This window comes from Dermacentor variabilis, chromosome 11, assembly GCF_050947875.1.
Source record: "Dermacentor variabilis isolate Ectoservices chromosome 11, ASM5094787v1, whole genome shotgun sequence".
Taxonomy (NCBI): Eukaryota; Metazoa; Arthropoda; class Arachnida; order Ixodida; family Ixodidae; genus Dermacentor; species Dermacentor variabilis.
The window spans coordinates 66253353-66541710 of NC_134578.1; the positions used below are offsets into that span (position 1 = coordinate 66253353).

At 45.4% G+C, this 288358-nt stretch overlaps 5 protein-coding genes and 1 long non-coding RNA gene across 8 annotated transcripts; 1 reads left to right on the top strand and 5 right to left on the bottom strand.

Moving 5' to 3' along the window:
* The first annotated feature begins 23899 nt into the window (after positions 1-23899).
* On the top strand, positions 23900-82594 carry LOC142564968 (sodium/iodide cotransporter-like). 2 transcript variants are annotated; one of them, XM_075676193.1, is made up of 16 exons: positions 23904-24348; positions 27756-28016; positions 33183-33248; positions 33906-33957; positions 35172-35239; positions 37197-37354; positions 38393-38533; positions 41735-41864; positions 45287-45375; positions 49116-49225; positions 53387-53454; positions 63082-63168; positions 65049-65233; positions 68841-68941; positions 78474-78568; positions 82384-82594. In XM_075676193.1, the coding sequence occupies exons 1-16, from the start codon at positions 24214-24216 to the stop codon at positions 82537-82539; spliced, it is 1902 nt and encodes a 633-aa protein (XP_075532308.1). In that variant the 5' UTR covers positions 23904-24213; the 3' UTR covers positions 82540-82594. The 2 variants fall into 2 exon arrangements, with proteins under 2 accessions (XP_075532309.1, XP_075532308.1); XM_075676194.1 differs by lacking the exon at positions 63082-63168 and having other exon boundaries at positions 23900-24348.
* A 21339-nt stretch (positions 82595-103933) lies between these two features.
* On the bottom strand, positions 103934-121082 carry LOC142564969 (acetylcholinesterase-like). The gene is made up of 4 exons (XM_075676195.1): positions 120949-121082; positions 114746-115029; positions 106118-107313; positions 103934-104428 (listed from the first exon to the last, which is right to left on the bottom strand). The coding sequence occupies exons 2-4, from the start codon at positions 115001-115003 to the stop codon at positions 104281-104283; spliced, it is 1602 nt and encodes a 533-aa protein (XP_075532310.1). The 5' UTR covers positions 115004-115029; positions 120949-121082; the 3' UTR covers positions 103934-104280.
* Positions 121083-133420: 12338 nt separating this feature from the next.
* On the bottom strand, positions 133421-134890 carry LOC142564976 (acetylcholinesterase-like). The gene is made up of 2 exons (XM_075676202.1): positions 134757-134890; positions 133421-133598 (listed from the first exon to the last, which is right to left on the bottom strand). The coding sequence occupies exons 1-2, from the start codon at positions 134888-134890 to the stop codon at positions 133451-133453; spliced, it is 282 nt and encodes a 93-aa protein (XP_075532317.1). The 3' UTR covers positions 133421-133450.
* On the bottom strand, positions 134877-144466 carry LOC142564975 (acetylcholinesterase-like). The gene is made up of 3 exons (XM_075676201.1): positions 144408-144466; positions 136864-137150; positions 134877-135968 (listed from the first exon to the last, which is right to left on the bottom strand). Exons 2-3 carry the CDS (start codon positions 137122-137124, stop codon positions 134970-134972), a joined length of 1260 nt encoding a protein of 419 aa, XP_075532316.1. The 5' UTR covers positions 137125-137150; positions 144408-144466; the 3' UTR covers positions 134877-134969.
* Positions 144467-153351: 8885 nt separating this feature from the next.
* Positions 153352-181614, bottom strand: LOC142564974 (acetylcholinesterase-like). 2 transcript variants are annotated; one of them, XM_075676199.1, is made up of 5 exons: positions 181403-181614; positions 179152-179329; positions 169794-170073; positions 166632-167845; positions 153352-153583 (listed from the first exon to the last, which is right to left on the bottom strand). In XM_075676199.1, exons 3-5 carry the CDS (start codon positions 170046-170048, stop codon positions 153436-153438), a joined length of 1617 nt encoding a protein of 538 aa, XP_075532314.1. In that variant the 5' UTR covers positions 170049-170073; positions 179152-179329; positions 181403-181614; the 3' UTR covers positions 153352-153435. The 2 variants fall into 2 exon arrangements, with proteins under 2 accessions (XP_075532314.1, XP_075532315.1); XM_075676200.1 differs by lacking the exon at positions 179152-179329.
* A 21508-nt stretch (positions 181615-203122) lies between these two features.
* On the bottom strand, positions 203123-209898 carry LOC142564980 (uncharacterized). Its single transcript, XR_012824723.1, has 3 exons — positions 209754-209898; positions 206833-206884; positions 203123-203342 (listed from the first exon to the last, which is right to left on the bottom strand). It is a non-coding gene; the product is annotated as an uncharacterized LOC142564980 (long non-coding RNA).
* Positions 209899-288358: the final 78460 nt, after the last annotated feature.

The following is a 288358-nucleotide window of genomic DNA, read 5'->3' on the forward strand; positions in this document are numbered from 1 at the left end:
GTCTGGACCAATTTAATTTCACATATTTCGTTTTCCCTATTCTCTTTGCAAAAACATTGAATGACCTGTGCCCACTCTTGTAGCAACGAGTAGGGCTGTTGAGGAATAGTAAGAAAAGCTGTGAAAACTTGACCAAAATCTTGAATTACCCTTGCTCTTTCTTTTCCCACAGCTTCAAGAAGATGAGAGGAAAAATGCAGTTGCTGTATTGCAACCCAAAAAGCGAGGCTACGAAGATGAAGAACTTGTACGCCTCGACACAGAGCTGGCTCCTATGAACAAAGAAAGTGATCGATTTGGAGGAAGTCCTAATGATTTGCAACGTGCTACAACTAATATTAACGAATCAACGTAGAAAATACGAATATTTATTGCTTTAGTTTTGAATACAATGAGGCGGCAAACCTTTCGCACGGCGTTGTCAATACATCAGTGGGTTACGCCTACAAATCGCCTTTTCTTGCGGGCTTAACACTTCCGGTAACAAGTTTCAAAACATGAAAGGTTTGGCGACTGCGCTTGCCGCTTGCAAAATTTCCCAACATTAGGATTGGCGCTTATTTTATCCCGATTGCAGTCGGCTGCAGCACCGCTGCATGCGCGAACCCTTTTCACTCGGCAGTTTTTCCACGAAAGCGTCCAACACTTCAAGAGCCACGCAAAGGTGTGTATATTGTCCTGTGTTTCTGGGGTCCCAGCTAGCGGCCGAAGAAGTTCGATATGTCACGACAGCGACGGCAGCTACACCGACTACTTGCCTCTCGTATCGCAATGCGTGGAGAGCATGACCTCCATCAACGCGGCACTCGAGCACAAGAGGGCGCTGGATTCGCTGGTGTCTAATATGTTACCGGTTTTAAACTTTTTCGTAGACGTGCACTCAGAGGACACACCAATTAGATTCTCTCTTCTCAAAGCAATGGCTTCATGTGCTTCTCTGTCTAAGTAACAAAATAAGCGTAAAAGAAACTCTACCTCATTGTGACTTTTGTAGTGTATAAGGGTCAGCTAACGTATGCCCTGTCATTTACCATAATTATGTCCTACCATAGCCCTAGTGTAAAGAGCGATGCTAGGGCTATGGTAGACACCGCAGTAAAGTGGTGCAGTGTAATCTTGTCCACCTGGGATTCTTTCAAATACGTCTAAATAGAAATATGCGAGCGCTTTTGTATGTAGTCAACCATCATCCGCACTTATTTTAGGCAAACAAGGAGAAGTAAAAATAACACTTCAACCTCGGTAGACGTTTGAAGTACTTCAATTTTTCGTTTCATTTGGCGCTGCCATTATTATAGAACGTTCCAAACAAAGCTGAGAGCAAGATTTGTTGGAAGGAAAGCTGTGAGAGGCAGGCCGGAAATGGCGTGTTATTGCTAAAGGCACAGGTAAGAAAGAGAGGGGTGGCTTTGAAATAAATTTACTGGGCTTAACAGATCTTCATTTACAAATATAAACAGTTACCAATGTCGAACGCGTTGTTACGCACTAGACGGCCGTTATGTGATGGGAAGACGTTCAAATCTCTGTTGGCTAAGTAAAAGAATGAAGCTGCAAAAGTTGACGTTTCGCCACGTTGATGGGCCATTTGGCGGGAATGACCAGTGCGTCGTGATATGCAAGTAGGAGCTCTGCAATCAAACTTGAGAGTAAGTGAAGAATGAACAGAACTTCTAGAAAAGGAAGAGGCTTGCAAAATGACGACGAAACCAAAGGAGGTCATAGGTCAGGCTTGACCTACAGGGTTTAATGTCTTATAAATACCAAGAATGTATGAATGTAGCAGCACAATTTTGGACGGATTCTAAGTAATTAACAAGGCGAGAGTGGTGGTGGACCTATACGCGTAGTGCGGACCGATGGACGCGCCACTGGTGGCGGCCTTGCGCAGGACACACGGGGGAGGAGCCAGCCGTGCACCGTAGTTTGTTGTGTCGTTGATAGTGCTTCTCTGTCTCATTCACGTTTTCATAGCAGAATAAGCAACACCCTTCGCATGTGTGAGGTGGCCAAAGCTTCCGAGGAATGACGAAGAATTGTTGCAGGGTGGGAAACAGATAGCGGCGAAAACGTGCCGGCGATACGGTTCTAAAGTTCCCCGCAAAGCCTCATCAGCGGAAGCAACGATAGCAATGGATCATCGCTCCGCGGGAAATTTCTTGTTCTCATCCTTTCCTTTGTCACGTCGGTGTTTGTTCCATTCGATCATAGACGCGTGAGCGACGAAGTTCCTCTGCAGTGCGGCATGCGGTTTAAAGACATTTCGCTAAATGCTTTTAAATGCCGTTTGACGCTTCTTTACCGCGTTGCACTAGCTAGGCAGCACGACTGCATGAGCGCATTGCGTGGTATGTTAAAGCTGCTGAAGTTTGCAAGAACTGAAATTGTTGGTTTTATGTGGCCAAGTAAATCTTCGCACCAGCTGTAGGGCACTTCATGTTTTTACATCTATTTTATGCGTGACTTCGCACATGCTTAACTGTTTCCAGTTGTTTAATTTATGCATAACTGTTGTTCAACCTCTCGATCTGCGAGGATTTCACCATGCCTCGTTTGTAGATGGTGTAAATCACGCTGTGCCTTATCGAAATAATGCCAATGAAGTACTTCTTTAACAGCTTTACTCTTTTCGCCTGAGAGAATCTCCCATATTGTGTTTCTTTGGGGAAATATGTTTAGAAAATAGGTAGTTCAGGGCGAGAACTGCTAATAGTTGCTGCATATGGTATTTTTCTACCATGTTTCGCTGAAAAGTTGGCGCCACGTTTGGCAAGTCATCACACTTCGATGCTGTCTGAGCTGACTTAACATGCCGAGGGATTTGGTTGTTTCACACCGTAATCCCTTCTTGCATGTGAATTTTTTACTCAACTGAATTCCTTCTTATTATGCTTACGCCACAGATGACTAAATCCAGCCTTGCCGCCAGCGCTCATCTGCTTTGACGGGCGCTGCTTCGCCTTTAAATATATTACGTGGCACCTCTCTCTAGTTACGCGGAAGAAAAAAGTACTGAAAAGTTAGTCAGATTTGAGCTTTGTACGTTTCCAAGCAGCTATTTCGGGTTATTTAAGATTGCAAGAACTGCAGCAGGAATAGCAGTTCGTCGGCGTATGCAGCAGAATTGCATCGGTGGTACAGCGCTAACACGCGCTTTTATTAGCCCGTGAGTTTGGCAACTTCGTTGACTAGTGTGCGCGTTTCCATCAATAAATTCGCAATGACTCTTCTTGAGGCGACTTTGACTGCACTTATTCGGCGATGTCACATGCATTCATCGGCAGAAAGACCACTACGGCATGTGCAGACATCTCACAATGCGGATTTGTTTGATGTAAGTCTGCACTAACGAGGGGTGCTTATTACTGAGGTACTAAAGCAGCATTACGGCAAGGGTACAATTGAAAAAGAAACTATCGAAACATCGCATTACTCAATAAAATATATCGGCTAGTTAACATGAGTTCCACTTCATGCAAATGGGGTTCATGGCGTTTGTCTGCGGTACGCACCTGGCACGTATGTGGGCCGTGTTGTCCCAAAGACCGGTAACCTCGTGTTCATACCCTCTCCTACAGAGGTCAGCGTCTCCCCTACAGCTGTCATCGCAGAAGAAGCAGTCTGAACCCGAACAAAGGAGAAATTGGAGCCGCGAACTTCAGCTATCCTTGCAGCAAAGGGTTGTCATCTGTTGCTGCTCCCGCGTGTGCTGTGTGAAGCGCCCGCTAGGTGGCTATCAGTGGCGCCTCTATAGGCGGTGCACTAGGCGCATAGATCAGATGCTTTTTTTAAATTCAGTTTTGATATTGATTTTTTGTGACGGATGATTGTGCGTGGAGCAAATGCGGATTTGAAAGTCGAAAAATTTGGTTTGCTTACGAGATGACGTTAGAAACATGTACTTACCCAGATGAGGCGTTTGAAATTGTGTTGCCAAGGTTCCTAAAATGTTACACTAACTGACAAACTGCAAAGTTATGTAATCGAAAATATAAATATATATGAATGGGTGTCCAGGACATAAAACAGTGGCCTTCGCTGTCTGGTGTGCACATAAAACATACACATCTTTCATAAAAGTGAACGTCTCATGAAACCTCCAAATAGTCACTCACTGTCTCTCTCCACTGCGCACTACAAACATATTTCAAGTGGTCAGTCGTCTCTACAGTGCACACTGCTCATAAGCGGGCTTGTACATGATATTACGGCTAACATCTTGATGACACTGCCTTTACAAGAGCGCTCTAAGTCTTACTTCATGTTCAAACGTTACGATGGTCTGTGAAACTTTGCAGGCGGTCTGTGATGACGGCGACTGAGCAAAGCCTAGTAATTTCGTACTGGCGTGCCTGACATTGAATACCTTAATTTAAAGCCTGCTCTACACGGCAGAACGACGTTGGAAGCAGGATTACACAAGTGGATCTCCGTAATAACGTCCGCGAAGTCAATAGGTTCAAAATGTGACCATGCCCAGGAACCGAATGGCTCGCTTTGAGAAGGCGGACACGTGATGTTCATCCACGTCCTGCGCGAGGAGGCGATATAGAAGTCGTCGTCGTAGGGAACAGCTAATCTACAGTGCTGGTTCAGTATCACAAAACGCAGTCTGAGCTTCAGGTGATAATTTGGAATTAAGAGAAAGAATCGTGCTTATGCGTGCAACCATTTCAGACGTCAACCTTGTCTTGATCATAAAAGAATGAAAGAGAGAAATACCAGTCTTGCTGGTGTTATTAGCGTGTAAATTGTGTATGAGTAACGTTTTTATTAAACATGATTGTTTAGCATTGTAAAGACAGCACTGATTTTCTTGTTTATATCTAGTTATGCGTTGATATCTTCTTTTGCTCAGAAACCTTAAGTTTTGAAATAACTTATGCGCCATTTAGAAATTTTCTTTACCGAGCAGGAAGCTTATAAATAAAACAAAACACCTCAAGCATGGGTGGGAAAGTGTAAAACACTCACTAAGCCTTTCAACCCGCCAGGTCACAATTCCGCTGAACATACCCTTTATTCCACAGTCACGCTTTCGTTCACCGAGATACGGAAAATGTAGAAAATCATATAGTTTACAAGTTCAATACAGTTCAACCAAAGGGCATACATCTTTGCAGGAGAACTCGAATTTCATTGTCGAAGTTATTCGTTCTTGGGCTTAAATGTAATCTCGGAACCCACCAGGCCCACGATGCAAGCGGCTACTATAGGCAGTACGTTGATCGTCTCGACAGACTGGTCATATGTATTTGAAAAACAAGATCCAAATGCGGCATACGAGTTGCATTTTGGTAAAATGATTATGTGCTATGACCAAGCGTTTCCGTTGAAACTGTGCAATCAGAGGAGCATCTACATACGTTAACATTGGATAAATGCTGCTTTGTTAAAACTGATAACAATAAAAAATGTATAGGCGGTTCCTAAAATGCAGGAGTGCGCAAGTGTTCACTGATTAAAAAAAATGCAGGAATAACGTCAAAGCTAATTTAAAGTAAGCAAAATTTAGGTACCGTCAACGGGCATTTGCTAAAATAAGAAAAAATGACCATAGGAAAGTTTGGAATGAAGTTCAGACAGCCGTCGACGTGTTGACAGGCAGAGAAGCAGCAGCTGTTTTGAATAAATACACTCTAAAAACTAGGCAGGGTATCGCAGGAGTGAAGCGGCCGATTTACGCTTCAAAGCTTTGTTTTACTCTCTCAAAATGTCGGTTGGAGTGAAATGCACTGTGCACTCCGTCACCAGGGAGAGTGAATGTCGGGGAGAGTGAAATGTGCTTTTCACTCGCCCCTTCAGAGAGAGAGTAGAATGCCCGTTCTACTCTTGCGGAAATAGAGAGCAATACGTAGCATAACCTGCTTCACCCGTAGGAGGCTGGTCCCGGACATGGCGATGTATCACTCACGCACGCTAAGTAAAGAACACACCGTTTTGCTTGTAAGAGAACAGGCAACCACAGTTAAAAAAAACGCGTAGCCAGCGCTCTACTTTTTCGCTCGGAGTTGCTCCCCCACGCGTGCGCTAAACATCGCGGACAACACAGCACCGGAGAAAGGTGATCCGTCCAGCGAGCAGCAACGAAGGCCTTCCAAGGGAGGTCGTGTGTCAGTCATCTCGCGTCGTCGCGAAAACAGGACAGTCGTTCGTGGTTCGTTGGATATAACAACAAATCCTCCACGGTAAGTGAATTCTAACTTAGGTGCACATTCTGCGTATATGACATGCTATCGCCAGGAAGTCGTCGCGGCGCTTAGCCGACGCGATTCACAACGGACTAGGTAAGCTCGCTGTGTCGCTCGCTGTGATCGAAAAAGCCATACGTCGCCATAACTGCATGTGATTTTATCACTTGCCGCTCTCTATAAGAGCTTTGAAAATCGCAAACGCTGCCAGAACCATATTATGTTCAATAAGACGCCAGGCGAGAGGACGCTTAAACCAGCCCGTGATTCCGAGCCTATGCGGAGTGTTCTTAGCGGCGTTTTGTGTCTTTGAAATTATTGTTTGGGAATCTACTGCGTACGGAATGTTGTTGAAATAGGGAGTCACATAACAGAAGGCGTCATTTTGCTGGCGGCATGCTTTAGTTATAAGTAGGCCGCGCGCTTGACGGTGTCTAGCCCATGGGTAATCTGCGACCACTGAAGTTACGTGCAGCACCAGTGCTAGTTAGAAACATTGCCGCAGGCATTCAGCTGTATGCTGCAAGAGGTAAATTTTGCGCGTTTTCTTGAACTTACTGAAAACGCATGAGGAATCCATGTTTTATGCTGAATAAAACGCATAAACCCCATATAAGAGATCTTGCGCGCCACAGGTGCAAGCGAAGCGATGGAGATGGCTGTTGCGTTCGCTCGTCGCCTACAAGTCGTACTCCGTCCGAGGGACGATTGTGAGCGACGCCTCCCCGGTGTTGCCTGTATGAGGGCTGCAAACACGCGTCAAAACTAGCTTGACGCGCGCTTTAGTAATCTAAGTCGATGTACTTTATTGCAAAATGTTGCATAAAATATTTCCGAACGTCTTGCCGTAGGTTCTTATCCTTGCACGTATAAATATTCAATCGTTTGCTCGTTGCGCGGGACAATCGGCAGTATTTGAGCGATGTACATCCAGTTCCGGCTTCGTGCTATTGGCTAGTCATTCATGGCACTTCCGGTAGACGAGCGTCGATTTCTAGATTTCAAGAACGGAGCGACCTGTTCAAGCGAAGGCCCGTTTTGTCGCTCCAAGCCGTCGCTGTTGCCATCGCACACTAAATCGCTGCCATGGTGTTTAGCCTCAAGACTGAACTGTTTTTTGCTCATGTATTGAAATAATGTTATTATACGTCTGATTTTTTGTCTCGTGTTGCGGTTTTCGAGCACGGTGTGAATCTGAAAGGGTGCTTATGTCTACGAACTCGGTGAATTGTGAAGCAGCGACTTATGCATCGGCATCGAATATAACGGCTGCTGTGTGTAGTTACAATTGCAGGGGCGCTTTGCATAGGCTTATTGTTTTGGCCATGCCTGTGCGTTTGCTAATATGAGTTGGCGTTTCAGAGTTATGTCATATGGACAGATAAATGGGTGCACTTCCTCTGGGGGTTACAAGCGTAATGTGTGCATGTTGGTACTGAATGGCAGATCAAACTGTGTTTTTCGGTTTCATATTTTTAGTAGAGAGATAAAGTATTTAAATAAAACGTTGCTTTCATTGCGTGTTACCAGTCGTCTGTCGTCACAAAACAAAGAGTTGGTCTAATAAACTAGTAACGGCCATCTAGCAACTTTTACATGCCTTCAAGAATGTAAAATACTAGATTGCAAACTGCAGCAGTAGTCGAGTCTGTCAAAATGAACTCCGTTGCGCACCTCATAAATGAAAATAAGTTCATGCCTTTTGGTAAGCTTGGATGCAGGCCGCAGTGACCTTTCTTGCTATTATTGCAATGTGGGTAAGCTTTCAATATCAAGCCTTGTTGCCCTTTATTATAGGCTCAGCCAGTTGTTTTCACTGAACGGGAGGACCATATTTTTATCCCTACTGAGCATCATGGTCGCATATATGATCCTTAAATTATGGCTTGAGCAGTGGCACAACCAGAGATGATGTGGGGGGGGGCACACTGGGCACGTGCTTAGGATGTGTCACATGTGCTGTTTGTGGCACACCAGACTAATGACAGACCTATAACATCTCAGAATGACCAATATTCTGTTTATTAGCAGGAGTATTTTTAACATTGCTGCCGAACGAGGATGAACTTTTCGTTATTTATTTTTTGTTTAAAACTAAAAATTGAAGTTAGTTTACAGTTAACTGTTGCAGTCATTTAGATGTTTTGCATGCATTTTAGTAGGAAGACTAAGAGCTAAGACTTTCTTTTAATGCCATGACCTTGATTGTCTTAATGTTGTTTACACCATGTGCTCATGTTGACTTTTGTACACGATATTTTTCAGGCACTCGCTCTATATATCGCAAGAAGGCAGCTGCAAGGATACAAGGATGTCAAAGAGCCAGCCCAGCGCGACTTCACGTAGTGCAGAGGAGCGCACGCCAAAGAATAAAAATACATTGCCATGCAATTTGGACAAGAAAACTAGAATGTGGGTATATTGGGTGTACCATATGACTAAATGTGAATAAAATCAAAATACAATATGTCTCACCAAGATGAAAATTCTCACGTGTTCTAGGCAGTCATCTTAACATGGTATATCTATGTAATGTCTCTGATGGGAAAGTCAAAATCAAGTATGCTCTCTCGAGTCAAACATACAGGAGCAAGTGCCAATTGAAAAGTTAGAAATGTGTTTAAAAGATCTGATCAGTTTTTTGTGAAGTGACTGTTTTATTCTTGCCTCTCAACAGATACATCCACGTGATAAAAAATAGTGGTACAATGAAATTGCATATTTGCTTAGTGACATGATACATACTTGCAATGAGCACGGTGCCTGTGTTCATTATAAAAAGTAACAGCTCATGCTTGGTTAGGTGCTTACATACATTTAACAGCTTTAATAGCTTACATTTAACCACATGTGAATGCAAGGGCGCAAATAGAAACCACTGTGATTCTGTATTGTAAATGCTTACATGAAGCAGGCAGATTTTCATGTCTTCCTCTTTATTTATTTTTACACTTAATTTTAAATTTATGGCTTGCTTTTCGGTTCCAGAAAGGGGAAGCATTGTGGGAAGAGAATCCCATGTTGCAGAAGTCATTATCGTTAACAGAGAAAATGTTTCATGTGAGTAATTCGGCGACTACAGATTAAATGCCATTCACCAAGCATAAGTGCAGAAGCTGCTTACGAAGGAATCAAATATTCCCCACACGTAACTATTGCGAATCTCTTCAAACGTGACCATGGATCTACATCGTGCTTTCCCACTATTGGGAAAAGTACTAGCACTCTGTTGACAGGGAGTACAAGCACTATGTCTTGGGGAGTAGAAACATGAAAGAGCGTAGGTTAGGGCGTGTTGGTATTCCATAACTGAGGTTTTTAGCGCACGAAAAGGGACGAAAGACAGTGGCGAAACGAGGACACAGCGCTAACTTCCAACAATGGTTTTATTCCACAAAGCGGTAGACACATATATATATAGGTAACACCCACAACCGTACGCATGCGCATATGTACTGATTTTTAGTCAAATGAGACAGCACCGAGACATGTGTAATGGAAAGTTAAGATATCAAAGATGAAGACCGACCATGCATAGCCAAAAAAAATTTTTTTTTTGTAATAGCAAGTCTAAAAGATTAAAATGTAATCTCCATCAGGCCACCCTCTGTGTCACGTTTAAAAAATCGAATTCTTTACTTGAAAGATCTATTGAAGGCGCGCTAACACACGCGCTCCCTAAACTAGCAATCTTTGCCGCTTCAATAATCTCACGTGTTGTTTGCGCTGGGCTTCTTCCTATCACCGTGCACTGTTTATAAATGGGACTGCACCCATGCTTTCTGCAGTGAAAAGCCAGATGCCCCACTCCTCCAGTTCGCACATTATTTGCGTGTTCATGCAACCTGTCATTTAAGCACCTTCCCGTTTGGCCGATGTATTTTTTGCCGCAGGACAGGGGCAGTTCATACACGATATTGTTCACACAGTGAACGTAGCGTTCCTTGTGATTTGTCCGGCAACTGGGCTTCTCAGAACCACAGTAGCTTGCCTTGCACAAGTTGGACAGCTTGATTGGCGCTGAAAAGATGACGCTAACATTGGCAATAACGCAAATGTTAGCGTCATCTTTTGGACCACATCCTTTTAATAGCCTAAATATCATACGTTCGGTTCCATGTCGTAAATATTGTGCTCAATGGCGGAATGTGCAGCCGTTCACACTCCTTTTATTTATTCGGCCATATAGAACTCTACGGACGCACAACCTTTAGGAATAAAATAGAGCGGAGGTCGTATCGCTGTAATAAACTAATAGAAACGAACTGCTTGAAATGCGAGATGTGCGTAAAAACCGAACTTTTACCCCGTATATATCGGCCCCGTTTCGTGGAAGAAGGGTATTATCAGAGTGCTGACAACTCGTCATTGTGTTTCCTGCCGTTAAAGTGTGACTTCAACGCCTTCTAACGGTGCGGTCCGCATTGGTTTTCTGTCGTAACCCGCGTGCCTGGCTAAATAGCGGGTCAGGTTGCAGGGAATACGAACGCGAGCTGGTAAAATCCCACGAACTTAAATGTCGAAGTGTAAGCTACAAGCAAGTCAGTAAAGTTGCCGCGCTAATACGCTTTTTCACAATGGTATTGGTACGCACTCATCTTGCTGGTGGGCTGAGCACGCTGTTTCGTCTGCCCTTTCGTTGTGGGTAATTCTAGCCGGCTTCACCCGTCATGAAACAACTTTAGTGCATCGCCTGTGGCCGGGCGCCGCAAGCATTCACGAATTGAATCCTCATCGATATGGGATACAGTGCCGTATATGCAGCTGTTGTGAACAGTGCCCGTCGATGCCGCAACGCGTGGACGCTAAGTTTCGCAACGGGCGCCTTGGTGTTGGCTGCGAAAGACGGAGAGAATAAAGATGGCCGGTGCGTGCTCGCTTTCCAAGCTCGGCATGCGCAATCCTGTTCTACGCATTTACACAAATGTACACTCTTTGGGTCGTGTCTTGCCACAGAACAATATTCGTCATCTGGCTTAATTGCGTTTCGTTTCTTGGAAACGCTGCGCTCACTACTTTCCTGTCGAGAGCGCTCGGTCATGCTGATAACGCGCATGCCGTTCGTGACTTGCAAGTACCGGGCTCGCAGCGTTAAAGGGTAGCTGAAACACTTTTGGAAAAAAGTGAGTTCTCTGCGGGAATCTACAGTTTCGATTCCCCTGAACAAGAATATCTGGTTCGAAAAGGGCGGAAACAAACGCAAGCGGCTGTTTTTTCAAGAAAACGCGCACCAGTGCCTCAGGGCATCGCGCGAACGCCGCTGTTGGCCGTGATTGGTCGGGGCCGCTGTGACATCATTCGCGGCAGTCGCCGGTCGGCGCCGCCGTTTCCGAGCGTAGCACGCTGCTCTGTTCTGGCTTCATAGCTGATTTGTAAGCATTATGGATTGTTCTCGCTGTCTCGGACAGCTTGTATTTTCGCCGTACATGTTCGAACCGACAGCCGATAAGGAAAACGATGGCGGCAACGGCGGCATCGACGATGTTCAGTGTGCCAACAGCGAGAGTGATGTGTGCACCTTCTCGCGCGTTGGAAATCTTAGCTGGTACGTATGTTTATTTTTCCATGTAGCGGCACATTCCTATGACGGGAGAAAAAAATGCGCTAAAGTGTCACTGGGAACTTGCTGCTGGAAGAATGCCGAAGCACTAACTTCTCATTAGAATGTAAACACGGGTGCAGTTCCGCGATGCCAAGCACGTTGCCGCTGCTTGTCTAAAGTCCCGTGGTTTTTTTAGTGTTGATACACGATCGCGAACATAAGTGCCGCGTTTGAAAGCGCGCCCATGCAGTGCTGCGAGGTACATTCATGGAAGTTGCTTATCATACACATCCAGAGATGGTCAGAGGTATTATATGTGCATTATTCATACTATGGTTCGACGACTTTGCGATTGTGGCTCGATCAAGAATCGATATGCGTGCTCTATGCTAGTGTTGACATAAAGATATTAGGCAGTTTTAGCATCGCCTTATGGTAAACAAGATAACTGCAACCATACGTCGAACGTCACTGGGCAAGCCTATACGCCCTTTCATACCTCAGGTGCAACGCTGTGGAAGCTACGCGCGAAGTTCGGTCACCAAAATTTATTACTGCGCGTTTCCGTCTATGCTTCGCAGTGTGCCAGCGGCGTTTGCTCGCGCGAGCATGCACGTGAAGCTGCCGCAACCAGCTGCAATTAAAAAATGCCGAAAAGAAAATTGATTTAAAAGAACGAGTTAGCAGCCGTATAAGTACACGGATTGTTTCTATGGGTAAATTTTTTTTTCATTCAAAACTGAGCTTATATATGGAAAATATTCTAAAAAATCGGGTCAAGAAACACCAAACTTTTTCTAAGTGCGAACGCAGCCACTGCAAGAAGTATCTCAAGCCTCCACAGCGTTGCACCTGATGTATAAAACGGAGTATAGCAACGCTAGCAACAACACGTTTCCGCATTTGTCGTAAGGCTATCCGGCTATCAAGGAATTCGTCCGAGCACAGCACAGTTGATTTCGTCGGCGCGAACTTATCTCTCCTCACCGCACGGGCCCACTGCGCTGCAAGCTTCTTGTCCTTCTGGAACCTGTGAAACACCACATCGTCTCGCCCGCCTGTGTTCGCGCAGCCGAATGCTGCACAGAACGAGGGCATGTTGGGCGCCCTTGGCTGTAGGCACTCACGCAGCACAGAAGGAAAGAACAGTTTACGAAAATCGCAAAAGAAAACAAACGAGAGTGGCGGCGGCGGCGGCGGCGGCGGCGGCAGATCTCTCGTAGCGTCGTTCAGTAAAGCGCAGGACGGAAAGAGGCATGCCAGCACGCCGGTCCGGCAGCTCGGTCCCCGCGAATGACGTCATTCTCGCCGGTTCTCCCCTCTGGCAACCACCTCACCCGGCGCTCCGGGAAGCGATGGGGGCGTGTCCGCGGGGGTGATTTAGAAAGCGATTTCCGGCCCTTATATTACCAAAACGAAGAAAAAAATTTTGAAGCCGTAAGATATTAGGTCTGTTCTTCCCAATCCCAGCAATTCATGGAAATTGAAAACCGTTTTAGCTTCCCTTTAAAGAAAGGAAATGCGGACAAGACAGATGGCGATTATTGTGGTGCGGCAACATACGACCCAAAGGGCGTAATTTTGTTTAAGCGTGTAGAAGCCTGCTACGTTGGTCCTTTTTGTCGGGCGCTCCGCCTCGACTACTCGGTTGACGACAGTGATGACCTGGACGCGATAATGAGATCACCCGCAAGGGCCGGTTCAGCATCGCCATCTACCAAGCCCCGCTTGTAGCAATTGTCGCCCTACCATTCACACAACCCTATCCTGTGGTTGGCGCAGGTATAGATGTGTTGTCGCTGCTCAGGCGGTGCTTGCTTCTAATTCAAGAAATTCCCACAGACTTCTCTCGCCTTGAGCGTCCGTCACCAGACCAGAACATGTACGAGGGCCTCAAGACCGCCTTCTTTCAACATTTGGGCGTATAATTTCCCCATCACCTACACAGCACGCCACAGTCTCATTCTATGGCTGGCGCTTCTGCAGGAGCGGCTGAACGTATACGCTGTGCTGTTCTCCATCGGGGTCTGGTAAGAACTGCCTGACTGCTCGCAAATCACAGGAGCCACTGTGGGGAGATAATATGACAGCTGCACTTCCCGCGTCTCGTTAATCCGACGACGGCAACCAACCTCCCGTCCCACAACTCGCCCCATGAACTACACATTTGGTGAGCCTTCTACTTCTCAGCAAGGACCACCTTGAATCCATGCCCGAGCGTGCCGCAGCGTCGGCGTGCGCTCCACCCGAGTTACAAAGCGTCCCGAGTAGACGCCGTGGAGACACTACCGCCGCGATCTGTGCCTTCGCGTCAGGCCCAGTTGCTGACTACCATACCTAGAGGGAAATCTGACGCCACCGTCTATGGGAGTTTCCTAAGGGGCGCTGTGCCGTTATGGGAATGACAATATATTTGTCTGCAAGGCTTGTGTTGGCTGCTGTTGTAAGAAGCTTCGTCTAGAACGTGGATATGGCTATACAAATAACGTGTTCTTAAACTGAAATCTTCATAAAATGTTTCCATTCACGAATATTAGATCTCCCAACGAAGTTTACTCACCTACAATGCATAAACAAGCGAGGAAAACCAGGAACAGAGGACAAGGTGTTCCAAAGGGAGCACGAATCTTGTCGTCTGTCCTCCAACTTTAGCGGCCCACTGATACTTTTTGCGTTTCATATGTATGTACATGCAACAACAAGTTCTCATAGTTAAGCAAAACATGTTTCTGTGTAATAATAAAACAAAAACACATTTTTACTTGTTGTTTAATAGAAAATAATCATTGTGGGATACGGAACGGTGCTTGCCTGGCTCTTCGATAACGATGCCAATCCGAAGTCCCAACTTACCGGCATTCCCATGCATACCACAGCGCAGCAGCGCCACATTTCCCTCTAGGTAATATAGTGAGAAACTATGGCGGCATTGCAAGACCCACGTCAGTGCACTTGTTCCTAGTGAGATCTTGCGGCAACACTTCGGTGAGACAGGTGAGCCCGTTATCACGTGCACTGCACTTCCTAGCTGCACCAGTGTCCTTCCCGTAGAACCCTTGTCTTCTCCCAAACTCACTGCGCACACTCAGTGTCTCATCTTGTCTCAACCCGACTGTTCGTCAAGGTGTGGAGGGCACCTCCCAGTCGGGATAGGGAGCCCTAGGTTCTCCGCCGCTTCGCAGGCCTTCCGGACAAGTGAGAGTTGGCCTTGTGGCTCGCTGATCGTAAGAGCGGCGTGCGCTTGCTCTTGTCCTTCAGATAGGAAGCCTGCGTCGCGCATCCGTACAACATGTGTCCCAAGCTCACATGTCCACCACACTGTGCACAATTGAATGGTCCGTTGCCATCCGGGACGATTTGGCTCATACGCCAAGGGATGGGGTACGATTTCGTTTGTCGCAAGAGGAGAGTGACTGACTGCGCCCTGCTAAGTCCCATGTTTGGAAGAGACAATTCTCTACATCCTAAATAGAAGTGCCTGATGAGCTCATTATATGACTGAAGTTGATCTTTAAAGGCCTTAGGAGGAGAAGAGGGGGTCTGCAGGGAACCGCGGTTGGCCAGTCCTCGCACGGCCCTATGAGTGGATTCGTTAAGGTTCCGCTGTCCTCCCACGAAATTGCCCATATGGGCAGGGAACCTAACTATAGAGTGGAGACTAATGAATGTACCTTTGAGTAACTTGAAAACATTCGAATCTAGCACTCTACTAGCAAATGCGCTAGTGCTACCCTAGAATCACTGTAGATTACCGAGCGGTGTGGATCTAGCAGAGCGAGTGCAATGGCCATTTGTTTGGCCACCTCCAGATTCTTGTTGTAAACAGAGTGCGTTGCAGCCTCGTTCGTGGGTGTCTATCATCATCATCATCTTCATAATCATCATCATCAGCCTGGTTACGCTCACTGCAGGGCAAAGATCTCTACCATACTTCTCCAACTACCTCGGTCATGTACTAATTGTGGCCATGTCGTCCCTGTAAACTTCTTAACCTCATCCGCCCACCTAACCTTCTGCCGCCCCCTGCTACGCTTCCCTTCCCTTGGAAACCAGTCCGTGACCATTAATGACAATCAGTTATCTTCCCTCCTCATTACATGTCCTGCTCATGCCCATTTTTTTCTTGATTTCAACTAAGATGTCATTAACTCGCGTTTGTTCCCTCACCCAATCTGCTCTTTTGTTATCCTTTAACGTTACACCAGTCATCCTTCTTTCCATAGCTCGTTGCGTCGTCCTCAATTTAAGTAGAACCCTTTTCTTAAGTCTCCAGGTTTCTGCCCCGTAGGTGAGTACTGGTAAGACACAGCTATTATACACTTTTCTCTTGAAGGATAATGGCAACCTGCTGTTGATGATCTGAGAATGCCTGCAATGCCCATGCCTACAAAGACGGCATGGACGTTCCTGGAAAAGGGGCGAACCACATTCGCGTCCTTGATTTCTTTGCTAAGTTGTCTGACGTTATCCTTATCGCGTTCATTAAAAATTCCAAGAATGACCAGGATGTCCCTGCGCACTCTGGTGCTCGACAACCGGATGACCTGCGCTGTGCGCTGAGCTTCAGGGATTTCGGCAAGAGTATTGTGCACTCTCAGTTTCCAAAAGAGATATGTGGATGCGTCGAACGGTTACTTTGAAGGGCTACCTTGAGGACTCGATGGATGGCGGTACGGCGGCATTTCTCCTCTGTTTTCTTCTAATCGAGCATAGCCGCAGCACAAATGATATGACAAAGGACGAAAGCGTGAATAAGCCAATGGCACATTTATCGCTTATGCCTCTATTTCTATTGACAATGCGTCGAAACATTCCTAAAACATTTTACACTTTGCCAGTTACCATTTGTATATTCAAGCCATTCGATCCGTTATTTAGTCCTAGGACTTGTTTTGGCCAGCTTGGCCATGACTATATTGAACAGGAACGGAGACAATACCGAGCCCTGTGGAGTGCCCCAGTCACCTAGCTCATAATGTTCTGATTTCAAGACACCAATGTTCAAGGAAGCGGTTCTGCCACTCAGAAAAGATCGAATATAGCAGGAAAAGCGTTCAAGATTAAGATGCCAAATGGCCTAAAGGATTGCCGTGTGGCGCACAGTGTCGAAATCCTTCTCAACATCAAGGCCGAATATGGCCCTTGTATCGCTAGAGACCCTTTCTATGAGCCTCTTCTTAATTCTAAGGATAGAATCTTGAGTTGAAAGTCCGGGCCTGACCCGATCATGGTGTACTGAAAAAGTTCGTTCACGTCCGCATAGTTCTAGAGCCGGTTGAGCACTACATGTTCCGCGACCTCACCGAGGCACGACGTCAGAGAGATTGATCCTAGGTTTGCAAGCCCAAGAGGTTTGCCTGCTTGGGAATGAGTACCGAACGTGGGTGTTTCCATTCTTTCAGAACGCAGCCCTCTTTCCAGATTCTATTTATTTGCCTGGCTATGTAACTGCCAGAGCTATTTGCGAGGTTGCGCAGAACTCTGTTGGAGATCGCATCGTGGTCAGCTGTAGATCTACTGTTAAGTTCCTGAATCTCAAGGCGACTTTCACCCGCCGAGAAATCTTCGTCAAGGGCGGGAATGGTACACCTCGAGCATCCGTCTGAAAGGGGGTGAACGATTGCATCCCCTTGAGCGGGAAGTTCTGAGTATCTAGGTCATGCGACAGCTTGTCATCCGCCATTTCTTTTCTCGCCTTGTGATTAATTGTGCATAGTAGCGACCTTTAAGCGGGTTCTGACTTGGAGCCGCTCTCATCCAAGAGATGTTTCAGGAGGTCCCAGCCACCGTCTTTGCGGAGTCTGCCATCCAGAGAGAGACACATCTCGTCCCACAGCTGTATACATAGAACTCTGCTATGTTTGTTGATTTTCTTATCCAATATTGCTGTTCTCTTCATAAGTCTCCTCTTCAGCCGTTTAACTTTCCACCGTGCTAATATACCCGCCGTGGTTGCTCAGTGGCTATGGTGTTGGGCTGCTGAGCACGAGGTCGGGGATTGAATCCCGGCCACGGCGGCCGCATTTCGATGGGGGCGAAATGCGAAAACACCCGTGTGCTTTGATTTAGGTGCTCGTTAAAGAACCCCAGGTGGTCAAAATTTCCGGAGTCCTCCACTACGGCGTGCCTCATAAACAGAAAGTGGTTTTGGCACGTAAAACCCCAAATATTATTATTATTGCCGTGCTAATATAGATTACTTGGGCTCGGCGAGGTGAGCGAGCCTGAATTCGGTCTTATCCGTTTGGACGTCGTGACAATAACCCTATCCGACGCCCTAATGTGAGATCCGAGTTGCCTTACCCAGCTTTCGAGCGGCGCATCAGCCGTAGCTGGGGGTGAGCTTTGGGTGGTTCTCTATTTACGGAACTTGTCGCAATCAATCACTATATACTCACTTAGCTTTATAGCGTCTATGTAGAATTTGATTCTTGATATGTAATGGTCACTGTGCAGATCAATGTTAGAACTGTCCCAAATGCACTCCGCGATCCACCTGACAAAAGTTAAGTTGGAAGTAGACTCCTTGCACGAGGACGTGCCACATCTAGTTGGATGTTCAGGTCTCTAATAACTTAGACTACGTCCCGAAGACTATGTTCTAGACTATGTTCGGGGTCTGTAATAAGTTAGACTACGGCCCGTAGCATGCGTCCACAGCTTCACCCCTTTCCTGGTGGAGTAGGATTATCCCTACGCCTGATAAAGCAGAGCAGCCTCCATAGCAAGCTTAGTGACCATGGTTATGATGGATTTGAAGCAGTGTCTGGAATCCTTAAGACTGCTGTACAAATTGAGGAAAAATATGATTCTGCCATTGCCTACGTAACTGTTGAGAAGAATCTCAACCGCAATAAATTCAACATTACTGCGTAGCGTGTGGAGTTCATGTAGGACATAAGGAATTTTCCTCTTTTTCTGAATGGAGACATCCCTTCCTCTATCTCCTCGAAAAGACTTCACCTTGTAGCTGGCGAAGGAAAAATCGATAGTGTTTCTTGCAGCATTATTGCGTGTGTTTTCTCAGCCTCTGATTTAATTAGCTGCAGGAGGACACCCTTTTTAGGACTTATCGCCCTCTTCAATGCCTATTATCTGGCGCCATGATGATTATATGGAGATATCATATTCTGTTGACAGTTACTGAGAGACCTGCCCTGCATTGGTAGTGTTTTCGGACATATTTTCACCATGACGGAAACTACCATGTCATTAAGATGCGCTCATTCTTCTGCGGCCTGATTCCCGAATTCTCCTTGCAACACTCAATACGGGTGAGTCGGTCGTTGATTTGTCTGGTGCTACCGTTATTGGCGGAGAGGGCCTTCTTAATCTCAGACTTCGCCTTGGTTTGCAACTGGTTAGACTGACTGAGGGTCCTCTTTATGGGAGCGTGAAACTCGGGGGCCCCACCTTCTAGCGTTACCACCTCCATAGACTTCGGACCCTCATTAACCGACGCACGCTCAGATGAAGCGGGCATGTCACGAGTGATTTCCCTGCGGAGCTCAGCTAGCTGTAGTGTATACAAGCCTGTCGACCGCCGCCCTGACTCTGCTACTCTCATTTTCTAATCACAATGTTCTATCCCTCTCTGGACTGCGAACCTCTCTTTGCTGCAGCTGGGCTGCGCCCTTCTTGTCAGCCCAGGAGTCAGTGCCTCCACCAGACGAGAAGCGCACCTGCGGCCCCCTGGAGCGGTAGCGACTCCTGCTTCTGCTTGATCCTCGTTGTCTTGATGACGCACATTGCCGGGAGTGGAAGCGGCTGCTCCAGCGAGAGCGTTCCCTAGACGGGGTGAGGGGGGGGGGACGCTTGCCTCCTACGGCTCCTCTTCAGCCACCTTTGTCTCCGTGCGCTCTTCTCTCTCGCGCTACTGACGTCTCACACGTACAACGTATGGAATTAAGTACCTCTTTTTGCACACCTTGTCAGCGGTTCTATGCAAGCCGCCGCACAATTTCGTTTAAGTTCACCAGATCGATTTTCGGCTCTTCATCATCATCATCACCCTGGTTACGCCCACTGCAGGGCAAAGGCCCCTCCCATATTTCTCCAACAACCCCGGTCATGTACTAATTGTGGCCATTCCGTCCCTGTAAACTTCTTAATCTCATCCGCCCACCTAACTTTCTTCCGCCCCCTGCTACGCTTCCCTTCCCTTGGAAACCAGTCCGTAACCCTTAATGACCATCGGTTATCTTCCCTCCTCATTACATGTCCTGCCCAGGACCATTTCTTTTTCTTGATTTCCACTAAGATGTCAATAATTCGCGTTTGTTCCCTCACCCAATCTGCTCTTTTCTTTTCCCTCAACGTTACACCTATCATTCTTCTTTCCATAGCTCGTTGCGTCGTCCTCAATGTGAGTAGAACCCTTTTCGTAAGCCTCCAGGTTTCTGCCCCGTAGGTGAGTACTGGTAAGACACAGCTGTTATACACTTTTCTCTTGAGGGATAACGGCAACCTGCTGTTCATGATCTGAGAATGCCTGCCAAACGCACCCCAGCCCATTCTTATTCTTCTGATTATTTCCGTCTCATGATCCGGATCCGCAGCCACTACCTGTCCTAAGTAGATGTATTCCCTTACGACTTCCAGTGCCTCGCTCCTATTGTAAATTGCTGTTCTCTTCCGAGACTGTTAAACAATACTTTAGTTTTCTGCAGATTAATTTTTAGACCCATTCTACTGCTTTGCCTCTCCAGGTCAGGGAGCATGCATTGCAGTTGGTCCCCTGAGTTACTAAGCAAGGCAATATCATCAGCGAATCGCAAGTTACTAAGGTATTCTCCATTAACTTTTATCCCCATTTCCTCCCAATACAGGTCTCTGAATGCATCCTGTAAACAGGCTGTGAATAACATTGGAGAGATCGTATCTCCCTGCCTGACGCCTTTCTTTATTGGGATTTTGTTGCTTTCTTTATGGCGGACTACGGTGGATGTGGAGCCGCTATGGATATCTTTCAGTATTTTTACATACGGCTCGTCTACACCCTGATTCCGTAATGCCTCCATGACTGCTGAGGTTTCGACAGAATCAAATACTTTCTCGTAATGAATGAAAGCTATATATAAGGGTTGGTTATATTCCGCACATTTCTCTATCACCTGATTGATAGTGTGAATATGATTTATTGTTGAGTAGCCTTTACGGAATCCTGCCTGGTCCTTTGCTTGACAGAACTCTAAGGTGTTCCTGATTCTATTTGCGATTTCCTTAGTAAATAGTTTGTAGGCAACGGACAGTTAGCTGATCGGTCTATAATTTTTCAAGTCTTTGGCGTCCCCCTTCTTTTGGATTAGGATTATGTTAGCGTTTTTCCAAGATTCCGGTACTCTCGTCGTTATGAGGCATTGCGTATACAGGGTGGCCAGTTTCTCTAGAACAATCTGCCCACCATCCTTACACAAATCTGCTGTTACCTGATCCTCCCCAGCTGCCTTCCCCCTTTGCATATCTCCCAAGGCTTTCTTTACTTCTTCCGGCGTCATCTGTGGTATTTCGAATTCCTCTAGACTATTTTCTCTTCCATTATCGTCATGGGTGCCACTGGTACTGTGTAAATCTCTATAGAACTCCTCAGCCACTTGAACTATCTCATCCATATTAGTAATGATATTGCCGGCTTTGTCTCTTAACGCATGCATCTGGTTCTTGCCAATTCCTAGTTTCTTCTTCACTGTTTTTAGGCTTCCTCCGTTGCTGAGAGCATGTTCAATTCTATCCATATTATACTTCCTTATGTCAGCTGTCTTATGCTTGTTGATTAACTTCGAAAGTTCTGCCAGTTCTACTCTAGCTGTAGGGTTAGAGGCTTTCATACATTGGCGTTTCTTGATCAGATCTTTCGTCTCCTGCGATAGTTTACTGGCATCCTGCCTAACGGAGTTACCATCGACTTCCATTGCACACTGCTAAATGATGCCCACAAGATTGTTGTTCATTGCTTCAACACTAAGGTCCTCTTCCTGAGTTAAAGCCGAATACCTGTACTGTAGCTTGATCTGGAATTCCTCTATTTTCCCTCTTACGCGAACTCATTGATCCTCTTCTTATGTACTAGTTTCTTCCGTTCCCTTCTCAGGTCTAGGCTAATTCGTGTTCTTACCATCCTGTGGTCACTGCAGCGCACCTTGCCGAGCACGTCCACATCATGTATGATGCCAGGGTTAGCAGAGAGTATGAAGTCTATTTCATTTCTAGTCTCGCCGTTCGGGCTCCTCCACGTCCACTTTCGCCTATCCCGCTTGCGGAAGAAGGTATTCATTATCCTCATATTATTCTGGTCCGCAAACTCTACAAATAACTCTCCCCTGATATTCCTAGTGCCTATGCCATATTCCCCCACTGCCTCGTCTCCAGCCTGCTTCTTGCCTACCTTGGCATTAAAGTCGCCCATTACTATACTGTATTTAGTTTTCACTCTACCCATCGCCGATTCCACGTCTTCATAGAAGCTTTCGACTTCCTGGTCATCATGACTGGATGTAGCGGCGTAGACCTGTACAATCTTCATTTTGTGCCTCTTATTAAGTTTCACAACAAGACCAGCCACCCTCTCGTTAATGCTATAGAATTCATGTATGTTATCAGCTATATTCTTATTAATCAGGAATCCGACGCCTAGTTCTCTTCTCTCCGCTAAGCACCGGTAGCACAGGACGTGCCCGCTTTTTAGCACTGTATATGCTTCTTTTGGCCTCCTAACTTCACTGAGCCCTGTGATATCCCATTTACTGCCCTCTAATTCCTCCAATAGCACTGCTAGACTCGCCTCACTAGATAACGTTCTAGCGTTAAACGCTGCCAGGTTCATATTCTAATGGCGGCCTGTCCGGCTCTTATCAACGTACAAGTTGTCCACATAATTTGAACCAAAATTTTAAAAATGAAAGGCACTCCGAACGTGAGTTTAACCGAATGCATTACATTGGCACTGGCCTAGAATTACTCAGGCTATTTTTTATTTCCCCGTTAACTTAAGGACTAGTTATGTTTAATTAATCAACCTTTTAAGTATTGGCTTCAGACCCCAAGCGTGAAACGCATAGTTGTAGAGCACCTTGAGACACCTCTCAATAAATTGTTTCTAACACGATATATCTCACGTGGTCCTCTTTTCCACGTTCAAAAGAAAGCCTCTGAAATATGATAAAGATACCACGTGACGGGCGCTTGCGCCCTCTTATTGGGCTGCTCTCAAGCCTGCAATAGATGAACCAGGTCGGCTGCAGAGAGAGTGGCCCTGGACAGTGCGTTATGCCTGGTGTAGGTACCTGGGCATGCGGCTCTTATCACATGATGGTGTAAATTCATCTTTTTTGACTATGCTACTTGTTTTTGCACGTTTTGAACTACTTTAGTTTGTTGATTCCTTACTACGTACGTTACAAAGTACCAGGCGTTATCGCGCTGCCATGTACAATGCCTCCTTGTCCAGTCAAGCTGCTTATGAAGCCTTTTAAGCCAAAGAGGACGCAAGTGTATACTATAATAATAATAGTTGCATAAAAAAAGGACCAATTAAATATGTTGAAAGTGGGCAACATTGACGGGGACTGATATCATCGGCTCATCTTTTTGAAAAATGTACTAAAGGAAGTGATGAAAGAGCTCAGCCATTTGTTGCGCAATTTGTGGTTACAGCTTTGAAATTTTATTATGTTCTCAAAACCAGTATCTAGTATTACAGTTGCCAATAACATTGCGAAAATTAATGATCCCCGGTGTACTGAGTCACTTTCAGGCGCTTATTTGCACGAAGTGCACGTCATACTACCTCTTCGTACAAACATTTTCTTTATTACTTCTTTCAGTAAATCCCATGCTTTGCACCCTTCATTCCCACAATGTGTTTTGCTGTGGCACTTGGAGACTGAAAGCAGCCAGAGCACATGGAAGGAATTTAGCGCAGCCTAATCATACGACAGCTGCTCCGTTAATTTCTTTTTATCCACGAGATAACGCTCGCAACCCACCCTGTCACGTATACACGACCATATCCCTCGTTGCCATGATAATAATTCACATGCCGCATGCACCAGCAGACGACAGGACAAGCATTGTTAGATGCGAGTCGGGGCTGTGGTTTTACTTTTCAAAGTCCTGAAACGACTGCGACGCTTCACCACCTCTCCCTCCCGAAAGCCATCGTTCATATCGAAGGTTTCAGAACTGCATTCCAACACGTTAGTCACCGTGCTGTTTCGAACCACATGTGCCGACTGTTTCGCACCTGAAGCGCTCGATACAGGCGCACGCCGAGAGAAAGGGACCCGAGTTCGTCGAGAGGCTGTGCCATTCGGTCTAATCACTTTTGCCTGCAGAGCAGTGTGCATGCGCCACAACGTGAAATTACCAGCTTAGCTTCATTATTCGCCTCGCGCGAAATTGAAGCCTGCTGCTTTTGACCGTTCGAATTGTGTCGGGGTATCGGGGCAGCTGATTTCCAGCTAGCGGTCCCTGTCTGCATACATGACGGAATCAGCGGCGAGTGACGTGTTCGTCGCGGATAGTCTCGGCATTGCTGACATTGCAGTGTTCTGTGTCCTGACGGCGGTAGGATACTTCGTAGGACTCTACTTCTCCTTCAGGGGGAGCGGGCGTCAGGTAGGTGCGCATTTACCGTAAAAAAATTAGCCGCATTTTGTGAGCTCTCATAGGCTCTGGTTGGGCAATTAGTATGGGAATGTCGAAAGCGAGGTAAAACAATTGTGCGCTAACAGTGTTTTATGCGTACTTTTCTCACCCAAACATCACGAAACTTTCAATTTACTCATTGGAACGGCCTACGTGAAATTTAATATGCGTCGACTCCATGTCGCCTGATACTGTGTCCGATGTAAACATTCGTGCGAAATGCGTGCGAAATTCGTTTGCCAATATGTCGCAAACTGGTGGTTGTTTCAGATCATGTTTAGTCTATGCCAGCACACAGAGCATTTCGACCTTCAAGAGCGCTTCAAACTCCCTGCGGACGAGCAGCCGATTGCCTTATAACAGAGGCCCCTGTAGTAAAAAGAACTCGCAATCTTGCTCATATTTATGGTATCCTTAAACATACTGCGTCGAATTATTTTGAGATTTTACTGAATAAGAGGGTCTGGTTCTACAATGAAGAATTTCAGTTTTTATCTGTGCAAAGAAACGACCACAGAGAGAACACACAAGGACGGGCGCTGTCCTTGTGTGCTCTCTGTGTGGTCGTGTGTTTGCGCAGTTATAAAACTGTTTGCCAGTATGCATCAAATCGCCTAGCCACACGTTCGTGTAAGAATAATTGCAACCGTATTGTTGTAAAAAATGTGCTGCGGCAATATGCTGACAGCACATTGTAGTTCACCGAGCTGTAAATCATTTTGACGCGATCCGGCGTCGGTGTCGGCGTCAGCGGAGTTGCATGTGAGCGTAAATTTTCGTATATATTGAGGTATGTGTATATATAACACCTTGCTATATGACACTCGGTATATGTGAGTTACATTGAAACACCCCTCATCATAAAGTTGCTCATACCTTGGCTTACATTCTTGGCAAAGTAATTCCTCGGAATTTGTAAGAATGACAGCCTACAAAGAAATGTCATCAAAGAAAGCACGCACAGTGCATGCCTTTTATGTTAAAGCTATTTAGTCTTAATTATTAAAAGTGGGAAATTATAGTGGGCACCTGAAAATGATGCAATTTAATGGCGCGGGTTTGCACTATCTCAACGATCGTCCCAAGCAAGATGTCCGGTTTCTACCAGAAAACTCGCCTTACGCATAGCGTTCACTGCTAGCATTTCCTGCCAAATATTAGCGTTACATAAGTTGCAGTCGCTGGGATCGTGAGAAGAAGTGAGAGATCTTTGGATGCTATAGCGTTCAACTCTTAAAAGTGAAGCTCAGATGACACGCGCTCTTTCGAACGCGTGTCATCTTCAGGGATGTGGATAAAAAAGCACGTGAATTCATTGGAACTCTCCGCGGAGGAAAACATCATGAACATCGGTATTCCATCCGATGTATGAAGCTGCACAATTGTGAAGTCAGCATCATCTAAAGATGTGGCAAATGCCGGTAGCATGACCAATCATAAACCAGTCAGTTAGTTCTGCGCCTCTCCTGTGTACTTCTCTGCTTTGTGTTGCCGTTATTTTGCGCTGCTGTTTTTATGAAGAACAACCAAACTCGGCCGCTTTGACAATCTTTGTAAACGGCGTCGTTCATGAACATTATGTGCCGAGATACCGCATAGCTCCAAAATCAGATCAAATTGTCGGTTCCGAGCAAACACACGGCGTACATAACTATCAGGGAAGCCGTGGTTGCTGGCACGGGACGGATTTTCACTTGGTGGTGTTTGTTACCGTGCGAACAAATATCTGCATCGCCCCAAATGGACCATGGGATGCCTCTCTAGAAGTGTCAACGAATGTAGACTACTGCTTTCGAAGATCTCTGTGCGTGCGTGCCATTTTATGGTCACGCTTACTGGGGCAATCAGAATTGTTAGAAAAAGGCACGAACGAAGAAGGAAACCAGAAGAGCTTAATTTATAATTACGGAGTCTGTGACAGCTCGAGCGTCTCTTGATGAGATGTTCAAGATGTCAAAATCATTGACATATATTTTTGTACTACCGAATAAAGTTAAATACGTATGAAACCGCCTGTTTCTACGAGCAGCTGTTATGGGGAATAGAACATGTTCTTTCTCGAACCGATCACCAGTCTCAGCAGGTTCAGACAGTTTTCAACAGTTCTCTAATTGTAAAATGTTAGGAATTGTGCCATAGTCGTTAATAAAGGAAAAAGGTTGCAAAGAATCGAAGACCCAAAAACTCGAAAGCACATCTTGTCTGTCCTGTGTTTTCCCTTGCCGATAATGAGTAAATTATTTGATAAGAAAGCGTAGAATGCGAACTTCTCAAAGTACTGTTGAAACAAAGCTGAAAATCGCTATCATCAAAAAATATTTGTTTTTATGGACAGTGAAGTTTCAGTACATTATTCTAAAGCGCACGTTCTAGAAGTTGGTATTTTTCACTGTAGGTGCGCATTTAAGGCCTAGGAATAAAGATAATCACGGCTGCTACATTCAGAGCTTGGACGAAACACTTCTCCTCCATGGTGATTTCTGCGGAATTATTATATATACTTCTACGAGAGAGTTGCTCATGAAGTAGACTAGTTTTTTGTAATTCCCGGTTGAGAAAGACATGTATTTATGCCTGAACCATAGAATTTTGGGTCGCATCACAGAACTTCCTGAGGTACGGCATCGGTAACTGTAGCTGCGACCGACACCTCTGACATTATGGCTGAAGTCATGCCGTTTCAACAGAAATATTCTGTGGCGACAAGCAAGACGTTTGAAGTTGGAGCGAGAGCATTCTGTCGAGAGAAGAAGAGACCTGAAGTTGCAAGAAGTTATTTACGACCTTGATCTTTTCCTTGTCCAGGTGTGGGTACAAGCGCTGTTTTGTACAGTGGGAGTTTAATAATTTTCTTTTCTTACCAGTAATTCACCTGTATCATTCGTGAGGTATTAATTCTCTTTAACGTCACCTCAAGTGAGAAGTGCGCTAGAGTTTCAGTTGTTTAGTCATTTATGACATCGTACAACGTAGTAGTAAGTTCTTGATGAGGGCTAGTTGGCTCATACTTAGAACTGATGTTAAAGTGCGCGAAGAAGACGCTGACACAAGGAAAGGTATGTCTGTGGTATTTGTTTCCTTGTGTCCTCGTCTTTTTAGCGCTGTTTAACCTCAGTTCTAAATCTCATCCAGATTTCTGTTGAGAACACTTCAGTGCGTGGCCGCCAAGCGAAGACAGAAAAATAACGACCTAATGCGAGGTTCATGGTACCAGGCTCAACGTTGTGTTGATTTGTTACGAGCATTGACTCTCAAACCAGCCAGCAACTCTCCGATATGAGTGTCATTTCATCCTACTTATACAATACAATAACGTGGATATCTTATACAATACAATAGCGTGCTTAACTGTGTCCTGTACTTCTTTTCAACCTCAGGATGATGCTCGTGACAGAGGCACCCAATCTGCGGTTCTCGAGGCCTTCCTGGGGGGTCGCAGTCTACCGGCTGCCGCTTTGGCAGTATCTGTGCTCGCGTCAGTGGCCACCGCCGTTGGCGTTGTTAGCTTCGTAGGCCACTACTACGCGTACGGCTTCCATCTTGACTGGGCATTGGCTGGCATACCATTGTCAGCGGCCATGGTGTCGCTGGTCGTCGTCCCGCTGCTTTACGATCTGCGAGTAGCGTCTATATTTCAGGTAAATTAACCCACTTCGTGATGGCGTTCCCTGGTACAATGTTGATGTCAGTAACAACAACGAATAAATGTTCAAACTTTTTTGTTTCCACGTGCTTCTTCGTTATCCAGTCAGCCGAAGCGAGGGACGTGACATCTCTGAACTCTTTAAGGAGGAAATTCAACAATACTCGAGTGAAATGTTTTTTTTTCTGTCGAAATGCGCAAAGCGCACAGAGAAATACGATGTTCAGCGAAATGGAAAAATATTTTGCGAGAACTCTTTTAACATCTCAAGGGCAATACGAGGCATAACAGTGAGCGCAAGTTCCATCGTACGCCATATGTGGCTTTGTGTGAACTTGTAAAGACAGCTGTCGTCGAATGGGAAGCAGATAATTGCTTTTCTTATCCTCTATCGGGAACCTTCGCGATATCATTGCAGCTGAGCTGAGCTGCCGTGACGAGCCGCCCGTTAGGTGCGATGCATGTGTTATTGCGTAAAGGAAACACTCAGCGCTAAGCCTTTGGAAGAGCATGGCGTGAATTCCCTTGATGCCACATGTCATCGAAACCACAGTACAATCAATTCAGGCTTAGCATATGTAGAGCATTGTTGTTTAATCAAAATTTGGGGTTAACAGCCGAAAAGGAATAACTTTAAAATCAGCTTCATAATCCAGATAAAGCTTTAGGAAAATAACGGGGAAGCAGGAAACAATTTCTACTGGTCGTAGACGAAACGCACACGTACAACCTTGCCTGCGTAATGCTCTGCTTATCGAGCTACACATGTGGCTTTGTAACCACTTCCTTTTTCTTTGTCTTATTTTTGTTCATCAACTACACCTATGGAACGTGAGCCGGCGATAAACGTGTGATCTAACTTCATGTCCTACTTTTATATAATATACGCGAAATAAGGTTTGGTAGTGGAGTCTCTCAATTTCCCACTTTAATTTTGAGCTCCAGACTTCGTTTGGCTTCCCTCGCATACATTAGTGAATCCGAGCCGTGGTTCATGACATTAAATGTGACGTATTTAAAGTTGGGGCTCTAACTCACGTACGAATGCCATCAGTAGGAATGGAGTAAAAAAATACCGATGCTTGAGGCTAGTATTCTTGTAGCTGAATGACAACGTGGAATATGGAGAGAAAAATGCGGTGAAGTTCGCGTGAACTTGACGTGTCAATCTAATAAGCGTATGTGTGGACGTTGTATCTTCATTTTCTGTGCAAAATAAGCAAATTCAACGTATGAACTTTCTTCCCTATTTTCTTTTTCCTGACGTGTGCTAATTTTTGTTTCAAGAGAGTGTGGCACGATACAACAACAAGAACCAGTGAACTTGTAATCTTGCTGAACGTTCGTTCCAGTGATATCCCTTCTTCATTGGTTAATGTTAATTTTTTTACATAATCTTGTAGGATAACAAGGCATTAAAAATCGCCATATCCCACCTACGTGCTTGAATCAGCGAAAAGCGAAGCCCTGCGAGACATGTGCTCACATGTGTTAAATTCATTCAATTTTTTCTTCATTTTAATGTTTTTTATTGCTGTTCTATGAATGCATGGTCCCAATTGTTCGCTTACCTTCTGCTTCCTAACTTGATTTCTTCTATTGCCGAGTTGTGCAATTTTTTGTTACCATCTGCACTTCTTACATGTTGTTCTGCTTGGCTGCTCGGGCACCTACACCGTGACAGCAACCCTTCTTGTCCATTTCCCGAGAAAGTTCCCAACCCACTGACACATGCTCACTTGCACATAGGCAGCCAGTCTACCAAGTTGTCGGTGCGGGCTCCTTCCTAGTGGCACATACTCAGCGGCTCATGTCGTCCCATACTGCTAAAATTCCCAGCCAATGCCAAACACGAGGTAATTAGGGAAACAGAGAGAGAGAAAGAGAGAGAGAGTGAACATTTATTGAAGGAATGCGAGCGTCGGCGACAGGCTTCATCTTCACTACAGGAGCGATGCAAGTAGGAGAAATCCTCCATCCAGCATCCAAATCGCCTTTGACGCCTCTTCAGCCTGTCACACTCTAACGAGGAACCAGGCCTCCCTCCTCCCCGACTTTTCACTATTCAGGTGTGGGCTTGAGGATGAGAACAATGGGTGAAGGGGCAGGGCCAATATGTGGGAGCATACCAAAGTGATGCGATAGGGTGATGCGTATGCGTCGCATTGGGGGCAGTTATTAGGCTAAATAGAGTTGCATAGGTAGTGTCGTAGTGACTGAGATAGGGAAAGGTTTTGGGTTTAAAGTTGTTCTCCAAGCAGAGCAGTGTAGCGAAAACTGAGCTTCGTTATATGATCAGAAGGCAAAGGAGAAGGTGTAGTGTACAAGTGCAAGAAAAAAATGTGATATCATAATTGCATATATCTTCCTTTTCCCTCTCACAATGACACTTGAAAATGGTTGAAGTTGAGACAAATTTTTTTATATTTTCTAATAAAACTGACAGTCAGCCCGTGCCCATCCGGCGTGCCTCTGTCTCGTGTTAGGCCGTCTCTTGCATGCAGCATGCATAATGAATGTCAACTTTCTCAGCTATCTAGCTTGCTCCGGTGTGGCTTTGCCATGTGTTTGCAACAGGTTATTATAATTGTAAACGGTGCTACCTGTGACACGGGAAACATATAAATGTGGTGTAATATATAAACTGGGAAGAGCTGTCGCAGACATGTTTCTACGTTGAATATATGCTGAATAGCGGTGTAATTCGCAGTTATGATCATACCCAGTAGGTTTCTGACGCTGAACTGCGCAACTGGTAAAACATTTCCAATCATAATACTGTCGGTGTTCAAGTAAAGCCCCGCCGGTGAGAGAGGTGTCTCACTTTAACACAAGTAACTATTGCTATTTAGCCAATGCTTTGCCCCAAAATGAAGAAATGGAAATAAATAACGCTTGGCAGTTGCCAATGATGTGCATAGTTAAGTGTAGCATGAAATTTCCTGCGGGAGCATAGCACAAGTGCTTGGTTCCCGCTATGCTAGCGACATATATAATATGCCTTGTCTTTTCTTGTTTTTTTTTGACGGAACTAATTTGTTTTATAGCGCGGAGTCTGTCTGTCTAGCCGTTCTTTCTGTTAAAGTGAAAGCCTGATGACGGTCGTTACTTCCCTTGACAAATTTCAATGTCTCAGTGGCTAAGTAAAATAGATTCAACAAAACAATTTTTGTTTACCTGTACAAGGGCACATGTTTCAAAGTAGTTAGTTAACAACTTGTGTGGGGAGTTCTTGTTAAATACTCGATTATGCATATTAATTAGTTGTGCAAGTAATGTCGGCCTCTTCGAGTAGCGCAGCTCATAGACTAAAATTCGGCTATCTACCACAAGCAATATGTTAATCTGTTCGGTGAAGCAGCCTGCACATTCGGATAACCGGCACATGAGGTCCAGATAGTAGTTACGGGAACCATGCATATATAATCGCTACATGTCGTCCTACAAAATATTACTAGTGAGGGCAGCTCTGTTGCGCATGTTCAAAAAAATAATTCACAACATAAAACATGGTATAGTGGCCGCATATAGGTATCTCTGATTTACTTAGACCACTAAATGACACCGCTCATGATTTTGAAGAATTTGTTGGATTTTTTTTTTAGTTTAGCCTGCCCCCATTCACGGACATATATGTTTGTAATACTGCATATTTGCACATTTCTCTCATCATCCCCAGAACGAGCGTGTGCATCTGTGACACACAGCATATAGAGAACTTCAATAAACCTACATATCTCTACTGTGAGGCAGTGGGTACATATTTGTTACCTGGGGGGGGGCATAACTGTGGCGCCATCTATTGTAAAATAGGCGAGTGATGCTCATGCTTCCAAGATTTAGCTGCGTGCCTGTGATTCTCTTTCTGCCTTTACACTTTCTGCATGCTCAGGCACGTGACACAGAAGGAGTAAGACAGAAATGACGCGGCCGAGTGGAAGCATTACAACGCACTTTTATACCACAGTAAAATAATTCCTAGTCACGTATGAAAGTGGGGAGGCTTCAGAAGAAGCTTTAGTTCGGACCCATGATTGAGCCCATTGAAACACATGCAAAACGCAGAAAAGTGTTTAAGAGATAACCACTTGGCCAACTTTCCTTAGTTTGTCTCTGAGAGACAAAGTTAAATTGTTGTGAATACAGGAAGCAATGTTTTGATATAAAGTCTAAATTTTTAAAGACGCTTTCATGGATTAATCAACTCGAAAAATATGAAAGCACCAAATCTTGAAATTTGTAGCTCTGTACCAAGAAAAGATATCCCAGACCTGAAAATGCATCCATTAGAGCATCCAAAGGGGACTATTTTCATACATCAATTAATGTTTTACACGAATTGGTTACATTGTTTGCGAGGCTCCTGCAAACGTCCTACTCACAAATTAGTCGTCCGTTTGATAGCCTTGTATGATACATAAATTTATAAATTTATTCTGCCAGAGAAACTGTCACATGCAGTTCACCGAATATTCACATCGTTTTTCAGTGCTGAGTTACACAGCTGTAAACTTGGTAGTCCTCTTTTCTTAAAGTTTGCAATTTGCAACAACTTTAATAAAAAGTGATCGCCTAAATAAAATATTCGCTATCAACAGTCACTATATTTTACTTTTCTTTTAAATGCAACAAACCTTCTCAAATCTGACAAGCTCGTTACCTAGAAAAATGATTTCTTCTTTCCAGTGTCTTGAGATAGGAGCCCCCGAGCTCAAGCTTCCTCTTCAGTGCTGAATCATCTCGTCTCAGTCTATGTAGCTATGGATATGTTGCAGGTTGCCTAAGGCGCAGAGTAGTCTTACGAGATGGCAGCGTGACAACAAGTTTATTCCGCACATAATATTAGGCATTAGTCAGGAGTTTGTGTAAGTACCAGTGGCACTCAACCATTAAATATAGTTCAAGGAAATGCACGGAAAGACGTTATTTGCGCTGTATTGAACGGGATATAACATTAGGCCGGACATTCTTGCAAGAAGCAGATTTAGGAAGTTCTATTCAGATTGACACACAGTTTAGGCGTGCGTTTTTCTGCAAAGAAAGAAATATAACAAGAAAAATGAATGAGTTATTCATCAACAACCCCTTAGTTGTTCGGACGCAAATAATGAAAACATGTGTCACACTGAGTCGTTTATTTTTATTTTTTTGTCAAAAACAGTATCTTCGCATGCGCTTCGACAACAAAGTTGGAATTACTGCCTGCATCGTCTATTTCATCCTCAGTGTAAGTAGACAGATCGAGTATTCTGCTTCCTTATTTACGCAAAGTACGCCCATCAACACTGTTTCTAGCTGTGTGTATAGCTTAATAAAAGAACACCATATTTTGTATCGTAGCACATTATTCCTACTTTTGAAATGCCGTAGCAATGTGTTCATCACTGATCGGCTTCACTTTCGCAATTGCAGCATGTGCCATTCAGATAATCGGTTAAAATCTATATGAGACTCATTGCTTCTGTACTTTCTTGTCGCACAAGCAGAACGACAGACAGACACAAATGTACATTAGACAACACACAGTGTTATGGGATGTTTAATATGTGTTTCTATGTGTCTGTCATTCTCCCCTGCGCTAAAACAAAGTGGATCATGTGCAACCAGCAAACCTATGTAGCAACTCTCATCTTTTTATACGGACGCATGCTTATGGAGATTTCTCATGTATTTCCACCTCTGTAGGTGATCTGCCTGCATAGGTCGAGTTCAGTTAGATGTTCCCTGTTAATATTGAGAAAGCTATTCGGTTTAGGAAAACTATCGACGACAAGGACAACAAAGAACATGTACACAAAGAGAGTTTTTTTTTTTTGATGCAGCGCTTCCATTGTGATGCAGCGCTTCTATGAATAGAGAATCTATGAAATTTTGTTCATTACAGCAAAGCGTAGGTGCAGTGGGAATCTTCAGCTCTGCGATTGCGGTGTCTACAAGTGAGTATATTCATTCCCTAATAAGGACAATATATTAAAGGAAGGAAGTGCATAAAACGTCATGAACTCTTTGTAGGTCTTCTGACTTCTACTGTGAATAAAAAAGTCTATAGGAATACAGTTAGTCGCCGAGCATAACATATGCACTTACATCTCGCTCTTCCTACATTACCGAAGGCCGACATTTTAACTTAAATAAGAACGATGAAGATGAATTAGAACGAGATATTTCCTATTCATGGGCCACGTCGGGTACATGGAAGCAGTCAAGCTATTGCGTTCAGTGTGGCTGGCCTTGGTGAGGCGATGTTTTTTTTATCTAGCCGATTTGTTTTTCTAAAAGCCGCAGCAAGAATTTGAGAAAGGTGCACCTAGATTTTGAGCGACGTACTTTCTCTAAAACTTCTCTCTGTATTCGTGTGCATCACTACGGCAAACCCGATTTTCACAGAAACATGCGGCTCTCAAGAGAACACATTTACATACGATGCTCTTACACGTGACAAACCAAGAACTCACGGCAAACAATTATTCTTATTGACTTTTGGCTGCTTCTTTCCAAATCTGACAGGAACAAAAAGAAGTATTCTTGAAATAAAAATATCCCGTTCAATTATGAATCAAACTTTCTGTCCGAGGCGATTGAAATTAAAATTTGTAGCCGTATGTCCCACTGGCGAGTTATTTCAAAGATCCTTATAATTTAAAAAAAGTAGATCTGCTAGATTTCATCAGTGAAACGTGAACTAAGGGCATAGTCAACAACGCTTTTTTCCGGATTTAGAAAAGTTTCGAAAGGAGTGTTTACCAGTCTTAAAATAAACTTGTACGAATCTCGCGCTTTCTTTGTCACATTACGTAGACGCCAATCCGAATGAATGAATTAGGTTGTGATGGTTGAACGCGCAGATTACGAAATATAGGTGCCACTTGGTATATTACGCAGAAGTTAAATTGCAGATGTGTGTACTTCATATCAAGATTTTGTCGCGTTATACCTACGGGTTTTTCAGACTGCCAAAATTGCTGCTCCTTAGATGTTCACAAAACGCCTAGAAGTCCTTAGGTATTTCTTTAATGCGAGACTGCTGTGTGTAGACATCTTTCTCCACGATCTGAAAGCAACAAAACCGTAACTATACCGTATCTGTCACTCAGAGCATTATGCACCAAAATGTCTACTGAACACTACAACTAATTTCTTCCTGCTTCAGTGTTTCCCATACGAGTTGTCTACGCCAACATCGTGATCGGCCTGGCAGGTACAATTTATACAGCACTGGTAAGCTCTCTTCCTACTATATCCCGTACTGGTTTGACTTCCAATTCAATTTGTGCTTCTGTTTCTGGCGTGACAAAGTTGAGAAGAAAGAAAAAAAGAACGGCACGCAATACCCAACACTACTTTACCAAAATTGGAAATAAATAACAGCAGACATGCTAGACCTTGCCAAGTCACAGGTCACTTTCCAGCAAAGTTGCGGCGTCTCGCTCCATCGAAGTAGTATTGTCACAGAGAGTGACGCCGTGGCTTGGACGCCAGTAAACAAACTTACCCGTCCGCAATCAATCTCCCTATATCTATCTGTCCCCCTATGACCTCCATACATCCTTTATCTACCCCAATGTGCATACCTGCTCTGCCAGTATGCGTTGCTGTTCAGAGGTATGGCCACACTAGCGAAAGACAGGGCGCGAATGAGCGGCTCGAAGCATAAGGCACCGGCAGTGGCATGCCATATTTTCGGGACGCTTTCGCCGGCACAGCAAGTACGCTAGAGACATGCTCTTAGTTCAAATCGCTACGGCTGTGATCAGGCGATGCTGAGAGAGGGTGGCAGTTCCTCGGAAGTTTTGCCCACGTGCGTGAACTGGCCGCTCCTTACGGCTCTCCCTAATTGCCGGCAAGTGGCGTGTGCGAAAACAGCTGCAAGAATCATTCGCTCAGTGGTAGCGAAATGTTGCCGCTCGACTATCCTCATGGAGTGCTGTCTGCCGCCTGCGACGTGTGTTGCCACCTGTTGTTGACCGCGAGCGTAACCATAGATTAGGGCACCGGAGCCGGCGGCAGACCTCGATTGTTTCAACGTCATAACATGATCCTGTATACCTGCGCCAAGTTTCAACCACGAATGCCGGTCGCTGTGAATAAACGACGGTGTTAAAGTAAATTTTTGACTAAGAGCTAAGATATTGCGGACGCTTTGGTTATTACCATTACAATACACCGGATTTATGCGATGTGGCTGTACAATGAAATCCGAAACGATACCGAAAAATGATGCAGCAGCCATCGCTGATGGCTGTAAATGTAAGCGACTGGGATCTGTGTGATCTCGAAATGTGATCAATGTGTATAGCCACATCGATCACCTACTTGAGCTCCGGGTCCCTAAAAGCGCTGTGGTCCTTAAGACGAAACCTTCGTGGTGCAAATCCAAGAATGAATGTCTTGCAAAACGGTAATAAGTCTGTTGGTTGAGTACGCGAAAATCGCATGGGATCCATATACCCTTACCAAATCGTCGGTAATTGTCGGTGATGTTACCTTACAGTGTTACAATTGTTAACTTCCCGCAACGAAAAAAAAAACCGGGTGAGCAAACTAGTGACCCTATGCCCCCCCCTCGCGCGAGCTCAAGCTCACAGCCACCAAGCCCCGCCCCCCTCCCACTTTCCTGCTCGCGTATTCTCAACTCTGTTGTCCGCAAGTGCGTGCCGTTTTCCTTGGCCCGGTTCCTAGCCTTCGCTGGCGCAAGTCCGACCTTCCGTGGTGCCATGGACCTGCCACAAAAACGGCTGAAAGAGGCAAAGAAAGCTATTCGTTTTTACGTCCTCGCTGCAACAAACATACACCTTCCATAACATAATTCCTTTATCAAAGGGCACCGTTTCGTGTCTTCCTTTCCTTGGGCTTGGCGCGTTTGCGTAGTAGGTTTCGAGAGTATAGAGGGTCCCTTCTGAAAATAGTGCAATTGTAAATTAGGCCGATCTAACAGGTGTTGGTACGAAATCCCGGAGAGAGTGTAACCCTTGATAATACGGGCCGATTAGCATTGTGAGCTCGTAATCGCTTTGCTGCAAAGCGCCTTTCGCCAAATGAGCTGATAACGCATTTAATTACGCGCTTCTCGAAAGCTTTGCTTCACATAGATTCCAACATGTGCGTTGTAATTATTTAGGTGTTCCGCTGATTGACCATTGTGCTTTTTTATTTATTCTGCCACCTTCCACGAAAGGGAGGTCTTCGTGGTGTTGTGTGGGCGGACTGCGCGCAAGCTTTCGTCATGTTCTTGTCACCCATCGTCATCATTGCAAAAGTTCTCTACGATTCCTCCAATGTGACACCACCGCTACGTCCTATGAGCGATGCGAACATCACGGACTTTGCATTCCGGTGAGTATCACTACTGTGGAATAGATCACTATTGCTTTCAATGTCTTGTCGAAAAGTAAGCACAAGTGTGGAGGGAGGAGAGGGCATACTTTCAGCGCATAGACGTAGGCCAAAACAAACGCTATCTTTTAAATTCAGATAGCCCGAAGCTGTGTGGCGCAGCGACATCATCATGATTGTCACATCTTCGGCGGTTCGAGCCTCGATGAGGCAACACTTTACATTTATCTATGTTCACCATCCAACTCTGTCAACAACTAATGAAATCAAAGTGAGGGCTAAAACGCACATTTAGAATGCAGTAGCACACAAGGTGCAATTCAATTGCAATTCACATTTCTAGAAAAGTCTAAATAGACTTGAGAAGGTTGGGCATTTTGTCCCGTATTCCCCAAAAAATGTTCTTAAGTGGTAACTCTTCTCAAGAACATAAACCAAACAGCTTAAGGAATTCACCGTTTTCTTCTTGTGCGTCCGAGCCTTTCCCACCTAGCCCTTCGACCTCTTACCCTGTCGGCGAACTGAATGCTCGAATGAACTGAGTCACTGCCCGGACCTATGGCGAGTCAGCAACTTGACTTGGCTTCGGCAGCAAGAAAACCAATTTTCCAACCGTAAACGCTGTTTTCAGCAACCACGTCATTTTCTGTGTGCTGGACTTCTTATGGTGGCGATGTTTATTCATTAAATGTGGCCCTGACCATTGTCGCAAGAAAATAATTAAATTCGTTGACATAATTGCGTAAATGAAATTTTCTTTAAATATGCTTTACTCAAAACTCTTGCCTGGCTAGATATTTTCCCGTTTCCTATTGAACATAGAACACGTTTCAGCACAGCTAAACCAGCTAAACGAAATCACTTGTGTCTTTCTTTTATCCAGGTGTTGTCGTTTCTTTTTGTGTTCTAATATGCTGATGCCCACTTCACCATTAGGCCACCTAGACTGATGCCGTAACCTGCAAAAATATTTGAATGCAATTAAAAAAACTCTTCGGCATTTTTTGTTTCTCGATATTTTCTCACGTTCGTGCCAAGCATGAACTTGGACATTACAACAGACGAGAACTTCTGGAGCGGAATGGCGGGAGCATTGCCGTTCTGCCTTGTACGAACAGGACTCGACCAGATGGCAGTGCAGAGGTTCATGGCGGCCAGGACACTACGTGATGCAAAAAGGTTGGTGTGTCTTTTTCTTGAAGGTTGCGTTTACCTGAATTGATAAACAGCGAGAACACAATTAGTGACTGACCTGAAGAAGATCCTCAGCACTCAGCAACTTGTGAAATGGATATGAACAGACGTCAGCCATTCGCACATGTAAAAATTTGCCGTTTTGGTGTATATCAACAATGCAATCATAACCATTTAAAAAACGATTCCTTAAAACGCATTTTCGATCGTTCCTATCGTGCTTGTATATAACGTGCGTAGTGATTTTGTCCTTCAGACGATTTATTGAGATGTCCTGCTGTTTTGTTAGTATTCAATGCAAAAACGTCATAGGTAGTAAAATACTTTGCTAAATCCAAATGCTTGCCTCGAAGAAGCCTATGACTAAACTTATTAATAGGCTTTAATGTTAGTTCTATAGCACTATATGCCGTGCAAAATATAGTGGAACGCCAAGCGCGTCTGCTTGAACTGGTTGAGTGCCTTTGTCACGTGTTAAAATTGTTCGGTGGCTTAACGCTAGGCACAATGGGGGAATTTATGCCGAAGCTTGTGACTCACTATTTCGGAGTTACGGCGTTACTTCCTGTCGATATTTGTACACAAATCCGGTTAAATGTGCTGTCGGAAGCGGGCAGCTTCAAGCCTTAGGTACGTTTCAGGGGCGCTGTTGATACACAACAAACCGCAATAAAGCGTTTATCATGACACTTGCTGCCACCAGAAACGATTTGTTGCGAGTGAATGATCTGTATGCCCTCCCAAGACTCACTTTCGTTATCGTTGAACGGTACATGACCATGGCATGGCTACCATGTACGTAGAGAGACCTCGAGTTTTATTTTCAAGCCCAATCCCCTCTTTTGAAGACTGTTTATCAGTGATTGATAACCAGCAGCAAAACGTTTGTCTCTAAAGCAGTACCATTTCCAGCTTAACATATAGCCCGCTATTCGCAAATTAACAAAAAAGATTGATTGTTCTTCACTGACTCCGAATTGACTGCAGCTCACCTTATTATAGCTGATGCACGCAGGCGGCCGACATAGTCCTGCCGATTGTTCGACCTTGCCTACCAGCTCAATACCGGATGTATCATCCCAAGTGAAGTAGGTCACATTTAAACTCAATTTCCCGCTCATTGTGGCCTCCATCGCGACAGAACTCGTGGCTGTAAATGCCGCAGGAAATTAGGTCAGCAGTGAACCAGTGCAGAAATGGGTTAGGGATTTTTCTTGTTTGTAAGCTTGAATTATGGAGCTTTCCGTATCCTTCACCTCGCACAGGATGCCTACAGCTGCCGTTCTAAAAATATGAATGCTTCATCATGCTCTGGTAAAAAAGAAATGTCAGTGTCACCTCCACAGGAAGTAGCGTTCACAGCGATAGCAAGCTTATGTGGTGCCCTTGAATCCCTCGAATCTGTTATCCCAATACGCGGGAGCGACATGTTTCTTTTGCGCAGCACGCGAGTCAGCTGGTGCTGCTGCTCGGCGCAAACAGCGCCTGGGCTGGTGGTGGGATGAGCAGCGCCGTCAGCTGCGAAGCATACGTAGGGAGTTGATGTAGCGCGAGATTAGAGTGACGGAAAACCATCGCAGTTTCTCTGTGACGAAAGAAAGTATTAGGCAGCTTCAGTTTGCCTGTTACGCTTCGTTCTGTTCAGAAAACTGTGTCACAGAGCTGCTCAGCAAAAGTTTTATTGCTCGTTGGCACAATGCTCCTGACAGCCGCGCAGTTGGGAAAACGGGCTTCATTCCCCCGTTACGGCACTTGAAAGACCGTGGTTCCACTTAGCTTCGTTCAATATTTAGCTGGAGGCACAGCGACTCGTTTTCGCCTCTGGAAAAAATTTACACGAGCATATCGAGCAAGTCATCAGTCTTCTCGCTGAAACCGGCCACCATTGGGCAAACTTTCAAACTAAATAATAATAATAATAATAATAATAATAACAAAACCCGTCGCCATCACATAGCACGTTCAAGCGCTCTCCTTAAAAACAGATTGGGTGATTTCCAAAGCCGTCAGTAACGGGGTGGTCCGGTCGTAGCGGTGCCCACAACGTGACCACGTCAACAGTGACACCGTAATGGCTATCGCATTAGAACGGCAGAGCACCCGTCTTTCAGTGCCTTCCTGCTGATTATCGTGTGCGGAGTAAGAACTTCGTAGACGACGCCGAAATGACTCCAAATTACTTGGAGGAGGCGAACATGGCAGTGCAACTTCTGTTGCTTACCTACGCACCGATTCCTATTTTTCAGAGTTACACTTGTTTCTATTGTGCTCCCCTGCCTATCCTGACTTTGTTAGCACTACCAGTGCGAACTGCCCTCTCCTCTGCCGATGCAATATGTTGTGCCTGCTGTGAATGCGAATGGAGTGTTACAGTTCTAATTTTCTGTATGCTGATATAGCCGATAGGTGATCATCTAACTATGCGTGCGCCAGGGAACTAGCACCCTATTGTGCTCATGTTCTGAATATTACATCCGGTGACCCTCTCTCCTGGTAACACTAAATCGTTAGTGCTCCGTAATGATAAAAGCACAAAGATTCTGGAGCCCTGACGACTTTTGTTGCCGGCAGAAGAAAGAAACAAATCACGAGTAAATGCGTTTTTTTTTTCTGTGTGCCGGCTTGGTAGTCGCCCGTCCATTCTTGCTGGGACTGTGTTGTGTGCGCGTTGTTCATCCTTTCGCGCTTTTTTTTTCTTTCTTGTATCTCGTTCACTTATATACCTAACCCTTTTCCATTTCTTTATGCTGAGGAGTTTTTATTTGATGTAGTATACATAGAAAAAGGTAGGCTAGTTGTCGGAGAAAATTTGCGGCTATTGTGACAATTTCGAGTCATGCATGATGACCCTGGCGATATCTGCAGACGTAAATGAGAAATAACCGAAATGACCGCAATGCATATTTTAAATCAAATTTTTTCTCAGTAAGATTTTATGCATAAAGTTTACACAACCACGATTTGATAAATATACTCGTTTTTGACGGTAGCTTTTAAACAGACGGTTTTCTCGCGAGATTGCAAAATCTAATAGTCAGCAAAACGTAAAGCGTCCTATATATTATGCAGTAGCCTAGAGAATGATTGCACCTATTCTTTTTCAATGGTGCAATATATTTATGCACTGAGGTCTACCGTGAAATTAATTAGCTGCGCGAACTCATATGCCTTAATTTTCTTTTTCAGGATAGCCCTTGCAGGTCCCCTTCTAGTGCTGCTTTTCTTCGTTCTAGGAGAGTGTACAGCCATAGCCATTATGTACTGGTTCAGGGACTGCGACCCACTCATTCGTGGCATTATCAAGAGCTATGACGAGGTAATGTTTCTGAATGCGTGCTTTTATCGTAAAAGAAGCAACACATTATTGATGTAGAAACGGCCGAGCGTGGTGTGTAAAATTCTCAAGTAAGCTTTTTCCCAGTTTCTAGTGAGCCAAAATTAATTGCCCAAGCTCCATAGCAGGTTCACTGAAGTAGACATGCTCGTTTTGAAGTAGTTTATGGCTGCACGAAGTGAAGGTACTGAAAACTGCTGCTTCAATTCCCCAATTAAAGTTCATTTTCATGACTGTACCTGGAGATCTAGCTTCGCACCTCAAATGGTATTCGCGGAGAAGCCGACTTTTGGATTTTCAATTACTACTCTCGCCTCTGGGCCACAGGAATGAACATTCTCGGCTTTATCTCATATGTTCATAAAGGTTTGCACAATAATTTTCATGACAGTCTTGCTTAGGGACGTACGGCATATCAGTTCGATCATTGTTGTCCTGTAAGAAGCAGCAATGTATTTTTCGTTGCCTTTACCAAAAAGTGGGCCAAAGAACATAAATTGAAGCAAAATGATGAGGCGGGACACTCGGCTAGGACTCATTTTGAATGCGTAACCCAGCTCAAACGAACAAGTAAAAAATAACTGGCACTGTACTCTCGTTTTCCTTTCTTCTGTTTTTAACTGTCTGTTAGTCCCGTGTTACGTGTTCTAGATAAATTGAACGTGAGTTAGCTGCACTTCTACAGCGATGTTTTTCCATGCTCTGGAAACGCAATTTTACCATAGCGAATTCCGGTCGGGTACGTTAACACATTAATATGTGTTCCGTAAGCGTACGACACGTAACGCGGAAGTAGGAAATAAAGCTGGAGCCCACTCTCGGCGCGCGGGATCTGACATTATGACAAGCCAAGGGGCCAAAACACGCATTATATTAAGCGAAATCACCTGCACTTCGTCTGAGAGTAGGGAATGAGTCGTTTCGCAATCAGAGTGAAGCCGCAGATAAGGTGGGAGTAAAGAAATTTTGCCCTAAGGAAGTGAAACCACCAATGCCGCCTAAGGCTCCTAAGTGTGTTAAAAGAAGCGCTTTCAGCTTTTATTTCTTCAATATGAGAGACATTTCCGGTATCTACCTTGACGTAATGTTTCACTTAACTGAATTTCGGTTCTAAGTCGTAGCAGGTTACAGTGTTTCTGTTCGCGAGTGATGAGATAGCCATGCAATAACGTCGTGGCAGAGCGTAATAAAGGTTTCCGGAGAAAAATTTCAGTTCATTCCAATAAAGGTTTTGGAAACAGGTTTGAATCTACCCTAACGTTAACTGCATACCAAAAGGGCACAAAATGCGAGCGACTAGCTGAAAAAAATATGCTAGGGAAGAAAGAATAGGGGAATTAACTCGTGCATGAAAAAGCAGTGAAAGGCTCGAACCCATCCCAATGAGAAGGCGACGACCCGCGCCAAAATTTAGGGAGACTTTGAAGCCCGTCAACGCTGGGAAGGCTCCACCTGCAGCTTATGTGTTCTTGCGCAAGCCTGACGATCTTTCAACGATTTTCATCAGCCCGACATGGAGTGACCCTTCTGTGGCAGCCTCGTCGGATCACAGAGCATTCAGACTGGGGCATGTCCATTCAAAATGTGTTCCTCTAGGAAAATACAAGTTACCAACATGATTTATACTTATTGGTATGGCCTGTTATATTAATCTATCAAGTTTCTGAACGGCTATTATGAATACACTTATGCTACATATGATTATCAATTGTAGTGTCCGCTAACGTAATGTCGGATGAGTCTTGTACAGTTGTCTGGCAGCTAACAAGCATGATTCAAAATACTAAACTGGCTGATATATTTCCATGCGTTCCCGTAGAATTTAAGGAAATACAGTTGCATCCCTTTCTGTCATATAATGGTTAGCCGAAGGCCTCCGGTTTTGTGCTAACCGTGCTTAGGGTTAGAAAATGTGCTTGACTAGTCTTAAGAACAGCCAGATTATTTGAAAATGGAAGGGGAGGGGGGAGACGCCGAGACAGTGTGAAGGCCCTCTTGTCGGAGTTACTACACAGCAGTTCGCGGCAGGAACCAGGACACCGAAGGGAAACATAAGGATTGGGTTGTGCAATAGAAATGAATAACAGAAAATATTAAAAATAATAAACGAAGCCCTGCATGCTGCCCCTCAGTATTGCAGGTTGCAAACTAAAAAAAATGAGTAAGAAGGATCGCACTAAAAATGTTATATGTTGTAAAAATTGGGGGAGGGGAAGGTCTACCATAGTCATCGAAATCACGGCCAGAACAGGTGGCTGCGAGTTTTACTGAAATATTATATAATCTAAAATAGAAATAACAGACAACAGCAGTTCACCAAGGCGGGTGTTCTATTATGCCTTGTCTGCCTCCGATTTTTTGGTTGTTGATTTTTTTTCATTTTCCAGTTTCCACAGCCAACAGATGCTCTTACAATGTTATGTAACATACCGTAGCATATAACCGAACTATAACATGAGTCCTTCGCAGTACCGCAGTGTTATTTTTCTGTCCTCACTGGATCCTCCCTCCCTCTCTCTATCTTGTGTTTCTATTCCCTCGTTCCCGTCTCCCAGTGTAGGTTAGCCAACCAGACGCATTTCTGGTTAACATCCCTGCTTCCTCTCTTTATTTCTTTCACCTCCTTTCCCCTCAGTGTTGCTGCTATTGCTTGTAGCGTAACGTGTAGTGGATAATTAGAGAGCAGTCCACACAAGCGAGATTTGTGGATATTCTGTACACATAATGACCTGCTCCTAGAATATTCTTGATGAGGGATGCTGAAGTGTTTGAAAATGCTTTTAAAATTAACAGGTTTTACGTACCCGAATCGCCGTCCGATTGCAAGGGATGCCACCGTTATAATTTGGACCACCTGGGGCTCTTTAATGGGCACCTATGTATGCATAAGTACGCGGAAGTTTTCGCATTTCGCCCTCATTTAAATGCGGCCACCGTGACGGGGATTCGATCCCGTAACCTCGCGCTCGGCAAAAATGTGTTTTTGACAAGATTTACAGATGATATTCTGTATACAGTAGCGTTTTGAGAATATAACAGCCTCGTTATATATTTTTTGGTGCTTCCTACTCTATGTAGGCTATCCAGCGCGCTATTTTGCTGGTGTTTTGGTACACTGCGCAACGATACCTTTTCGAAAGACTGTTGTTAAATATCAACAGTGTCTCGCCATGAAATGTTTTAAGGGTATGGGTATGGAGAATGTGCGTATATATTTATGCTATAGACATTGGCGTAGTTTATTTATTCATTGAATGCACATTCGATGACAATATTTCGAACCTGATTTTGTTATATTAATTTCAATGAATAAATTCATCTCGGTAGTGTGAGTGGTTCTCTAGAGCAATAAACTGTTTTAGTTACTAGGTGAATAAGGCAAATACAAGCATACCTTCCACCAGATTGTTCCGCATTATATGATGAAGAGGCTTGCTGACTTGCCTATGCTCAGAGGCTTGTTTTTGGCTGGACTCGTTGGGGCCTCTACAAGGTAAGACTCCTGATTTGTACCGAAATAATGACGTAAGGACACGTTCTATTTACACTTTACTGCAGATTCACTGAGCTTGGCGTGCAATCCTAGTTATTTTGTAGGGCACTGGTGTCAAGATAAAAATGAATCGTGGGATACTCGGGGCGACATTCTGCATGCGTCTATGCGGAACTTAGTGGTTTGCAAGGAGGCAAGGACCGTTTAGGGAAAATAACCATGCCATAAAATTTCCTTTCTGCCTGATACATCCTTCTATCAGGAAAAGAAGCTTTGTCACCTTAGGATGAAAATTTATCTCGATTCCCAGTTCGATTTCCCTATTATAATACATACAAAAAAGAAAAAAAATAAATGCGATAACTGCTGGGTCAATTTTAATTAAATTTGCAGCATTGATCGAGAAAGGTAAATTCTAGTAACATTTTAAAGGATAGCTTAGATTTAATAATTCAAAAATATTTCAGATCTAGTAATTCCAAATGCAGTGTTGTAATTGCATCTTCCTGAGTATCTGCAATGGACAGTTGCAATATAAGTCTACAGCTTGAGGGAAACGAATACATAATGTAGGAGAGTTTTCCAATAGTGCCACTCACATAGCAGTTATATAGTTCGTAAGGTTGTATAATGCACCAGCCCTGTCCACTCTAAATGGATTGTGAGGTGCGGCTCACAAAATTCTGATAGAATTCTTTTTGCTGCCATATTACAGAACTGCAAACATGTTACGTGTTTTTTGTAGTTTTGCAAAAAACTCAAGAATATTTTTCCATAGGCTTGTGCCAAAATTTGAAAATAAATTCTTACAATTAAAGAGACTTTCGACTGGCCATAATGTCTTATGACACCTTAATGGAAATGAAATGACCATGATTTATATAGATAGAATGCAGCACGCAGTTCACGATGTAAGTAGTAATGAGCATTCCAAATTAGCGAAGAAAATCTCAGAAAGCATGAAGTGGTATGAAGTCGCGGTGGAGCATTGTTACTTGGGATGTGATATATTCAATTACTTTACATACGTCGCCCGTTACTGAGTACCGCATACTTATCGATTGAAATTGCAGTTCATGTATTACTAGGTGTTTTGCGCTTCATTCTATGACACGAACTGCTGCCGACAGTGGTGCAAGGTGAACTGATCACGCAAGCAAACTCCTGCAGTTCGAGGCACGGGGTGCGCTGATGACGTTCTGCTCATTATGAGCCGTTATCGCTTTTTAGCGCGTTATCCATGGGCTTCGAACTATTATGAACCGTGATCAAACGCATTCCGACGGCAGCCCTGGCGTGCCCGCGAGGGTCGCATCTGCGGCCTTATCTTGAAAGAGATCTGCGATGGGGACTGAGAGCGCCGACTGCTGACAGCCGCGTCTGCTCTGTGTTCTCACCGCTGAGTTTGCGTTGAAGAAAGACGTGTGGGCCTCAGTCTTGAAAGCGAGCAGTAACAGCTTCGTGTGTTAAAATTAAATGAAATTACGAGGTTTTACCGGCCAAAATCATGATCTGATTATGTGACGCTGCGTAGTGGGTGACTCCGGATTGATTTTGACCACCTTGGATTCTGTAACGTGCACCCGAATCTAACCATACAGGTGTTTTTTGCATTTAGCCCCTATCAAAATGAAAATGAAAAAGCCCTGGCCGAGATTTGATGCAGCGAGCTGATGCTTAGAAGCGCAACACCAAAGCCACTGAGCAACCACTGCGGGTAGTTCCGTGTATTCTGCGTTGTCACCGCTTAGCTCGGGTTGAAGCGAGAGGCAGCACGAAGGTGAATTCTCACGCTACTCTGGGTTTCAACTTCTAAGGATCGTCTTACGGACGGACAGAGAGGTTTCTCGTTTGGTAAGCATAGAAATGCTTACGCATTTAAACAATCCACGCTAATCTTTCCATTGCATTAAAAAAATGGGTGCCATGAAAATTGGTTGTCATTCCCTTTAATATTAACTTTTACTTTTTAATATTAACTTTTACTCAAAATTTGTGCAGCGGTTATGGAGAAGAACAATTTCTACATTCCAATGAGCACATATGTGACGATAGGAGTACCCGAGCATTTTCTTGTTATTTGTGTTCATACGTTGGCCCCCCTGCACCAATAACTAACGCACCTCACGAAGCTCCCCTTTGCGAACGCTCCCTGGCATCACAAGGGCTATTGTGACTGCGGCCAACCCAAATCACAAGAGGTTGCTCCCTGCATAGCCATTGTACTGCACCAACACGCCACGAGTGCGGGCGTCACGTGGTAGGGGTGCAGATGACCTCCGCATATTATACATTCCCGTTTGGTTACTCCTTGCACACCCCTAGCTAGACACCTTCCCCTGCGTTGATGGCCAAATGGTCACCTGTTGCGCAATCTCTCACTGCACTTGAGTGCTTGATCTACACAGTAGGAAGGTTCGTGTTCCTTGAAGGTGGAGGGCAACACCCACCATTGGTGATCAGACTATGACACCACAATAATGGTAGTCTTTTACCAGTGGTCTCTTGGCTAACGCGAAATGGCCAATTAGGGCCGAGTACGCCACTCTTGTTAAGAATTACAGTTCGGGATTGAGCAGATCTTAACTCATGCCCTCTTTTTTCTATGTTCTCATTAATGGCCAATGTAAATATACCTTTCCTTAATATATTCCGATTGACAGAACGCCTGCAGTATCTCTTGATTTCAAGATGGCGCGAAGGTAAACGTTTTCGGGCCGCCGGTTGCAACAAGCATAACGGATATTACAGCAAATAAGCCGTCAAGATGTGATAAAACTGCAGTCATCCATGTCTTCACTAATGTCCAGAAGGGCCAACGAGAAACTAAGTCGTAAGGTTGTAATGAGATACCTACAATGTGTATATTGATGATGTAGAATCTTAACAGAGCAGTTAAAAACAGTAAGTTTGAAGCCCTCTAAAAGCTGAAGTGTACGCTAAGTACTGACAATCCATATGCGCAACGGCAGCTAGATATCTGTGTTAAGTGCACAACTTGAATGTTGCAGACGAATATCTCTCTGAGGTGTTCCCGCGGCTGCAGTGTAAGATGGTTCTTTTAAGGTGGCAAAAAACACACACCCTGCTTCGTAAATTAAGGTTTGTATAGAAAACTGCAGTGTCTCACTGGTTAAAAGTCTAGAGTAGCCAGACGAACAACCCAAAATCAAACCCTTAGCTAGCAACGGGTGTGTAATTTTTTTCTAGAAGACCATGTTGTGCTCCAAATCATGAACGACATTTCTGTTGTCCTATAAGAATATAGGTGTATTTAGCATGAGGATTGTCAAACCGGATATCTGTCGCGAGAAGTTCCTGTTCGTTGAAGTTGCATTGCTAGTGCCTTATAATCAGATGTGGCAGCATTCATTTGAATTGAATTTTTGAGGGATATCCGGGACTCAAATTTCTTGTTACGGTTAAATTTTGTGGAGTGAAATAATTTTTTAGTAATAATCCTAGCTGTTACGTGAGCCGTACTTTTTAGTTTCCCGAGGCTCTACAGCAAGTTCCTTGATGAAGGGAAGAAGTTAGCTACTGAAATCTATAGAAGAAGCAGGGGGATAATTGTTCGCCTATAAATATGGCAAATTAACTTATAGTTGTCTTGATGCCAATAATTTTGTCAAGATGGGGGCACAAAACTTTACAGGACACTTTACACAAGACACTTTACAAAAGCTGCATCCCCTCGCAAAAATATTATAACGCGTTTTCTTTACATTTCTCTTTTGCAGCACGATTTCCTCTATCGTGAACTCCCACGCCGCAATATTCTACGTCGATGTGGTCTCCCCGTACACCGAGATAAGTGAGAAGAAAGCCGTCATCGTAATGCGCCTTCTAGGTGCGTGCACAACGTGCATAATGTTCTTGTGTAATGCAACTGTGCAGTTTTTTTTTTTCAAGTGATACGATTTATTTTTATGTCTGAAGAAATGCGCTTTGTTCTTTTGTGATATTTGTAAAACTTGGAAGCTATGCGACGCGTATTTCGTTGCGTTAGCATTGAGTATTCTATTATTATTATTATTATTATTATTTACGATAATGACAGTGTCATTTCTTGGCCTCATCAGGGGGCATTATGGTTGATTGCTGTCCGATTTATACAACCAAAAAGGAGCCTGTACACATTATTACGTTAATGGTGCACGGTAATGACTGTACAGGGTGTGCCTCGTAACTTCGAGCCAAACATTAAAAACATGCAATTGTCACGTAGCTTGAGAGAAGCAAGGTAACGCTATTTGCCGTCGCTTGGATATACTCAGATTAATGAGTCCTAATTAATTAACCAACTTCTCGATCAATATATGTAGATGAAAAGTGTCAACGAGAAAATTGTAGAGCAACATGCAAAACTCCCGATACGTGCTACATAAAAGTGTTTTTGCGAGCGTGAACGTAGCCGCCAGTACGCGCAAAGTACCTCGAGTGGCCAGTCACGCGGCAATTTCGCGTGTGTTTGCGGGATTCTTTCACGCGACCGAGCCGTCCGGAACTATCATTGAATAAGGACAGTCAGCAGAACTTGTGGTGGTCGGTAACTACAGAGGAAGGTTGTCCGTAAAAGTAGCGTCTGAATTTCCCAACTGCCCAAACGAGGTCCAAACACTCGCCTTCTGTAACGGAATAATTGCGATCAGTTGTTGATAGGAGGCCGCTGGCGTAGGTGATGACATGGTCATGGCCACACTGGCACTGGTCTGCTACTGCGCCAACACTATGGACACTTATGGACACTTGCATCGGTACGGACCTCAGAGGGCGCAGCTGGGTCAGAGTGGGCAATTAACGGAGGAATAGGGAGCAGGCTGATTAGGTGCGAGAACGCAGAAGCTTCTTCCGTGCCTCATGAGGAAGGCGCACCTCGCCTAAAGAGTCCAGTAAGTGGCCTCGCTATGTCCACAAAATTCTTCACGAAGCAGCGGAAATGTGAGCATAGCTCTAGACATATGTGAACATCCTTCGTAGATCGGGGATCCGAGAAGTTCTTGACAGCGCAGATTTTTCCTGGGTCTGGTTGTACACCATTGCCGTCTACGAGATGGCGATGCACTGTGATTTGGCAGTGGCTAAAGTGACATCTGGACTAGTCCAGCTGCCGTCCTGCCCGACGAAGAACGTCGAGGACGGCTGGTCGAGAACGTCGAGGACGGATGGAGGAAGAAAATCTGATGTGGGTAAAGGTGGTGTTGGAAAATGTGGCTGGGCATTAGAGCGAGGGGCGGAGGAAACAGAGTAAATGTCCATATTGGTGACCTCCTGTAGGACGAACGCTTAGATGAGGGGCATAGGAAGCGAAGGCAGGCCGAAGAAATTAGGTTACACGGTAGTTGACACGGAATGGCTAGAGCATATCCGAATATGTGCGGCATAAAGCATCTAGAAATGTGCGTGTTTAACAAGGCGCCTGAATATACACATTGAAAACGATAATTGTTTCCAAATACTATAAATGAACAAATAGAAATTAGGATGATCGGTAAGCTTGTCACACTTTAGTTACATGCTGCTACACAGAAAAAAAAGAAAGTACTCAACAATAACCCAATCACTTTAGCTATAGATACGTTAAGTGGCAGTGAAAATGAATGTGAACGGAAACTAATCTCCCTAATGATGTATTACAACATCTAATAAGTTAATGAAATCAGATTGAGATATTGCATTAGTTATCGCCGCAGCTGAATTGTTCCAGGCACGACCAACACCAGGGAAGAAAGGAAATTTGAAAGGTATCGTTATTACAATATGACTCACTTACTCTATATTCGTGCTTATGACATGCTTTGCGGGATGTAGAACTAGAAACGTATGCTAAATTTAGTCTAGTGCGTAATTATCTGGTGTAGGAATTTTATGCTAGCTCGTTTTGTTCGAAGGGCAATGTTGCAAGTCTAGAAAGCATTAGAAGATGGCTAAATGAATCAGTACGCCTATATTTTATGTGAATGAACCAAATTGCCTTTCTCTGGATGTTCTCGAAATTAATTATGTTAATTTTAAAATTTTCTTAAGGAGCCATACGACACCAGCATGACCAATAACAGGTCTCAAAGATGTCGTGGAAGCTAAAAGTTTGCTGTTAGCGGTTGCCAGCCGGAGACACCTTTTAAGAATGAGCTGTTTTAGTAATGCGCGGAAGTGGCGTTGTTAACTTGTGGTGTCCCGTTAAGGTCAGACACTGTTCTTCAAGTAATATATTTGTGCGGTTGAACTGTAGTTATGGGGTTTCCATTGAGGAACTGAGGGTGCAAAAAATGAAGGGTGCTTTTTGTGGTTACTGTGAAGCAAACTGTCTTGTTTGTCTTAATGGTCATTCGCAACTTTTAGCACCGTTCATCTATTTTTGGTAGTGATGTTTATCGAGGCAGACGCGGTTCGCGTAATTAGTTATTTCGCGGAATATGATGCAGACATATGTAAAACGCTGAATTTTGCAATTAATTCTATTTGTAAAGCTATTTATAAAAATCATAAATAACAGCGGTTCAATTACTGAGCCCGGCGTAACCCCTGATGTAACGGGCACAGGGTCAGATTTTATAGTTTCGATGGCGAAAAATAGTGACCGGTGTTATAAAACTTTCTTTCCCATGGAGTGATAAGTCCACTTACAATAACAGTGGCAACTTTTGCGATTAGTTTAGTATGACATGCAGAAGCAAAAGCATTGTGGAAATCTAATAAAATTAGGTCAATTTGATTGTGGTCAACAATATGAGTGGCAATGTCGTGCGTTGTCTCTGTTAACTGAATGATTGTCGATAGACTTCTTCAATAGCCATGTCGCATACGTGTTCAGAAATTTTCTGCAAGAAATGCAGGTAAATATTTTGAACTACAGTGTTCCAATATTGTGCATGATGCGCTGGTAAGCGAAATTGTCCTGTAGTTAGAAGATGTGTTACTATCCCCTGACATATGAACCGGTACAATTTGAGGAATTTTCGAATCTTGTGGTAATTAGGAAGTCAAGAGGGACTTACGGTAAATAAGGCCAATATATTTACTATTTCATTCAGCATATTTCGAGAAATCATTCAGGATGTTGTCGGGTCGTTCGCTTTCTTCGAGTGGAGCGCTACTAACTAAATAAATATATCTGAGTCGTTTATAGTTAACAGATTGACACTATAGGAAAGGAACTCGATGATGGGAAGGGAAGTATGGTGTTATCTCTAGTAAAAATAAAGTGAAAATGTTTGTTAAAAAGTTGTTAGCGCATGCCTCTTTTTTCTACACGTGGACGATCTGGTGTACCTGCTGAGCATGACAGAAAGTTCCGAAACTGGTTACAGTTGTCTTTGAGAAGGTCAGGCAATGTTTCATTGAAATACTTAAACGTTGCAAGCGCAGCATTTGTCTTGAGTTCTGCAGCACCGCTAAGTACTTGTGATTCTTGGTGTGTAGCCTCCCCATTCATCTTTTTTATGTTATGCCTGAACTGTTTTATTATACGCTTGACGTGCATTATTTTGCGCGTTATCCATGCCCTATTTTCCCGCAAATTTTTGCTATTTTTCGGAATGTTATGGCGCATAGGTTATATCGCTCGACAGGTCTATGATCCGAGCATTTGATGCATTATGACAGGAGCCTATCCTGCTGGCAGCGCAAAGGGGTGGCTGCTGATACCAGTGCCGCATATGTGTTTTCGCAATGTTTTTATGAGCAGCGGAGTGGTGTGACTTACCGAGGCTCGTCATACGAATGGCGATGACTGTGCGGACGCGCTACGCGGTGCTATATATAATAATGTTCTGTGAGGAGGATTTTCCAGTGCAAAGATATCGATGGAGAATCATTGAATGTTATAGGAAGGTACCAATTAAACGGAATACAGTTGCTATAGTATCGAAATAATAATTACAGATACGGAGATCATGTTCATTGGGTAGCGTTTGGAATGTCTTGCTTGTTTGTAATAACATTTCTACTTTTGGCAGTTATTTAGCTCTAGCGCTAACTTTTCTCAAACAAGCGAAATCTCTTGTTTCAGCTTTGACAAGCGGCATCATTATGACCTTGTGCGCAATATCTGTGCCTTACCTCGGTACCGCAGCACGGGTACGTCCGCCTTTTCTCTAAGCTCGAGCCCCTCAACCCTCCCTCACTTTAGATTGCCTCCCTGACTCAACAGCCCTCACTTTAGATTGCCAGATGATTTCTGTTGATCACAGTCATTAATGGACAGATACCGTGTGCAAACGAGCGTGTGATTTTCAACGAGGGCTGTAGCCAGTGACGCTTATACCTGCGCAACGAATGTTTTAGATGCCGTGTATTACTATAAAAAGGTGATATTGTTCCAAGCGGAGTGACATCAGTAGTTCATTTATGAAAGACAACAATGACCATGAAATATGTGACAGAAAGCAAAGACGCGCCTTACACCGGCAAGTGTAAGGTGCGTCTCCTTCAACAGAAAGCCATTCGAAATATTGTAAATGCACCGCGACTGCAACAGAGTGAGCTGATCGTTAAGGCACTTGATATAACCCCGCTTCCCCAGTTGTGCGAACCATTACTCCTTCGTATGGTATAACGCAAACATTATGAAAAATAACAGTTTGATGACATAGCTGTCTGCATTAAAACGCAAGGACACTAAGCACTCAACATGAACTAGATTGAAATGGTTTGTACCTAAGACACGTTCTAATTATGGCTGTCAAATGACGTGCCACTCTCTCACGCATTTATTAAACAGAGAATATCAATATATGCAAGTACAGCTAAACAATGGCAGCTTTGTTATCTTGTGTTTGTTACCTGAAATGCTTTCACGTTGTTTCTTTGTATGTACTCGTGCACCACTGCAAAGCCTCTGTAGGGGGCATCAGCCTCGTCAGGCTTTTTCATTAGCTTTTCGCCGGCGCACCGAACATCTGAATGATGTTAAAGAAATACGTTTTACTGTAATACGTACTGTATATAATACGTACTGTAAGTATTCAAAATCACAACTTTAAAAAGCCATTTCAAGTCTATGAAAGGTAATAAAGTCACTCCTCTGCACGGAATCATGTGCATTGTTTACATTTGCCCGGTTACCGCTTCGATCCATTAATCACTTCTGGGGCAAGTTAGTCTTGGGTTTGCAGCGTGCCACGCAGAGGCCGGCAAAGTCGAATAAGTCATGTCGGAGACGGCACAATTGCTTAAAATAACCCCTCCCCCCCCCTTCCTCTACAGTTTGGCGCTTTGAACGTGACCGGCAGTAGAATAGTGATCAGCATTTTGCTGCAGCGCTTGCGCAGAACGGCGCGGCGAACTAGCACTTCTTCGTTTGTCGAAAGCGCAAGCTCCGCACGCTGTCTTCACGGCACCCGAACTGTAGGCCCGCACACTGCCAGCCGTCCAAGCTCGCGTACTGTGGATTCTGTTCTAGCGGTTTCGGCGTGAACAGGACATGCTCTATAGGTTGTGTCCAAATTCGTGGCTCCATGCTGTGGCGCCTTCTCGATTTGAAATGCCGGTCTTAAAGTCTATGCTTTTGCTGGTGGAAGGTATAGCCGCGGTTATTGGAGCACGAAACACGTCGTAGACTTTGGTTTTCGGACACCACCTATTGCGACGCTGGTCGCGTAAGGGCACGCCTAACAGCGCTGCTCAGCTAGAGTGTGCCAGACACAAAACTACGGAAGCGCCCACTTTTCGTCGGTGTAGAGGAGCTGAGCGGCTCGTGGCGCGCGTCCGCGATATGTCAAGGTATAACGTACCCCTCCCAATGTTACCGCTCAGCAAACGAACATATATCCAAATTTTCTGGAATGGTGTCGCCAAGTATATACAGTCTTTTCTCTAATCAGATTGCCTGCGGCAGGCGAATGGCGCCGTATGCTCTTGAATAAGCGTAATCGCAAGCGATTACATTCCCATGTGAAGCACTCGGGGATTGAAACGCAATGCTCAGAAAGTACGGCAGGCGGTAAGGTACGCACGGCCGGCATTTTCTTGCGCCCCTGTGGGCGTTGGCGACATTCAACTGATGCATGTGTATGCCGCATGAAAGCGAGTCTTGTTGATGCACCGTGACTGCATTCGGCCTCCCTCAACGATCACCTAGCGCTCGCCACACTTTCCGAGAAGCGCGTTTCAATCGCTGAAGAATGTTCACCGAGTCACCTATAAGTAGCCGGTGCATTTGACAGCCAAATCAGCGCGGTGTTTTCGTAGCGGCAGCGTGCCGTTAGAGTATATGCCACCGTCATCATCCACTGCTCGCGGCCGGCTCATTCCAACGATAACGGGGAAGGAGCGTCACTCTGATCATTGACATTTGCGTAGGAAAAGGACTCGCTACATATTCAAGGCCAAGATTACAGCTTACGATTGCGCTCGCGGATATTGACACATCCTATATCATCGTCGCGGGTATGGGCCTGGCTATGAAAATGACGCTGTAGTAGCAGGCGGGTGGGAAAACAGAAAACTGCCTTGCGCTGACTGTTCATATAAGGTGATGTTATCCGCGCTGTAAACCTAGTATCTCGTCTTCTACTAGGAAGTGACACTGGTGGAGGTGCTGCGTAGGACTCCCTCATGCTTGGTGGTCGTTGGAGACATACAATGGACGCGGAATCAGCTTCGTTCGCCGAAACCCCTTTTCACTGGTACAGTCACCGCCTGCTAGGCCTGACGCGCGAGTTCAACCGCCTGCAGGACCCCGCAGGAACGCATCTACCGATTTACCCCATGGCCACTGCAACTCCATCGCAGTTGATCCTGCAGAATCCTAGGATTCCAGAAAGTTTCAATGGTAACGCTTTTGAAGATATCCAAGATTAGCTACACAAGTTCAAGCGTGTCACCTGTTATGATGACTGGGGCTTCCAGCAAAAACTCGCTAATGTCATTTTGCCCTGCCCTTCAAAATTGCACGCGGACGTGGTGTGTCAACCGGGAGAGGAGTTTAATGATATGGCATCTCTTCCGCACCCAGCCTCTAGAAGCATTCACTAGTAGTGACCGAATAGACAATGCGCAGCGCCTTCTCGAATCCCATATGCAGAAATCAGATGAGAGCGTTGCGATGTTTACTGAAGATCTGGCCTGCCCTTTCCGTAGAGCCGACCCGGAGATGGCCGAAGAAGTAGCGCTATTTCTTTCGGGGGGTGAAGGAGCAACTGCCAGCCGGATTCGTGAGGAATCCACTGAAGACAGTGGCCGAATTCACCTAGGAGGCTTACCGCTATCTAACGGGCACTAAGCAGAGGTACCTCCAATGTGACCACACAAGCGCGCGAATGAATGTAGCGATTCTACCTTAGAGCTGCGGCACATATCTACGTGAAGTCATCCGAGAGATTGTCCGAGAGGAAATCTGGCAGCTCGGAATTTCTACCATGACACCAGCGGTGGCTTCTGCCGCTGATGTCGTCCCGAAGGAGGTCCGACAGGCCTATTCTTCGCCCGACTGGCAGGTGGTGCCACAAAAACTCACCTACGCGGAAGCTGGTTCTTGTCCACTTTCCACAATTTCGACGCTGCTGACACCGTCAAACACTCCGACGCCGACGCCGCCACCCCGAACGCCCTGCCGTCGACTGTCACCGCCGCTGCCAGCAACGCCGTATCGTAGACGGCTGATCACTGCGGAACGGTCTTACGGATAATTTTCTGCTCACTACACGATTCCGAAAAGCGATTTGTGGCGCACCACTGACGGCCGGCCCCTATGTTTTCATTGCGGCGAAGCAGGGCATGTTTACACAGCTTGTCCCTGTCGCACAGTTGGGTTTCCAAGATTACCGCCAGACTTCAATTACTCCCCATTTGACGCTCCACGTACCTGTGACGAAGCTTCTACATACTTTCGAACTAAAGGTTCAACGACGCCTCGTTTGCGCTCCCCATCTCCGGCTCCTTACATTTCACCAACCCGTCTGTAGAGGTAACTCCCCACGCCCGCACCGGGGAAGCTAGAGGTAGCGACCTCCGGGGGTGAGCTTGCAAACCGTCCAGCTTCCCAAGAGCCCCCATCACCAACAATCGACGACCCTACGAATTCGACTACTCCAACCTCACCCCATGTAACCGACGCCGTTACCACCGATCTTGTCGCTCGCATTGACGGCCACCGAGTGGCCGCTCTCGTTGACACTGGTTCGCATTTTTCGGTAATCAGTCTAAAGCTAGCCGAAAGACAAAGAGCAGTGAAGACGCCATTGACCGGGTACAACATCAGGACTGCCGGGAGCCAGTTGATGACACCGACTAGAATATGCACAGCCAGAATAGTAATCGCCAGTACAGCCTTAATCGCCACCCTTGTCATTTTCGTTGACTGCTGTAAAGAAATTATAGTTGGGATGCGTTTCTTGAGAGAGTACAGTGCAGTGGTTAATGTCCGGGACTGCATCGCTACATTTTGTGCGAGCTCAGACGACGCCAAGCCCACGGAACACCAGTGACCAGGCTTACGTATCGCGGAGAATGAAGGGACGCTTCCACCGCGAAGCTGTTGCCTCGTGTCTGTAACCTACGGCAAATTACACAGCGGCACTGGAGTCGCCGAACACTTCAACACGTTGGTACTGAGTCATGGCGTTTCCATCGCCAAGACCGTAATTAATGTGCTCAACGGACATACTCGCAAATTTTATCAGGGAACGTCTACACATTGTTAAGACAGTGCTTTTGCTTACTTGGGCGAATTTGCCCCAATAAAGAACTGCCTATCAATGCAGCGCGCGGCGCCTGCCGTGCCTATGCCCGCACCTGGGTTTGACGCAAATGTAACTCGAGCGCAAGAGCCTTCTTGATCTCATCACTCAGTTTCACAGCTGCTTCTCATCCGTGTCAAAAGAGAGACAGACGCCGCTCACCAAGCACCGTATTTTCATCGAAGCCGACGCAAGACCTATACGGCAGAATTCTTACTGCGTAGCACCGAACGAGCGCAAGGCAATACAAAAATAAGTGAAGACGATGCTTGAGGATGGCGTTATTCGGCCATCTTAGATTGCTTGTACATCTAGCGCCTGTTGTAATGGTGAAAAAGAATGGCGGTAGCATGCGCTTTCGCGTCGACCACCGAAAACTATCACATGACCTTTATGCACTACAGCGTATCGATAATATTATTGGACAGGCTAAGAAACAGTCGTTGTTTTTCGTCGATGAATCTGAAAAGTGGCTACTGGCAAACAGAAGTTGAGTGACACCGTGAGAAGGCGACTTTTGTGACGGCTGACGGACTTTATGAATTTCAGGTGCTTTCCTTCAGTTTGTGTTCTGACTCAGCAACATCTCAATGGACACGGTACTCTCAGGCCTCAAATGGCAAACTTGCCTTGTGTACCTCTACAACGTTATTCTCTGCTCCGCTGTGTTTGAGGAACACTTACCGAGATTGAAGACTGTCTTTGAAGCAATACACTAAGCTGATCTAACTTTGAAACCTTAAAGTGAGATTTTGGTTTTGAGCAACTTAAATTTCTCGGTCATATCATTAGCCATCGAGGTGTCCGACTTCCCCCTGATAAAATCGAGGCTATACCTAATTTTCCAAAGCCATCTGAAAACAGAAGACTATGCGATGTTCCTAGGACTTTGAGTTTTATATCGGCGGTTTATTATGCAACTTACGCCTATCGCGTGGCCATTATCACATCTCACGAGAGAAGATCTGCCCTTCGTGTGGAACGACAACCAGCAACCGACATTTCACGAGCTTCCTGCTACGGCTGCAGGCGCGTCCTGTGCTCACACACTTTGATGAAGACGCCCCAACAATTCTTCATACCGACGCTAATAGTGTCGGCTTCGCTACAGTGCTTGTTCAGCGGCAGGACGCTACCGAAAGAGTGATTGCTTGCGGCAGCAGGGCGCTATCAATAACTACTGCACTACAGAAAAAGAATTCCTCGCAACGGCATGGGCCATCCTGAAATTTCGCCCATATTTGTACGGCCGCTGTTTCACAGTTGTCAGTGATCACTATGCACTTTGCTGGCTGACTAATTTAAAATATTTGGAAATATAAAAATCGGGAAAGCCACTCACCGACGGCCGACGGTCTTTCTCGGTCTGCTGTCGAGACTGTAGTGCATGATGATGACGACAAGGCTTTTTTGGGCATGGTAGACGCTGTCGCTGTTGCACGTGATGAACGGGAGGACACAAAATTTGTTCCTGTTATTGATTCCTTAGAGGTAACAACAAGCGGTGTTCGCAGGTTATTCGCCAAAGGGCTGCGTTCATTTTGCTACGCTCTCCATAAAAAGAACTTTTCGTCTAGTGGCAGCAGCTAGCTACCTACTCGCCATTCTCGCGACTCTTAGGGAGGAAGTCCTACGTACCTGTCACGAGGAGCCCACCTCTGGCCACTTAGGCTAAACCCGCACATTGACAAGAATTAGGCTGAAATACTGGCCGAGGCTTGCGCCGTACGTTACACGTTATGTTCATACATGTGTAGATTGCCAGCCCCACAAAGCTCCACCCGTGAAGCCAGCTGGACTGCTGCATCCTGTTCGGATACCGAAAGCCCTGTTCGCACAAATTGTCGTGAGCCTTTTAGGTTCATTTCCAATGTGTACTGCCGCAAATAGATGGATAATCGTTGTCACAGATTATCTCACTCGATACGACGAAACGGGTGCTTTCCAACGGGGAAGAGCCGACGAAGTAGCAAAATTTTTTATCGAAGCTGTCGACCTAAGGCATGGCGCTCCCGTAGCGGTCATAACAGACAGAGGTACTGCGTTCACGGCTGCGCTTCTGGATACTGTTTTGCGACCGAGTGGTACCAGTCATCGAAGGGCAACAGCTTACCACCCCCAAGCCAGTGCGCGGACCCAACGCTTGAATAAGACTGTGGCAGAGATGATGAGTATATTCATCGATGTCAGCTACAAGAACTGGGACGAGATTTCACCTTATGCTACATTTGCCTACAACACGGCTCGCAAAGAGACAACACGTGAGACACGTTTCAGCCTCGTTTACGGCCGGGAAGTTACGATAATGTTGAACCCAAGGCTGCCTCACGAGTGCGGTGATGTTGAGACTATTGCCGAGGAGCTTACAAAACGCGCAGAGGAAGCCAGGGAGCTTGCACGTTTCCGAATCCAAGAACAAGAGGAATATGAGGACAGGTACTGCAATCTTCGGTACAGACCCGTCAAGTACAACGTCGGCGACCAGGCGTTGGTCTGGACCCCTATTCTTCGGCGGGACCTACCTGAGAAGCTGCTGCAGAGAGAGTTTGGACCGTACACAGTTTTGCGCTATATGAGTGATATGAATTTTAAAGTTGTTTGCCACAGTCCTTACTGTTCCATCCGCCGGAGGCATTTGGCCAAGGTTGTGGACATGCTTTGTATGAAGCCATACTTTTCCTAGTGACATCAACTTTGCACTACCTCTGCACTTCCTTCGGAACTCGGCGCATCTGGACGATTTTTTTTTTCAGAGAAGGCAAATGCTAAATCCTATATCGTCGCCACGGGTATGTGCCTGACCATGAAAACGACGCTGAGGTATCGCGCGGGTGAGAAAACAGACGACAACAATGTCGCGTTGACTCTTCATATAAAGTGCTGTTATCCGTCCTGTACGCCTGGTTTCTCGTCTCCTGCTGGGACGTGACGAAGTTGTCGTGCTGTTGATGCTACTTGTTTTTTGGAACAAGTTCGATTAGGGACTCACAGTTTTTTCATTGTTTGCGTCTTGCAATACTTTCAGTGGCCATCGGCCGTGTGACCATTGTCGGCATAGTGCTTTGGTACAGTTCAGTGTGCGTAATTTATTTGGCCCAAGCGCTCTCAGCCCCATGAAAGTGCTCTATTTTCCGCTTCAATTCCCCGAAGGTTTTAGCAGATTTCAATGACTTTAGTATTTCTATGTGTCAGTGTCACTGCTCTAACATATGTCCATCAATAATTTTCCCTGCTCGCGTCATGGTCCACACGCCTGCCGTTCAAATCTTAGTTGGAGCCAAATATAACAGCCAAAGGATAATACGCTGCTATTGCCTCATTTAGGGCATAAACGTCAGCAAGTGGATTACCGCTAGTATTGCTGTTTTAATGTTGCTTTTATTTTTCGCTTTCGTCTAGAGACAGATGTGTACCAGGTTAATGTAGGGCACAAAATATTCCCCTCACCCTTTATCAATCCATCGTTTAAAATGACTTAATATATAAGGCCTGAGTCGGTTGAATCGTTATGTCGTGGTCGCGCAAGGTAGTGTAAAGCTTTCAAGGAGAATGAAGGAACATTTTCGTTGCTTACAGAAAAACAAGAAGCTCCCTGAAATTACTTACTAAGATGTATCCGTAGCAGCGAGGCCTTTTGTTGCACTATAGATGCTCAACAGTGATAAACGCAGGCTTTGCCCACGTTTCCCGAGAACGGGTTGTAACACAGCATTTAGGTTTGTACGTAATATATTACTAGTATCGTGCGGAAGAAGTTTTAAACATCTGGGTCACTGGTAGTTTTGGGAGAAAATGAAGAAATACTCAATTTCTCCTGCTTTAGATGCATTATACGATGCGATTACAAAGTGTTCCCGCCTTTCTATGAGAAAAGGAAATTATCACCGAGGTACATGCATTCGCCGGGAATAGAGCTATAGAAGTCGTGATTTAGGGCAACAGTTTAACGTAACAAAGTGAGCACATTCCACATTTCACTCATCGCATAGCACCAATAATGAAACCATTATCTGCTTAACGCACTTGTCCATTTCTTCCTGTTTATGTACACTAGAATGATTTCTACCACGGCTTTGTCCCTAATCTGCACTGAGAAAATCTTGCCTTCAATGGAAGCGCCCAGAACTTTAACTTCTATCACTTTCTTGTTCTTTATCAATCCATATTAAAAATTATTTTACGGAATTCTGCACGACAGGTCAGTACAGATGGAATGCCGTGACTGTATTTGAGCTACGTTTCTTGTTGGGCTTGTGAGTTGTTCGTCGTACACGGGGAACAGCACATAAATCCCAACAGCACAGGACAGAATAGCAGGTAGACATTGTGTAAGCTGTGCACCTGCAGCCATATGCGAAAAAGCGCTGACATTATCGGAAACTAACGCCAATGCGCGATGGTCACATGCATGGCCCTGCGAGTGCACCTGTGTTCAAGCCATTCATTTCCTCTTGCGGCCTGTTTGCGCTCCCTTCGAGTACCTGTACTTTTCCTGTTTAGTTGCGATGATCAGTATGAAAAGCTGTCCACCTGCAAAATAAACGTTTTGGCGAACGTACGGCGCTGTGATTGTACTTCGGGTACCTGTCTTCGACATCGAAATTCTGCGCTTTTACTCCATACGACAGTCAATATCTGTTACATTGTTCGACAATATTTATTAAGCTGCCCCTACTGATTTAGCAATTCTCGCCATATGTGACAAGAGGCGGATACAATATGACTTGCATCGCATTGCAAGATTGGTACTTTATTGTATACTGGGAGCATCTGTTTCGACACTTCACCGTCCAGAGCACTCCGTAGGCCCCTTGTACAAAATTTCTATCTATCTCAGTTGGCCTGATGCCCACTAAGCTGTGCTCGGGATATTGTGGTCTTTCCTTTGCGTCTTAATAAGGTGTCAGGATCGTTTGCGGAACATGCGTGAAGCACGCGTCCTCTGCTTGAGTATTTAGACGAGTGCAATTGATTGAGATGTCTTATTTCTTGTAATAATTACATCGTTTCCTGTTTCTACGGGCAGCTGTACATGTCGTTTTATTGCTCTGCGGCGGGACCATTCGCTGGACTGTTCCTGCTTGCTTTGTCTTCACCATGGGTAAACTCAAAGGTTAGCAGAACTTTTAATGGTTTTATAATGTTGATAGATCTTTGTAGGTTAGTGTGTTTTGATCGACTAAAAAAGTCCATTATTTTACAGGAAGGCACTGTGCAAGCTTGAATGAATAAAATAATACAATGGTTTTAAAATGTTTACAGCTATGATACGAATAATCAAGTTGACAAACGAGAACTGCAGACGCCGGTTATGAAGAAGTGTCTATTTACATTGACATGTTCGGAGCGAGAGAAGTGGCCTTCTCAATGTATAATGACAAAAAGAACACATGCACAATATTTTTCAATGAATGGAGCTTGAATTCTTTTAGTTCTCGCTTCTTTTAACGGCTTCTAAGGCAAACTTTACTGAAGGTTTACAAATGTGACTGACATTGAACGGCACTGCAGCATGGCGGTGGCTTTCTTTATGGAGAAATAACTCAGCCGTGGTCTTTTTGCAAGCCAAGGGAGCAAGGGATGTTGTGCTAATATAAGTGCAGTTTTCAAAAGCCAGTCGTTACACGGAGCTTAGAAATTCAACCTTATGCCCAATAAAAAAAGTAGATATACGTAACTGAAAAGTGCCTAATCATTTTATCACCGTACACGCATCCGCCATAAGTAGCATACAGTTGTCTCTGAAGGCCACTGTAGCGGTGTCAATGAAGGTTTCCGAGTAGGGAGACTCTGTGAGCACTGCAGCTGTGGGTGCCTTTCAGATGGTAATTGAAATCGGGTTACATTTCACAACGATATAATCGTAATATTTAAGTGCAGCGCTAAAGAATTGACTGCGACACTTTGCTTGCCTTGTTCACGGTTCATTTTGCATGTTGCAACATGGCCAAGCTTTTATTCAGTTTCAGCTTCCAATTGTCGTATTTCTTGTACTTTTGGACACTAATTTATCTTTATTGCGTTCTGCAAACATTATTCTTCGCTAGTAAAGGAAGTTGTTCTTGCTACGTATGAACTCTCTCCTACTCCTAGGCGGCTTTTAGTTCGCGCACGAAAACACACAGCCTTCTTGAATATCTATAATGTGGAAAGATGGGGGAGTTGGCGGTCAGTAGTCATACCGTGTGGGTGAAGGAGTGCACTGAATGGGACTAAGTGGAGAGAGCACAAGGAATCACGATATGAGGCGAGTGCTGCGTTTCCTTGTCATCTCTCCGCTTTGTCCGCTTCAGTGCACTGGTTCCCTCCCCACCCCCCCCCCCAATATACTAAATTGAATAGGTGCTTTTATAGATTGCCCCCCCCCCCTTGTCATTGCGCCCTTATAACATCTGTGGCAGGCCAAAGGGCACCGCCACGGTGTCATTAGCTGGTTCAATTAGCCCTAACGCAAACAAGGAACTAGTTAGATGACATTTAAACCATGAAAGCTAGTAATGTTCTACGTGGCTAGGGTTCCACCCATGTCGTGACAGAGGTGAAGTATTTTACTGTCTTTGTGTATCAAAACGAGGCAACGTGATAGAGTTGTCTTTGATTTTCTTTCAATTGATTTAGTTTTGTTTGATTTGACGTAACCAAACATTCTGATGCTGGATACGGTACCTCAAAATAATACCAACGGGCGGGAAAATACCCTGCTAGTAAAGAAGGACATACTTTTACAAACTGTCGGGGCATGTGGATGTGCAGTACCTCATCTCATTTGCGCTTACGTCTGTTATAAAGAAAGCTGGTGCACCTGTCGGAATCATCTAAGTATAGAATGTTTATGGCACGTTCAGGGGCAGCTTTGTGGTATATTCCAGCGCAGACTAAATTTATTCCTGAACGCACACCGAGAGCATCTATGAGAGGTTTTCTGGACGTAATTTTTTTCTCTCTAACTTGATTGACAGGACTTTCATTGATCATGAGCACTGTACTTTCTAGGGCGTGGGCAGCGCGACAATGCTGGTCTGTTCGTTCTTACTTTGGCATGCTATCGGAAGAAGCCTCTCGGATATAGCACCACCACCGTTGCTTCCAAAGACGCTCGACCGCTGCCCGTTGTCATTAAACATGAGTGGCTACATTGGAATACCTTCAACTGGAACTGACATCCACCCGGTTACAAGGTTTGTTTAGTTCACACGTCAATATTTACACTGCCAGTAGAAAATTTGTTACCAGTGGCCGTTTGTGGTGCCTAAATGGTTGAGCACAACTGGGTGTAGTAAAACCCAAACTTTCTGCCCTTACCTCAGTATAACAGTTTACCCAAGGAAGCTTAGTTATCGAAAATGAGTGAGTATGTAGGAAAACAAAGCAGGTACTAGGGAAGGACCGGAAAAAAAGACATTCTGAACAAATGAGTTAGAAAAAAGTTTACGAACTGCAATTCCGGCGTCACTCACAAGAACAGTGTCTGTAGCGTTACGCATCCCTACGGGAATTCACGCCTAATAACTTTGTAACACCTAGGAACACCTTGCACTGGTTATTCGACTACACCAAACAAAATTTCAGCTACGCTCTTGTAGAAAATGTTCCGCTGACTTTGGTAGAACGTGGGATTATAGCCACAATAAGAAATTTAATGGCACCGACAGCGTTTCCGGAAATAAAGCTGTGATTGTGCGAGTTCACGGAAGCCTGCTAGCGTTTTTTATATGTCATGAGGTGCTATAACCTTCATGTTGTCTTAACTCCTTTCAATAGCAACGTTTACTCAACATTTACTATGCACATACAATATGAGTGTAGAAATTTACTTTTAGAGCGCAGCTCTTTGGCGTCCGTTCCTGGGTTTCGCGTCGTCGTCGGCGTTGTCGTCGGCCTCGTAACCAGCTCCGCCCCCCTTTCATCCCCCCAGCGCTAGCAGTGACCGACTGATACCGCTGGATGCCGCTGACGCCGCTAGAGAGTCAAGATAACGTGACTGCATAGAACACCGTCGCCGCCATGCAGAAAGAGGAGGAAAGGGTCCCCCCCCCCTGTTCTTGTGTGGCGGATAGGGTGCTCTTCAGTTGCCGACGCGCCGGTTATTTCACGTAGGCCCCGGCACGTCGACGAATACGTGACCACCTTCCCACGGCTAGACCTGGTTCTTAGCGCTGCGGAAGCGAGGGTATCATATTGTTTGTGTCGGCATCGGCGGCGTTGTCCCTGAAACCAACTCCGCAGCTGGGGTTGACTCACTATCGGCGTCAGCGGCATCAGTCAGTCGCTGCTATCTCTTCCCTCCTCCCTTTATCGTGTTGTCCGCTTGCTGCGCGCGCTTCTGCCCCCATCGTTTGCCGCTGGGTGTACACGCCGCCCCCCTCCCCCCTCTTCCTGCGAGTCTCCGGTTGTCAAAGCGCCGGCTCGAACTTAATTCCTTTCTTCGCTCCTCCTCCAATGCAACCCCTGTGCGGTGGCAATCAGAGAGCCAGATCGGTGGCGGCGGATCTGTATATGTGCACCGCCCGAGCCGAAATTGCCGCTGCCGTTCGCCCTGTGCGGTGGTAATCAGAGAGCCAGATTGGTGGCGGCTTGACATAAAGACAAACAGCAATTTCCTAACACTTATGCGGGAGAACATGCCGTTCCTCTCGCTCGTAACGCGTCCCACGGCTGTGACAACCTCGCGAGGCACTTGTATAGATCTCGTCTTTGAGAATCAAGCATTGGTGTACCAAGTCGAACATATATCAGTCTATTTCTCCGACCACAAAGCTTCCTTCATGACTGTCAAGAACTGTTAGTGGAGTCTTTGTTAAAGGAATACGTGTGAAAAATAAAAAAAAAATTCCGTGATAGCGCATACATGTGTTGCTCGATTTCTTTGCCTCAATCTATCGAAAAGGTGAAACAGCTTATTTGCTGCGCTCAAATTTCGCATTAGGAAGTAACTTAATCGTCGGTAATTTTTTCTTTAGCCGCTTAAAAACACAGACTGTGTTTGTGTGTGAAAGAGAGAGCAAGGCGCAAACACAAAAATGTGGGAGGACGCTTAAGTTTCGCATTTTAGAGTGGAATGGGGTATTCAAAGATCACGGACTGCTTCTCACGCTTCCCGGAACTGCAGTTTATGTAACCGTCATGTTTTCCTGGACACGCTGCCGGCGTACGCTATGTACGAGGGCGAGCTTCCCGTGTTTTTTAAGCTGTTGCATGCAACCGATACTCCTTTCCATACATAGCAGTCAACGCTGTGGATGCTACGCAAGATGTTCGGTCAAGAAAAATTTTATCCCCACGCGTTCCGTCTATGGATCTTTGGCGCGGCAACAGCGCTCGCTTGCGCGAGCATGCACGAGCGGCTCCTCGCGACGGGTCGTAAATAAAGAAACCCGTAAAGAATGACAAAAATAAAAATGATCTCAAACAACCCATTAGCAGCCGTACTCCATATTGTGTTTCTAAGGATTCAAACTTATTTCATTTTATTCTGAGCCTGTATAGAAACAGTTGCGCACAATTGCGGTCAAAACACATCGAACTCTATCCAAGTGTGAACGAAGCAACAACAAGAACTATCTCTAGCCTCCGCAGCGTTGACTGCTATGTATGGAACGAACTAGAGTGGGCCGTGCCGCTCCTGCGAAGACAGACCCCCAACGGCAGCTAGAAAAGGGGCTTGTGTTTGAGTTTCCGCGTCACAAAATTACATTTTCAAGTATAAAATTACAAAAGAACGCTATCATGCCTGTAAGTTCTTGGTAAGTTGTACTTTACAAATATTCTGGCGCATTTTAATTTGAGAAATTCAATTAGTTCATTAACCCCTATGCGCCACGCAGAACGCTTCCGTAGTTCGCGATGCATGGTTCAGGATGATTTTCTGGGCCGCGAATACCAGCACCGACGTGCAGGCCGACACCGCCGTTGGATATTCTGCCACACGGGGCTCTTAAGAGTGTCCGCATGAGAACTCCACGCCGTGGCTGGCATGTGGCATTTGCCTAAAGAAGGGCCTGCATTTTCACTTGCTTTCTTAAGCACTCCTTGGCACAAGTTGAACATGGGAATCACTACTGCATCTAGTCCATCACCATGACACGACCTCATTTCTGTTATATGTGACGCATGCTTATCACGAAAAAAAAAACGCAAATGCCATGCGTTACTTTGGAGGACAATGTTTTCCTGTAAAGAAACGAGAGAATGATGCTTTATGTAGGTGACGTTTTCTGTAGCAAATGGTTGCCCAATTGATCTGAATATTACTGAAATGCCTCAGTGGAGAGGGAAGGTTATATATAAGAACAGCTTTACCTACACATTCATAGAATGTGCAAATGGAGAATTTCTTAAGACCATGAAAAATTTGCGGATAAAATATTTGGCCCAGTCTTGCAGTGAAAGAAAGTAACGTTTTCTGTACCGCCGCAAAGCCATTGATCCACGTCAGGTGTATGCCATGGCACCCCACTGTGTACATGCACTTTGTATTTCTTTTTGGCATGCTGCTATTACTGCGTTATTGCATATTAAATATTTTCTCTTTGTTTTGCTGCAATGTCGCACCGTATTGTTTTGTATAAGTACAAAGCCTTTATAGAAATGCCACGCTAGAGCTATTCACTTTTACGAATCAAATGAATTCAACCAAATCGCGAAAATTGTGGGCAAAAGTTCATGAGAGCGAAAGCCTGGTGCTTTTGTCCAACTCTTCCACTTGCGCCTGATGCTGTATATTATGCACCATTTGAGTGTTCCGACGGCACCTAACATTACTGTACCACCTGTCGTAAAACGCAGTTCGTATGTGTTCCCACTGTACCTGGTGTCTTTCTACTGGATATCCTTCATTGGTGCCCTATCAACAATCGTCTTGGGAACTGCTGTAAGCCTCCTGACTGGTGAGTTCCAATCATGAATACTCTATCCGCGCATAGATTATGATCGCAAGGTTAGAGCAAGAACAAAAATTTACCTAATGCGCCTCGATTCATATTTATGGAGATCAAATATGTAGCGTTACTACCAGGCATCAAGTGCATACAATTGCAAATTTAGTTATCTAACTGTTCGCCAAAAAAAAGTTTTTCAATCGCCGTTTGCGCCGTATTATTACGCGAAACAAATGAATGAGGAAGAGACCATTTACAATATATGCACAAGTGTAGGACCTCAAGACACCAATGTGAAAAACTTTCTCACGTTGAGAGCCCAGAGGCACCTCGTGGACTTTCTAGCGTTGTCTGGTTCATCGAGAATCTGTGGTTTGGGGATATTAGACAGTTTTAGTATACCGTATATAAGCATAAGCAAGGAGTTGCGTTACCGTTTCGTGATGCACACTGCACATTCGTTGTACCTAAACGGTGGAGAATCCATTACGCACGCGCATTTCTTCAACCTAGTGCGACAATGCAGTACAAGCTGCAGTCAATGAAGAGCGCTGTTCTCCCGCGCAACGGGGTAGCTCGCCCGCTGAACATCGAACGCTGTTATTATGCGCTGTCTGCATTCGCAGAAACACCACATTGTGATAGCCCGAAATTTTACTACACTGTCGAAATATTAGGAAACTGCGAGGGTTAACCATATCTGAGTGGCCAACCTAGGTGATATCACATTCGGTTAAAGTGACAACGTACAGCTGGCGTTTGTAGGGCCGGTTTTACAGGTCATGCAGCGTCTCCCTGTACGGATCCATGGCGGGTAGCTTTACTGCCGAAAAAGACACACTCAGTTATGACTAGTTCGTACCCCTACTACCTGATCGCTCCCTGACGATGCGGTCTCGGAACTTTTTGATCGCCAAAAATAAACCTTCCCCCGATTCCATGTTATCCACTCTGAAAAACAGGAAAAACAAGCACGAACTATCTCACCTTTTGCTGTTTCGAAATCCCTAACTCAGGCACTTGGAAAAGACTATAAAGCGTCAAAGATGGCTAGCGGCGATCTCATTTGGAACTCCGCGACGAGAAACTGCATAAATTAGCATCGTTTGGAGATATCCCAGTGACAGTGGCCCAGCACGATGAATACCACCCGTGGTTGTTTTTCCGATAGTGACGTCATAGAGCTTACAGATGTTGAGCTATTAGAAGGCTAAGGCAAAGAAACGTAACGTTACGAGAATTCTGCTAAGCGGCGACAGAACAGAGGTCAAAAGAAGGCTTCTGATACCTTTGGCTCAACTGCGTGCCCTGAAAGTGTTCGCGCAGGTTATATGAAGATTCGGGTCAGGCAATATGTCCCAAACTCTCAGATGTTTCAAATACCAGCGATTTGGTCACAGTTCGCGGAACTGCTAGGGCCGTCATACTTGTTCGAAAAGCACTGCTCATCAGCACTACTGTGAATCGAGTGAAAACTCTCTCCAATGCGTGACCTGTGATGGGGAGCAGGCTGCGTACTGGCTTCGTACCCGTCATAGAAAAAAGAAAAAAAGAAATTGTGATAAAAACAATTAAATTAGGGGTGTTTTACGTGACAAGACCGGAAATAGTGACAATCAAAGTAAATGAAAATATCTCATTCAAGGAAACACACAGGTGGGTGCCCTACCTGCCTAAAGTCAGTTTTGCCGAAGTGAGCCGTCATGCGTCAGCGCCACAACGGCCTCCGGCGGCTGTCCGGCCCACCCACAGTGAGCCGGCAGTGATGCCATTCTTCTTCTTGACGACTGCAGCTAGCACTGCTCCGCCGTCACAGAAAATCGGACCACAGAACTTCCGGGTTGGTGACTTCCAGGGTTTCGTCTCTCGAGGCGAGGCCTTCAAGCCAAACAAACAGTTCGAAAGAGAGGTTGTCGAGCTCCTCGGAAGAGGTGGAAAGAACACCCAGTCAGGCCGCGCGAATCTCTTGATTGCTCCAAAACAGACAAACCACGCTTCAAAACACCCGGAAAGGGCTATGTTAGCTAATTCCTAACAAAATAAATGGCCGCGAAACACATCATCTACCTTTAGTAAATACGCAAGGAGACACTCTTTAGAACCAGGCATCCTCTCTAGGAGTACATTTCGAGCACATTTCCTGTAGATCCCATTTCCGAGATACATTTAAAAAAAATACCAGCAAGAAGCAGAGTGACTGCCTCTGGGCCGGAATGGCACATCCAGTGAACTATACGATCATCCACTTAGAATGGTAGAGTTCCAGACCTCACTGAATTGTTGTAACAAGTCCGCTCCAGGAAGGCACATAATAATGTATGAAATGAGCAAACATTTACACCCTGAAAGCCAGACAGCACTACTGTCACTCTTTAACTCCACGTTTTCTGCAGGCTACATTACGTCCGTCTGGAAAAAAAAGCAATCGTAATTCATATTTTCACAGAAGGCATGTGACCCGTCCTCACCCCTTAGTTATAGGCCTATAGTTCTGACACGTTGTCTACAAAAACTATTTGAGAAATTGATTAATCGGCGTCTTATTGAGTTTCTTGAAAGCTAGAAAATAGTCGACCTCATTCAGTGCAGTTTTAGGGAAGGTAGATCCACAACACATGGCATTGTCCATATTGAGACCAATGTCCGTGATGCCTTTGTCTACAAAAAGGAATTTTCTTGTGAGTGTGTTTAAATATCGAGAAGGCATACGACACAACTTAATCCTTTGGGATCCTTCATGATCAGTCTGAAATGGGAGTCCGAGGCAACTATCTGAATATGTTTCAGAGCTACCTCTCCCATCGCAAGTTCTGTCTGAGTGTTGGTATCATTCCGTCTTGTACTTTTACGCAAGAAGCTGCTGTTCCGTAAGGTGGTGTTCTGAGCTGCATTCTTTTGATTGTCAAATTCAACTCGCTCCACGCCGTCATACCACGTAAAATGTTTCATTCTGTATATGTGGATGACATTCAGATGTGTTACAAATGACATACGCGATCCTCTCTGCAGAGGATCGCGTATAACAAACAAATCCCACTAGGGCTATTGTGTTTGCGGCCTCATTGAGTGTAGTTAGAGCCCTAATGATTCCATGAAAACGAAAGAACAATGTTTTTATTGAACTGTACGCATTGTTATGCTCTGCTCATAATGTTAAAGAAATCATCATCCTTTGCTGGGTGCCTGGCTACAGTGGCATAAAAGGTAAGGAAGGTGCTGACGAGAACATTACCTCTGTAGCTTTTAGCGACAGTAACACAAACAAAGACATTCTAGCCACTGACCTTAAACCATACTTACTTCACAAGCTTAATAACGACTGGCAGAAACAGTGGGGCATTCGCGTATCCAATAATCTGCAAACCCAAATTAGGGCACTGGATACCGGAGAAAACAACACGATACAAGGAAGTGTTCCTTTCTCGATTAACGATAGGTCACACCTTCAGCGTACACTATTGCCTACTGACTGGAAGTGACCCTGCCTCAAGTCCAATGTGTGGCTACAGCCTTACATGTCCTCGTCCAGGGCAAGGAGATAGAAACTGAGCGTAAAAGTTCATTCATTCCGCGTATCATCAGCTTATTTCCCTATTCCTGGCATTTTTTCTTAGTAACATGCCGCTATTTAACCTGCAAACAGTTTTTAGCTGTTGAGATGAAGTTAGTGTCTTAGAAATCATTTGGCGGGCTCGTGTGGAGCACAGCCTCGCCTTTTAGGTTCTAGTTGCACTGACAAATTTTTACAGTACATGCCTCTCAGCTCTTGCTTTACTTCAAGAGTTCTGTGGAGGCCGAAGTGTTTGCATGCATCCTTTTATATCACTTCTTCATACCGAAGCTTATATACATTTTTTATCAAGAGTCAATGTCATTATTTTGATGCTTACATATTTTATGCAGTTGACAGTGACCTGCTTTTAGTCCTCCTTACATCGACATCAGATCTACCTTTGCAACTCAATTTGACTATATCATACCTAATTCACAATTCTTTACCATGTGCCATGGCGCTCTTTGGCCACAGCTGGGCCTTTCGCTATTAAACGCCATACATTATCGTCGTTGAGGAGGTCGACCTACAGCGCCATACGTTTACTGCACACTGCGGCTTTTTATGTCTTGCAGCAGGTTTGACCCTTCCGATAGTATTATTTGATGCATTACCACGTGCGCAGCAGCTTTTCACCTTCGCGTGTTACAGGAATCGGCGCCCGTCCGGTCGCATGTATTTTTATCGTCTTAGTTCTTAGGGAGTTTTTATGAAAACTGTCAAGATGAACCGAGTCGGTCAAGCCATTGTATTGCCGCATTTTTCAATTTCATAAAAAAGTAGCGCTATTGAGGGCGCATACCTGTAACACTAAGGATAATTAGGTAATGTTTGTTACTTCATCGCGTAATAATGCAGCAAACAAACCCGGCAAACGGCGCATCGGCCAGGGTAGTAGAGATGGGGCTACATATAAAATTGCAGAGTCAGTTATGAGGGCTGTCCTCTGTGCGAGGTATACGCAAGATAACTAAGCCGCCATGGCAAATGAAATCTTCGGAGCTTGGCAAAAAAACAGGTAACCCCGCTTTAAAAGCTATAGATTCTCCGCGTCAATAATTATAGTGGTGAAGGCTTTGAATGGGCATCAGCTCTTTGTAAAATTGACTCTCATTTCATTTCCTTCAATTTATTCCAGAGGGTTTGTAAATAGTGGCGATCAATTAATACTAAGATTGCACCTAACATTTCTGATCGTGACGGTCCCATTGTGATTGCAGTAGAATGCAAAAAAACATTTTTTGATTGCTAGGGTTAATGCCTCAGGGCATACGGGCGTATTGGATGCGGGCGAATAAGGATGATTACGTGAAAGAAACGAAAACTTACGAATCTAATAAAGTCCACGAGGGATCGATAATGTGGTACCTGGGTCCAAGCAGTGTAATGGCTATGATTATGCGGCGAAAGTCCCGCTGCTGTGAGGTGCCCGAGCCTGGTCGGTTTCAACGCAGAGCACACCCACATCAGATGGAGAATGTTGGCTTCAGCATTGCCTGATTTGCAGACTACACACCCAGGGCGGGGATATAGCTGGCGAAAGGGAAACCCCTACCTCGATCCTCCGAACCACGACCTCCTCTGCACGGGGAAGACTGCGGGGGAGGGTTACCGCACACAAAGGTATGAGAGTACGTGTGCGGCGCCCGAGGTACTGCTCCTCCGAGGAACTGATTCAGTGTCGATGTAGAGGTCGCTGGACGTGTCGCAGAAACTGCACGGCTTTGGAAGCTCAGAAGTTCGGGTGGGATCCACTCGATAGATATTTGCTGCGGTATGCGTACCGCGAGAACATGGATCTGTTGATGTATTTCCGGGCTGGGATTGACGCGTCGCAGGAGCCGCATCACCTGAAGGGCATCAGTGCTGATGACGATGCTGGCCGTGGGGACCATGGGGAAGGCTGCCACTGAGCGCAGCGATTCTCGAACAGAAAAAAGTTCGGCACAAAAGGAGGGAGGAGGCTCTGGGATTTCAAGCCGGGACGTCTTACTGAGCAAGATACTCAAGGGCAATAAAGTGCAGTGGTGGTTTCACAGTCCTGGATGCTTGCATCTACGTAAATCACGATGGATCCAAGCGGCAGGTGGGCGTCTTGAGCTATAATTCGGTCACGAAGCGACACCGTCGCATGAGCTGATGTTGGTCGACATATATCTGATGGCTTGGTATCACTCACCTGTACAAAAGTCCATGGAGGAAGAACTAGCGATAGCGGTGGTAGAAGGAAGTGTGAGAAAGCGTAAGCCCTGAGAGCCCACGTTGCGTGCGAAAGGCTGGCCTGCGAGAATCAGGTCGCTGCTGCACCAGCTCATCTATTGTGTTCAGCTGTGCGTTGTCTTGGAGAGCCACAATCGGGGTGATGCGGAGTAGGCAAGTGATGACCCTCATTGCCTCCCGATTAACCGTTTCGAGACGATACCATCGTGCCCTCCAGAAATGCAGATATTGGGCTCGATAAACAAGCCGTGGTCACACTACATCCTTCACCAACTGTCACGCAACATATGAGCGGGCGCCACTCGTTTTAGGAGGAATGCGTGTAAAAAGACATCTGGATCGCCTGCTTTTTAGTGCTGGAGAGCCAAGCGGTCCCAGTTGCCAACTCGTGGACCGTCAAACCCAGAATTTATATAGTTTAACATTGCTGATGGGGGGTCCCGGATAGATGAAGACGAGTGAGTGTTGCAGAGACCTTACACCAGCCCCAGCGGTTGGCGACTAACATGTAAGCAGATTTGCTGACGGAAAGCTTCAGGCCGACCGAAGAAGCGTAAGTCGACGTAATATCTAAAGCTGATTGAAGGGCAGCGGATTGAGTCTGCAGGTCACGATGAGTGCTCCAAACTGTGATGTGATCAGCGTACAACAAGAAATTTATGCCGGGTACATCGTGTAAGCACCATGAAAGTGGGATGAAAGCAATAGTGAATAATGTGGGTGAAAATTTCGATCCCTGGAATACGCGGGAAGAGGGATAAATGAGCCGACGACATCATCACTGAGGTGGCCTGCAGTGTGGTCTTTAAAGAAGGATTTGAAAAAATTTCGTACTCTAGGGGCAAATTCAGCATGTCAATTGAATCCAAGATGGCAGTATGACTGGTGTTTTTGTATGCCTTTTGGACGAGTTATCGTTCGTCTTTCAAGTCCCCGAGGGTGATCTTGGGCTCCCACGTTTCAACTCGGTGGTCTTCGTTTGCTTGTGGTGCTCTATTCGCGTCCGTTTCCGATTGTACATCGCTGTCTTCATGCCGTGGACATTCTAGAAACAAGTGTGCCAGGGTGTCGTGTGCGTTGCAGAGTGGGCAGAGGTAGCCGTCGAGTGTCCGGCAGAGGCAGTGCGTTATTGTTCCGTGTGTGTACGTGTCACTTTGTAGGTGTCTGATGATCATGCTTTTTTCATCGGCCAAGTTTTGGGTGTGGTGGAGGGTACACCCGGCGCTGGAGCCTTTAATAATAACAATATAATAATAATAATAATAATTGTATTTCTGCCTCAAGAAATACAGACAGGAGGGAGCTGCAGAAAAAGCTGTCATAAACAGCTTGACTCGGCCGGTGCCCCGAAATACAAAGCAGCAGCTACAGGCAATCTCATCGGAAACATGATGGCTTCATGGTAAAGAAAAAAAAACGAATATAGCAATATAGCAAGAACATAAGGAGACTAAACAAAATCTTATCTGCACTTACATGTGCAGAAACCAAGTTACTTCGTCACAAGCGTGATTACGCTTAACATAATCGTCAAATAACATTAATCAAATAACAGCAAAAATGACAAAGAATAATGGGCACAATAAATATAGAACAAGGAAGACATCCTATATTAACCATTAACTATACCTAAAGATTACTCAGTGGTACACATTCCTTTGTATATATATTGCATATGGCACGTATATCTCATTGGGTACCGGTAAACAAGTTGATGTTAGCAGATTCGTACGCGTTGAGTAGGGAAGGAAGTGTGTGTTGAAGGCGCTCTTTCCTTGTATTGAAGCGTGCTGTTGGCACCAACCAGTTTTCGGGGTGTCTGAAAGGGTAACTCATTTTATTTTCTATAGGCTTGCTAGATGCGGAATGTTAGTTGTATTATTTCTTGTTTCTATTGTAAAACGAACGCTGAGCCGATACTGATACAAATTAAAGATGTTGATTATACCAGTTTCAAGAAAAAAGCGTTTGGTGGTTGTTCCGTTTTTGCATTAAAGACATTGCGATATTTAGTGTTGAAATATCGCCGAATAGTTGGTGGGTACTGCCTCCACCTCTTCTGCCGCGGGTCGGAGAGCGTGTGAAGCAAGGGGAGCCCGGCTTGGGCTCCCCTTGTTTGGGCCGCTTTGTTCCCCTCTGGCCCCTCACGTCCGGACGCCCACGTTACGTACGTGTATGGCAGTGGAGTGCTTCGTCGTTTTAGGATGTTGCGTGCATTGGCCGAGATGCAGCCCCTCGAGAACTTTCTACAGGCGGCCTGAGAGTTGCGCACCCTGACCATTGTCCATGCTAACTCGCAGGCCCGGGAGTCTACGATGCTGAGAGCGTACGCGTTGGGGTAGCGGGCGTCTGGGTCCTGCCTTAATGTTCGTTTGATGGCGTTTGCGCGAGCCTGTCGTCTACTCTTGTGGTATATGACATGCATGCTGCGCGGGAAGCGTGCTATGCAGGACTCTACAAAGTCCGGTGGAATTCGCTCTTTCTTGACCGTGTCTGCGACGTACGCCTCGCTGTAGTCCTAATGTCGGAGTGCGGATCTCCCGATGGGCGTGAGCTCGAGTTGTACCAATTGGCTATTCCTGTGCCTTCGGCGAGCTTTAGTACCATGTTGTGGACGCCCATTTTAAGAATACGTGTAGTGAAGGTCATGGGGGAGGGGTTGGAAGTCCTACGATAATTTTGATTGCCTTCCGCATCATGATGTTGAGCTTTTCTATTTCTGCGTTCTTTAAAGCCAGGTACGGCGTGCCGTATGTGATGTAGCTGGTGAGCAGCGCTTGTATTATTTATAGCGTGTCTTGCTACTTGAGGCGCTTATTCGGCTTGACATCCTCTTGACGAGATGGGCGAGTTGTGAAAGGGTGCCGAAAAAGAATCTGTATTAACCACTGAAGAATATTGTAAGCGTAGACGATTATTCGAGCTCTTAAAAATAAGCCACTCGCGTTATTAAAAAAATGGCTTGAACCTGTACATGTGTAGGATAATTAGATACGGCTTGTCGTTTGGTTGTGCACTTTCGTAGAGAACAAAGCCGTTAACCATGACATATGCAGCGGTTTTATAGGTGGCCATTGATACTGACCGCTTCGTGAGATGGATGTTATCGCCATCACATATTCGGTGCCGTGGAAGGCAACTACAATCCTCCACTATCGACGTCACCATCAATGATAGAAAGGGCAACGGGTGAAGAGGAAGGCTGTTTGTTCCGACTGCTTCTCGAGTACAACTAAACCTTCAGACTCTGCCGATGCTCACATGTGTCATTAGTTCGCGTCTCTAAGAGCTCTAATATTTGTGCACTCTGCAGTGAACGCGCACCGAAACTCTGTTGCGCGAGTTCGCATGATGAAAATCCAACCACCACCGACCAAGCATAAACCACTACAAAAGTAAACGGGCTAAAGAGCCAGAAAAAGCGGGCTGATGGCTTTGAAAGAAAAAACGATAAAATGATACCGTTTTGTCCAGCCCGGCTATAGCTTTATGGGTGCTACTCCTTGGATGGCACATGATTGCGTGCCAGCAATAAGGCAATGGAAAAACATGCCGGCTGCCTATGCGCGGTGCTCTTATCTTTGATTATCAGAACGTATTTCAATCGCTCCTGACTCTTTTGAGCGCTGTAGAGGTGCTTGAGTGGCCACCTTGCCGTCGCCGTAATGGAACTGCGGATAATTGCTGCTGCCTTCTCATGGCTTTTCCAGGAATAGGTACTCCGTATTCGAGAGCAAATTGTACTTACAGCAATTTTCTATGTTTCAGGTGGTCGCCAAAATGCTAACAGAAATATGCGTTTGACTAGTCCAGTCTTTCTGAACTTCTGGAAACGGTTTGAATTTATGCGTCGAACGTTCTTGGTAAGTGGTAGCTGAAGTGCTTGCTATGTGAGGTGATGGTTTTTCGGTTTCCTGATTATTTTTTTAAATTCTCTGTGACAGATAGCATAATTCTTTTGCTTGAGCGGGACAATTTGAAGAGGTGGACATTACTTGCACAAGAAATTGAATCGCGCATCGAACTGATTAACAAAACTACTTTACTTCCTGTTCAATCAATTTATAGGTAATATAGAAATTTACAAATTGTTGCCGATAAGTTTGCAAGGTTGTGGGGTCTCTCACACCCGTGCTCTTGGGACAAAGGAACGACAACACAGTAGTGCAAACAGTCACAAGGGCATTTATTGCACCTTTCATAGATTAATGCCTGCTAGCCGAGTTGCCATCCACAAAACATGCCGATGGGCGCGCGACAAATCTAGGAAGTCCGACTCACCGCGACCGGATAACGAGCGAATATGTTCGCCCCATGCTGTATCCCAACGCCTGGTCATTCACGTGTACGGTCACGCGAATGGTGGCGCGTTCCAAGGCGGCCACGCGAGACGGTCTCGCGGAAGCATGGATCGGCGCACGCGCGGCACGGCACGTCCGTGCCGCTTGTTGTCCCGAATCCAAGAGAGAGCGCCTTCCGCTCCCGCACCCAAGTAACCCCGCCGGTAGCAGCTAAAGCCCCTCAATCTCCCAAAGTAGCGCCATTCGCTTCCCTCCTCCTTCGCTCGGCGCGGCCTCGACGGTGGCGCCGCCGGTGGTGGGCCTGCCGTAGCAGACGACGGCTAACACGCTACGGGAGGAAATCCGCAAAAAAGTTCGTTCGAGCCCTGCGGAACAGTTTTTTCAATCGAGATCTTTCTTCGTCAGTCGCTAACTGGCCTTTAGAATTTCCTGTTGGAATGGCGGAATAAATTGTGAAAAGGACCATTATTCAAGGCGTATTTAAGGCGTAAAGCGCGCGACGTTGAGAGTTCGTGTTTCTGAAACACGACGCAAGCACGCGGTGTACTCAAACACGCACGTAATTACCAAAGTTTCAGGTGCTGACAGCGTGAAAGTGTGTGTGCGTGGTTTCGTAGGTTCATTTACGTACCTGCAGGATACTTTTGTTCGGCCGGCGCGTGAGAGATTCCGGCTGTGTGCGGTCAGCAATGCCGGGCATCAGGGCCGTTTTTCTCATTGCGGGGTGCTTTGGTAACCGTTACGATATGTTTTTTTTTTCAAGTACTGCTCCACAAGGGCACATGTAATGGCTAACGGTGGCCTCTAAAGAGCACGTGAAGTTAAATAATGCAGGCGTCGCAGGGAGGGTTCGCATACAAAATTGGCTGTCCGCGATCTTATACCCCCTTGGCATGCACAGGCTTCGACGAGCCCCATCCAGCCCAGGTTCTAGCTCTGGTGTTCCCGTTGCCGCTTTGGTGCCCTGGAGGCGCCGTCAATAATACGGAATAATGACAAGTTGTTACAACTAGTAAATAAAATTTATTGAAGAAATACAATCGCGCCGAGGCGCCAACTTCTAAAGCAGCGCTAGCACGCGAGTATTATGAAACGCCAACGAGGAATTTACCGGCCCACGTACGACTCTACGATCAAAGTGCACGTTAAACATCCCCAGGCGAGCTAGATAAAGTTATCCGGAGCCATCCACTACGACCTCCATTCTAGCCTTAGTCGCTTTGGAACGTTAAAAACGTTAATCACCACAAACCAAATCAATACATGCGGGCGTACATTCGAGGCTAAAAGACTGCATCGTAAGTCATAGTGAGCATTGCAAAAGCGTCGAGAATGTGCTAACTTCTGGTGGAGCTCAAAACACACCCTGAATAAAGTCGGTTTTATGTCACAGGCCAGCTGCAGATGCGTACATTTTACCGCAAACGAAACTACATGAAACAAAGAGAGCACATTCGAAAAAAAAAGTCAAACAACGCGCTAAAATCCACGCAGACCATGAACACACACTTTTTCGAAGCGGAAGGCGTGAACTAGGCTCAAAGTAAGAGGTTGTGAGTAGCCGTGGCCCTTACTTCACTCAGCCGTGCGTTCTGACTTCCTTGAAGTCAGCCCGCCCGATCCTGCGAATCCACACTTCTTTTTGCGTTGCCCCCGCCGGACGGCAAAGCAAAAAGCTTTCTGCCCTCGCTGTGTCTGTTGCGGCAACCGAAGGCGCAGCAGCATGGCATCGCAATTAAGTTCTCTGCCCTACACATTCTATTACGCTAACGCACTCCGTCAGTCCGCCTGCCGTACTTTCGACGCGCAGGCCCAACAATGGAGGTCGACGCGCGCTGGAAAGAAAAAATATACAAAAGCGCGGCGACTGCTCCGCGCTGGAAAGAAAAAATATATAAAAGCGCGGCGCTTGCTTCCACGTGACACAGATTGGCCAATGGGGGAGCGGAGGAGGCTGGGGCGGCAGGAGGCGTGGAGGAGGACGCGCCAGGGTGAGCGGGGTGGCGGAAAGATCTAAGAATGGCGCTACTTTTGAAAAATTGAGGGGCTTTAGTAGCAGCGCAACACTCGCGCCATCTCTCGCGCTGCGCTTCCACCACATCGACCGCCGCGGGCGTCACGCAGGCCACGCGGCGAAGCGGGATTGCAGGAGATGGGGGAAAACAAGATATCTGGGGACGCGCGTGAGTCCCCACAAGGTGTAACCACTTGAAATGGATTTCCATAATGACGACAGCATTGGGATATAATTTACCAAAGTGCGGCACAAAATACATGGTCGTTCCAGTTACTTTTGTGCTTCATTAGATAAAAGAGCGCTTTGTTAAAGAAGTAAACGGAACAATAGTGCATGTTATGGCGTGTTTGACGACCCATGTCTCCAAACGGGCGTCATTGAGGAAATTATTTAAAGTGCGTTCGGCTTACAATTTCACCGCCTATTAATTTGTAAATTGCAAGCTGTACCACGGAATAATCAAGAACTTAATCGAACAAAGTCAGTGGCAAATGAATGATAAGCACGTGACACATCCGTAAAGTTGGTCACAGATGTTGGGAAAGGAGGAACAAATTTAAGGAAAATAAAGAAAGCGTTGACCATTATGCGCTGTTCCAATAAGCGACAAGTGGGGTTAAAAGCTTTGATGCGACATTATATGTACAGTTTTTCTCGCAGAATTGCCGATTGTGTGGCTCACTACCACGCCATATAAGGTAGACTGTTGACGACGCCGATATAAACCGCGCCTGTCCTGCTTTCGTAGTCACGTGATACCGCTCTCTGCTTATAACGCGTGCCTGCTCTTTGCCCCTGTCTGATCTGCGATAACTTCTTCACACTCAACCACCCTCTATACGCGTCTCTCATGAATGAGTGGCTTGCGCTTGCGGTTAGAATGCAGCAGGCGAACGATAAGGAAATTGTGCTGTGGCCGAAAAAGCTATTGCTTGAAAATAAAGCCCCTAACTTTAGGGCACTCATACAAGCATGCAACGTGAGCTATTGAAATATCAGGATCACGTCAAACACAAGACGTATGAACGGGAAATTCCCCGTGACGAATTAGATTACGGTGCCTAAAAACGCATGCGTTACCGCCCAGAATGCATGTCCAGGCCGTAATGAGAAGGCTGCCCGATTTGAACTATTTGGTTTCCTACGAATACTTTCGGCTGCGATTCTTAATGCATTTCTCTCAGCAAGGCCCATTTTCGGCGGGCATATCTTCTCTTCTTGCGCTCACACCCTCAAAACCTTAGGCTGGGGAAACAAATTGCGGTTGGGTCGCGACGGTCGCCTTGTACAATACTGTCAGCGCAATTTGTGCTATCGCTAAAGAAGTGTTTATTGCCTTTCGATGTTTCTATTTTGACAGCTGCACGAAGAAGAAATCACATATGACGCTGTAAAATTGCAGCAGAGGGATGACCTTGAAGACGACGAGTTCTCAAGCCTCGACAAAAAGCTCTCGCCGGCAATCAAAGGACAGGACATTTATGGATTATACTCAAGTGTGGTGTGCGTCAGCTAGCCATACAATACCTTTGTTGAATATTCGCATTTATTAAACACGGTATTTCTTATAACCCAAAGGCATGCCGAAAAAAATATTCACATTGGCTAAATTTGTTATAAATGATTGGTGCATACCACTAAACAAAACGCGGCAAACTACAAAACTGGTGATTGTATATTTTTTGTTAGCAGCCTTTACAACGCACCTAAGCAGATGAGACGTGCACTTGGAGGTGTAGCTATGACGTAAGCGACAGTACGCCGCGTCGGGAATTTTTCAGTGCACCGAGAACAGACGCGGGCGCATGGAGGCCTTATTTCTCGCTTTTGCCCGAGCGCCCTGTGCATGCGTGAGATGTTGAGAGACACATCTGGTGACTTTGGCTTCATGAACTCCTCTGGGGCCTTTTGTAGATGCCGCTTTAGTATCCGCACACCAGTGAATAATGACACCTTGTTCCTGCGAATTCGCTTGATTTCAAATATTCGTTTACAGGTTATACAGACGTTATTGTTCATAGCTGAATGGTGCCTACTCCTCACGTTGCGGATGGCTATTGCTACGGCAAAACGCGGAATGCACCCTGCGAAGTGGCCAAAGTTATGCTACGTGCAGCACAGTAGAGGGTGCCAACCACTGACGACGAGAAACGGCCGCTTCGACTTTGTATCAGTTCTTATGATTACGTTCGGACAGAATCTGATGCGGCGCGCGAGTAAAAACGCACCCTCCTCCATAGTTCCTGGGTAAACGCACATAAGACGCCAGATTTGACGGCGGCCAGTCCCGAGATCTCGCAAAAGTGTCCGGCAAAAGTTCCGAGACGCCTCTGTCGCAACTTACACGTGCGCACGACGGTAAAAGACGTGAAAGAAGCTCTCTGGAGGGCACCGGGCGATCGGCCTTGACCACATAGCCACGCCCAGAGAACCACACACACCAATCAGAGCACGCTGTAGTCTGAACGCCTAACACAGAGAGAAAGAGTGCCCTAATGCTGTCCTGCTCGCCTTCGCTACATGCGCAAAGCTTGCGAGAGAGACAGCATGCAGATACTCTAGGGATAGAAGCCTTGTCGCGGCACTATGTTTGAGTGCGGTACCCATACTACGCAATAGTGTGGCCGCCGGGTTTCGGGAGTTGACTCCGCGGGGCCACATGTCACAGCACGCTTATCTTCCGGCGAGTGGTAATGGTGGCGTTTCTTTCGCTTTCAACATCGAAAGCCTCTATATTTGCGTTGTTTCTGTGACGTTCCCGATGCTACATCAAAAGTCAAATTTTGCACGGAGCTTCCTTCTGTAGCTTATCGTAATCTAAGCTCGGACGTGGTTCAATTGTTTTTCTTTTTTGCACTTGCCATTTAAGCGTTATGCTTGTGTGCATAGTGCAGGCACGAAAACGTCTGGACGAATACTTTGAATACACTGATGCCTTCTCTGTTTGCAACTTTGAACAGATGACTTTTATCCAAAGGTTTATTTTGTCATTTTGGGAACATTCATGTCGGTACGTGTTGCTTGGAATTACTTTCGCCGACATGGAAACAAACTGCACTGGCACTCCATCATTCCGTCGCAGTGCCTTATGTCTTTTCTGTTAGCCTAAAACCTTCGGGCGTACGTGTACAGAAGCTTCTTTCACGGTGTAACAAAATATATTTGTTTGATGTTCTCGTGCTTTTCTGACTACTTACGACCAAGCCAACAAATTCCTTTCACGATTAAAAAAATGACGTCATTGAAAGCAAAAGCGAAAACACGCAGCTTCTTCCAAAGCTAAAGAAGAAAGTGCGCGTAAAAAAGCAAACGGCCAAATATGTTACGCACTCTTTCCTTTTTGCATGTGCCCTAGCACGCGAACATTTGCATGAATGGTATGGTGATAGCAATAGGACAGGGTTTCAATTTGTCGTTAGCATATTACGTTTAATGGGAGGCATCAGCTTTCCGGAGAGGTGTGCGGCAGCCACAACGCTAGTAGTGACATCTTGTGGAGGAAATTATAACCAGAGAGCCCACAAAGTTAAGACTGCAGTGTTCTATCATATTCTACTGAACATCATATGTAAATACTGGTAATGCTATAATCGCTATCATACCATCCAGTTACGACTTTCGAATAGAACACTGACTGACGCAACAGAAAAATATTTCAGGCTCATGGCAGTTAGCAAAAGCCACAAGATGTGGCTACCAGCTGTACCACTGCCATCCGCAACTGCGGTAATCCAGTACTCCGTAAGCGAAAACAATCCTTACAGAAAAGCTGGAGTTCCGCATTGTGTTGTTCAATACGTGTGCATTATCTAGAAAACAAACACAGTTGGAGGTGAACGAGAACTGCTGCTTTCGCCAGTGGCAGTTTAGGCCTGCCTTAGGTTTGGTAGCTGAATGCTTGCCATTAAGCCCCCCCAATATATATATATATATATATATATATATATATATATATATATATATATATATATATATATATATATATATATATATATAAATATATATACGAAGGGATAGCAGCCGGCGTTGTAGGGATCTGCATAACATCATCTTCGCCGCCAGAGGACTGGCTACTCCGGCCTACGTAATAGAGACATAGACGCCATCACCATGAGTTTGCATTGCATAACACGCAAAAGTCGCACAAATTAACGAGCCGGAAAGTTGCTAGAGGGTCGTTTATTGAACGGGGATATTTTTGAAGCCCGCAGTGGGCACTTAGCCTCTATGACGTTGCGCTTATAAGCCCGCGGCCGCTGGATGAAATCACAGCCGCCGCAGCCTCATTTTGATGGCGGCGAAGTGTTAAAGCCCCTGTGTATTGCGCGTTGGGTGTAAGTTAAAGAAGCCCGCGCAATCAAATGTCATTCGTAGTCCTTCACTATGGCACGCCTCATTATTAGATCATGGTTTTGGCACGTAAAAACCTTGAATATCAAATTGGATGTATATTGTTTGCAATGTCCAAGCAACTCTGGTCTTCGTCCGCCTGCTGAAATCGTAGACATCTGTTTAATAGGTTACTGCTACGCGGTGTGGTTTGGAACATCCTCAAAATGGAGCGCTACAAAAGACACGGTAAGTGTGCACGTTTGACATATTTTCTAGGTTTAAAAACGCTAGCTAATATGTTGGTGGTCCCGTTGGTGCTCACTTCGTCAAAACTGCCTAATTTGTCTCACAATCGCATGCACGACCGGCATGTATATGTTATAGATGCACAAGGTCACTTTTCCATTAAAAAAATGTATCGCACATGCGTGTATAGCGTGTGGAGCACAATAGCCACCGTAACAGATGTTTCTGTTCGGTGCAGATGCTTGTCATTCTGAACACGTTTCACCTGATACAGCGTCCGGCTTACCGCTGCTTCTGCTTTTCACGTATAAGGTCCACATTTACGTAGTACCTCAATTCTTAGTAGCGGCAAGTGTCGAAACTTTAGGTTTTCAGTTAGTCTTGTCGTAATTTCAATCCCCGGGAACGTTGGCGGGCAAAATTTAGCATTTTTTTTCTGGCGCATCATCGTCTTTGTCATATGGTCTGGTTTTACATTCGAGATGATTACTGGAGTTTCACGTGCCGAAACTACGATTTTTTTGCCAGTTGTTCTGTAGCAGGGGTCTCCGGAAACATTTTGACTCCATTGTGTTGTTTACCGTGCAACCAATGCACCGTACGCTGGCGTTTGTGCATGCTTACCTCATGGAAGTGTGGCAAGCATGACTGGGATCGAACCGACAACCTCATGATGTGCAGCACAACGTCATCAATACTGAGATACCGCGGTGAGGTTGGTGAGTGTGCTGTTGACGATGCGGAAGTAGCTGATAAGGGCGTAATGAAAAATAGCGATGTACACGCAAAGCATTTTCCAGCTCCTAAATGCTGTCGCACAAAAACAGCGTGATTTGAACTGTAAGAAAGATGTTATAATTTGTTTTTTTTTCCGAGTACAATGAAGTATAACAACCAACGGAGGAAGCATTATACCATAAAAAGCTGTTCACCAACGTATTCCTTGCTTACGTATAGGTGCAGAGCAAAGGAATCACAAACGAACCATTCTTTGGAAGAGTTCATACAAAGGTGATCACGGCTGAAAAAAAAAAAGAGAACGACACTCGCGGTAGCGTTGTCGTGGTTTAAGACGCTTTAACCCTTCAATGGACGATAATAAAGGCCTCAGTGTCCTGAAGTATAAATAGCATTTCTTTCTTTCTTTTTGAAAATTCAAGGAAAAGAATAATTTCGAAAAAAATGAAGTTGTTAATTGAAATCTATCCCTATAAAAATACAAGAGCCACTGTGACCAACGTGTCTCAGTATATAACATATTATAAACGTGTAACTCTCCGTCTGTGATAGATAGGGTAGGGCACCTCTACGCTGAAAGAGAAATGAGACTGTGCAAACAAACGGCGATAAATCGGCGCAACAGCACGTCGGTAGAACGCGAGGGATAAATAGTTACCTATGTAGGCTTTTACGGCACAAAAACAGTGTAAGTATTAGTCTGCATAAGCATACTTCGTTATTTCGAAACTGAGATGCGTGGCGTTCTATAGATTGAAGATAACACACTTTAGTGTTTCACGTGAGGCGAAGCTAAAGTTGTAAAAAGTTAGCGTAGGCTCTCTTTAAACTACAATATTTTGTATCCCCCAAATCTTCCTTGTACTGTTGCAGAAACGTAATAAAATGGAGTGATTTGTTCATCGGATCTAAGGTTCCAGGCTATCACGTGGGCTCGGAGAAAGACCTTAGTGAATCGTATTGGAGGTTGTTAGTGCTCCTTAAGTACACGGCTGCAAAATGATTAGGTTTATCACACAGCTACAATGTGAGCAGAGTTGTAGAAAAAGTTTTTATATTGGAGAAGCCATAATGTCAGGTGTTATAAAACCGTCCCCGTTCTGGCATTACATTCTATAATGTTAACAGTTCCAAAGATTACGCCAAGACACACCAGAAATAAACATTTACAAGTAGCCATTGCAGCTTGCTAACTCCTCGCGATGATCATCCACAGGGATCCTCTTGTAATATCCACGGTGTACGAAAAGGCCTACGAGTATAAGCAGGACTATTCAAAATTTTATTTATGGAACGACGTCTAGAACAATGTGTCCCGAACCCATTTTATTCCGGAGAGCCCGATAGCCGCTTCGTCTGTAAAAATGTTGTGGGTCCTCGTACAGTTCTGAAACATGAATTGTTTTCAGTGCAAGTGGAAATAAAATTTACTATTGAGAAGACAATTAGTAACAGATCGCGTCGAATGACTCTACATAATTGCTGTAGCGGCTCTATTCTGCAAAGGAGATATAGCGAACTATACAGGAACCGAGTCAACCATATGTGAAAGTCACCACGGTAGAATCTGTGGTCACATTTACTGGGGGAGCAATGGAAGAGGTGGGGGCCCCGAATACCGCTTATCTTTGACCGTTGAGTAGCTTGAGCTTTTGTTGGAGCATCTAATCTCCCCTTACCTGCTGGCACGCTCTTCACAGATGTGGTAGTACCGCCGCTGCATGAGGCGATATACGGGAACAAAACTCACTAAATGTTGAGCTTATTCTTGTGCTTTCGTTTTGCGATGCGCGCACCATGGCGCGTTCTAGAGGAAGTCCTTAAAAACAATGGTCGAAACCCTTACGTGCCTTAGTTTCATCCTTGATGCTCAAGGTACGAAATTTTTTTGTGTGTGTGGCACTACAACAATAATAACTTTCAAACAGTGTTATTGAACCTTGAATTCTGAATCGAGTATGTCCGATTCAAAAAGTGAAATCTGCAGGCTTCTAGAGAGTCCATGAATAATGCAGCCTTTTCATTTATGAGGAAGTGAATGCGTGTGTTGCCTAAGCTAAACGTGATGAACATTTATTTCACTTTGAATGAAGCCCCTTGGAACGACCAGTATGTTTTTGATATTACGGAGGCACAGGATGATCACTTGTTGCAAGAAAGTGAAATTTCAGAATGACCGGTGAACTATCTGGTACGAAACATATGTCTTCACAAGGTTAGAAATTATGCGTCTGACTCAATTGGGCTGATATATTGAAGCGGGCGAGAAGAAAAAGAAATGCCAGAATTGTAAACCACTTCACTGAAATCAGACGAAGCGCACAAATCGAGCAAATACAAAGACAAAGGAAGGCGTATAAAATAGCACAAGTATCCGAAACGTTGAAAAGCTGACTATTCCGAGAAAATGTTATTATGCCATAAAAAGTGCGTGGCAAGATTTCTGCATTACTAATTACTCATCTCCAAAGTATGCTAGTTAGTGTTTCTGGGAATAAACATTCCTCATCAAGTTTTGCTTTTCGCTTACCACACCATCGTAATAGAGGCCCCTCGGATCTTCCAGATTCTTCGCATCTATCCATTCCTAAAGAAGTACATAAAACGGGACATATTATTCGAGGCTTTAACGCAATTATAGAGTCTTCATTGTGTCTTAAAAGAATACGCGCTAACAGTTGCATGCATATGGATTTTATGACGCTCCGTACGGCAAGCAGCAGCAGAAAAAAAAGACTATTATTTGCGAACAGACTGAATTTCATAGCAACACGGGTAAGAGTATTGCGAATACTCACAGGGTTTAGGACAGCCGTGAATAATGATGACATTTTGACAACACAATCTAACACCGCCTCACGGTAGACATCGAAACCCTGCGGACGATAGAATGACAGACAAGCTTAGCTATGATCTTCGGGGTGCAGCTGTGCTCGCGTAACACTCATGCGTGAGCGAAGTACATTAAAATGTAAGGACATTAGTGGAGCTCCCTTGAAAAATGAGCATGTACTGTAAGCTTGCTTACCGGTTAGAAAGAAAGAAAAACACACAAAACACTGCAACAACGATAGCTTCTCTCACTCGACCCTTAAGTTTCACATAAAAAATAAACTGAGAGCCACCAAGTTTAATGCAACAGCATATTATCTTGACCCACTTTTATTTCTAAGCTGGCTGAAAGCAATATAAACCAGTGGTAGCCCATTTAAAACAAGGAGGGTTAATAAAATTAAGCATTTTGTTTAAATATTGTCTGATCATTCATTCTCAATAATTTTGCCTCGTGCGGAACTCTGTAGACCAAATTTTGCAGAAGCCACTTCATGATGATCGTCGAAGAATGTGCGAGAGCATTCACACACACCTACGGATATATATATATATATATATATATATATATATATATATATATATATATATATATATATATAATGTCATATCATAACAAGTCAACCAACACTGACAACAAGGACAACATAGGGGAAGTTACTTGCGCTTAATAAATGCAATGAAGAAACGACAAATAATGGAAATGAAAGTGGATGAAAGTGGACCGCTCAGTAATGCTTTTAGGCCGAGACAGTGACATTGTTCGTGTCAGGAAATGACATGAAGAATGGAAAAGACTATATCAATCACAGGAAAAAGAAAAGACCTATATCCATCACATCTCGTGTAGGCGAGCTAATGGTACGTGCAATCTTAACAAGAATTACTAAAGATCTACGCCCCACCACAATGCTGGGATTTAGCAAAAAGCTCTCTAATCATTGCGTAACATAATTCATCCAGATATACACATGACAGACGAATGTAAGTTAGGTGGCTCAAGAGCAACTCTTGAGCATATGCTCTGAGAATGCAATGGGCTGGCGAATAGCAACGGGGAGGCAGCCTCTATATAGAGAAAGCTTCCGCGCGCGTTGGCTTGCTTTGCTGCTCCGCTGAGCCCCAGAAGATCAACTTTGGGCAGTCCTACGGGCCGACGAAGCCGTCAGAGACCAAGGGCTCATGGCAGACGCCTAGGCAGGGTGATGCCCACGATATTCACTTACCGGACAAAAATAAAGTTTTTCCCACCACCACCAACAATAACAAAAGCTGTTCGTATGTGCGATTCCCACGCATTTATGCTATCCACTGATTCTGTTCCTTTCAGCATCTTGAACGCAAGTTCACGCTCAGCGCTAGGCTGAGCTTGCCCTTCTGGAACATGCTGTATAGAACGGATCTCGATGTTCAGGTAGTCGTAGAACAACTTGAAACAAAATTAAAGGTAGGTAAGAGTCAACTCAGTAAAGGTACAGCCCGCATGGAATGTTTCTTTGGCAAGCAGGGTAACCTATATTATTAGTTGCCGATAGTTTTATAGGTCTGCAGGTGGCACTTGAATCCTCGCAATGTTTTGCACGAAAGAGTGCCGAAGCCTTTCTCTCGAGGATCCCATCACATTCCTCTAGCGTATCATTGAGTCTGGTGGTCATATTTGCTGTTATCAATAATTAATTTTGGGAAATGAAATTCACTTACCTTAGACTTCTTCAAGGGCGCGGACTTGTGCCAGCAGAAGCGAAATACGACGCACATTTTAGATGCTGCCTGTATAAAATAAATGCGTTAAAGTACCATGGTAATTATGCCACATCACATTGAAATGAATGCGATGTTTCCTTGCATAACGTTTTTTTTGTAGACGTGACCCTTGTTTTGTTGCTCTCTTGAGCAAAGTACATCAGAGAGAAGTTGATTATTTCACTTTCTTTCAAGGCTATTCCATAGAGGCGCTTTATTTGCTGCACTGTTGGTACGTGAACCATGAGTGGTTCATTGTTGCACTCTTGGTGACCCTTACTAGAACGAAATCTAGGGTTGTTTTACCGTACTTTCTTAACTTTCCTGCATTGTATAATTGTTTTTACCCATATCCCGCCAAAGCATTCGCATAGAGGCTAGCAGTATGCATGTTATCATAACAAATTTGACTTTGGTGCAACTCAGTAAAAAAATTGAGTAATATACAGCTATGTTATGTGTGCATAGCAATGCATCGTTGTGTGTGGCATATGTGGAATCCTGGCAAATACACAAACAATTTTGATAGCACATCTTTTAACTTCTACGTAAACAGTTAAGCACTTGAGATGATGTAGCAAACTCAAGAAAATGTCCGCGTGTTGCTGATGGCTCCATGTCGCCGCCTAATATTTGCCGAACTATATCTCTGAGTAAATATTCATGTCCACCTTCGAAAAAAGGAACTTTGCCATATATGTGAAGCACGCCATTGACTAACATTTCAGCCCAGCGCCCGCAGGTGAGTAAACGCTCTGAAAAGATTTTATTGCAGTAGCCAAGGTGCGTAAGAGTAATTCTTATCTCAGGATGAATAGTAGCCTCGATCTGGGCTTTTCCAGAGTTGCGTATGCACCGAACTCCTGCTGGATGAAAACATTTTGGGAGCTGTGCAGTCGGGCTCTTTCGGCTGCTTTATTCCAGACTATCTTTAAAAGTGGATACTTTTTTCGGTCTTCTGAATTGTTAATAGTCCTAGCTAATATATCGCTTGTGGGCTCAGCTATAGTGCACTCCCTATCTGTTGCCTGTAAGCTACGTCCAAGTTGGTGGTATTCAAAGAAAACTTTGTAGTCTATCTGTCCTTGGGTCACGGCGAAACCAACTGCTGGAGTTTACATCTTCGCTGCGCAAATAAAAGTTAAGTTCTACTATGTTAGGTGTGAAAATCCCGATATGAGCAAGAGGCGCGCCGTTGGGTGGACACCGGAATAATGTTGACAGCCTGGGGTCCTTTAACGTGCACATAAATCTAGGTACACAATCGTTTTCATAACTCGCCCCCATTAAAATGCAGCCACCGCAACTATCATGTAACCGGCGACCTCGACCTCAGCAGTGCGTCGCCATAGTGTCTAAGCTACCGCGATAGGTCACCATGGTAACATTACAACAAGGTAAAGGTAAATCAACTTCAGCCAATGTTTAGGACTGCGCAAGCGACACGTTGTAAAAAAAAAAACGTTCCAGGTATCGCAATCTGTATGCGCTGTGTTTCACAGATAAATTGGTCTTGTGGAAAAAGTTGCCTATCCTGCGAAGTAAAAACTTTCGTGTTTAGGTAACATGCAACGTCATAGAGGTGTGTGTACCTAGCAAAACAGGTTTGAAGTGTACAATACCCGCTGGATCATCTTCGTAGAAAACTTGTATTTCGAAAGTATGGGAAGAGCGCACTTCTCGACCAACTTCGCCGCGAGTTGTGTTGCCTTTGCTTTCTGGACTATTCCTGTAGAATGAAGAGAAAGAAAACAGGACTTCATTTTTCAGGGCAGTCAGCATCCATGGCAATTTCGCATGACTCTAACCAGTAAATATACTAGGCTTCCTAAGAAGGAAGAAATTCCTTAAAAAGAAAAAAACATTTTTTCTCTTCAATTTTCTGTTCTGCCTTACTCTATTTTGTCTTTCTCGCTTACTTTATTCTATTCATAAAATGGGAAATGTTAGAAAAAAAGTCACAAGAGCAGCTTGAAGAGCCCCTGATCTTCGACAACACGGAGTTGATAACAATGCACGTGTCACATTCTGTTCTACACAAACATAAATATAACTACGCTGTCACCATATCACATAGAAGTATAAGAAACACACAGCAATGCAAGTACATTTATGTTATGCCTACAAAAGCCGCTATACATATAAAATTTTTGTTGACCATATGCTCTCCACAGGCACCAAACTTTCTTTCTTATGAACCTGAATCCATTTCCTTCATGGGGCTTTCGAATGGATTCCAGGTTAGACCTTGGATGGCACTGCCACCGTGCATATTCGCACGGAGCTCCTTTGCCTATACAGTATTTATTATCTTATAACGAACAAAGAACTTTCACTCTACCTCCTGATTTTCCAATGTTAGGGTGACAGGTTGACCGGTTTGCAGGGTGGCGGTTCCATATCGGCTCTGCCTGGTGCCTCGTTCAATGTTCTTTGTTTACTCTGTCACTATTGATAACGTGTGCTTCGATCCTACTTACCGGTAGTCCTTGTAGTTATGCTTGTAGGCGCATTGATACAGAAACTTCCCTGGCAGGAAAGACAATGTACCGAGGGGAAGCTCTGTACATAGCGAATTGACCCTTTGCAGATACGAGTAAGCGCCTTAAATATTCCTTGCTAAATACTATAGAACTTTATCATTTATGTGCGTCTGCTGTGGATCCTAGTGTAGAACGGCAGGTACCGCAGTATTTCGCAAAGATTTAATAGAGTTGATTCAAACTTTTGGACACTTGATGAATGCTTACGAAGACATGCCGTATTCTTAAGGAATCGTTTTGAATATTTTACGGTCCTTCAGACGTTTCTTTTTAGCCAGGTTAGTCAGCTTTTTATGCGCAACTGGTACAGTTTGTATACAACCTCTAAAGCGAGTTTTGAAGCAGCGAATCTTCCTGACTAACTATTACGGGTTTGTTTTGCAACTCTGGGCTAATTTCACATGATTTTCACATTTACCTTCCTCGGTGTTTTCTGCACGTTGCCGAACTGAAATGGACTCATTTTCTAAAATATAAATATTCTTCGCTTATGCTGCCTTTCATGTCATGTCATTGCGACTCATCCTTACTACAAAAGGCAGGACTCAAAATTAATGGTGACCGCATGCAGTTCTTACCGTGAAGGCATGTTTAGGCACGCGCATGCTTGTGTTTAACTTTATAAGAATGTAAATAGTGCTGCCGCGAGCAGTAAGCGAAACCCAGCAATGGTCATTGAATATAGAAAGCTGAATCACGTTTCTCTATTCGAGCATGGAAGAGAACGCTTTCCTTTCAGAGCTTCAATGTCGTTCGAAAACAGCGCCTGCTCGCTCATGAATAATAAGGCGAAGTAAGAACGCATAAGGTGACATTTAATAAATTGAAAGACGGGATAGACACACCATTTCAGCACTCACACCATTACTCCTTCCCAGGTTCCATGAAGCACTTCATCAATACTGTAGTGATAACGTGATTTACATTGCCCTATTGCCGCATTCCGCTTCCTCTTTATTTTCATATCACCCTAAGGGGTGCTTGAGTATGTCGTTCCACCGTTCTTGTGCACGCGCCGGTATTTATATTTTTCACTAAGGGCATTGCTACCACGAAATAACCCCGCCTCATTATTAAAGATCCTATTCGCCAATTCCTCTGCGCTAGAAAAAGGCCTAGGTCAGTCGCTGCGTTGCCACACATATTGACAAGTCTCTGCAACTCTCTGCATTGTCCTCTAGTAGCACAATATCGTCCACGTATATCGGTCCAGGGACTTTCTCTGGCACCTTTTGTGCATCAGGAATGTAAGATCAATCAAAACGTAATGGACTGTTGCCAAATAACAGAAAATTCTTGTTTCACTCCTAGGTGAATTTACAGTGCCCTACGGGCCTCCCAATACGATTTCTACTCGGCTATTTCTGTATATATCCCTCAGCAGTTCCACAAAGTTGTCATCTATGCCTCGTGCTTAAGGATATCCCATAACGATTTCTGGTCTACGATGTCGTAGGCTCCTTTATTGTTTAGAAATCTAACCATAAAGGTATTTTCTGACCTATTGAAAGGTATATTCAGTTAGGTAGCACAAGCATGTTATCCTGCATGCGTATGCCGGGTCTGAACCATACTGGAGTTCCCCCAGTACATCATTTCCCGCGCCTTTAGAAAAAAATAAGCTTATAGCTTGTATGGCGATTGTATTATTCACCCACAATATTCTAACTGGCATGTACGATTTCATCTTATCCTTATCACCTTCGGCTTTGTGTATGATGTTCACCGTGCGTTTACGCCACCCAACAGGAACGCTCTTCGTTCGTTGCTCTATGACATTATTCACCGTACCTTTCTCTTCGAACCCAGGTGTTTATTTAGCTGTATGGAATTTCATCGGCTCCTACAGCCGTGTTATCAGGGACTTTTCCGTCATCTGTTTGCAAGTAACGCTTTTCCACGTTAAATATTTATCTCTCAGGCTTGTCTGTTGTTGCTGGATCAGTTTGAGTAGGCACTACGCTTCCTTTTTTTTGCCGAAGGTATCCCTAACAACATCTCTGATGAACTGCTGCACACCGGTTCCTTCAGAGATGTTGCAGTCTTAATCCCTGAAAACCATTTGCACCCTTTTCTTACACGTTTACGCCCTTCTTTACACCCTTCTTTTACATACGAAATGCAAATAAAAGGTGCCTGCTCCGAATCTCGTAGACGAGTTTATGTCAAGGTGTAGCCGCTAATTGTTTCATCATCCAGTTGCGTTTGCGTAATTTTCTTAGTCTAACCGGCTCAGCATAGGAGTAGGGGACAACAACTGTCTTATGTACGCTGATTCAGGTTCGCGCCAAAGTGGTCTGTTGGAGAGCTGCCCATATCCAGTTACCCTAGGCTAGTGGCCCCGTCGGCGTAAAAGACATTCATTGAAGAGAAGCACATAGCTCGTGGCACATACCATCTGGCCCATGCCCAGTGATTCATATCCAAATAGGGAGTAGGTGTTGAGACGCACGACAAGCATTGGCGCTTTTGCTTTGCGCAGATTGCGCTAATGGGCCAACATTTGATTATGTGGGCCGTGCAAGGAGCCACATCAATTAGGGCAATGCTACCGCTGAATATCTGAGTGCAACCCAAAACATATAAGGAACTCTAGCGTGGACTTCAATCGGGACCGGAAGTTCCATTTCCTTTTCGATCCCAAAGCAGTAGGATATGTCGATAAAGATGGCTCGGGGTCCTTCCTCACCTGTTTTTTCCTCACACACGTCAAATTTTGCGCTATTGCACAGTACTACGAACGACAGCAAAGTGTAGATGGCTAAGCGAAGAGAGGAATGCTCCATGTTGCCTCCTCGAAGTTCCCAATGGCAATGTCGCGATCACCGCGAGAGAGACCTATAATATAGGAAACAGAGTATTACAAAAAAACGTAAAAAAGTGAAACAGACGACAATACGGTCCTGGCACAGGCACTGCGCATTTTGACATTAGTTCCATTTATTTTCAGAAAAAGCCGTCGATGCACCTGCTGCACACATATGGCGTCTCGCTGGAAAAAACAAATAAGGAATAGAGCTGTTGATTCCGTGATGGCATTTTGGGATATAGATTACTCTAAGCTAAACAGTCATCAATACGACGAGCTTGTCTGCCGACTATCATCAAGAATCAGGGTCAGAATGAGTATTTTTCACTGTGTGGATATTTCTTCTTGTCAATAACAAGACCTTGACATTTTCAGTGGCCTTCTTGTAAGGAAGCTTATAATGTATAAAACATAATATATGTAATATATGAGATATAAATAGCTGCTCCGCAAGGAGCTGCTGAAAAAGCTGAAAGACGATGCCTTCAGTGCGCACTCAATTCGTAGTGTCCTAAACCAAACTGCGTAAACTAAAGCCGAGATTTGTCGCTGCGTTGCAAGACATATTTGCAAGACTATGTAATTTTTTTATTTTTTCTTAATAGCATTAAGTCTTTCACATAAATCAGTCCAGGGACTTCCTGCTGCTCCCGGTGCCCAATAATGCTCGTAAGGTATGTCAAAACCGAATTCTCTGTTTTCGATTCGTCTTTCTAGGCGCACAGCATAAAGAGTGAACACTATTGAAAATAAAGCAAGTGCTGATTTCTCTTCGTGGTGAGCTTCCATTACTTGATTCCGTTTTCAGCCTTTTCGATGCAATTTTCACTCGTTGACAACACACACACACACACATATATATATATATATATATATATATATATATATATATATATATATATATATATATATATATATATATATATATTTATATATATATTCTTCAGCAGTTTCACAATATTGTCATGTATGCCCTCATGCTTGATGATACCCCACAGCAATTTTCTGTCCATATCGTCGTAAGCCCGTTTAATACCTAGAAATGTTATCCTTAAAGGTACCGTCTGATATATCAAAATATCTGCGCGGACAGTTAATACAAAATGTTATCCCTAAGCGTCTAGCTGGCTGATGTTGTTTTCGAAATATATTATTTTTTCCACACTCTGTGACAACAGCTGTTATTTGATGTCTTGTGTTGCTATTCTATCAAGGACGTTACATCTAACCGGGCTGTAGAGCTCGCCTTATTGTTACCCCCCCCTTATTTTTTAATGTTGAGGTTTGTCTTGCCTTCACGCGCTTCAATGACGATATCCTTTCTTTTAGTCACAGGCTCCGTGGAACATGTTTACCCCTTAGAGGCTCAATTATCCTGCTTTAAGACAAAATTCTGGCCGAACCATTCATATCGTGGCGGATTAGCCAGCGAAGCTTCTTCTGCTGCTGGGACGCCGACTCGAAGGACCTGGCGTGACGCTTACGAGCGGCCTCCAATGCGTGATCTTCGGTGCCGACGACTAGACTCCCGCTGACGTTCTTCGGAAGCAAAGTAACTAGCCACATTCTGTGCTTTCGCACGGGCACGTTATTATTGGCTATAGTCGCTTCTCTTCTGTCGACGCTTCTCGTCGTACTCGGCTTGTTCTTCGGCCATGTGGACCAATGCGTGGTCTTCCCGCTTTTCCATTTTTTATTGGAGTTGCAACTGTTGCAATGGTCTACCTCTGCAATACACAATCCATTTCTCACACACCGCGGCGGCTACCACGGCGCATGTCCCCGTGTATTCCCGCCACAACTGCCGCGCCATTGTATTGAGCCCAGACGACAGCAGACGGAGCTGGCAGCAACGGCAGCCAGCGCGGGTGCACTGCCTCACTGCGAAGGTGCGGCGCGCGATGAAATCACGTAAACACTTGTCCTTGCTTTCTTCTCCGCCGTACTTTCGTTTTTACCTTTTTGGTTCACTTTACGGACGTTGGCCAAACCGTGGGCCAAACTGTGGGCCAAGCTGTGGGCCAAACTGTGGGCTCTCAAAGCCAACCGCCTTGGTGAGCTTTACTTGACTTGACAAGAGATCTAACTTTAAGCACAGAATGAAATTTTCGAACGTAAGCACTGGCACCGTTACTGCTTTCCAAATTGCATTTGCTTGATCTTCCAGTTTAGTGCGTTACTTTTTTCACATTATATTGGTGGATGCTATAGCAAGTCTTTCCCTCAAGTATGTATGTGCCGAGGTATTTATATTGCTTAGCTGTGGGTATTAGTTGCTGTTGAATTGACACCAAGTAATTAATTGTCTGTTCGATGAAGATTATAATTCCTGATTTCGCTGGGCTAAACATAAGGGCGATATTTGTCGCTGCATTGCCACAGATATTCCCAACTGCCTATAAGGCTCTTGAATGGTTCAATAGTAGCATTATTTCGTCCTTCTGCAACAGTCCAGCAACCTTCTGTTGCACCATTTTTCCTTTACGCATGCAGAGTAAATCAAACCCTAATTAACTATTTCTAGTCACCTTTCTATGGTCTCAACATAAAGCTTGAAGATCAATGGAGACAGAACACTTCCTTGCTTTAGTTTTTGATGAATTTCCACCGCATCATTACATTTCCGGCCTTGCCATACCATTTGTACTACGTTGTCTCTAATGTGTCCCACAGCAGCTCCATGAAATCTTCGTTTATGTCTTCGCGCTTGAAAATATCCCGTAAGAATCGCCTGCCTACGTTGTCGCAGCCGCTTTTATTATCTTGAAATGCTATCCATAAAGTACTGCTCAGAGCTACTGAAGCCTCTATGCCTTTAGTTAGTACAAACACATTGTCCTTTAAGCACCCGCCCGGTCTAAACCAATTCTGTAGTTGTCCAAGTACGTCATTTTTCTCCACCCACTTCAACAGTTATAATTTTATGTCTGGCATTGCCATTCCATATATACTCAATATTACTGTAACAAGCCTGTACGAGCTCATCTTATTTGTATCGCCTTTTCCATTGTAGGTAAGGTTCATCTTGCTTTCGCTCCATCCGACGGGAATTCGTTCAAACTGCATGCTTCATGACATTATTCAACAGGGCCTTGCTCTTTGGACCGAGGTTTTTTTATTAGCTGGGTTGATCAGGTCCGGCGGCCGTGTTATTGAAGACATCTTCTGCTGCTTTTTTGCAGCAAAATTTTTATGCGAGATTTGGCGGTGATGGTGGTGATGATGTACAATGGCGGGGTCAGCCTGGCAGACTTGGACGGCAATTGCTCCACCTGAACGTCTTCTTTTGCCCCAAATATGTCATCATCTGCGCAGCAGCCGTGTCTCTCTCAGAATTGGAGAATATGACTGACGCTTGCCCTGCCATTCTTTTCACGGCGGTGCGGTGAACGGGCGAGCGCGGTAGCGTTCGTCGGCGCTGTAACTGACGCCCGGTAAGAGGAGCTGTCAAGCTGCAAGGGTGTCATTGGGAGAGAGCGAGAAAATGAAGGATGGAAAGGCAGGGAGATTAACAAGAATGGGTCCAGTTTGCTGCTCTATACGTGGGGAGGGGTATGGGGGAGTGAAAGAGAGAGAGAAAAAAACATGTATCTATGTATCATTTTCGCATGTGCTAAGTTAGGAGAAGGGTGCCTACAGTCGGGCGCTCAAGTTTGTTGCCTTGAGGCAGTGAAGAAGCGCTCGAATGACTTTCTGGGCTAATGAATTTTGACGCTAGGCTCCCAAGGTCTTTGCTTCGGTGAATAGCCTGTCGTCCAGTCCACTGAAAGTACACTGGAGAGTCTGACGTTGGCTATCATAGCGGAAACAGTGCCGCAGAAGATGACTGATGGTCTCTTCATACTGGCGCTTAGCGCACATCAGTGAGTCCGCCATTCCAAGAGGATAGTTACAGGAGTTAGCGAATGCTATTCCTCCCACAGCCGACACAGCTGTGTTGCATAACGTCGTGAAAGGTGTGCAGTGATTTGCCGAAACAATATAGCCTTAGCTACAGATACTTGATCTGCGATGGGAATATCAATTGATCGCGCTTCTTTCATTTCTTGTCGTTTAATGCAAGCTTTGTTTCCGGCTCGCTCTCGTACGACACCTTAAGTGAAATGCGCTACCACTTCCACGGCACCCTTATCTTAAGGTAAGAGCTTTCTCGCTAATAAATTATGTACCAATTGAGCAGCCTAATGAATTCCGCCCTGGATGTTCTCTATCGGGAATTTCTGTCGTTCTACATAATGTCCTAAGTCGCTACTAGATTTCTGCAGTTGAGAGAGAAATTTTGGTTTTTTTTTTTTCACCCGTGTGCCGCCAGTACCAGCTAGGCTTCCCAATGGCTGCATATCACTGTAAGTTACACGCGAGTTATACTTCAGAGAAATGTGGGTCATAGTGCAACGTATAACAGACGTTTCAGGTTATTGACCTGCTGAGAGTTGCCAATACTAACTGAACTCTCCTTTTTATTTATTTTACTACGTTGGTACTTAATTTTTCTGGTGTCAACGTTGCACCAAACAAGGTACTTGGTTTATATTATGGGAAAGTAAGCGGCACGGTAAGCGTAATGTGTAGATAACTTTCAAAGTGCGGAGAGGAAATGCGGCCTTTGGATTATATTACTTAAGCTAATGATAAGCAGCTTTGTAGGTGTGTTTCAAGGACAAATGTATTCCGCCGCTTTGGGAGATGTCTGAATGCAACTGACGTGAAGTTTAGAAACACAAAAAAACTAGCGAATAGGACACTATTGCCAAAGTTCTGGCGAAATAAAATGCGTGTCTCGAAGGCTCGAAGGCATTTTCGCGGGGAAGAATTCAAACAGAGCAACAATATACGAAAAACGTTTTCAAGTTTGCGGTCTTATTGCAGGCTGACAAAACTGTCATCACAATGCTCAAAAGAAGCATCCTCTCATGGAAATTTGGATGTGATTGCCCAAGTTCGCACAAAGCTGCTGTCATTTATATCAGTGGTGCGTGGGAAACTGCAAATATCTTATTGACTGCAAGCAATTAAAGAGCACTTAGTGCGAGATTCCATTCAGTGCGATTGCGTTATTCACATGGCCTAAAAGCAGTGATGCTTGAATGGCTGCTATACTTATTGCAGGCTGGCACAATAGACAAACTGATGTGTTTATATGCTTATAGATGTGCGTGTAGGGTGTGTGACTGTTTTTGTTCTATCACGAAGAATGAGCTTCCTATCTGGCACTAAAGCCTTTGTACTTCTGATGGCTGAATTCTCCATTGTGTAAGTATATGATTTTTGAAATTTTGAAATATATAAATAAAAGTAACCACTGGTGTGGGCTTACGGGGAGTAACGAAAGCCACACTCGAGTGCCATGCTTTTGTGCACTGCAAGCGCCGAAAGAAAGTGCTGCAGCCACAACTACGTCATAGCCGCCATGTTTTGCGCAACGCTTATTCGCACTCTCTCCACCAAATTTCTCTGTCACAAGATGGCGTCAGAACTACGCTTTTGTTAGAAAGCTGTCCCTCAGCCTAAGAAGAAGGTTGCTGTGTCAGAACTTTCTCGAACGTTGTCGCCTATTCTCCGTATTGTCTGCATAAGCTGTTATCGAAGCTGTGTAATCAGAAGATAGCATGAGCGACGAAAATAGTGTTGCACATTCTAAAACACATGCGAGCATAAGAGATAGCGCTTGTAGCTTCAGTGAATTATGTATAAATAGCCGACGCCTTTGACCCGCACATCAGATTTCAGCAATCGCCGACTGTGGTCGCCGCTATCGTTGTAGCTTGAGTGCCACTTCTTTTTCTTTACAGAATTTCGGCCTACGAAGAGTTAGTTTTTGCGACTGCCAGATATTTCTACTCTGTTATTCGCCCTCAATACCCAGTGACAATATGTACATCCTCATGGCGACTGCACCTGGGCGACAGCACCTCCCGAGCACTGGTCGGGAGCTGCTTGCTTGGGAGATGGGAGTCGGGAGGTGCGGTGGGAGGCGCGTGCGGTTGCGTAAATCTAGATTTGCACAGCTCGTTGAATCGCCTAGTCAGCCTGCAGCCGCATAAGTGAGCTACATTATTCCATGCGGCATCAGCATCTTCATTTTGCGCGATGCAATTCGGGGCCGCTGAGCCACGTGACACGTGCCTGCGGGCTGAATAAGCAATCCGTCCCATCGTGTGAATCCAGTTTAGGAGACACAACTCAAGAACGTGAATCAAATGGCTCATTCGTAATAAAAAAGATGGCTTTTAAGGGACTCTAAAGAGGAACGGTCAATTAGTTTGAACTTTAATGTATACTACAAATTTTTTTCGTTAATTACGCAATTATAGGTTGAATATCACAACGGAAAATGAACATCAAAGCTCAATGTGTTCAATTTCACCACGTAACTCGAGCACGTGTACGTTTATGAATGAGTGAATTCCGGGGTTTTACTTGCCAAACCACGATTTCATTATGAGGCGCGGCGTAGTGGGAGACTGCGGATTTATTTTGAACACCAAGGGATCCTAAATACACTGGAGAAGGACGTTTTTGCATTTCGCCCCCATAGAAATGCAGCCAGCGCGGCCGGAATTTGATCCCATGAGCTCGTGGTTGTCAGTATAAGAATGTTTACACCCCTACTGTGTTTTCTTGTGGCATCGGTAACACCCTTACCGGTAGGGTCATAAAAGATAGTAGAGGCCAGAAACGGAGCTCTAACTTGACGTGCGATGACAAATAACGTAGTTGAGAACTATGTAGTCATTCTGACAGCCTTTGGCGCACAGAAATATTCGACAAAATAATTTCAGAGGTAGAGAGACATGAAACTCTTCTGTCAGATATTTCTGCGCGCCCAAGGCTGTCAGAATGATCACATAGTTTTCAACTACGTCTTTTGTCATCGCTCGTTTAGTCAGAGCTCCGTGGTCGTCTTCTATGATTTTTTTAAGGGCCCCACAGTGGAGGTCTTAAGAGTGCGACATCAAAACACCATTAAAGATGTAATCATCTTACAGTGTTTCAGCGTAACACCAGCCAACGCGATGGGTTGTACGTCGATCAGACATCACTGATTTCAAAGAGTACTTTTCAATAAAGACCGGGTTGACCCAGCGAACGTTCCAAAAACTTGTAACGTTCAGTCCTTGGCTCCTGTAAAACGCAATGCATGCGTTGCTTATGCGTCGAATTGTATAGTCAGAAGCGCTTTGCGTGGCAATAAACCAGTTGCAGTCAGCGCTTTGTGATGTTTACTCTGTTGGCCCCTGTCAGTTGTTTATTCGCTGTGATTCAATGGACATGCATAACAAACTACCCCACCACTTCTTCCGGAGATAATAGCTGACGAAGAATAACTTCAAGTGATGCGCTTGTGTCAATGCTCTATCTCGGTTCCCATGTGTGTCGTGCCATTCTTCGTCTCCTGTGACATATTTCTTTGCAGGCTTGAAGCTCTTCTAAACAAATCTTATCGCCATCACCGGTGCTTTAGGTTTATCATAACAAACTACAGCCAATGCGCATATGTAGAGGCATGCTGTGGTCTCTTAAATTACCATTCTGCCCTCACATTGGACATTATACGTAAGTTGATGGGGTCACAATTTTTCAAGCGAATAATTAAATTTTCTATAACTTTTCCTTTGAATAGCCCAGTCACAGTAACCTTTTACCGAGAGTGAGTGACAAAGATGTTGCTTTAAATGCTGAAAATATGCAACTTTATTGAACTCTTCATAGTAGAGAAACTTGGGTGAGTTAGAGAAAGTTCATATTTGACAAGCAGTCGCTTTACGGACGGCTGCGGGCTCACAAAGAGAGTCCCAAGAAAGGCGCTGATTCTTTTGCTTTGTCCTCACAGACAAGGACAAAGCAAAAAGGATCAGCGCCTTAGTTAAGATCCTCTGATAATTATCAGCCTCCCGTCCTCAGTTAGCGCTACTGGTTGTAAAATATGTACTTTTTAGTATGAAAAAGAAATCCTATATTTCGGAACAACAGGCATAATATTTGGAAGGCATTGTAAATTACGAAATCTCTTTTACATTTTCCAGAATGCCTTCCATATCTCGCACTTCTTCATGTGAATGTCGTAAACATCTGTTATGTTGTCACCAGCGATGTAAATTGAGACCCGGTTGTCAGAAGTGTACTTCGGCCACTGGTGCCCTGCTGGAAGCTGAGGGACCCTGAGGACAAGAGAAAAGGCACCGTTGACAGCGTTGCATGATGTTTACACGTCACTTGTCAAACAAGGACAATGCGAAAAAAAGAGGAAAATTGATGGTTTTGCATCACGCGATGAGCATTTTTGGTTGCCTCGACAGAACCGACTGTCTAAGGCTGGTTGCAGTAAGCTAGCTGTACGCAAGGCAGTGCTGCTGCAGCGCAAGAAAAGTTAAACTTTTTAGCTGCAGGTCGTCAGACCCTGCGACATAATAACCAGTGTACGGAAAACCTTTCTGATACATTACAGCGCAACATATCCCAGAAGAGGACAAAACAGCAACTAGACAAGCAATACGATAAAAGAAAAATAATTCTAAGAAGTATTGTGCCCTATTTTTGATGCGGATGAATGTTTAATGATGAACCAAGTTCACCCACTATAAGAACATAGTTTCTCGATCAAATAGTCAACCATTCCTTAGGTTTAGTCGTAGGTATGACGTGTATACTCCGATTTTTTATTTGGATTGCTTTGCTACTGAGGCGTTAACTTTTGTTCAGACACGACTCTCCTACCTACGACACAGGCTTAGTTAAGAAAGCTAGTAGAAAAACAAATGGAAACTACAAGCTTTGACAGCACACTTTGAAGTCCGCCATTCGTTCAGTTGAGTTCATTTCTTACATAATATTTAGAAACGTGTAGCTCCAAAGAAATCATGTAATTGTTTGCATTGAATGTGAGATTAAAATAACAGAAAAGTAACACTCGTCAGCGATAACTAAACAGAACTTTGATAATCTCGTTATATAAAACAGAGTAACAAAGTGCCATCCAAAATTATACTCTCAAAATAAATAGATCGGTGTTCACAGAGTGCTACCAATATGGGACGAAGGGAAGTATAAATCAAAAAATTTGTATTTTACACTCGCCGGAATGAAATAGGGGACCAGTGCGTAAGCGCGCTTTTTGAATTTATAACGAAACATCTCAGCAATGCCAAGTGGCATCAATAGGTAGCATTGCTCGAACAACCGTGAGCAGGTGTGCCAGTTGATTGCAGGCGGCATGACCAGGCTAAGAAAAAATATAATTGGCAGCATTAGTCTCCGAACTTTTGCTAGAGAGTGTATATTGTGCAATTTCATGCTTTCCAAATGCACCGCGCTTCGTTCCGTGGACAGCATCATATTGCCTGCCGGTTCTTTCATTGCTGACATGAGTGTGCTCCTTGAATAAGTGAACTTTTCATAAGGAAATGTGACTGCGCTCATGAGAAGATGCTCTCTACGTGTCTCATCCTTTTTTTCATATTTTAGACACTAATGTTCGCGAAGTAGTTTTTTAGTTCTGTGTGCAGTAACTACTAATGAGACAAACTGCAGATATACCTGCCGCAATAAAAGAACACCACGGCTTTCCTTTGCTGCTTCCACGAACGTATGCAAATTTCCTTTCGATACCAATATAACATTCTATATTTGAGACGACTTACCCCTATATACTGCACTTCCTCAACACAAAAGAAGTGCTGAAAGCCCATTTAGTATTCGACGCACTTCTAATATCTAGAATATGGTTATGGCTATTGCATATATTCCCCATTCATTATACACATAACAACGAATGTGAATAGCCCAGAAAGGTTTCTTTAGTGAGGCGGTGTTCACAGCACAGAACTTTTAGCCATTGCCCGTTCACTTACCCGGTGGCAGCGAAGGTTGACAAAGCTGTCATATCCACTCGAGATACGTCCGCATCTTGGGTCGTAAAACTCCGTTGGTCAACAAGGGGCGCACCAAACATGTAGCTAACATCATAACTATGGGGTGTCCCCATCCACGAAGGAAGGGCCTTCTTGCGAGACAGGTGACCAAACACATAAGTGTATACGGACTGGCTTCTGTTCGCGTAATCCTCCGCCGTGAAGTGCATGGGACACAAGAATACGGAGTCGGATAAGTAGTCCGCGTAAGCTCGCCTCAGCGCCACATTGTCAATTGCCTCAGCTTTGTACACATCCAACGGCTTGGAGAAGTTCGTCTTGAGCCAGGGGAAGACAGAAGCTCGAAGCAAGCGCTCCAATCGTTTTCTGCTGAGGCGGCTAATGTCGTTCGGAAGCGATCGCAGGGCTGTTGCCCCCTCATCAGCAGTGACTCCGATCAATAGGTCGACTGCATTGAACAATCCCTGTTTCGCTGCGGCGCTCGGATCCACTGGAAGGAAGTCATTGGGGAACGTAGGTAGGAAAGGAAAAAACTTGCGGCTGAATACAAAATTTGTGGCTCGTATGAGTTCAAAGGCATTTTTCGAGCGGAGACACTCAACAACAGATTCGGGGTCAGTGGTCAAGTTCTTGTGGTGGTCAGCGCAGCCCACTGCTGCAGCGACAGCGCTTCCCTTGCTTATGCTGTCATTCGCCGTCTGAGTAAAGTCGCGGCCATGAAGAGTTCCGCTCATTAAACATGCCCTAATGAAGAGACCTTTGCTAATCGGCGAGATTACGTGCCCGTGGACACTCATACCACCAGCACTGTCGCCGAAGATGGTGACTTTCGAAGCATCACCACCGTATTCGTCAATATTCTCCCTGATCCACCTGAGGGCAATGTTTTGATCTAAAAGACCGACGTTGCCCGGTGCGTCAGTCGTCTGCGTGTCTAAGAAGCCCAAGAAGCCGAGTCTATAGTTGAAGCTGACGACGACAAGACCTGTGCTTGCCGCTAGAACAGCACCATTGCTTGCATCCTGGCCGGATGAACCATGCGTGAAGCCGCCACCGTGGATCCAAGCGAGTACTGGAACGACGCTTTCGGAACGCTCTGGGGGGCTCCATATATTTAGGTGTAGACAGTCTTCCGTGAGCGTGATGTTAGCAAAGGCTTTGGGATCAGAGATGACCTGCGTATGTTTCAACGACAAAATTAGAACAAATTATCAAATAGAGGCTAACGAAGTATACTATTGATACGACAAGTGGCACTTCTGACGCCTGAAGGTGAAGGTTTAGCTGCGGGTCTCCTATCGACATACAAAGAAACGGAAAAAATGTTTTTGTACAACCACTGAAGTGGACTTGTTGAGGTTTGTTTCATTTAAAAAAGGTAAATTCTAGTGACTATAGAAAGCGGGCCTGTTTTCATAAAACGCCCTTGCAATAGTAGGTTTCGCAAGAGAAAATTGTAGCCAATCCTCATATTGAATATGTCAGTAACAGTGGCAGCCGGCAAGCGGCAAAACGTACCTACTAAATACCAGCTATGTGAATTAGCCGTCACATCTTTATCTATAAGGTCAATAATTTTACACATAACAACTTATTCAAAAATTTTAGCAAGACTATGAAGGTTACAACCTGGTATGTCAGCCGTGAAAAACTAAAAATAAGAGTAATCTGTAAACTACACGTATTATTACATGTAACACGGACATATTGACTTAATTTACATTGCGGAGAAATCTGCATGTGTCAGTGTGGCTTTGCAAAGCTGTGGCGAACATTCTACCCAATTAAAACTGTGTTATCATATATAAACGTTCTCCATTTTATATGCTATAGCGGTTGCCGTTTACACAACACCGTTATCTGTTCTTGGTGAAGTGTTACCGATTTCTAAAGTTGGTGCTTCTAGTCTTTTTTTTCTAACATACCGGTATTCGACAATTTCAGTAAGAAAACAACAGGTAGGCTGCATAGAAGACGCAGCCGCAGTGAGGTAGGTGAAACCTCTCGTGCTTTCTGCAGACGGTGTACGGACACTATCGGTGTGTAGCCGAGCAAACGGGAGATTTTCTAAGCATTTCGCACATGTGTAGGTCTTACAACTGCTGATCAGCGTCACTTTGAGTTATAGCAATTGTACCTACAATGGCAAGGTGAGCTCTCTCAAACACAACCGCTCTTGCATGGAGGGATAAAAGTACTGCCAAGCTACGCCTTTCTGATAATCACACGTGGCGCTAAATTTAGTACTGAGTGCTCCATGCGGCGCAAAACACGGCCGCCAACTGCACACGCGGCTGTTTCGTGACTCAGTAATGGCTTTTATTGGGATAGCAATTATATGGATAATCCAGGCGCACTTCTGCTGTCACCGTAGGCGCCGCAATGAGGTTTTTTATAAAGTCCAACGGCGATAAAATCATGGCCGCGCGCGGTATGCTCTATGTGCGAGGGAAAGCGTGAGAGGGTGTGCCGGCGATTGCGGCTCCATTGCGCGCCTTCACCGCGGCCGACTTCTGCAAGAGTTTCACCGCCTGGGGCTCCCATGTTCACGACAGGAAGATATACTCTTCCCCTGTCGTAATCAGCTACCGGCCTGCCTAGGTGTCGTCGAGTACCTCGACTCGTCGGGGCTCTAGGCGAGGCTATAGGAAATTTCTACAAAGACGGATGGCCTAACTAAAGCCCCTCCATACGTGTTTCCGCCGACCAGGTTAAGTACCGCCAACCTGCCCTCCTCCTCCAGGCTCCTCTTTCACTCACCGCCTTAGCTTCCGGCGTCAAGCGAAACTTACGTAGCTGCAGCTTCCTGTTCCGAGTGGAAGTGGCGCTATGTTTTTTACCGTTGTTTACTTTCGCGTCGATGGAGAGCCTTTAAATGCACCAGCTGCGGTTTAAACTGTGAATGCGATTCCATCCAAGAACCACCGCCTATTGTAATCAGCGATCTGCTCGTATTCGCTGCTTCGCGTCAACCTACGACGGGTTGTGCCACGAGCGACAACGTACAGTGGAATGTAGTGCCTAGGCGCTTGGAGACCACTGCCGTTTTTCGTGCATTTGGAAAACAACGTCCGCGAACCACGGAATACAACAGCGGAATACAACATGTTTTCCCCTTTACATTCTTCTTATGGTGATTGCCATAGCTCCGCTAAGCACGCGCGGGTGTCTCACCATCGTCTAACAGCAGTGAAAGTGGACATTCACGCAGCGTAACTCCAGGAAGCGGAAACGCCGGAACCGGAAATTTTTAAACCGCGAAGGCCGGAACCGGATTTGGTGTGAGGGGCAAAGGCGGCGCACAACAAAGGTTGTCGCTACTTAAGAAAGCGGGGGTGCTGCGTGGATGCAGGGGCTTTAAGCCTAACGGCTTCTCTTCTCTCTCTCTGCGCGCGCAAGGGAAGGAAGCGGGGAGGAAGCGCGTCGTCTTCGGTCGCCTGCGAGGCTCCGCGGGGGGGGGGGGGGCGTAGGGAGGGGGGTTAACAGGGCGCATTCTACTCCCGTTGGCGTGGTGGCCACGCGCACTCGCCCGGCCCACCGTATCTTGATAGCCAACTGCGACGGGGACACAGTCCCACGCGCGTTGTGTTTCCGTGGCTTAGTTCGCGTTGGGGTGATGCCGACACACACCACGAAAGTCCCTTCGCTCGCTACTGCTGCTGCGCTTCCTCACTGCAATGTTTTCACATCGAGTTACCGCAGTCATCGAATGAGATGTGTTCGCGTTTGGTTGTGCGCACCTGGCGCCATGATTGTTAATTTAGTTAGTATACCTATGTTTAAGCATTTAAGCGACCGATAAAACTAGTATGCTTACTTCGTATAGCTGGCCGCTAATCTGCTATCTCAATCAATGCTTCATCTTTAGGGCGAAAATGCGTCTTCTTTTTCCACTGCAGAACGATATCGAAGTATGGTTGATTGCAACGATACAAGCGATAATTCTACAGCGTGTTTTACGTTCCGTGGACTTGAGCAAGCCAGCCCATATAACTGCATTTAAAGACGTTTCGTACGAAACATTTCAGTTTACAAGTCAAAATATGCTTGTTATATTCAGTAAAATTTATTTATCTCAAATGCGACACACTTGATTCAAATCATTCTATGGGCTAACGGATAAAAAGCGCCTCCGTTTTCCTTGTATTTGAATACGCATCATCAAAGTTAGCCATGAGCTTAAGCTTCCCCTTAAAAGGCTTAAACTGAAATATGTAAATAACATTACAACGATGGGGACACATCGTGGCGATAAAATATGTTCCATAAAATATGTTCCATGGTGTTCCACAAACGCCTAGGATCGAAGATACCGGAGCATTAAAAAAGTGTGAGGTTTAAAGATTACGCTCAAACACAGACGGTTCTTTACATACATATGGGCAGTGGAATTCCCAATCGCTAGTCCTAAATGTGCTTCCGGCTAAAGCGTCATCGACACAAATACATTTCCAATTCTAATTGGCCCCGTCGGTTTCTTCGTAAGGAATGTTGCAGGCGAGCTGCAGTGTGAGATCTTGTATATACTGTTTTAAGATAAAGATAATGTGATCCTTCTCAATTTTACCGCGATATCAGATATTCAATATGCCACTTACACAGACAGCCGAATTTATAGCAGCAAGAAAAGGACGTTAAAAGAAATATGAAAGTACGTGCGCGACAAATTAGACGCGGTGAATCGTGCTGCTCTGATGTCACAAAATTTCGCTAGAGCTCGATATAGTTCATGAAAGCTCTAATTTATTAAAGCAGCGCTTTGTTTGGAAATTTATTGACGCCATACGCGCTACCGTCTCAGACATTCCTATAGACCAGAACACGATAGCCTCGCACCCAGACTAACCGAACGCATACTCTCGCACCTGGGTTGCCCGGTCGACCGGCACCATTTTGTACTGGGCTGCCAAAGTGTGTTCGCCGGCGACCGGCACACATGGCAAGCGTCAGCTCTAGGACTCCAAAGTGCGGAAATGTGCCTATTCACGCGGATCCAAAGTACAAGAAGTCATCTGGGCATCACTGCGTCGTGTTTGGATGCCAAATCAACCAGCTTAAAAGGAGCAGGTTGCTTAGCGCTGTTTGCGAAGAGCACAACACACGTAGGGAATCGTTCCGGTGCGGTGTTTTCAGCCTGCACCGATTTCCATCCGCAACGAAGAATGCCAAGCTGCGCCACCGGTGGATAGCTGCAGTGAATAGAAAGAACTACCAAACCAGTGAAAATGCACGTGTGAGTATTCGATCTCTGTATATTTTGGTGCCACGTTCTGATTTGCGCCCTACGAACGTAATATGTGTAACACGCAGGATTGCTCCGAGCACTTTCTGGACAACAAGCATACAGAGCAGAATTCCGTGCCGGTGCTTCGCCTTGGCTATAACAAAAAGACAAGCCTTTTCGTGTTTACAGTCATGCAGAGCTCCCGACGGTTAAGTGGAACAGTTGAGTTTGCGGTTAGCGATACTTGCAGCTGGTGCACGGCATGACCATTAAGCGTGAACGACAAGTTGTAGGCAATAGAATGTTGCCCTGCTGGTGAGCGCTTTTGCTATGAAAGTAAACCGAAGTCTGCTCGTCACGTAGCATGCGTCCACAAAAACGTAAACGACGACTGCTCGTCGCCGAAGGTGTTCGTGCAGCGCCCCTGTCTTTGCGAGCCGGTGTTGCAGGTGTCATTCGTAATGAATTCATTTGAGCTTCCTGAGCTCCAAACTGCGTGCGGGCTGTTATGCGGGGTAAAGCGCAAGATTTTTCCGTTCATATAGCGAGGAAAATAAGGTGGTTAGTTATTGTTGTATTTTGTAACAAAATTTTGCTCGTTCTTGCCAGTTTTTTTTTTGCTGTTTTCTTTTCTAAGGGAGCGCCAACAATCCGATATGGCCTCGCACAGGCGAAACAGGTCTGATACCAGGTAGCTGCAGTTGGTGGGGCTAACTTAATGCAGGTGTGGTTGTTGTATTGTACAATGGGGTTCCTGATGATGCAGCTTTAAGTAGGGATGGTTTTTTATGTGCCCTGTCATGGTTTTTGCAGCAGCTGTACAACACCTGCATCTGTCATGCTCACCCTGTTATACGGGCTTTGACTGCACATGTAGTTCAACATTATAACTACTGTAGTTCCTCATTTTCCATTGAGTGCAGGTTTAGCTTCATATACTGCTTGTTCGAGTGCTGTAGGCTTGTGTTCTGAATGTTGTACTCATATGTGGTTGCACGATACAATTGGCCTGGTGTATTTTTCATTTTGAGAGGACTTTATATCTTCGCAACAGTGATGGCATGGGAAAGAACTACAGCCGTTCTTACTATAACATATATTTTGTTTTCAATGTGCAGGTGGTGAAGGGCAGGCGTCTGCTAATGAGCCAGTTTGTAAGCCCTGTCATACGACCTCGCCAGTTGGTTCCCAAACGCGGCCAACCCAGTAGTGACCATGACAAAGAAGACCAAATTGAAAGTGCAGAGGACAATGTTGTGCGTGCTTTATTAATATATCGCACCAACACAGTGCTGTATATCTCTTCACAGGTTACGTGCCAAAAATGCGGAGATATTACAGCTCACACGTGTTCTAGCATATAGCGCGCGGTTTGTACAAACGTAATAGCGTACTTGCCCGATGTATTCGCTTCTGCAGCCTGCACAGCACTCAGTGTGGCCATTACAGACTTGCATGAGGTCTTGAAGTTTGATTGGATCGAGACAGCGAAAATGACAGGTTAGAAAAAGCGCGACACGCGCCTTCCGCCCAGATGAAAAGCCCAAGTTTCGCTTTTGCGCCGGGTCGCATCTCCCGGCGTGGCAGCCCAGACCTGCTACTTCGCGGCGCTTGGGATAGATGGCGCGATCAGCGCTCGTGAATATGGCGGCGCGCTAACAAAGCCTGATTTTTTTCCGCTTCTAACACGGAGAGACGTTTCCTGTACTTATAGAGAAGCATTTTAGATGAATGCGCCAAATAGGGCAGAATAGGAAGAGCTCCCTCGTTGGAGGCTTGCTGTCTCAGAAAACAAAACAGATTTCAGTGCTTTGCTTGGAATTTTCTTGTTCACGTAGTACACTAAGAACTTTCAGTAGGCGAATATTACGTATGGCTGCTGAAGGACGGCAGTATAAGCGTAAGGTACAAATAGTCCGGTTAGCATGATGTGCAATGGACAGTCACGTTTCAAAAGGTATAGGCCAAGGCGTACGTTGCTGCGTTGACTTTGTACCCTGTAGCTGCAGGAGTGTGCAGCTTCTTAGATCTGAAGAGGTGACCGGACATTCTATTTCACCATCGGCAGCATCTGAGTGACAAAGTTACTTGAGGAACTCCAAGGCCCGTCCGGATGCCAATGTGATCGCGTGCGCTGTGACGTCATAACTTTTTATCAGTACTTGAACTGCGTACCTGACCCATTACAGCTTGGTGCTTCAGGCGCAAGTGCTGGAGAAGTATATTAAACTTACTTTAAAGGCATCATATGACCTTGAGCGCGAACGCGCTCATGACTGAAAGAAAATGTGTAACAGCAGAAGAGTCAATTGGGACGTAATACATCAAGTAGAGTTGCCGCATCGAAAAATAATACTGGCTGGAAAATTATGTACAACCGACTTTACAATACGCGAAATTTTTGTTTAAATTGCTAAAGGAATCTGATTGAATCTGCAAGCTCCCAGTCATTGGTATCAATTGCGAAAATGAAAATTCATAAACATCGCTACGGAGGAGCTTACAAAAGCGATAATTATCTATGTATGAATACACTCTTTATGTTGACTGTGGTTGGCAAACTTGGACTCAAGATAACTTACAGCAGCTGTACTGGTCATTTCGTTCACCTGCTGGCTGTGCTTTATTAAGGTAATTGGCATACATAGAGTTGTTAATTGTTACTTGAAAAATTTGAGTGCTCTAGATTCAATTTGACATCTTTGTGATCAAAAGAATTGACGCTTTGCTAGGGAATGGCTTTTATGAACGGATGTTTTGAACTGTATGGACGAGGATGTTGCGACCTGCTGCAAACTGATGCCTTGTGATACCTGTGATACTGTGATACCTGGTGATCTAAGTTTGCGTCACCGAGGTTCATTGAAGAGCTGGCAGATAGCGAGTTACACATACCCAGTGGCCCCATGGGCAAATACGCAGCGCCAAGTGGCTCCCAGTTTACATGTAAAGCGTCACATGGCCCACATGCCTACTGGCTCCTGGGGCAAAAAGCCAAGTTGGCGTAAGAGAAGTTGATTAAAAAGCAGCACATACCGAGTTTCACATACCAGTGGTAGCGGCTCGAATTTCAGACGCTACAAATTTCATGATCGACCCGCATTTTTAGGCTGCATTACTGTCCGTGTCTGCCTAAGAAAACGACGGTATAGTCGCAAGAGGGACGTTACTGAAAACTGAGTTTTACTTGCCGCGAATTCTTCGCACATCAATTCAATTTGAATTCAATTTTATTTTACAAAACGTTCAAATGTAGCATTCATGAATAATATATTATTATGTCAGGTCTCCCTCATGCTTGTCAAATTCGGCACAGCCGTCTTTGCTGCATTTACAGCTTCAGGAAGGAAGCCGTGCAAAATATTTTATTTGAAGATTCGTACCTGAGGACACGCGGTCCTTTTGCTCCTGGCATCGAGTGTACCCTTCCAAGGTCCACCTGGTTGTGGCGGCTTGAAACGCAACACACCTAAGGGTGGCTGTGCGTACGGTATCCCACGGAACTCGTCCACTACATGACCTAACACTTCAAGCCTGTTGCCTTTGATTCGGCCTAGTCGTGTGTCTTTTACGATATCAGTGGCGAAGCAATGCGACACAGTGATCAACAGCAGTAGCATAGGCGCCGCTGTCCCGACCATCCTTCCGGCAGCCTTGGTGAAGAAATCTGCAATAAACAATGCAAGTGGAGAGGTGTTGTCAAGTGCACTAGGATATAGGGTTTTGTGTAGTACAGCACAACCAATTGGAATTATACTTTTGCACAGGTAGCAAGTGGTGAATACTGGCACAAGACGCCAAACAAGATAAGCAGAAGACTATTCTAGAGTAACTCTTTTATTCGAGACGTAAACTTGATATATATTCATAAGAGCCAATAAAAAAGGCATCTAAGCATTTTAGTGGCGCTGAAGAAATATGAAAACTATCCCACAGATTTATCCTTCCTGGCAGCAGTGATTAATACAAATTGAACGGATACATGACACATTCCTTGCTAAGCATATTATCAATACTTGTCGGAACTGCGTAAGCAGCGTCCGTCAAACTAATTTATTTCTTTCACGGACGTCTATGGGAATACCGGGAAGTGCTTTGTAGTTAAAAGGCCTCATATCCCCAGGATATTACACAAACTGACTGAAGTGTACTGCATCTCATAAATATTTTCAACGATACTGTTTCTTTTCCCAGTATACTTCCACCAGTAGACATTAGGCGTGACGCGACAATTCGCGCACGTGAGATCACCTGTGGCAGGCACATAGAGAATTGCTGCTTGACTAAATCCATGTCCGCAAAGAGAGCGTACTAATCTTTATTGGTGTCAGCAGGGCTTCAGCACCGAACGATGATCTCGGCTACAGCACGCGATCTTTATGATCTTTTCGCGGGATGTAGACCTTCCTGGCCCGCATGCAAATAACAAAATTTGAACGCTTAGCACTTGCACCGTAACTCGCCAAATTGCAACGCCTCAGGTAGGTTTCGCCAGGGTGGAAGCCTTCTTTAGCATCGTGACCCTAGTGTAATGCCCTAGAAGGGGAAAGCGCTTGAATCGATGGAAGCCGCTTCAGGGAAGGGAAAGACACGTGCTAGGCTGATCATTTGAGGACAGGGCTTTAGGAAGGAGAGCCTTGTACCTTAAGACGCGCTGCTTCTTGCAGGCGCTGACGGTTAAAGGTCAAGCGAACTGCTTAGTAGTGAAGGCATGTCACAACGTAATGTTAAAGATAGCTGCAGTGCGCAACATTCACTTGCCAAACATTGTTGTGGAGCTTCATGCTTTCTTCGTGTTTCCTTCTTCTCACACGTCTTTGACTGGTAAGTAAACGTTTACTGTTACAGTAGCGATAGAACTATCAACCTAACGGCTCGTAATATCTAGTACTTTGCTAGATACTTGAATGCTTCTTCCAGTGGGCGAAAATGTGAATTCATTTTGCAATACCGCGAGCGTTCCTCTCTCAATTGCTCCGAGTTAGGCATATATTTTCATGTCAAAATCTCTGTGGGCTAACATTTTCCCTTCTGCGTCTTTTCTACAGTTACGGCGCGATGAATCATGTCACTGTGCTCAAAAAGTTTTACTATGTTGGCTCGCAGTTGTCTAGTATGCGAATTCGTATGGCAAGTACGAGTTTAAGGGGCACAGTTTCTGTTCTGATCGTGGACATATGTAGCTTAAGATGACATCAATGTAAAAAAGCATGTGCAGAAACAATTTTTGCCCCTAGAAACCTTTGTTAGATACTGGTTAAAATAGCTCATATAGCGTATTAAGAATGTTATAGTGATAGCAAAGGGTAAAATTAAAGAATAAATTTCGACCATACATTTTATTACGTTCTCTTATTCCACGCCAAAAATGTGGTACCGATGTGCATTAATGTACTTCAAAGCACTAAAGCATTAAAACTTCAGAACAACGAAATAAATAATTTTCTTTAATGTCTGTTTTAAGGTCGACAGGAAAAGCTTCAAACGTTCATAAGACCGGCCAGCACGCCACACCGACATCAGAGGCACTTCAAAGCTCGTGAAATGCCACTACAAATTCAATGTTCAATAAGTTTGGCTTTTTTTCTACCACGATTGCAAGATTTAGCTCCCATGTGTTATTTAGATAATTTGAACTAGAAAAAGCAGCCGTTGTATTTGGTGTAGTTGCCAGTCATCACCTTTATTTGGTTCATTTCCTTGTGACCAAACCTGTGGAGGTTATGTTTTCAGTTCTAACCAACTGTAATTTAACAAGCGTGCAAATATATCTGACCGAGAGGTATCTGTGCCCTTCCTTCCACGCCAAATGCACCAGAGCCATTTGTACTCTGCTCTGCCCTTGACCATTTGTGTTAGTTTTAACAATATGGGATTATGGGCATGTTGTTAAACTTTTGATGTTAGCAGGCGACATTCAGTAAAACCCTCGCCCGGACCAACCCAGGCTGATTGAAACGCTGATGTGCTTGCCGCTATTGCTGCACTGTCTCCAACATTTGATGCCCCTCTCAGTGAGTTGGTGGATACTTTAAACCAGCTTAAGGCAAATAAACATGAAGAAAGTCAGCGACTTTCTTATCACCTACTACCATATATCTACGACCTTACTATCAGGCTTGCTGCTGTCCAATCCCAAGTACAGTCGTTGGATAGGGAACATGTTCTGGGACTCAATCGTGCCACATCCGAAGCTGTTCATGCTGAGTCAGTTGCACTAATTTCCTGGCTAGAAGATCTTGAGGACTGCTCCCGTCGAGATAACCTAATTTTTTACAGTATCATGAATGCTAGCTCCGAAAATTGGACAGAGTCTGAACAACGTGTTCACAAAGTACTTTCAGACAAACTGGATCTATTTTTTCCTGACGAAGGTATTCATGGGACTCACAGAGTGGGCTCATACGCGTCAGATATATGGCCACCCCATTATGGGTAATTTCGCCTCCTTCAAATTAAGAGACCAGAAAACATCGCAGTACTCAAAGCTCAAAGATTGTAAAGTATCAGTTAGTGAAGACGTTTCTCGTGCCACGCGCTAGTCCCGTAAAAAGTTCGCTGAATTTGGTATGGCTTCTTGAGAGAAGTACCTATTGCGGTCGAACCAAATGTACATCGACAGAAAGTGATAAATCAATTCTTCTACCACCGATCCTATTTGTGAAGTAGATTTTGCCGACAGTCGTCCCAGAGAGAGTAGAGACAGATCTGCTGATTCGGCTTCTACGAATAATGTCACGAACACTTTATTCCCCACTAGCAGTTCTTCGGTATGGCTACCTACTCGTCCGGTCGCTAATGCCTTTTTTTCAGTGCGCGCAGTGTACGTAACAAACGTAATTATCTGTCTTTAGCTATTGGGCCGTGTTCAGCTTTCATTGTTAGCTCGATTGAATCTTGGCTCTCGAGTGATATTGCAGATTATGAAATTTTTCAATGAGAAAGTGTTTTCAACTTTCTTTCGCTGTGACCGTATCTCGCGTACTCGTGGTGGGGTGCTGGTCACCGTACGTGATGGCTTTAGTTGTGTTTTAGATATTGCTACATGTTCGGAATTTATGTGTACACGTGTCACTTTCGGATATCTTGATCTTATTTTTTGAGTCTGCTAGCGACCGCCTAACTAGTTCGCCCGTGTCATTTAGTTCATATTTACACGATGTATTAAATGAGCTAATTATCTGGTTCCCTTCAAGTCCACTTTTGCTTATTGGCGTTCTTAATTTCCCAGAAATACTAGCATGACTGTTTTCCCATTAGTGGTGGCTCATTTGAGGGCTCCTTTTTTATTAAGCTTTGCCTGGATTTTAATTTTAGGCAACTTGTCCTTCAGCGTACACGATCTGCCCAGCATTCTGCTAACATTCTTGACTTCATTCTCAATACAACACCCCAGCTTGTCTCCTGTTTAAGATATTTGCCTGATTTAAGTGATCATCGTCTCCAATATTTTTAACTGCACACTTCTGTTCCCACTACCAAAATGCCAAAAGTCATCTGAGACTATAAAAACGCAGACTTTGAATCTACGAACCCCAGACTAATGATTCTTACCGCTCACTTCATTCCCAGTTTCCACACTTGCAATGTTGATCAAAATTCGGCCTTAATCAAAGAAAAAGTCAATTTTTTAAATTATTCATCCCTCCGAAACGCATAATGTACAACTCTCGTGCTCCTGGGTTAACGCGCGCCTACGGCGCCTGCTGAACAAACAGAAAAGACTATTAAGGTGAGTCAAGGCAACACAAACGGCCGAAGGCCGCCGCTAGCATGGTGTATAAACAAACTTCGTCGGAAGCGAAAAGAGATTCCTATCAACACCCACTCCGATCCCTTCTTAGAGATGTCCCGAGGAAAGTTTCGAATGTGGTCAGCGGGAATAAGCCGAATACAGCAGGTTTCTCTGAAGATAACAGCGTTCCTATACATTGGCGTCACTGCTTCAAAGTGTTTAATGAATTTTTCGTCCCATGTTTTTCTTCTACTTTGCTTATTGCATTTCGTCATCCATCTACTTTAGACTTCCTACCCATGGATCCAATAATCATTGATTCCTTTGGTGTGACATGTTTAATCCAAAGGGAAGATTTCATCTAGTTAAGGTATGGATGGCATAACAATGAAATTTTTGAAAAGTACATCTACCTGCTCATGACTGACTTTTCGGGAAATCTTTAAGCAGCCATTACAGAGTTGTTCCATCCCTTATGAATGGAAGGCGGGGAAAGTGGTTCCATTTTATAAATCGGGTAGTACCGGTTTAATACTTAACTATCGGGACATTTCACTAACCAGTGTTCGCTGTAAATTTCTTCAGCACATATTTTATTCTCACCTTTTAGCTACCTCGAATTCCGCAACTTTTTCCATTCATGCCAGCATGCCTTCAGAAGATTTTTTTTTTCGTGTGAAGCAGAACTCCTCTTTTTCACTAATGATTTATTTCGAGCTATGGATGCTAAGGTTATTGAGAACTGTATGATCTTGGGCTTTGCTAAGGTGTTTGACACTGTTTCTTATGATCCACTACTAATTAAACTCCGTGCTATTCATAATGACGATCAGGTATTAGGCTGGAGTAAATGTTTTCATTCCAACCGTAGCCAATATGTCTCAGTTAATGATTATGACTTACCTTTTGTTTCCGTAGCCTCTGGAGCACCTCAAGGTTCTATATTAGGTCTTTTCTTGTTTCCAATTTACATAAATGACCTTCCTATCAACGTTATTTCTCATATAAAACATTTCGCAGGTAACTGTGCAATATTGTATAATTTCTAATCCCTATGATAAAGCATGTTTGCAATTGAACTTGTACGCAATTTCTTCATGGTGCAATGACTGGCTTATGACACTTAGCACCACTATGTGCAAACACCTTCGTATTTATGAACACACTCCGTTATCACCTGTCTCATCCTACACATATCCGGCTATTCAAATAACAGACAATCTGCTCTGGACAATGCATGTGAACTACTGCATTTACCAAGGTGAACCCCACGATCGGATTCTTGTGGTGCCGTTTCATAGCTGCTAACCTTAAGCTTAACGATGCGTTAAGCTTCATCTGTGTGAGACGTTAATAAGACCTAAACTAGAATATGAATGATCTATTTGGGATCCTAATCAGCTAACTTTAATCGATACTTTAGAGACTGTCGAAAAACCGCACCGCCTTTTTTATTCTTTCATGTTACTCCCAAATAGCAAGCGTATCTGCAATGAAATCAGCTCTTGGTCTTCCGGTTCTTTCTCTGCGCCGTAAAGTCTTTAGTTCGTCTTTTTCAAAGTATTTATTAGTCACTCATAGAAATATTAGTTACTCCTTTCCCCATCTTCTATGTCTTCACGGCATACCTCACTTACGAGCTATAAATGGAATGAATTAATTTGTTCCTCGACTTGGAAATGGCTGGAAGCGCCTCCGTGCCCTTGTCACTGCCATCAACAAGGTAAAAAAATGATTGAAACCGCCGCTAATATTGTATGCCCTTCCTCTCTGTAATGCCTATACAAGTGGGAGTGTTCAAAATAAATAAATAAATAAATAAATAAATAAATCCGCATGAACTTTACTTACATTCACCGCGATTGAAGACTGAAGAAGGTGCAACTTGCGAAGTGACTCAAAAGAACTGAATCTAAAGAGTGACGGAATTATAGAGGCGTAGCTTGTAAGTGCCACTCATGAAGCACTCGTGGAGTTCGATTAGGGCTTGTCTTTTCGATTGTTGTAGGGCTTATCCGATTAGAAGAAAACGCTCTGTTCCAGTGCAATCATTGCTGCTTCACCCTATTGTTTTGGATGACGGCGATAACAGTAGAGCTTAGCTGTCACATGCGTTGAGGAGCCGGTAATCACGTTGGAATGTCCGCACTGAGTTATCTAGCGCACTTTTCTCGGCAGATTTTTCTGGCATGAACATGGCACGGCGTATACTACTTCCTCTATAAGCAATACTTCTGTCGTTCATCGCTAAGCTTACGAAGACCCACCCGCACGATTTACCGAAGGTCACTGTCGGGAAATGTGCATTTGGCGCATACTCATGCTTGTAGCCGGCGGCCAGCGTCAACAACTACACTCTAAAAACACAGACACTTCGGGGCACTCTTCTTGAGGGAGTAACTGCTTGTCCCACATTTCACTCTTTCAAGAGTATGACGATCCTCTTTGAGAGGGAGTAGGTCAACTCCTCCTGACAGAGCTTTTTACTCCACCGCAAGGGAGTGCTAGTACTCTTCCGCAGAGTGCTAATACTCTCCCCACAGGAAGTGGTAGTACTCTTCTGCACAGTGCTAATACTTTGCCCACAGGGGTAATACTCCCAGACCGAGTGCTTCTACTCCTCCAAACCGAGTACTTCTCCACCAAGCCAGGTATTTCTACACCCCGAAACAGAGTGCTTGTGCTCCTTCAAAACAGACTGCGAGTACTCTTCCCAATAGTGGGAAAGCACGATCTAGATCCAGGTCACGTTTGAAGGGATCCGCCCTACTTACATGTGGGAAGTATTTGATTCTTTCATAAGCAGCTCATTCGCTTATGCTTCGTGAATCGGATCTAATCTGTAGTCGCCGAGTTACTCAAAAGAAACATTTTCTCTCTTAAAAGGTCAAAATCTTTATTGATCAGTCACAAGACAAACTGAATAGTAACTTGAAAAACATACTGACAAACACATAAAATCATATTACACTGATGCCCATGAACTTCAGAACACACCTTGTAATAAAACATAAGTATATTCTCTAGAGTTTCATCAGTATTACTGTGTAGAAATATCATTTATATTCAATTGGCTCCTTCCTTTCAGAAATTAAGTATACAACGGAAATTAAACATAGAACAAACGTGTGCAAATTGACAAAGTATTGACACTGTGATAGAAGAGAAATATATACCACATTACTGTCAAGCAACCGCATTTCTGGCACAAAACACCTGCACTTATATGGCAGAGGTTACCAGATGAGCTGTTAAGCACGGGGCTGGTAATACAGATAAATTGTGGAAGGAACTTTTTTGTGTGCCATATTCCAATATAGCTGCTCATTTGATAACGTCATGTACAGCCTATGGATGTTCCTGACTGAGAGTACAGTGCATTTAGAAGTTTGTTGTATATTCTCATGTGAGGCCGCAGGTATAGCTAGCTTTGCTTATATTTCACATATTTATTCATAGGTGGGCTGGACCCCTTTGTTTCTAAGTGTGTCTTGTCATGGTTCTGTAGCAATATCCTGCCCGGTCTCAAACCGGTACAGAGGCGTATTATATTTCCTATTCGGTCGGCCTCCTCACGAAAGCAGTTTCCTGGTGCTGTTGGGATTCATCCGTTATACTCTCACAAATAAATAGAATTAAATTAACAATATATTGTAGTGTGGAGCAAATGTGTATAAAACCGCAAGGAGCATAGGCATTAAAATCTTGTGCATCAAATTTCTGGTCTAGCTTTTGATTTTCATTAAGGTAAGAATGTTATACTCCTGAGGAGCCGCTTGCATAATTACGTGATCAATTATTCTGACTTGTTGAATATGCAATCTAACTAAAGTACAGTATGGCTTCAGATGTGAACCAAAAATCAAATGTGATGAATATGATGCATGAAAAGCGACATAAGCATACGTACAGGGAGGGTAGAACGCAAAAAAGACAAACAAAGAAACAAAACAAACTAAGAATGGCACCATCCTGTTTCACGTGTCACTTCCATGCATGTGGACTTTGCATGCAACTATGCATTTACTTGCACAATGAAAAAACTACCCCAAGCCATAGCTTTTTCCCTACTGAATTGGTTAAGAGGCGCTACAGAAAACTTATCGCGCTTCACACAATCTGCATCCTAAAACAAGTACACATGTGTCTAAGAAGATTAACACATCGCCTCACTGTGGACTCTATCTTAAGTATAGAAGAATTATGTCTACAGAAGCCATTAAACTAAGGGGCTTTTGCTTAACACCGTATGTTCACATCTGCTATTGGTTGACAAGTAGATTGGAGAAACCACAATTTCAACATTTTTAATATTATTTTCAATTCCAAGTGACTCTCCGACATCTAAGACGTAAGATGTGCATCACGGTATACGCAGTGAATGGCCTTAATTGCTGTTTGCTTTCGTTTCGGGAGGTATGACCGGTTCTAGTCAACTGGTTTCGTGAGCATGCACGTAAGCGATAATGACTTCTTATACATCGGATTCTCTTCCCCCAATGCTTCCCCTTTCTAGGACGTAAAAGGAAGCCATTATTCTAAAATTATGTGTATAAAATAGATAAAAAAGAAGACATGAAAATCCGCCTACTTTATGTGTGCATTTATTACACGGAATCAGAGTGGTTTGTATTTGCTCCGTTGCATTCACACGCTGTTAAATGTAAGCTACTAAAGCTGTGAAATGTTAAAAATGTATGTAGGCTTCCCGTCCCTTGAAATCCAGTCCGTTACCCTTAATGACAATTGGTTATCTTCCCTCCTCATTACATGTCCTGCCAATGCCCATTTCTCTTTCTTGATTTGAACTAAGATGTTACTAACTCGCGTTTGTTCCATAACCCGATCTGCACTTTTCCTATCCCTTAACGTTACACTTATCATTCTTCTTTTCATAGCTCGTTGCGTCGTCCTCAATTTAAGTAGAACCCTTTTCCTAAGCCTCCAGGTTTCTGCCCCGTACGTGAGTACAGGTAAGACACAGCTGTTATACACTTTTCTCTTGAGGGATAATGGCAAACTGCTGTCCATGATCTGAGAATGCCTGCCAAACGTACCCCAGCCTATTCTTATTCTTCTGATTATTTCAGTCTCATAATGTGAATCCGCAGTCACTGCCTGTCCTAAGTAGATGTATTGCGTTACCAGTTCCAGTGCCTCGCTACCTATCGTAAACTGCTGTTCTCTTCCGAGACTGTTAAACATTACTTCAGTTTTCTGCAGATTAATTTTTAGACCCACCCTTCTGCTTTTCCTTTCCAGGTCAGTGAGCATGTATTGCAGTTGGTCCCATGAGTTACTAAGCAAGGCAATATCATCTGCGAATCGCAGGTTACTAGGGTATTCTCCATTAACTCTTATCCCCAATTCGTCCCAATCCAGATCTCTGAATATCCCCTGTAAACACGCTGTGAATAGCACTGAAGAGGTCGTATCTCCCTGCCTGACGCCTTTCTTTATTGGGGGTTTGTTACTTTCTTTATGGAGGACTACGGTGGCTGGTGGAGCCGCTATAGATATTTTAAGTATTTTTACATACGGTTCGTCCACACCCTGATTCCGTAATGCCTCCACGACTTCTGAGGTTTCGACTGAATCAAACGCTTTCTCGTCATCAATGAAAGCTATATATAAGAGTTGGTTCTATTCCGCACATTTCTCTATCACCTGATTCATAGTGCGAATATGGTCTATTCTTGAGTAGGCTTTACGGAATCATGCCTGGTCCTTTGATTGACGGAAGTCGAAGGTGTTCCTGATTATATTTGCAATTGCCGTAGTAAATACTTTGCAGGCAACGGATAGTAAGCTAATCGGTCTATAATTTTTAAAGTCTTTGGTATCCCCTTTCTTATGGATTACTATTAACGCTAGCGTTCTTCTAAGATTCCGGTACGCTCGAAGTCCTGAGGGATTGCGTATACAGGGTGGCCAGTTTTCTAGAGCAATCTGGGCACCATCCTTCAACAAATCTACTGTTACCTGATCGTCCCCAGCTGCCTTCCCCCTTTGCATAACTCCCAAGGCTTTCTTTACTTCTTCCGGCGTTACTTGAGGGATTTAAAACTCTTCTAGACTATTCTCTCTTCCATTATCGTCTTGGGTGCCACTGGTACTCTTAAGTATCTATAAGGCTTTTCAGCCACTTGAACGATCTCATCCATATTAGTAATGATATTGCCGGCTTTGTCTCTTAGCGAATGCATCTGATTTTTTCCAATTCCTTGTTTCTTCTGCACTGCTTCTAGGCCTCCTCCGTTCCTGAGAGCACGTTCACTTCTATCCATATTATACTTCCTTATGTCAGCTGTCTTACGCTTGTTGATTAACTTGGAAAATTCTACCTGTTCTATTCTAGCTGTAGGGTTAGATGCTTTCATACATTGGCGTTTCTTGTTCAGATCTTTCGTCCCCTGCGATAGCTTACTGACATCCTGTCTAACGGTGTTACCACCGACTTCAACTGCACATTCCTTAATGATGCCCATAAGATTGTCATTCATATCTTCAACACAAAGTTCCTGTTCCTGAGTTAAGGCCGAATACCTGTTCTGTAGCTTGATCCGGAATTCCTCTATTTTCCCTCTCACCGCTAACTCATTCATCCTCTTCTTATGTACCAATTTCTTCTGTTCCCCCTCAAGACACGGCTAATTCGACTTCTTACCCCCCTATGGTCACTGCAGCGCACCTTGTCGAGCACGTCCACGTCTTGCATGATGCAAGGATTAGCGCAGAGTATAAGGTCTATTTCATTTGTAGTCTCGCCATTCGGGCTCCTCCACGTCCTTTTTCGGCTATCTCTCTTGCGGAAGAAGGTATTCATTATCCGCATTTGTTCTGTTCTGCAAACTCTACTAATAACTCTCCCCTGCTATTCCTAGAGCCTATGCCATATTCCCCCACTGATTTGTCTCCAGGCTGTTTCTTGCCTACCCTTGCATTGAAGTGGTCCATCAGTATAGTGTATTTTCTTTTGACTTTATCCATCGCCGATTCCACGTCTACATAGAAGCTTTCGACTTCCTGGTCATCATGACTAGATGTAGGGGCGTAGTCCTGTACGACCTTCTAAATGTACCTCTTATTAAGTTTCACAACAATACCTGCCACCGACTCGGTAATGCTATAGAATTCCGGTATCTTACCAGCCATATCCTCATTAATCAGGAATCCGACTCCTAGTTCTCGCCTCTCCGCTAAGCCCCGGTACCACAGGATGTGCCCGCTTTTCAGCACTGCATATACTTCCTTCGTCCTCCTAGCTTCACTGAGCCCTGTGATATGCCATTTACTGCCCTCTAATTTCTCCAATAGCACTGCTAGACTCGCCTCACTAGATATTGTTCTAGCGTTAAACGTTGCCAGGTTCAGATTCCAATGGCGGCCTGTCCGGAACCAGGGATTCTTAGCACCCTCTGCTGCGCCGCAAATCTGATCGCCGCCGTGGTCAGTTCCTTCGCAGCTGCTGGGTTCTGAGGGCCGGGATTTGATTGTTGTGTTCATATAGGAAGTTGTGGCCAAGTACTGCACCTGGGTGGCCTATCCTGCTATGGTGAGAGGGAGTGCATTGCCGGTTCTGGTCACCTGGATCAAGCCGCACTCCAGGCCTGTTTATGCAATTTTATCACCACGTGGATTTTTTGTAATCTGGCGGAAAGTTGTGCGGCACCGGGATTCGAGCCACGGTCCTCTTGCACGCAAGACGGATGTTCTTCCTCTACGTAACTGCTGCACATTTCATTCATTAGGTAATGTTAATTGAGTTAGTTAGTAGACGTTTACAAGTTGATACAGCCGATAAAACTACAATCATTACTTCTATAGCTGTCTACTAATTGGCGATCACAATGAATAACTCGCCTTTTGGGCCAAACGGTGGCTTTCTTATGTACAGCTTTGACAGAGAGAGCTCTAAAATTCTTGAATAGTCAGCTATGAGCGTTTCTTATTACGGAAGTGCATAGAACTTCCTTGAAAATGACAAATTTTGAAAGATACTTTGCGCAATTATTCTTAACGTTGTCGGCTATTCAATAAACTAGCATTCCCGAAAAGAATATACCATCTCTTGAAGAGGGGTGAACACGAAGGTGAAGGGTGCGCAGGCACCAAACGTCGGCTGCTTGTTCTTTACATGATTTCGCAGCGCAAGTCTAGACTTCCTACTATTTAGCAGCATTCGACTCAGCTCCTCACCCCGAATCTTTGGATACCAGATTTAGAAGCGTAGGGCCAATTTTGGAGATTTTACGGCTGAAACCCACGCCAAGCGGTGGGTAGCCTACCGGTAGCCCTATACCCACTGTTATTTCGACCTGCCTCGGTGGCCGAGAATGATTCAGGCCTCGGCTTTCGTGAACTTAGGTGGCAATATTAGGTGAAGAATGGAGAATGCTGAGAGAAGCGATGACGAGATTCGACAAGCGTTTCCAGACAGTAACACCTGGAAAGTCGTTAGATATAAAAGATGGGCCAAAGAAGAAGCGATAGGTGCTAGCGCTAGCCCTAACCGACTTTCCCAGGTGAGCGGAGACAAGATCATCTCGCAAGTTAACAAAGTCACCAAGGCCCCTAACCTACCTATGGGAGATCTCAAAATTGTTGTCAGAGCAGGAGGAGGGCTGCAGCTATTCCAGATAAGCCTACTACAACCAGAACAAGCCATCTACGAAGCGACCGGGTTCCGTTATGATGAACGCGAGGCGGATACCATATGCCGCCACAACTTCCGGAACATTGCAATTGTCAGTACTCCGAATAAGGACCGTGCGGATAAGTACGTGGCATCAAAGCTATTAAGTTCAACGGCAAGGAATATGAAGTTAGAGCCTACGAAACGGCACCGGACGTTACTGCTTAAGGTATCATCCGAGGTATGACTGTCGAAGTTTCCGCGAGAGACTTGACGGCGGCCATTACTACAACCGCAAATCGGACGGCAATCGCAGCCAAACGACTGGGAAACACTGCAACTCTGATAGTTTTATTCGACGGTTACAATGTTCCCATGTATGTGAGTAATGAGGGAGTGCCATCGAGGTGCTCGTTATACAGGAAAGAAGTGCACTTTTGCAAACATGCAACGGACTCAGACACAGGAGAAAGACGTGTGCTCCAAATCTCAGGATAAGCTATGTGCGGGATGCGGCAAGTTCAACCCGGATCAAGATCACACGTGTCAGCCCAGGTGCCAGCTGTGCGGGAAGGATCACCCCATGGACGACAAAACCTGTAAAGCCAAGTTCAAGAAACCCAAAATAGTCAAGCAACGATAATGGCTTCGCCAATAGCAAGCAACTAAACCACAGGAAGAACAGCAGTAGTGGCGTCGCTGCGCAGACGGGCTTACCCAGTGAGTCAGATCCAGGTACAGAGGAGCAGCAACGCCTAAGGCCAGATCCTGATCGAGGTTCCAGGCGAGACCCAGGTCACGGTCAGGGAAAGATAAGCACACTTGGCTACGACTCCTAAGGTGAGCTGGTCCAATGCGGTCAAAGGGCCACTGCCGTAAGACATCGGAGGTGACTGTACAGAATCCTACTAATGCTAACAAAATAGCTGAAAGAAGAAAAAGAATGCGCACTTGAGAGAATAATTGCACAGTTCACCAAGGAGATTGAGGAGCTTAAGAACGACAAAAATCAGACAAACGAACAAACGTGATTCCCAAGCCCTGGGAGAGTAGAGGTAATTCAAGGAAATAGGAGAGGATAGTGCTCCACCTCCAACGAAAAGAAAGGCGATGGAGGACGCAGCTACGGCTCCAGCTATGAACTGAAACTAGACAATACCCGCCCTGCGAAAGGCGGCTAAGAAACATGCAGAAGCTACCAGCGATATTTCGCTGGCAGTCTGTACGATCTCTACCTGGCTACGCAAAATGGAGGCCAGTATGGCCGACATTAATAGCAGGATAACAGAACTTTACGAGATAATCCAATCGCATCAGTTCAACAGCACTCCTGTGATCAGTTCGGCAGGGAATCTACAAAATTTACAAGCCGTTGCGAATTCCAGGCCTTCTAACATTGCTTGAAGAACACCTTCCTTCCTTCCGCCAGCTTCCACGGTAACCACACTGTGATATGGGAAAGCGTTTGAAAAAAGACATATGGTAGTGGAATTGCAGGAGCTACGAAGCCAAAAAGGCGGTCTTGCAACTGGGAAACACACAAATTATCGAAACAGCGGGGATATCATGCTATCGGGTCACCGAACGGGAATAATATAACCTTAACTACGCTAGGGAAGAAAGGACTCGGGGTTATTGATCACGACACCGAAATCTCGAATATTGAGCACGTGCTTATCGAGTTCCTCCCCAGATGCAGGAAATCCTCAACTATATGTATTTTAAACATATATATTATTCTAAACCTCAAAAGGCAGCGCTTCATATCTCTCTTTAGCAAGATTGTGGTGATGGCAGGTACTATTCCCCTAATCTTAGGGGGAAATTTCAATGTCCCACTCGCTGCCTGGGCGTATGGTTATTCGAGAGTGAAGTGAATATGCTATGGCGAGACATTTAAGATGCAGAGTCAACGCTCGTAAATGAGCCCGACTCCCCTACACGTACAGGGACCGGACTGAACACAGATGCCTCACCGGATCTTACAATCGTAAACAAAGTCGCGAAGGTCAAATGGAGAAATACTTGCGAAGACCTTGGCAGCGATAGCATTATAGAAATCAAGATCGAAGAAGCCGCAGATGCTGAAAATAATAGATCCGTCAAATGGATCAACGGGGATAAGTTATGCAAAATAGATGTAGATAGGAAGTAAGAGCCGATTCAAAACACAGAACAATGGAGTAGAGACCTCATTACAGACGTAAGCATAGCCACTCACACTATCACGCCGTAGCAACCGGTAGAAAGATAGATAGTCGTCTCGCACATATGTGAGAGGTGAAACAACCGTTAGTATGTAGATTTTGCCAGCAAAAGTACAATAAGTAAGCGAATAGCTTAGTTAAACAAAAAGATTGAAGAGCATAGGAAGCAGTTATGCAAGGAACAATGGGATGAGTTCTGCAATGCAATGGATGTACAAATTTTTGCTTGCCAGACGTGCCTATGCTCAAATACCCGCTAAATCTAGAAAATCCAAGCATAGATCAAAAGCATAATTTGTGAAAGCTTCTGCACGCGCACAAAGGGAAAGAAGACGAAGTCATCGCTGAGGCAAGTGCCACATGCCTTCCCCCCAACCCAGTCGTCGTGCCTGGGCGGTATGAGGGAAAGTCTAACGAGCCCTTGGCTAAGGACTTCATTACCTAAGACATTAGAGCAGCGCTGCAAAAACTCAATACAAAATCTGCCCCGGAGCCAGATGGGATTTATAACGCGATGCTAAGAAACATGGATGACCAGGCTACAGAGAATATCGCAAAAGTCCTAAATGAATGCTGGGCCAAGGGCTTTATACCACAGAAGTGGAAGGAAGCCCAGTTAATATTTATTCCCAAACCTGGCAAACCAATCATTCTCGCAAATCTACGGCCGATATCTCTCACCTCTTGCACAGGAAAGCGTGTGAAGCATGCATTCTTAATCAGAATGAACAGTTACCTGAATGAAAACTAAATACATCTAAATACTATTTCTTTCGGGCTGGACTCTCCATTCAGGACGTTAAGCTGAAAATCAAGCAGCAAGCACTAGACAGTAAAGCGAGGTCCACCAGAGAGCGCTATATAATGTTTGGATCTCAAGAGAGCATTTCACAAAGCTGCACATTCGGCCCTACTCACTAGGGTCAGTAACACAAACCTAGGAGAAAGGGCGTACAATTACATCAGAGATTTCCTAACGAATCTGAAGGCTACCATCACCATGGGGGAACTCAAGTCTGAGGTGAGGGACATGGGCAGTTGGGGTGCGCCTCAGGGCTCCGCGATGTGGCCTATGCTCTTTCACCTCATTATGACAGGATTGTCGGAAAAGATCGAGGACATCACAGATATCAATCACTCCTTATACGCGATTGATATTACCATACGAATCTCGCAAGGCAGTGATGGAGAGAGAACGGAAATTACAGAAAGCGGTAGAAAGTGGAGGAGTAGCTTACATTGAAATCATAAGCTCCCCAGAGAAATCAGAGCTTCTCCTTTATAGACCCACTCTCAAGGGCAGGCCGCCCAATGGATACATCAAGGAGATAGAGTATGAGGAGATACAGTTTTGCACGAATAATGGCGGTGCAATCCCTATAGTTAAACAAATTAGGGTGCTTGGTCTCAACATTGAGTCGAAGAGAACTAACGGTGAATCTCTTAGAAAGCACGCTACCAAGGTCACTAACGCCATTAGGCTGATCGGGAGAATGAAGAACAAGTATCATGGAATAAAGGGGACTTACATTTTAGGCTCACTTACTCTTTGGCTGTTATAGGCCACATCATTTACGGAGTTGCGTACCTTAACTGGTACAAGGCAGAAAAGGACAATAACAACACACTCATGAGTGAAGTTTTTAAGCAGGCCTTAGGCTTGACCGAATACACCAGTACTGAGAGATTAATGCAGCTGGGCATGCATAATACCTTAGAAGAATTGATTGAGCTCAGAAGAAAGCTCAGATGGAAATAGTAGCTAGTACCAGCACTGGCAGAAGTATACTAGAAAAATTACCAATAAACTACCACAGCCAGCGAGCACCCAAGATTACATTAACCAGAGAGATCAGGAGCAGGATTATATTCTAAAATTTATCCCAAAATATGCACCCAGAATTCAATCAGGGCAGGAGAACGAGCAGAGCTGAAGCTCTACTGAAACGCTATAGCAATGACAAGGAAGCAATATTTGTAGACTCCACCGAATATTCAAATCGCCAAACGTTTAGAGCAGTAGCAATTATTACAAATAAAAAAAGGGTACACAGGTGCTCGATCAAAACCAGGTTATTTAAGGTTGCCGAGGAGGTTTCATCCATCTGGCTATGGCTTCTCCCAAATATAAATACATTATTAGCGACTCCCGATCGGCTATACTACATTGCGCCAGAGGACGGATGTCAGTTGAGGCCGCAAGAATTCTAAACAGTAAAGCCAAACTCACATCATCTGAGCAATTTCACGACAAGGAAATCTGGTTCCCACCACATAAATGCCACATTCTGCGAAGGCCACATTCAGAGTGCGCCTCTTGCAATAAATCATTTGCGTTTGTTCTCACTATAAGTCTCTTTTCGTCAGCAAGCTTCTAGGGTCGGCTTTTTCAGCAGTCATGTACGTTAAATAACAAGAATAAAATTATTTTATTTCGTTACTGCATGACAACAGAAAGTAGATTTATTTTCATGCCCAGAAAGTCAGCATGTTAATGGATCAAGCTATAAGAAATTTTCACATTTTATACACATTCCCTCCATGTGATAAGTGCTCAAAATGTGGTCTCAAGTGAATCAGAATTCTCTTGCATTTTTCAACGCATAAAGCTTTCCTCAACTTTTTTGTAGAGAATCAAATAAACAAAAAAATCTCACAGGCAGCACTCTGCGAGTTGTGTAAGTATGCGTAAAGGCTGTGCCCCTTCTCATCTCCATGTAGTCCGGTGTCATTATCAACTATATGAAGCTTGGTCCGTGCAGTATGAAGCTTATTAAGCCTTATCATAGCTTTCAAACTTGTCGGACTAGATCCGACCCTGATCAACCCTTATCGGTTGTTATGAACCTTATCAGACTCGATCCAACCCTTATCTGTTAGTGTCAACCTAATCGGATATGATCCGACCCTTATCAACCATATAGCACGTGATCCGACCTTATAAGTGCTTATTGCTATTATCATAAATTATGCGAGGACGGCACGCCCTTATCGCTCTTTAACACCCTATCCAATCGCATCTAACCAGTACGAGCCGTGATGAGACCCATATAACTCCTTATCACTCCTTATCATCCTAATAGAGTCATTGACTGCTTATCTGTCTGTGTTGCGCGACTTGGAGCACATGACCCCTTATAGATCCGTGATATTTCGGTCACTGAAGAAATGCTCCAACGGAAGGCGCATTGCGCGACCACGGAAACGCGACAGGGATGTGGATTGTTTGACGTTACATTCTCGCTAAGTAGCAATTTTCCCGATGCCTACAATAGACCACGTCGGCTCTGCCTGTAGTTCTAACGACAGCTTTTATTCCCCGATCACCAAACTTTTCAGCAAAGCCTTCATAGAAATCATGTTTTATACACCATTAGCTTTATAGGGATTCGTCTTACGTGACGCACTCGCTTCCTCGTTGGGTAGGCATAGACTTAAAAAGGTACACAGGGGGCATTGACACAATGAATTGCATATTTGAAGAAATCGTCCTTTAATAAGAAACGTCGCTCTACAATTTCCAGTAGGACTTCCAAACGTTGCACTTCTCCATGTGAAATCCAGAGATATATGTTACGTTGTCAGCAGAAATATAAACTGAGACCGGGTTGTCAGCAGTGTACTTGGGCCATGGGTGCTCTCCTGAAAGCTGAGGCACCCTGAAAACAAGCGAGAGCAATACGTGGCAGTGACATCTCGACATGTTATTGACTTTGTAAAAGCCGAAAAAGTGGTTTTCTGATAGTTATATAACGCGAGCCTAACGAAAGTCTATGCTTAGCCTACATTTGTAGGACTCAAGAGCAAATCTTTTGTCCGCGGAAAAAAACTTATAGTGGACCATTCGAAATGAAAAAGAATAGCTTAAGGTAGCTGTGAAGCGCTTTTCTTCCATTTTGCGATGCACATGAAACATATAGTACAACAAAACCAGACCAACAGAAGGACATCTTGCCATAAATGCAGAAGAGATCTAATTTCATGTGTTCTCGTTTTTCGTTTTTGTTATGTAAGTCTAAGGGTATTGACTTATTTTGATAGGCCCATGCTACTATCTGTATAGCACAAGACCTGGTTTTCCTAATAAAGTGTGCAGTGTCAAAAAATACGTTTAGGCACAATTTAAAGCGCGCGTTTTCAACGTTACCAACTGTTGTACACTTGAAGCCATAAAATAATGATAGAACGGCTACACTGTTTCTGGTAGTTAAACTAATTCATGACAGCCCCTTGCCTGATATGTTTCAGTAAGGTACGGTTCGGCATTCTATCGTCAAAAATAAAACATCCTGGCAGTTTACCTTTGCTTACCATCAACGCTGTAAGAGTCCAATGAGCAAGAAGAAGGAGAGCAGTTGCAAATGGTTCTACGTTCAGCAAAATACTAGTTTGAGCAATAGAATGGTTTCCACCAATCATTGCCGGTCCTCTATTCTGAACTGATGTTTATTCATGAATACCCCGTGACATGACACTGCTAGGTATTAAGTGTTCTTGTGTCACGCCAAATTTATTGCATTAGTTGTCGAGAATTGCACGCTCTATAAGTTCACGAGTTATCTACACAGTCCAGAAAAGTAGAAATCATGTTTCTTTTCTTTTGTTTGTACATTCTGGTAAAACTTACCCGCGAGTCTACACTTTTGTCGTCTACGCTCTTCTGAAATTGTGAATATTTCCACATATTTCTACCGTCCCCTTGATAAATAGACTACATATACGTGTAAATATTTTAACACAGAAATAAGGGTAACGCCCCACAAATTTTGTTATTGAAAAATCTGTGGTTTGTTTTTCGCTCAATTGCTTTAACTTACCCAGTGGAAGCGAAAGTCGACAAAGCCGTCATCATCACTTGAGACAGTTCGGCATCTTCTGCACTGAAACCTTCTTTGTCAGCAAGGGGAATCCCGAATACATAGCTGACATCAGAGCCATGTGGTGTCCCCATCCACGTGGGAAGCGCCTTTTTCTTAGACAAATGACCAAAGACGTAGGTGTACACTGACTGTTCCTTTTTAGAATGTCCCTCAGCGGTCGTGCATTGGGCAAACGAATGTTGAGTCCGATAGGTAGTCCACGTAGGCGCGCCTCAAGGATCTCTCGTCATGAGTGTCGGCTGTGTATACATCCAGCGGCCTGGAAAAGTTTGTCTTCAACCACGCGTAGACGCACTCACGCAGGGAATCTTCAAATCGCTTTCCAACGACGCCATGCAGATTGTCTGCAAGAATATCGTTCATCATAGGCAACATTAGCGCTAGTGCACCCTCGTCCGCGGTGACTCCGACCATGAGGTCGGCTGCATTGAAGAATCCTTGATCGACCGCGGTGCTGGGCTCCACAGGAAGGAACTCGTTAGGATAAGTTGGCAGGAATGGGAATAACTTGGGCTTGAATATTTCACTTGAAACATTGGCGAGTTCAAACGCACTTTTAGAGCACAGACATTCAACAACAGCTTCCGGGTTTGTGGTCAGGTTTCTGTCGTGGTACGCACAGCCGACTGCTGCGGCAACAGCGTTTCCTATACTTACACTCTCATTCACTGTCTGATATAAGCCGTGGCGCAGGGTCCCGCTCATTAGGCACGCCCTGATGAAAAGACCACTGCTCATGGGCGACATCACATGTGCGTGAGCACTCATGCCACCTGCGCTCTCGCCGAAAATGGTCACTCTCGACGGGTCGCCACCGAATTGCGCGATGTTTTCCCGGATCCATTTCAGGGCCATGTTTTGGTCCAGGAGACCGACGTTGCCTGGTGCATCTGGTGACTGCGTGTCCAGGAAGCCTAGGAAACCGAGTCGATAGTTCAAGGTCACGATGACCAGACCTGTCCTTGTAGCTAAAATGGCACCATCGTAAGTTTTCTGCGTCGCTGATCCCTGCAAAAAGCCGCCACCGTGGATCCAAGCAAGCACGGGAACGGCTTCATTAGCGCCCCGCTCTTGAGGGCTCCATACATTCAGGTGCAGGCAGTCTTCCGTGTGTTCGATGTTAGCAAAGTCTTGGGGAAAGAAGAATACCTGCAGGTGTAGCAAAATCAGTTTCCATAGGTGCAGCATAAATCTAGTGGACTCAATTACTACACCAAGATTTGGTAGCACGCAGTTGAAGCTGCAGAAAAAGATACAACGCGATGCATAGAATGGAGGCGTATAATCCTCACTTAATCAGTTCCAGTTCTTTGTTTCACATCCTCCTTGTCTAGTCATCGTCGCCCACCAAGCGCCTCTTTCTTTCCTCTTTCTTTCACTCTTCCCCTTCCTCCAACGCCGAGTAGCTTGCTAGAGGAATATGCCTCAGGCCGACCTTTCTGCATTTCGTATCAATAAACTTCTTTCTCTTGCCTATTCCTAGTTTCTTCTTCACTGCTTTTAGGCTTCCCCCATTGCTGACAGCATGCTGAATTCTATCCATATTATACTTCCTTAAGTCAGCTATTGTACGCTTGTTGATTAACTTGGAAAGTTCTGCGAGTTCTATTCTAGCTGTAGGGTTAGAGGCTTTCATACATTGGCGTTTCTTAATCACATCTTCCCGCTCCTGCGATAGCTTACCTCCATCCTGTCTAACGAAGTTCCCACCGACTTCTATTGCACGCTCCCTAATGATGCTCATACGATGGTCGTTCATTGCTTCCACATTAAGGTCCTCTTTCTGAGTTAAAGCCGAATACCTGTTATGTAGCTAGATTCGGAATTTCTCCATTTTCCCTCTTACCGTTAACTCATTCATCGGCTTATTTGGCGTACTGTGTAGATGACTGGGCTGCTGTGGTCGGGCAACCCAGTTTGATGCAGCTACCTAAATTTCGATTTCTTTATGCAAGATACCTCACACGAAGCGAGAGAAGAAGCTGTGAAGCGCACAGTGCCAGGTAAGGGTCAGTTATAGGTTCGTAGTAAGAAGGAATCATACCTGCGGACATGCTGTTCGCCTGGAGCTGGCATCTAGTGTGCCCTCCCATGGTTCAGCAGGTACGGGTGGCTTGAAGCGCAGCCTGCCCAAGGGTGGTTGCGCGTACGGGATCCCGCGATACTCTTCCACAGCACGACCGAGAACATTGAGACGGTTACCCTTAATTTGGCCGAGACGAGTGTCTTTCAGGACAACAGAGGCGAAGCAACAAGATGCCGTGATCGAGAAGAGGACCACAGCAGCCGCCGCGGTGACGCCCATCTTATCCGCAGCCTACGTAAAACAATCTGCAAGAAGATAAAATTTGTAGATCGCCGTTTTAACAGTTGTGTAAGGCTTTGCGCAATCTAGTATGGTGGATTCAAATTTATTTTGTTGCCTAAAGAGGAAGTCAGTGGACGACACAAATAGGCACAAACTTCGAAATTTTTATGCAAGACTTGTGCAGATTATATACTCATAAGCGCCAAATGAAAACGTCAGTAAAGTGTACGAGTGGCAATAGAACAAAATTCAAACTGGCCCTCAGTTACGACTTATAGTCGGACCCGCATGCCATGCCGCAACATTTTTTTCCGACTACATAGTTGTATACATTGTGGAAGTTCCGCTTTCGCAACTATGCCTTAAATCTCTTTTATTCTATTACTGATGCGTTTTACAGAAGGATAGCGCGGATCTTCGATGTACGCGTATATCCGCGAAATCTGGCGTGCATTATTGTTTCTTCTTGTTTTGACAATTCATACTTCTTGTTGAGAGAGAGAGAGAGAGAAACGTTTAATGATACGAAATGCAAAGTGTTCAGCCTGAGGTACATTCATTTAGCCAGATACACTGCACTAGGAGAAGGGGAATAGGGAAGGAAAGAGGGAAGAAAGAGGCAAATGAAGGGTGACGATGACAAGAAATGGTGGATTTTGTTGAATGAAACACAGGGAAGATGAACTAAACACACTGACAATATAATCGCTCTTTCCCATAACTCTGCAGGCAGATATGTCATAGAATGATCTATTTCTTCTCCGTGCGCTCGTCAAAGAAACTCAGCACTACACAGGAGCTTGCTGTTAATGCAATATAGAAAAAGCTGACAAGAGTACAAGTAAAATTCTAAACATATTTAGACGGCACCTTCAGCGTTTGATATTTGCTTCTATTGCATGCACCGACACAGCCTAAGCGAAAAAAAAGCAATGCACTCCTGATAAGTCATATGAAAATTATAGCCTTCACTGAGTGTACTGTGCTTGTAGATCCAATATTTATTTAAGGTATATTTTACTTTTGCACGAAATATTTTGGAGGAGCTTTCTTGTGGATGAGCAGGGGCGAGCGCCCTATGGATGGTGTTGCTGCAAGGAACTTAGCGGGCCGCACAGCTCTATGGATCATAGAAACGCTGGAAAAAGGGGTTTGTGTGTGAATTTCCGCGTAACAGAATTGTTTTCTGGAATGTTGCAATTACAATCTGACGCTAGTGTGTCTGTAGGTTGTGTTTAGGTCGTACTTTATGATTTTCCTCACCCGCTTTACTTTCGGGAATTCAATTAATTCTCCAACGCCACTACGCCACGCGGATGGCCTGCAAGGTTGGTTTTGGTTCGGAGTTGCTTTCGCAAAACTACGTGGAACGCGACACAGAATTTTTTGCGACACGGGTTCCTTAAGCCTACTGCGTTAAAATATTTGTCTCGAACCATTTACCCAGGCCTCTCGCCACAGTTGAACAATTTCGCCATCTGGTCTCTACTCCATCGATGCAAACACGGCCGTGGCTGCCCTTTTTAATTTAGCGTGAAAAGGAAAAGACCCTGGGGGTTATCGTGCTTCAAGTGCGCATTAAAGTAGGCCATGTGATCAAAATATTCCGCAGCACTCCACTAGGGCGTAGCTCATGAATCATTAGACAATCTTTCGTTTCTGAATGTTAAAACACATTTCTTTTTAATTTTGTACTGTCGAGCTCGAGCTGCATAGGACCGTCACCGCTGTTGATATTCACTAGTGAGTGCCATTTCGCCAATCTAAGCTGCAGTGTTTACTGTCACACAAAGGGATGTTGTGGTTCACGAAAGTGGTGCTTCGCGTTTCTAAAAGCGGCGCGAAAGCGTTTCTCGAAACCGGTGCTCTTTCCGGTGATGCGGAGACTGTGGTGATCTGTTTCTGAGCCCGGTGGTCTTCGGTTCATTGCCATTGCCGCATCTGCCAAATTCCGATGGGAGCTGAATGCGAAAACTTTCGTGTAGCGAAATTTGTGTGTTCCATGACCGCGAGTACTGATGACCACAGCCCATTAGGACTGGATGACGCCGCTGCAAGTCGCGTGGCCCGTCCTGAATGCAGTGCGATATCGGTAAGAAGCATGCCGGTTTTGTTAGATTCAGCAACTTCCCAGTTAGATTCTTTAGCCCTGTAGGGAGGAGACATGGTATGGTACAGCTTTATTGAAAGAGGGATGGCCCATCAACCTATGGAGCTGGCTTTGATAGAGTTCCCAAACCAAATTTTGTTTTCAGGGCATAAGTGATCATTCACCTACACTGCTTCCTGTGATTCAAAGCCAAGCATAAAACCATTAAGCCTATGCTCTTTTGAAGTATTTAAGATTATGAAGCGAGGGGTCCCTAATTTGAATTTAACTGTAATGTTGGGATCGCCCTTAGATGGCACGGGGTGCACCACATCAGTATCATGAGTGGACAGTTCCACCCTTAGACAGCTGCAAACTTTGTTCATTAATTCATTAAGGTTCTCATTTTCACTCGCAAGGATACATTTCAGTTAAATATTATCCCTTCTGGTGTACTGTTCCAGCTCACTACCTGCTGTTCTGTTCCTTTAAGCTCTGAGCATAGTTTCTGGTTTTCATTTTCATCTTCAATGCTACGATTCTCGACCTCGGTGAGCTCTTCACGAAGAGACATGATTTCAGTCTTCAATTACACAAAAAAGTCACTGATAAGTTGCGTTGTTGCCGTGATAGACTTGAGTTCGGCTTTTGTGGATGAATTGGAAGAATCAGTGTTCCTGACATGTCTTCCCAAATCAATTCAAGCAGTCATGAACATTGAGGTCAACTCAACCAATGTTTTAGTTACTTCTTTTATGCTCCTCGGCACTCTTTGGCCGAGGCTTTCCGCGAAGTCCGCTAAAGTATCATCGTTTTTACATAATCCATTGTACGTACAAGCACTCTACATAATCATAGCAATGCCTTCAATGCAAAAGCAGTCACGAAAGAAAAAAAATCAGGGCGGATCCACAGCCTAGACTGAATACTGTGTAGGAAATACAATGAATGTGAGAAGCCCACTTGCACCAAGGAGTAGAGAAGCGTTAGGCCAACTTGATGGGATAGCTGCTCGGTTCGCCCTTAAATGTTTTTCGCAGATGTAATGATTCCTTATATCGGCTGTTACCGGCAGTATCGCAGCGAGATCTGTCCAGACATGAGGTGATTAAAGTCCCGTGAACCACGTGTAGAGCTGATGAATTCAGCAGATAGTCCGCGGAGTGGAAACGGCTTGATGCTATGAATTTCCAGGCTCACCTCCTAGGACCCCAAGGACAATTTCCATGGACCACAAGCAGATGCATACTTATTAGCAGAATGTCGCAGACAACTTGGCCAACTGGGTCGGCCCATGATGCTAGATATATGGATGGATGGATGGATGGATGGATGGATGGAGACAGAGAGATGGATGTATGGATAGAGATAGAGATGGATGGATAGGGATAGAGATAGAGATGGATTGGATGGATAGAGAGATGGGTGGATGGATGGAAGGAGAGAGATGGATGCATAAAGTGAAAGACGGATAGATAGATGGATAGAGAGAGAGATGGATAAATAGATGGATAGAGAGAGACAGAGATAGATGGATAGGGAGATAGATAGATAGATATATAGATAGATAGATAGATGGATAGATAGATAGATGGATAGATAGATAGATAGATAGATAGATAGATAGATAGATAGATAGATAGATAGATAGATAGATAGATAGATAGATAGATAGATAGATAGATAGATAGATAGATAGATAGATACGAGGGTGAAACAGAAAGACTTTGCCGCTATTTTTTAGCCAGGTTGCGCCTATAAATGCCAAGTCAACGTATCCCTCCCCATAAGTGGGCTTTCCTTGGACCGGCCCGGCCTTATCGGTAGCTTTGCGGTGCGGCATTGCTGTCAGTTGTTGAAGATAGCGGTTGGCTTTACATGGGGGTCCCTGGCGTACGAGCAACGAAGCGTTATTAATTTTCTATAAAACTAGGGACGAACTCCCATCGAAGTCTACAGAGAAACGCAGCCGACGTGTGGGTAAATGTATCTCGGTGTGAGAAGTATGAGGTGGTGGTGTGCTGAGTTCGCAAAAGGCCTTGAAGTCTGACTGTGGTTCCACAGTCAGCCAGTCGACTTCTACTACAGGGACATCTGAAATTTATTGCTGCAGTGGGGCTAATGTCTCAACTGGTAGTGGGAACTATGTCGGAAAATAGTGTAAGGAACGTAGAATAGTAATTATTTGTAATTACCGGTATGTACCTTATTCTGCGTAATAAAAACTAGGAGCAAAGTCTCTGATTCACCACCGCAGATAGTCTAAGAACGGCTGAAGACAAATAACTCTACGCCATAATGAAATGGGAAAACCCTAAATGTTCCATGGATGGGTGAAACATTGCGCACACGATCTACCTACCTTTGTCAATACTTGCAAGAAGTAATACTCGAGCAGAAAAAATAAAGAAGAGTCCCTAGCGAACAAGCGCACGAAATGTATTTGCAAAGCTGCATGTGCGAAAACAATTTCACGACCCTCAAGCGAAATAAGCAAGGTTTTCTGTTCATGAGATTTTAGAGTTATGGCTTGGGATAACAATTTTGGACCCTTCTTTCTATTTCACCTATAGTAGACTCACCTTTATCTATTGGAGCAGTTAGTGTACCCAGCAAGGGACCGCTGCTTTACAGTACTAAGCTCATATTGTCTAAACTATTCAACAGAACACTTCTGTTGTTAACAGCATCCGGGACGAATCTACATCGCTATCTGTTTATCGGGACTCATGGGAAATAACGGCTGATTTCCAGGTTTCTCGTGCGCTCATGAATGCTTCCAGCCGTAGATCGCATTCACCGACAAAGTTTAAAAATAAGGTGACCTTTTAAACTTAACAATCGTCTATATCTCTGGCAGGGAAACTGCTTCTAGGCACACATTCAGTTCCATGAATCTCGCGATGGCGCGTCTTTCCTGTGTTGTTCATACGAGGCCATGGGCTCACTGACTGTATTAGCTGGCTGTGCAGCTTCTTCTCACGTCGGCTTTGTGTTCACAGCTTCTATTGTATTTTCCCCAGGCTTAGTGAAATACCAAGGGCCGGCGTCCCTAGGTGTAACCGCGCGAACGCGCTTATGTGACTGCTTGCGCTTTCGTCATCGTCTTCTTCCACAGCTGGCTCTGATGCCGCTCATCATGGCGCCGTTCCTATATTGATCCTCCTTGTGCTTAGGCGGTGACGTCACTGGCCCACCGCCAGTCAGTACGGTGATTTTCGTCTCAAATTATCTGCCTCAATATATCGCGAAATGAAAACACAAATCGAGCAGCGGTGAAATTTCGCATTACGGCGTTTCGTAATCTTGGGGCGCATTTTTTAATTGCAAATGGTATTATAGTCTAGCACTAGAAGCGTTGGTGGATAAGTGTTGTCCTTTTTGTTGTGTGCTTTTCCGTCAGTCATGACATTGAAGACATGAAAGCTGTGTGTTTGTGCCCATGTAGCTGCTCATTAAGAAAGTTTTAATTATGAACTTGCGATTTATGTCGAAGTAATGTAGCTTTCCTGAGCCGTTTCAGTTGTTTTTGGCACTCAAGAAATCCGTGTAAATGTGTACTAGGGTTCTTTGCGATAATAATAGGGCTGCCTCAGTCACATAGTGTATAGCCTGAAAGTCAAATAGAGCAGACCCATCGACATTCATTGTATGTTGCTTATTTTTTGGTGAGACAGACGCGTAAGTGTTATCCATGCCACACGTTCAGCATCCCGTACACAAGTATAATCTGTGCACAAAACGCATTCGCCCTAGGGGAACGAAGACTTGCAGTTTTACCATTGGCTTATATTTGTACTCACGGCTTTGCGATCGGTTGTATGTAATGCAAATCTACTTCTTCCAAGTGAGTGCGGTAGGGGGTGGATGAATTCATCTACTTCAGGCTTATTGATGACTTCATGAAATAGTCATACATTTCAGCAGCAACTGTGCAGTGTTGCATGTCTTATCACGCAGTCGTTGGCTTGCAAATATCGCTATGCTGTTCAACTGGACGTGTCCTGAGGAATGAGCTGGTGGGTAATGTGGGAGAGAGCAGGGATGCCACTCATCGTTTTCCGAATAATGATGTAGATCTGGTGTCATTGGTTGCCCGTCAGGTAAACTAACTTACGGGATAGACAATCCTTGGTAGCTGTTTAGATCAAACAATGCTATGGGCTGTCAACCTACATGCTCCTTAAATTTTAATGCCAATGGTTGAGGCGAGATAGAGGGTTATAGCGTTATGTCATTTTTATTTCGGTCAGCCACTTCTATCCTTTTGAGTACTGGTGAATGTCGAGAATAAGGATATATAGTCCTTCTAACTCACGTAACGAGTACTTCCTGGGACCTAGCTTTTTATGATAGTGAGGTGCTCGCCAAACTGCCTTTTTCTCCTCTGTTCCGCTTCCATTTAACAAATTACGTCTGCTACATACAATTCGGTATCTTCCAAGGCCATAGCAATATATCCGTACAGAAAATAAAATTCTGCAAGAAAATTAACACGTTCTTGGTTTCCTTCATTTTACCAACACTCATCCAAACAAGATTAACTGCACTTCAGTGATCGAGGCAGATGTTCGCGCCGGTTTAAAGTACCACCAGGTAAGGTTATCAAAGGAAAATTTCTGTATATTTCTCTCGTATCACTCCGGGTTAGCGAACAAGCAACATTCCTTTGTCGACATGTCGCTTCAACATTCAGTTTTGAGCCAGTGAGTTGGATTCTTTCGCACAAAAATCAAGTTCACCTAAAGCGTCGCACCAACTACAGGCAGAAACACTTCGCCTCATGTTCTCTTTAAATATAGCATTGTCGCGAAACAGCAAAAACTTATTCTGTTTCTTCTCTTGATTGTGATTCAGACTGATGGAGTTGGTTCAAGTGCTTGTTCTAGAACGTGGCATTGTATAAGAAATATTACAAAGCTAGTCAGGAGACACCACGGGCTGACTCTCAAAGACATTCAATTTACACCGTATTTATCTTTCTTGGCACCCCTGGGCCAGCCAGAGAATTGTAGTTCACAGCATAATCAGGTTGTTGAACAGCTGTTAGGCCGTAAGTACTCGATAATTTTACGCAAAAAAGCAATGCACCAATCTTTTGAGTTATATAAAGTGCACTGTATACTAAATAGTCCACAAAGATGCATCCTTAGTAGACGCACCGAACTCCATACATTTTCACTGCACTTACCTTCACCTCGTGTGAGGGCTGCTGCTTCGATACTTGCGAAGCGACTGAAGGGAAACTCGAGGTGAATGTCGGGACTCTCAGAAAGATAGCGGCCTTGTGCCACTGAACGAGCGGTCTGTCGGCGCTTCTGCGAACGATAGCACAGGGATATATCGGATAAGCAGAAGCAACATCGCATGCTGCTCCATGCTTTCGTTTGGCGAAGAAAAAAAATGAAGGTCAATATTTCATGACAGGTGTATTTGGGATCTATTATTGTCGAGTTGGACAGCATGTTTGCTGTTATAGACATATCCGTCAACAAACATCACTTATAGCCCAAGTGACCATTTTCTGCGTCGAACTGTCAAATCCTTGCGGAATCTGAGAACGCATTTCCGGCGTTAAGACGTTGGCGTAGTAGCAGCAGCACATTCTGTTGTACTGACAGAGCCGGTAGCCCTGTTATACACACGGTATAGCAGTTTTGTTTTGCGTTAACTAAAAAAATTAATGAAATGAATTCATATTGGAGATAACGTAGTGCTTGAAGGAAGGCTGCTAACCTACATGCTCTTTGATGAGGCGAACTCGTTAAGGTCAGTGTCATCGGTAAGCAAATGCCATCATAAGCGTTTTTTATTGCGGTTAGCATTCTTTGCCCAATTTGGCATTTTGAGCCTGCCTATCTACCTCTCTATCGTACGTAAGTACTGTCTTACCAGTACTCACGTACGGGGTAGAAACCTGGAGGCTTACGAAAAGGGTTCTACATAAATTGAGGACGACGCAACGAGCTATGGAAAGAAGAATGATAGGTGTAACGTTAACGATAAGAAAAGTGTAGATGGCTTGAAGGAACAAAGGCGAGTTAATGACATATTGAAATCAAGAGAAAGAAATGGGCATGGGCAGGACATGTAATGAGGAGGGAAGACAACCGATGGTAATTAAGGGTTACGGACTGGATTCCATGCAATGGAAGTCTAGCAGGGGACGGCAGAAAGTTAGGTGGGCGGATGAGATTAAGAAGTTTGCATGGACAACATGGCCACATTTAGTAAATGACGGGGGTAGTTGGAGAAGTATGGGAGAAGCCTTTGCCCAGCAGTGGGCGTAACCAGGCTGATGATCATGATAATCTGTCTGTCTGTCTGCCTGTCTGAGTGTCTGTTCTAATCTTGCATCAAATAATTAATTAAAAAACAAACCTTCGCAACAGTGTCGCCCCACCCCTCGCTTCGCACTGCTGGGAATGCATCTCACTATCGTTTTTTCATTGCCTGAGATAAATAATAGTTACGGTCGCTCTGCACTGCAGTTTACAGGCACCTAAGTTTGGAACAAGTTTTATAGTAACGTAACTCCTCTAAGAACACTGCATAGATTTCTTAAAATATAAGAGGACTCACTTATTGACAATGCGTAGCTCTGCGCGTGCTTGCACACATCCTCATTTTTTTCTATTTTCCCTGTGTAGATGTTTTCGATGATGCAAAAAGAAAATAGAAAAGTTTATAACTTACGTGTGAAATTTGCCGTGCTGCTGTATTCTATTGTTTTACTCAATTAACTATTTCTCTTTCATATCATTTCGCAGTATTATAAATTGCCGCCCAAGCACTCTGTACAGATGGTTAACCAGCAAAGCTCAAATGATGGTTCATTAAATGACGGCAGGGTAGGCTGCCGAATCCTCGGTACGAAGTTGCTGCTTGCGCTGGGCTGCAAGAGCCGGCACGGCGTAGAGGAGCTCGTTCCCGGTAGTTATTGCTGCGTTGCTGATAGAAAGCTGCCTGCTCCACAGGACTGTGTATGACACGTGGCCTACCCATTTCGGAGCCGGAGGGAACCTGCTGCGCGCGCGTTCGGTAGGCAGCGGCGAAGAGCGACGACGTCACTACTAGTACAGCCAATCACGCCTCTGTTTTTCTTCTTTTTCTCGCGCATGCGCATGGGGTTCCGCATAAGGTGTTTTCGGCATACAGGAAACACACGGACGGACGAATCGGTTAGCCACGTACAGCTTGGCTATAAGAAACAGCTGCCCTAGAAGCTTTAGATTGTGTGTACGAGGACAAGCTCTTTGGTCAGCGCGCTCTTGCGTTTCTTGTCCCGGCCTCGCGCTACACCACACAACCTAAAATGGAAAACCAAATAGCCAAAACCGGCACCCTTCTAAGCCCTCGAAGTGCTTTTTCCTAAATAACAATCGGCAGGAACTCATTAACAAATTTCTTGGTTCCCAGAAGTATTCACATTGTAATTGTGTACCTTCGTCATGTTAAATAAACTTTAAAACCGACCTAGCCTGTTATATTGGCCCAGTGGCTCTGTACTACCTCGGGCCACTACGTATGCGTATGTGCTGGTCGTTGGAATGCTGTCGCGGTCGTTCCGCCAGTCATTTCCGCTTCGCCATGCAGCTCTGTCATGCTGCCGTCCTCACGCCATCATCGCCATACATTCATTATGTATTCTTTGTCATGCCGTCGGTATAATGGCGGCGTGGTGATTCCATTGTCGTCATCTGAGCCTCGTCATCTGACTCTCGTGATACCGTTTTCGTCGTCATGTCTTCCAAGCCAACCAAGTGCCCTAAGTTGCCTAATCTCTTGCGCCGCTAGGTATATCCTGGCAGTCATAATGCCGCCTTGGTCACTGCATCGTCGTCATTCCAGTTTCGCCTACGGAGTCTCGTCGTCTCGTCATCTTCATACCATCGTCGACATAAAGTCGTGATGCATTGTTGTCATTTGTTGGCATTGTTGTCGCGGTCAATGCAACGACGTTACTCTAGCTTCGTCATCCAATTCTCGTCATGGCGTCGTCACCACGGTCTCGCCGTCATTCCGTAGTCACCAGAGAGTCATAGTCTCACAGTCGTCGATACGCCATTGTCGCTATGTCCTCGTCGTCCACTTATGGGCCTCATTATTTTATCATGCCATTGTTGTCTCTGCATCATCGTCATACACTGCTCGTTACGCATTCGTTGTCATGCTGTTGTGCAATAGGATAGGGTCGTTCTATCATCGTCATGCTAACTGTGTCACGTAACTTTCGTCGAGCTCGTCGTCGCCACACAGTGACCGTCCGCGTCCCACCGTCATCGTCGTACGAATGTTGCCATGCGTTCGTCGTCACTCAGTCATCTTACCAACGTAATCGCTTCACAAACGTTGTGCCATTGCCATCGTGCCTCATCGTCATGCCATCTTAGTCGTACCGTCGACCTCATTAGTTTTTCGTCATTCTATTGTAATCATGCTCTCCTTCAATGATGATTATCCCAGCATTACCATGCGTTCGTCGTCATGGCGTCGTCACAGGTGGTAAAGGTGACCACCAAGGACTGTCGAGGAAGCGGCAGTCTAGCTGTCTAAAGTTTCACCAGCAGGGGGAAGGGGCGGGAAGCCAAAGTAACAAAGAATGTCTGATTGCATCGCCATGGAGCGGTCAGCTCTAGAAGCTTCACACACGAGCCACACAGTCTAGCTTGTGCAGATGATGATAGTAATCTAAGAAATGAAAGACGCTTGCTTGCAGAAGGAATAACTCCCCGTTGCAGGGCCGCGTTTACATAGTGTCATTGGAACACCCTCGCTCGCGGGAGAATGTGAATGCAGTGCACGCTGGCGGGCGCCGCTCGGTACATGTCAGTTCAACGGATTTTTGGACGGCCATTAGCGCAGCTGAGGGAACCAAACTGACGCGCACACACAGACGCCGTCGGCGTCTCTTTCACCGAGTAAGAGAAGGAGGGAATGCACACACGACGCTTAACCGTCTCGCTCGCTGAAAGAATACAGCAATGGCAAGCCCACGCAGACATCAGGGCGTCGTGCGCGCAATGGGAAAGGAGACCAGAATTCGCGCACAAAGGCTAACGTATTTTTCTCGTTGCGGCCTCCTAGTCGTTTTTCAACGGTGCCGAATAGCTTGGCGTATTTTACACGTCCTGGCTTTCGCTGTGACTTTCGCGCCGCGACACAATTTGTTTATCACACAGGGCAGTAGTAGTAACGCCGGACGGTCATCGTCATGCATTCGCTGCCATACTATCGTCGTCATGCTGCGGTGGTGGTTAATCATCGTCATTCGAGCTTCGTCGTGCTGTTGTCGTCATGCGTACCGTATTCTTCACGCCTTCGTCGTCCCAAAGTGTTTGTGATACAGTCCGCGCCATGCCATCGTTGTCACGCACTCATCGTCATTACAGTGTCATCACGCGGTCGTCCTTATACCAGCGTCATCATTTCAAAATCGTCATGTCATTCTCATAATGACATTATCGGAAGAGGGTCTTAGTCCTCACATCGATGTCGTTTTTCTTTGTCATCAAGCTGTCGTACTGTTGTCGCTATGTAATGGCAGACCTTGTTAAGCGAGTACCATAGCAAAGCTACTCAAAAAGATCGCGTACTCTTGACGCCTGCGGCAGAAAAGATGTTCCACATCCGTCACCAAGGTTCATGTGGGGTGGCGCTGGCTGATACTCCCAGGGTTAGTTTTAGAATTAACGAATGAATACCCAAGGAAGCTGATGGAAAACGGCGCTGTGGTAGCTCAATTGGTACAGCATGGCACGCCTATGCGAAGACATGGGATCGGGATATGGGATATGGTATATGCGAAGGAATGGGGATCGTTCCACACCTGCGCCAAGTTGTTTTTTCATCCACTCTCATTTCTATTAATCTATGATATCATTAATTTAATTATTACGTACAGGTTATTTCCCCTCTGTTGTCCAGGGTGCCTGTTTATTGGCTTGCTATGATATGAATAATAAGGATCGGGCCCCGTGCTTAACTCCCTTTCATTTCGTTTCGACCTCTCGTGTATGTTCTCGGCGGACCTTGTATTATGACATTGCCTGCTCGACAGAAATTGTGTAGTAGCTTCTGAATCCGCACGGGGCCCACCGATTACACTGGAATCTTTGATGAATGATATATAGAAGCCAACGCACTTGAGCCGCTGATCAGATTTCGACAATCGCCGACTGCGTCCGCCGCTATTGTTGTGCTTTAAGTGTAGCCTGTTTTTGTGGGCACAGTTTCGCCAAATAAAAGCTTAGTTTAATCATTCATAGTTTTTCTACGGCCTTCTTCGCTGTCACTACTACGTGGCAATAGAATAGAACGTGCCGCCCGGTTTTGAATAACTTCGAGTAAGTATGTTAGCTGTGCTGTAAACGGATCCCCAGTTAAGTAAGCAAACTGTAGTTTTCACTTTCCGAGTGTTTTATACCATGGAAGTTTTAGGGAAGCGCGACCGCGAGAATAATTGTGGCGTAGAAAGCCAACTGTTCAGTTAGTTGTATTGGTCCCATATTCGATCGGCAATGTGAACACTTCAATATTTATAGGTCATGAGGGTGGAACGAACCGAGTTAATTTGGTAGGAAAACGTAGAAACAGCACTTCGGCGGGAAATTGTCTTAATTTTACATTTATTACTACATTAGTTTCGCTAACCATTGATTATACCATGAAGAGATGTCGACAGGGTCTGACTGAGGTGAGAGTGAACTGCTGCCTGGGTTGGTAATTTTATGATAACAGTCATCAGCAAAAGGCAGGCTGTTAGATGTTGACTCGTTCGTTGGATTATTATTTTAGATAGTAAATAACAAAGGCCCAAGATCTGAGCATTGCGGCATAGGAGAAGATAAAAAAATGAGAGATGCTTACCGTGTTTGGTTGCTGAGAAAGCATTCAATCCAGTTAAGTATATAGGGATCAATATTAGGTCTGCTTATCTTCAGGAGGACGAGACGGTGGCACACTGTAAGATACTCTATTGTTTTCAGTTATGCTCCAAGTGATGTTTCCCAGGCGCCTTTTTAAAGACTTTGCATTGCATGTGCGCAAATGCCATAAGAGAACCAATATACGTGCGAGTTGCTTGGTGTTATGTCTAAAAAAAAGCCAAAAAGAGCCTATGGTAGGCTCTTCTTTATCATGTTCATATCTTACAGACAGAGAGAGAGAGTATATGTTGAATTAAAGGTTGGAGGTCTATCTGTGGAAAACGGTAATTGGATGGGCGAAATGGCTAATCACGGCTTACTTAGAAAGTTATATGTCCGCAGATCCATTAAAAGCTGTGTCCATTTGATGCTACCACGCGGCCTGTCCCATTCCTCTAATTTTGTAACAACTTTAGGCAGGTTTTTTTTCCCAGAATGTATTTAGCCCTTCGCACCGGTGCAGTGATTTAAAAATAATAGTTTATGAGATGAGAAAATGAAGGTCGAAATATCAGTATTTGAATTTCCCGCCGAAACCCCTATGCCGGTTCGTCAATGTGACGTCAGGGACTGCAAAGTATGTTTTGTTTTCGAATTTGGGCCGCGTTCGCTGAGTAAAGGTTCCCGAAACTTATGTTTATTATGTGGTTTCTTTAGAGCACAATGTAGGCAATCTGTACCGCTGTATAAGTAAGTCGGCGCTAGAAGATGCCATCAAAATCCATGACGTCACCGCGACCAGGTGCGGGAACCACAAGGAGGTGTGGCCACCCGTCTTTCGTTCTTGTGCTTTCTATGGCTTGCCAAGAGTCTTATTGTGATGAGAATGGTGTTTTTAGTGTCGTAGAAAGGTAATTTACATATGCGGAAGAAATCATTTTTTCTCTTTAGTGCGCCTTCAAGTCAGAAGTAGCACGATCGAACCCCACGAGCGCTGCTGCATTTCGCGAGGGACCGAAATGCAAGAATCTCCTTCAGTGTGCATTGAATGCACGGCAAAAGCAAAGCAAAAAAAGGAACCTAGGAGGTAAAATTATTCTGGAGTCACCGCAATGCGTGCTATATAATGAGATTGTGGTTTTGGCACCATAAAACCGCCAAATTCGATTCTGAATCAGGCGTCGTAGCCAGAAGGCAATATTTTTGGCGTTTCCGGAGGCAGCGTCGTTACTGCTCTAAAAAAGTTTGCACCCTTTGTGGTGTATATCTGCCACACAACATCGTCATCTGCCTTGAGGAGTTTCCTTTCTTGAAAACGCTGCGCCCGCTACTTTCCTGTCGAGAATGCTATGTCATGCTGATAACGCGCATGCCGTTCGCTACTGGAAAGTACCGGGCTCGCAGCGTTAAAGAAAGGAAACGCATCAAGGCAGATGACGATTATGGTTGTGTGGCAGATATACACTCCAAAGGGTGCAAACTTTTTTTTAGAGTGTGTAGTACACTTTGCTTTAGAAGATCACGGGGGAGCCCACGGGCTTCGAGGAGTGAGCGAGCCCAGCGTCGCTCATTAGCTCGTGGGTCGGCTGGTTGCCGTGGTATTCAGCATCGCCTGGTGTCAACTTGATTTTCATTTTGAGACCTGTCTCTTCAGTCATAGTGAAGTGTGTCTTGTAACATTAGAGAATATTTTTTTATTAGGCACCCTCTTGTGCTTTTGTGTCATAGCGCATGTCGCCTGTTCCTGCGTTATGCGCGTAAAGAACTTCTAGTATATACTGCATTGGTCTTTAGCTGATGATATAAATTCGCAGACTGCGCAAACAAAAAATATTTATGAAACGCTATGCAAAGAGACAACGATGTGTCGAACAATAGACATAGTGCAGCCACTGCCTCAACGTGACTTTGAAGCCCTGTGAGCTTGCAGGTGACGTTCCTTTTGGACATAATGGTGACGAGGCGCCATAAAAGAACCGTCATCGCTGTTCTTGCTAAATAGTGCAAAACCATGGAGAAAAGCTGTATTCTGCCGAGGAAAATATTCTCTATGCGTAGAACATTTGCGCCTTGAGCTCAGATTGAGAATATGAATGGGGTATGAAACATATGGGCCGCAAACGTTCCTTGCGGTTCTGCGCACGATCGATCCATTAGGCTAATACTATCCTTGTGTATGCCTGTTAGCGCTAATATAGCACTAGTACAACTTGCTCTAAGTCGCTAACGAAACTTCGTTTCTTATGTCGTGTTTGACACACGTTTGCTTTTTTATGGTCTACATGGTTTAATGAAACACTTGCATTCTCTCCTTTGTTTGCCTGCATGCCCATCCCTTAGGTTGCCGCAAAGCCAGCGAAACCAGCGCAGCTTTATTGACAAGTTAACCTTGCTGGCAGAATTTCCATGTGACCGATGCTTGCTGTTACACTTTTAAATGCGAAATATACGCTCCACAAGTACAATAAACTTTATGATGCGTGATCAGATATCGGCTATATCGTGACGCTGCAAGATAAATATTATATATATTTTGAAAGGAAAGCTTTACTGGCCGCGAACTTGCGATTTTGCTGTGGCGGTGCTCCGTGGAGGCACATGACGTCACAATGCGCGCCTTGCCGCGGATATTTTTTTCTCTCTCGTTCCCTAGTAACTACTGCGCATGCGCCACTAGTAGCATCTAGCCACAGGTGTTCCGCCCCTGCGCAGCCTCGCGCCTTTTAACCGCCGCCGTTTGGTATGATGTTACACCGCGTTCCTCGGTATTGCGCAGGCCTCCGCTTGCTTCGCCAGCTGCGTCACATGCCTGATAACACGTCGGAGGATTGAAAATGAGAGCTCGTGTGTGCCGCAACCACAGTTGAGATGGCAGTATGGAAGGCGACAATTCTGATAAGCAGGAGGAGGCCTGGAATCGACATCGGAACGAGATGAAGAGGAAACGAATCGCCCAGGAAACAGACGAACAGCGCGCCGAACGTCTGGCTAAACGCCGCAACATAGCTAGACAGCCAAACTAACCGGGACTTGGAATCAAGATTAACCAAAGCTAACCATGCTATGCCTTAGCTTTCGCTACGTATATCCTGGCATAGCCGAGCTAAGCCACTGCCATTTTTTAGTCTGGCTGCCCTGCTGTAAGATATACTTACATTCGCAGGCTAACAAAAATTGTATTTACAGTCATGTTACCGCGTCGAGATGCTTTTATGTCTGAGGCAACAGTAAATGTAATCTATTTCAAATTGCGGAACGCACGTGGTGTAGGGCACTAAAAATATATAATGTTTTGTTTATCTACACTTGAAAACTTTGATAATACGTGACGCTTCAATCTCGAATACATTGCTAATTTCGCGGGCTGGGCCTCCAGGCATTGCAGAAATTTTTGCGGAAACCAATGACGTCCGTGATATTGTCATTGTCCATGAGCACGGAAACGGGGTTGTCGGCGGTGTACTTTGGCCATTGCTTCCCCATTGGCAGCTGTGGCACCCTGCGCATGTAACGAAAATATATCACGTTCATTTCGCTGCCTCTCCTGTTACTCGACAATCCTACGAACGTAAAAGTCGTCATACTAAAAGTACTAGCAACCTCGAAACGCGTACTACGTTTACAGCTAATGCTCGCATCTTGCACGGGGCTTGCTTAATAAAGTGAGGTACGAGCATACCATTATACGGAGATTAGAGAGGTAGGCGGGAAAATAAGTATGCATGTAATGAATTCCGCATGCATGCTTGATAAGGGGAAAAATAGCTGGCAATGCTTGAACAAAGCAAACGTTTGTTTGCTCCATTTTTCATGGTTTTCAACCACGGAAACAACAAAAGGCAACGTGCTTTGTTCAAAAAAAAGCACAGCTAACACGCAGTACAAAATGGGAAATAAAATATTATTGCACCGACTCTAACTAACGCGCTGCGCTTCGGACACGTGTAGATCCTGCCTGCTTCTAGCTAATCGTCATGGCTGTTATATGAAGCTTGCCCAAGCTCAACTTCACACAGAGTAGGATCTTTTCGCGGATTCATATTATCCTGATCATTCTAGATGGTGAAATATTAATGCACTGCTAGCACAGACGAACTTGGCAAACACGTACTGCGTTTCAGATCACGTGACATTTATCAACGTGACTTCGAGCAGAAAAATCATATCACCTGGATATCTAGCTTGGTACTCTCTTTCAGAGCGACATTTTTAGTGAAAAACAGTAAATAAAGTCAGGTTCCTGACGCATGACGGGTCATTGCTTCGTTGTACTGAGGTAGAGAAAGGCTGTTTTCACGCTTGTGATAGCACCCAAGAAACTTCGTAGTGCGTTTAGTGCTGCCTGATGAGGGGCTGAAAAATTTAGGTTCATTCGCAAAGGATAGATGGCACCTTTTCCTTACATTCGAGAAAATCACAATGCTCTCTTCAGTCGCTAGTTGACCTTCCGAATTGACAATGCAACGAACCGCACCTACCCAACGTCGCGCTGATGGAAATTGTCCCTTATTCTTTGTTCACAGTCAGTGAACGTCAAATTATTTTTTAAATCATCACTGCTTCAACAGGTTTGCTTACCAGTAAATCTATCAATATTATCTGTTTATAAATGTAAAGGATTCTGTAAAGTGCAGCCTAATACTGAGATATGGTTGCTCCCGCACACCAGGGAACCATAGATGAAAGAAAGTATACCATCACTCAAGGCTAGCCCACCTTCCTTACAGAGGCGTCTACAATGAAAAGAAACGAAGAAAATCAAGAAGGGAGCGACACAGTGCTGGAATAAGAGATGGTGCTCAAAAGAATGTCGCGTGCCTGCCCCATAGGAATTTCATGATATTGCAAAATTCTCATAGATGGCGCCACCACCTGGCAGGTCTAAAATGCTCCTATGCACGCTTCTCGTTCGCTCTAATAGAACGCTGGTGGTCGAAGTTTTTCCGATGTTTATTGGTAAAGATGTTACTATAGAGGGATGCGGTGGCAGGAAAATATGTATAGACGTGCAGAAGATGAACGCTTACGGCAACCGGTGTATAACTGTCTCACTGCATTGCGGGGCGCTCGCTTGTCATGCTGATAACTTATATAGCCACATGCACAAATTAGACGAGCACAAAAAAAGCCAGAAGACGGGGCAGTGTGGGGTTATTCTAAACTTCATGTTCGGCTTCACTGTAGTCCCGCATTCTGTGTGCAAAGGGGCAAAATAATATTCTAAGGACAACTTTATGTCAGACAATGCAGTACTTGGACTAATATTCCTATTTGAGTTACTCTATGCTAGGGCTAGCTGTCGTTTCGTACGGGGGCTTTTTGTGTGCTGAAGATCCTCTGCTAAGCGACCACGCACAGCATGCTGCGCTGTGTAGGCATTACTTTCAACGACGCCGTGTCACCGAGCTCAACCAGACAACCAGCATCGGCAGATATGAAATCGTACCGCGAGTGAAATTTTTACCTAAACACGCTAGAGGCCCACCGTCGTTCGCCAATCGCACGTGCGGTGTTCCGGAAAATATGTTCACCTTTTCCGGAACACCGCACCTGCCCCCCCGCAGGGGGCCTAAGTGGCCTCGCCGGCATCGGGCATGACAGAGGAGGTCAGCGGAAAAGGCAACGAAATGGAAATAGCGAACTATTGCTAAGATTCGAAGGCGAGATCGATAAAGAGGGAATTTGAACAGAACAACGGCAAGACGCTGAGTCAAGCCGGCCCATGTTTCCAAGCAACTGAGGCAAGGACATACTAGAAAAAACAGAGAGGGGAGCGCATTGAACAAGGTGGAAAGTCAGGAAGCACCCAAAACGAGCGAGAAGGACCGAACGCGAGGAGGAACCTGGGAGTGCAAGCAAGCATGCAAACCAACGACTACCATAAACGGCAGCAAGGCCAGGGAAGCCAAACCAATGCCAAGCCACCAACTAGGTGTTGGTGGCTGCAGCTGCCGGGGATGGGTCACGAAATGGTGCACCGACCGCGAACCGGTTGGCCGGACAAGTATATCATCAAAGAAATCGCAATGGGCAAGTGGTTGGCCTTTCAAAGAGTTCTCCTGGCCGAAACAGAGTGAGGGACCGTAACCAGGCAACATGTGAAAAGACACATACACAACTTCCAGGGCACGGAGAAAGCTGCAGTCGCGTCCGTGACCGAGAAATACCTCGAAGAGGAGCATCAATCGGCAGCGGGGCCCGTCGTCCACCCGGAACACGAGGGGGAACCTAACCCGGATCTATACAAATCTATAACCAAGGCAGATACCGTGGCTAACTTGAGAAACCTCACGAGAAACACGGCGCCCGGGCGGGACAAAATTAACATGACTCAGCGTAATCTATAGACGACGGTGCAACGGACAGCTTAGTAAATTACATGGACAAAAGCTAGGAAATCGGCACTACCACAGAGTCCTAAAAACACGCGGACGTAACGATGATTGCAAAACCCGCCAAGTGCATAAAGCTACGGGACGTGGGCAAGATCTTCGTCGCCCCTTGCGCAGTGATACTATTCGTGCACATGGCCCGCAACCGGCTCTCCTCACCTGGAAGGAGGAGGGCACCTAGTAAACGCTATGTTCTGTTTCCGGCCTCATCTGTCCACCCAGGACATTCTACTGCTGCAGAAGACAAGCAGCAATCATCACACTCCCAAATACGGCCTCTGCAACTCGGAAATGTCATCTGTGGAGTCATGCAAGTACCTTGGCCTTTCACTTTTAAAGTAACCTTTCGTTGTCTTCTCATATTACGAACATCACGAACGAACCCAATCGCATCCTTGGTTACTTCCGCCGAAACTTGTGTTTCGTACCACCATCCTTAAAAAATACTAACTTACCCAACTTTCGTCAGACCTAAGGTATAATGTGCATGCTCTGTTTGGGAACCACACCAGGCAGTTCCTTCTAACACTCTGGAAGTAGTTCAAAAATGTGCAGCTAGTTTTATCTATTCTGATTATTCATACCACACTAGTGTGTCTTAGCTAAAATTAAGAGCAGGAATTTCCAATCTATATATATATATATATATATATATATATATATATATATATATATATATATATATATATATATATATATATATATATATATATTGCTTAGATTGCGTCTATCACAAATTTGATCATTCTGCTCCAAGTACTTCAGCCAACATTTCAGACCCCCGTCAATCTTCCCGATTACGTCACGAAAAAACTGTGTACCTTCCCCCTACTCGAACTACTGCCCACCTTCATTCCTTTTTTGTGCAGACTGCCCGGGGCTGGAATGAGCTTACCGCCTACGCCGTGCGCCATTCCAATCCAAATCATTTCAAGGCTGCCATTTACTCCAGATATCCCTCACATGCCATAGCCTACACCGGGCCCTTTGAGGTATTAATAATATATAATAAAGAATAAAAGAAGTAACTGAAGGCCTCAGCACCCGCCAGAAAAGTATAACCCTCGCACTCGACGGGAACGGGGTATTGGATATTGTTTCTTAAGACGCGGTGCTAAATAGTTTAAATAGTTTACAACATACCAAATTATGATGAACGAAACGCAACTAAGTCCGGGGACTTCCTGATGGGTCAAACAGTGACTAGGCGTTTGACACCTTGGGAGAGAAAAGATACAAATTGCACAGATACGGTTGCTGCTCAATATTCCAATGAATAGCCTACCGAACACCTTGGGGAAAATGAGGGGTATACGCAACGCCAAGTGCGCGCACCTGCTGACCGTGTGGACGCTACAAAAAGCCTTTCACAATGTGCATTGTCGGCGGCCTTGGACATGCGTCCCTGGGGGTTAATTTAGCAGCGGGCACCGCTGCCCGATGAGCAAATTGCCCGGGCTATCCCGTCGGATTCACGAGCCGCGGTCTGCCCAAACGAAGGCGTGCTGAAAGAGATACGCTGAAATCTTTAATTACACACTAGGAAGAAGGACCTATCCACCCTCGCACCCTAAGCTGAGCATAGGAGAGGTAGTGAAGTTCCAGAAAGTACACACTGCCGCTTTCTAGGATGACGCAGTCTTGCATGCCATCTATCCCAGAATTCTACAGTTGACAAACTTTTATAGTCAGTTTATTTCTGCCTACTGCACGCTGAAATTGGAGGCGATCAAGATGATGCAATTCTGTTGATGCGACGTGTTTGCAATGTTTACATTTCTTATTCGTTCCATTGTCAAACGTTACATATTTTTCCCTGATGCCCTTGCATTTAGACTTTCTTTTATTCCTTTTTTATTCCGATAGCAATTTTATGGACGCTCCAGGCTCATTCCTGACGTGGGCTTCACTGTCGACGCGAGGTTCCGCATGAAGTCCAAAGGCGATAAAATCGTCGCCGGGTGCTGTATGTGCGAGTGAAAGCGTGCGACGGTGAGCTCGCGAACGGGGCTCGATCTCGCCTGCGAAAGAGGGAAAGCGCGCCGTCCTCCGGTGTGCGAAAGACTCCGGAGCGAGGTAGGTTGGGGGAGGGGCGGGGGCGAGGTGAGGCGTCGTCCTCCGGGTGGCCCGTGCGCCCGCGTCCGCCCGCTTACCCGGATTGGATCGCTGTGTCTTGAACACAAGCTGCGACGACGGCAAGGTCCACCGTGGATAGGGAGGGGGTGTTCTACTCGGGGCGGCGGGTCGCGCTGGGGTCCCTGTGCCTTGAAAGCCATCTGCGACGTGTGGCGTACGCCGGGAGCAAGGGGAGCTGACGATCGCGGCTCAATCTCGCGCGCCACATATGGGGAAAGTGGAGCGGCACGGGAGGGAGGGTTGGTGGCTTCGGCTCCGCCAACAAATGCGTACCTTGCAGGCCAGCGCTGGGTCGCGTGCGCCGTATCTTGAAAGGGATTTTGAGACGGCTAATACGTTTGTGCGCGGAGCGTTGTAGCCGTTCTTGCGTTGAAGCGGTAGACCGCTAGTCACTTCGCTCGGTGCTGCTGCCGCGCTTGCTCACACTAGCGTTTTGGCAGCGACTGTTCGCGTCAATCAAATGCGATTTGTTCACGTTTACTTGTGAGCACTGACATGTTCGCTAATTCAGTTAGTGAGCGAATGTTTTCAAGTTTACGCGGCCGATAAAGCTGCTATTCTGACTTCGTATATCTGTGTACTAATTTGCTACCGCAATCGTTGCTTCACCTTGCGGGTGAAACTGCAACTTTTTTTTACGTGCGTGTTAGTCGACCGTCTTTTCTTTAGCGTTGACTTGGTTGACATTGATTTTGCTTATACACATTGGCCAGGTTATTCGATCCCGGAGATTGTGCACTGTGTGCTGCAATAGATTAATTTTCAACTAGTTTGACGCTAAAAATGCCAGAGTTGTAGGTTTAATTACTCAGCGACATATTCTCGCTTCTTGTTTTGTTGAGACCTACATTTATTGCCTTTTGCGACTTCATACAACGGTAGCAAGCGTTGAAAGGACTACTATTTTCCTAAGAGGCCAGGAAGATCCCACGCGCCCTCGTGAAGCCACCAAAGAAGACCTTGTTTTTAAAATACTGACGCACATTTCGTTCGCTTCACTAGTAAAGAATATTTCCCCGTGCAAGTGTCGCCAGTGTCGACGACTGCGCAGATAGAACTGCGCAGTCGTCGTTCTATCTGGCATCGCCTGTGTGACTGCCTGGGTGAGTGATTCAACGTCCTGCGTTGCCGGTAGTGACAGCGCCACCAAGAGCGCAAGATACTGCACCGGGAAGCTGCAAATCCACTCACTTCACACCACCGTCCTGGGATTCGCCGCCACTTGTGGCCGATGCTCAACCTCCGCTCATCGGTTCTTTAGGTAGGCTTCGCATTTCTCTTTCTTAACTGCCTAGGTGCAAATTTTCTGGCCGTCAGTCCCTGCCATCGAGTATGCATTTGTGTATAAATGGGCATACACCTTTCCATCTTTCGGCGCATATCGTGCGCGCATCGGATGTTATGTTCCTTCCTTGCTGGGGGCCTGAATTGCAATCATGACAACTGTTGCCTGGTGCGATAGCGGCCAGCACCCTACAGTCTTTTTACTAGGCATTCCTCGCTTTTGTTTGCTATGTGTTTTGCGTTACTGTTTCACTGCGCGGGTGGCGGGGAGGCTAACCCAGGACCTAACATTAAGGTTGTACTGACATTGCTTAGGAGCGTAAGGCCGAAACCACTGCTTCAGAGTGATATCAAGTGAGAAATCAGCACCATAAAGGACGGTGTCAGCGCCGTGGAAAAAAGTATAGAGAACGTATCAAAATTTGACATTGATGCAGTGGCTGATTCAATCTGGAAGTCAAGGTTAACATAGAACAAAAACTGGGCGTTAGGATGCAGAGGCGGTGGGTGGGTGATGCGCCAGACGCACTGCCGCAGACAGACCTCCGTTCATGCAGCGCTTTGTATCCATATACGCTATCGATCATCGCCCTCGCCGCAGGCTCCTGGTGAACAGACGACGGCGCGCTCCTCTGGCGTTATCTCGTAGCGGTCGTCACCGCAGTGCCCGTCTTGTGCGGCACTACGCTTTTTTATCACGCTTTCACGACACCCTCCTCCTCCGCTTTGCGCCTGTACAGGTTCACGTGCACTGCCCTGATCTGCTCTCCTCCTCGCGCTCTCTTCGGTATTGCTGTACTTCATCTCCCGCTGCCCTCCACGTTTTCTGCTTCATCCTTCGCGTGCTCGTTTGCTCTGTTACGCCGAGGGCCAACGTGAAAGAGAGGATCGGATGCCTAAGAGATGAGCTCTAAAGTGGCCGATTTATATAAAGCAGGCACGCTGAAGGACCTGGATACACCTAAAGTAGACATAGATTTTTCTCCAGTGGTGCAACTTGTGCAAAAGAAGCTGAGTGACTTAGCGAAAGAAAAATGGAAACAAAATGAACGTTTTTCGCGCGCTTTACCAAACTACACATGCGCAGCAGAAATTACCTCTGTAGCCGTGCTTCGGACAAAGTAGTTAGAATAAATGAACCACAGAACAGCCAAACCGAATGACAGCCTGTAATTAAAGGGACACTAAAGAGAAAAATGATTTCTTCTGCATCAGTAAGTTATCTTTCCACAAAACCAAAAACACCCCTTTTACCCTGATAAAACTGTTGGTAAGCCAGAAAAAGAGCAAGAAAGAAAGATGGGTGGCGAGGCCTCCTTGAAGTTCCGGCACCTACTCGCTGTGACGCTATGGATTTTGAAGGCATCTTCTTGGGCCCACCTAATTATATAGCGGTACAGAGTGACTACATTGTGTTCTAAAGGAAGCGAGTATTAAACATGCCATTTTTCAGGAACCTTTACTCAGCCAATTTGGCCCAAATGCGAAAACATACTTTGGTGTCCCTGACGTCCGTCTGACGTACCGGTGTCGGGGTTTCGGTGCGAAATTGAAATACTGATACTTGAACTTTATTTTCTCATGTAATAATCAAACTATTACCTTTAAATGACTGCCTGCAAGGTTCTCAAACAATGCTTCATTAGTCTAAACTGATTTATTGTTCGCTTCGGCGTCCCTTTAAGCAGAACACGCAGACCCATCTCAGCCCGGTGTCACTGCTCTGGTGAACTTTCGCAGCATTTTCCCCAAACCTGACACATTGAAAGGAACCATTCATTCCACCTCATCAGATATCATCACTTGCAAGGACACGTGGCTTCCAGATGACATAACTAGCAATAACATCGCGCCCCCTTCATCGTTTGAAATTTGTCGCAAAGATAGGGCTGCTTCTAGAGGAAGTGGCGTGTTTATTGCAGTGAAAGAGGTCTATCAGCCGTGTATTATAGCTGTCAACTCATCCCTAGAGGCCCTTTGGATCTCACTAAAATTTGGTCCATCAGGGTGGGATTTAGGCGTCTGCTATCGGCCCCCACAAAGCCGATCTGAGTTTCTGACCTATTTAACGAAGCAGTCGAGCTAGTTACTAACACGTTTCCTAATCGCGTCCTAATAATACGTGGTGATGTAAACTAATCTGCCATGAACTGGTCAACACCATCCGTTAGTAGACGGATTAATCGGCTCGCGCACCTTCGTTATGTTGATTCTCTTCATGATCATGACCTCACGCTGCTAGTTCATGAACCCACGGCGGTAATAAGATTATGGAGCTTGTATTCACCGACAATCGTAACATTCCCGAAACTTACGTTCTAGAAATTATTAGTGACCGCAAAGTGGTGTTTCTTTTCGCTTCCATATGTGGACAAAACAAAAATTTAAGAAAAAATTGGAGGACGCTTAAAGGGCCCCTAAGCCTCCCAGAAGTTGAAATTTAGTTGTGGTTTTGCTATTGTGTACGGGTGTGCAACAACACGTAGCCGCGAGAATTTTTCGAAATGGTGCCGCAATAGCAAAGTTACACACGTTTGATGATCGCAGCGAGACCCTCGCTCGTTTGGCTTCTTCCATCCCTACGCTCTGTTCATCGGCTGCTCTCTCCTCGTCACCAAGTGCGCCACCAAATGTCACGGGACAAACGTCATCGGCAACGCACTTTTCAAAACACGGTCCGTGCACATCCGGTCCGTGCACATCCAGTCCTTCTGCCTGGCGCTGTTCCGACTATTTTTTTGTGTGTCAGGCACACCAGGAAGAACTTACCAACAACATAACGAAGTTCTTTCTTCTGACAAGGCTCGATTGTTTCACCAAGTCCCTGAATAAAGATAGGCTGTCAGCAAGCGAAAGAAGGAAACACCTGAAACTAGGGAAAACCACTTGAATGGCAACGGCTTATGTTGGATATATGACGTGTTCTCATTTGCGTCCTCCATAATGTGGAAAGCCAGCCGTTTAAAAGTAGCGTTGAATATGTCTGATCTAACTAGAAAAAAATTCAGTGTTCGCTGCATTTTTGTAATTTCTTCAATGTTGTACTGTCACTTATTTGTCGAATAAAACGTTTTGTAGCGAAGATTTGTTTTTCAATTGTAGAAGAAAAACAGCCAGATGACAATTCAAGCAAATATACAACTGTCCCCAGATAGTATTGCAACAGCTAGCTCAGTGCGAAGCGAACTTGCCAACTTTTCTTTCTCGTGTGCCGAGACCTTGGCAAAGTGCGTCACTAATGATAGCGGCACCGCATCCCCATTTCAACTAAACGCAAGAAATTTCGTTGAGTCACCCAGCGAATGCAGTTGGGGCTCCTGGAATCCGTACTGCATATCATCATGCTAAATAAGCAAGCAAAAAAAGCGCGAGATCCCAGAACAATCTGCTGCAACTAAATTCACGGCGAAAAACAAGAAGATCGTTTTACAAAAGTCTTCATGCACATTGGCACCACACAAAATTGGTGCAGAAAGAACGCACCGGAATTCAAAGGCAGGTCGGCAAACTCGGTCTATATACTGGGCCGCGAGCAGACGTCATCGCAGCACGCGGACGTGTAAGCGGCTGGCAAAGCCACCTGGACATCTTTCCGACGCATCGCGAAAGGGCTTGAGAGTCGGTGGCGCGGAACGCACATTTCCCTATTCTAGACACTGTAACCCTGGTGACGTGCGACGAGCGCTAGCGATACTGGAAAGGCCTAATGCCCTTAGAAAGACCCAGAGAGGAGCGCGGGATTGTTTTCAGAATGAAAGCTGCACAACGCCATGTCTTTCAAGGTCATTCATCGCGTCGCAATGACATTGAGCCGCCGGAGTAAGAGTTTTGCATGTGTGACGTCATGCCACGTGATTTGCTGCGGTGAGGCGTCGCAGCTGCGCCTGCTGCGCTCGCTCTGAAGGGATTTGAAGGCGGGGACACATGAGCGGAGAGCGCTGCGAAGTTCGCAACGGCGCGCCGGTGCGAGACCGGTCGCAACGGCATACCGGTGGCTGCCGCCTGCGTCCAGCGCAGTATATATGACGGATATGCCACATATGAAGTCCCGCACCGGCGAGCAGCAGCGGCCAATGAGAGCGGGGAAGACGCAACGTCACGAAGACGTTGCAGCTAACTTAGTAGCGCACCTCAATAAAACAAAGAAAACCAAAACCCACTGCTGGAACATTGTGCCAGCGTCATAACAAAGCTTGCGCTAAAATTAAACATCTTTAGTGACTCTTTTATTACGACAATTACGGCACACCAGAATGTACAGGGGAGCTTATTTATAATGAAATATGTAGGGGGGGGGGGGCTTCCACACGTTAAAAGAACGTGAATTGCCCATGTGTTTTCTATTTCTTCACGCGTATTCAGAAGGTGTGAAAAGCAGTCTACTAACATTGAAAATAGGCTGAGCTTCGCCGAATCGCCCCTGCCGGCGCCGTCGTAATTAAAAAATTACATCATTTTCATGTTTCTGTATTGTGTCCAACTTGAAATATTTCAGTCCGAGAAGTAACCTAAAAGGCATGCGCTGTAGCTGTTCTGTTTCATGATCTTCATGAACACAAGTCCAGGACCCAACGGCATCAGCATTAAATGTCTAATGTTAATCAGTCAGCATTCAGCTCCCGCATATTGAACAAAATCGAGACAAGATGCGTACTGGAAGATTGGAAGTCAGATTTTGTAGTATTTAAGTTCGCTGACATTTCCCTTCAAATCCGCTACGGGCCCATCTCATTAACCTCAGTTCGCTGTAAGTTACCAGAACATATAAGAAATAAGCATAATATTTATATCATGAGAAGCCAAGAAACAAAGGCACCAAGGGAAACATAGGGCAAATTACTTGTACTTACGAAGTGAAATAAAGAAATGACAAATTAATGGCAATGAAAGTGGATGAAAAAACAAATTGTCGTAGGTGGGAAACGATCCCACGTCTTCGCATTACAAGTGCGATGCTCTATCAACGATGCTCAATCTTTCCAGTCAGTGCTTCACTACTTTTTCGAACGTAAAGGCATCTTGCAATACTTTTTCATTTTGTATTCGCAAGTGCATGAGGTGCCTGTTGTCATTTTTATTAGAAACTAAATAGAGCACAAAAGCTATCCACCTGATGCGCTCATTTTTTGTGAAGTGTTGTCTAGATTGTAGGCAGAAAAAAAAAATTGTGTTGAACTGTCCGTGCTCGCACTGTACCTTTATCTTTGTTTTGTTCTCCATGCTATACTTGGCGTTGCATTCTCGTGTTTATTCAATTTAGGTATTGGCCTGCATTGGTCTATTTTTGTTATTCCCCTTTCAACCCCCCTCCAATATGTAATGCCATCCTGTGTCTTTAGTTTAGGATATCCAAATAAATAAATAATTAAATATATAAATGGGAATGAATAAACGTGGGAGTAGAGGGCAGGCGTTCTTTGCACTCCGGGATTCAAAGCGGATGGAAATTCAAGCTGATAAGCAGTAAAGATTAGCATGGAACGATTAGACTATTGGATGGAAACAAACCAGACAAGAGATCAGTGGTGCCGGTGTTCTTATGGTGATAAGTTAATGTTAATTATCTAGACAGATGCTTTCATAATGAAGAAGAAAGTCAAGGAAATATATGGAAAAGCTGTACTGCAACACCTGAAGTAAAAGACCATGAACCCGAAGATGCTAGGTGACTACTACTTGCCGCCCAGTTCTACAGGGGGATGCCGATCGAAAGTAATATTATCATCATCATCATTGCCGTCATCAAAGCTTTGAAGAAGTTCCTGCTGAAGAAAGCTATAATGTAAACATCCCTCATTTGCGTTACATATGGCAGCATGAATGACGAATACCCCCAAACAGGCTTTATAGGAACGGAGCCAATTTTAGACGTGGGCTTGATATTCACTTGATATTGCTTGATTTTGTTGTGGAGACGCAATGACTCTAACAAAGAGAACTTCATAGAGCGAGTAAAGAGAGCATAAAAGGTGCGCTTTCCTTTCTGCAACATGCTTGAATGTGCAGTCCGAGCTAATTCAGGAGAAGTAAAGAATATTTTGAACCGACATCGCTGGCCGAAACGGCAAGGGTGACATGCCCCGTCGAAAGGACCCCGCCAAATACATTTCATGTTGCAATGAAAGAAAGTTCCTATACAGGTGCGATCTTCGGGGTTTCAAAGCAGGTGCGATCTTTGGGGTTAAAATAAAGAACTAAGGTAAATTGCCTAATTTCTGAGCCAAATACGGGTAAATATTTTCCTTTTCCTCAGGCGAATAATAAACAATATTTACATTCTTGCAGATGGCGACAGTCGAAAATGCGTCTTATTCACCGGACTGGTGTCGTCCCTCAGATGTCTTTTTAATTTATATTTTTTGATTTTAGAGAAATTTGTGCGTGGCAAAAATAAAACGTATTCGCAATAAATAGTGCGTAAATACATCGACAAAAGAATTGTTCCCGTTCTTCCTTCATTTTTCACAAAGTATTAACACTTTAGAAACCGTAATCATTTTTACCTTATCAGCATTGTGGGAACTCTGCCATCACTTTGAATATATAGCTAACACGTTTTGAAAAATGTGCACCAAGTCTACACTCTATATTCCCATATTCGTACGATATTTTCCTGTCCAATAGTAATTCAGAAGGCACAAAAAGCTGAGCAATTGATAACCCATAACGTAAGAAGCCCGTACAATTAAAATCCTCAAAAAGGACCATTTTATGCTAAACGAATATCTCACTCACCCTGTGGAAGCAAACGCTGACAGCACATTGATGAAAGTCTGGGACATGGCTGCGTCTTGCGCGTCGTATTGTTCCTGGTTAACGAGGGGGAATCCGAGCATGTAGCTCACGTCCCAACCATGCGGCGTGCCCATCCACGTCGGCAGGTCGCTCTTTGCTGACATGTAGCCGAAGACGTAAGAGTATACGGAGTGACCGCGTTCGGAATGAGCCTCGCCTGTGAAGTGCTTGGGGCACACGAAGGTCCTGTCCGAGAGAAAGTCCACGTACGCGCGTCTCAGGGAAGCCTTGTCGCTCGCTTCTGAAGTGTATGCGGCCAGCTTCTCCGAGGAGTTCGTCCTGAGCCAGGAGAAGATGCTCTCGTGGATGGCACTGTTGAAGGACTCCTCTTCGAGGCCTTCGATCTTCTCTGCCAGCAGTTGCGGCCTGGGAGGGTACAACAGCGCCATGGCTCCCTCGTCCGTGGTCACTCCGACGATTATGTCGGCAGGGTTGAACGACCCTTCTTTCAACGCTACGTCTGGATCCTTTGGCAGGAACTGGTTGGGAAATGTGGGCACGAACGGGAATATCTTGGGCGCTAATTTTTCGCTCGCCGCACGCACGAGTTCGTCGGCGCTTTTGGTTCGCAGGCAGGCCACCACTGATTCGGGGTGGGAGGCCAAGCTGATGCTACCGTGGGCACAGCCGACGGCCATGGCAACAAGGTTGCCTTTGCGGATGCTGTCCGCCACGGGCTCGACAAAATCTCGACTGTGTAGCGTTCCGCTCATAAGGGCCGCCGTTTGGAAGAGGCCGCTGCTCATTGGCGAGATCACGTGGGCGTGGGCGCTCATGCCTCCAGCGCTCTCCCCGAAAATCATCACTTTCGATGGGTCGCCTCTAAAGTTGCGAATGTTTTCCTGGATCCACCTGAGCGCCAAGTTCTGGTCCATGAGACCCACGTTGCCGGGTGCCTCTGTCGAGTTCGCGTCTAAGAATCCGAGGACGCCGAGCCTGTAGTTGAAGGAGACGACGACGAAACTAGTTCTGGCGGCCAGGATGGCGCCATTGAAAACTTCGACGCAGCTGGAGCCTTGCGAAAAGCCACCGCCGTGGATTGACACGAGCACTGGAGCGGGCGCGGTGGCGCGCGCGACTGGACTCCAGATGTTAAGGTGCAGGCAGTCCTCAGTGAACTGCACACCGGCACTCAGGAGGGGGCTAATGACGACCTGCATGAATGGATGCCAGGGGATAATATTATTTCTTTTTACTCGCCCGGAATAACTGCATTGCTACACAGTAGGATCACTGAGTTCGAGTGAAGAAGTTGGGTGCTCTAAGGAATGTAAAGACCTCTGCTCTTCCTTTCTGGCCTCCAGTTTAGGAGAGGTTCTCCTAGTGGATGCTTGGAGCATTTCCTATATTTGCTGAAAGATTCTTTTAAATGGTCAATCACATCGACGTTTTCACGTTAAGCATATGCTGTTCATCAGAATGCATTGGGGGAATAATATCATCCGGGTGGAAACACTCAAGGTATGTATAAGTTTTACCACACTGAATACGTGTCGTGGCGATTACGTACGCTGAAACACTGCCACTTTATCAAATGTCCTTTTCTGGTGTGACTAAACACTCAACTTGTTATCGCTTGTAGAGGGGAAGACTTTTCAGTAAAATGAGCTGCTGCAGACATTGTCAGAAATACTGATAATCATACAGTTTCTGAGTTGTGAAATGCGGAATACAACTGTTCTTCATGAAGCGTGTCTAGGGTTTAGTGCCGCCTAGCATTAAAATCTAAAACGTAACGGTTGCCTAGATCATCGAGCCAACGCTCTCATGGTGAATGTATCTTATACGTGATACTTATCGCACGGCCTGTCTGTGTGACAAAATAGTTGACTGCACTAGAGGCGCCTAACTAAACGAACAACAGGGATAACGAGAAAAAGAGGGGGCCGTTTTCTTTCGTTCACAACGGATGTTGTGTTTTTGCCTTCCTGCATATAAGTCTTGTTCCCTTGGTTGTCTGTTATTCTGGCCAGGCTAAAACATGAATCAGTTCAAGTTAGTTGAGCCTGCAAAGCTGCAACACGACTACCGTTTCTCTCTAGTTTTAAGTGCTAACTTATAATCAACTGCATTCGCTACCAGTCAACCACGAACTAGCCAGCGACCCAGGTAGGCAGGAAGACGGTTCAACACAAGCATACATAAAGGCAAGCCTAGATGCATACTTGCATAGCTTCACAGATACATGCATGCATGCATATCTACATGCATACATGCATACATACGTGCATATATACTTGCATACATAGCCCCCAAAATTTCGTTAACTATGCCTAGAACGCTGATCGCATTAGAAAACATTTAAAATATAACTTGTTCATGGCCTTGAATCCGCGTGAAACCTTTTCCTCAGGTACAGCAGCCAATCCCTTTAGCAAGCAGAGCCACGAATGTGCACAGTAAGTAGCGCGGTTGAACAAACCTCTCTTACGCGACCTTGGGTCACTTGGTGTGTGCCACTAGTTGTGCGCCGCTTTTCAATAACAAAAATGCTTGAAAAAATTCCGGCGCTGTAAGGAATCGAACCCCCGTCATATACATTCATAAAACATAAAGGTTTGAAATCCTTTTGATTGGTGTCAAGGTCCCTTGCGTTTTAAATAATAAGTATGTACAGACACACCACGTGCGGACTTCAGGGCGGCGCCACTAGATGGCTGAACGTGTTACGAGGGAAGCGCGAGAGAGGAATGTGGCTGCATTAATATGGCGAGTGGTGGTGTTAGAGACAGGCAGTGTCGTTACATTGCGGTGATGCTAATCGCGTTATTGAACAGTCATCCTGAAATGCTTTCTGCAGGAATTTTTCGGTTATCAATTCTCATACTTAGCGTCTTAGCTATTATCCGTATAGTCACCATGAACGGCTTTAATGTATATTCTTGGTAGTATGTCCGCATAACGGGCACAAATATAGGAACAAGCGTAAGATATGCCTCAAGAATTTTTCGGCTTGCAGCAACAAACAGTGGGCGCTTAAATGTAATCTCCTTTTAGTGCTCGTATGACGTTCCTGTTCCTATCCGTCGGAGCACGTCTGCTGTCGGCTCACCACTATGGTTTTAGCATTTTTACGGTTAGGCCAAAAAAATGTACGCCTACTTGTGGGCAAGCAGTCCTCCTGTTTGTTGTGTCCAACACGCCTTCCCATTCCTCGTGGGGCTGTGGTGGTTGAAAGCGTAGCCTTCCCACTGGTGGCTGCGCGTACGGGATCCCACGGTACTCTTGTATTGTACGGCCAAGTACTCCGATCCGGTTTCCGCCCACGACACCCTTGGAAGTGCTCTTCTCCACATCAAATGCGACGCCGCATGAGGCCGTGGCCACAAGGAACAGGATGGTGCCCACTGCCGCCATGTGCGGTATGTGCTTGTCAACTCGACTGCAAAAGCGTTGTTCAGTGCTTAAACCTATAGGTTCTGAAGCACCAATGCAGGGATGAAGAAAGTTTATTATATTCTAATGAAGTCATCCTGCATGAAATATGAAACATTTACCACTAGGACACCGCAAGCAATACTTTATTGCATTATTTCATTTTGTGTTATGGTAACTTCAGACGTTTTCAGGGCAGCGCGTCCGTATAACATACTCCGTCTGAGGCTATTTCTTTTTCCATGCTGAGATAGGTGTACATCCCGACGCTGTGGCACTCGTTCGTTTGTTATGCTAACATATGGCACCCAGCATTGAGCAACAGTATACAATACGTCCGAAGAAGCCGCGGAAAGTGTTAACACGTCGCCTTCATCGCGGCGTGAACCTCTGATGTGAACAGCTTCTGCATCATGACGTCATACACACACCTCCAGGAAATGGAAACTGAAGGTTGTTCGACGAAAATAACTTCTGATAAATTATTTAGAGAGCTCTCTGGCTTAGAAGCACTTTTTCTAGTGCTTCGATGTACGCTGTTTTCACTGAGTACTAGAACTGAATGTTCGAAAACGCGGCGCACTATTTCGTTAAAGTACCATGCTTGCACAAGACCTTGTAGGGCATGCTCACCCGCCGTGTTGCTCATTGGCTGGTGTTAGGCTGCTGAGCACGAGGTGGTGGGATCGAATCCCGGCCACGGCGGTCGCGTTTCGATGGGGGCGAAATGCGAAAACACCCGTGTACTTAGATTTAGGTGCACGTTAAAGAACTCCAGGTGGTCGAAATTTCCGGAGTCCTCCACTGCGGCGTGCCTCATAATCAGAAAGTGGTTTTGGCACGTAAAACCCCATAATTTAAACATGAAGGACATGTTAAAGGATGCACGAATGTTTATTTTCAGTCAAATATGCAATGTAGTGACTCCGTACTGCCGCTGAGGTTGGCGAAAACAACACCGCATGCGATGAATGCCAATTACCGCAGGTTAAGAATGCGGAATGGGCGCGATCAACACTGGCCTCGCGCATTCCCCGTTTTAAAACAGAGACTGACTTACATTTGCAAATTTCTTCAGCTTTCAGCAATAAAACGGCAGTTTGAATGAATGCATTCACCATACTGCCAAAAAAAAAACACATTCGATAGAAAACATCGAAAATTCTAGTGCGGCACTCAGCTCCAGGTACATTGAATAGCTCGGCTGTGAAGCTTCCAGCAAAAGTGCCCTTGGGTATGGGGCATACATCATAGTAGTGCTCTTCGTGCCTTAATTAGGATCATACAGCCCGCTATAGCTACCCATAAATAGGCAGCTCTAGCTGAAAATAGATAGTTTGAACAACGGCCTTTTCTGGCTTTTGCGACCATCGTAAGGCAGTAAATGGAGCCCTCTAACAGCAAGTGCAATAAGTTAATATAAAACCTAAGCAACTGAAGCTGAAAAACAACGGTGAAGTGTTAAGCAGAACACTGTTTCGACTCCATTAGGGGAATGTGGGCTACTATGCTTGTAGGCACCTTTCTGTAGAATTGTAGAATCTATATACGACGATATCTTGCATTTTCATCGCGATTCGTGCCGAAGATTTTGGGTATATCTGAGCCATGGAAGGAAATTCCTCTCAATTTGATGGTGCGCATGGAGACCATCAAGAAGTAGGAAGTAAACACTTTTTAGAAGCAAAACTCTTACCAAGGAGCGCTTTAGAACGTTCGAATAAATAAAGTGCGCACAAGAAAAGGCGACGCCAACAGTCGATGAAGGCAATGGTGGAAGCTTCGTAGTTTCGATAAATTAAGCGAAATAAGCAAGTGGCTGGTCAGTGGGCGCAGAACCTACAACCACTACATTGCCGGCACGTGATGGCTACTAATACAGATTCGGTGAGGGATCTTCCTCCTTTTTGGGTGACTTATATAACGTGATTGACGCTATGGGATTGTGCTGCTTTGCATTAGTGCTCATTCACATGGGATACTAACTGTGGTCGTGGCAGCGGTCTCACATTGCTGCAAGTGATTGCTTTTCTCAAAAAGCGACCATTTTTGACCAGTCGTTTGCTGCACGATTTTGCACTCGCGTGACTTCCATCGCAAAACTGCTGAACCAATCATCTGGACCGGAACAGAACGTCTGTATACACTGACTGCTATTTTACATAGCGATCGCATCGGGTACAGGCGAGAACAGCATATTGTGAAACATATCGATGTACTTAGATGTTTCGTCCAAATAATGTCCACCTGTACGAGGAATCATGCTCAAGGACTAGAATCACACTATATGCCATGGGCGAATTATAAAAATTATTTGAAATCAATGAGAAAGATCCCGTGAAAGTCTGGTCAAAAGTATTTTCGACCTAAGGGGAGGTGGGTTGCACATAGTATATAAGCTTAAAATGTTCTCCTCGTCATCATCATAAGCGTACATTCACAGTACGCGGCCTGTAGCCCTAATTAGTCATTATAAAAAAAAAGCAAACGCGGAAAAAGGATGGAAGCAACGGACAAATGAACACATGCGCTGCTTTCCAACTGAAGGTTTATTAAAAACATCACATATAGTAGCAGATGATGTTTGTTTTCCGGAATTTATAGAATTGTCTATTGCAAAAGAGATAGTTATAGTCCTGGAACTCGGTTATTCAGAGAGGCGGACATTACGTGCACGAGAAATTGAGACTTGTTGAAATAATTACAGAAAATTGAGTAATTCCCTTCTTATTTATTTTGTGTCACGTATTACAACTTAGCAAGTGTAGCCAGGGAGCTTTCAAGGCATACGCGCTTGTAATGAATTTCCAGAATGACGTAAATTAGGAGGGAAGCAGCAGGAAACTCGCCATACAGATGCACTGTGGTTCTATTGAATTATTTAACAAAACAATATTGAATGCATTGAAGCACAAAATTAATGGAAGCCCCCATACATTTCGCCCCACATATTGGAAGATATAATATAGAAATTGGTGACTTCCTTGACATTCCTTTCTATTGTAAAGCTCTTGGAAACTCGCCGGCTACCATTTGCAAATTGCAACATGTTTTGTAAAGTGACTAATAGGTTCACTAGGAAATTTTCCATTAGTAATACAATATGTGTTTCGATTTCTTGTGTCGATAATCTCCGCCCTTTTAATAATCCACCTCAATTACAAGAATTCTGCCCTGTCTCACAGGCAAATTGTAAATAATTCCGTAAAATTTACACATGATCACCCTGTTTATATACAGGCATGATTCTCGCTTTCCAACATTGCTAACAGCGCTAAAAGGAGAAATAACAATAACTTAAAGCGTACGCAACGATTCATCATTAATTTGTGAGAAAACAAGGTAGATTAGGAGCCAGGACCACTTTAGGTGCAATTAAGATAGACCACTGGACTGTGAGACAAGGAAACAGGGGCTTTGCTAACACGGTCAGCCTTGGCGACGACTGATGCCTCAATTATCACCCTTGTGTGATCATTTTCATGCTTCGCCACGACAGCAGTCTGGTAAAACATTGGCAGCCAAACAGACCGGTTAATATACAATATGACAGAGCGCTTCTTACCCTTTTTCTCCCCTAAATTGTGGCCTTGCAGTCTAAGGTTGAGGCAGCGGCCAGCCTATCTTACGTACTTCATTTCCCAAGATAGGGGAGTAATATACATAGCTTCCTCGGTGCATTGCAGAAAACAGTTCTTATGTTTTCCTTTGGACTTGCGAGGTACCGACTAAAAAAATCACAACTTAAAGTTACAGAAAAATAGGGAGAGGATTCTCGCATTTCATCGTAATCAGTGTAGTTGCCTTTCGATGCTTTACCAGACTGCAGCAGTTGCAAAACACACGAATGGTAGCACAAGGATGACAATTGAGCCATCACTCAGTGCCCAGGGTATTTGTGTTCACTATCCCTCTGGTGTTCTATCCTGCAAGGAATTGGCCTATGCATTCACTGAGAGTGCTTGTAGCTGCTAATGTACGTTCTTTCTCACAAATTAATCATGAGTTGTTATGTGTGCTGCTAGTTGTTTACGGTTTGTTTTCACATACACAGGCAAAGGTACAGTTCGATTGCAATGACTTGTATGAGTATGCTTATTATATACATATAATAATATACAAAGGGTGACGTAGTTCACGGTAACTTACCCGGCGTGATTTCTTAACGGCTTTGTTGTTGCACTATTAAACTATTAAGCACGAGGTCGCGGGATCAAACCCTGACCATGGAGGCCACATTTAGATCGGGGTGAAATGCCAAAAAAAAAAACTCGTGTAGTTAGATGGCCAAAGTGATCCCAGGCGGTCGAATAATCTGGTGTCCCCCACTACCGTGTGCCTCAAATCATATCGAGGTTACCGCCCGTAAAACCCCATAGTTTTTTTTTAAAGAGTAACCAATGTTTTAAAAACGACGGAGTGTGCTAGAGGGCTGATACCAACTCAGTGGTGTTGAGAATCGTGCGGCCATGTCTGTGTTACTTTCGTCGTTGTCGAAAGCCGTTTAATTAGTATACCTCAATATCTAACTCTCTGAATATTGGTGTCACAAATAAATTACCAAAACGAGCTTTAGATAACATTTGAAGATAGCCGACTGAAATCTTTGCAACTAAGTGCCATTCATGGAACTTTTTGTACTTCTTTTTAGAGAAACCCCGCGAACTACTAAAACAAGATCGTGATACGGCCAATATTTTAATGCTTCCTGACGACGGATCAAGAGAGGAAATGCGCTTGTCTCTGCAGCGCTGTTCGGGACAGGCTTGGCGTTTCCGGTGGCCGCAAGATACGCGCCAGCAACTCTCGATAGTAAGGTGTGATTGCGAACTAATAAAAGAACATGACAATTGCATATTCGTTCCCGATTAAACAGTTATGTGGTCAGCATTTAGTCAAGCCGAAGCAGTTCTTTTTGTTATTTTTCGGCGCAGAAGTCGAGCGAAAGGTATGTTCATGCCACGTCAAATAGAAGCGCGACTCACCATTACCGCCACTCGATTTGCGTACCTCATCGCGACGCGTCACGCTAGTGAGTTTCGTAAGAACGTAAGCAAAAAACAAAGGGACGTATTGACACAACGGCATCTGTTCATTTTGTCTTTTCGAGACCAGAAGAATGCCCTTTACAAATGATCAGAAGGCAAATATGGAGTTCCTCTTGGCAGTGGCGGGATGCAATAGGTGAAACTCCTCAAAGCGATACCAATTTTGGCGCTGTGGAGGGAGGCCAAGTGGATCCACTGTAATTAGGACAAAGCACACGCTAAGGCAGACGGGCACGTTCAAGAAGAATAAGCACAGGACTTCGACTATAAGTGAAGACGTAGACACAGACATCCTGGCGTTCGTGATTGCGGAACCTCATGTTAGAGTTCGTAACGTAAGTGCTGACGTATATGGGTCAAAATCAACTATCCGGATGCTCACGAAGAAGGCAAAGCTTCATCCGTATTGTACTGAACTTGACGAAAAGTTAGACGAGAATGATTTCCATACACCATTGGACTTCATCAACTGAATTTTGATCGTGAAATGATGAGCCGGGCTTCCTCAAAAGCGTCCTGTGGACAGACGAAGCAAACGAAACCAACTTTTTTCAGAAACTCGCAGGCCAAGCTCCATCCGCAACGCGCTACATAGGACCGAGAAGTGCCCGCACTGGTTGGCGCAATCCCTTCCTCCGCCGCGGTAGTCAAGCTCGAGGCTGGTTTGACATGGTCTACTAAAGACAGTGGATCGGGTGGCACGGACAAGTGTTATGGCCTGCAAGGTCACCGAACATGACGCCACAAGACTCCTTTTTGCGGGGATTCGTCAAAGAATGCATATTCCAAACAAAGAAGATCACATCAGACACACTAAAAAGTACATTTCCCCAAGTTTGCAGCGAAAGTCCTGAAGATGTCGTCAGTAGCACCGCGGCGGACATTTTGAAGCGGTATCAGTGCTGAATCGCTTCAGAAGCATACTCAATATCTAACTCTCTGAATATTGGTGTCACAAAGAAATTACCAAAACGAGCTTTAGATAACATTTGAAGATAGCCAACTGAAATGTTTGCAACTAAGTGCCATTCATGGAACATTTTGTACTTCTTTTTAGAGAAACCCCGCGTTTCAGAGAAACCTCACATTATTTAAAGAAAAAATAATGTGAGGCACGTCAAGACTCATTTCCAAGATCGTGAACGTGCACAGAACATGTCCTTCATGACGCCTACCACCGCTTCTGTCATGAACTTGTTGCGCCAAGACAAGAGCGAACCTGAAGAACCGGATCCCGTTGCTTCTTCGTATATTGTTTTCGGCTAATTACATGAACGCATGGTTCGTTTTTTCTGTCATTTATTCTTATGTTTGGTAGCCTAATGTCCTGGCCGCTATATTGCAATCAGGAAATGAAGTCGTATTTTTCTGTTTAAGCTTGCACATAATTTAAGACTTGCCCGCATGGAGCTTTAGTGCACGAGAAACTGCGCACGGCCGTGCAGCCCAGGTGATGCTATCACATGCACTTCCCGCGCCCGTTTCTTGCGGCCGGGACCGTGAAATTGGGCGGCACGGCCACGCGCATGTCACGCGAAGTGCTTTTCGCCGCATCAAGGCTCCATGTGGACCAGGCTGCGCTTCCTAGAGAAGCGGCGCCCGCTTGCTTTTTGTTGCGCGCGTCAGTAGTTGCTGGCGTTTTTCTTGCGGCCACCTCAAACGCCAATCCTGTCCCGCACAGCGCTGCAGAGACGAACGGATGTCGTTTCCTGATCAGCTGGCTGGGTGCGCTGAAGTAGTAGCGATATTACGCGGTTCCTTTTGTATTTCGCGGGCTTTGTTTAAAGGCAAGTGCAAGAAGCATCACCAATCGACCTCTTTATATGGCTTTCAAAGAATATGAAAGTGCATTTGACTCGGTAGAGATACCAGCATTCATGCAGAGATTGTGTATTCAAACAATAGAGGAGGCGGACGTGAATATTGCGGCAAATATACGCAAAGATTCCACGGCTACCTTGTCTCTCCAGAAGAAAACCAAGCTGTCAAGTTAGGGGTCTGGCACAGACACAATCTCTGCAATGCGCTTCACCGCACGCTAAGAAGTATTCCAAATATTATAGTGGAAGGGTTAGGAGTGGAGGTTCAATGGCGAATATAACAACAACCTTGGGTTCGCAGATGACAGCGTCCTGGTGAGCAACGGTGAATTGAAATGAATGATTGACGAGCTTAACCCAGCAAATGTTGCAGATTAATGCGCAAAAGACAAAGGTAATGCTCAATAGCCTAGCAAGGGAACTAGAATTCATGTTCGCCAGCCAGCCTCCAAAGTCTCCGCAAAAGTGAGTCTATCTAGGCGAATTACTTACAGGGGGACACTGAAATCGACAAGACAAGTAATATAGTACAAATAAGTTGCAGTGCACATGGCCGGTGCAACCAAATTTCATCTGGAAGCTCACTATTATAATTAAAAACGAAGGTGTACAATCATTGCATTTCGCTGGTGCTAACATGTGGGTCAGAAACTTGCATGGTAACACAGAAGCTCGTGAACACGTTGAGGACCACGCAAGCACGGTGGAACGAAAACCTTTAGGCGTAACGGCAGGATACAGTAAGAGAGCGGTGTTGATCAGACCTCAAATGGAGATAATCGATATGCTAGTTGAAAGTAAGAGACAAAAATGGAAGCAGTGCATGCAATGCAATGCGTAGGGCAAATAACCGGTGTTCCTTATATATATATATATATATATATATATATATATATATATATATATATATATATAGCCCTATTACTAAACCTGAAATATGAAATGAGCGTTTGTGTGGGTCCTGTCCGTCCACTGTCCGCTGTTGCAGTGTTCATTATAACATATTACCAACTAGACCAGTCACACACATTGCTACTTGGACGACCTTAGCCAGTAATTTAGCCACCGTTTACTTTACTAGTACTCCGAGTTGCCTAACCTAGTGGGTCATGCTTAAGCCGGCTTTTACAATAATGCGACGCCGCAAACGAGATCTGCGTTTCCTCGGACTCAGTTTGCGTAAAACTCTACTAGGGCATTTTGAAGCGAATGAAGAGGTCCGTATACGCGTAATCAAATTTTCATGTCACGCTTGCGGTCGTCGCAGCCCACCTGTGGTGAACGAGTTGCCGTGTAAAAATTTCGGATGGCAAGGCGGGGACGTACGCGTACCAATCTTATACGCAGGCCAATAAATGGGGATATTTAGTGTACGTTGATTTTGCGAACACAGCGGGTATATAGGAGCACACCCCGAAAATGAGGCATGCTGAAATTAACTGTCGCAGCACTATATGCCCTTTCTCCTGTACAAATGTGTGGCTATGTCTGCTATTCATGTTGTTCTCGCTATTCATGCGCTTCTTCAAAACCGGAATTATTTTCAAGGCGCAGCAACCTCACATTGACAGAACAAACAGCAGGGACGCAAACATTTACTTCCAAAAAATTTCCATGGTGATTATACCTTATAATTTAAATTAAAGAATTGAGGCATTCACTAACTGGGGAGCCTAGGCGCCGTCTATCCCAGTAGGTTGACATTTTGCACATAGTGTATACCTATATGCGAGCAGGGGCAATTTGTGCGCTACGCCTTTGTAGACATCTGATATATGAAGACGGGTCGATTTTATCCATTCACTTATTGGCATTCAGTGCCTGTTTGAACCTACGCTACTTCACCTTTCGTTCGCCTGTGTACGAAATCGCTCAGATAAATTCTTCCAGTGCACCTCCGTTATGCTGCCGCGGTGACTGAAACTAATATACGGCTGCGCGTAGTCTCCTTGGTTCGGGATCGTGGCATCGCAGTGGCGCTCTATAACAGTAAACACGCTAAGAAAACGCGATAATAGGACGCAAGATGATGGGCAAACTGTTAACTGCTCTATTCACGTTACATCTATAGTTTCCACGTGGAGGCGAACAATACACTCGTTCGTTTACGCATCATCTGTGTGTGCCAATCATGGTGTTTCTATTCAAGCGTGTGGACTGGCTGTACTATTCGGCGCAACTTCACATTATGTAATTGAAGCTAGACTTTCCGTGTACCTCGTCAAACGCAGTGGCCCCGTGGGGACAACCTGATGCGTAGCGGTTCACCCCGAACGTGGGTGACCCAGCTAGCGTCAGCGTTGCCGTCAGTCCTTGAGTTGCCGCAGAAGAGGGCGTACACCGGACGATGGCCTGCTTGGGCGGACGTAGATGAGCCGCTATCTCATGCGGTGACCTGTTTGAGGCGAAGAGGAGGGATTTTGTTTTATAAGGGAACGCCTTACCTTCGCGAATTTCGTCATCAGCGAGGCGACCCGCTGCTTGCCTAATTTTGAGACACGGAACTTCTTCTTTGCTTACACGAGCCGCAAGGTGCCGACGCAGCTACTCTTGCCAAATTGATGATAATGATCTCAAAGGTGTGGTACATGCATGAAGAAAAAAAGGACACGCAGAAGTTCAGCCGTTAAAGGCTAACCAAACTGGGACAAAATTTTCACCTTCCTCAGTCTTTGATTCATGTTCGCGCTTTTCTTGTGTTGTTGTTGCTGCTGCTCGAGCACGCTTTGTGGAAATCGGACATTATTCAGGGCTCGTGCTTGTAGGAGTACCGCTGTTCATCTTTTCAAGTCTTCGTGTTATGTTTTACAATAATTTAACTATTACGTTATATTTTTAAGCGGGAGGAATAATAAACAAGGACCAATGAAAGCGGTCAATAAAGGAGCGCTCACTAATAAGCACACTCACTCATTCAGACTGCCCTTCTTGAGTATTTACAAGTTATCCAAGCTTGTAAGCAACGCTACCCAAAGGAACAATAAGGAAAATGTTAGGTCAACAATACATCAACATAAGATTTGTCTAGGTGTCTAGAATCATTTTCTGTGGGCTTTTTTTATGCTCACACACAGGTGCGTTTTGTACAGTGAACAGAATCTTATTTTATAAGTTCCTTTGGCTGAATTCTCTATTCTAATCCTAGAACTGGGTTAGTACATTTAGCCGGCATCGCTTAAAAAATTCACAGATGTGCATATTTTTTTTTGAAATTACAAAATTTCACTAAGTTTTTATTTAGTGACTGCAAGGTAGAATTTGCAATTTATAAATTGTGACCGATGAGACATACAGAAATATATAAACCTTTTGAAGTAATTACTTTAAAGTTCAAATTATGTTTTTTATTCCAATTGGCATTTCGATTTTTCTTGCAATTAATGTCCGTCTCTTCATGTAATTCAGCTCAAGGAGCAGAAGAGTATTCTCTGGCACTGGAAAATCGAATAAATTATGAATATCTAAAACACCTATCGGAATCGGTGTGATTGCAAGCTCTGATGCGGCGGTTATTTTCATGCTATAAAATTGCCGTATTGAGGAAGTCCTATATACCTCGTTCCACATTCTTATATGACGACATGCAAATTTTGGTGATGGGAAGAAAGAGGTTTTATACAGATCCTATAAGATCAAATATGAATATGGATGAAGCGCATGTGGCTCGTGCGGATGCAAAAAGGAATGCTGTGTTCATCATCTGCAACGCGCTTTCAACAAAAGTGGTTACGTGCCTGCCGGACCAAGGAGCAAGACGCGCCCCCCCCCCCCTCCTCTCCGGGACCCACGTGACCCACTCGACCGCTGATTACACTGTCTCAAGGAGTGTCCCAGTTTCCATCACGCCATCTCTGAGATAGGCCGAGTTATTTCACTATCTGCACGACTGGCTCACCATATTCGGCAAGTGCTGGGCAATGCTGACGCGCCAAAGCCATTCTGTGAGGGTGCAGAAACTTTTGCCATTGTAAAGGAACTACGCCGTTGACGGCGTGTAAGGTTCTACGGATGATATTTAGTTACCACTTCTTGTTTCGCTGCGTAATTCCGTAACAACAGGGCCGACGCTGGCTCATCTTTAGGAGCAGCAGTTATAGAGCTACATGTAGTCCTGTTCATTATGTGAGTGCCGTTCTGTTGGTGAACTATTCGGCAAGACATCTACAGCTGTACCCAGCAGCAGCGTCCACTGTCAGCAAAGTTCGGGCGGGTGGGCTTAGAATGCGTTGCTTAAAAAAAACCCATATCATTTATAATATATCAGCTGTCAACTTGTTTATTCGCAGATTATCGCCGGGTAAACTGCTGACACCTCATACAGCATATGAGCGAAAGCAAAAAAACACAAAATTTCAACCTCTAAAGAAACTCTGCGAGTTCCCAAAGGAGCCAATTTGCTGTCCCTCGTGAGTTAAGCGTGCGCCTTGTTTCTCTTTGAACATTCCACCCGTCAAGTGCATAGGCTTACCTTCAGCAGGGCGTAATACGTCTGATCGAAATGCTTGTTTTGATCCTTCATCCGGGTCGACAAATGTAACGCACCCGTCGATACTGTTACATCATCACATCACACTGAGCCGGAGCCCTAAAACACACAGGCAATAGCAGATTGACTTGTTTCTTTCCACCATGCAACGTCAAAACATCGGGCGACATTGGCGTGGTAGCGAGAAAAGTTTGCCGCACTTGCCATTGCCTACAGGCGCACCCAGAAAGTGTTTTCGCCCTATTCTCCACAGCCATGATTGATTGTTTCGTCCAGGACGTCTCGTTTGCATGCGAAAGCATGCAAACAAAGCTGGACGCAAACAAAGGAACGCTCAGAGAAGGTGGCCGTAATGGGAGTTTGTTTTATATGTTATTTAACTTTTCTTTTTCTGTGCCTGGCCTCCACCCTCCTCTCTACAGGGAATCCTCGCACGTTCCCTAGTGACGCGTTTTTTTACGCTATGGGATGGTACAATTGGCTCTTCGGTGAATTATTGTCCCATGTGCGGTCGCGCGTACCAGTGGTTCTTTTGTGAAACGCTTTCGCAGAATTCCGGGCACGAAGTTAGGACGCAAAACCAAGCTGTTGCTGACTTTCACGGGGCCACTTTCCCACGCACCACAAGAACGCACACGGAATAGAGCCCCAATAAATACGTGCAAGCGCGTATGCAGCCCATAGCCCCGTGAATGCATACTCACTACAACCATAATAAACGTGTGCTAAGGACGTAGGTAGCCAGTAGTTTCGTAGAGGTTTGCATGAGTAATTGCAATCTATGCTCATTGATCGCATATTTCACGCCGGACGCAGTCATCTCAGCTATTCGGCAACTGTGAAGGAGATACGGTTTTCTTAAGCCACCCGTCGCGGCAGCGCCGTGGTTATTGCGTTGCGTTTCTGTGGTTGAGATCACGGGTTGAATCACGGCCACCCATGCTTCGTTAACCTGGAGGCGTAATGGAAAGACGTTCGTGTAGTTAGATTTAGGCGCAGGTTAAAGAAGCCCAGGTGCTCAAAATTAATCCGGAGTATAGCCGACTACCACGTGCCTGGTAAGAAGATGGTGATTTTGTCACAAAAAACAAAGAATTAGGGCAATGTAGTTTTACTTCACTTTTAATTTCTTAATTTTTACTGGTTTCGTAAGCAAATATGAAAAACTCGCATTATGTAACATGTTTTGAGACGCATCGAAGAATGCCGATTGTATTTTGGTTTGATAAGCGCACCTGCCGCATTTGTTATCTGGGCAGGTAATTAGTTGCGGTCGCGACGTGATTGGTTCAAAGTTATCAGCATTTAAGGAATGAATAAACGCCTGGCACTGGAGCCAACTTTTCGACAAATTTACGTACAAGGTAGAGCAAACAAATTTTGGTCTCTGTCTTTCAGTCGCCGTACCGCGTCTCTGGCTGTGTATTTTAGAATTATTGAATCTACATCTGTCACGCATTTGCACAGTGTTGCATCAACCGCTTTCTCTTGTAGCTTTTGTATGGATAACAGTCCGCCGCCCAGCGAATTGGGGGAGAGAATACATAAGCACGTGCGTTGATTAGGCTTAGGTATGCCGAAATCTTCCCTAACTGTTTTTTTTTTCGGCACTGCAAGGACCGAATTGGGAGAATTGTCTACTGTGCGTTCTTCGAAATAGGGACTAGTTTGACCAAGCCCGCGCAAAATTCCTTAGTTAAAAGCAGTCGTTGTCAAGTTGTTGGGCGCACTCTTCTAAGAAAGCAGGAATAGGTTTCCGGCAGTCGTCAACAAGCAATAATGAAAAATGGGAGCTGTCAAGAGCAATTTTCCACTCTCGCTCTTTGTCACATCAGAACTTTGTCACATCAGAATATTTACTGCCATAGTTAACAAAATTCCATCCGTCTTCAGCTATTTAGAAATATTATACGCGGTCGATCCCTTAACATGTTTCTCTCTCAAATTGTCACGAGTCACAGACTTCTTCAAATTGCTTTTTTCCTCATTGCGACTTTTCGTTTCATGGCATATGTCCCAACACATTCCAGTATCTTACATTCCTTTTTTAAAACATAAAAATTGACTTACAACGGCAAAAAAGGAGGAAACCAGCCTTCTGTTTGCCTGCAAACAGTACGAGCCTACATAATATTAGCTTCAGTAGGCTTCAAGAAAGGTGGTTTATAAGGAAGGAGTAACACGTGAAGGTGGCATTTTGTTAGTCGCTGCTGTCGCCATCTAGTGCAAAATTAGAGCACTAAATCTGAGTGTTTAACCTTGAAGTGAAAATTCTCTAGAAGAATTATACAAGATAAGCGTTTTGTCAACAAAAGTATCCGAAAATTTGTAAACATTTCATAACGCAAATGTCTAAAACGGAAACTAAAAAGTGTTTGGTAAGCGCGAATTTGGTATCACTAGTTCTTAGCAATAATTCTGACCACCAAAGCGCACAAATTCATGTGAAGACTGCATTTGCGTACTTGGCATAGCATATTTTTTTTAAATTACTGATGCCTTAAGGTAGATGGCAATGTAGGCAACTATTAAGCCGCATAATTTCAAGCTTCGGGGTTTTCCGTATGTGATATAAACCCCCGTTTTAAATTGCTGCGCGGAGTGGAACGCGCAGCCTAATTAGAAGCCCGGCAGAGATGTGCTATTTACTCGTGAATGGACAAGCACATAGTATGCAGTGCTTCTGCCTTTCTTTCAAACGCTCTGTATGATCTTGGCAGCTTTAATGTAAAGCAGCAGCAGCAAATGAACGTTTACTCGAGTAGGCATTAGCAAGCTTAGAGTAAGCTAGTCCCCAGAAAGTCAAATTTTACGATAATAATAGCCTGCGGGATCTATATTTTCATTAATATTAAAAACATTCTCACGCAGTAGTCCTTGAAGTTCCGTAGACCGTTTGCGCTTGCCACGTATGGTGAAGTGTCGCAACAGCATGCACCGTTGCACAAAAGTGACCACCGGCGCCGAAGGTACTTGCCCCAAGTGGCTGTATAGGCGGCTTCTGAAGGTGCTTTTGAGATGGACCGTTTATACAAACGTGTAGCCTCCCAAATTTCTATATGTAGACGACGAGAGCTCTTTACACTGATAAGCGCCAGTGATATCCGATAAGTGAGGACCACTTCACTCTGGAGTGGTGAAAACTCTCGAAAGTCTTGCCTTCTCTATCGTCCCTAGGGGAGATTGCAGCTGAAGTTCCTTAGCTTGTGTGCTTGAGCGCTTTTATTTTTGGTAGTTTCTAATTTCGAATGCTACATTTCAGTTTTTGCATCAGCGGAAGAAAGGCGGACACTTCGGTGAGACGACTCACAAAAACGCAGCTGTGCAACTTGTGCGCAACATTGCTAGTCCTCCGGTGAGGAAAGAAAGTTGTCAGAAACACTTGCTTTATAAATTAGCTGCGGAAATAAAAAAAGCCCTATAGAAAACGAGTCACTGCCTCCACTCCGAATGTCTCAAGGAGTTCAAGTGCCACCTTAGCCACAACGAAACGCGAGCATAGTGCTTTGGAATGATACATAGCATGATGAAGACCTCTGTCTATAAGAATAGGCAATGAAATTAATGACAATGCGTGGACACTACTCTGCAAACCGTCGGCTTTATTAGCGCAGGAAAACTTAATTTGTAAGTTGTATAAAAACAGTCGTATTTACAGCTTCCTTATGAGGTTTTCTTCCTTGGCTAATGGCAGTGCTCATTGAGTAAGGCGCACACTTCAGCACTGAAGTTAATAACATTTCAAAATATTTCAACAACGAAGGAAACCCAAGAGCATTTCATTTAGCAATAGTCCCATATACTTCAAGCCTTAGCTAATTTACAAGTGTAGTCGTTCGCCTTGATTTAACAGTTAGTGTGTTATGACTAAAATTACGAAAAAGTACAAGCGCTTCATAGTGATAAGCCATTGCGGTATAGAATGACTACCAATTTAATATTACGACTTATGAGTAAGCGAAATTGCCTTAATAAAGGGAAAAGTAATAGCCATTGATATTTTGAGTCACCGACCAGTTCACAGAATTCTCGTCGGTTACTATGTAGGCAGCGTGTTGAGCAGATAAGTCTGTCCTATTTAGATGTTTCCATGAAACCACAGAGTCTATCAATACTATTCATAACCTACTAATAAGGGAAATCTTACGATTATAAATTTGATAAGAAGCCAACCAAAATATTGATCGGTATAATTTATCAATAGCGCACTGAGTGGACAAATAGAGGAACTCTTCCACAAAGCACAAGATTTAGAGGTTGCCTCTGATTTCACCTATAGCTGTGAGCTATTTGAAGAGTCGTGTTTATATGCGCATTATGCAGCACCTATCACCTCTGGCCAGCAGTGCAACATTGTGGCTTGCATTGCGGAAAGTTTTCATTTTGCTGGAGGGGAAGGTGGGAGGGTGCTGCGGCACGTCCAGCTTTCCGAACTGCAGTAAACTCTCAGTTGTACGAACGTCGGTTTATCGAATATTTCAGAATAACGAACTTTTTAAAAATCCCCGGCAGTTTTCTTATAGATTCTATGCAAAAGTGTTTCACTTAAACGAATTTCGGGACAGTCAATATTTCAGTTTAACGAACTCGTTCAGAGGACCAAGGCTTACTTTTACGATCACAACCGACGCCCGCCCTCATGAAACCGCCACTCCAGCGGCAATGTAACGTCGCTGGCGCTACAGCGCCCCTGGGGCAAAGCGGGGGCGCGGAAAATGAACGGCAACGAGACATGGCCTGCGACATCGCCCGCACAAAACGAGCAAGCATGTAATCTCGAAGGCCTGAACAAAGTAACATCGCTGGCGCTTACAACGCCACCAGAGCAAAGCGGCGATCTGTCACACCACAAACCACGTGGTGTGTGTGTTTTTTTTCGAGCGGCTGGTCGTGGGCATGCTCGTCGTCTTTTTCTTTCGAAAAAGAGACGAAGAAGAGGCAACTGCCGAGCCAATTTCAAGCCCTCTAGCTGAGGTTGTAGGGTACATTGGAAAGTTGAGAGACTTTGTGTCAACAGCAAGCTGTGCCAGAAGAAGTGTACAAAAACATTGACTCTTCGGACAGTTTTGTTACTTTCCTGTGCTTTAATAGTACAAGCGGAGAACAAGATGGATGGATGGATGGATGCAAAACTTTAATAAGGTCCTGAGGTACGCTACTCAGCGCGCTGCGGGCCGCTCCCACGTTGGGACAGTCAGGCCTTGCCCGACCGCCGCATCGTGGGCCCTCTGGACAGCCCATAGTTGCGCCCCGGCATCGGGGCTCTTGATAGCGGAGAGCCACTTGTCCTTATTGATTTGTTCCGTGCCTCGTAACGAGGGGCAACGCCAGAGCATGGGGTCTAGGCTAGCGATGTCATTGCAGTGCCTGCAAGAACTAGTGGCATAGGTGTCGGGATAAATTTTGTGGAATAAAGCCGGGTTGGGATATGAACCTGTTTGCAATAATCTGAGGGTCAATGCCTGCGCTCTATTTAACTTCTTTTTTGGAAGGGGAAAGTCTCTCCTGCCGAGATAAAAGTGCTGCGCAATTTCGTTGTATGTGGTCGGTCGATCTCTGTTCTCCACCACTGAGGGCCGGCGTTGGAGTTCTCCATGGTCGCGGAAAGCGAGACCTCGCGCCTTGGAGTGGGCCAGCTCGTTGAGGTTTGTTGGGCTTCCCATGATGGATCCCATGTGAGCGGGGAACCACGTGAGAGTGTGGGTGGCGATGCTTTTTCCTTCGAGGATGCGACAGGCTTCCTTACACACGGCGCCAACGCTGAAGGCGTGGATGGCTGCCCTGGAGTCGCTAAAGATATTGGCATGTCCGTCGTCCAGGAGGGCCAGGGCAATGGCCACTTGCTCGGCCGCATGCGACGACATGCGTCGTACCGAAGCGGCGTTAACGGTCGAACCTCTGTGGTTGATTGAAACTACCGTGAAATTGTTGCTGTTTGCATACTGGGCCGCGTCAACGAAGCAGCTGCCGCCAGGGAGTTCTGTTGCGCGGCGTAGGAGCGCTACCGCTATGGCCTTCCTTCTTTCTACGTTGCGCTGGGGATGCATATTGCGCGGTGCGGGCGATATTATGATGTTATCTTTCTGCTCTTTCGGAAGGCCCTGGTAGGCATCTTCGACAGAGGCCGGGGGGACGCCCATCTCAGTTAGGAGTCGTCTGCCCGCCCTGGTGCCCGAGAGGCTAAGAATCTGTGCCCTTTCTTGTGCTTCTGCAATCTCTTCCAGGGTATTATGAATACCCAACTGCAGGAGTTGGTCGGCTCGTGTGTAGTTGGGTAGTCCGAGCGCGCTCTTGAACCCCCTCCTTATCATGGCATTTAGCTTGTCTCGCTCGGCCCTCTTCCAGACGTGCATGGCCGCTACGTACGTAAAATGGCACAACAAGAAAGCGTGGACTAGCCTTAACAGATTCTCTTCGCTCAGGCCTCTCCTTATGTTAGTTACCCGCCTGAATAGACCGATGACGCTATCCGTCTTTTTTGCTAGTTTTTGAATGGTGATGTTATTCGAGCCCGCCCCTTCGAGTGTCATTCCCAAGATACGAATGGACGCGACTTTGGGAATGGGATCTCCCGCAATTGGTGTAGAGATTAATGTCAATTTCAGAGGGGGGTTTCCAGTTCCGTGGCTTGCGGCCCTTTCTACTTGGGCTGTAGAGAAGGAGCTCCGATTTCTTTGGGGAGCACCGGAGTCCCGTGTCGGTTAGAAAACGCTCTGTAGGGTCGACAGCTTCTTGGAGAGTGGCTTCGACTTGTCCGTCACTGCCACCCGCGCACCAGACAGTGATGTCGTCCGCGTAGATCGTGTGACCGATGCCCTGGACCTTGCCTAGATACCTTGAGAGGTCGACCATTGCGATGTTGAAGAGGAGTGGTGAGATGACTGACCCCTGGGGGGTGCCTCTTCTGCTCAGCTCCATTTTCTCCGATTCCAAATCTCCAGCCTTGAGGATGGCGCATCGTTTGTTCAAGAAAGACCGGACGAAGGCATGGAAGGACGAGCCCAGGTCGAGTTTGGAGATGGCGTCGAGAACGAACTCGTGACGGATGTTATCAAAGGCCTTCTCCAGGTCCAAACCAAGGATGGCTCTCGTGTCCCGAGTGCAGCGTTCCAGGATTTGGATCTTGATAAGCTTCATGGCGTCCTGGGTGGAGAGGCCTGGCCTGAAACCTATCATGTTGTGAGGGAAAAGGTCGTTGGTCTCGATATACTCGGCAATTCTGTTATGGATGGCGTGCTCGGCCACCTTCCCTACACATGACGTCAGTGAGATTGGCCGGAGGTTGTCCAGGCTCGGCGGTTTACCGGGCTTTGGGATTAGTATGACCTTCGCCAACTTCCATTCTTCCGGTACAATTCCCTGCTCCCAAATCCGATTTATCTCATCTGTAAGAAACTCGATCGATGCGTCCTCTAGGTTTCTGAGAGCCTTGTTGTTAATGTGATCCGGGCCGGGTGCTGACCTACCGTTGAGGTCGTGTAGGGCGCGGCGGATTTCACTGATTGTGAAAGGTTCGTCCAGCGCGGAGTTCGGCTTCCCTTTGTATACTGGGTATGCCGCCTCATCGGCCACAGTTTTGAGCGGCAGGTACTTCTTAGCCAGCATCTCCAGCATGTCCTTTTCCGAAGACGACTTCTTGGCTTCGTGGAGCGCTTTAGCGAGGACAATTCTCTGGTTTGACTTGGTGCCGGAGTCGTCGAGCAAGTGTTTGAGAAGATTCCACTTCCCTCCCGTGCGCATCTGCCCGTCGATTGAATTGCAAATGTCGTCCCATTGCTGCCTAGACAGGGCTTGGCAGTGCTCGTCGATCTGCTTGTTGATCTCGGCTATCTTTTTTCTGAGCTTGCGATTCAAGCGTTGGCTTTTCCACCTCTCGAGAAGTGATTGCTTAGCCTCGAGAAGGTGCGCTAGCCTGCTATCCATTTTGTCTGTCTGTAGATCCGTCTCTATGGTTTTGGTTGTGGAGCAGACATCTTGCACAATTAGTGCACACCACTGGACGAGACTCTCCGGCTTTTCTCCACGGGCGGCGCGGGCCTTGCGAATCTCGCGGAATTTGTCCCAGTCGGGCACCGAGAACGCCTTCTTTCTTTTCTGCTCCACTTGTAAGCTGGTGGCCGTAATGTAGTGATCACTACCGAGGTCTATGAGCAGATTCGACCACATGGCTGAGCCAGCGTTTTTAACAAAGGCGAGATCCGGGACAGAGTCTCTGGTCGAGGAGGTGCCCCGTCTGGTGGGAAAGGCTGGGTCCGTCAATAGAGAGAGTCCCGCATCTCCCGCCTCCTGCCACAGGCTTCTGCCCTTGACCGTGTCGTGCGTGTAGTTCCACGCGTGGAAGGGGGCGTTGAAATCGCCGGCCACAACCAGTGGAGAGTTTCGGGCGAGTTTCGTTGCCCTAGTGATGATGGTTTTGAAACGTTGTCTGTGATCGCCCGGGCTGCTATATACGTTAAGTATAAAAATGCTAGAGATGTTGGATTGGCTTGGGATGACTTCTACTAGGCAGGTCTCCGTCTTGCTAGGCCGGACCCCTAGATCGTGTGCGACGAAAGTGAACTTGCTGCTGATTAATGTGCAGATTCCTCTGCCGTCCCCACGGAGAGCAAGAGCTTTGTATCCCTGGAGTGAAATCTGATCAGTCATCGTTTCTTGCAATAATATAACATGTGGCTTTTCTTTGTGAGTGCGAACAAACTGCTGCAGGGTGCATCTTTTATGGCTGAGTCCCCTGCAATTCCACTGCCAAATCCTAAATTGGGTGTGTGGCGCCATCCTTGCTGTATAGAGTGCCTTCCGGCGTTGCTACTAGGGTCTCGAGGGAGATGGTTCTATTAATCGGTCCGGGAATGTGCACTGATGGCGGCGTAGGTACCAACGTGGCATCCGTGAAGTAAACGGGACGTACGTGGGTCGACGTCCTGGTGTCCATTTCCTGCACCTTGGACTCTATCTCTGGCATTCTGTTTTCTAAACATTGAATTTTGAACAAGATAACAGATTTTTTTTCTAAGTGAGAAAGGCAGCATTATAACTGTTACGAACCTTATAACGAACGAACGAGCGAAAGACGAAGTGTCTTTCAGGCAGAACGCCGAGTCTTCCAGCTCTACTCATTTTGTGAATTTCTTGGACTCTGCCTTGAACTGCTGTTTCCTCCTCAACTGCGACGGAGATGGAGTCTCACGCGCGTCCGCCGGACTCGGCAGTGCCCGCGACGGCTGCCTCCAGGAAGCGCAACGGCACCGAGAGCGACACTGACAGCGATGACACGATGCAGTACTATGTCAGCGGTGAAGATTCTTGTGATGACACCTTCGAGCTGGTGCGGAGTCGTAAAGCAAAGCGAAGATTTCTCAGCGCATCATCGAATTCGAGTGAGTCCACCGTGAGATCTTCGCGCAATACCGAGGAGCTCACCATCCTGTTCGCGCCAGTTCTCGCCACTGAGAACCTGAGACGCCTCAACAGGCAAGCCGTGTCTTCGCATCTAGAGGTGCTAGTTCCGAATGAAATCAAAGACATCAGAGTGAACACCCGTAAGAACGTCCTAGCGATTGACGCAGAACACGCAGCTGCGTTGGATTCCTTGCGCAATGTCACGAAACTTGACGGGATGAAAGCCCGCCCTCATATTCCGCTAGGCAAACAAGTCAGTACTGGCGTAATTTACGATGTTGACGAGACCATTGTCGACTCCGATCTGTCGATCTTAATCAAGCCGGCTATCGAAAACACCATCATCACAAACGCGTTTCGCCTCGGCACGTCACGGTGTGTTGAGATCATATTTAAGGGCGAATCCCTCCCATCGCATGTAAAAGTGGGCCACTTTCGACACGCAGTTCGGCCGTTTATACCAAAACCTCTGCAGTGTTGGAAATGCATGAAGTTTGGACATGTGAGTAGTGTGTGCAAGAACAGTACCGTCTGTTCTCGCTGCACTAGGCCCCACACCACTAACACGTGCGAGGCCAATGTGCTGAAGTGCACAAACTGTAGCGACCCTCACGATGCATCCTCGAAGGAATGCCCTTTGATACGAAAGGAAATGGCAATATTGAAAAAAAGATGGTTAGAGACCACTCGTCTCACCGAGAAGCAGCAGCATCTATTAAGCGACGACGATCACGTCGCCGACGTCGATAAAGAACCTCCAAAGCCTCTGCAGAACGCCAGCCGCGTACATTACCACCCGCTCTTCCGCCCCGGCCAAACGCAGTCAGCTCAAATGAAACAGGTGCATCGAACAGCACGGTTGCTGACGCTTGGCCTGCACTCCCGCGGCGACAGGCCCCTACTGAGCGAAATCAGAGCTCGACAGCAAGGGATACCTCATCGGTTCCTGATCAATTGTCTCTCTGATGAGTGCTATTCGTGTTCTTCTGGACAAGCTACAGACACCAACAGCTCGAAGTGCGTTGCAAGTGCTGGATGCCATCAATCCGGTTCTTGAGAGCCTTCAGAAGTCCAGTGCTTGAGGGCTTCTACAGCAGAACCATGCCTTATCGACAACAGCGATCGTTCCGGGATGATGTCAGAAGTGCCTCCATATTCCAATGGAATGCGAGAGGCTTGAGGTCACGTATTTCGGAGTTGCGGCAGTTTGTGTTTGACAACCACTTTCCTATACTGGTTATCTGTGAACCGAACTTATCAGCCTCCATAAGACTATCAGGATATGAACCTTTTGTTTCAACCACGTGTGTCCGTAGCAGTAAGGTTTTGGTTTACATCCGCAAAGACCTTACGTATTTTTCCCAACCCGTAGCGCCACATGACGGTAACCAATACGTCTGTGTTACTGTGAAAAAGAAGAGGCTGTCTTTTACTCTTATTGGCGTCTACCTATCCCCAACCAGTTAGTTTGATAGCAAAAGACTAGAAGATATTATGACTGCTACTCCCGGTCCTTGGATAATAACAGGGGATTTCAACGCTCACCACCATATATGGGGTAGCTCCAGGATAAACTCGAGGGGCAGGTCACTAATATCATTTGCATCAGGACACAACCTATGTCTTCTAAACGATGGAAGCCCGACATTTCTGCGAGGAACAACGTACAGCAGCTGCCTTGACTTAACTTTTGTGTCACGTTGCCTGACTTCGAGCGTGCAGTCGTTCACCGATATTGAAACCCATGGAAGTGATCACATTCCAACCTATGTGAGAATCGTTGGACTAGACGCCGCATTACCGGTTGTATCTCGCCAAATCGACTGGTCAGTCTTTCAAGCTCGTGTAGAAGACACATGCCAGAAACGTATCGCACGCAAATTAGAAGAAATAATTGCTGACGCAATGCAAGATTGCACGCGTTGCTTCACACATTCATCAAAGCGTACAGAGAATGACATTGAGTTGGAAAGGCTTCGTGCACTTCGTCGCCGAGCTGAAAGGAGGTACAGGCGCACGAAGTCAATTCTTGACCTCAGAGAAGCTCGGCGCATGCAAAATAAGATAAAGCGACGAATGGATAAGCTAGCGGATCAAAGATGGAAATGCTTTTGCGAGTCACTGGACCCCCGCAAGCCATTATCCCGTGTGTGGCGTACCCTACGGGGCCTTAGCTCAAGCCCCCAGCGACGACGCCCTTTCAACGCCCTTGCTCTCTATGAAAACCACCGTGAGGTAGAAGTTGCGGAGGAATTTTGTGCGAAAGTCGCCGGCGGCACAGTTTTAGTCTTTGACATGACTTCAGGTGACATCCCCTGTCCACGAGATACAAGTATGGACGCTCCATTCTCTATGGAAGAGTTAGAAGCTGCTATGTCAAGAAGCACGAAGAGAACTCCTCAGCCTTTTTAACAGCTCGTGGCGAGATGGTGTCGTCCCACAGGAATGGAAACGAAGCTACCTGGTACCGCTACTAAAAACAGGAAAGTCACCGCTCGAACTGACATCGTATCGGCCGATAGCACTTGCCAGCTGCGTCGGGAAACTCATGGAACGTATGATCCTCATGCGTCTCGAATGGTACCTTGAACACAACAAAATTTACCCTGACTCAATGGCGGGATTTCGACGAGGCCGTTCATCGATTGATAGTGTCATCGATCTGGTCTCATCTGTAGAACAACAAAAACATCGGAAGCGATTATCAGTCGCACTCTTTCTTGACGTGAAAGGCGCTTACGACAATCTTTCCCATCAAACCATTCTAGACGCACTTCTGAGAGTTGAACTAGGAGGGCGAGTATATCGATGGATCAGAAACTACTTGACACAAAGGTCCTTGTTCGTGCGTACGGAAGATGGTCCGGCTACTGACCACTACACATGCCGAGGCGTTCCCCAAGGCGGTGTTCTAAGCCCTGTTCTTTTTAACCTCGTGCTTCTTGGGCTGGCTGAATCCCTACCGGAAACAGTGAGTGTTTCAATATACGCCGACGACATCTGCATCTGGACATCAGCGGTCACTCGCCTGCAGGTTCGCGCAAGGCTACAGCAAGCAGCAACACAGGCATCTGACTATCTTCGGACACAAGGCCTTACCATCTCAACAGAAAAATGTGCGTTAGTCGCTTTTACGCGAAAAGCGATGTCTGGTTATCCAGTATACATCAATGGCCAGCCTATCTGCTACAAGAAACATCATCGGTTTTTGGGTGTCATTGTTGACCGGGACCTCTCTTGGAGCCCTCAGGTTGCCCACTTGAAGAAGAGGCTCACATCTATTGTTCACATCTTCAAGTTCATCGCCGGCAAAACATGGGGATCGTCAGTGGGCTCCATGCTACAGTTATATCGAGCACATTTTATCGGATTTCTACGCTATAGTTCTCCCGTGCTTGCTAAAACAAGCAAGTCAAATCTTCGAGAACTTCAGAGCGTGCAAGCACAGGCACTACGTGTTTGCCTAGGCCTTCCGCGGAGCGCCTCAACCGCAGGAACCATTATAATGGCTCAAGACCATCCGATCACGACTTACATCAGCACCGACTCGCTTAGGGCCCATGTTCGTCATATTTCACGGATTCAATCATGCTTTCTTGCCTGTCTGCCAGAACGACGACCACAGGCATCCTTCTCCAACGAGGTCAGCAAGCATCGTGCCTCCCTACCATCGGGGTTCACACCATCAGCACGTTCAACCTCAGCTTTGTGGTGTTTAAAACAACCTCAAGTGCGTCTTACGGTTCCAGGGATAAGAAAGAAGAACGGCCTGCCTACCTTGGCCTTGAAGCAAGCAGCTCTAGATTGTTTGCACACCTTCTACTTTGACCGAGTCCACATATATAGGGATGGCTCTTCCACCCAGACCAGCTCCACCGGGGCAGTGGTTATACCATCACAATCACTAAGCATCCGATACAAGATTTCTCACTTGACAACATCGACCTGTTCGGAGCTTGTTGCCCTCCGAGGTGCCGTTGATTATATTAACAACCAACCGGCTAATCGGTGGGCAATATTCTGTGATTCAAAGGCGGCCTTACAATGTCTTCTGTCATCTCTTCGTAGCGGGTCCTGTGAACAACTCGTATCGCAGATACGAGTAATGCACCATCACATGATTGCGAAAGGGCACGACGTCGTGTTTCAGTGGCTGCCTGGCCATTGCGGTATCTCCGGCAACGACCTCGCTGACGAAGCTGCTAAGAAAGCACACGATGGAGTAACCCTTGTTTCTATACCTTTATCGCGTACTGACGCAGCCCAACACTTAGGCAAGCTAGCGCACCGTATGACATTGGAGAAGTGGCACACACCTGATTTCACTCAACATCGATTGCATTCCCTCGATCCATCTATGCAACTACGGCTGCTACCAGGGCTTCCGCGTAATGAGGAAACAATGCTGTGCCGCTTACGCTTGGGCGTCGCATTCACGAATGCATATACGTTTTTAATTGGAATGGTTGATAGCGCCGAGTTCAATGCCTGCGGTGTCGAAGAAACTATAGACCATCTACTGTGCTACTGCCCATCATTTGAAAATGAAAGACAAGATCTCTGCACAGCTCTCAACCAGTTAGATAGAAAACCGTTCACATTGAACAAGATCTTGGGACCATGGCCTCGCATATCGCAGCTACAAAAGGCCACAAAAGCGCTGCTGCGATATTTGAAAGATACAGGATTGAGTCAGCGTCTGTGATCCGGACTGAGTTACTGAACGATATCCCCGGTGGACTTTCTCTTCTTTCTATAATCTTTCCGTCCCCGTTTCCCTTTCCCAAGTGTAGGGTAGCCAACCGGGCTCAGTCCTGGTTAACCTCCCTACCTTTCATTTATCATTTGCTCTCTCTCTCTCTATGAACCTTGTACTTTTTGATATGTACAAACTCCATTTCACACATTTCTAACACTGTGGATGCCATGTCTTTTGCTCCATGAATTGCACTTCAAACTTTTGACTATGTATGCCTTGCTTACGTTGATCTAGTGAATATTCAGTTAAGTGAACTTTCAATTAATTGAACTATTTCCTTCGGTCCCTTGAAGTTCACTAAAGTGAGAGTTCACTGTATGTATATATATATATATATATATATATATATATATATATATATATATATATATATATATAATCACTTTTATACCAGTTGCACTGGAAGGAACTTCTGGTGACCATGAAGACATGACATGCATCCACATGGTAGGAGACAGTTAAATTTCACAGCCTGAGTACCCTCGCAATACCCGCACACTGGCGTGATTCTGATGAGCCATGGGACAAGCGTTTTGAATTATACACGTTAGGGAAATATATGGGATTTTTAATGGGAGACTAAAGACAAAAATGATTTTATCTGCATCAGTAAGTTACCTTTCTACAGCATCAAACACACCACGTATCACGATATGACTCTTGGTGAGCGAGCAAAAGCGCAAGAACGAAAGACGGGTGGCGACGCCTCCTTGAAGTTGCCGCACGTGGTGGCTGTGATGTCATGGATATTGATGGCGCCTTCTAGGGCCTACTTAATTATACAGCGGTACAGATTGACTACATTGTCTCCTAATTGAACCGAATATTAAACATGGCAAATTTCGGAAACCTTTACTCATCCAACGCGGCCCAAATGCGAAAACATACTTTGGAATGCCTGACGTCACACTGACGTCACACTGACGTACCGGCAGCGGGATTTCGGCGCGAAATTCAAATACAAATACCTCGATCTTGATTTTCTCATCTAGTAATCGAACTATTACATTGAAATGACTACCGGCAGGGTTCTCAAACAATGCTTTATTATTCTAAACTGATGTATGATTTCGTTTTAGTGTCCCTTTAGGTCGCACATCAATGAAAAGAGCCATGCAATGCCTTGTGAAAATTTTAATGCACAGATACGATCAAGAAATATTTTTCTGACGAAAGGTCAGTTGAGAAGATAAGGCCCACAATAAAAAAATAATGTACTATATAACGGTTTATGAACACAACTTATGACTAGTATTATTAGCATAAAGCAATGTGACCCCAGTAGCACAATAGTTGAATTACTTGTCAAAGCATGTCTTATGCCACTGGTTTCAAATATTTACGGTTGTGGAATAGAAGTTCGTAGAGTAATAAACTATCGGTCCCAGAAATAAACAGCCATATTAACAAATTAATACATAGAAAAATAAATGACACAGCGATATCTCAAAAGCGCGCAAGGACACGAGAACAAGTAGGAATAGTGGATTGTGTTATTGAGCAGCTAATACACCCTATTACGAATAAAAAGGAAGTAAAACGCGCAGAATTGACTAGAGTTTGCAACTAGAGCAACTAGGCGTTTTCGCGTACCCAAAAGTCCCCACCATGCTTTTGCTGTTATGTACCTGATGTTCCTTCTTTCGTATAACTTTCGCACTGTTTTCTAAGCCAGGTGGTTTGCTTTGACTTGTAAGGTGGCAACTTTCTCTTTCTTAATAATGACTTCAGTTCTTTTCCGATGCGATGGTCTCACCATCGGTGAGAAGGGTCCATTTAAGCACTTCGTTTGGCAGTGAAGTGGTCGGCAATATTATTAGAATTGATTTTGTTGGATAGCTCTTTGAGAGTCTGCAAAACTTCCACATAGTTCAAAAGGGCTTGTTCCGCCGTCGGCCGCAAGTACACTTTTAGTCGCCGCAGGCAAGAAAAGGACCTCTCCGATGTGTTCTTGTGTGTCTCGTTAGCATCGCCTACTGGAAAGATAAACAATACTTAGAGAAAGATCATTCCCAAGCGTTTCCCACGCCGTTGATAGAAGACCCTGCCGAAGGGGTCACTGAGGGCCCGTCACCATGCCCTATAGAAAATTTAAGTTATAAGCTGGAAGTTGTTACTTGTGCTCTAGGGAGCATTCTGCCGCAAAATTTTTTCAAGTTGGCTCATTAATAGCCGAGATAGAAATACTTCAGCGCCGCGAACCAATGATTTCAACAGGCGGGCTCCACTGCATAGCGAGACTCCCTCTCCTCTCGCCCCGTCTAGCCTTCACAAGCGAAATTCCTTCCGTGCGTTCTCTCCTGCCGGAACTCGGAGGTCGCGAGACACATACGTCACGGCCCCCTCTTCACTTTTTCTGATCCGAGCTCTTTTTTTTTTAATCGGCGATGAACGCTTTCGCTGGCGGCGTTGCTCGCGAGCTGTTATCGTTTCGCGCTGCGCACGATTTTCCGCGCTGTGCGCAAGGCCACATGACTAGCGGTATAATTCAGTGCTGCACGAATACTGGAGGCAGAACAAGCCGATCGCAGAGCATGATCACGCGCTGGAACACGGTAGAAAATGGCATAGTTTCGGTACCTGCGCACGTGACCGCACGGCCGTGCGGTCACGTGCACAAGCAGACGAAGCGGAAGTACATCTCTCTGGCTTCAGTGCGAGGTAAAGCAGAAAACGCGCACATATTCCGTTCCTGTTTATTATTTTTTCTAAACTTCAGTTCGTTAGTTCAAGCAACAGATCACAAAAATAACAGATGGTGCCCAGAATAAATCTCGAAGTCACGTGGCACCGCCAGCGACGTCACACTGCGGACTCGAGTACGTAGGCGCAGGGACGCGAGTATGTATCCTCCGGCTTGGAGCGCGGCGGCCGCGAGAGAAGGAAAAGGGTGTTCGGTTAGAAATTTCAGATCCTTCCGTGGCGCGTAGCCATGTAATGCTTTACAGACACGAGCGTTATCACACAATGAATGATCTGCGCTTGTCAGCTCGAAATAGCCAGACCTGGTGAGGGGCCCTTTAACAGCCAGAAAAGCACACAAAACAATTTGAAGCCAAGTGAACATGCAGCAACGCATTCGTTCTCTAGGCATAGGCTGTCCATACAATCAGAAATAATTGGTAATTGGCTACCTCCGTCTCTTTAAAAAAATTTAACAAACTTCGTCCAGTGTATATACTTAGACGTATTTTGTCTGCATGGTGTCGTGTTAACAGAGGAAATTAAAAAAAATGTTGAGCCAATAAAATACGGATGAAGTGTGCGCGGCTGGTGCGTTTAATGCCCTTGTCCTCGTATTGTCAGGATTTGCAGAAATTAAGCGAAATTATGAATCAGAAGCTCTGCGCGTCCCGGTCAGTAATTACGCAGTAAGTATTTGGTCATACTGTAATTTTAAGTCAAATGGTAGAGGCAAATATAAAGAAACCTCAAATGATTTGAGGAACAGAACTCTGGTAAAGACATCTTGAGGGCGGAGGCGGACAGGCTTCAGCATCGCCGGGTGGGGGGAATTTCGGAGGAATCTCCGCCCCCCCTCCCCCCCCCCTGTGGTCGCCGCCGATGGTCAATTGTGAAGCGTCAAAGCAAGCGCTTTTGCTGAAGCAAGTACATTTATTACGAGAAGCCACGGACTACCCATACCCGCCGTGGTTTCTCAGTGGCTATGGTGCTGGGCTGCTGAGCACGAGGTCGCGGGATCGAATCCCGGCCCTGGCGGCCGCATTTCGATGGGGGCTAAATGCGAAAACACCCGTGTGCTTAGATTTAGGTGCACGTTAAAGAACCCCAGGTGGTCAAAATTTCCGGAGTCCTTCACTACAGCGTGCCTCATAATCAGAAAGTGGTTTTGGCACGTAAACCCCCAAATATTATTATTATTACGGACTACCCAGGCACTGAGCAATTAGAAACCCTTTGTAATGAAAGCAGCTTTCATAAATTCCGCGGAAAACTGTGTCAGCATTATTTTTATTCGCTATCGGAGTTAAATAACTTTCGCTAAATTTCGCGCAGTGACCACCCGACAAATCAGAGCTTAGGGGCTTAGCAACGCTAGCACGGGCTAAGCGCGCCATTTTCGCAGAGCAGTAAGAACGCTGTTACCCGTACAATTCACATCTGCGCGTTTGGTACTACCCTTTACTGCGATGGCGATTATGTCCCCGAAGTTGGGCACTGTTAGAGTATCCTAGAAGCCATTCAAATTTCCTGTAACACTGATCTCGCAAAGTATGAAGAATGCTCTCGCCCTTATACGTTGAAGTGACCGGTACTACACGTGAAATTTTGTGAAAGTGATTATATGCGTCGTATGAATATACGGAGACTACCAGCCCTGTAACTTATGAAGTTATTGAAATAGGCCGTTTCTTTTACGTCATTATTATAATTGCACACTTGTGCTTGAACAACTGGCGCAGTCGCCGTACATGGTCAGGTTGCATGCGTCAAGCCGGCCAATACCTGCCTGTAGGACAACAGCATCAGAATGAACGAAACCACCCGCATTTCACTATTACTGTGTTGAGAGCTTCCTTGATCGCATGCAGGCGTTCGCACCAGGACCTGACAGTCTTGTATGACATGATTACAAATTTACACACTGACACACAAGTTACACTACTCGCATTTTTCAACCTTCCATCCACATGGAAAGAAGCAATTGTGGTGCCTGTTTTGAAGCAGGGTAAATACCCTTCCTCGGTCGAAAGTTACCACCCGACAGCTCTCACAAGTTGCCTTTGTAAGTTATTTGAGGAAATCATTAATAGGCGACTCATATATTTCTTGTAACTGAACAAAATGCTTGATTCTTATCAGTGGTGCTTCATAGAAGGGCAGTCTACAACCGATCATCTTGCGCGCATTCAAGAAAATATCCGTGACGCATTTGTACACAAGCAGTTTTTATTATCCATATTCCCCAATATGGAGGAGGCGTACGGCATAACATGGCACTATGAAATCTTGAGAGACTTGTCGGGAATGGGCATCCGTGGCAGCATGCTAAACCTAATGGAAAGGCATTTGTCAAGTCGCACCTTTCGCGTCAAAATGGGGAATATATCGTCACGTACATTTATATAGGAATATAGTATACCGCAGATAGGCGTGCTCAGCTGCACACACTTTATCATTAAGATGGGCACACTCCGTGCTTCATTACCACCGGTCATTTTTTATTCCGTCTACGTGGACGACATTCAAATAGACTTCAAATCCTGTAACATCGCAGTGCTCGAGAGACAAGTACAGCAGGGCTTGAAGCAGATTACAGGCAAAAACGAATTCAAAATCCCCACCCGCAAATGTTCTTGCTCTTTTTATAAGAAAGAGAAGCCGGATTCCAGGTCCTCATGTGGAACTGCTAGCACAAGAAATACCTGTTCACAAAGAGCATAAATTTCTATGTATCATACTTGAGTCCAGGCTTACTTTCATTCCACAGATAAAATATCTTAAAGCAAAATATCTAAAAACAATGAAATTACTGAAGGTTATATCCCACACAATATGCGCTAGCGACGAGAAGAGTTTAGTGAGTCTTCACAACAGCCTAATTCGATCACAGTTGGACTATGACGCCATCCTATACAACTACGCTGCCCCGAGCATGCTCGTGGTGCTAGATCCTGACAATCATCCAGGTATCCGCTCAGCCACTTGCGCTTTCAGAAGAAGCTCCCTCGAAAGCCTATACGAACAATTAAACCAGCGGTCACTCCATCTGCAGAGAACATACATCAGCCTCACATATTTTCTCAAATTATACTTTAATCACCAACATCCATCTTCTAATACCGTGAACCATATGACATGCGATACATATTTTCCATAATAGTACGTCTGTAAGACAACCTTTCTCGCAGTGTGTGAGGGAGCTTAGCGAAGTGCACGTACCACTCCTCAAACACCGCTAATGCATCCAATCAAGCTGTGGCCTCTTTGGGAGTGGCAGGTAGTAGAAGTTACAAAGCACGCTTCAGAGCGTGAAATCCAAATGCATTTTCTAGAAGTACAGTACAAGCACTCCTGCACAGATTTCTAGAAAGACTCTTCGATGTTACATGCTGCAGCGTTCTATGCTGCCGTTGGTCCATCTTTCCCTGAAACCGATGAACTGCATCCGGAAACAAGTACTTTTACGGCTGAAGCCTGTGTACTGTCGTCGGCTGTGAAGCATATATGGAAAACTCCAAAAAGCAATTATATCTATAGTCTTTCTAAGCGTCGTGAAGGCTTTGATGTCACTCTGAAAGCACAAAATATATCTACTTATTGTGCTCTATTCTATCCTGTGTAAATCCTATATATCTAAGCAGTATGCCATTATATGCTGGATGCCTGGTCATAGGGGCATCCAGGGTAATGTTCTGGCGGACCAGAAGGCCACGTCAAAGGTCTTTCTTACGAAGAAAACGGCTAAACCCCTGGCAACGCTTGTGGAACGCGGAAACAAATAAGCTGCACGTGAAAAAGCTACAATTAGGTTTCTGGCCCTCCACTGCGAAATCATGCCGAACAGAGGTCCTATTCTGTTTGTCTCATAATAGGACACACATTGGACACCCATAATTTTCTACTTAAAGGAAATGAACCTCCAACCTTTGGTAGGTGCGGGTGGAGGCATCCGTGCTCTATGTCCTTTTGTAGTGCCGGAAAGCCGAAAGACCTTTTCCTCTAGCATATCGACAGCACATCCCTCCTCATCCTATAATGTCTCTCGGTTTAGAACCGTTTAATCTTTACACCAATCTAGTCCTAGGTTTACTTAAAGATATTGCCTTACATGTTATTAGCCCCATAAATTTGCAGCGCTAGCACATCCTCTCTTCAGAGGATGCCGCTGTGATAGTAGTTTTGTAAAGCACGTGCCTCCTGGCCCTCGTGTTTCAAGGGCTGTGGTGAGGCACTCGTGCTCTAGCCAATTTTTGCATCTGACATATCTTGTATATCGTATCATATCTTCGCAATGCGTTGTAGTGCTCATAGTACACGTCATTAGCCATCGTCATAATCTTACAACATGTACATGTTACGCACTTTACAGCTACGTCTCATCGCTTCATAGAAAGCATCACTACTGCGCAATATCAGTAAAACCGGCATGGCGGTCTTTGGCCATACCTGGCCCTTGCACCAGTAAAACAACACACATTCATTCAATAAAACTGAGCCCTTAGCGCGTTAATCACGCTGGCGCCGATCACCATTAATATGAGGTAGATTAGCTAGACTTACACTCCTTCTTAGCGCAGAACACGAATTACCACTTCAAGTAGACGAAGCACCGTCGAAGTATTAGTATGTAGAGACACGGCCGAGTATTCTCCTCTACGAAGGTAGAATCACAACATCTCAGAACGTATCTTAACGTAAACACTTCATGACCAACGAGGTATTTCAGACGTACTTCCACAAATAAACTGCCTGTTTTGTTTATGTTGCTGTAAGAAAGTCAAAGGCATAGCTCAGCCACAGTTTTTACGTTGTGCAAAATGTATGTTTATTAGACAATTCCGTGATGAAATAAATGCATATGCAAGACAAATGAGGCTCATTTATTTTTCTATACGCTTGTGAAGATCCAGCCCCGCGGCAAACGACGTAAGTTAAATGCTCTCTTTATTATTTTCGTCCGCCAGCATTATCCGGTCGCCGGGCGTTATCCGCTAGGCAGAGAGCGGAGTTAGAGCTGTCGTTGTCTCGAACGCAAGTACATCCTGGCCCACACGGCTGTCCAATCTGGCTGGGAGCGCACTGATTGAAGTAGTAAAAAAATGTTACGTGTATAGATCACATATAATAAATATATTAGATATAATAGACTTAAAACAAGGAAACACGTGATACCACAATTTACTATTGACATTTTTTGTTCAGAAGCCGGACATATTAGATGACAATACTTATATAAATTTTTGAAGTGTCTTGACCCAAATCTTCAAAGTGGAAACAACACATTCTTTTAAGAACATTGCACTGACTTTTGGATCGTGTTAGAAAATGCTATTACTAAAATTAAACTAGCAATATTGATTCGTATTTTCTTGCTGTTATGCTTTATTTCTTTTGCAGTATATTTACAGGGTCTTTTCTCTTGGAGCGAATTTTTTGTACGTATACGTATTTTAAAGATTGCTAAGGCACGACTACATCAAGAGAACAAATAAATTACTCGAACGACCAAATATTAAGAATTTTATGCTCGTCAGTATAGTGTCTAATACGTAGCCTAAAAAATATCAGGCAGACCGAGATTGTTTCTCTGAAGGCATAGCTTCCCATTTTATTTTCTAGAATTTCGCTGAACGTGTACATACATGATCCGAGTATGCTATCTGCTTTATGGCGTCGGTTCTGCATCAATCAAGGCGCGAACACAGTCCAGTGTAAAACACATGCATGGCTGCGCGCGGTGCAGTGAAACCACGAGCCTATCCTTGTCTGTTATTTGTGAACTACCGACGTCCACGCAACGAATTTCATTCGGCGGCAATCACGAGTCGCGTGGCATCAGAGGCGTTACGCTGCTGCCGGAATTGTCCCATGCGCGCCAGTAAACGAGAGCCAATCCGCGTGCAGAATTTATCCTACTGTCGTGCTTTGCATTCCGATTTGTCTGTTTTCTGTGGCCGGACAAATTCGAAGGAAAAATCCAGTCACAAAAGGCAAAAGACAAGATGAGAGGTTCACGCTACAGCGGCTGGTAAATTCATTGTGGTGTCAACTTCTCTTCTTGTCCGTTGGCTATCGTGACTGTTTTTTCCCCCTGCAACTATCTACCAACTGGCCCGGATTTCAACCCTTCTCCGGCCAAATTTCTTGACGACATGAACGGAAACGCGTTATTACCGCATAAATACGCGCGTTGCATGGCTCGTGAGATTGTGAGAAAATGTGCGCTATTCTGTATTGATACAATTATGTTTCTGTAGTTTCGGAAATCAGAAAAGAAAGCCATATTCATAGCTGCAGTGTTACAGCAGCTATAGTTTCAAGCCAAGTGATGTCAGATATATTGTTTAAAACAAAATGTCGCAGCCATGTAACGCATGCGGCTTGAACAATGCTCAGCCAAAACGCAATCATAAATGATGCAGTTCCATCTGGAAGCAGGTATACACAAGATTTACGACGCAGTACTTCTCCTTGACTTCTAGCAAGGCGATATTCGGAAGTTTTCCGAAGAACTGCGCTTTTATCAGTTACAGAATGTTCCGGATGTGCCTCAGAGGCCAGATGTGCGCAATTTTGAAGGGAAATAACAACGAAAAGCCATCTTAACAAATCCAACTTGGTCAGCAAGATTATTGAAAATTTATGATAGCGTTATAAATTATGTGCTAAGGATTCACCACCTTGTCATTGCCTTTAGGGCAGTAGTAGTCTCTGCCTTCCATATAAACTGCATAAGTTGGAATCCGGCTTAATTTTCATTCTTTGCTTTAAGCACTGACACGCTTACAGTACTTGCAACTTTATTCGAAACAAGGGGTGGAAGCAGGAGTACTAGTCGAACTGCAAGGGTTGCAAGGACTGGCTGGTTTTGGCTGCCGAGTCGCAGCCATCTATCCTAATAAAAGCTACACACCATTTAAATGTATTATTTATATATATAAATATATATATATATATATATATATATATATATATATATATAAGGATATTCCTGGCACAATTACTACCCCATTACGTAGCTATAACAGTGCTTAATTGCTTTCGGCTCACACTGATGGTCGGCAACATCAGCTTCTTTTTCAGTCCCTGTTGCGCAAGCCAAACACATTCTGCATGGTTCCGCCACTTCACTGAAAGCGTCCAGTGTCCTTCGGCAGTTAACTGGCGGGGGGAAGGCTCTTTGTTTATGACTGTATAACCATTTGTGGGGCCTATCCAGAAGATAGCGCAGTCTAACACAGTGGTAAAAACCACGTCGGGCTACAGTGTGGTGGTACATGTAGCCCCTTGCGGTGCCTCGTCGAAGCCTGGTAGTACACGGAGCCTAATCGCATTCTTCTCTTGTCACAGCTAGCGTTTTGGACGTGGTCGTTGAGCGGCTGTTGTATTGGTCTAAACCACAGGTGCTCTTGCCTGTGGTGCTGCACCTTGGTGGCAGACATTCCACCTAAGAGGCAGCCAGAGACCTTACATAGGCTTCCCAAATGGTCCTTGATTAGAAGTGGTGCTTTAATTGGGGGTTGGCTTCCGTGTACGAGTAATGCATTATGGTAAGGGAATAGGCACCTATACCACACAGTGCAACATAGAACCACAAATAAACAGCTCCCACCGAAGTACGCTAAGCGCATTTTTGTATAGTAATCGTGAATGCTTCTTATAACTTTATTTTTATTTTCTGACGCACCAAGTTCGCCGTAAACTACTGTGGCCTGCATCACTGTTTTTCACAGCGCGGACGAAACGTGTACGCCCTAGAATTGAGCATCACAGCGCAATCAGAATGACCAGCAGTATTCGGCGCACTTGACCTTTCTTACGCCCGAGCCGCTCAGAGTCCACCATGCGCAAGCTCGGATGGCTGGCAGCATGCCATCCTAAGCTTCAGGTGCACTGAACGAAGTATGTAGCACACCGCTTTTGTGCCTTTGCCAAAGAAAAAAATGCTCTCGCTAACCACGCTCTCAAACATATGCGCTGCAGCATCAGCTGATCGCCACGTTCCTACGGGCCTTGCTCGGTGTGGCTAAATTTACTGGGACGTAATATTCGGTGCTGCTTTCGTCACCGGCGGCATGTAATCGACATCGCCGACCACTGCTTGGCATGGCGGTTTATACCGATGCCCTTAGTTACCTCATCTCATGTAGTGCTGCTGTTTGCAGAAAGTTACTTAGCAAGGGCAGTGCGTGAGATAAAATGGCGACATCGTATGATATTCGTACGGCATATATGCTACTGTCACATTCCCTATTGTGCAAAATTTAGAGGCACATATATCTTAAGAAAGTGAATAGGCAACAGAGGATATTGCACGCTTTCCACCGGGGAACTAATTTTACTGAAGTACTGTTATTGTGGTCCGTAGAGACTACGGCTGCCGCTCGAAGATAATATATAGGTCCATATTATCGCACTTTGCATTACACCTTTCTTCCATAGTGAAAAGAAAACTCGCGACAAGGCACGTGCATATTTCAATGTCTAGGAGAAACTCGCTGCATCCTTTCTAAAGAAAGAATGCAGCTGCGTGATCATTGGGGTGAAGAAAGCCAGAACAAATGCTTACCTCAGCTGTACATGCACCAACGGGACCTGAGCCCTCTCCCGGCAGCCCACATCTGAAATAAAGATAATGTGTTACTAATGATGGGCATGCAATGCTGAAAGCTCTAATAATGTAATTTAGGTATATTAAAGAAATAATCGAATGTATCATCGTACAATAGACGAATTATTTGTGTTTATTGGCTCGATGCATCTCCTGGTATAACAATTACGCGAAATATAAATCGGAATCAGTAAAAATGATGATGAGGAGACAGTGGCTCGCCGATAGGAACGCCTTGCTTTTCTTTGTCACTGTTTCTTCCTCTTTATTCCGCTTTATTAGGACTTCACCTAGGACTTCACCTGGTTAGCCAGCGGCTTCATGTACGCGAGCAATAGTGGTCATGGAGGAAGCGTAGCCGATGGTATTAGCGGCATGAATAAGGTGGTGCCATTGCTGGAGCGTTAGGGAAGACGCTCTGTCAAGCTTCTGCCAAATTATTCATATATATATATATATATATATATATATATATACATATATATATATATATATATATATATGAGAATGATAGAGATAAATTTAGGGAATTTATTTGCATGTCCTTTACCTTGTAAATTATTTTCATTACATAAGGGGGGACAGCATGAAACATTGACTCACGTGCCATTACACAAAACACAATTTCTTTTATGACAGTCAAGAGCAAACACAATTAAATGTCTAAGTGAAATCGACTGTAACAAGCCTGAACGACATGAGCCACTAGCTATTTAGCAGAGTGGCCCTACTATTCCCGCATGTGTTATAGGACACTCTGTAGACGCAACCATTTGTTCCTAAAAATGCACCTCATGTGTTTGTTTTTACTCGGAAAAGTTAAAAAAATAGCTCTTTTTATCCAGCGACTGCCGATTTAGCAAGCAGGCTACGTGACATTGGAATGAGACGTAAGAAAATTTTGAACGTTAGTTTAGTAAGTAACTAACTTAGGCTAAAGAAGGTTTAATTCCTAGCTTTAGGCGCATGAAAATGCGAAGTTGAAAAGGAAAAGCATGAAGTCATACTTGCTTAGCAAACTTCCTAATTATAGCACTACAGTCGATGTAGCTTGGAATGCCCGTTTGACATGTCTGCCCAAAATGCTTCGGTATTTCAGTTACGATGGTCCAAAACTCTTAGTGACACAGTTATAGGAAATTCTGAACTGGAACGCCAGTGCATTTTTCAGGGAGATTTAGAGTCACGTATCTTGTAACTGTGGTAATCTTAGGATTTCTTCTTAGCAGACCTGAACACTTCCGTTTCCCCTGATTTCACGGAGTACACTGGCCACTTAGTCTATTAGAAATATAGCAAAGAATAGATACGATATTTTCTTTAGAGTGTTACGCATCAAACTAAACACCTTACGTATACACTCGGACGTTCTTTGTCCAGAATATTGCATTTACAGACTCGGGAGTGCACATCAGGAACTCCTGTGGTTCCTCGAAAGCAGTTATTTAAAGGCGGTGAAACCCTTTGGACCAAAGTTTCCAACGCTCCTATGTTACTGTTTCTCTGCATTTAGGTGTATGAAGCGGTGAGTCTTGTGATGATAAGTACACTGCAGCAGCCGTTCTCTTCAGGTCTTCTGATTCACTTTCATAGGAAAAAAGGCTAGTTCCGTACTTTACACCTGTATTCTCAATTAGGTAGCAAGCTGCTCCGACGCATGAACTAGTGAATATTGGTTCTAGGTGATCACTTCTAATATTGCGGACATAAAATTAATATGCGGTAAGAATGGCATTTCGTGTTAGCATGGTTGGAGCCATGGTCCCACCAGGAAAAGAAACGACAATAAGAGCACGCGTAATGCACATATTGAGACGAATCGTGCTATGTCAAGTGAAAGCACTAACCATCCCGGGAAGAAAATGTGCGGCTGATCATATGCTAAGCAATAACTGAAGCCAACGCTCAATCCTGATTGTGTAGGAATACTTTGCAAGGTATCTGCATATAACAAAACAGAGGGAATTCACCTTGCTCGCGTAACAATCAAGGGGTCATGTATGTCCATTACCGTTAAAATGTTCTTGAGTATAACCTTTAACATTTATTAAAGTTGCAATTAGTATGCCTGAGCTTTTCTTTCACGCAATAATGCCGGCAACACGGCTCGTATTCTAGTCCGTTACTAGGAGCTCAGGAAAACACAGTATTCACTCAAAGATATCCAAGTATTTATGGCTTTAGATCATAGCTGCTTGGTAAAACGAATCATCGCCACATTAAAATCTCCTGGCAAGGCCGTATATGTGCAGGATGTGCACCAGCAGTTTTATCAATAGCCGGTTACGATAAAGTTAATATGGAAGGCCGATAGGGAGAACGTCATGACTATATTTTGCTTCTTAGCAGTACAACCCTCAAAGGTAGCTTAAAATGAGACTAAACTTGCCTAGCCTGTCGACAGTTCAAAACTGTATTGATAAGCCTCAAGAGTGCTTCAATGAAATCTTCGAAAGTGCTTACTCAGCATCTATAAAAGGTAACAATCATGGTGCTCGTTAATATCGATGCTTTCGAAGATACTCCTACGCGGACTATAATCGCCAGTGTTCGAACGTGCTTCTTATTGCCAATGTACGTCATGAAGTTGTTCGGCTGAATTTTCATTCGGTATGGGCGTACTAAAAAAACTGCCATTTCTAAAGGATCACAGCTTGATACTTCCTCTCCCGAATTTTTCCTCTCCCGAACAGCTTATATTGCTCTTCACATACGCGTAATCAACTGGTACTGACATAAGTCTATTAATAAGATATTCAAGAAACTTTCAAGTGGTAACGGAATAAGTTTGATATGAACTACGTTCATTATTAAGTGCATCTACAAAATTTTCGCAGCTCTAAGCGCGAGAATAGTTACAATGGAAATGTTAGGCTTACTCTGCAAGTACAAAAAACGCTGCTAGAGCAATCAGGAACATGGTTGAAGTCTTCATTCTGTATCGGCCGCACGACGCCTAGAAGGACAACTATCAGGTTGAATCGGCAGGGTATCTGTGACCGAAGACTTCTTTTAAATCCCTTTATATATATATGTCTCACAACTGTAGCGCAAATATTCAAAGCCACGTGTCTGAAGCAATCAGGCTTGATTTCTCTCTCTCAGCTATCCTGTGTGTCGTTGAGGATGTTGTTCGTTAGGTTGTCGAGAAAATCAATCAAGTGCAAATGCGCCGACTTCCAAAATAGCATTTTCCCTTCACGATCCATAGTTCATCTGTAATGTGACAAGTTGTTTCTCTCGAAGTGAGTCAGCAAACGCAAGAGAATCCCGATGATACTTTTGGTGAGAAATAAGATTAGATGGACCATCTGCCTATTTGGAATTCAGCATCTGCAGTCGTAAGTTGTGATGTGTAGCCTCGAATGATATTGAAATATTTTCGCGAGAATTATGCCGAAAGCACCAAAGATAGGCATGAGCTTCATCTCGGCGTGATTACACATAACAGCAACCTTGAAATGAACACAGTGAATTGCTAGGTACGTCACCCATTTAAATATGCAGTTTCGTGACGTTAGTCACTGATTGTGCAGCTTGTGCAATCATAATCTCTACAGGGAAACACACGTGGAGAGAAGGCACGTGCCTTGGATTGTTCACAGGCACGTTATCATCCATCATGCGGTTATCATGCCGTTATCATCCATCATGTGTAAGCCTGATTACAATGTTGATACGCACTTTCTTTAGGTTCAATTTTTTTTTTTTGCTGACGGACACGCAAAGTGCCGACCAACCAGAGGCACACAGCTTCGCTGCAAAAATTTAAGAAAGTATGCCCATAGAGATACATTGGGCTCCGTAGAAAATGGCTCCACATACAACGTTTGTGAAACTAGAGGAAAAACAATTGCAATCTGCAGAACAGTTAGGACAGATTACGTACTTCTAATTTCTGGTACTACGACCAGCCGCCCTAGGCGACCATTGGTCGCAATGCGATTTCTTTTGCCTTAATCGCTCCTAGTATTCACGTTGCTCCACAGGAGTCCTCACTACGCGTTGCCTACACACAGCGGTGCTGCAGCCGCAACGAAGTCATTTGCTAGGCCGCTCCATTTCTTCCATAAAAGACTATTGGCGTCAATGCCCACGTCATAAGCTGCTGTCGCCAGCGGCAGCGTCCGGGAAACATGTGTGCAGAGGTAGGGGTTTCGAATTGTTGTCACGAGCGCGTTCTCGTCAATCATTTGGTTTGGATGCGTGTTTTATGCTCATTTCTTTATTTAAACGTATGCTGCGACGCATGTCGCATGCGAGATGCAAATTGATGTCCGCACGTGTCGCTTTTGGCTCAAGTTTTTTTTTTATTTCCGAGAAACCACGCAGCAAAAAATCCCGGCTAACTAGACGCTAATAGTTTTGCTGTAAAACACACAAGGATTTACCAGAATCATACTTTGTGAAAAACTATTAGGAACATTATTCTGTGCGCCTGCTTTTTCTGTGTTCTTCCTACTTTTTTGCCCCCAAGCTTCCATCACCATTTACTAGTCTCAGTTGTGTACACCTTTACTTTTCTCCTTCTATCAATGAAACCAAGGATTTCAAGAAGGCCAGCGCGGGCATTACTGACAGCAGGGAATATTTATTCGGATTTTAATAAAACATGTTCCATCGATTCCCTAGATTCTCCGCAGCAAGCACATGCTTCTTCTTTAGAGTACCTCTCTTCATAACTACGTGTTCTAAGGCACCCTGATCTCGCTTCGAAAAGTAAGGGGTTTCCCTTTCAATTATCACCAAGTGGACCAAGTGGGTCTTTCGGCTAACAAGCTCATTCAGGCTGAGCCAGTCCTCAACGTCGACGTTATCTTGGCCGGAGAATATGCCAGGATTGCGGGGATGGGTAACCGTAACGCACGTTTTGTCAGGGTCGCGGGAGTAGAAGGAGACAAGGTGTGGCCACCGGGAGTCATGTCGGAAAGCAGGACGGTGCGGAATACCAGAAAGGCATACCAAAAATTTACTTTTTCTGGGAGCAACGAGAAAGATGGCGTGCTGATGCATTTGTCGCCATCTGGGTAGGGAGAATGCTTCGACAATTTCTCTTTCTGTCTCATCGCTCGCATAGAACAGAAACGTTATTTATTAAAAATTGGTTTGCGAGGGTGGTTTCTCCCGCCCTCTTTTTTTTTCCTCTGCGTCTGTCCAGTGCAACGCCGAAGTGCCTCCTGCCTTTTTCTTTACATGCAACTGGTGTTCCCGTGCTCTTTCATTGAAACACTTGCCCATTTGTCCAATATAAATGATGTCACATGTCAAGGGAATCGAATACATTACCCCACAAATACAATCTATGTAGTGCGTTTTGTGCATGGTTGAAGATTGCAGCCTACTCTTTCTCTTGCCTGTCGCCATGGGGGGGGGGGCACTCTACTGAACTTGCAAGGAGCCGAAACACTGACCTTGACACTGTAGCGTCTTCCTACTTTCTTGATGTTGTGCGAAACTCTATGAATATAAGGCATGACCTGCAGTTTTTCTTTCTTAATACCCTTTTTCTGGTGCTTTATACCTCTAAGTTTTCGCAAATGCCTTTCCCAGGCGCCAGTGATTAAACTCGGAGAGTAACCAACCGAGAGGAAGCGCCTAACTTACTGATTAAAACTGGTGTCTAACTTGTGCTCGCATGATTTTTCCAGGGCGAACAAGCTAGTGTTATGTTCGCTCTGTTAACTAGTTTAGAATGTGCACTTTCAAACTGCAGTAGGGCCTTCTTTTTCCTGGGGTTGTATTATCGACAAATGTGTTTTAGATCAAAATACGGACTGAGATCCAGAAGCTGTAGGCAGTTATCCCTGGCTCAATCGTGGGAATGTGAGCCCCCCCCCCCCCCCCCCCCCCCGCTTCCCTGAGGTGGATTAGAATAAGTTTAATAGGCCATCTACGGCATTATTACACTCATCTGGTGCGGAAACGTGGAAAATGACCAAGTATTCATCAACATAACGGAAAATGAGCATGACATGATGCAGGGGATTCATATTTGAACTCGTTGATAAAACACCGAGAGATATATATCACACAGAATGGGTGTAACTGAAGAACCTATACATTTTCCAGCCTTCTGCACATAGTGCTTTTCATCAAACGCAATGGCTGTGGAACCTAAATGATTAACAGTTCGAGGTAATGGTCTGTGCTCACTCCTGCCGTATTCTGAAAGGCTACCTCTCCGGTCTCTTGAATTTGTTGGATAATAGCTGTGAAAAGACCGTCACGCGGGATTGAGTGGAACATGTCCTCGATGTCAATCGAGAACCCCATAGTTGTCGTCGGAAGAGGGCTACGACGGCGTTCTACGACGGTTATTTTTAAAGTTTTATCTCTCCCACTTTTATGATGCTGTAAGAATTGCTCATGTAAGAAAAGCAAATCAGCAGAACAGTTACAATGTGAGACGGCAATCGCAAAAGAATGGTGATGATGACGATGAAATTCTGTTGGACACGGCTCTTGCCCGCGGATACATTTTTCATCAGAGCCTAGCTACATCAAGCTTGGCTGTAAGAAGTGACCCGCCATCCCGGGCCTCCAGGAATGGATGTCGAGCGAAGCTGCTGATACCACCACCGCAACTGCTCAGGGGAGTATGCAATGCATTAACGCTCAATTGCTCCTGCGGCGCCATATGTAGCCTCAGGAGAATGCGGACGTACAAATTCCCATGTACTGGAATTCAACGGTACTACCCAGATTGTTGTATTGGCATTGCTTTCCATTTTACTGCTCTTCGTATTCACGTTGCTTCTTAGCATTCCTGACTACGCTTTCCCTGCCCATAGCGGTGCGCAAAAAACGATGGAATCAGTTGCTAGGCTGGTTCTTTCGTAACGAAACCTTTACCGGAAATTTAGGCGGGGAGCGCACGTGACTCGCATTGTTGGCAGGAGCGCCTTATCATCAATCATGTGATGCGGATGCTTCATTTGTGCTTGTTCTTTATTGAAATTAATGTTGTGCTGTATAATGTACACTGGATACCAAAAAATGTCTGTTTTTCGGTTGAATCGTTGAAGTTTTTTTTTTTTTTAGTGAACACGACGCCTGAGAAATTTCCGACCGGCTGGAGGCTACAAGTTTCGCTGCAGAATGAACGGAAAACGTGAACAGTTCTCTTAGTCGATGCATTTGACGCATTGGATATTTATGAACACACTTTGTTTTTGCGATGCACAAATTCCACTAAAAGCGAATTATTGCAAACTAAACAAGATCGCCATCGCGGCCCAGCGAAAGTGGATGTCGACAAAGGTGTTGGAAACCACCACTACATCTGCTGAAGAGGGAGGGGAGGCGGTATCGAATGTTCCATCTCTTTAGATCAACGGTAGCAGTGGTATGTTAGAGTAAGGCTAAGAATGGGAGGAATGGTACTTTTCGCAGCACGCCACCGCCCGTAGTGGTGCTACAACAACATTGAAATAAGTTGGTGGGCTGGTTATTTGATGTACGAAAAGGCAGGGAAATCACACCCCACGTTGCAAGCAGGCATTGCGGCGTCAACTTGCTCAACAGTAATCTTTACAGGGAGCGCTACGTGCTTCGTAATGCTCTCATGAGCGTCCTGTCAATTATCGGCTTCGGTGCTTGTGTTGAGCCTGGTCTTCGTTGAAACACACGGTGTTCTGCATGTTCTACGCGTGATTTTAAAGAATGCAAGCAGTGTTCGCTTTACTTTGCTGATTGCTTGTAGCGTCTGTCTTTCGAGGCTACAGCCCAGTTTACATGAGTGGAAAAGATTGCGACGATATAGTGCATCACGTTTTCTAGCCCATTGCGACTAAAGCGATGCGCCAGCGTTTGACCGTAGCACGCCACCCCTTGTGCGATGCTGGTGCAGTACGGTGTCGGGCTTCGAAGGCAAAGCAGCGCTTCCAGATGCTTCCGGCGCCACGCAGGAGCTAGGCGAGCGCAGAAGCGCCGCAGCTAATTGCATTTCCCATGATTCCTAATGCGATGCCATCGCGTTTACATGCACTGCGAACGTTGACTTGATCGTCGCAATCCACCCCTGTCTGGCGCAATAATGTGACGCGCATTCATAGCGCACTAGCCCCGTTTACATGGATGGTATGCGGTAGAAAAGTTGACGTGATGCCAGTCGATGCGCTTGTTGTCGCATTTATATAAACGCAGCTTGCGAGTCGTTCAACGCTTTGCTTGCTTACGCGGGTATTAGTGCTTAGAGGGATATGAGCCATTGATGATGATAGTTTTCTGTCGACGGACGCGAAAGAAATTCGCGTTCCTACAGTTTCGCTGAAATCCCTTGGTGTATAGATGAATGAACGCAATAGAGATATGGAAACAGAGGAAAAAACAATTATAGCAAAGGGGATGACAAACGCGACCATAATAAATCGCAGAGCGCTATGGGGATAGAATAGGTACGAGGTGCTCCGAGGTATATAGAAATGTCTAACATCAGGACCTACATTTCGTAATGAGGTTGGTTGCCTGAAGTCCATAGTACAATCGGGACTCGAAGGTAACCAAAGGGTAGTAGTACAACTTGATTGTGGAGTTCACAGAAATAGTAAAAATCCCGTCGCACAGGGCTCCGTAAAGGGAATTTGTAATATTTGTATAAATATATATGGATATTTATCGATATACATATTTATACGTATATATATTTGTATATATATTTGTATATATATTTGTATATATATTTGTAGATCTGTAGTCACAGGCAGGACAAGTTTTGAAGTGATGTAATATGGGAGTAACACTGATTTCGAAGAACGACTGAGGAATATAAAAAACATCTAAATGGGTTTCGAGGGTGTTCAAGCATTTCAGCAGGAAAGACATTTACTCACAGTGAAGATAAAGAACTAGGAAGCTTACCAGCAAGCATGCGACCGGTTTAATAAGCAACATGATAGACAGAGAGAGAGAGACAACTTCACTCGTCAGAGTGGGAAGCCAATTCATGGTTTCGTCGATAATGCCAGATGGCCGCCAGCCGATGCGTGACAGCCACCTCTTCAGCTCGCTCAACGGCTCGGAGATGGAAGTCCGGGCCCGAGCTAAGCAGCACTTCCTCCTGCGATGAACGTGAAGGAGTTACCAGGAGATAGGGGGAGGGAGTCCTCATCACATTCCCAGAGGATGTGGCTTCGCGTAGCTAGCTCACCCCACAGGTGACAGCGCGGACTTATTCTGTCCGGGTAAATGTGCGAACAACATGGCAACGAAGAAGGTCAAACGCAGTCAGAGAGGGTGGTACAATGTCGTGGAAGCCGATAATTGAAAAGGAACTCGCCTTGAGCACCTACCTAAGAGGTGAAAATAAGATCAGGACATGGACAATCAATGATAATCGAAAGGGAAGCTCCTTACTTTTCGAAACGAGATCACAGATCCTTAGAACACGTAGTTATGAAGACAGGTACTCCAAAGACGATAGCATGTGCTTGCTGCAGCGAAGCTATGGAAACGATGGAACATGTTTTATTAAAATCTAAATAAATATTCCCTGCTGTCGCTAATGCCTCCGCAGGCCTTCTTGAAGTCGTTGGCTTCAAGGATAGCAGGAGCAAAGTAAAGATGTACACAACTGAGACTAGTAAATTGGGATTAGAGGTTTGGGGGCAATGAAGTTGGGAAAACACAGACAAAGCAGGTACACACAATAATGTTCCTAATAGTGTCTCAGAAAGTTTGATGCAGGGAACACCTTGCGTGCTTCACAGCAAAGCTGTTTGTCTTCAGTTAGCCAGGATCTTTCGCTGTGGCCTTCTCGGAAATAAAAAAAAAGAACTTGAGCGACTGAAGCGAAAAGTGCAGACATTATTTTTTATAACGCATACAACATACTTCACGGCATATGTTTAAATAAAAAAACAAGCAGGAAACAAGCATCCAAACCACATAATTGATGATAACGCGCTTGTGACAACAATTCGACAACCTACATCTGCCCGCATGCGTTTCCCGGTAAAGATTACATTTCTGCATGCTGCCGCGACTACACTTCCGCATGCTTCCGCGGCTATAGCAGCTTGTGACGTGGGCATTGACGGCACTAACCTTCCATGCTAAAAGTGGGGCCGACTAGCAACTGACTTCGTTGTGGTTTCAGCACCGCTTTGGGTAGGCAACGCGTAGTTAGGACTCCTCTGGAGCAGCGTGCATACTAGGAGCGACTAAGGAAAAGGAATGGCAATACGACCAACGGCTGCCTGCTGGCACTGGTCCAATTGCCATGAATTTCAATCACATCGTAAACCCGCACGTCTAAATTATCCTGTGGCTGAATAATCCACTAGAGTTGAACAATAAAACACTGCACAGCAGCAGTTACAGTGGTTGCTTTCAACAGACTCGCTGGACGTCCTGTTTCAGTCGAATTTTTAACGCAGAAGGTAATTAGAATCTGCAAACATGCATAGTTGCTGCTAAGTGCAGCAATCTCTGTAGTCGCTACAGAAACTACTGTTGTCTTTTCAACCGCGATACAAAAGACTGCAACATTTTAGGCACACAGAGTTGCCGCATCACTGTGGCTGTCACGTATGACTTGTCTGATGTTTTGTTATTTCCTAGAAGAAATTACCGATCCCAGAAAACTTAGTTATCAAAAAAATTATTTTTCCTTCAATTCAGTTATCTTTCAGTATATTAGACATTTACGTTCATACTGAATTGTGCTGCATTGTTGTAGAAGGAGTGTGTGATTAAAATTTACATTGGCGCGAAAAGGAAGAATAAATGCAGTGCGAACATATTTTCAGTGCGATTCCTGCATGTTCAGAATGTTTCGCACTTCCTACATGACACTGTAGTGATATATTCTTATATAATCTGATTTATGGCAAATCAAATTATAATGCCTTCTGCAAGATAGGGTAAATATTCTTTATCTTTTCCGCTCGGTTTTCTGTTGTTGGAATCGTTTCGCTTTGCGAGAACCATGCCACTAGTACAGAACAAGAAAATGCCTTGACGAATGTCGGAAGTGTAGGTGTCAGCAACCAGAAATAAATGATCTGTCATAACGGTTCGGCAGATTAACATTATTTTCCCTCTAATTTCACAAATGCCTTATGTGGAATCAGGGCGAGATGAAGCTGCTTGCGTGTCTCTGGTGCTTTCTGCATAATTCATGCGAAAATATCTTAAAATTATTCGAGGCTGTACATTACAGCTAGCGACTGTAGATGCATAATTCCGAATACTCAGATGGCCTTTCTAATTTATACGTCACAAAAAATACCATCACGGCTTGCTTGCCATTGCTGACTCACTCGGAGGGAAACAACTTCTGACATTACAGATGCACTTTGGATAGGGAAGGAAAAAGTTTATATGAGAAGTCGCGCATTTGTGCTTGATTGATTTTCTCGACAGCCTAACGAACAATATCCTCAACGACACCGAGGATAGCTAAGAAAGAAAGAAACCAACCTTATTTGCATAAGACGCGTGGCTTTTCACATACGCACCACAGTTGTGAGACATTATATACATATGTATATATAAAAGGGCTCTGCAAGAAGTCTTCGCTCCTGAATACCCTGGCGAGATCTACCGGTGGCTTTCCTGCGCCCTCTATACGGGCGAGAGGAGAGGGCGACGCTAACTTGTAAAGGCGGCTGAACACAACGATGAACCGTCGTATGTAGCTATAGATGTCCTCGACCTGACTCCAATCTTTATGGGCAGGTACCGGTGTTAGCGCTGTCTCTCCTATAAAATTAGCGCCGCGATCTTGTGAATAACGTCGAATCTATTGTCTCCCGAAATAAATTATTGGGCGGATAACAAATTATTGGGCGGTTTCAAGCGAACCCTTATTTGGCATCTAATGTCCACGTAAAGGTCACGCTAATGACGCAGATTTCATACGTTGTTATTGCAAATGCCACGCGATCGATTCAAATTAACCGCGATGTTCATGACTGGGTAAGACAATGACGCCAATGGTATTCGCTTAGAATGTCAACTGTTCTTTTTCGCGTGCTGGTACACCAGATTCAAAATGCAGACGAAACCTATATACAAGCCATCGTATGTTTACTTTTTAATTTTTGGCCGTGATTTCATTGCGCTAAAGAGTGGTCAGAGAAGATCAACAATCGATCTCTCACACTGCGTGAATGCAGCAGAAATTCACATGCACTTTAGTAGATCAGTCCACTTGCGCAGTGGCCTTTACCAATGAATATCAGTATAGCGTCACTCACGAGATATATATTATTCGTGTTATCCGTTTCGAGAAATATCAGTGCTCGTGTCAATTCAACTAGTACCAATTTCCGCTGTTTCAGAGGCATCGCATCACTACTGGGCTGCTTTACCAAATGAAGTTGTGACCCGCATTTTGGAGCCTATTTTTGTTCTCGCTGATTTCCTTGAGTTGGCACAATGGTGACAATGTGCGTCGAAAATATGAAACCTATCGGACTAGAACTACGTCGGACGTATCCTTTCATATTTTTAGAGCGCTGGTCTTAGGCGCCCGTTCCCTGCCGCGAGCGTCAGCGTCGGTTTCGGCGCCGGCGCAATCGAGCGAAATATCAAAAAGCGAACGCGGAGCGGGAGATGCAAAGCGGCGCGCTACGAACTCCGGACACCAATAAGAGCGGCCCCTTGGGTGACCTGCGCGCGGAAAACTGGTATCATGCGCCCCCCCCCCCCCTGATCCTCCCCCTCTCGACCGCTCGATGCGTACTCGTGTCCGGTCTCAGCCGGACCGCTCATTTCGTTATATGGTCTGCTCGCATCATCTCTTACTCGCGCTTGTCTGGTTTGTTTGGTTTAGTCTCGTTCGCGCTTGCTTCAATTGTGATCTTTTGCCCCGCACCAGCCAGCTTTAACGCGAAATTAAAGATCGTACAGAGCTTTGCTCAAATTTGGCATTAGGGAGTATCGTAATCGTCGATGAATTTTTTACGTGTGAGGCCATCGACTCAGGCACTTTATTTATGGAATTACGACAGACACATTTCGTTTCTTTTGGTGTGTTTGACGCTGACGTACGTCGGCTAGAAGCACGCGAAACAGATAATCACTTTACTGGCGCCTGTGTTTATTCTGGTACCGTTGCTGTGGAGCGAACCCGAATGATCGCGCCCGTCGCACATCGGCGCAGTCGTCACTGCTGTAACTGCCACGTCTGCTCCCATAGCGTTTACGAGTACGTTCACAGAAAGGAAAAAAAAGGAAAACGCGCTCGATTCGACGGATCTAGATGCGATAGTGTATTACAACATGCTTCTCTCAAATGGAGCCATTGTTAGTCATGGTACGCTCTAAACTGTCTAACTTCATACACGTTCTTCATGTAATATCAGGACTGAGATGGGGCCCCTCTGAGCGAAGTTTGCTCCAAGTGTACCAGGCACTTTTTGTGGGCTACATACGCTACAGCATGCCTGTGTTATCTAACATGGGGTCATCTTGTATACGCACGCTGGAGAACTTTCAGGCTCAAGCACTACGGATATGTCTTGGCTTGCCACGCTGCACGTCAACTAAGGGCACAATAGCCGAAGCACGGGCTTGTCCTATAGACATATACAGGTCTTGTGAACCTGTGCGAACCTATCTTCGCCTGCTAACCAGACACTCACACCATCCACTGTCAACGCTTCCAAGCATCAACCTTGACTGTGCTTTTTCGAAAGCTATTGCATGTCACGCAAGCATTGTACCTGCAAGATTCCAGGCAACCGACATCCCCGCGGCACCTCCATGGACATTGCCAAGACCACTAGTGAGGCTTCAGATACCCGGAATTAGGAAGAAATCTCACGTTTCCGCCATTGGCTTGAAGCAGCTCACCCTGTTCCATATATTTACTTTATATAGTGGGACTGTACAAGTATATACCGATGGTTCGGTCACGCCATCTGCCACAACGGCCGCATTTGTCATCCCACAACTTGGAATTACTCAACGATTTCGATTAGACCACAAATCGACATCTACGGCTGCGGAACTTGCGGGAATACGGGAGGCTGTCCGTTTTATGAGAATGCAGACACCCCATAAATGGACAATATTGTGCAATGCCAAATCAGCGCTACAGGCGCTAAAATACTTTTTAAACAAAGGACCATACTATCTGCTCGTGCTGGAAATCGACGAACTTTATCACAGTGCCGAGTTAAGTGGCCACGTGATCACCTTTCAATGGGTGCCTAGCCATTGTGGTGTTTTTGGTAATGAACTCGCTGACAGTGAGGCAAGATCGGCCTCCTCTTCCTCTGATGAAGTACGGATTGCCTACTCGCGACCTGACACCAACTCCATGATCAAGGCACTCATGCAGGACCTTACAAAGGCTTGCAGAGCCCACTCTGATAACATTCACAGACGTCTACATATGATTGACCCAGACGGTAAATTCTGTTCGCCCCCGAAGCTTACACGGAGCAAAACATCATTGCTACACAGGATTCGGCTCGGCGTTGCTTTCGCCCGTCGCTACGCACACCTCATCGGCCAATCGAACAGCCCTGATTGTGTACACTGCCAGATGCCCGAAACACTGCAACACGTACTGTGCGACTGCCCAGCATATATCCTGGAGCGAAGGACGTTAGACAGTTTCTTAGCCAGTGTTGGCAGGCAACTACTGTCGGAGGAAGCTATCCTCGGCCCATGGCCTGACACTGCAATTTCAATGCGTGCAACAAAAGTATTGTTGGAGTTTCTGCAGGACACCAAGCTCGACGAGCGGCTCTAGCGAGGCAACTGTCTCATGTACATAAGCACTCACCACTTCTCTTATCATCATCATCCATTCCAATACTTTCACTCCCCTTCCCTCTTCCCCAGTGCAGAGTAGCAGACTAGAGCGCACTAGCTCAGGTCGACCTCTCTGTCTTTCCTATCAATAAATTCTATTCATTCATACTTCATGGTCCGCTACGGACCTCCTTGAGTGATTGGTAGGAATGCGCCACTGTTGTACGCTGTCGTTCTTATATTTTAAAATTACGAACACGCCGAATTCAAAACTTAACATAAATGTTAAACTAACATAAATAACTTAACATAAATGATTTACTGCAGCTCTTCATCAAACTGTTAGCTTAGCTGACCAGTCTCCAAGTTACCTTCAATTTTCGTTCTCAAACAGGCACGAGGGACTCTTGTTTTACCGTTTGTTTCATCACTCAAAAGTAGGTTCCTCTTGACGTTTCTTGAGGAGATTGCGTTAGCTATACCTCTATGCTCACCACTGATTGTAGATTTATAGCGCGTGTACAAGGCGTCGTTTAAAACATGGTCGTTGTGCATACATAAAGAAAACACCCCGCAGGGGCGTCTGCGTCAGCAGGCGTTTGGTGTGTTGCGACACCAGGTACCCGAGCACATGAGGGTTGGACCCTCCCGCGTGTAGCCGTGCGCGGCTTAGCCGTGTCCGGGGAAAAGGGGATCCTGGGGGTTGAGCCGATGCTGGGTGTTTGGGCCTTTAAGGCCCCCCAGCGGAGGAGACACACCTCTTCGGCCTCTGCTTCACACAGACGGCACCCCTGGACTGACCCACCCGGGGGAAATCGTTAGTCGCCTCTTCCTGTCTCTCTCTTCTCAAACCTTCGTCTTTATCTCTCACTTTATATCTTTCCTGCCTTCTTCTCTCTTCCATTTACTTCCTTTATCCACGGCGGCAAGGGTTAACCTTGTGTGGATATCCTACCTCGGGTACACCACATTGGGTTATAGTGATGGCTTACGTCTGGAGTCGTGCAGGCTTATACACAAGCTCTGCCGCGTCCCCTCATTGGGCACCGTGGTGGGCGGTCGGCGCTGTTGCGGAACACACACACTTTCCTATGGCAGCTCAAATCTCTGTTGTCCATGATCGGCGACTGAAAAGATGCCGCACCGAAGTACCATTTCAATTCTCCTTTCGAAGCAACGCTGCATCTTCCCCAAAATACTATGAAGTCCACAGTGAAAGCAACACACCTGTTAGAAAACTCTCTCCATTCCTGGTAGCCAAATGCCTGAAAGATAAAATCGGACAGACATACAAAGCCTCCAAAATTTCTAGCGGGGACCTCCTCCTAGAACTGAATAACAAAGACCAAGCAGATAAGCTGTCTGAACTTACCAGTATTGGCGAGGCGACAGTGACTGTTTCAGCCCACAGAACACTTATTACAAGCAGGGGAGTAATATCTGAAGAAGACTTTATCGGTTTAAGCGACGTGGAACTGCTGGAAAGTTTCCAGGAACAAAATGTCACCAAAGGACAAAGAATAGTAATCCGCAGAAACGACCAAGAAATCCCCACCAAACATGTTATACTCACCTTCGGAACAAGCATAATGCCTACTTCACTCGACGTAGGTTATGTTAAAGTAAATGTACGACCATATATCCCGAACCCCAGACGATGTTTCAAGTGTCAAAGGTTCGGACATGCTTCACATGCATGCCGAGGCCAAGCAACCTGTGCTAAATGCAGCTCAAATGATCATCAATCTGACATCTGCACCTCTCACCCACATTGTGTTAACTGTAAAGGAGATCATCCAGCTTACTCGCGGTCTTGCCCATGCTGGAAAAAGGAAAAGGAAATCATTGCACTAACTGTAAAAGAAAAAACTCGTACTTTGAAGCCAGAAAGCGGCTATCATATCTTCCGCGAAGAAGTTATGCCGATGTGACGCAGGCGGGGGCAGCGTCACAGAGGCCTCCGGAGTCCTCTGAGCCCACGCGCAGTGATGCCGCAGTGACTCCTCCCGCCCCCGTGGTGGAAGCAGTCAGTACTGCTCCACCCTCTTCGACGGCCCTGCAGACACCAATCCCGCAGGACCCTAAAATCAAAGCAAACCCTAGGCCCGAGGCACGTGTCTCGGCGCCTAACTCTCGGTCCTCCAGCGCCTCAGAGAGAGCGATGGAGGTCGAAACAAAAACCCCGGTGTCATTGACACCGAAGGACAAGCGCTCTCTCGAGCGTGGTAAGAGGGACAAAATCCCAATAACAACTCAAAATAAGAAAGCGTTAACCTAAAGGTTATCGGTCATTTGTATTAGCCTTTTTAAATCCATGTCACCTATACCTCACCTCTTAATTTTTCCGTTGTGCCATTTCTTATCTTTCCATCTTAAGATAGCTTTTATTATCCACTGGAATTGTAGAGGGCTTTTACACAACTTAGGTGACATTAAAGACATGTTAGGTAACTTCTCTCCTGTGGCCCTGTGTTTACAGGAAACAAACCTAGGCGAAAAACACAAAAACATTTTAAAAGGTTTCACTGTTGTACGGCGCGACCGTACTCAGGCTGTCAGGTGGTGTAGCTATTGTTCTGCCAGGCGGTATAGCAGCAAGAGAAGTTCCCATTACCACTCACATAGAAGCCGTAGCTGTCACCGTTTTATCTCATAAAACCATCACCATTTTTTCAATGTGCATTACACCACACTCACTTTTTACCGTAAGACATCTATAGATAATTTTAGACCAGCTACCTGAACCATTTTTAATAGGTGGTGATTTTATTTCACATAACATGTTGTGGGGTAGTAAAACTACTAACACCAGGGGCCAAACACTTTGTTTTATTCTAACAAACAACACATGCCTTTTAAACACTGGTGCGGCAACTTACTATTGCCCAAACACAGGAGCTATGAGTTGCCAAGATCTGTAACTGTGCACTTCATCTCTTTTTGGCGATTTTCAGTGGAGTACTATTGAGAAACCCTATGGTAGTGACCATATGCCTGTTATCATAAAAAGAACATCTCCTTTTCCTACCATACCACTGAGGCCACCCCGTTGGAAACTCCATATAGCAGACTGGCATCTCTTTACTCAAAAGGCCACTCTGGATAACATATCAGATGAGCTAACAATAGACGAAATGAATAAGAATATTACCACCTGTATACTCGCTGCAGCAGAATAGACAATCCTACAATCCTCTGGCTTCTTAAGAAAAAACTTGAAACCCTGGTGGACGAAGGAATGTACACAAACAAAAACACTACAAAAGACAGCGTGGGGTATCTTTCGGCGATACCCAACACAAGATAATCTATTCTCTTTCAAAAAAGCACAAGTGAAAGCCACGTACACACGCAGACAAGCCGAAAGACAGTCCTGGAAAAATTATGTCTCGTGTATAAATATCTCAATAACATCCAAACGAATGTGGGATCAGGTTCGTAAGTTTAGAGGCGACTACGTTCCTTGCACTATCCCCATACTATCACCTCCAGGCACGCAAACAAATATAGAAGAACCAGCAAACTTATTAGGGCAACATTTCCATGATATATCAAGCTCGGTAAACTATTCAGCTGCATTTCTAAAACATAAGCAATTAACAGAAAAACTAAAGCTTCCGAACCCAGGAAGTTCAGAAAGACTATATAATGCTGCTTCAACACTACCGGGAATCAATAGAGTACTGACAACTGACAAAAAATCAGCACTTGGGCCAGACAGAGTACATTACGCGATGCTCGCTCATCTATCTCCTAATGCAGTTGAAACCTTGCTTCGTTTTTTTAATATAATATGGGAAACGGGAAAAATGCCGAAAGAGTGGAAGAAAGCCATCATTTTCCCTTTCTTGAAAGCTGGAAAACCTCCCACAACAGCAACCAGCTATGCACCCATAGCACTCACAAGTTGTCTTGCAAAGTTCTTTGAAGCCATTATCAACATAAGATTGACATACGTCCTTTAAACGGAGAACATGCTGGATAACCATCAGTGTGGATACAAGAAAGGTTGCTCCACAACAGATCGCCTTGTCCGACTAGAAGACGAGATACGTGCGACCTTTCTACACAAACAATATTGTCTCACTGTTTTCTTTGATTTAGAAAAGGCGTATGACACAACATGGAGGTTTGGTATCGTAAGAGACTTAGCAGATTTAGGAATCCGAGGTAGAATGCTCAAATGTCTAGCCGATTTCATGTTGGACCGAACATTCCAGGTGCATTTAGGTACGACGCTGTCACGTGTAATCATCCAGGAAAATGGTGTGCCACAAAGATGCGTATTGAGCACAAAATTGTTTGTGGTGAAAATGAACTGGATCAATAAGGTAATTCCATCCACTGTAATGCATTCATTATATGTGGATGATCTACAAATTGCGTGTCGTTCATCCAACGTGCCAACCTGGGAACGGAAAATTCAAATTACAGTAAACAAACTAACACAGTGGGCGTCCGAAAACGGTTTTCGTTTCTCAAGTGAGAAAACTATTAGTGTTGTATTTACACAAAAAAGAGGCCTAACCCCAGAACCCACCATTAAGCTACAACAAGCCACATTACCAGTAAAACAAGAACACAAGTTTCTGGGTGTTCTGTTTGATTAAAAGGTAAACTTCCTTGCACACATAAAGAGCCTTAAAATAAAAGCGAACAATGCACTTAACGTCCTCAAAGTCTTGTCCCGGAAGCACTGGGGCTCTGACCGTGAATGCCTGCTACGCATCTACCGTACTTTGGTGCGCAGCATATTAGATTATGGTAGCATCATATACGGTTCGGCCCGGCAATCTTATGTTCGACGACTTGATCAGGCTTGATTTCTTTCTCTCAGCTATCCTGTGTGTCGTTGAGGATATTGTTCGTTAGGTTGTCGAGAAAATCAATGAAGTGCAAATGCGCCGACTTCCTATATAGGATTCTCCCTTCATGACCCACAGTTCATCTGTAATGTGACAAGTTGTTTCTCTCGAAGTGAGTCAGCAAACGCTGGAGAATCCCGATGTTATTTTTGTTGAGAAATAAATTTAGATGGACCATCTGCCTATTTGGAATTCAGCATCTGCAGTCGTAAGTTGTGATATGTAGCCTCGAATGATATTGAAATATTTTCGCGAGAATTATGCCGAAAGCACCAAAGATAGGCATGAGCTTCATCTCGGCGTGATTACACATAACAGCGACCTTGAAATGAACACAGTGAATTGCCAGGTACGACACCCATTTAAATATGCAGTTTAGTGACGTTAGTCACTGATTGTGCAGCTTGTGCAATCATATTCTCTACAGGGAAACACACGTGGAGAGAAGGCACGTGCCTTGGATTGTTAACAGGCACGTTATCATCCATCATGCGGTTATCATGCAGTTATCATCCATCATGTGTAAGCCTGATTACAAAGTTGATACGCACTTTCTTTAGGTTCAATTTTTTTTTGCTGACGGACACGCAAAGTGCCGACCAACCAGAGGCACACAGCTTCGCCGCGAAAATTTAAGAAAGTATGCCCATAGAGATACATTGGGCTCCGTAGAAAATGGCTCCACATACAACGTTTGTGAAACTAGAGGAAAAACAATTGCAATCTGCAGAACAGTTAGGACAGATTATGTACTTCTAATTTCTGGTACTACGACCAGCCGCAGCAGGCGACCATTGGTCGCAATGCGATTTCTTTTGCCTTAATCGCTCCTAGTATTCACGTTGCTCCACAGGAGTCCTCACTACGCGTCGCCTACACACAGCGGTGCTGCAGCCGCAACGAAGTCATTTGCTAGTCCACTTCATTTCGTCCATAAAAGACTATTGGGGTCAATGCCCACGTCACAAGCTGCTGTCGCCAGCGGCAGCTTCAGGGAAACATGTGTGCAGAGGTAGGGGTTTCGAATTGTTGTCACGAGCGGGTTCTCGTCAATCATTTGGTTTGGATGCGTGTTTTATGCTCATTTCTTTATTTAAACGTATGCTGTGACGCATGTCGCATGCGAGATGCAAATTGATGTCCGCACGTGTCACTTTTGGCTCAAGTTTTTTTTTATTTCCGAGAAACCACGCAGCAAAAAATCCCGGCTAACTAGAGGCTAACAGTTTTGCTGTAAAACACACAAGGATTTACCAGAATCATACTTTGTGAAACACTATTAGGAACATTATTCTGTGCGCCTGCTTTTTCTGTGTTCTCGCTACTTTTTTACCCCCAAGCTTCCATCACCATTTACTAGTCTCAGTTGTGTACACCTTTACTTTTCTCCTTCTATCAATGAAACCAAGGATTTCAAGAAGGACAGCGCGGGCATTACTGACAGCAGGGAATATTTATTCGGATTTTAATAAAACATGTTCCATCGATTCCCTAGCTTCTCCGCAGCAAGCACATGCTTCTTCTTTAGAGTACCTCTCTTGATAACTGCGTGTTCTAAGGCAACCTGAACTCGCTTCGAAAAGTAACGGGTTTCCCTTTCAGTTATCACCAAGTGGACCAAGTGGTTCTTTCGGCTAACAAGCTCATTCAGGCTGAGCCAGTCCTCAACGTCGACGTTATCTTGGCCGGAGAATATGCCAGGATTGCGGGGATGGGTAACCGTAACGCACGTTTTGTCAGGGTCGCGGGAGTAGAAGGAGACAAGGTGTGGCCACCGGGAGTCATGTCGGAAAGCAAGACGGCGCGGAATACCAGAAAGGCATACCAAAAAATTTACTTTTTCTGGGAGCAACGAGAAAGATGGCGTGCTGATGCATTTGTCGCCATTTTTGTAAGGGGAATGCTTCGACAATTTCTCTTTCTGTCTCATCGCTCGCATAGAACAGAAACGTTATTTATTAAAAATTGGTTTGCGAGGGTGGTTTCTCCCGCCCTCTTTTTTTTTTTCCTCTGCGTCTGTCGAGTGCAACGCCGAAGTGCCTCCTGCCTTTTTCTTTACATGCCACTGGTGTTCCCGTGCTCTTTCATTTAAACACTTGCCCATTTGTCCAATATAAATGATGTCACATGTCAAGGGAATCGAATACACTACCCCACAAATACAATCTATGTAGTGCGTTTTGTGCATGGTTGAAGATTGCAGCCTACTCCTTCTCTTGCCTGTCGCCATGGGGGGGGGGGGAGGGGGCACTCTACTGAACTTGCATGGAGCCGAAACACCGACCTTGACACTGTAGCGTCTTCCTACTTTCTTGATGTTGTGCGAAACTCTATGAATATAAGGCATGACCTGCAGTTTTTCTTTCTTAATACCCTTTTTCTGGTGCTTTATACCTCTAAGTTTTCGCAAAAGCCTTTCCCAGGCGCCAGTGATTAAACTCAGAGAGTAACCAACCGAGAGGAAGCGCCTAACTTACTGATTGAAACTGGTGTCTAACTTGTGCTCGCATGATTTTCCAGGGCGAACAAGCTCGTGTTATGTTGGCTCTGTTAACTAGTTTAGAATGTGCACTTTCAAACCGCAGTAGGGCCTTCTTTTTCCTGGGGTTGTATTATCGACAAATGTGTTTTAGATCAAAATACGGACTGAAATTAAAAAGCTGTAGGCAGTTATTCCTGGCTCAATCGCGGGAATGTGAGCCCCCCCCCCCCCACTTCCCTGAAGTGGATTGGAATAACTTTAATAGGCCATCTACGGCATTATTACACTCATCTGGTGCGGAAACGTGGAGAATGACTAAGTATTCATCAACATAACGGAAAATGAGCATGACATGATGCAGGGGATTCATTTTTGAACTCGTTGATAAAACACCGAGAGATATATATCACACAGAATGGGTGTAACTTAAGAACCTATACATTTTCCAGCCTTCTGCACATAGTGCTTTTCATCAAACGCAATGGCTGTGGAACTTAAATGATTAACAGTTCGAGGTAATGGTCTGTGCTCACTCCTGCCGTATTCTGAAAGGCTACTTCTCCGGTCTCTTGAATTAGTTGGATAATAGCTGTGAACAGACCGTCATGCGGGATTGAGTGGAACATGTCCTCGATGTTAATCGAGAACCCCATAGTAGTCGTCTGAACAGTGCTACGACGGCGTGCTACGACGGTTATTTTTAAGTTTTATCTCTCCCACTTTTATGATGCTGTGAGAATTGCTCATGTGAGAAAAGCAAATCAGCAGAACAGTTACAATGTGAGACGGCAATCGCAAAAGAATGGTGATGATGACGATGAAATTCTGTTGGACACGGCTCTTGCCCGCGGATACATTTTTCATCAGAGCCTAGCTACATCAAGCTTGGCTGTAAGAAGTGACCCGCCATCCCGGGCCTCCAGGAATGGATGTCGAGCGAAGCTGCTGAAACCACCACCGCAACTGCTCAGGGCAGTATGCAATGCATTAATGCTCAATTGCTCCTGCGGCGCCATATGTAGCCTCAGGAGAATGCGGACGTACAAATTCCCATGTACTGGAATTCAACGGGACTACGCAGATTGTTGTATTGGCAATGCTTTCCATTTTACTGCTCTTCGTATTCACGTTGCTTCTTAGCATTCCTGACTATGCTTTCCCTGCCCATAGCGGTGCGGCAAAAACGATGGAATCAGTTGCTAGGCTTGTTCTTTCGTAACGAAACCTTTACCGGAAATTTAGGCGGGGAGCGCACGTGACTCGCATTGTTGGCAGGAGCGCCTTATCATCAATCATGTGATGCGGATGCTTCATTTGTGCTTGTTCTTTATTGAAATTAATGTTGTGCTGTATAATGTACACTGGATACCAAAAAATGTCTGTTTTTCGGTTGAATCGTTGAAGTTTTTTTTTTTTTAGTGAACACGACGCCATGAGAAATTTGCGACCGGCTGGAGGCTACAAGTTTCGCTGCAGACTGAACGGAAAACATGAACAGTTCTCTTAGTCGATGCATTTGACGCATTGGATATTTATGAACACACTTTGTTTTTGCCATGCACAAATTCCACTAAAAGCGAATTATTGCAAACTAAACAAGATCGCCATCGCGGCCCAGCGAAAGTGGATGTCGACAGAGGTGTTGGAAACCACCACTACATCTGCTGAAGAGGGAGGGGGGGGGCGGTATCGAATGTTTCATCTCTTTAGAGCAACGGTAGCAGTGGTATGTTAGAGCAAGGCTAAGAATGGGAGGAATGGTACTTTTCGCAGCACGCCACCGCCCGTAGTGGTGCTACAACAACATTGAAATAAGTTGGTGGGCTGGTTATTTGATGTACGAAAAGGCAGGGAAGTCATACCCCACGTTGCAAGCAGGCATTGCGGCGTCAACTTGCTCAACAGTAATCTTTACAGGGAGCGCTACGTGCTTCGTAATGCTCTCATGAGCGTCCTGTCAATTATCGGCTTCGGTGCTTGTGTTGAGCCTGGTCTTCGTTGAAACACACGGTGTTCTGCATGTTCTACGCCTAATTTTAAAGAATACAAGCAGTGTTCGCTTTACTTTGCTGATTGCTTGTAGCCTCTGTCTTTCGGGGCTACAGCCCAGTTTACATGAATGGAAAAGATTGCGACGATATAGTGCATCACGTTTTCTAGCCCATTGCGACTAATGCGATGCGCCAGCCTTTGACCGTAGCGCGCCACCCCTTGTGCGATGCTGGTGCAGTACGGTGTCGGGCTTTGAAGGCACAGCAGCGCTTCCAGATGCTTCCGGCGCCACGCCACGCAGCAGCTTGGCGAGTGCAGAAGCTCCGCAGCTAATTGCATTTCCCATGATTCCTAATGCGATGCCATCGCGTTTACATGCACTGCGAAAGTTGACTTGATCGTCGCAATCCACCCCTGTCTGGCGCAATAATGTGACGCGCATTCATAGCGCACTAGCCCCGTTTACATGGATGGTATGCGGTAGAAAAGTTGACGTGATGCCAGTCGATGCGCTTGTTGTCGCATTCATATAAACGCAGCTTGCGAGTCGTTGAACGCTTTGCTTGCCTACGCGGGTATTAGTGCTTAGAGGGATATGAGCCATTGATGATGATAGTTTTCTGTCGACGGACGCGAAAGAAAGCCGCGTTCCTACAGTTTCGTTGAAATCCCTTGGTGTATAGATGAATGAACGCAATAGAGATATGGAAACAGAGGAAAAAACAATTATAGCAAAGGGGATGACAAACGCGACCATAATAAATCGCAGAGCGCTATGGGGATAGAATAGGTACGAGGTGCTCCGAGGTATATAGAAATGTCTAACATCAGGGCCTACATTTCGAAATGAGGTTGGTTGCCTTAAGTCCATAGTACAATCGGGACTCGATGGTAACCAAAGGGTAGTACTACAACTTGTATGTGGAGTTCACAGAAATAGTAGAAATCCCGCCGCACAGGGCTCCGTAAAGGGAATTTGTAATATTTGTATAAATATATATGGATATTTATCGATATACATATTTATACGTATATATATTTGTATATATATTTGTATATATATTTGTAGATCTGTAGAGACAGGCAGGACAAGTTTTGAAGTGATGTAATATGGGAGTAACACTGATTTCGAAGAACGACTGAGGAATATAAAAAAACATCTAAATGGGTTTCGAGGGTATTCAAGCATTTCAGCAGGAAAGACATTTACTCACAGTGAAGATAAAGAACTAGGAAGCTTACCAGCAAGCATGCGACCGGTTTAATAAGCAACATGATAGACAGAGAGAGAGAGAGACAACTTCACTCGTCAGAGTGGGAAGCCAATTCATGGTTTCGTCGATAATGCCAGATGGCCGCCAGCCGATGCGTGACAGCGACCTCTTCAGCTCGCTCAACGGCTCGGAGATGCAAGTCCGGGCCCGAGCTAAGCAGCACTTCCTCCTGCGATGAAGGTGAAGGAGTTACCAGGAGATAGGGGGAGGGAGTCCTCATCACATTCCCAGAGGATGTGGCTTCGCGTAGCTAGCTCACCCCACAGGTGACAGCGCGGACTTATTCTGTCCGGGTAAATGTGCGAACAACATGGCAACGAAGAAGGTCAAACGCAGTGAGAGAGGGTGGTACAAAGTCGTGGAAGCCGATAATTGAAAAGGAACTCGCCTTGAGCACCTACCTAAGAGGTGAAAACAAGATCAGGACGTGGACAATCAATGATAATCGAAAGGGAAGCTCCTTACTTTTCGAAACGAGATCACAGAGTCTTAGAACACGTAGTTATGAAGACAAGTACTCCAAAGACGATAGCATGTACTTGCTGCAGCGAAGCTATGGAAACGATGGAACATGTTTTATTAAAATCTAAATATATATTCCCTGCTGTCGCTAATGCCTCCACAGGCCTTCTTGAAGTCGTTGGCTTCAAGGATAGCAGGAGCAACGTAAAGATGTACACAACTGAGACTAGTAAATTGGGATTAGAGGTTTGGGGGCAATGAAGTTGCGAAAACACAGACAAAGCAGGTACACACAATAATGTTCCTAATAGTGTCTCAGAAAGTTTGATGCAGGGAACACCTTGCGTGCTTCCCAGCAAAGCTGTTTGTCTTCAGTTAGCCAGGATCTTTCACTGTGGCCTTCTCGGAAATAAAAAAAAAGAACTTGAGCGACTGAAGCGAAAAGTGCAGACATTATTTTTGATCACGCATACAACATACTTCACGGCATGCGTTTAAATAAAGAAACAAGCAGAAAACAAGCATCCAAACCACATAATTGATGATAACGCGCTTGTGACAACAATCCGACAACCTACATCTGCCCGCATGCGTTTCCCGGTAAAGATTACATTTCTGCATGCTGCCGCGGCTACACTTCCGCATGCTTCCGCGGCTATAGCAGCTTGTGACATGGGCATTAACGGCACTAGCCTTCCATGCTAAAAGTGGGGCAGACTAGCAACTGACTTCGTTGCGGTTTCAGCACCGCTGTAGGTAGGCAACGCGTAGTTAGGACTCCTCTGGAGCAGCGTGCATACTAGGAGCGACTAAGGGAAAAGGAATGGCAATACGACCAACGGCTCCCTGCTGGCACTGGTCCAATTGCCATGAATTTCAATCACATCGTAAGCCCGCACGTCTAAATTATCCTGTGGCTGAATGATCCACTAGAGTTGAACAATAAAACAGTGCATAGCAGCAGTTACAGTGGTTGTTTTCAACAGACTCGCTGGACGTCCTGTTTCAGTCGAATTTTTAACGCATAAGGTAATTAGAATCTGCAAACATGCATAGTTGCTGCTAATTGCAGCAATCTCTGTAGTCGCTACAGAAACTACTGTTGTCTTTTCAACCGCGATACAAAAGACTGCAACATTTTAGGCACACAGGGTTGCCGCATCACCGTGGCTGTCATGTATGACTTGTCTGATGTTTTGTTATTTCCTAGTAGAAATTACCGATCCCAGAAAACTTAGTTATCAAAAAAATTATTTTTCCTTCAATTCAGTTATCTTTCAGTATATTAGGCATTTACGTTCATACTGAATTGTGCTGCATTGTGGTAGAAGGAGTGTGTGATTAAAATTTACATTGGCACGAAAAGGAAGAATAACTGCAGTGCGAACAGATTTTCAGTGCGATTCCTGCATGTTCAGAATGTTTCGCACTTCCTACACGACACCGAAGTGATATATTCTTATATAATCTGATTTCTGGCAAATCAAATTATAATGGCTTCCGCAAGATAGGGTAAATATTCTTTATCATTCCCGCTCGGTTTTCTGTTGTTGGAATCGTTTCGCTTTGCGAGGACCATGCCACTAGTACAGAACAAGAAAATGCCTTGACGAATGTCGGAAGTGTAGGTGTCAGCAACCAGACATAAATAATCTGTCATAACGGTTCGGCAGATTAACATTATTTTCCCTCTAATTTCACAAATTCCTTATGTGGAATCAGGGCGAGATGAAGCTGCTTGCGTGTCTCTGGTGCTTTCTGCATAATTCATGCGAAAATATCTTAAAATCATTCGAGGCTGTACATTACAGCCAACGACTGTAGATGCATCATTCCGAATACTCAGATGGCCTTTCTAATTTATACGTCACAAAAAATACCATCACGGCTTGCTTGCCATTGCTCACTCACTCGGAGGGAAACTTCTGACATTACAGATGCACTTTGGATGGGGAAGGAAAAAGTTTATATGAGAAGTCGCGCATTTGTGCTTGATTGATTTTCTCGACAGCCTAACGAACAATATCCTCAACAACACCGAGGATAGCTAAGAAAAAAAGAAACCAACCTTATTTGCATAAGACACGTGGCTTTTCACATACGCACCGCAGTTGTGAGACATTATATACATATGTATATATAAAAGGGCTCTGCAAGAAGTCTTCGCTCCTTAATACCCTGGCGAGATCTACCGGTGGCTTTCCTGCGCCCTCTATACGGACGAGAGGAGAGTGCGACGCTAACTTGTAAAGGCGGCTGAACACAACGATGAACCGTCGTATGTAGCTATAGATGTCCTCGACCTGACTCCAATCTTTATGGGCAGGTACCGGTGTTAGCGCTGTCTCTCCTATAAAATTAGCGCCGCGATCTTGTGAATAACGTCGAATCTATTGTTTCCCGAAATAAATTATTGGGCGGATAACAAATTATTGGGCGGTTTCAAGCGAACCCTTATTTGGCATCTGATGTCCACGTAAAGGTCACGCTAATGACGCAGATTTCATACGTTGTTATTGCAAATGCCACGCGATCGATTCAAATTAACCGCGATGTTCATGACTGGGTAAGGCAATGACGCCAATGGTATTCGCTTAGAATGTCAACTGTTCTTTTTCGCGTGCTGGTACACCAGATTCAAAATGCAGACGAAACCTATATACAAGCCATCGTATGTTTACTTTTTAATTTTTGGCCGTGATTTCATTGCGCTAAAGAGTGGTTAGAGAAGATCAACAATCGATCTCTCACACTGCGTGAATGCAGCAGAAATTCACATGCACTTTAGTAGATCAGTCCACTTGCGCAGTGGCCTTTACCAATGAATATCAGTATAGCTTCACTCACGAGATATATATTATTCGTGTTATCCGTTTCGAGAAATATCAGTTCTCGTGTCAATTCAACTAGTACCAATTTACGCTGTTTCAGAGGCATCGCATCACTACTGGGCCGCTTTACCAAATGAAGTTGTGACCCGCATTTTGGAGCCTACTTTTGTTCTCGCTGATTTCCTTGAGTTGGCACAATGGTGACAATGTGCGTCGAAAATATGAAACCTATCGGACTAGAACTACGTCGGACGTATCCTTTCATATTTTTAGAGCGCTGGTCTTAGGCGCCCGTTCCCTGCCGCGAGCGTCAGCGTCGGTTTCGGCGCCGGCGCAATCGAGCGAAATATCAAAAAGCGAACGCGGAACGGGAGATGCAAAGCGGCGCGCTACGAACTCCGGACACCAATAAGAGCGGCCCCTTGGGTGACCTGCGCGCGGAAAACTGGAATCAGCGCCCCCCCCACCCCCCCCCCCCCCCCCGATCCTCCCCCTCTCGACCGCTCGATGCGTACTCGTGTCCGGTCTCAGCCGGACCGCTCATTTCGTTATATGGTCTGCTCGCATCATCTCTTACTCGCGCTTGTCTGGTTTGTTTGGTTTAGTCTCGTTCGCGCTTGCTTCAATTGTGATCTTTTGCCCCGCACCAGCCAGCTTTAACGCGAAATTAAAGATCGTACACAGGTTTGCTCAAATTTGGCATTAGGGAGTATCGTAATCGTCGATGAATTTTTTATGGGTGAGGCCATCGACTCAGGCACTTTATTTATGGAATTACGACAGACACATTTCGTTTCTTTTGGTGTGTTTGACGCTGACGTGCGTCGGCTAGAAGCACGCGAAACAGATAATCACTTTACTGGCGCCTGTATTTATTCTGGTACAGTTGCTGTGGAGCGAACCCGAATGATCGCGCCCGTCGCACATCGGCGCGGTCGTCACTGCTGTAACTGCCACGTCTGCTCCCATAGCGTTTACGAGTACGTTCACAAAAAGGAAAAAAAAAGGAAAACGCGCTCGATTCGACGGATCTAGATGCGATAGTATATTACAACATGCTTCTCTCAAATGGAGCCATTGTTAGTGATGGTCCGCTCTAAACTGTCATACACGTTCTTCGTGTAATATCAGGGCTGAGATGGGGCCCCTCTGAGCGAAGTTTGCTCCAAGTGTACCAGGCACTTTTTGTGGGCTACATACGCTACAGCATGCCTGTGTTATCTAACATGGGGTCATCTTGTATACGCACGCTGGAGAGCCTTCAGGCTCAAGCACTACGGGTATGTCTTGGCTTGCCACGCTGCACGTCAACTAAGGGCACAATAGCGGAAGCACGGGATTGTCCTATCGACATATACAGGTCTTGTGAACCTGTGCGAACCTATCTTCGCCTGCTAACCAGACACTCACACCATCCACTGTCAACGCTTCCAAGCATCAACCTTGACTGTGCTTTTTCTAAAGCTATTGCATGTCACGCAAGCATTGTACCTGCAAGATTCCAGGCAACCGTCATCCCCGCGACACCTCCATGGACATTGCCAAGACCACTAGTGAGGCTTCAGATACCCAGAATTAGGAAGAAATCTCACGTTTCCTCCATTGGCTTGAAGCAGCTCACCCTGTTCCATATATTTACTTTATATAGTGGGACTGTACAAGTATATACCGATGGTTCGGTCACGCCATCTGCCACAACGGCCGCATTTGTCATTCCACAACTTGGAATTACTCAACGATTTCGATTAGACCACAAATCGACATCTACGGCTGCGGTACTTGCGGGAATACGGGAGGCTGTCCGTTTTATGAGAATGCAGACACCCCATAAATGGACAATATTGTGCGATGCCAAATCAGCGCTACAGGCGCTAAAATACTTTTTAAACAAAGGACTATACTATCTGCTCGTGCTGGAAATCGTCGAACTTTATCACAGTGCCGAGTTAAGTGGCCACGTGATCACCTTTCAATGGGTGCCTAGCCATTGTAGTGTTTTTGGTAATGAACTCGCTGACAGTGAGGCAAGATCGGCCTCCTCTTCCTCTGATGAAGTACGGATTGCCTACTCGCGACCTGACACCAACTCCATGATCAAGGCACTCATGCAGGGCCTTAGAAAGGCTTACAGAGCCCACTATGATAACATTCACAGACGTCTATATATGATTGACCCAGACGGTAAATTCTGTTTGCCCCCGAAGCTTACACGGAGCAAAACATCATTGCTACACAGGATTCGGCTCGGCGTTGCTTTCGCCCGTCGCTACGCACACTTCATCGGCCAATCGAACAGCCCTGATTGTGTACACTGCCAGATGCCCGAAACACTGCAACACGTACTGTGCGACTGCCCAGCATATATGCTGGAGCGAAGGACGTTAGACAGTTTCTTAGCCAGTGTTCGCAGGCAACTACTGTCGGAGGAAGCTATCCTCGGCCCATGGCCTGACACTGCAATTTCAATGCGTGCAACAAAAGTATTGTTGGAGTTTCTGCAGGACACCAAGCTCGACGAGCGGCTCTAGCGAGGCAACTGTCTCATGCACATAAGCACTCACCACTTCTCTTATCATCATCATCCATTCCAATACTTTCACTCCCCTTCCCTCTTCCCCAGTGCAGAGTAGCAGACTAGAGCGCACTAGCTCAGGTCGACCTCTCTGTCTTTCCTATCAATAAATTCTATTCATTCATACTTCATGGTCCGCTACGGACCTCCTTGAGTGATTGGTAGGAATGCGCCACTGTTGTACGCTGTCGTTCTTATATTTTAAAATTACGAACACGCCGAATTCAAAACTTAACATAAATGTTAACATAACATAAATAACTTAACATAAATGATTTACTGCACCTCTTCATCAAACTGTTAGCTGAGCGAACCAGTCTCCAAGTTACCTTCAATTATCGTTCTCAAACAGGCACGAGGGACGCTTGTTTTACCGTTTGTTTCATCACTCAAAAGTAGGTTCCTCTTGACGTTTCTTGAGGAGATTGCGTTAGCTATACCTCTATGCTCACCACTGATTGTAGATTTATAGCGCGTGTACAAGGCGTCGTTTAAAACATGGTCGTTGTGCATACATAAAGAAAACAGCCCGCAGGGGCGTCTGCATCAGCAGGCGTTTGGTGTGTTGCGACACCAGGTACCCGTGCACATGAGGGTTGGACCCTCCCGCGTGTAGCCGTGCGCGGCTTAGCCGTGTCCGGGGAAAAGGGGATCCTGGGGGTTGAGCCGATGCTGAGTGTTTGGGCCTTTAAGGCCCCCCGGCGGAGGAGACACACCTCTTCGGCCTCTGCTTCACACAGACGGCACCCCTGGACTGACCCACCCGGGGGAAATCGGTAGTCGCCTCTTCCTGTCTCTCTCTTCTCAAACCTTCGTCTTTATCTCTCACTTTATATGTTTCCTGTCTTCTTCTCTCTTCCATTTACTTCCTTTCTCCACGGCGGCAAGGGTTAAGCTTGTGTGGATATCCTACCTCGGGTACACCACATTGGGTTATAGTGATGGCCTACGGCTGGCGTCGTGCAGGCTTGTGCACAAGCTCTGCCGCGTCCCCTCATTGGGCACCGTGGTGGGCGGTCGGCGCTATTGCGGAACACACACACTTTCCTATGGCAGCTCAAATCTCTGTTGTCCATGATCGGCGTCTGAAAAGATGCCGCACCGAAGTACCATTTCAATTCTCCTTTCGAAGCAACGCTCCATCTTTCCCAAAATACTATGAAGTCCACAGTGAAAGCAACACACCTGTTAGAAAACTCTCTCCATTCCTGGTAGCCAAATACGTGAAAGATAAAATCGGACAGACATACAAAGCCTCCAAAATGTCTAGCGGGGAACTCCTCCTAGAACTGAATAACAGAGATCAAGCAGATAAGCTGTCTGAACTTACCAGTATTGGCGCGGCGACAGTGACTGTTTCAGCCCACAGAACACTTATTACAAGCAGGGGAGTAATATCTGAAGAAGACTTTATTGGTTTAAGCGACGTGGAACTGCTGGAAGGTTTCCAGGAACAAAATGTCACCAAAGGACAAAGAATAGTAATCCGCAGAAACGACCAAGAAATCCCCACCAAACATGTTATACTCACCTTCGGAACAAGCATAATGCCTACTTCACTCGACGTAGGTTATGTTAAAGTAAATGTACGACCATATATCCCGAACCCCAGACGATCTTTCAAGTGTCAAAGGTTCGGACATGCTTCACATGCATGCCGAGGCCAAGCAACCTGTGCTAAATGCAGCTTAAAATGATCTTCAATCTGACAACTGCACCTCTCACCCACATTGTGTTAACTGTAAAGGAGATCATCCAGCTTACTCGCGGTCTTGCCCATGCTGGAAAAAGGAAAAGGAAATCATTGCACTAACTGTAAAAGAAAAAAAATCGTTCTTTCAAGCCAGAAAGCGGCTATCATATCTTCCGCGAAGAAGTTATGCCGATGTGACGCAGGCGGGGGCAGCGTCACAGAGGCCTCCGGAGTCCTCTGAGCCCACGCGCAGTGATGCCGCAGTGACTCCTCCCGCCCCCGTGGTGGAAGCAGTCAGTACTGCTCCACCCTCTTCGACGGCCCTGCAGACACCAATCCCGCAGGACCCTAAAATCAAAGCAACCCCTAGGCCCGAGGCACGTGTCTCGGCGGCTAACTCTCGGTCGTCCAGCGCCTCAGAGAGAGCGATGGAGGTCGAAACAAAAACCCCGGTGTCATTGACACCGAAGGACAAGCGCTCTCTCGAGCGTGGTAAGAGGGACAAAATCCCAATAACAACTCAAAATAAGAAAGCGTTAACCTAAAGGTTATCGGTCATTTGTATTAGCCTTTTTAAATCCATGTCACCTATACCTCACCTCTTAATTTTTCCGTTTTGCCATTTCTTATCTTTCCATCTTAAGATAGCTTTTATTATCCACTGGAATTGTAGAGGGCTTTTACACAACTTAGGTGACATTAAAGACATGTTAGGTAACTTCTCTCCTGTGGCCCTGTGTTTACAGGAAACAAACCTAGGCGAAAAACACAAAAAACATTTTAAAAGGTTTCACTGTTGTACGGCGCGACCGTACTCAGGCTGTCAGGTGGTGTAGCTATTGTTCTGCCAGGCGGTATAGCAGCAAGAGAAGTTCCCATTACCACTCACATAGAAGCCGTAGCTGTCACCGTTTTATCTCATAAAACCATCACCATTTTTTCAATGTACATTACACCACACTCACATTTTACCGTAAGACATCTATAGATAATTTTAGACCAACTACCTGAACCATTTTTAATAGGTGGTGATTTTATTTCACATAACATGTTGTGGGGTAGTAAAACTACTAACACCAGGGGCCAAACACTTTATTTTATTCTAACAAACAACATATGCCTTTTAAACACTGGTGCGGCAACTTACTATTGCCCAAACACAGGAGCTATGAGTTGCCAAGATCTGTAACTGTGCACTTCATCTCTTTTTGGCGATTTTCAGTGGAGTACTATTGAGAAACCCTATGGTAGTGACCATATGCCTGTTATCATAAAAAGAACATCTCCTTTTCCTACCATACCACTGAGGCCACCCCGTTGGAAACTCCATATAGCAGACTGGCATCAATTTACTCAAAAGGCCACTCTGGATAACATATCAGATGAGCTAACAATAGGCGAAATGAATGAGAATATTACCGCCTGTATACTCGCTGCAGCAGAATAGACAATCCTACAATCCTCTGGCTTCTTAAGAAAAAACTTGAAACCCTGGTGGACGAAGGAATGTACACAAACAAAAACACTACAAAAGAAAGCGTGGGGTATCTTTCGGCGATACCCAACACAAGATAATCTATTCTCTTTCAAAAAAGCACAAGCGAAAGCCAGGTACACACGGAGACAAGCCGAAAGACAGTCCTGGAAAAATTATGTCTCGTCTATAAATATCTCAATAACATCCAAACGAATGTGGGATCAGGTTCGTAAGTTTAGAGGCGACTACGTTCCTTGCACTATCCCCATACTATCACCTCCAGGCACGCAAACAAATATAGAAGAACCAGCAGACTTATTAGGGCAACATTTCCATGATATATCAAGCTCGGTAAACTATTCAGCTGCATTTCTAAAACATAGGCAATTAACAGAAAAACTAAAACTTCCGACCACAGGAAGTTCAGAAAGACTATATAATGCTGCTTCAACACTACCGGGAATCAATAGAGTACTGACAACTGACAAAAAATCAGCACTTGGGCCAGACAGAGTACATTACGCGATGCTCGCTCATCTATCTCCCAATGCAGTTGAAACCTTGCTTCGTTTTTTAAGTATAATATGGGAAATGGGAAAAATGCCGAAAGAGTGGAAGAAAGCCATCATTTTCCCTTTCTTGAAAGCTGGAAAACCTCCCACAACTGCAACCAGCTATAGACCCATAGCACTCACAAGTTGTCTTGCAAAGTTCTTTGAAGCCATCATCAACATAAGATTGACATACGTCCTTTAAACGGAGAACATGCTGGATAAACATCAGTGTGGATACAAGAAAGGTTGCTCCACAACAGATAACCTTGTCCGACTAGAAGACGAGATACGTGCGACCTTTCTACACAAACAATATTGTCTCACTGTTTTCTTTGATTTAGAAAAGGCGTATGACACAACATGGAGGTTTGGTATCGTAAGAGACTTAGCAGATTTAGGAATCCGAGGTAGAATGCTCAAATGTCTAGCCGATTTCATGTTGGACCGTATATTCCAGGTGCATTTAGGTACGACGCTGTCACGTGTAATCATCCAGGAAAATGGTGTGCCACAAGGATGCGTATTGAGCACAAAATTGTTTGTGGTGAAAATGAACTGGATCAATAAGGTAATTCTATTCTCTGTAATATATTCATTATATGTGGTTGATCTACAAATTGCGTGTCGTTCATCCAACCTGACATCCTGGGAACGGAAAATTCAAATTACAATAAACAAACTAACACAGTGGGCGTCTGAAAACGGTTTTCGTTTCTCAAGGGAGAAAACTATTAGTGTTGTATTTACACAAGAAAGAGACCTAACCCCAGAACCCACCATTAAGCTACAACAAGCCACATTACCAGTAAAACAAGAACACAAGTTTCTGGGTGTTCTGTTTGATTAAAAGGTAAACTTCCTGGCACACATAAAGAGCCTTAAAATAAAAGCGAACAATGCACTTAACGTCCTCAAAGTCTTGTGCCGGAAGCACTGGGGCTCTGACCGTGAAGGCCTGCTACACATCTACCGTACTTTGGTGCGCAGCATATTAGATTATGGTAGCATCATATACGGTTCGACCCGGCAATCTTATGTTCGACGACTTGATCAGGCTTGATTTCTTTCTCTCAGCTATCCTGTGTGTCGTTGAGGATATTGTTCGTTAGGTTGTCGAGAAAATCAATGAAGTGCAAATGCGCCGACTTCCTATATAGGATTCTCCCTTCATGACCCACAGTTCATCTGTAATGTGACAAGTTGTTTCTCTCGAAGTGAGTCAGCAAACGCAGGAGAATCCCGATGGTATTTTTGGTGAGAAATAAGATTAGATGGACCATCTGCCTATTTGGAATTCAGCATCTGCAGTCGTAAGTTGTGATATGTAGCCTCGAATGATATTGAAATATTTTCGCGAGAATTATGCCGAAAGCACCAAAGATAGGCATGAGCTTCATCTCGGCGTGATTACACATAACAGCGACCTTGAAATGAACACAATGAATTGCTAGGTACGTCACCCATTTAAATATGCAGTTTAGTGACGTTAGTCACTGATTGTGCAGCTTGTGCAATCATAATCTCTACAGGGAAACACACGTGGAGAGAAGGCACGTGTCTTGGATTGTTAATAGGCACGTTATCATCCATCATGCGGTTATCATGCAGTTATCATCCATCATGTGTAAGCCTGATTACAAAGTTGATACGCACTTTCTTTAGGTTCAATTTTTTTTGCTGACGGACACGCAAAGTGCCGACCAACCAGAGGCACACAGCTTCGCTGCGAAAATTTAATAAAGTATGCCCATAGAGATACATTGGGCTCCGTAGAAAATGGCTCCACAAACAACGTTTGTGAAAGTAGAGGAAAGACAATTGTAATCTGCAGAACAGTTAGGACATATTATGTACTTCTAATTTCTGGTACTACGACCAGCCGCAGCAGGCGACCATTGGTCGCAATGCGATTTCTTTTGCCTTAATCGCTCCTAGTATTCACGTTGCTCCACAGGAGTCCTCACTACGCGTCGCCTACACACAGCGGTGCTGCAGCCGCAACGAAGTCATTTGCTAGGCCGCTTCATTTCTTCCATAAAAGACTATTGGCGTCAATGCCCACGTCACAAGCTGCTGTCGCCAGCGGCAGCTTCAGGGAAACATGTGTGCAGAGGTAGGGGTTTCGAATTGTTGTCACGAGCGGGTTCTCGTCAATCATTTGGTTTGGATGCTTGTTTTATGCTCATTTCTTTATTTAAACGTATGCTGTGACGCATGTCGCATGCGAGATGTAAATTTATGTCCGCACGTGTCGCTTTTGGCTCAAGTTTTTTTTTTATTTCCGAGAAACCACGCAGCAAAAAATCCCGGCTAACTAGAGGCTAACACTTTTGCTGTAAAACACACAAGGATTTACCAGAATCATACTTTGTGAAACACTATTAGGAACATTATTCTGTGCGCCTGCTTTTTCTGTGTTCTCCCTACTTTTTTACCACCAAGCTTCCATCACCATTTACTAGTCTCAGTTGTGTACACCTTTACTTTTCTCCTTCTATCAATGAAACCAAGGATTTCAAGAAGCCCAGCGCGGGCATTACTGACAGCAGGGAATATTTATTAGGATTTTAATAAAACATGTTCCATCGATTCCCTAGCTTCTCCGCAGCAAGCACATGCTTCTTCTTTAGAGTACCTCTCTTCATAACTGCGTGTTCTAAGGCCGTGTCTCACATGGGCTCCCGCTTCTCGTGCTTCTCAACCCGGAAAAAGGCCAGTGACGAACCCAAGTTTTGCACCGGTGCAGCCGGCAAGACCAGAGTAACCGGCGGACACTAGCCACTTTCGGGTGAGTGCACCTTATCTCAAGATATAAAGCGTTATTCCCGACGACCACCCACCCGCCCGGTTAAGCCTAACGCCAGAACCAGCTCCCGCGATCTCATCGGCAGAAACACCCTGGCGCCGCGCGCCACGCGCCGCGTGAGCACGAGCACACGAGCGCTCGCCCACGCCGCGGCGAAGAGCCCCTACGATGAGCCGAGAAGCAGCTGCTGCAAGCGAAATGACAAACCAGAAAGAAGATGAAGCAAACTGCTTCAAAAATGCAAAGAGCAACAAGAACTCACAGACAAGCTGCATAAAAAATGCCAGGAGCTCGAAAACATAAACAGACAGTCGGGAACGACGTTGACCAAGGCCGACGTTGAAGCCATAGTAGATGCAAGGTGCCTGATATTTCAAGAAGCCTTTATGAAGAACATTCACGCCACAATGGAAAAAGCTGTCCAATCAGCTGTCGAAAAAACAGCCGCTACCTTCGAAAACAAGATCGCCACGTTAAACGCCAAAATTGATGGGATCGCACCACAGCTCAGCAATTTTATCGCGCATGTAAAGAACAACTACATCACTAAAGCAGAGCTCGACAATTCGCGCCCCACGACTCGGAAGAAGGCACGGGCGAACAGCCACAGCGACTCTCACTCGGTCTCGCCCACTCGCGATCGCCGACGCGAATTCGAATCTTACGACGATGGCGACCCCTAACCACAAGGCAAAGAACCAGCTTTCAACTATACGCATATGGCAATGGAACTGTCGATCATACCGCCCTCGACACGCCAATCTACAAGAATTCGTCAAGCTGAATCAACCCGACGTCATAGCACTACAGGAAACCAACACGCAGAACGTTCGACTGCAAGGATACGCCACATATGCACAAACCCGACGAACTGCCATACTGGTGAAGAAAACTTTCACAGCCCAAAAACATGACGTAGAGGACACCCAGACCGAACACACCTTAATCGAGGTTTTACCGGAACGAAAGACGCAGAAAAGCCTATTCGTGGCCAGCGTGTACAGCCCGCCTCGCGACCAGCTACCGGACTTCGATCACTTTGTGCGAAAAATCAGGAAATCCACGAATGGACACCAACTCGTCATAGTGGGAGACTTCAACGCCTCGCACACGGCATGGGGCTATCATACCACCACAAAGAAGGGTGCTAGAGTGCATGATGCTGCCCAGCAACACAGACTCACCCTCTGGAATGATCCTCTCCAGACCACAAGAATTGGAAACAGCGTCTCGAGGGACACCAACCCCGATCTAACCTTTACTGCTGACGTCCCCTGGGCAGAGTGGAGTCGACTCCACGAAACCTTAGGTAGCGATCACCATATCCTCCAATTAGATGTAGCACACACCCGTAAACAGAACAAGACCGGAACTGCACGGTTAAATGAATGGAAATCCTTTAGGGACAATCTAGATTCCGGAGCAAGCATAACTGACATTGACGAGTGGCTCAAAAATGTATTAGACACAGCAGAACGTTACACCAAGATCATACAACTCGATGCCGATACACCCGCGGTCGACACGCACCTCCTCCATCTCTGGGAGGCAAGACGTGGCCTCCTGAAGAGATGGAAGCGACAAAAGCTTAACAGAAAGCTAAAAACACGTATTGCTCTCCTGACCAAGCAGGCTCAAGACTATGCGGACCACCTCGCCAGGCAGAACTGGCACGCTTTCTGTGACAAGCTACAGGGGACTCTGAGCACGAAGAGGACCTGGCACCTCCTACGCGCACTCCTGGCCACTGAACCCACCAAAACGAAACAGAAGCAACATCTTCACAGTCTTATCCACAACCACGCCGGATCAGAAGAACACCTCCTGCGAGAACTACAAAAGAAACTATGCGGAGACGCACCCTCTACCGCGTCAACTCGCAGCAAAGAATACTCTGGAAAACCGAATACAGAACTCGACCGACCCTTCACGCAGGCCGAAATCCACGTAGCCCTATCCAAGCTGACCAGAAATACTAGCCCTGGTAAAGACCGGATCATTAACAAACACCTACGCAACCTACCGCCGCAGGCCACCGAGGCTCTCCTCCGTTACTACAATGAGTGCTGGGAGAAAGGAGAACTGCCTGCTGTGTGGAAACACTCGGACATTACCATGATCCCCAAGCCCAACAAACCTCTCAGCTTGGAGAACCTACGCCCAATTTCCCTCACCTCGTGCGCGGGAAAGGTTTTCGAACATATGGTTCACGATCGCATTACCCAGTACCTGGAAGACAACGGTCACCTACCAGACACCATGTTCGGCTTCAGGCAGCAACTCTCAACGCAGGACGTTCTCTTACAACTAAAGGAAGGCCTTCTAGATCACTTAAACAATCGAAGCAAATACTCCATAGTGGCAGTAGACGTCAAGGGAGCCTTTGATAACGTTAGCCACGACGCCATCCTCACCAATCTCGAAGACACCGGCTGCGGCGCTAGGACCTACGCATACGTCAGAAACTTTCTGATGGACCGCACGGCAACAGTCGGAATCTGCAACATCCGCAGTGAAAGCTTCCTACTTCCAAACAGAGGCACCCCGCAGGGGTCGGTCATTTCACCGCTACTCTTTAACGTAGCTATGATCAAGCTACCCCCACTCCTCGAGACCATACCAGATCTGCGTCAGGCGATGTATGCTGATGACGTCACGCTCTGGACCAGAGCTACGAACATTGGAAGGCAAGAAAGTAGCTTACAAGAAGCCGTCGACACCATCGAAAGCTATCTCCGCGACTGCGGTCTCCGCTGCGCCCCAGAGAAGTCTGAGCACCTCGTCCTGAAAGCAAGAACGAGAGGCCGACCACCTAACTACGAAGAGCCCGACCCTACAATCACACTCAACGGGACAACAATCCCGAAAGTCGACACCATACGAATACTTGGACTACACATCCACAAAGACGGATCGGGAGCTGCAAGCCTACCGAGACTAGAACGCACCCTTTCGCAACTCACGCACCTTGTCAAGAGGATCTCAAACCAAAGAAGCGGGCTCAAGGAGCAAGACACTCTAAGCATAATACATGCACTGCTCACCAGCCGCATCACATACGGCACGCCGTACCTGGCTTTAAAGAACGGTGAAATAGAAAAGCTCAACATCATGATAAGGAAGGCAATCAAAGTCGCCCTGGGACTACCCGCCATGGCCTCTACATCACGTCTCCTTAAGATGGGCGTCCACAACACGTGGCAAGAGCTCGCCGAAGCGCACAAGAACAGCCAGCTAGAACGCCTCAAGCTCACGCCCACAGGGAGATCAGTACTGCGACACCTGAACTACAGCGAGACGTATGTCGCAGACACGGACAAGGAAGAGCGAATACCACCGGACGTTCGAGAGTGCATATGCATCGCACGTGTCCCGCGCAACATGCATCCCATATATCACAAGAGTAGAATACAGGCTAGAGCCAACGCCATCCAACGAAGTTTCAAGCATGACCCGAATGCCCGCTACACCGACGCGGCCAAGTATCCGCATCGAAACGCGTACGCTCTCAGCGTGGTAGACTACCAAGGCTCCGAGCTAGCATCGGCAACCGTCAAGGCACGCAACCCGGAAACGGCTGAAGAAGCGGCCATCGCCCTCGCCACCACTACATGCACAGACTCAGTGGTTATATTCACTGACTCTCAGGCCGCCTGCAGAAACTTCTTGAGGGGCCGCATCTCGGCCGATGCACTCAAGATACTAAAACGACGAGGCACTCCGCTTCCGTACACCTCCGTAACGTGGGTACCCGGACACGAGGGACTACAGGGAAACGAAGCGGCCCACGCCGCTGCCCGCGAGCACGTCAGCCGGGCTCCCCTCTCCCCACGCGCTCTCGGACCCGCGACAGAAGAGACGGAGGCCGTACCCACCAACTATTCGGCCATATTGCAACATTACAGGCTCGAGCGTCGAGTGTACCCTCCACCGCACCCTAAACTCGACAGAGAAGAAAGCCTGATCCTCAGACGCCTGCAAAGTAATACGTACACGCACGGAATGATAATGCATCGCCTCTACCCGACGCTCTACGGATACCTCTGCGCACTCTGCAACGTACCCGACACTCTGGCACACTTGATCCTGGAATGCCCGTGGCAGGAAGGCAGCGAAATGCAACTAGAGACGCAAGCAAAACGAGCAATAGAATCAAACGACCTATTCGAAACGTGGGTGGCCAAGCTAACCCTCGGGGACCTCGAAGACCAACGACAACTCGTCGCCAGGGCCAAGAGGGCAGTCGAAGCCAGAGGGTTCCTGGACTAAGGAGCCTTCCCACATTAGGGTGATCCCCGTCCTCGCTCGGGACACTGTTTCGTACAATAAACGTTTCTTTCTCTCTCTCTCTCTCCCTTTCAATTATCACCAAGTGGACCAAGTGGTTCTTTCGGCTAACAAGCTCATTCAGGCTGAGCCAGTCCTCAACGTCGACGTTATCTTGGCCGGAGAATATGCCAGGATTGCGGGGATGGGTAACCGTAACGCACGTTTTGTCAGGGTCGCGGGAGTAGAAGGAGACAAGGTGCGGCCACCGGGAGTCATGTCGGAAAGCAGGACGGCGCGGAATACCAGAAAGGCATACCAAAAAATTTACTTTTTCTGGGAGCAACGAGAAAGATGGCGTGCTGATGCATTTGTCGCCATTTTTGTAAGGGGAATGCTTCGACAATTTCTCTTTCTGTCTCATCGCTCGCATAGAACAGAAACGTTATTTATTAAAAATTGGTTTGCGAGGGTGGTTTCTCCCGCCCTCTTTTTCTTTTCCTCTGCGTCTGTCGAGTGCAACGCCGAAGTGCCTCCTGCCTTTTTCTTTACATGCCACTGGTGCTCCCGTGCTCTTTCATTTAAACACTTGCCCATTTGTCCAATATAAATGATGTCACATGTCAAGGGAATCGAATACACTACCCCACAAATACAATCTATGTAGTGCGTTTTGTGCATGGTTGAAGATTGCAGCCTACTCCTTCTCTTGCCTGTCGCCATGGGGGGGGGGAGGGGGCACTCTACTGAACTTGCATGGAGCCGAAACACCGACCTTGACACTGTAGCGTCTTCCTACTTTCTTGATGTTGTGCGAAACTCTATGAATATAAGGCATGACCTGCAGTTTTTCTTTCTTAATACCCTTTTTCTGGTGCTTTATACCTCTAAGTTTTCGCAAAAGCCTTTTCCAGGCGCCAGTGATTAAACTCGGAGAGTAACCAACCGAGAGGAAGCACCTAACTTACTGATTGAAACTGGTGTCTAACTTGTGCTCGCATGATTTTCCAGGGCGAACAAGCTCGTGTTATGTTGGCTCTGTTAACTAGTTGAGAATGTGCACTTTCAAACCGCAGTAGGGCCTTCTTTTTCTAGGGGTTGTATTATCGACAAATGTGTTTTAGATCAAAATACGGACTGAGATCCAAAAGCTGTAGGCAGTTATTCCTGGCTCAATCGCGGGAATGTGAGCCCCCCCCCACCCCACTTCCCTGAAGTGGATTGGAATAACTTTAATAGGCCATCTACGGCATTATTACACTCATCTGGTGCGGAAACGTGGAGAATGACTAAGTATTCATCAACATAACGGAAAATGAGCATGACATGATGCAGGGGATTCATTTTTGAACTCGTTGATAAAACACCGAGAGATATATATCACACAGAATGGGTGTAACTGAAGAACCTATACATTTTCCAGCCTTCTGCACATAGTGCTTTTCATCAAACGCAATGGCTGTGGAACTTAAATGATTAACAGTTCGAGGTAATGGTCTGTGCTCACTCCTGCCGTATTCTGAAAGGCTACTTCTCCGGTCTCTTGAATTTGTTGGATAATAGCTGTGAACAGACCGTCATGCGGGATTGAGTGGAACATGTCCTCGATGTCAATCGAGAACCCCATCGTAGTCGTCGGAAGAGGGCTACGATGGCGTTATACGACGGTTATTTTTTAAGTTTTATCTCTCCCACTTTTATGATGCTGTATGAATTGCTCATGTGAGAAAAGCAAATCAGCAGAACAGTTACAATGTGAGACGGCAATCGCAAAAGAATGGTGATGATGACGATGAAATTCTGTTGGACACGGCTCTTGCCCGCGGATACATTTTTCATCAGAGCCTAGCTACATCAAGCTTGGCTGTAAGAAGTGACCCGCCATCCCGGGCCTCCAGGAATGGATGTCGAGCGAAGCTGCTGAAACCACCACCGCAACTGCTCAGGGCAGTATGCAATGCATTAATGCTCAATTGCTCCTGCGGCGCCATATGTAGCCTCAGGAGAATGCGGACGTACAAATTCCCATGTACTGGAATTCAACGGCACTACCCAGATTGTTGTATTGGCAATGCTTTCCATTTTACTGCTCTTCGTATTCACGTTGCTTCTTAGCATTCCTGACTATGCTTTCCCTGCCCATAGCGGTGCGGCAAGAACGATGGAATCAGTTGCTAGGCTGGTTCTTTCGTAACGAAACCGTTACCGGAAATTTAGGCGGGGAGCGCACGTGCCTCGCATTGTTGGCAGGAGCGCCTTATCATCAATCATGTGATGCGGATGCTTCATTTTTGCTTGTTGTTTATTGAAATTAATGTTGTGCTGTATAATGTACACTGGATACCAAAAAATGTCTGTTTTTCGGTTGAATCGTTGAAGTTTTTTTTTTTTTAGTGAACACGACGCCATGAGAAATTTGCGACCGGCTGGAGGCTACAAGTTTCGCTGCAGACTGAACGGAAAACATGAACAGTTCTCTTAGTCGATGCATTTGACGCATTGGATATTTATGAACACACTTTGTTTTTGCCACGCACAAATTCCACTAAAAGCGAATTATTGCAAACTAAACAAGATCGCCATCGCGGCCCAGCGAAAGTGGATGTCGACAAACGTGTTGGAAACCACCACTACATCTGCTGAAGAGGGAGGGGAGGCGGTATCGAATGTTTCATCTCTTTAGAGCAACGGTAGCAGTGGTATGTTAGAGTAAGGCTAAGAATGGGAGGAATGGTACTTTTCGCAGCACGCCACCGCCCGTAGTGGTGCTACAACAACATTGAAATAAGTTGGTGGGCTGGTTATTTGATGTACGAAAAGGCAGGGAAGTCATACCCCACGTTGCAAGCAGGCATTGCGGCGTCAACTTGCTCAACAGTAATCTTTACAGGGAGCGCTACGTGCTTAGTAATGCTCTCATGAGCGTCCTGTCAATTATCGGCTTCGGTGCTTGTGTTGAGCCTGGTCTTCGTTGAAACACACGGTGTTCTGCATGTTCTACGCCTGATTTTAAAGAATGCAAGCAGTGTTCGCTTTACTTTGCTGATTGCTTGTAGCCTCTTTCTTTCGGGGCTACAGCCCAGTTTACATGAATGGAAAAGATTGCGACGATATAGTGCATCACGTTTTCTAGCCCATTGCGAGTAATGCGATGCGCCAGCCGTTGACCGTAGCGCGCCACCCCTTGTGCGATGCTGGTGCAGTACGGTGTGGGGCTTTGAAGGCAAAGCAGCGCTTCCAGATGCTTCCGGCGCCACGCCACGCAGCAGCTAGGCGAGTGCAGAAGCGCCGCAGCTAACTGCATTTCCCATGATTCCTAATGCGATGCCATCGCGTTTACATGCACTGCGAAAGTTGACTTGATCGTCGCAATCCACCCCTGTCTGGCGCAATAATGTGACGCGCATTCATAGCGCACTAGCCCCGTTTACATGGATGGTATGCGGTAGAAAAGTTGACGTGATGCCAGTCGATGCGCTTGTTGTCGCATTCATATAAACGCAGCTTGCGAGTCGTTGAACGCTTTGCTTGCCTACGCGGGTATTAGTGCTTAGAGGGATATGAGCCATTGATGATGATAGTTTTCTGTCGACGGACGCGAAAGAAACCCGCGTTCCTACAGTTTCGCTGAAATCCCTTGGTGTATAGATGAATGAACGCAATAGAGATATGGAAACAGAGGAAAAAGAATTATAGCAAAGGGGATGACAAACGCGACCATAATAAATCGCAGAGCGCTATGGGGATAGAATAGGTACGAGGTGCTCCGAGGTATATAGAAATGTCTAACATCAGGACCTACATTTCGAAATGAGGTTGGTTGCCTGAAGTCCATAGTACAATCGGGACTCGATGGTAACCAAAGGGTAGTAGTACAACTTGTATGTGGAGTTCACAGAAATAGTAAAAATCCCGTCGCACAGGGCTCCGTAAAGGGAATTTGTAATATTTGTATAAATATATATGGATATTTATCGATATACATATTTATACGTATATATATTTGTATATATATTTGTATATATTGTTACAAGCACGGGGAAAAGGGGTTTATTTAGGAGTGCGAGGGCAGGAACGGCAGGCTACGAGGAACAGGAATGGCCGCTGCACAGTCTTCGTTCTCCTCTTCTCCTCTCTTCTTGATCCCCGCGTCCCTTTGACGCGCTTGGACGTAACAATATATTTGTAGATCTGTAGTCACAGGCAGGACAAGTTTTGAAGTGATGTAATATGGGAGTAACACTGATTTCGAAGAACGACTGAGGAATATAAAAAACATCTAAATGGGTTTCGAGGGTGTTCAAGCATTTCAGCAGGAAAGACATTTACTCACAGTGAAGATAAAGAACTAGGAAGCTTACCAGCAAGCATGCGACCGGTTTAATAAGCAACATGATAGACAGAGAGAGAGAGACAACTTCACTCGTCAGAGTGGGAAGCCAATTCATGGTTTCGTCGATAATGCCAGATGGCCGCCAGCCGATGCGTGACAGCGACCTCTTCAGCTCGCTCAACGGCTCGGAGATGCAAGTCCGGGCCCGAGCTAAGCAGCACTTCCTCCTTCGATGAAGGTGAAGGAGTTACCAGGAGATAGGGGGAGGGAGTCCTCATCACATTCCCAGAGGATGTGGCTTCGCGTAGCTAGCTCACCCCACAGGTGACAGCGCGGACTCATTCTGTCCGGGTAAATGTGCGAACAACATGGCAACGAAGAAGGTCAAATGCAGTCAGAGAGGGTGGTACAAAGTCGTGGAAGCCGATAATTGAAAAGGAACTCGCCTTGAGCACCTACCTAAGAGGTGAAAACAATATCAGGACGTGGACAATCAATGATAATCGAAAGGGAAGCTCCTTACTTTTCGAAACGAGATCACAGAGCCTTAGAACACGTAGTTATGAAGACAGGTACTCCAAAGACGATAGCATGTGCTTGCTGCAGCGAAGCTATGGAAACGATGGAACATGTTTTATTAAAATCTAAATAAATATTCCCTGCTGTCGCTAATGCCTCCGCAGGCCTTCTTGAAGTCGTTGGCTTCAAGGATAGCAGGAGCAAAGTAAAGATGTACACAACTGAGACTAGTAAATTGGGATTAGAGGTTTGGGGGCAATGAAGTTGGGAAAACACAGACAAAGCAGGTACACACAATAATGTTCCTAATAGTGTCTCAGAAAGTTTGATGCAGGGAACACCTTGCGTGCTTCCCAGCAAAGCTGTTTGTCTTCAGTTAGCCAGGATCTTTCACTGTGGCCTTCTCGGAAATAAAAAAAAGAACTTGAGCGACTTAAGCGAAAAGTGCAGACATTATTTTTGATCACGCATACAACATACTTCACGGCATACGTTTAAATAAAGAAACAAGCAGAAAACAAGCATCCAAACCACATAATTGATGATAACGCGCTTGTGACAACAATTCGAAGAACCTACGTCTCCCGCATGCGTTTGCCGGTAAAGATTACATTTCTGCATGCTGCCGCGGCTACACTTCCGCATGCTTCCGCGGCTATAGCAGCTTGTGACATGGGCATGGACGGCACTAGCCTTCCGTGCTAAAAGTGGGGCAGACTAGCAACTGACTTCGTTGTGGTTTCAGCACCGCTTTGGGTAGGCAACGCGTAGTTAGGGCTCCTCTGGAGCAGCGTGCATACTAGGAGCGACTAAGGTAAAAGGAATGGCAATACGACCAACGGCTCGCTGCTGGCACTGGACCAACTGCCATGAATTTCAATCACATCGTAAGCCCGCACGTCTAAATTATCCTGTGGCTGAATAATCCACTAGAGTTGAACAATAAAACAGTGCATAGCAGCAGTTACAGTGGTTGTTTTCAACAGACTCGCTGGACGTCCTGTTTCAGTCGAATTTTTAACGCAGAAGGTAATTAGAATCTGCAAACATGCATAGTTGCTGCTAATTGCAGCAATCTCCGTAGTCGCTACAGAAACTACTGTTGTCTTTTCAACCGCGATACAAAAGACTGCAACATTTTAGGCACACAGGGTTGCCGCATCACCGTGGCTGTCATGTATGACTTGTCTGATGTTTTGTTATTTCCTAGTAGAAATTACCGATCCCAGAAAACTTAGTTATCAAAAAAATTATTTTTCCTTCAATTCAGTTATCTTTCAGTATATTAGACATTTACGTTCATACTGAATTGTGCTGCATTGAGGTAGAAGGAGTGTGTGATTAAAATTTACATTGGCACGAAAAGGAAGAATAAATGCAGTGCGAACATATTTTCAGTGCGATTCCTGCATGTTCAGAATGTTTCGCACTTCCTACGCGACACCGTAGTGATATATTCTTATATAATCTGATTTCTGGCAAATCAAATTATAATGGCTTCCGCAAGATAGGGTAAATATTCTTTATCATTCCCGCTCGGTTTTCTGTTGTTGGAATCGTTTCGCTTTGCGAGAACGGAAGTGTGTCGGAAGTGTAGGTGTCAGCAACCAGAAATAAATAATCTGTCATAATGGTTCTGCAGATTAACATTATTTTCCCTCTAATTTCACAAATGCCTTATGTGGAATCAGGGCGAGATGAAGCTGCTTGCGTGTCTCTGGTGCTTTCTGCATAATTCATGCGAAAATATCTTAAAATCATTCGAGGTTGTACATTACAGCTAGCGACTGTAGATGCATAATTCCGAATACTCAGATGGCCTTTCTAATTTATACGTCACGAAAAATACCATCACGGCTTGCTTGCCATTGCTGACTCACTCGGAGGGAAACAACTTCTGACATTACAGATGCACTTTGGATGAGGAAGGAAAAAGTTTATATGAGAAGTGGCGCATTTGTGCTTGATTGATTTTCTCGACTGCCTAACGAACAATATCCTCAACGACACCGAGGATAGCTAAGAAAGAAAGAAACCAACCTTATTTGCATAAGACACGTGGCTTTTCACATACGCACCACAGTTGTGAGACATTATATACATATGTATATATAAAAGGGCTCTGCAAGAAGTCTTCGCTCCTTAATACCCTGGCGAGATCTACCGGTGGCTTTCCTGCGCCCTCTATACGGACGAGAGGAGAGTGCGACGCTAACTTGTAAAGGCGGCTGAACACAACGATGAACCGTCGTATGTAGCTATAGATGTCCTCGACCTGACTCCAATCTTTATGGGCAGGTACCGGTGTTAGCGCTGTCTCTCCTATAAAATTAGCGCCGCGATCTTGTGAATAACGTCGAATCTATTGTTTCCCGAAATAAATTATTGGGCGGATAACAAATTATTGGGCGGTTTCAAGCGAACCCTTATTTGGCATCTAATGTCCACGTAAAGGTCACGCTAATGACGCTGATTTCATACGTTATTATTGCGAATGCCACGCGATCGATTCAAATGAACCGCGATGTTCATGACTGGGTAAGGCAATGACGCCAATGGTATTCGCTTAGAATGTCAACTGTTCTTTTTCGCGTGCTGGTACACCAGATTCAAAATGCAGACGAAACCTATATACAAGCCATCGTATGTTTACTTTTTAATTTTTGGCCGTGATTTCATTGTGCTAAAGAGTGGTCAGAGAAGATCAACAATCGATCTCTCACACTGCGTGAATGCAGCAGAAATTCACATGCACTTTAGTAGATCAGTCCACTTGCGCAGTGGCCTTTACCAATGAATATCAGTATAGCTTCACTCACGAGATATATATTATTCGTGTTATCCGTTTCGAGAAATATCAGTTCTCGTGTCAATTCAACTAGTACCAATTTACGCTGTTTCAGAGTCATCGCATCACTACTGGGCTGCTTTACCAAATGAAGTTGTGACCCGCATTTTGGAGCCTATTTTTGTTCTCGCTGATTTCCTTGAGTTGGCACAATGGTGACAATGTGCGTCGAAAATATGAAACCTATCGGACTAGAACTACGTCGGACGTATCCTTTCATATTTTTAGAGCGCTGGTCTTAGGCGCCCGTTCCCTGCCGCGAGCGTCAGCGTCGGTTTCGGCGCCGGCGCAATCGAGCGAAATATCAAAAAGCGAACGCGGAACGGGAGATGCAAAGCGGCGCGCTACGAACTCCGGACACCAATAAGAGCGGCCCCTTGGGTGACCTGCGCGCGGAAAACTGGAATCAGCGCCCCCCCCGCCCCCCCCCCCCCGATCCTCCCCCTCTCGACCGCTCGATGCGTACTCGTGTCCGGTCTCAGCCGGACCGCTCATTTCGTTATATGGTCTGCTCGCATCATCTCTTACTCGCGCTTGTCTGGTTTGTTTGGTTTAGTCTCGTTCGCGCTTGCTTCAATTGTGATCTTTTGCCCCGCACCAGCCAGCTTTAACGCGAAATTAAAGATCGTACACAGCTTTGCTCAAATTTGGCATTAGGGAGTATCGTAATCGTCGATGAATTTTTTATGGGTGAGGCCATCGACTCAGGCACTTTATTTATGGAATTACGACAGACACATTTCGTTTCTTTTGGTGTGTTTGACGCTGACGTGCGTCGGCTAGAAGCACGCGAAACAGATAATCACTTTACTGGCGCCTGTATTTATTCTGGTACCGTTGCTGTGGAGCGAACCCGAATGATCGCGCCCGTCGCACATCGGCGCGGTCGTCACTGCTGTAACTGCCACGTCTGCTCCCATAGCGTTTACGAGTACGTTCACAGAAAGGAAAAAAAAAAAGGAAAACGCGCTCGATTCGACGGATCTAGATGCGATAGTATATTACAACATGCTTCTCTCAAATGGAGCCATTGTTAGTGATGGTCCGCTCTAAACTGTCATACACGTTCTTCGTGTAATATCAGGGCTGAGATGGGGCCCCTCTGAGCGAAGTTTGCTCCAAGTGTACCAGGCACTTTTTGTGGGCTACATACGCTACAGCATGCCTGTGTTATCTAACATGGGGTCATCTTGTATACGCACGCTGGAGAGCCTTCAGGCTCAAGCACTACGGGTATGTCTTGGCTTGCCACGCTGCACGTCAACTAAGGGCACAATAGCGGAAGCACGGGATTGTCCTATCGACATATACAGGTCTTGTGAACCTGTGCGAACCTATCTTCGCCTGCTAACCAGACACTCACACCATCCACTGTCAACGCTTCCAAGCATCAACCTTGACTTTGCTTTTTCTAAAGCTATTGCATGTCACGCAAGCATTGTACCTGCAAGATTCCAGGCAACCGTCATCCCCGCGACACCTCCATGGACATTGCCAAGACCACTAGTGAGGCTTCAGATGCCCAGAATTAGGAAGAAATCTCACGTTTCCTCCATTGGCTTGAAGCAGCTCATTCTGTTCCATATATTTACTTTATATAGTGGGACTGTACAAGTAGATACCGATGGTTCGGTCACGCCATCTGCCACAACGGCCGCATTTGTCATTCCACAACTTGGAATTACTCAACGATTTCGATTAGACCACAAATCGACATCTACGGCTGCGGTACTTGCGGGAATACGGGAGGCTGTCCGTTTTATGAGAATGCAGACACCCCATAAATGGACAATATTGTGCGATGCCAAATCAGCGCTACAGGCGCTAAAATACTTTTTAAACAAAGGACTATACTATCTGCTCGTGCTGGAAATCGTCGAACTTTATCACAGTGCCGAGTGAAGTGGCCACGTGATCACCTTTCAATGGGTGCCTAGCCATTGTGGTGTTTTTGGTAATGAACTCGCTGACAGTGAGGCAAGATCGGCCTCCTCTTCCTCTGATGAAGTACGGATTGCCTACTCGCGACCTGACACCAACTCCATGATCAAGGCACTCATGCAGGACCTTAGAAAGGCTTACAGAGCCCACTATGATAACATTCACAGACGTCTACATATGTTTGACCCAGACGGTAAATTCTGTTTGCCCCCGAAGCTTACACGGAGCGAAACATCATTGCTACACAGGATTCGGCTCGGCGTTGCTTTCACCCGTCGCTACGCACACCTCATCGGCCAATCGAACAGCCCTGATTGTGTACACTGCCAGATGCCCGAAACACTGCAACACGTACTGTGCGACTGCCCAGCATATATGCTGGAGCGAAGGACGTTAGACAGTTTCTTAGCCAGTGTTCGCAGGCAACTACTGTCGGAGGAAGCTATCCTCGGCCCATGGCCTGACACTGCAATTTCAATGCGTGCAACAAAAGTATTGTTGGAGTTTCTGCAGGACACCAAGCTCGACGAGCGGCTCTAGCGAGGCAACTGTCTCATGCACATAAGCACTCACCACTTCTCTTATCATCATCATCCATTCCAATACTTTCACTCCCCTTCCCTCTTCCCCAGTGCAGAGTAGCAGACTAGAGCGCACTAGCTCAGGTCGACCTCTCTGTCTTTCCTATCAATAAATTCTATTCATTCATACTTCATGGTCCGCTACGGACCTCCTTGAGTGATTGGTAGGAATGCGCCACTGTTGTACGCTGTCGTTCTCATATTTTAAAATTACGAACACGCCGAATTCAAAACTTAACATAAATGTTAACATAACATAAATAACTTAACATAAATGATTTACTGCACCTCTTCATCAAACTGTTAGCTGAGCGAACCAGTCTCCAAGTTACCTTCAATTATCGTTCTCAAACAGGCACGAGGGACGCTTGTTTTACCGTTTGTTTCATCACTCAAAAGTAGGTTCCTCTTGACGTTTCTTGAGGAGATTGCGTTAGCTATACCTCTATGCTCACCACTGATTGTAGATTTATAGCGCGTGTACAAGGCGTCGTTTAAAACATGGTCGTTGTGCATACATAAAGAAAACAGCCCGCAGGGGCGTCTGCGTCAGCAGGCGTTTGGTGTGTTGCGACACCAGGTACCCGAGCACATGAGGGTTGGACCCTCCCGCGTGTAGCCGTGCGCGGCTTAGACGTGTCCGGGGAAAAGGGGATCCTGGGGGTTGAGCCGATGCTGGGTGTTTGGGCCTTTAAGGCCCCCCGGCGGAGGAGACACACCTCTTCGGCCTCTGCTTCACACAGACGGCACCCCTGGACTGACCCACCCGGGGGAAATCGGTAGTCGCCTCTTCCTGTCTCTCTCTTCTCAAACCTTCGTCTTTATCTCTGACTTTATATGTTTCCTGTCTTCTTCTCTCTTCCATTTACTTCCTTTCTCCACGGCGGCAAGGGTTAACCTTGTGTGGATATCCTACCTCGGGTACACCACATTGGGTTATAGTGATGGCCTACGGCTGGCGTCGTGCAGGCTTGTGCACAAGCTCTGCCGCGTCCCCTCATTGGGCACCGTGGTGGGCGGTCGGCGCTATTGCGGAACACACACACTTTCCTATGGCAGCTCAAATCTCTGTTGTCCATGATCGGCGTCTGAAAAGATGCCGCACCGAAGTACCATTTCAATTCTTCTTTCGAAGCAACGCTCCATCTTTCCCAAAATACTATGAAGTCCACAGTGAAAGCAACACACCTGTTAGAAAACTCTCTCCATTCCTGGTAGCCAAATGCGTGAAAGATAAAATCGGACAGACATACAAAGCCTCCAAAATGTCTAGCGGGGAACTCCTCCTAGAACTGAATAACAGAGATCAAGCAGATAAGCTGTCTGAACTTACCAGTATTGGCGCGGCGACAGTGACTGTTTCAGCCCACAGAACACTTATTACAAGCAGGGGAGTAATATCTGAAGAAGACTTTATTGGTTTAAGCGACGTGGAACTGCTGGAAGGTTTCCAGGAACAAAATGTCACCAAAGGACAAAGAATAGTAATCCGCAGAAACGACCAAGAAATCCCCACCAAACATGTTATACTCACCTTCGGAACAAGCATAATGCCTACTTCACTCGACGTGGGTTATGTTAAAGTAAATGTACGACCATATATCCCGAACCCCCGACGATCTTTCAAGTGTCAAAGGTTCGGACATGCTTCACATGCATGCCGAGGCCAAGCAACCTGTGCTAAATGCAGCTCAAATGATCATCAATCTGACAACTGCACCTCTCACCCACATTGTGTTAACTGTAAAGGAGATCATCCAGCTTACTCGCGGTCTTGCCCATGCTGGAAAAAGGAAAAGGAAATCATTGCACTAACTGTAAAAGAAAAAAAATCGTTCTTTCAAGCCAGAAAGCGGCTATCATATCTTCCGCGAAGAAGTTATGCCGATGTGACGCAGGCGGGGGCAGCGTCACAGAGGCCTCCGGAGTCCTCTGAGCCCACGCGCAGTGATGCCGCAGTGACTCCTCCCGCCCCCGTGGTGGAAGCAGTCAGTACTGCTCCACCCTCTTCGACGGCCCTGCAGACACCAATCCCGCAGGACCCTAAAATCAAAGCAACCCCTAGGCCCGAGGCACGTGTCTCGGCGCCTAACTCTCGGTCCTCCAGCGCCTCAGAGAGAGCGATGGAGGTCGAAACAAAAACCCCGGTGTCATTGACACCGAAGGACAAGCGCTCTCTCGAGCGTGGTAAGAGGGACAAAATCCCAATAACAACTCAAAATAAGAAAGCGTTAACCTAAAGGTTATCGGTCATTTGTATTAGCCTTTTTAAATCCATGTCACCTATACCTGACCTCTTAATTTTTCCGTTTTGCCATTTCTTATCTTTCCATCTTAAGATAGCTTTTATTATCCACTGGAATTGTAGAGGGCTTTTACACAACTTAGGTGACATTAAAGACATGTTAGGTAACTTCCCTCCTGTGGCCCTGTGTTTACAGGAAACAAACCTAGGCGAAAAACACAAAAACATTTTAAAAGGTTTCACTGTTGTACGGCGCGACCGTACTCAGGCTGTCAGGTGGTGTAGCTATTGTTCTGCCAGGCGGTATAGCAGCAAGAGAAGTTCCCATTACCACTCACATAGAAGCCGTAGCTGTCACCGTTTTATCTCATAAAACCATCACCATTTTTTCAATGTACATTACACCACACTCACATTTTACCGTAAGACATCTATAGATAATTTTAGACCAGCTACCTGAACCATTTTTAATAGGTGGTGATTTTATTTCACATAACATGTTGTGGGGTAGTAAAACTACTAACACCAGGGGCCAAACACTTTATTTTATTCTAACAAACAACATATGCCTTTTAAACACTGGTGCGGCAACTTACTATTGCCCAAACACAGGAGCTATGAGTTGCCAAGATCTGTAACTGTGCACTTCATCTCTTTTTGGCGATTTTCAGTGGAGTACTATTGAGAAACCCTATGGTAGTGACCATATGCCTGTTATCATAAAAAGAACATCTCCTTTTCCTACCATACCACTGAGGCCACCCCGTTGGAAACTCCATATAGCAGACTGGCATCAATTTACTCAAAAGGCCACTCTGGATAACATATCAGATGAGCTAACAATAGACGAAATGAATGAGAATATTACCGCCTGTATACTCGCTGCAGCAGAATAGACAATCCTACAATCCTCTGGCTTCTTAAGAAAAAACTTGAAACCCTGGTGGACAAAGGAATGTACACAAACAAAAACACTACAAAAGAAAGCGTGGGGTATCTTTCGGCGATACCCAACACAAGATAATCTATTCTCTTTCAAAAAAGCACAAGCGAAAGCCAGGTACACACGTAGACAAGCCGAAAGACAGTCCTGGAAAAATTATGTCTCGTCTATAAATATCTCAATAACATCCAAACGAATGTGGGATCAGGTTCGTAAGTTTAGAGGCGACTACGTTCCTTGCACTATCCCCATACTATCACCTCCAGGCACGCAAACAAATATAGAAGAACCAGCAGACTTATTAGGGCAACATTTCCATGATATATCAAGCTCGGTAAACTATTCAGCTGCATTTCTAAAACATAAGCAATTAACAGAAAAACTAAAACTTCCGACCACAGGAAGTTCAGAAAGACTATATAATGCTGCTTCAACACTACCGGGAATCAATAGAGTACTGACTACTGACAAAAAATCAGCACTTGGGCCAGACAGAGTACATTACGCGATGCTCGCTCATCTATCTCCCAATGCAGTTGAAACCTTGCTTCGTTTTTTTAAGTATAATATGGGAAATGGGAAAAATGCCGAAAGAGTGGAAGAAAGCCATCATTTTCCCTTTCTTGAAAGCTGGAAAACCTCCCACAACTGCAACCAGCTATAGACCCATAGCACTCACAAGTTGTCTTGCAAAGTTCTTTGAAGCCATCATCAACATAAGATTGACATACGTCCTTTAAACGGAGAACATAATGGATAAACATCAGTGTGGATACAAGAAAGGTTGCTCCACAACAGATCACCTTGTCCGACTAGAAGACGAGATACGTGCGACCTTTCTACACAAACAATATTGTCTCACTGTTTTCTTTGATTTAGAAAAGGCGTATGACACAACATGGAGGTTTGGTATCGTAAGAGACTTAGCAGATTTAGGAATCCGAGGTAGAATGCTCAAATGTCTAGCCGATTTCATGTTGGACCGTATATTCCAGGTGCATTTAGGTACGACGCTGTCACGTGTAATCATCCAGGAAAATGGTGTGCCACAAGGATGCGTATTGAGCACAAAATTGTTTGTGGTGAAAATGAACTGGATCAATAAGGTAATTCCATTCTCTGTAATACATTCATTATATGTGGTTGATCTACAAATTGCGTGTCGTTCATCCAACCTGACATCCTGGGAACGGAAAATTCAAATTACAGTAAACAAACTAACACAGTGGGCGTCCGAAAACGGTTTTCGTTTCTCAAGTGACAAAACTATTAGTGTTGTATTTACACAAAAAAGAGGCCTAACCCCAGAACCCACCATTAAGCTACAACAAGCCACATTACCAGTAAAACAAGAACACAAGTTTCTGGGTGTTCTGTTTGATTAAAAGGTAAACTTCCTGGCACACATAAAGAGCCTTAAAATAAAAGCGAACAATGCACTTAACGTCCTCAAAGTCTTGTGCCGGAAGCACTGGGGCTCTGACCGTGAAGGCCTGCTACACATCTACCGTACTTTGGTGCGCAGCATATTAGATTATGGTAGCATCATATACGGTTCGACCCGGCAATCTTATGTTCGACGACTTGATCAGGCTTGATTTCTTTCTCTCAGCTATCCTGTGTGTCGTTGAGGATATTGTTCGTTAGGTTGTCGAGAAAATCAATGAAGTGCAAATGCGCCGACTTCCTATATAGGATTCTCCCTTCATGACCCACAGTTCATCTGTAATGTGACAAGTTGTTTCTCTCGAAGTGAGTCAGCAAACGCAGGAGAATCCCGATGGTATTTTTGGTGAGAAATAAGATTAGATGGACCATCTGCCTATTTGGAATTCAGCATCTGCAGTCGTAAGTTGTGATATGTAGCCTCGAATGATATTGAAATATTTTCGCGAGAATTATGCCGAAAGCACCAAAGATAGGCATGAGCTTCATCTCGGCGTGATTACACATAACAGCGACCTTGAAATGAACACAATGAATTGCTAGGTACGTCACCCATTTAAATATGCAGTTTAGTGACGTTAGTCACTGATTGTGCAGCTTGTGCAATCATAATCTCTACAGGGAAACACACGTGGAGAGAAGGCACGTGCCTTGGATTGTTAACAGGCACGTTATCATCCATCATGCGGTTATCATGCAGTTATCATCCATCATGTGTAAGCCTGATTACAAAGTTGATACGCACTTTCTTTAGGTTCAATTTTTTTTTGCTGACGGACACGCAAAGTGCCGACCAACCAGAGGCACACAGCTTCGCTGCGAAAATTTAAGAAAGTATGCCCATAGAGATACATTGGGCTCCGTAGAAAATGGCTCCACAAACAACCTTTGTGAAAGTAGAGGAAAGACAATTGTAATCTGCAGAACAGTTAGGACATATTATGTACTTCTAATTTCTGGTACTACGACCAGCCGCAGCAGGCGACCATTGGTCGCAATGCGATTTCTTTTGCCTTAATCGCTCCTAGTATTCACGTTGCTCCACAGGAGTCCTCACTACGCGTCGCCTACACACAGCGGTGCTGCAGCCGCAACGAAGTCATTTGCTAGGCCGCTTCATTTCTTCCATAAAAGACTATTGGCGTCAATGCCCACGTCACAAGCTGCTGTCGCCAGCGGCAGCTTCAGGGAAACATGTGTGCAGAGGTAGGGGTTTCGAATTGTTGTCACGAGCGGGTTCTCGTCAATCATTTGGTTTGGATGCGTGTTTTATGCTAATTTCTTTATTTAAACGTATGCTGTGACGCATGTCGCATGCGAGATGTAAATTGATGTCCGCACGTGTCGCTTTTGGCTCAAGTTTTTTTTTATTTCCGAGAAACCACGCAGCAAAAAATCCCGGCTAACTAGAGGCTAACAGTTTTGCTGTAAAACACACAAGGATTTACCAGAATCATACTTTGTGAAACACTATTAGGAACATTATTCTGTGCGCCTGCTTTTTCTGTGTTCTCCCTACTTTTTTACCCCCAAGCTTCCATCACCATTTACTAGTCTCAGTTGTGTACACCTTTACTTTTCTCCTTCTATCAATGAAACCAAGGATTTCAAGAAGGCCAGCGCGGGCATTACTGACAGCAGGGAATATTTATTAGGATTTTAATAAAACATGTTCCATCGATTCCCTAGCTTCTCCGCAGCAAGCACATGCTTCTTCTTTAGAGTACCTCTCTTCATAACTGCGTGTTCTAAGGCAGTGTCTCACATGGGCTCCCGCTTCTCGTGCTTCTCAACCCGGAAAAAGGCCAGTGACGAACCCAAGTTTTGCACCGGTGCAGCCGGCAAGACCAGAGTAACCGGCGGACACTAGCCACTTTCGGGTGAGTGCACCTTATCTCAAGATATAAAGCGTTATTCCCGACGACCACCCACCCGCCCGGTTAAGCCTAACGCCAGAACCAGCTCCCGCGATCTCATCGGCAGAAACACCCTGGCGCCGCGCGCCACGCGCCGCGTGAGCACGAGCACACGAGCGCTCGCCCACGCCGCGGCGAAGAGCCCCTACGATGAGCCGAGAAGCAGCTGCTGCAAGCGAAATGACAAACCAGAAAGAAGATGAAGCAAACTGCTTCAAAAATGCAAAGAGCAACAAGAACTCACAGACAAGCTGCATAAAAAATGCCAGGAGCTCGAAAACATAAACAGACAGTCGGGAACGACGTTGACCAAGGCCGACGTTGAAGCCATAGTAGATGCAAGGTGCCTGATATTTCAAGAAGCCTTTATGAAGAACATTCACGCCACAATGGAAAAAGCTGTCCAATCAGCTGTCGAAAAAACAGCCGCTACCTTCGAAAACAAGATCGCCACGTTAAACGCCAAAATTGATGGGATCGCACCACAGCTCAGCAATTTTATCGCGCATGTAAAGAACAACTACATCACTAAAGCAGAGCTCGACAATTCGCGCCCCACGACTCGGAAGAAGGCACGGGCGAACAGCCACAGCGACTCTCACTCGGTCTCGCCCACTCGCGATCGCCGACGCGAATTCGAATCTTACGACGATGGCGACCCCTAACCACAAGGCAAAGAACCAGCATTCAACTATACGCATATGGCAATGGAACTGTCGATCATACCGCCCTCGACACGCCAATCTACAAGAATTCGTCAAGCTGAATCAACCCGACGTCATAGCACTACAGGAAACCAACACGCAGAACGTTCGACTGCAAGGATACGCCACATATGCACAAACCCGACGAACTGCCATACTGGTGAAGAAAACTTTCACAGCCCAAAAACATGACGTAGAGGACACCCAGACCGAACACACCTTAATCGAGGTTTTACCGGAACGAAAGACGCAGAAAAGCCTATTCGTGGCCAGCGTGTACAGCCCGCCTCGCGACCAGCTACCGGACTTCGATCACTTTGTGCGAAAAATCAGGAAATCCACGAATGGACACCAACTCGTCATAGTGGGAGACTTCAACGCCTCGCACACGGCATGGGGCTATCATACCACCACAAAGAAGGGTGCTAGAGTGCATGATGCTGCCCAGCAACACAGACTCACCCTCTGGAATGATCCTCTCCAGACCACAAGAATTGGAAACAGCGTCTCGAGGGACACCAACCCCGATCTAACCTTTACTGCTGACGTCCCCTGGGCAGAGTGGAGTCGACTCCACGAAACCTTAGGTAGCGATCACCATATCCTCCAATTAGATGTAGCACACACCCGTAAACAGAACAAGACCGGAACTGCACGGTTAACTGAATGGAAATCCTTTAGGGACAATCTAGATTCCGGAGCAAGCATAACTGACATTGACGAGTGGCTCAAAAATGTATTAGACACAGCAGAACGTTACACCAAGATCATACAACTCGATGCCGATACACCCGCGGTCGACACGCACCTCCTCCATCTCTGGGAGGCAAGACGTGGCCTCCTGAAGAGATGGAAGCGACAAAAGCTTAACAGAAAGCTAAAAACACGTATTGCTCTCCTGACCAAGCAGGCTCAAGACTATGCGGACCACCTCGCCAGGCAGAACTGGCACGCTTTCTGTGACAAGCTACAGGGGACTCTGAGGACGAAGAGGACCTGGCACCTCCTACGCGCACTCCTGGCCACTGAAACCACCAAAACGAAACAGAAGCAACATCTTCACAGTCTTATCCACAACCACGCCGGATCAGAAGAACACCTCCTGCGAGAACTACAAAAGAAACTATGCGGAGACGCACCCTCTACCGCGTCAACTCGCAGCAAAGAATACTCTGGAAAACCGAATACAGAGCTCGACCGACCCTTCACGCAGGCCGAAATCCACGTAGCCCTATCCAAGCTGACCAGAAATACTAGCCCTGGTAAAGACCGGATCATTAACAAACACCTACGCAACCTACCGCCGCAGGCCACCGAGGCTCTCCTCCGTTACTACAATGAGTGCTGGGAGAAAGGAGAACTGCCTGCTGTGTGGAAACACTCGGACATTACCATGATCCCCAAGCCCAACAAACCTCTCAGCTTGGAGAACCTACGCCCAATTTCCCTCACCTCGTGCGCGGGAAAGGTTTTCGAACATATGGTTCACGATCGCATTACCCAGTACCTGGAAGACAACGGTCACCTACCAGACACCATGTTCGGCTTCAGGCAGCAACTCTCAACGCAGGACGTTCTCTTACAACTAAAGGAAGGCCTTCTAGATCACTTAAACAATCGAAGCAAATACTCCATAGTGGCAGTAGACGTCAAGGGAGCCTTTGATAACGTTAGCCACGACGCCATCCTCACCAATCTCGAAGACACCGGCTGCGGCGCTAGGACCTACGCATACGTCAGAAACTTTCTGATGGACCGCACGGCAACAGTCGGAATCTGCAACATCCGCAGTGAAAGCTTCCTACTTCCAAACAGAGGCACCCCGCAGGGGTCGGTCATTTCACCGCTACTCTTTAACGTAGCTATCATCAAGCTACCCCCACTCCTCGAGACCATACCAGATCTGCGTCACGCGATGTATGCTGATGACGTCACGCTCTGGACCAGAGCTACGAACATTGGAAGGCAAGAAAGTAGCTTACAAGAAGCCGTCGACACCATCGAAAGCTATCTCCGCGACTGCGGTCTCCGCTGCGCCCCAGAGAAGTCTGAGCACCTCGTCCTGAAAGCAAGAACGAGAGGCCGACCACCTAACTACGAAGAGCCCGACCCTACAATCACACTCAACGGGACAACAATTCCGAAAGTCGACACCATACGAATACTTGGACTACACATCCACAAAGACGGATCGGGAGCTGCAAGCCTACCGAGACTAGAACGCACCCTTTCGCAACTCACGCACCTTGTCAAGAGGATCTCAAACCAAAGAAGCGGGCTCAAGGAGCAAGACACTCTAAGCATAATACAAGCACTGCTCACCAGCCGCATCACATACGGCACGCCGTACCTGGCTTTAAAGAACGGTGAAATAGAAAAGCTCAACATCATGATAAGGAAGGCAATCAAAGTCGCCCTGGGACTACCCGCCATGGCCTCTACATCACGTCTCCTTAAGATGGGCGTCCACAACACGTGGCAAGAGCTCGCCGAAGCGCACAAGAACAGCCAGCTAGAACGCCTCAAGCTCACGCCCACAGGGAGATCAGTACTGCGACACCTGAACTACAGCGAGACGTATGTCGCAGACACGGACAAGAAAGAGCGAATACCACCGGACGTTCGAGAGTGCATATGCATCGCACGTGTCCCGCGCAACATGCATCCCATATATCACAAGAGTAGAAGACAGGCTAGAGCCAACGCCATCCAACGAAGTTTCAAGCATGACCCGAATGCCCGCTACACCGACGCGGCCAAGTATCCGCATCGAAACGCGTACGCTCTCAGCGTGGTAGACTACCAAGGCTCCGAGCTAGCATCGGCAACCGTCAAGGCACGCAACCCGGAAACGGCTGAAGAAGCGGCCATCGCCCTCGCCACCACTACATGCACAGACTCAGTGGTTATATTCACTGACTCTCAGGCCGCCTGCAGAAACTTCTTGAGGGGCCGCATCTCGGCCGATGCACTCAAGATACTAAAACGACGAGGCACTCCGCTCCCGTACACCTCCGTAACGTGGGTACCCGGACACGAGGGACTACAGGGAAACGAAGCGGCCCACGCCGCTGCCCGCGAGCACGTCAGCCGGGCTCCCCTCTCCCCACGCGCTCTCGGACCCGCGACAGAAGAGACGGAGGCCGTACCCACCAGCTATTCGGCCATATTGCAACATTACAGGCTCGAGCGTCGAGTGTACCCTCCACCGCACCCTAAACTCGACAGAGAAGAAAGCCTGATCCTCAGACGCCTGCAAAGTAATACGTACACGCACGGAATGATAATGCATCGCCTCTACCCGACGCTCTACGGATACCTCTGCGCACTCTGCAACGTACCCGACACTCTGGCACACTTGATCCTGGAATGCCCGTGGCAGGAAGGCAGCGAAATGCAACTAGAGACGCACGCAAAACGAGCAATAGAATCAAACGACCTATTCGAAACGTGGGAGGCCAAGCTAACCCTCGGGGACCTCGAAGACCAACGACAACTCGTCGCCAGGGCCAAGAGGGCAGTCGAAGCCAGAGGGTTCCTGGACTAAGGAGCCTTCCCACCTTAGGGTGATCCCCGTCCTCGCTCGGGACACTGTTTCATACAATAAACGTTTCTTTCTCTCTCTCTCTCTCCCTTTCAATTATCACCAAGTGGACCAAGTGGTTCTTTCGGCTAACAAGCTCATTCAGGCTGAGCCAGTCCTCAACGTCGACGTTATCTTGGCCGGAGAATATGCCAGGATTGCGGGGATGGGTAACCGTAACGCACGTTTTGTCAGGGTCGCGGGAGTAGAAGGAGACAAGGTGTGGCCACCGGGAGTCATGTCGGAAAGCAGGACGGCGCTGAATACCAGAAAGGCATACCAAAAAATTTACTTTTTCTGGGAGCAACGAGAAAGATGGCGTGCTGATGCATTTGTCGCCATTTTTGTAAGGGGAATGCTTCGACAATTTCTCTTTCTGTCTCATCGCTCGCATAGAACAGAAACGTTATTTATTAAAAATTGGTTTGCGAGGGTGGTTTCTCCCGCCCTCTTTTTTTTTTCCTCTGCGTCTGTCGAGTGCAACGCCAAAGTGCCTCCTGCCTTTTTCTTTACATGCCACTGGTGTTCCCGTGCTCTTTCATTTAAACACTTGCCCATTTGTCCAATATAAATGATGTCACATGTCAAGGGAATGGAATACACTACCCCACAAATACAATCTATGTAGTGCGTTTTGTGCATGGTTGAAGATTGCAGCCTACTCCTTCTCTTGCCTGTCGCCATGGGGGGGGGGGGGGAGGGGGCACTCTACTGAACTTGCATGGAGCCGAAACACCGACCTTGACACTGTAGCGTCTTCCTACTTTCTTGATGTTGTGCGAAACTCTATGAATATAAGGCATGACCTGCAGTTTTTCTTTCTTAATACCCTTTTTCTGGTGCTTTATACCTCTAAGTTTTCGCAAAAGCCTTTTCCAGGCGCCAGTGATTAAACTCGGAGAGTAACCAACCGAGAGGAAGCACCTAACTTACTGATTGAAACTGGTGTCTAACTTGTGCTCGCATGATTTTCCAGGGCGAACAAGCTCGTGTTATGTTGGCTCTGTTAACTAGTTGAGAATGTGCACTTTCAAACCGCAGTAGGGCCTTCTTTTTCTAGGGGTTGTATTATCGAGAAATGTGTTTTAGATCAAAATACGGACTGAGATCCAAAAGCTGTAGGCAGTTATTCCTGGCTCAATCGCGGGAATGTGAGCCCCCCCCCCCCACTTCCCTGAAGTGGATTGGAATAACTTTAATAGGCCATCTACGGCATTATTACACTCATCTGGTGCGGAAACGTGGAGAATGACTAAGTATTCATCAACATAACGGAAAATGAGCATGACATGATGCAGGGGATTCATTTTTGAACTCGTTGATAAAACACCGAGAGATATATATCACACAGAATGGGTGTAACTGAAGAACCTATACATTTTCCAGCCTTCTGCACATAGTGCTTTTCATCAAACGCAATGGCTGTGGAACTTAAATGCTTAACAGTTCGAGGTAATGGTCTGTGCTCACTCCTGCCGTATTCTGAAAGGCTACTTCTCCGGTCTCTTGAATTTGTTGGATAATAGCTGTGAACAGACCGTCATGCGGTATTGAGTGGAACATGTCCTCGATGTCAATCGAGAACCCCATCGTAGTCGTCGGAAGAGGGCTACGATGGCGTTCTACGACGGTTATTTTTTAAGTTTTATCTCTCCCACTTTTATGATGCTGTATGAATTGCTCATGTGAGAAAAGCAAATCAGCAGAACAGTTACAATGTGAGACGGCAATCGCAAAAGAATGGTGATGATGACGATGAAATTCTGTTGGACACGGCTCTTGCCCGCGGATACATTCTTCATCAGAGCCTAGCTACATCAAGCTTGGCTGTAAGAAGTGACCCGCCATCCCGGGCCTCCAGGAATGGATGTCGAGCGAAGCTGCTGAAACCACCACCGCAACTCTTCAGGGCAGTATGCAATGCATTAATGCTCAATTGCTCCTGCGGCGGCATATGTAGCCTCAGGAGAATGCGGACGTACAAATTCCCATGTACTGGAATTCAACGGCACTACCCAGATTGTTGTATTGGCAATGCTTTCCATTTTACTGCTCTTCGTATTCACGTTGCTTCTTAGCATTCCTGACTATGCTTTCCCTGCCCATAGCGGTGCGGCAAAAACGATGGAATCAGTTGCTAGGCTGGTTCTTTCGTAACGAAACCTTTACCGGAAATTTAGGCGGGGAGCGCACGTGCCTCGCATTGTTGGCAGGAGCGCCTTATCATCAATCATGTGATGCGGATGCTTCATTTTTGCTTGTTCTTTATTGAAATTAATGTTGTGCTGTATAATGTACACTGGATACCAAAAAATGTCTGTTTTTCGGTTGAATCGTTGAAGTTTTTTTTTTTTAGTGAACACGACGCCTGAGAAATTCGCGACCGGCTGGAGGCTACAAGTTTCGCTGCAGAATGAACGGAAAACGTGAACAGTTCTCTTAGTCGATGCATTTGACGCATTGGATATTTATGAACACACTTTGTTTTTGCCATGCACAAATTCCACTAAAAGCGAATTATTGCAAACTAAACAAGATCGCCATCGCGGCCCAGCGAAAGTGGATGTCGACAAAGGTGTTGGAAACCACCACTACATCTGCTGAAGAGGGAGGGGAGGCGGTATCGAATGTTTCATCTCTTTAGAGCAACGGTAGCAGTGGTATGTTAGAGTAAGGCTAAGAATGGGAGGAATGGTACTTTTCGCAGCACGCCACCGCCCGTAGTGGTGCTACAACAACATTGAAATAAGTTGATGGGCTGGTTATTTGATGTACGAATAGGCAGGGAAATCATACCCCACGTTGCAAGCAGGCATTGCGGCGTCAACTTGCTCAACAGTAATCGTTACAGGGAGCGCTACGTGCTTCGTAATGCTCTCATGAGCGTCCTGTCAATTATCGGCTTCGGTGCTTGTGTTGAGCCTGGTCTTCGTTGAAACACACGGTGTTCTGCATGTTCTACGCCTGATTTTAAAGAATGCAAGCAGTGTTCGCTTTACTTTGCTGATTGCTTGTAGCCTCTGTCTTTCGGGGCTACAGCCCAGTTTACATGAATGGAAAAGATTGCGACGATATAGTGCATCACGTTTTCTAGCCCATTGCGACTAATGCGTTGCGCCAGCCTGTGACCGTAGCGCGCCACCCCTTGTGCGATGCTGGTGCAGTACGGTGTCGGGCTTTGAAGGCAAAGCAGCGCTTCCAGATGCTTCCGGCGCCACTCCACGAAGCAGCTAGGCGAGTGCAGAAGCGCCGCAGCTAATTGCATTTCCCATGATTCCAAATGCGATGCCATCGCGTTTACATGCACTGCGAAAGTTGACTTGATCGTCGCAATCCACCCCTGTCTGGCGCAATAATGTGACGCGCATTCATAGCGCACTAGCCCCGTTTACATGGATGGTATGCGGTAGAAAAGTTGACGTGATGCCAGTCGATGCGCTTGTTGTCGCATTCACATAAACGCAGCTTGCGAGTCGTTGAACGCTTTGCTTGCTTACGCGGGTATTAGTGCTTAGAGGGATATGAGCCATTGATGATGATAGTTTTCTGTCGACGGACGCGAAAGAAACCCGCGTTCCTACAGTTTCGCTGAAATCCCTTGGTGTATAGATGAATGAACGCAATAGAGATATGGAAACAGAGGAAAAAACAATTATAGCAAAGGGGATGACAAACGCGACCATAATAAATCGCAGAGCGCTATGGGGATAGAATAGGTACGAGGTGCTCCGAGGTATATAGAAATGTCTAACATCAGGACCTACATTTCGAAATGAGGTTGGTTGCCTGAAGTCCATAGTACAATCGGGACTCGATAGTAACCAAAGGGTAGTAGTACAACTTGTATGTGGAGTTCACAGAAATAGTAAAACTCCCGCCGCACAGGGCTCCGTAAAGGGAATTTGTAATATTTGTATAAATATATATGGATATTTATCGATTTACATATTTATACGTATATATATTTGTATATATATTTGTATATATATTTGTAGATCTGTAGTTACAGGCAGGACAAGTTTTGAAGTGATGTAATATGGGAGTAACACTGATTTCGAAGAACGACTGAGGAATATAAAAAAAAAACATCTAAATGGGTTTCGAGGGTGTTCAAGCATTTCAGCAGGAAAGACATTTACTCACAGTGAAGATAAAGAACTAGGAAGCTTACCAGCAAGCATGCGACCGGTTTAATAAGCAACATGATAGACAGAGAGAGAGAGACAACTTCACTCGTCAGAGTGTTAAGCCAATTCATGGGTTCGTCGATAATGCCAGATGGCCGCCAGCCGATGCGTGACAGTGACCTCTTCGGCTCGCTCCACGGCTCGGAGATGCAAGTCCGGGCCCGAGCTAAGCAGCACTTCCTCCTGCGATGAAGGTGAACGACTTAGCAGGAGATAGGGGGAGGGAGTCCTCATCACATTCCCAGAGGATGTGGCTTCGCGTAGCTAGCTCACCCCACAGGTGACAGCGCGGACTTATTCTGTCCGGGTAAATGTGCGAACAACATGGCAACGAAGAAGGTCAAACGCAGTCAGAGAGGGTGGTACAAAGTCGTGGAAGCCGATAATTGAAAAGAAACTCGCCTTGAGCACCTACCTAAGAGGTGAAAACAAGATCGGGACGTGGACAATCTATGATAATCGAAAGGGAAGCTCCTTACTTTTCGAAACGAGATCACAGAGCCTTAGAACACGTAGTTATGAAGACAGGTACTCCAAAGACGATAGCATGTGCTTGCTGCAGCGAAGCTAGGGAAACGATGGAACATGTTTTATTAAAATCTAAATAAATATTCCCTGCTGTCGCTAATGCCTCCGCAGGCCTTCTTGAAGTCGTTGGCTTCAAGGATAGCAGGAGCAAAGTAAAGATGTACACAACTGAGACTAGTAAATTGGGATTAGAGGTTTGGGGGCAAAGAAGTTGGGAAAACACAGACAAAGCAGGTACACACAATAATGTTCCTAATAGTGTCTCAGAAAGTTTGATGCAGGGAACACCTTGCGTGCTTCACAGCAAAGCTGTTTTTCTTCAGTTAGCCAGGATCTTTCGCTGTGGCCTTCTCGGAAATAAAAAAAAAAGAACTTGAGCGACTGAAGCGAAAAGTGCAGACATTATTTTTTATCACGCATACAACATACTTCACGGCATATGCTTAAATAAAAAAAACAAGCAGGAAACAAGCATCCAAACCACATAATTGATGATAACGCGCTTGTGACAACAATTCGAGAACCTACATCTGCCCGCATGCGTTTCCCGGTAAAGATTACGTTTCTTCATGCTGCCGCGGCTACACTTCCGCATGCTTCCGCGGCTATAGCAGCTTGTGACGTGGGCATTGACGGCACTAGCCTTCCATGCTAAAAGTGGGGCAGACTAGCAACTGACTTCGTTGTGGTTTCAGCACCGCTTTGCGTAGGCAACGCGTAGTTAGGACTCCTCTGGAGCAGCGTGCATACTAGGAGCGACTAAGGGAAAAGGAATGGCAATACGACCAACGGCTCCCTGCTGGCACTGGTCCAATTGCCATGAATTTCAATCACATCGTAAGCCCGCACGTCTAAATTATCCTGTGGCTGAATAATCCACGAGAGTTGAACAATAAAACAGAGCACAGCAGCAGTTACAGTGGTTGTCTTCAACAGACTCGCTGGACGTCCTGTTTCAGCCGAATTTTTAACGCAGAAGGTAATTAGAATCTGCGAACATGCATAGTTGCTGCTAATTGCAGCAATCTCTGTAGTCGCTACAGAAACTACTGTTGCATTTTCAACCGCGATACAAAAGACTGCAACATTTTAGGCACACAGGGTTGCCGCATCACCGTGGCTGTCACGTATGACTTGTCTGATGTTTTGTTATTTCCTAGTAGAAATTACCGATCCCAGAAAACTTAGTTATCAAAAAAATTATTTTTCCTTCAATTGAGTTATCTTTCAGTATATTAGACATTTACGTTCATACTGAATTGTACTGCATTGTGGTAGAAGGAGCGTGTGATTAAAATTTACATTGGCACGAAAAGGAAGAATAAATGCAGTGCGAACATATTTTCAGTGCGATTCCTGCATGTTGAGAATGTTTCGCACTTCCTACACGACACCGTAGTGATATATTCTTATATAATCTGATTTCTGGCAAATCAAATTATAATGGCTTCCGCAAGATAGGGTAAATATTCTGTATCATTCCCGCTCGGTTTTCTGTTGTTGGAATCGTTTCGCTTTGCGAGTACCATGCCACTAGTACAGAACAAGAAAATGCCTTGACGAATGTCGGAAGTGTAGGTGTCAGCAACCAGAAATAAATGATCTGTCATAACGGTTCTGCAGATTAACATTATTTTCCCTCTAATTTCACAAATGCCTTATGTGGAATCAGGGCGAGATGAAGCTGCTTGCGTGTCTCTGGCGCTTTCTGCATAATTCATGCGAAAATATCTTAAAATTATTCGAGGCTGTACATTACAGCTAACGACTGTAGATGCATCATTCCGAATACTCAGATGGTCTATCTAATTTATACGTCACGAAAAATACCATCACGGCTTGCTTGCCATTGCTCACTCACTCGGAGGGAAACAACTTCTGACATTACAGATGCACTTTGGATAGGGAAGGAAAAAGTTTATATGAGAAGTCGCGCATTTGTGCTTGATTGATTTTCTCGACAGCCTAACGAACAATATCCTCAACGACACCGAGGATAGCTAAGAAAGAGAGAAACCAACCTTATTTTCATAAGACACGTGGCTTTTCACATACGCAGCACAGTTGTGAGACATTATATACATATGTATATATAAAAGGGCTCTGCAAGAAGTCTTCGCTCCTTAATACCCTGGCGAGATCTACCGGTGGCTTTCCTGCGCCCTCTATACGGGCGAGAGGAGAGTGCGACGCTAACTTGTAAAGGCGGCTGAACACAACGATGAACCGTCGTATGTAGCTATAGATGTCCTCGACCTGACTCCAATCTTTATGGGCAGGTACCGGTGTTAGCGCTGTCTCTCCTATAAAATTAGCGCCGGGATCTTGTGAATAACGTCGAATCTATTGTTTCCCGAAATAAATTATTGGGCGGATAACAAATTATTGGGCGGTTTCAAGCGAACCCTTATTTGGCATCTAATGTCCACGTAAAGGTCACGCTAATGACGTAGATTTCATACGTTGTCATTGCAAATGCCACGCGATTGATTCAAATGAACCGCGATGTTCATGACTGGGTAAGGCAATGGCGCCAATGGTATTCGCTTAGAATGTCAACTGTTCTTTTTCGCGTGCTGGTACACCAGATTCAAAATGCAGACGAAACCTATATACAAGCCATCGTATGTTTACTTTTTAATTTTTGGCCGTGATTTCGTTAGCGCTAAAGAGTGGTCAGAGAAGATCAACAATCGATCTCTCACACTGCGTGAATGCAGCAGAAATTCACATGCACTTTAGTAGATCAGTCCACTTACGCAGTGGCCTTTACCAATGAATATCAGTATAGCGTCACTCACGAGATATATATTATTCGTGTTATCCGTTTCGAGAAATATCAGTGCTCGTGTCAATTCAACTAGTACCAATTTACGCTGTTTCAGAGGCATCGCATCACTACTGGGCTGCTTTACCAAATGAAGTTGTGACCCGCATTTTGGAGCCTATTTTTGTTCTCGCTGATTTCCTTGAGTTGGCACAATGGTGACAATGTGCGTCGAAAATATGAAACCTATCGGACTAGAACTACGTCGGACGTATCCTTTCATATTTTTAGAGCGCTGGTCTTAGGCGCCCGTTCCCTGCCGCGAGCGTCAGCGTCGGTTTCGGCGCCGGCGCAATCGAGCGAAATATCAAAAAGCGAACGCGGAGCGGGAGATGCAAAGCGGCGCGCTACGAACTCCGGACAGCAATAAGAGCGGCGCCTTGGGTGACCTGCGCGCGGAAAACTGGTATCATGCGCCCCCCCCCCCTGATCCTCCCCCTCTCGACCGCTCGATGCGTACTCGTGTCCGGTCTCAGCCGGACCGCTCATTTCGTTATATGGTCTGCTCGCATCATCTCTTACTCGCGCTTGTCTGGTTTGTTTGGTTTAGTCTCGTTCGCGCTTGCTTCAATTGTGATCTTTTGCCCCGCACCAGCCAGCTTTAACGCGAAATTAAAGATCGTACAGAGCTTTGCTCAAATTTGGCATTAGGGAGTATCGTAATCGTCGATGAATTTTTTACGTGTGAGGCCATCGACTCAGGCACTTTATTTATGGAATTACGACAGACACATTTCGTTTCTTTTGGTGTGTTTGACGCTGACGTACGTCGGCTAGACGCACGCGAAACAGATAATCACTTTACTGGCGCCTGTGTTTATTCTGGTACCGTTGCTGTGGAGCGAACCCGAATGATCGCGCCCGTCGCACATCGGCGCAGTCGTCACTGCTGTAACTGCCACGTCTGCTCCCATACCGTTTACGAGTACGTTCACAGAAAGGAAAAAAAAGGAAAACGCGCTCGATTCGACGGATCTAGATGCGATAGTGTATTACAACATGCTTCTCTCAAATGGAGCCATTGTTAGTCATGGTCCGCTCTAATCTGTCTAACTTCATACACGTTCTTCGTGTAATATCAGGACTGAGATGGGGCCCCTCTGAGCGAAGTTTGCTCCAAGTGTATCAGGCACTTTTTGTGGGCTACATACGCTACAGCATGCCTGTGTTATCTAACATGGGGTCATCTTCTATACGCACGCTGGAGAGCCTTCAGGCTCAAGCACTACGGATATGTCTTGGCTTGCCACGCTGCACGTCAACTAAGGGCACAATAGCGGAAGCACGGGCTTGTCCTATCGACATATACAGGTCTTGTGAACCTGTGCGAACCTATCTTCGCCTGCTAACCAGACACTCACACCATCCACTGTCAACGCTTCCAAGCATCAACCTTGACTGTGCTTTTTCTAAAGCTATTGCATGTCACGCAAGCATTGTACCTGCAAGATTCCAGGCAACCGACATCCCCGCGACACCTCCATGGACATTGCCAAGACCACTAGTGAGGCTTCAGATACCCGGAATTAGGAAGAAATCTTACGTTTCCTCCATTGGCTTGGAGCAGCTCACCCTGTTCCATATATTTACTTTATATAGTGGGACTGTACTAGTATATACCGATGGTTCGGTCACGCCATCTGCCACAACGGCCGCATTTGTCATCCCACAACTTGGAATTACTCAACGATTTCGATTAGACCACAAATCGACATCTACGGCTGCGGAACTTGCGGGAATACGGGAGGCTGTCCGTTTTATGAGAATGCAGACACCCCATAAATGGACAATATTGTGCGATGCCAAATCAGCGCTACAGGCGCTAAAATACTTTTTAAACAAAGGACCATACTATCTGCTCGTGCTGGAAATCGTCGAACTTTATCACAGTGCCGAGTTAAGTGGCCACGTGATCACCTTTCAATGGGTGCCTAGCCATTGTGGTGTTTTTGGTAATGAACTCGCTGACAGTGAGGCAAGATCGGCCTCCTCTTCCTCTGATGAAGTACGGATTGCCTACTCGCGACCTGACACCAACTCCATGATCAAGGCACTCATGCAGGACCTTACAAAGGCTTACAGAGCCCACTCTGATAACATTCCCAGACGTCTACATATGATTGACCCAGACGGTAAATTCTGTTTGCCCCCGAAGCTTACACGGAGCAAAACATCATTGCTACACAGGATTCGGCTCGGCGTTGCTTTCACCCGTCGCTACGCACACCTCATCGGCCAATCGAACAGCCCTGATTGTGTACACTGCCAGATGCCCGAAACACTGCAACACGTACTGTGCGACTGCCCAGCATATATGCTGGAGCGAAGGACGTTAGACAGTTTCTTAGCCAGTGTTGGCAGGCAACTACTGTCGGAGGAAGCTATCCTCGGCCCATGGCCTGACACTGCAATTTCAATGCGTGCAACAAAATTATTGTTGGAGTTTCTGCAGGACACCAAGCTCGACGAGCGGCTCTAGCGAGGCAACTGTCTCATGCACATAAGCACTCACCACTTCTCTTATCATCATCATCCATTCCAATACTTTCACTCCCCTTCCCTCTTCCCCAGTGCAGAGTAGCAGACTAGAGTGCACTAGCTCAGGTCGACCTCTCTGTCTTTCCTATCAATAAATTCTATTCATTCATACTTCATGGTCCGCTACGGACCTCCTTGAGTGATTGGTAGGAATGCGCCACTGTTGTACGCTGTCGTTCTTATATTTTAAAATTACGAACACGCCGAATTCAAAACTTAACATAAATGTTAACATAACATAAATAACTTAACATAAATGATTTACTGCACCTCTTCATCAAACTGTTAGCTGAGCTGACCAGTCTCCAAGTTACCTTCAATTTTCGTTCTCAAACAGCCACGAGGGACGCTTGTTTTACCGTTTGTTTCATCACTCAAAAGTAGGTTCCTCTTGACGTTTCTTGAGGAGATTGCGTTACCTATACCTCTATGCTCACCACTGATTTTAGATTTATAGCGCGTGTACAAGGCGTCGTTTAAAACATGGTCGTTGTGTATACATAAAGAAAACACCCCGCCGGGGCGTCTGCGTCAGTAGGCGTTTGGTTTGTTGCGACACCAGGTACCCGAGCACATGAGGGTTGGACCCTCCCGCGTGTAGCCGTGCGCGGCTTAGCCGTGTCCGGGGAAAAGGGGATCCTGGGGGTTGAGCCGATGTTGGGTGTTTGGGCCTCTAAGGCCCCCCGGCGGAGGAGACACACCTCTTCGGCCTCTGCTTCACACAGACGGCACCCCTGGACTGACCCACCCGGGGGAAATCGGTAGTCGCCTCTTCCTGTCTCTCTCTTCTCAAAACTTCGTCTTTATCTCTCACTTTATATCTTTCCTGTCTTCTTCTCTCTTCCATTTACTTCCTTTCTCCACGGCGGCAAGGGTTAACCTTGTGTGGATATCCTACCTCGGGTACACCACATTGGGTTATAGTGATGGCCTACGACTGGCGTCGTGCAGGCTTGTGCACAAGCTCTGCCGCGTCCCCTCATTGGGCACCGTGGTGGGCGGTCGCGCTGTTGCGGAACACACACACTTTCCTATGGCAGCTCAAATCTCTGTTGTCCATGATCGGCGTCTGAAAAGATGCCGCACCGAAGTACCATTTCAATTCTCCTTTCGAAGCAACGCTCCATCTTTCCCAAAATACTATGAAGTCCACAGTGAAAGCAACACACCTGTTAGAAAACTCTCTCCATTCCTGGTAGCCAAATGCCTGAAAGATAAAATCGGACAGACATACAAAGCCTCCAAAATGTCTAGCGGGGACCTCCTCATAGAACTGAATAACAAAGATCAAGCAGATAAGCTGTCTGAACTTACCAGTATTGGCGAGGCGACAGTGACTGTTTCAGCCCACAGAACCCTTATTACAAGCAGGGGAGTAATATCTGAAGAAGACTTTATTGGTTTAAGCGACGTGGAACTGCTGGAAGGTTTCCAGGAACAAAATGTCACCAAAGGACAAAGAATAGTAATCCGCAGAAACGACCAAGAAATCCCCACCAAACATGTTATACTCACCTTCGGAACAAGCGTAATGCCTACTTCACTCGACGTAGATTATGTTAAAGTCAATGTACGACCATATATCCCGAACCCCAGACGATGTTTCAAGTGTCAAAGGTTCGGACATGCTTCACATGCATGCCGAGGCCAAGCAACCTGTGCTAAATGCAGCTCAAATGATCATCAATCTGACAACTGCACCTCTCACCCACATTGTGTTAACTGTAAAGGAGATCATCCAGCTTACTCGCGGTCTTGCCCATGCTGGAAAAAGGAAAAGGAAATCATTGCACTAACTGTAAAAGAAAAAAAATCGTTCTTTTAAGCCAGAAAGCGGCTATCATATCTTCTGCGAAGAAGTTATGCCGATGTGACGCAGGCGGGGGCAGCGTCACAGAGGCCTCTGGAGTCCTCTGAGCCCACGCGCAGTGATGCCGCAGTGACTCCTCCCGCCCCCGTGGTGGAAGCAGTCAGTACTGCTCCACCCTCTTCGACGGCCCTGCAGACACCAATCCCGCAGGACCCTCAAATCAAAGCAACCCCTAGGCCCGAGGCACGTGTCTCGGCGCCTAACTCTCGGTCCTCCAGCGCCTCAGAGAGAGCGATGGAGGTCGAAACAAAAACCCCGGTGTCATTGACACCGAAGGACAAGCGCTCTCTCGAGCGTGGTAAGAGGGACAAAATCCCAATAACAACTCAAAATAAGAAAGCGTTAACCTAAAGGTTATCGGTCATTTGTATTAGCCTTTTTAAATCCATGTCACCTATACCTCACCTCTTAATTTTTCCGTAGTGCCATTTCTTATCTTTCCATCTTAAGATAGCTTTTATTATCCACTGGAATTGTAGAGGGCTTTTACACAACTTAGGTGACATTAAAGACATGTTAAGTAACTTCTCTCCTGTGGCCCTGTGTTTACAGGAAACAAACCTAGGCGAAAAACACAAAAACATTTTAAAAGGTTTCACTGTTGTACGGCGCGACCGTACTCAGGCTGTCAGGTGGTGTAGCTATTGTTCTGCCAGGCGGTATAGCAGCAAGAGAAGTTCCCATTACCACTCACATAGAAGCCGTAGCTGTCACCGTTTTATCTCATAAAACCATCACCATTTTTTCAATGTACATTACACCACACTCACATTTTACCGTAAGACATCTATAGATAATTTTAGACCAGCTACCTGAACCATTTTTAGTAGGTGGTGATTTTATTTCACATAACATGTTGTGGTGTAGTAAAACTACTAACACCAGGGGCCAAACACTTTATTTTATTCTAACAAACAACATATGCCTTTTAAACACTGGCGCGGCAACTTACTATTGCCCAAACACAGGAGCTATGAGTTGCCTAGATCTGTAATTGTGCACTTCATCTCTTTTTGGCGATTTTCAGTGGAGTACTATTGAGAAACCCTATGGTAGTGACCATATGCCTGTTATCATAAAAAGAACATCTCCTTTTCCTACCATACCACTGAGGCCACCCCGTTGGAAACTCCATATAGCAGACTGGCATCTCTTTACTCAAAAGGCCACTCTGGATAACATATCAGATGAGCTAACAATAGACGAAATGAATGAGAATATTACCGCCTGTATACTCGCTGCAGCAGAATAGACAATCCCACAATCCTCTGGCTTCTTAAGAAAAAACTTGAAACCCTGGTGGACGAAGGATGTACACAAACAAAAACACTACAAAAGAAAGCGTGGGGTATCTTTCGGCGATACCCAACACAAGATAATCTATTCTCTTTCAAAAAAGCACAAGCGAAAGCCAGGTACACACGCAGGCAAGCCGAAAGACAGTCCTGGAAAAATTATGTCTCGTCTATAAATATCTCAATAACATCCAAACGAATGTGGGATCAGGTTCGTAAGTTTAGAGGCGACTACGTTCCTTGCACTATCCCCATACTATCACCTCCAGGCACGCAAACAAATATAGAAGAACCAGCAGACTTATTAGGGCAACATTTCCATGATATATCAAGCTCGGTAAACTATTCAGCTGCATTTCTAAAACATAAGCAATTAACGGAAAAATAAAGCTTCCGACCACAGGAAGTTCAGAAAGACTATATAATGCGGCTTTAACACTACCGGGAATCAATAGAGTACTGACAACTGACAAAAAATCAGCACCTGGTCCAGACAGAGTACATTACGCGATGCTCGCTCATCTATCTCCTAACGCAGTTTTAAACCTTGCTTCGTTTTTTTAATATAATATGGGAAACGGGAAAAATGCCGAAAGAGTGGAAGAAAGCCATCATTTTCCCTTTCTTGAAAGCTGGAAAACCTCCCACAACAGCAACCAGCTATAGACCCATAGCACTCACAAGTTGTCTTGCAAAGTTCTTTGAAGCCATCATCAACATAAGATTGACATACGTCCTTTAAACGGAGAACATGCTGGATAACCATCATTGTGGATACAAGAAAGGTTGCTCCACAACAGATCACCTTGTCCGACTAGAAGACGAGATACGTGCGACCTTTCTACACAAACAATATTGTCTCACTGTTTTCTTTGATTTAGAAAAGGCGTATGACACAACATGGAGGTTTGGTATCGTAAGAGACTTAGCAGATTTAGGAATCCGAGGAAGAATGCTCAAATGTCTAGCCGATTTCATGTCGGACCGAACATTCCAGGTGCATTTAGGTACGACGCTGTCACGTGTAATCATCCAGGAAAATGGTGTGCCACAAGGATGCGTATTGAGCACAAAATTGTTTGTGGTGAAAATGAACTGGATCAATAAGGTAATTCCATCCTCTGTAATGCATTCATTATATGTGGATGATCTACAAATTGCGTGTCGTTCATCCAAGCTGACATCCTGGGAACGGAAAATTCAAATTACAGTAAACAAACTAACGCAGCGGGCGTCCGAAAACGGTTTTCGTTTCTCAAGTGAGAAAACTATTAGTGTTGTATTTACACAAAAAAGAGGCCTAACCCCAGAACCCACCATTAAGCTACAACAAGCCACATTACCAGTAAAACAAGAACACAAGTTTCTGGGTGTTCTGTTTGATTAAAAGGTAAACTTCCTGGCACACATAAAGAGCCTTAAAATACAAGCGAACAATGCACTTAACGTCCTCAAAGTTTTGTCCCGGAAGCACTGGGGCTCTGACCGTGAATGCCTGCTACGCATCTACCGTACTTTGGTGCGCAGCATATTAGATTATGGTAGCATCATATACGGTTCGGCCCGGCAATCTTATGTTCGACGACTTGATCAGGCTTGATTTCTTTCTCTCAGCTATCCTGTGTGTCGTTGAGGATATTGTTCGTTAGGTTGTCGAGAAAATCAATCAAGTGCAAACGCGCCGACTTCCCATATAGCATTCTCCCTTCACGACCCACAGTTCATCTGTAATGTGACAAGTTGTTTCTCTCGAAGTGAGTCAGCAAACGCAGGAGAATCCCGATGGTATTTTTGGTGAGAAATAAATTTAGATGGACCATCTGCCTATTTGGAATTCAGCATCTGCAGTCGTAAGTTGTGATATGTAGCCTCGAATGATATTGAAATATTTTCGCGAGAATTATGCCGAAAGCACCAAAGATAGGCATGAGCTTCATCTCGGCGTGATTACACATAACAGCGACCTTGAAATGAACACAGTGAATTGCCAGGTACGTCACCCATTTAAATATGCAGTTTAGTGACGTTAGTCACTGATTGTGCAGCTTGTGCAATCATAATCTCTACAGGGAAACACACGTGGAGAGAAGGCACGTGCCTTGGATTGTTCACAGGCACGTTATCATCCATCATGCGGTTATCATGCAGTTATCATCCATCATGTGTAAGCCTGATTAGAAAGTTGATACGCACTTTCTTTAGGTTCAATTTTTTTTTGCTGACGGACACGCAAAGTGCCGACCAACCAGAGGCACACAGCTTCGCTGCGAAAATTTAAGAAAGTATGCCCATAGAGATACATTGGGCTCCGTAGAAAACGGCTCCACATACAACGTTTGTGAAACTAGAGGAAAGACAATTGTAATCTGCAGAACAGTTAGGACATATTATGTACTTCTAATTTCTGGTACTACGACCAGCCGCAGCAGGCGACCATTGGTCGCAATGCGATTTCTTTTTCCTTAATCGCTCCTAGTATTCACGTTGCTCCACAGGAGTCCTCACTACGCGTCGCCTACACACAGCGGTGCTGCAGCCGCAACGAAGTCATTTGCTAGGCCGCTTCATTTCTTCCATAAAAGCCAGCGGCAGCTTCAGGGAAACATGTGTGCAGAGGTAGGGGTTTCGAATTGTTGTCACGAGCGGGTTCTCGTCAATCATTTGGTTTGGATGCGTGTTTTATGCTCATTTCTTTATTTAAACGTATGCTGTGACGCATGTCGCATGCGAGATCCAAATTGATGTCCGCACGTGTCGCTTTTGGCTCAAGTTTTTTTTTATTTCCGAGAAACCACGCAGCAAAAAATCCCGGCTAACTAGAGGCTAACAGTTTTGCTGTAAAACACACAAGGATTTACCAGAATCATACTTTGTGAAACACTATTAGGAACATTATTCTGTGCGCCTGCTTTTTCTGTGTTCTCCCTACTTTTTTACCCCCAAGCTTCCATCACCATTTACTAGTCTCAGTTGTGTACACCTTTACTTTTCTCCTTCTATCAATGAAACCAAGGATTTCAAGAAGGCCAGCGCGGGCATTACTGACAGCAGGGAATATTTATTCGGATTTTAATAAAACATCTTCCATCGATTCCCTAGCTTCTCCGCCGCAAGCACATGCTTCTTCTTTAGAGTACCTCTCTTCATAACTGCGTGTTCTAAGGCACCCTGATCTTGCTTCGAAAAGTAACGGGTTTCCCTTTCAATTATCACCAAGTGGACCAAGTGGTTCTTTCGGCTAACAAGCTCATTCAGGCTGAGCCAGTCCTCAACGTCGACGTTATCTTGGCCGGAGAATATGCCAGGATTGCGGGGATGGGTAACCGTAACGCACGTTTTGTCAGGGTCGCGGGAGTAGAAGGAGACAAGGTGTGGCCACCGGGAGTCATGTCGGAAAGCAGGACGGCGCGGAATACCAGAAAGGCATACCAAAAAATTTACTTTTTCTGGGAGCAATGAGAAAGATGGCGTGCTGATGCATTTGTCGCCATTTTTGTAAGGGGAATGCTTCGACAATTTCTCTTTCTGTCTCATCGCTCGCATAGAACAGAAACGTTATTTATTAAAAATTGGTTTGCGAGGGTGGTTTCTCCCGCCCTCTTTTTTTTTTCCTCTGCGTCTGTCGAGTGCAACGCCGAAGTGCCTCCTGCCTTTTTCTTTACATGCCACTGGTGTTCCCGTGCTCTTTCATTTAAACACTTGCCCATTAGTCCAATATAAATGATGTCACATGTCAAGGGAATCGAATACACTACCCCACAAATACAATCTATGTAGTGCGTTTTGTGCATGGTTGAAGATTGCAGCCTACTCCTTCTCTTGCCTGTTGCCATGGGGGGGGGGGGGGGGAGGGGGCACTCTACTGAACTTGCATGGAGCCGAAACACCGACCTTGACACTGTAGCGTCTTCCTACTTTCTTGATGTTGTGCGAAACTCTATGAATATAAGGCATGACCTGCAGTTTTTCTTTATTAATACCCTTTTTCTGGTGCTTTATACCTCTAAGTTTTCGCAAATGCCTTTCCCAGGCGCCAGTGATTAAACTCGGAGAGTAACCAACCGAGAGGAAGCGCCTAACTTACTGATTGAAACTGGTGTCTAACTTGTGCTCGCATGATTTTCCAGGGCGAACAAGCTCGTGTTATTTTGGCTCTGTTAACTAGTTTAGAATGTGCACTTTCAAACCGCAGTAGGGCCTTCTTTTTCCTGGGGTTGTATTATCGACAAATGTGTTTTAGATCAAAATACGGACTGAGATCCAAAAGCTGTAGGCAGTTATTCCTGGCTCAATCGCGGGAATGTGAGCCCCCCCCCCCCCACTTCCCTGAAGTGGATTGGAATAACTTTAATAGGCCATCTACGGCATTATTACACTCATCTGGTGCGGAAACGTGGAGAATGACTAAGTATTCATCAACATAACGGAAAATGAGCATGACATGATGCAGGGGATTCATTTTTGAACTCGTTGATAAAACACCGAGAGATATATATCACACAGAATGGGTGTAACTGAAGAACCTATACATTTTCCAGCCTTCTGCACATAGTGCTTTTCATCAAACGCAATGGCTGTGGAACTTAAATGATTAACAGTTCGAGGTAATGGTCTGTGCTCACTCCTGCCGTATTCTGAAAGGCTACTTCTCCGGTCTCTTGAATTTGTTGGATAATAGCTGTGAACAGACCGTCATGCGGGATTGAGTGGAACATGTCCTCGATGTCAATCGAGAACCCCATCGTATTCGTCGGAAGAGGGCTACGATGGCGTTCTACGACGGTTATTTTTTAAGTTTTATCTCTCCCACTTTTATGATGCTGTATGAATTGCTCATGTGAGAAAAGCAAATCAGCAGAACAGTTACAATGTGAGACGGCAATCGCAAAAGAATGGTGATGATGACGATGAAATTCTGTTGGACACGGCTCTTGCCCGCGGATACATTTTTCATCAGAGCCTAGCTACATCAAGCTTGGCTGTAAGAAGTGACCCACCATCCCGGGCCTCCAGGAATGGATGTCGAGCGAAGCTGCTGAAACCACCACCGCAACTGCTCAGGGCAGTATGCAATGCATTAATGCTCAATTGCTCCTGCGGCGCCATATGTAGCCTCAGGAGAATGCGGACGTACAAATTCCCATGTACTGGAATTCAACGGCACTAGCCAGATTGTTGTATTGGCAATGCTTTCCAT

Excerpts from the sequence above, each read along its gene's own strand:
- LOC142564968 (XM_075676193.1), top strand. The coding sequence starts at position 24,214 with ATGACGGAATCAGCGGCGAGTGACGTGTTCGTCGCGGATAGTCTCGGC. Across the intron at positions 33,249-33,905 it reads TCGTCTATTTCATCCTCAGT|CAAAGCGTAGGTGCAGTGGG; the intron begins GTAAGTAGACAG and ends TGTTCATTACAG. Across the intron at positions 68,942-78,473 it reads TGCTGTAAGCCTCCTGACTG|GTGGTCGCCAAAATGCTAAC; the intron begins GTGAGTTCCAAT and ends TCTATGTTTCAG.
- LOC142564976 (XM_075676202.1), bottom strand. The coding sequence starts at position 134,890 with ATGGGGACACCACATGGCTCTGATGTCAGCTATGTATTCGGGATTCCC. Across the intron at positions 133,599-134,756 it reads TCGACTTTCGCTTCCACTGG|GGTGCCTCAGCTTTCAGGAG; the intron begins GTAAGTTAAAGC and ends GCTTGTTTTCAG.
- LOC142564974 (XM_075676200.1), bottom strand. The coding sequence starts at position 170,048 with ATGGCGGCAGTGGGCACCATCCTGTTCCTTGTGGCCACGGCCTCATGC. Across the intron at positions 167,846-169,793 it reads GGAGGACTGCTTGCCCACAA|GTCGTCATTAGCCCCCTCCT; the intron begins GTAGGCGTACAT and ends CCATTCATGCAG. Across the intron at positions 153,584-166,631 it reads TCAGCGTTTGCTTCCACAGG|GGTGCCACAGCTGCCAATGG; the intron begins GTGAGTGAGATA and ends TTACATGCGCAG.
- LOC142564975 (XM_075676201.1), bottom strand. The coding sequence starts at position 137,124 with ATGGGCGTCACCGCGGCGGCTGCTGTGGTCCTCTTCTCGATCACGGCA. Across the intron at positions 135,969-136,863 it reads GGCGAACAGCATGTCCGCAG|GTATTCTTCTTTCCCCAAGA; the intron begins GTATGATTCCTT and ends CTACACCTGCAG.
- LOC142564969 (XM_075676195.1), bottom strand. The coding sequence starts at position 115,003 with ATGGTCGGGACAGCGGCGCCTATGCTACTGCTGTTGATCACTGTGTCG. Across the intron at positions 107,314-114,745 it reads AAAGGACCGCGTGTCCTCAG|GTCATCTCTGATCCCAAAGC; the intron begins GTACGAATCTTC and ends AAACATACGCAG. Across the intron at positions 104,429-106,117 it reads TCAACCTTCGCTGCCACCGG|GGTCCCTCAGCTTCCAGCAG; the intron begins GTAAGTGAACGG and ends TCTTGTCCTCAG.